General features: G+C 43.1%; 4 protein-coding genes and 1 pseudogene across 11 annotated transcripts; 3 read left to right on the forward strand and 2 right to left on the reverse strand.

Annotated features, from left to right (window-relative positions):
• The first annotated feature begins 1,683 nt into the window (after positions 1-1,683).
• LOC139418256 (clathrin heavy chain 1-like) lies at positions 1,684-48,605 on the forward strand. 2 transcript variants are annotated; one of them, XM_071167572.1, is made up of 31 exons: positions 1,684-1,974; positions 16,330-16,537; positions 20,534-20,802; positions 21,929-22,090; positions 22,342-22,455; positions 25,107-25,280; positions 28,590-28,787; positions 29,423-29,623; positions 30,172-30,324; positions 30,635-30,757; positions 31,418-31,555; positions 31,729-31,893; positions 32,724-32,904; positions 33,410-33,573; positions 35,523-35,648; positions 35,826-35,968; positions 36,165-36,399; positions 36,640-36,762; positions 36,990-37,135; positions 37,441-37,624; positions 37,817-38,009; positions 38,244-38,401; positions 38,582-38,854; positions 39,229-39,546; positions 39,741-39,872; positions 40,029-40,139; positions 40,341-40,511; positions 40,820-41,041; positions 44,445-44,465; positions 46,385-46,460; positions 47,202-48,605. In XM_071167572.1, exons 1-31 carry the CDS (start codon positions 1,933-1,935, stop codon positions 47,336-47,338), a joined length of 5,061 nt encoding a protein of 1,686 aa, XP_071023673.1. In that variant the 5' UTR covers positions 1,684-1,932; the 3' UTR covers positions 47,339-48,605. The 2 variants fall into 2 exon arrangements, with proteins under 2 accessions (XP_071023673.1, XP_071023674.1); XM_071167573.1 differs by lacking the exon at positions 44,445-44,465 and having other exon boundaries at positions 1,687-1,974.
• A 1,537-nt stretch (positions 48,606-50,142) lies between these two features.
• On the reverse strand, positions 50,143-50,756 carry LOC139419206 (peptidyl-tRNA hydrolase 2, mitochondrial-like; annotated as a pseudogene).
• A 20-nt stretch (positions 50,757-50,776) lies between these two features.
• LOC139418257 (vacuole membrane protein 1-like) lies at positions 50,777-157,991 on the forward strand. 5 transcript variants are annotated; one of them, XM_071167574.1, is made up of 13 exons: positions 56,220-56,291; positions 58,155-58,257; positions 58,367-58,476; positions 58,717-58,852; positions 71,880-71,970; positions 73,266-73,376; positions 113,526-113,759; positions 117,284-117,415; positions 125,562-125,642; positions 126,112-126,228; positions 129,002-129,063; positions 155,457-155,559; positions 156,905-157,991. In XM_071167574.1, the coding sequence occupies exons 2-13, from the start codon at positions 58,232-58,234 to the stop codon at positions 157,046-157,048; spliced, it is 1,347 nt and encodes a 448-aa protein (XP_071023675.1). In that variant the 5' UTR covers positions 56,220-56,291; positions 58,155-58,231; the 3' UTR covers positions 157,049-157,991. The 5 variants fall into 5 exon arrangements, with proteins under 5 accessions (XP_071023678.1, XP_071023677.1, XP_071023675.1 ...); XM_071167577.1 differs by lacking the exons at positions 56,220-56,291; positions 58,155-58,257 and adding an exon at positions 50,777-50,888; XM_071167576.1 differs by lacking the exon at positions 58,155-58,257 and having other exon boundaries at positions 56,157-56,291.
• A 13,292-nt stretch (positions 157,992-171,283) lies between these two features.
• Positions 171,284-191,048, forward strand: LOC139418259 (ribosomal protein S6 kinase beta-1-like). The gene is made up of 14 exons (XM_071167579.1): positions 171,284-171,461; positions 174,956-174,999; positions 175,362-175,482; positions 175,607-175,675; positions 179,677-179,824; positions 179,935-179,992; positions 184,572-184,763; positions 184,940-185,030; positions 185,190-185,297; positions 186,231-186,293; positions 187,498-187,575; positions 187,695-187,802; positions 188,099-188,211; positions 188,441-191,048. Exons 1-14 carry the CDS (start codon positions 171,321-171,323, stop codon positions 188,694-188,696), a joined length of 1,590 nt encoding a protein of 529 aa, XP_071023680.1. The 5' UTR covers positions 171,284-171,320; the 3' UTR covers positions 188,697-191,048.
• A 1,995-nt stretch (positions 191,049-193,043) lies between these two features.
• Positions 193,044-200,136, reverse strand: LOC139418260 (E3 ubiquitin-protein ligase RNFT1-like). 3 transcript variants are annotated; one of them, XM_071167582.1, is made up of 10 exons: positions 199,916-200,130; positions 199,666-199,756; positions 198,722-199,185; positions 198,544-198,620; positions 198,354-198,454; positions 196,998-197,151; positions 195,121-195,279; positions 194,904-194,969; positions 194,620-194,721; positions 193,044-194,431 (listed from the first exon to the last, which is right to left on the reverse strand). In XM_071167582.1, exons 2-10 carry the CDS (start codon positions 199,692-199,694, stop codon positions 194,297-194,299), a joined length of 1,287 nt encoding a protein of 428 aa, XP_071023683.1. In that variant the 5' UTR covers positions 199,695-199,756; positions 199,916-200,130; the 3' UTR covers positions 193,044-194,296. The 3 variants fall into 3 exon arrangements, with proteins under 3 accessions (XP_071023683.1, XP_071023682.1, XP_071023684.1); XM_071167581.1 differs by having other exon boundaries at positions 199,907-200,120; XM_071167583.1 differs by lacking the exon at positions 199,666-199,756 and having other exon boundaries at positions 199,916-200,136.
• Between the last annotated feature and the right edge of the window lie 73,092 nt (positions 200,137-273,228).

Here is a 273,228-nt window from a genome sequence, read left to right on the forward strand (position 1 = left end):
GCTGTTTTTAAACTGGGTGGTTCGAGCACTGAATGCTTATTGGCTGACAGCTGTGGTATATCAGACCATATACCACAGGTATGACAAAACATTTATTTTGACTGCTCTAATTACGTTGGTAACCAGTTTCTAATAGCAATAAGGTACCATGAGGTTTGTGGTAGATCAAATAAAATTTGATTAGTCACATGGCCCGAATACAACAGACCTTACAGTGAAATGCTTACTTATGTGCCCCTAACCAACAATGCAGTTAAAAATATATATGAGTAAGAATAAGAAATAAAAGTAACAAGTAATTAAAGAGCTGCAGTAAAATAACAATAGCAAGACTATACACAGGGGGGCACCGTTTAGTTGCGGTAATATATGCATGTGGGCAGAGTTATTAAAGTGACTATGCACGTGCCTAAGAACAGCCCTTAGCCGTGGTATATTGGCCATATGCCACACCTCCTCGTAACTTATTGGTTAAGTATAGCCAGCTGCATAGATTCCCTTTGGACTGTAAGATTAAATAACTCAATATCGCCATCTGCCGACTTTTGGGCTAGCATCAAGTCTAGTTGAGGAATAAAGTCTAGTTATAGAAAGTGAGTGGTTTGAAGATAAAGCAAATACACACAATATCGACCAGATAAACAAGTGAATTCAAGAGGCGTACAAAACTCTAATATCATGCTTTTATTATAAGGGCTACAACCCTTTCAAAGCCTTCAATGGTGGGGAACCGGCAGTGGTGGGAAAAGTACCCAATTGTCATACTTGAGTAAAAGTAAAGATACCTTAATAGAAAATGACATGTAAAAGTGAACGTTATCCAGTAAAACACTACTTGTGTAAAAGTCTAAAAGTATTTGGTTTTAAATATACCTAAGTATCAGAAGTAAATGCAATTGAAAAAATATACTTAAGTATCAAAAGTATAAATCATTTAATCATAAAATTCCTAGTATTAAGCAAACCAGACGGCACAATTTTCTAGTTTTTTTTCCCCAATTTACGGATAGCCAGGGACACTCTCAAACACTCAGACATAATTTACAAATGAAGCATTTGTGTTTCGTGAATCCTCCAGATATCCAGATTTCATGAATCCTCCAGAGGCGGGGGATGACCAGGGATGTTCTCTTGATAAGTGCATGAATTGGACCATTTTCCTGTCCTGTTTGAGCATTCAAAATGTAATTAGTTATTTTGGGTGTCAGGGAAAATGTATAGAGTAAAAAGTACATCATTTTGTTTAGGAATGTAGTGAAGTAAAAGTAAAATAAGTCAATATGAATAGTAAAGATACCACCCAATATGAGTGGTAAAGATACCACCCAAAACGATTTAAGTAGAACTTGAAAGTATTTTTACTTAAGTACTTTACGCCACTGGGAACCGTAGCACGCAAGTAGGAACTGACGTTCATTCACGAGGACGAATGATGTGGCAAAAATCAAAGGGCGAATCGCAAAGAAATAGTACCAATGCATCCTTAATCGCCGAAATTGTATGCGCCCTTTGCACTACATTTTAGTAATTTTTATTGGATTGTATAAAAATGAATAGTTTTAAATTGTGAATATTATACATAAAATGCTAATCGTGATTGGAAATTACACTTTTTGAAACATAAATATGTGTATTCGTCCGCCCCACTGAAGTACACTGCCATTTCCGGATTGTTTCTCTCCCGAGCAGCCTCCACCACCGCCATTGAAGGTCCAGTGTGTTCAGTGCAGCGGTATCAGACCGTCATCACTGGGGAAGCAAGTAAACAGCAAAAGGACAATTACAATCACCAGTATATTGACAACACATTGTCATACAAGTCTAACCAATTGGACTTTAAACTAGCCTTTTCCTGGCTGTCCGGCTAGGATCTGAGAAGAAGCCGTAGTGTGTTAGCATTAGGAGAATCGGGAGGAGAGCAAAGGAACCGCCATGGCTCAGATCCTGCCTATTCGCTTTCAGGAGCACCTGCAGGTAACGTTATGTTGAATGAATGGTGATATTTCTGAAAAATTATAATGTATTACTTTCCTCATTCATTGTTCATTAGGATACTAACATAACCGACGAGTTACAAGCATCGCTTATCTCTGAATGAAAATGACCTCAACATAATGTTGGCTGAGTTAGCTAGTTCGCTAATCATGACATCGTCGCCCAGCTCGGTGGGACGCTGACGATGGATGACATTAGTTAACTAGATACAGTAACTATATAGATATCGTTTCTAACTAGCGAGCAAGTTGTCTTACCCATTGGTATGGACGGCGAAGTCGTTAGTAGGCCAATAACTTATTGTTATAGTTGGCTAACGTTAGCTACAATATAGGTAGTTTGCCAACTAACCAGTATGAGCCCAGCTAACGTTAGCTTAGCCTAAATCTACTAGCCAGCTGCTCACGAATGTGTTCTAGCTAGCTACATGAAGGAAATAAATTAATACCAATTCAGCAATAAACCATCTGTCGTTAATTATGATTTCGGGTGTTTATCCGCACGTTATAGCTATCTAAATGTGATGACCATTCAACCCGGATCAAATATTAGTAAGCTAAAGTTAGCTAGCCACCTATAGTAGCTAGTTTAGCTAACATTCTTCCTGTCACAGATCTGAACTATCAGGCGAGTTGAGTTACATTTCCATTTACACCTGTACTTGCCTTAGTTTTGAATAAGCAGGTCTAGCTCAGCCGGCGGTGTGAGGTCACTAGTTAACACCAAGCCTGATAGTCATTTCCCTCAATGTCAGTACTGAAGAATAGGCAACGTTTCATTCTTTCCTTCCCTAACAGTATCATGAATATCCTTTCATTCATGCAGATTAGGTTAAGTGGGCTGCCTGCCTCATGATTCTTAATTTACTTTCCTAGTTAAATAAAGCATGTCATCAGCATGTGTATGACACATCTTCACACATAATTAGATAAGGCTTTTTCATGTACTTTTGTATGAATGCATACTGACTAATGATTTTCCATCACAGATAAGTTTTATTACTGTTCTGTTAATGAAATAAGTTTAAACTCTTGGGCAGTTTGGCTGTAGTTTATTTTCAGTGGACAATTTATTTATTTTTAACCTTTATTTAACTAGGAAAGTCAATTAAGAACATTCTTATTTACAACGACGACCAAACCCGGACGACGCTGGGCCAATTGTGTGCTCCTCTATGGGACTCTCAATCACGGCCGGTTGTGATACAGCCTGGATTTGAACCAGGGTTTCTGTAGTGATGCCTCAAGCACTGAGATGCAGTACCTTAGACCGCTGCACCTCTCGAGAGCCCAAAACATTTACCTCAAGCACTAAAAAGCTACACAAATTACATCTGACCAATGAAAAAGCCTTCCTCTATTAGGCAATATATGTGACTGGGAGTGTTTGTGGGTTTTGAATGACCACACCTTAGCCTGACATAGGCTACATCACGTCATGGTGACTATTATACTCACAGTAGGTCAAGTTGAGGAAGTGGAAAACATTTATGCTCCTTGGAGTGCATGTATTGTGTCAAGACTGCTGGCTTGAAAGATCTCTAAGTGAGCTAGCTAATGAATAAATCAGTCTCTGGTCTTTTTGTGGAGCCTCAGATCCAGAACGAGACATGCGATCTGCCTACATCTTGGTTTCTGAAAAATGATTGGTTTTACATTGTGTTGCTAGACACAATGCAAAGTTGGTTTGTTTTAAAGCATGACTCATAAACAAAACCGTTAGGAGAGGTGGAAATATGTAGTATTTATTTTTCAGTCAGAGTAATAGCTTTACTACAATACTTATAGACAAAGCGCTGCATGTGACAGACTCACTTTTGCTGTTAAATTGTGCAGTTTTGCCTCTACATCTGGAGTAGTGCTGTTTTTGCTATTACATTGATTCTAGTTTCTCTTCTCTTTTCTCATGGATATTGTATGGTGTCTGAGGGGAATCGCAACTGTACTTTCTCAGTATTTCAATCTGTGGTGTAAAATGATAGGATATTCTCCAGAGGATTATGGCTAACCACAGATGTTGGAGAGGTGAAGGGATGTCACTGTGAGCCAATGTTGTTGGACTGTCCTCTTTTTTTTCCTTTTTTTTTCTGCAGACGGGAATGGTGATAACACAAATGAGCCCTGCAGGCGTAGTCCCCAAACACTAGCCCTAGTATCCACTCCAGCCTTTACTGCTGCACAGTGCATTCACAGCAATAGCCCTTAGTGCCAGGATGATACCAGTATCGTTAGATTTTTTTTCCATGGCTAAAATGAAAACACAAAGCAGACCAAACTCTTTGCTCCTTTAATAACCTGCTGTATGTAAAATATGATAAAATCAATTGTGACTGGATGACAACATAATGATGTTTGTTTCCAATGTTGGGGCTGTTTTCCTAAAGAAGTTAAATCCGTTTTGTTTTTCTTTGCCACGATACTAACAATTATCAAGATATTGGTAACTAAAGCTATATTTAGATCAATTTGATTAGTCAACTTTATCTTCAGTACATCACGTCTGAGGTTGACAAGCCCTTGTAAAGGCCTTTAGTTTGTGGAATTATAATGTACAGTTTATGGTGAGTTTTATGCCCTTGAAGGGTCTCTAATTGCAGGAGTGGGTGTTTCAGAAGATAGAGGAAGGTGGGACTGTTTAGATAATGTACTGGCTATTCTGTGAATTGAGATTGAGATAAGCTGGCACTGTAGTTTGTAGCTGTAGGGTGTGAGGCAGGGGTGTTGTGCACCACATCCACCATCTTTCTCCTGCATCTTGACTGAGACTTAATACTAGTACTCCGTCTATGAATTATAGATTTTGACTGAAATTACCAACACTGTGTGTGTAGAATTCACATTGACCTCTGGTGCATGCTCCCGTTTTTTTAAGGCTGTGTCAAGTTATTCTAGACATGAAAGCATTTTCAGCGCAAAGCTAGAGAAGGATATTGTGCTCTCACTATGCATTGCATTTATTTACTAGTTTCTGTTGCCTAACAGCGCCCGCAGCGCACAAATTTAGTGTAATAAGTATCCTCTGATTTCTGTGTCATTGGCACGTCAGTCATTGTATGTGACTGATGTATATACCCTGGGGAGTCCAGCTGCCATCACTAATTCTTTACTTGCATATGCTGTTTCATGCGTGTTTCACGGATGGTGTAGAGCGAGGTATGAGCAGTGGATCATGCAGAATATTTCCCACACATTGTCCTTCAACTGGGCCATTCATGGTGGGCTGTAATTGGAAATGAGGACCCAAAGGTTCCCTTTGGTGTAGGTCACCCATTTACATGATGAAATGCAAAGCATAGGCCTATGGGGCAACAAGTAGGCTAGTGGTTAGTGTTGGGCCAGTAACTGAAAGGTTGCTGGATCAAATCCTCGAGCTGACAAGGTAAAAATCTGTTATTCCCCCCTGAGCGAGGCAGTTGACCCACTGTTCTCCGGCCGCCGAAGACGTGGATGTCGATTAAGGCAGCCACCCGCACTTCTCTGATTCAGAGGGGTTGGGTTAAATGCGGAAGACACATTTCAGTTGAAGGTATTCAGTTGTACAACTGACTAGGTATCCCCCTTTCCTTTCTATTGTGATCATCTGTCATCCTCCCTGTTGGGTTTATGTCCACACTCCCTCTGGAGTGTCATAAATCTCTGCTGGGCTGTCAGGTATCTGGGCCGGTAGGTATACGGCTCCATACACACAGGAGAGCTAACTAGCTCCCAGGAAACTACCAGGGCCTCACTTTGAGCCAATTGGTGCAGTATAGTCACATGATGTGAGTCAGTCACTGACTCCTTTAAGGTCAGCCTCTCGTATCTGCTTCTGTGACATCACGGTGCTCCAGTGGGCAGGCGATGGATGTCTTCTCACACACATATCCAGCCCAGTACTGCTGTTCTAATACAGTACAGAGATCGAGCCAGCCAAACTCAGTCAGGTCCATTACTTTTTATTTTATATTTAACAAGGCAAGTCGGTTAAGAACAAATTCTTATTTACAATGACGGCCTACACCAGATAAACGCTATTTGTTCAGCCAGCAGCAGCAGTCCGATCTGCTTTAAAGCACACTTATGTTCACCCAGACTGACCCCAGAGGCTGAGGGAACCTCATGGTGAGCTGCACCACTGGGCCTATACGTTGAAGCCTCCCATCCACTTTATTTGCTCTCCCTCTGACGGTGTCCTCTGTCCTCACTCATCCGAGGCCACTTGCATAGCTTGCATTTTTATAAATCAACCATTTATACAGCTGGCTGTATAGAACTGGACTTTTCCTCTCTCTGAGGTACAAGGGCCCTGAATGTTTTTCCAGGCATGGTTTTTTTACTCACCACACACACTTGGTTTTCCTGGGAGTTGGAGCTAGTGTCTTGAACATAATGCATGTTGGACTCCTATTCACTGAGTGAAGACATTGTTCCTGGCTCTGTGTTGACAAAGGTTTCCCTTGCTATTAGTATTCTGTAACAGAGGGTGTGAGGAGTCAAGTTTCCTCACCTGTGCCAAATGTTTGTTTATATTGAGAGGAAAAAAAACTGGATATGTCAATAAATATCTTAGTGCTTAACAATATCATATCTCGGCAATGTTTCACTTCAATAAGGCCACTCACTATCTTTATATTCCTTCCCACTTTATTCAAGAGATGGCTAGTTGTCTCTTGATAAAATGTTTTTGATTACATGGCAGATGGTCCTGGGAGCATCTGTAAGAACATCTATCTGCTTGATGTGACCCTACATGTAGTCAGTCGTCTAGTATTATCCTACTAGGGCTGCTAGCACAGAACATGCATCTCATTCTCTCTATTTATGCAGCTTGAACAAGTTACAACAATGTAACCAGTTCAGCTGAAAATGAGATGCCCTACTCAAGGTCACATACTGTACATTTCTCCTCCTACATGACTCTGCTCACTGCTTGAAAGTCTTTATGCATTTTACCACAGCAATAACTGTTGTCGAATGGCATTTAAATGGAAGACATTACATTTTACCCCACCACTAAACTCTGTTTAGTGCGTAATAGGTGTTAGAAACTTTTTATGCCTGCGTTCTTTAAAACCTCACCTTCAAAGGTTTGTGTGGGGAACTTTGAACTCTCACCTGGTAAGCAGCTGATATCTCGTGACATGCTTGTGAGGATATGGATTTGCTGAACACTTGACATTCCTCAGTGTAGGACACCTGAACATAAAATAAAGCAGCAAAGCATTTCACAAAAAGGAAAAGCCATTAAACTATCTGGAAACCAACCCTCAGTCAGCAGAACTGGCTTGACCAGTGGCTGGACTCCACTCTGAATTCATCTTTTTATCTCTCCTTTTCCTCCCCTCTTCCCTTATATCTGTCAGACCAGAGGACCCGTCTTCCTTACCCCTGGGTTGGTGCTGGTCACATGTCCCCCGACCCGTGGTCAATCTGTGAGACAATGGGCTCCTGCTTCCTGTTGTGGAGTAATAGAGCAGTTTGGAGCTGGACCCCCTGCAAGCCTCAGCACATCCTGCCCTTCCTTGAATCCCTGCAGGACGCAGGGGCTTTTGTGCTGAGCAAGGTGCCCTTGTTCCCTTGAAGGAAGAGAGGAAAAGCAAACCTCTTGTTAAATCAGCAGATGGATGCATGGGTCTGCGGCTTGCTCAGGTTGAGAACGCTTCACATGGGGTTCGAGGGAAGTGTCTGATTTGCATTTTAGCCTATTCATCTTAACATAAGCTTTGATTCTAGCCAGGGACAGAGAGTACAGTTGCATCTTTCCTTGGAATGTCATTCGTTCCACACAGTGCATCACTACTGAACCACTTTCTGCCAGTGAGGCTGTAATGTATTGGGTATCCATTTGTTCCAGCCACTCCAGTGCACCTGGAACCAGGAGCTGCTAATCTATTATAGAGCTGCATCTAGATTTCCTGTCTGCTTCCCAGTGTTACGTAACAGAAGTATGCAGAGCATGCTCCACTGTAGTGCCATTTTAAGATCTAGTTAGGGGTTTTCATGTGATTTGTGACAATGATAAGAGTGACATGGTTTGTAAAGGTAGTGGTGATGGTAATGGATGATGAGAGGTCTGATGGCTGAGGAGTGACTCACTGCGGCCTTGTGGCAGTCTGTCTGTTTCTTCCCGCAGCACAGAGTCAATTGCCTGGCTGGTGTCATTACTCCTTTTAGGAGGGGAGACTATCATGCTCCCTTCACTCTGTAAACCTCTTTCGTCCCTCTTTTTGTATCCCCAATCTCGCACTCTTTCTCGCTCTGCTCCCTCTCGCCTCTCTCTCATCGTGCTGCCGTGGCAAAGTGACACCCGCCAGATAAATAAGCGCGACACTTTGCGGCAGCCTTGGCGCTGACAATCATTCCCTTTCTTACATCTCTCTTCTGTCAAGTGTTGCTCATGCTCCCCTGCTGTCAGTTTACATGTCATAGTTAATGCAGTGTTTCAATAGCATCTGGAATAAAAGGCCTTGGGCTGAAATGTGCCCAAACCCACCAGTCCAGCTATTGCCATGGGGTAGTTAACCCAACACCAGGTCTGTGAGGGCAGAGGACACAACCTCATGACTAAATTAGTGAGTTTCCAGCCTCCTCCATGTTGGTGTGTATGGTGTTAATTTGACTTGGTTTCTCACACATTCCTTCTCAGTGATGTCATGCATGCCTATGTGAGGCGGCTATGTTAGTGCCTGCTTAGTGTGTGCTCATAATGTTAGCCAAGGAAATTCGTTGTGGACAGACAAATCATTTTGCTCTAGTTCAACAGCTGTCTGACTCTGAGCTGAATTATTTGGGTTCCGGTCAGTGTAACACATTCATTGTGCAGTGGAGATGGAGGGCGCACTGGGGGCATGCCTGCTGGACTTTAAGTTCCTGTTTTATGGCTGTTTTCATGTTGAATCAAAAGCTTTTCCTCCAGCCACCAGCATAGAGGGACCTCATGGAGGATGAAGAGCATGTAAATCTGTCTAGACCATTGTGGAATGACTGTTAATGGGAGTGTTCTTCTGTCCTATGAGGGATTTCTGTCAAGTGTCCACTCCGAGTAACATCGGTCAGATATACGACTTCCTCAAATGCTTTGGCATAGGCATCATGTCTAGAGGTTCAAATGTGAATCCAGTATATACATTGCCTTTGATTTGTCAGCCATGAGTTTATTTTTTGTAGAGTGATATGCACTGTTCATTTTGAAGAACATTGGTGAACTTCTCCAGGGCCTTGTCTGACAAGGCATCAGTGTGTGTTCATTTTTACAAATGTCACCATAAATGTCCAAGCCTCCAACCAGGTTTGTTTCAAACACAAATCATCAAAATCCTGTCATCAGTCAGGTTTTATAACTGGGATCTCTTCAATAATGGCCTTGCATATCTTGAAAAGTAGTGGTAATATGTGTTCTGTTCTGGGCTTGGATAAGGCCAAGCTTATCTTTAGGGAGATAGTAACATTTGTAGTGTGTTTCTGTGTGAGTCACCCACAGTGGCCAGGCAGCTCTAAATGTAACAGAGTGTCTTTCCTGAGTGATGGATTGTGTTTGTCTGTAGGGCTGCATCTGCAGCAGAGCTCCATTGTTTACTGTTCAATTCAGTTGTGGGTCGTTACTTCTTACGCACTGCCTACAGAGTTCCCTTCCACCGACCAATGGCAGCAAGGTCAGGGCATCCCTCCAGCCAATGAGTGATGGTTATGCTGCAGTGATGTCATCAGTGCTATACTAAATGCCGCCCTAAACTGGAGTGTACAGCTATCTGTGTAATAGAATTGCGACCATATAATTAGATGGGTAGCTAGCTCTCTCTTTTTGTCACTTCTGTAATAATGATACAGGAGAGTTCCTGCTTATTAACTCCAATAGCCCTTTAAACTTATCTGGGATATGTGGGACGCTAGCATCCCACCTAACCAGCAGCCAGTGAAATTGCAGGGCGCCAAATTCAAAACAACAAATCTCATAATTAAAAGTCACAGAAACACACAGCCATTTCCAAAGAAGGAGAGGTGTCACAACTCAGAAATAGCTTTATAAATATTCACTTACCTTTGATCTTCGTCAGAATGCATTCCCAGGAATCCCAGTTCCACAATAAATGTTTGTTTTGTTCGATAAAGTTAATAATTTATGTCCAAATACCTCATTTTTGTTCGCGTTTAGCCCAGTAATCCATCTTCATGAGGCGTGAACTAGGTCCAGACAAAGTTCAAAAGTTCCGTTAGTCTGTAGAAACATGTCAAACAATCTTTAGGATGTTTTTAACATTAATGAAGATTTATGTTCCAACCGGAGAATTCCTTTGTCTGTAGAAAAGCAATGGAACGTGAGCTACCTCACTTGAACGAGTGTCACAAGCTTGTGGCACTCTGCCATACCACTGACTCAAAGAGCCCTTATGAGCCCCCCCTTTACAGTAGAAGCCTCAAACAAGTTTCTAAAGACTGTTGACATCTAGTGGAAGCCTTAGGAAGTGCAATTTGACCCCATAGACACTGTATTCAATAGGCCAAGCGTTGAAAAACGACAAACCTCAGATTTCCCACTTCCTGGTCTGATTTTTCTCAGGTTTCCGCCTGCCATATGAGTTCTGTTATACTCACAGACATCATTCAAACAAACTTCAGTGTTTTCTATCCAAATCTACTAATAACATGCATAAATTAGCAACTAGTAGCATGCAGTTTACTCTAGGCATGCTTTTCATCCAAACGGGAAAATGCCGCCTCCTATCCCAAACAGGTTGAATGAATAATGAATGAATAACTGTATGCTATTATATTTCTGTGTGCAGTGGTTCTTCCTTTTAAAAATTGAGCTGGTTTGTGACAGATTGTGGTAAATTGCATCATTCTGTCATTGCTCCACACTATCACAAGGGGGAGATAGATCAGCATTCTATCGGTAGTATAAACGGTGCACAAGTTCCTGCTTTATCTTTTCATAAATTAAATGGAGGTGTGAATGTTTCAGTCCGAGAGTCTCTTATCTGGCACTAGAGTCCTGCATCAGGCAAAAACAACAGATTCTGGAGGTGTTCCTGGAACTGTTAGGGAACTTAGGTAAATGCAATGCCGAATTACACTTGACATATGGACTGACGATTTTGGAAAAATAGGCACGGTGGGCTTTTGGGTTTCTCTCCCTCTAAAAACCCAAATAAATCATTGTAAATAACAGATGGTCTTTGTTTACCACAGTGTGAAAGGGTGATAGCCCCTCTATAGAAAGTGAGTTTCTGAAAAACCGAGTCCAGCGAGGATTTGTCAGCATAAAGCTGAGTGACTCACTCATTTGTGGCTTTGGATCAAAAATAAATAAGTACCAACATTCTTTGATTGGCAAAACATTTATTAACGACTAAGTTAATCTGCTCATGTGTGTTCAATTATTTGTGACATTGTGGTTACAATGAAGAATGTAAATTAAATAAATCCTGTTCATAATGAATAATCAGATGTGTTGCAAGCTTGTCATTGTTCCTTATTTTATTTGATGTTTTTAGGCCATACAAAATATACAAACAACAACTACTTCACACCTGCCCAGACCCACCTGCTCACACCCCCATCTGACTCTCCTCTTCAAACTGCACCATTTTGTTTCTCTCCATCGCCCACACTCACTTTCAACATTTGGATAATAAAGCATGTAAAGGCTGACATTGGTTGATTTAATATTCTTACAGCCAAATGTCTAACTCCTCCTGTAACTTTTGGACTTTTTAACATTCCCACAAGGCATTGATTATTATAACATAATGATAATGTACCAGGTAATTTAAATTACTGCAGACCTATGGGTTTAACCTTCTGAATGAATGATTATATTGAAGGACTGAAACATAAGCACCTCCATTAATTTACAAAAGGATAGTCTAATAGCTTGGCTAGGTGTGACAAATTCCCCAATTTGTACCACAGTTTAGACTACTGATAAATGCTGCAGTCAGAGTTGAGTCTTTTTGTAAAGTGTAGCCTAATGGCCAAAAAATGGCAAACTTACAATGTATTCGATGCTTAAATCTAAAGTTTTACATTTCCTCATTCAACCGCAAAATGGATAAAGCATATACTGTACAGTATTTGTTCATCAACATCTTTTATGCTTTTGTTAATAAAATAATGATAAACATCTGCATTTTGAAAGTATTTTTCAGCTACTGTACATTTCAGTTCAATTTTAGTTGCGCTTCCACCCCCAGCTCCACGACCATGGGTAAAACCTTGCTGAGATGGCCTCCCGAGTGGCGCAGCGGTCTAAGGCACTGCAGTGCTTGAGGTGTCGTTACAGACCCGCGTTCGATCCCGGGCTGTGTCTTAACCGGCTGCGACCGGGAGACGGGGAGAGGCAACGCACAATTGACCTAGCGTCGTCCGGCCCATGTGTCTTACTAGTGAACCTCTGAGTGTTCATTAATACTGTGTCTCAGAGGTGTCTGTCCGTGACCGACGCAACCTGAAAAGCGTTAATTAAAGACTGAGTTAATGTGTACTTGAGGTCACTGAGAAAGTTTGGTCATGTCCTGCTCTCCCTTGTGTGAGGAATTAGGCACGTTACTATGTAGGCTACAGAAAACATTGTCCTGTTGGTTTTTGTCAGACTGCACAGTAGCCTAAAACATATACGTTTACAAAAAAATCTAATTCAATAATACAGTATATTTGCACCACTGCAGATGCGGTGTATTTATTTTTATAATACTGTTGTCGATTTACAGTAGTGATGGACAGTTGGAGGCATTTTGAAAATAACATTTTAAAACACTTGTTTTTCACAAGTGTAGCAGGTTGTGAACTCTGCAAACAATGTTTTCACTTTGAGAATGGCAATTCACTAATGAATACATTCATTCAATACATTGGAATACAAAAGAATCCATCCACCCATGATGGACTAGCAGGACAATACTCTTGCCAAGAAGGACATCAAGTAGGAGGACCATTGTATTAAAAGACACTGCACAGTAGCCTAATAAACATGTGTTTACATTTTCTTTCTTTGAAATCAATCATTTCAATTCGTCACATGCGCTGAATACAAGTGTAGATCTTACCGTGAAATACTTACTTACAAGCCCTTAACCAACTGTGCAGTTCAAGAAAGAGTTAAGAAAATATTTACCAAATAAACTAAAGTGAAAAAAATATTTAAAAAATAACAATAACGAGGCTATATACATACGAGGTACCGAGTCAATGAGTAAAATGCATTTTAATTTTTATTGGAATAGAAACACCATAAATCCCATAGTCTTAACAAAAAAAGGTTTTAAAGTCTCCTAGTAAAGCCAATATTATACTGTCAAATGCATTCCTGAATTAAATCGCTTTAGCCGACATGTTGCGGTTTATTCATTGTTTAATTGTTCAAGGCTCCCTTTTGTTGTTTTTGTTTTTTATAACAAGGGATTGACTGTATTTAAAGACATGGATGACTTGTATGCTTTGCCAATAGGAAAGTTAAACAGCTACAGCAAGCAGGACTCTTAGGCCTACAGCTCCATGTCATTTCAATAACTTAGCTTCCCAAAGATGCCCCCTGGTGGTCAAACTAGCACTAAATAGCATTAATGGCAACAATGGCTGACAGTTAAATAACTTAAGAATTCTGCGGCACTCCGCAAGCCGTTCTGCAGTATGACAACTTTTAAAGGAAGAACCACTGTCATTGAAAGGCACCTAGGCTGCTACACATGAGTGAAAGAATGCGGTGCTGGCCGGTTGGGGTTGTGGAGGGTGTGTCTCACCATTGATAAAGATGTAGGCCCTTCTTGGAAATGTGGTTTGTGTTAGCTGATTAGCAGTGGGCAAAAGTGTTTCAAATTGTCTGGCCTAGGCTACATTGTTTGAGTATGCTACATTAATTCAATCAACAAGTTAAAATTGTTTTTTATTTTTTATCAAATGTTATGCATTTTGGCCAGTAACCTGTAAAGCAGGCCACTGGTTTTGATTTGAATAGATTAGGTCTCCCTCTTTGTGCTTCTTCATGTGCACTTTTATAGAATCAAGGGCATTATCTAGGGGAATTCCAGTATTAAAAAGCCTGGAATGACATGTCCTCCAAGATTTGCTTTGTGAGGAGGAATAAAATACAATCTGCTTACATTCCCAAATTCTATGTTTGGCCTTTGTGTAATACAGATTTATTTAAAGAAACTAAGGAATATGCCATCTGATATTAGTTGAAATGTCTTAGTAGATGTGGTGAGGCATGAGGGGTTGTGCCAAACAGCTGCGTACAGAATAGTTCTGTAGCAGTGTGTTTAAGCTTGGGGCATCAATTAAAACTCTTCACCCCCTACCCTGTCCCCTGCCCCTCTCTCTGTCAGACTCTATTCCTGTCACTTGCCACCTCTTCTCCTGCAGCTGGTATGGTAGCTCAGCCCTGTGTCTGTCTTGAGGGCAGTCCCTGTTTATCTTCAGTTTAAATTCAACTCCCCTCTGTCATGTATGTGATCTGAAAGCAAACTCAGTTTTGGCTGAGGAGCTAGATAGATCGATAGATGGATGGAGGATTCTCCCTCAGCCCCTAATAGCTTTGGAGGGAGAAGGAGCTCCCTGGCCTGCATCATTAATGAGCCTCAGTCTAAACAAATACCTGCAGGTTGTAGTCTAGCTATTACTCTCATAATCACAGACACGTTATGCCTGGCAGCCCTAGTCCAGTAAGCACATTTACAGCCCCACATTACACAACTAGAATATGGTGAGAAAGTAAAACGAGGTGAGGAAAAGCCTGTCTGACTTATCCTCAGAAACGCAGTGCCACCAAATGTTACCACGACCCTTCTCAGTGATAAATGGGTCCATGGGCACAGTATGCAGACAGCAGGTTGTTGCTGTGTCAGGGTTTGAGAGTCAGTATGAGTTTGAGGCTGGTCTATAGGTACTGTGCCAGCCAGGCCTGGCAGACAGACTGGGTGACAGAGTGGTGCTGTTAATCTAGCGTCCCGCAGGTCTTTATTGGAACACCGGTTAACCCCTTGTGTTCCTCCTCATGCAGGTTGACTATACAGTCTCTGTGTTGTCATTGTGAGTTCAACAACCGGTCAGAACAGGATAGGGAGTCTACTGAATTCCGGTGCTTTTAGGGTGGTATAGTCTGTTCCCCTGCAGGAACTTTCTGGAACATCTATTTAAAGCGTCCCAGAAATGGGGTGTGTTAGCATCACCACAATGCCTTGTCATTGCATAACTTAGTGAAAATAAATTGGCGCGTGTGTATTTTATTTGTTACACACGCACAGTGTGCAGAGCCTAGTTTGAGGAGCGGAATAGACTGCGAGAGCACCTCGAAGCTGGTACTGGAGTGAAACGAGAGCACCTCGAAGCTGGTACTGGAGTGAAACGAGAGCACCTCGAAGCTGGTACTGGAGTGAAACGAGAGCACCTCGAAGCTGGTACTGGAGTGAAACGAGAGCACCTCGAAGCTGGTACTGGAGTGAAACAAAACAATTCTAAATGCAATCGTGTGTTAAACTGTTTTGATGGCCACGATTCAAGAGCTACAACACTGAACAAAAATATTAACGCAACACGTAAAGTGTTGGTCCCATGTTTCATGAGATTAAATAAAAGATCCCAGAAATGTTCCATTCACACAAAGCTTATTTCTCTCAAATTATGTGCACAAATTTGTTTACATCCCTGTTAGTGAGCATTTCTCCTTGACCAAGATAATCCATCCACCTGACAGGTGTGGCATATCAAGAAGCTGATTAAACAGCATGATCATTACACACTTTGTTATGTTTTACTTTGGCCAAAGATCACCTCCCAGCCCCCCTCCCTACTCCGGGTCCTGCCCCCCCAGTCCAAGAAACCATGCAGCTCTGCTCTGGTCCATCTCTCTGGAGTGCTACTCAGTGTCAAGCTCAATGACATCACCAGTCAGTCGCACAGCAGCACACTCCTGAGCTGATGTTAAACCCCTGACATAACACTAGTTTAGCCATGGCCTTTCATTCATCCCATCTAATGGTGCAGATAGGCCTACTGTACAACCTGCAGTTTTGTCAACCTTATTACCTTCTTGTAACTTAGTTACGAAATGTAGAAGTTATGACCCATTGACAAATATGTCGGTGTGTTGTATTTTTTTAAATTAAATTTGCCCTTTTCCCATGTTCTCTTCCAACCTGTCATTCTGTCTGGCACCAGTTGATGGTGAAGTCCAATAAAAATGTTGATCTTCCTATAATAGCAGTTTGAGAGAGAGGCCTACTAAGGGTTGACCTTATTGCTATTTATTGGCTTATTTTAGAGCCCCTCAAAGTGTTTCTGTTTCAGCTGGTTTCTTCTACTTCCCAGGTTATTGAACGCTAAATAGCACCTAACTTTTCTCCTCTCTCCCTTCTCTCAGCTCCAGAACTTGGGCATTAACCCAGCCAACATTGGGTTCAGCACCCTGACGATGGAGTCTGATAAGTTCATCTGTATCCGGGAGAAGGTGGGCGAGCAGGCACAGGTGGTGATCATCGACATGGCTGACCCCAACACTCCCATCCGCAGACCAATCTCTGCTGACAGCGCCATCATGAACCCTGCCTCCAAAGTCATTGCACTTAAAGGTACGCCAATTGGAACTGACAGCCAGAATTTTGTTTAGCCTTCATTAAACCAGGATAAAATCCCTTTGAGGTTAACCTCTGCAGGGAGTTATTTGTACGTACAAGAGTTATCATACGTAGGCTTACATTCCATCCGCTTAAGGTTGTGTTGATGTTTTTATGGATGGAGTATAGTAGCATTTAACCCTTAATGGGCCTGCCTATCTTTATGATTCAGTTTTTACACGTTTGTGTAATGTAGCCAGCAGATTTCTGTCAACATCCAACATCCATTCAGTGTAGTCAACATCTGTTTAAGTCCACATACAGCTATTTATATTTAGTTTTGTAAAGTCATTTTGATTGGCCCAGCCGGACTCTTGCCAGACATTCGGTTTACTGACCTGTGACCCAACAGAAGTGTGATTTTTTTACGGTCTTGTTCAGCAGCCATAATTGCTTTGTCTGTTTTTGTTTTGTTTTTGTTTCTCTGTTTTGTTTGTTCTTTTTGTTTGTTTACTGCTTTCTTATGTGTACGCAGACGGTGAGTTAAAATTTCAGTACACCTGAGTTGTGCAAGTTTTAAATCCTGTTTTTAAATCTGGATATTAGGGTCAATAGAAAACACCCACACCAGTCTCTTCTTTCATATTAGACCATTAACCAAGCTGTTAGCACCATGTTATCATCCAGCTGGAGACTGATTCCCATTGTGCCAGTCCCATTGTACTCTATTTTCCAAACCCTGTCTGCATATAGTTGAACATCAATTTGGCAAAATACACTGATTTTACATTTTAATATGGAATCAGGACAAATCCATACACATTTTTTAAAATACATATTATATTTTTTACACGTATGTTTCAGCTATTGTCTAACTATTAGGCCATCTAAACAGGATTTGGCTTTCACAACCATCTAGCTTGAATGTTGGCATTACATCAATAATTTTCTTAGATGTACCAGTGATTTAGTATCTGTTTTGGGGGTGGAAATATTGTGAGTCAAATTATGATTTTAGCTACATTTCTGTTTACACACATTTGTGTGCCATTCGGATTCCCTGCCCCAGTTCCTCTGTGTTCAAGAGTAATGTTGGCCAACCCCATGGGTGCCTACAGGTTTCACTATCGTTGTCATAAGAGCTGTGTAATTTATCATTGCTCTAAGTTTAGGTTATTTAATCCTGAAACAAGGCCACACAAGTTTGAGGTAAAGCAGTAAATAGACGTGAGCTAGGTTACTCGGGATGTTGTTTCATCTTTTATTAAAACGTTTAGAATTCCTTCATAGCTAGCCAACTCATGGTAGATCCAAAGTTGTAGGCAGTGAACGTGCCCTGGGTGATGTTGAATCAGTGTTCATACTCTGATGGTTGCTCTGCTCCTATACTATTGATTAGATGATACACAGTGCATTCTGAAAGTATTCAGACCTTTTGACTTATTCCACATTTTGTTACATTACTGCCTTATTCTAAAATTGATTCAATAGTTTCCCCCCCCCCCCTCATCTAAAAAAATATCACCTTTACAAAGTACTCAGTAGTTTGTTGAAACACCTTTGGCAGTGATTACAGCCTCCAGTGTTCTTGGGTATGACACTACAAGCTTGGTACGCATGTATTTGTGGAGTTTCTCCCATTCTTCCCTGAAGGTCATTTTAAGCTCTGTCAGGTTGGATGGGGAGTGTCGCTGCACAGCTATTTCCAGAAATGTTAGATCGGGTTCAAGTCCAGGCTCTGGCTGGGCCACTCAAGGACATTGAGACTTGTCCCGAAGCCACTCCTGCGTTGTCTTGGCTGTGTGCTTAGTGTCATTTTCCTGTCGCCCCATTCTGAGAACCTGCTCCAGAACGCTCAGGACTTCATCAAGGATATCTCTGTACTTTGCGCCGTTCATCTTTCCCTCGATCCTGACTAGTCTCCCAGTACCTTCCGCTGAAAAACATCCCAACAGCATGATGCTGCCACCATCATGCTTCACCGTAGGGATGGTGCCAGGTTTCCTCCAGACATGACGCTTGACATTCAGGCAGAAGAGTTAGAGAATCTAGAGTTGTTTTTCATGATCTGAGAGTCTAGGTGTCTTTTGGCAAACTCCAAGCGGGCTGTCATGCCTTTTACTGAGGAGTGGCTTTTGTCTGGCCACTCTACAATAAAGGCCTGATTGGTGGAGTGTTGCAGAGATGGTTGTCCTTCTGGATGGTTCTCCCATCTCTAGAGGAGCTCTGTCATCTCTAGAGGAGCTCTCGGGTTCTTGGTCACCTCCTTGACCAAGGCCCTTCTCCCCCGATTGCTTAGTTTGGCCGGGCAGCCAGTTCTAGGAAGAGTCTTGGTGGTTCTACACTTCTTCCATTTAAGGTTGATGGAGGCAACTGTGTTATTGGGGACCTTCAATGCTGCAAAAACATTTTGGTGCCCTTCCCCAGATCTGTGCCTTGACGCAATCCTGTCTGAGCTTTACAGACAATTCCTTTGACCTCATGGCTTGGTTTTTGCTCTGACATGCACTGTCACCTGTGTGGGACCTTTATATAGACAGGTGTGTGCCTTTCCAAATCATGTCCAATCTATTGAATTTACCACAGGTGGACTCGAATCAAGTTGTAGGAACATCTCAAGAATGATCAATGGAAACCGGATGCACCTGAGCTCAATTTCGAGTCCCATAGCAAAGGGGTCTGAATAATTTTGTAAATACGTTTTTTTATTTTTAATGCATTTGCAAACATTTCTTAACCTGTTTTGTCATTATGGGGGTATTTGTGTGTAGATTGAGGAAAACATTTTAGAATAAGGCTGTAATTTAACCAAATGTGGAACGAGTTAAGGGTTCTGAAAACTTTCCAAATGCACTGTACGTGTTCAGTAAGACTATCCTATCAGATGGTAGTGGCTGTAGTAAGTGTACATTTCAGGACAGGAGTATAGAGATGTTGAATAGGGCCATCATGACTTTTGTCATTCCCAATCATCTGTGTTGTAGCTACTGTTGGACAGAACTAGTGGGAAACGCAGGGCCGTGGTCACTAGCATAGTAGCATTGCTAGCTACCTTCTCTTCTTCCTATTCCCTAATATGGATTCAGACAGGGCCTCCCCTCCCTCTCAACCACTTTGCTAAGTCTGTCATGTGATGGTTTAGTCACCCTGTGGGATGGGAACATCAGAATACACACTGTGTGCAGATTCTCACCTTGCTTAATCGTTTCCAATCAAAATTCACCTTGTTGAATTTAAAATTTGGCTGCTGACGCTATTATTGGTCCACTGCAAACTTGTCTGATGCTGTGATTATGAATCAGCGGCTGTTACTAACACAGCAAAAATAATTCTGCAGCTTTTGGAAGTTAATTGCTTTTTGTGATTTACAATTAGCTTTCGATATGGTAAATGAACAGGAAATACATTAATGCTTCGTAAGGCTTTAGCTTACCTAGTTAATGTTTATTCACCCAAAACTAATCAAATAAAACACAGGTGAGTAACCTTTTCTAACCTATCATTGATATATCAACACTATTAAATAACATGTAGCAACGCGCAGTCTTAATCACTATTGAGAACCCCTCTTCTCCATTAGTTTAAGTGGTTTTATTTGCCAGTCCCCAAACATTCTGCAACACACTATCTTTCCTCTCCCTTTAATACTGTCCATAAGTATTAATTAGTCCTCTCCTCTTCTTATATTTGACCTTGATGCAGATATGTAAGACTTTAGTGGTTATCTGTAAACATTTTGCTTTTCTTTTCTTAAACTCTGACTGGTGTTTTAGTAAGTCATGGTGACCTCCTTGCCTGATGCTCTCTGAGCCATGACTACCAACATTTCGAGCTTGACTCTCGTTACTCAAGTGGAATTTGGTATTTACTTTACCTTTCCCTCAGTCCGGTGTGTGTGTGTGTGGCTCTCTATAACTCTGACCTGTGTGTGTTGATTTAGCTCTCAGATTAGCCACAACGGGTTGTTCTCCCATGCGATGCCCCTCTCTCTCCTCCCTCTGCCCCTCTCAGCCGCCAAAACCCTTCAGATCTTTAACATTGAGATGAAGAGCAAGATGAAGGCCCACACCATGACTGATGACGTCACCTTCTGGAAGTGGATCTCCCTGAACACAGTGGCACTTGTGACTGACAATGCCGTCTACCATTGGAGCATGGAGGGGGACTCCCAGCCAATCAAAGTCTTTGACCGGCACTCCAGCCTGGCGGGCTGTCAAATCATCAACTACCGCACTGACGCCAAGCAGAGATGGCTGCTGCTCATTGGCATCTCCGCACAGGTTACTGTCTTAAACACACACTCATGCATATTCATGCGAGCGCACTCACTATATTATGGTTGTAAATGTGGGGAAGATGTCTGTCGGTGATAGAGATGCTCTGATTTTTTGATACCACACTCCACAAAGCAAGCTAGTTTGCAGGGACTTGTGCTCTTGCATGATGTCTACTTTGATTTATAATATAATAATAATAATAATAAGTCATCTTGTCTGAGAGATTTACATGGTTATCAAAACGTCACGCCAGGGTAAGCCTTCACGAAACACAGCCCTTATTTGAAGTGTTTCTAAAATTCCATATGGTGAAAAATGAATGGTGGAATAATGTTTGGAACCATTTCCCTATTTGTCTGCTAGGTTTTATAGGTATTATGACACCTCCACTGTGGGGCTTTATGGTCTGGTGCTGCTTTGAAGGACCTAGTTAAGCTGCAGCAGGCCCAGAACACAACGGCACATCTTGCTCTTCACTGTAATCAGAGGGCTAATATCAATACTATGCATTCTAGTATCTCTTAGCTAAGAGTTGAGAGACTGAATGCATGACTTCTTATTTTTATAAGAAACCATGTTTTCATAGTTAACTTGCACACAGCTCTGACACACACCCACACCCACCAGACTTGCCACCAGGGATCTTTTCACAGTCCCCAAATCCAGAACAAATTCAAGTCCAGTATTATATAGAGCCATTATTGCATTGAACTCCCTTCATCTCATGTTGTTTAAATTAACAACAAACCTGGTTTCAAAAAACAGATAAAAGCAACATCACTGTACAACGCCTGTCCCCTTTTTGACCTAGATATTGTGTGTATGTACTGATATGTAGACTGACATTTTAAGTATATGAAGGTCAGGCCTTGAGCTGTTGTCTATTAATGTCCTGTATTATGTCATGTTTTGTGTGGACCCCAGGAAGAGTAGCTGCTGCTTTCGCAACAGCTAATGGGGATCCAAATCAAATACAAAAAAAAAACCTCCTCCATGATAGTGAATATCCCTGATCACACACGTGGCATGGCCTTAGTATGCATCATCAAACTCCATCGACTGACTGCCAAGCAGAACATTGCATACCCTGTTGCTCTGTAGTAACGTGTTTCTGTTTTCTCTGCTGCAGCAAAACCGTGTGGTGGGTGCCATGCAGCTGTACTCTGTGGACAGGAAGGTGTCACAGCCCATCGAGGGCCATGCCGCAGGCTTCGCACAGTTCAAGATGGAGGGCAACACAGAGGAGTCCACACTGTTCTGCTTTGCTGTGAGAGGACAGGCTGGGGGAAAGGTAGGACAGGGGAGGAGAAGAGGGAGAAAGGGCTGGCAGGTTAAAGTCTATTGTGGTTGGTAGATATTTTCACTTGACATTACTCAGCGGATCTGGTAATCTGGTTTTAAATAACGTAATTATAACCAGATTACCACTAAGTGGTTGAAATCTGATTGTATTGATGTCATTGCAACCAGTTTTGCCCGTTGGCTAAGCACTTTGTAGATGACCGTAAATGACATTGTTCTCAATGATCCTCTCTAATGTAGTTGCACATCATTGAGGTGGGCACCCCAGCCACAGGGAACCAGCCTTTTCCAAAGAAAGCAGTGGATGTGTTCTTCCCTCCAGAGGCTCAGAATGACTTCCCAGTGGCCATGCAGGTACATAATAGCTATGTACTGTACGTATAACTGTTATACCCATTTCACACTACTGAGCCATGCCAAGCTGTGCTGCAGTGGCCTGGTTACGGATTCACCATAATTGCATGCTAGAAAGGAGAATGTGAAAAAATATCAGATTCGGCACAATATTGTGAAAAGGGCATTCGTGTTGGCCAATGATGGCCTGTTTAGGAACCATGGACTGTACTTTTCACTGTTTGCCCCTGTTAGACCAGGGCAGCCTGACATTGTGACTCTGACTGCACATAGTGAAGAGGGGCCTGTACATCACTGATGACCTGAAAGGGTCCATTTACACACAGTGTGGTGAAGGTGCAAAAAGTGCCACTTCAACCTCAGGAGGCTGAAGAAATTCGGCTTGACCCCTCTACAGATGCACTATTGAGAGTATCTTGTCAGGCTGTATCACTGTCTGGTGCAGCAATTGCACCGTTTGCAACCGCAGGGCTCTCCAGAGGGTGGTGGGGTCAGCCCAGTGCATCATTGGGGGCACACTTCCTGCCCTCCAGGACATTTACAGCAACTGGTGTCACAGGAAGGCCAAGAAGATCATCATGGACCTCAGCCACTGCATGTACACCCCACTACCATCTAGAAGGCCAAGACTGTATAGGTGCATCAAAGCTGGGACCTAGAGAATAAAAAAAACAGCTTCCATCTCCAGGCCATGAGACTGTTAGTCACCACTAGCTGGCCTCCGCTCAGTACCCTGCCCTGAACTTTGCTGACTGTTACTAGCCGGCTACCACCCGGTAATCTACCCTGCACCTTAGACACTGCTGCCCTATGTACATAGTCATTGAACACTCGTCATTTTAATAATGTTTACGTACTGTTTTAGCCACTTCATATGTACAGTGCCTTTGGGAAAGTTTTCAGACCCCTTGACTTTTTCCGCATTTTGTTACGTTACAGCCTTATTCTAATATTCATTAATAAAAACAATTCCTCAGCAATCTACACACAATTCCCCATAATGACATAGCAAAAACAACAGGTTTTTAGACATTTAAAAACAAAAAAAAAATAGCGGATATCACATTTACATAAGTATTCAGACTCTACTCAGTACCTTGTTGTAGCAGCTTTGGCATTCACTTTCGCATTCGCTTGGCATTCAGGCCAAAGAGTTCAATCTTGGTTTCATCAGAGTATCTTGTTTCTCATGGCTCTGAAAGTCCTTCAGTGCCTTTTGGCAAATTCCAAGCGGGCTGTCATGTGCCTTTTACTGAGAAGTGGCTTCAGTCTGGCCACTCTACCATAAAGGCCTGATTGGTGGAGTGCTGCAGAGATGGTTGCCTTCTGGAAGGTTCTCCCATCTCCACAGAGGAACTCTTGAGCTCTTCCAGAGTGTCTATTGGGTTCTTGGTTACCTCCCTGACCAAGGCCCTTCTCCCCTGATTGCTCAGCTTGGCCAGGTGACCAGATCTAGGAAGAGTCTTGGTGGTTCCAAACTTCTTCCATTTAAGAATGGAGGCCACTGTTCTTGGACCTTCAATGCTGCAGAAGTTTTTTTGATACCCTCTGCGCCTTGACGCAATCCTGTCTTGGAGCTCTACGAACAATTCCTTCGACGTCATGTCTTGGTTTTTGCTCTGACATGCACTGTCAACTGTGGGACCTTTATGTAGACAGGTGTGTGTGCCTTTCTAAATCATGTCCAATCAATTGAATTTACCACAGGTGGACTCCAATCATGTTGGAGAAACATCTCAATGGTAACAGGATGCACCTGAGCTCAATTTCGAGTCTCATAGCAAAGGGTGTGAATGCTTATGTAAATAAGGTACTTATGGTTTTTGTTTAATACGTTTTCAAAAATGTCTAAACCTGTTTTTACCTTGGTATTGTGTGTAGATTGAGGAGTTTATTTAATCACTTTTAGAATAAGGCTTAAACGTAATAAAATGTGGAATAAGGGAATGGGTCTAAATACTTGAATGCACTGTATATCCACTGAGTACAAAACATCTATCAATGACATACACTGACCAGGTGAATCCAGTTGAACGCTATGATGCCTTACTGATAATCCACTTCAGTCAGTGTAGATGAAGGGGAGGAGACCGGTTAGAGAATGTTTTTTAAGCTTGTGACATGGAATGTGTATGTGTGCCATTCAGAGGGTGAATGGGCAATGTGAAGATGTAGATGCCAGGCGCACCGGTTTGTGTCAAGAACAATGCTGTTTTTTTCACACTGAACAGTTTCCTGTGTGTATCAAGATTGGTCCACCACCCAATGGACATCCAGCCAACTTGACACAACTGTGGGAAGCATTGGAGTCAACATGGGCCAGCATCCCTGTGGAACGCTTTGGACACCTTGTAGAGTCACCTGGTGTATTGTTTTGTATTACTTGACTGTTGAAACTAGAAACACTAATTTCGCTTCACTTGCGATGACGTCTAAAAATGTGTACGCAACCGATTTTGTTTTGAGGTGTCTGTTGATTAGGACAGGGATGTATTGGCACAGGAAGAGGGGAGCTCTATATATCCTTTCTTTCATTCATCAATGAATGATAGAAACCTGTACAGCCCTTGAAGGATTTTGTTTTTTTCAACCTTGGAGAATACTTGGCATTACATTTTTATACATTTGGTTTTTCCACCTTTTCCTCTCAGATAAGCTCCAAGCAGGATGTGGTGTTCCTCATCACCAAATATGGCTACATCCACCTGTATGACCTGGAGACTGGCACCTGCATCTACATGAACAGGATCAGCGGAGAGACCATCTTTGTTACGGCCCCTCACGAAGCCACTGCCGGCATCATTGGGGTCAACAGGAAAGGACAGGTACAGATACCACCTCTCCCACCCTCTATTCCAAACCTACCTCCTTTATCCACACCTCTACCCCCAGTGGTCTGGGGTAAAAATAAGTTGGGATAGAAATATGGCCTGATTGAACGATTGACTTCACAATGTTTGAGTTTCGAGTTGAACAATGTAACGAGAACCTTCACCTCATCCTCCAATAATGATTAGATTATTTTCCACCACCTCTACTGTGTATCATGTAATATATAGCCTAATACATTGAAATCCATTCAGCTAGTTGAAACCCTAGTGGTATTTCTGTTGATGTGCTCCACTGTGACCCAGCCCAGTGTGTTTCGTCCTCATTACTGTACCACTGCTGGGCTGATACTGCTCTGCATTCCATACATTATACAGCCTATAATGTAGTGTCTCTGGGGATGCCAGAAACATCCACCGCCATGAGCTGATTACTCAAGCGGTACCATGGAACATGCCACCCACCACCACCGCATCTAAGACCCAATAAGACAATCATCACCACATTCCACCCTCTTTCATATTTAATCATGTTTTAATGAGCAACACAGGGAAGTGGATAAATGCTAGGTGGACAAGTGGCGTTGAGCGAACAGGATAAATAAACAATTCCCCCGGCCTGCCGTTGTCAGGGGGCTCAATCTAAGCCAGGAGCTGTGCGTTCATTATAAATAATCCAAGGTGTCACTGGTGAACCAGCGAGAGAGCCCCCCCCCCACCTCACCCCCCACACACACACACACCCTCCACTGTGAAGGTATTACAGCAGGATAATGGGATCCATCTAGCTGATGAATAATGTTCCAGCCAGGCCACAGACCCCATGCATTATTGAGTGGAGGAGGGAAAGTTGATCTGAGAGAGACACAAACTGGAGCACACAGCACACGGCACTAGACATTGACTGGGGGTTTCCATAGAGCAGTGAGCACAGACTGGCTGTGGTTTGTGTAGATAATGGCATAGAGACACTGGCAGGGTATGGCTTCTAAACAGTACAGTGGTTGGGCTACAGCCTCCACTTGACTAGGGCTCAGGTGAATGAATGGCATTGGACATATTTAGGCCTAATCCTCTTCTTGTCAGTGGAATGTTTGATAATTGAATGAATTTGCTTCCCTTTGGCTGCTGAAGATGTAGCCACGCTAACTGGAGTTGTAATGGAGCAACATAGTAGTCTTGTGTAGTTTGATTGGTCATTAGTTGGAATGAATTGGAATGTCTTAAGAGCATAATGCTTTGGTAATAGGGATGCCTGCTGGTTAAGCAGGTCCCTACAGTCCTTTTCTTCTCCATCGTGTCCCACACAGGGAGCTGTAGGGCTCACATCTCCTCTGTGTGTAGCGTGCGCCGTCCGTCCGTGTCCAAGATGCTGCATCTGCAGCCTGGCGCTGGCTGACCTTGATGGAGGAATCCCTGCAAAAAGCTGCACAAAGCTGCCCTTCATAAATTGGAGAGATAAAATAGTAAAGTGAGAGCGAAAGAGGGAGAAAAAAAGCCACTACCCCTCTCAGCAGGACATGATGTTGAGTGGGAGGCACCAATCCTCTTACTGCTGACTGGCTGGGAGGAGAGGCTCTCTGTCAGCCAATCACAGCCCCTAGAGTCACCCCGCATCACAGGACTCTGTCAGCTTTGTCGTCAGTCACAACTGTGTGTGTTTGATTCAAGGCCACTGTAACACCGATACTACGGCTCGTCTCATTCATTGGCAGCTCAGTGTCTGAGGTCTATTTTTTTTAGATGTGGTTGTCCTAATGATATAAAAAGGGTTTTCTTGGTTGAGGGCCAAGATGTGGTGACTTCCACTCTGTCAGAACCAGTTGTGGATGGTAGTGGATGATGTCAGAGCTCTCTGTAGTATAAGGGTTTGACTCACAGCTCATCCCCTCCTGCCCCTAGGTCGCTTTCTCTGCAGCCTCTCCCTCCTCCCCTACACACACACTCTCTCTGTGGTAGAGAGGGCATATCTACACTAAGAGCGCCATTGTATTTTTTCTTTCCCTCCATCCCACCCACCCTTTATTGGCCCACCCATATTATTTGGGGATGTGGTCTCTGACCCCTCCTCTCTAAGTGAAGGGGAGAATGGGGTGCAGTCATGCCTGTTAACAGCTGTGGCCTGCTGGGCTTATCACAGGGCCCCTCTCCTCTCCCCTAGTCCCCCCTATAGAGCCTCTCCCACCAGAGGCACACCATACACTGACACACTAATGATGTATTTATTACCATACCAGCCCCTACCCACAACCTGCCTCAATGCCCCCGCAACAAATTAGTGTTTAGCCCAATATGCCCTGATTGCCCTCAACGTATTTCAATTATGTTTTATCTCCGTGCTCAAAGAAGTAAAACGGTGTGTGCTTCAATGTGCTTGCCGGAATATATGTGACGCAGCGGAGTCTATGGTGCACTATGCAGCGTCTGTCATAGATGGTTGTCACTGAGTGCACTCGCGCTGTGACGCTGATGGCGTTTGACAGGCCCTGAATCGTCTGCCTGTTAGTGAGACTACTACAGACTGAGGCCATTTCAAAGTGGTCCATTCAGGGCTCTTGTTATATATTTGCCCCCCACCTCCCCCCCTCTGACCTCACTGTCCCTCTCCCCTCTGATTGGTTGCTTGTCATTTAGAGTATTCTTTGAACAATGTGGCCAGCTGGTGCCTAACTGGGTTGATGCAGGAGAAGTACAAAAAGTGAACAAATTAACGGTTAGCTAGCGCCATCTCTCCAGCAGAAAGCAGACAACCCTCTCTCTCCCTCCCTCGTTCCCCTCCACACATGTCTGTGTCCTTTGTTTACTTGTGAAGTTTTAGCTTGGATTGCCTCTGGCCTGCCATTCACTGTCCTGTCTGTCAGTTACCTGATCTGGAGTATATACTTTCGTCTGTCAATGGGAACAGTGTGTAAGAACAGAGGCCATTGTAGCTAGTTAGTAGATACAGCCCCCTGTCAACAAGTTAGAGCAGTAAACACTAGTGAGATGGTAGAGCGCAATGTTGTTGATTTAATTTCTCCAGTCATGTGACAGTAGTTCTTAAGTTGCATTTTTAAGTAGTTCTCAAGCTTTTTTGTGACCCTATAAATACTTCAGATTTTTCCTTAATTCAACAAAGGCCACAATCCACTCTTAATCTGCAACCCACAAGTAGAGACTTGCTATGACCCACAGATCCAACCTACCATTTGAAAAATGATACTAAGCAATACCTTTGACATCTGTGAAATGTCCCCTCAGGTTCCCCCTGTGCTGTGTCTAGGATAATGTCCAGAGACTCTTCTCTCTGTGTGTCTCTGTCTCCAGGTTCTGTCAGTGTGTGTGGAGGAGGAGAACATCATCCCCTACATCACCAATGTGCTGCAGAACCCAGACCTGGCCCTGCGCATGGCCGTCCGTAACAACCTGGCCGGGGCCGAGGAGCTGTTCGCGCGCAAGTTCAACAACCTGTTTGCCGGCGGAAACTACTCTGAAGCTGCCAAGGTGGCCGCCAACGCACCAAAGGTAACGAACACATCAACGGTACAAGGTCTCCCTCCAGGGGTGAGCTGATCACATCACTGTGATGTAATTTAACTGTCTAGTTTTTCCTGATTACTATGAATATGACCCTTAATTAATTACATTATGAGTGAAATGTTTTTCCTTCCAATAAATATTAATGACAAGTAAACAGCTGCTCAGCCAATGAGTCAGCGTGACGTCACATGAGGTAGTGGCAAGCCTTTTTGAAACGGTCTGTTTGAGGTGGGTTTTTGAAGTGTTTTATAAAAATTTAAAAATGCTTTGGCCACATGAGTGTATTTTAAAAGTGAGATTTTCACTGGACAGTTTAAAGTTTTGATATCTACATCTTTACAACCAAAGTGCATTTCCTTCCATTTGTTCTTGTCTTGTAATGTCAATACACTACAAAAGTGAATAATGGGTAATTTGATCACTGGAGTCTATAGTGTAGATATGCAAATCAGACTGTTCTAATGAGCGTGTCCCCAGCATGTACAATATGTCACTATGTGCAGTATGTTTTTTAGCAAAACCCTCTCCAAAACATATCAGCAGTATCTCTGTCTGTGTGTGTGTATAAACTGCAGCTGACCCCTCCACACTTCTTGTTCCGTCTCTGCTCTCTCCTCCAGGGCATCCTGCGTACTCCAGACACCATCCGTAAGTTCCAGAGTGTGCCAGCCCAGCCGGGCCAGACCTCTCCCCTGCTGCAGTACTTTGGCATCCTGCTGGACCAGGGCCAGCTCAACAAGTTTGAGTCTCTGGAGCTGTGCAGGCCCGTCCTACAGCAGGGACGCAAGCAGCTGCTGGAGAAGTGGCTCAAAGAGGACAAGGTGTGACTGTGTGTCAGACAAAGGGGGGAGAGATGGGACCTTCTATAGGAAGAGGTCTTTCCTAAACTGTGTGTCTGTCCATGTTGATAACAACCCAGATGACTGGGAAGATAATCATTTCTAAGATGAGTTTGTTTTGCTGAGCATTTAAATCCTTTTTTGCCCCTCCTTCAAAGCATGCTTGGCAATATTAGCATCTCCTTTGTCAGTCTCAATATTTCCCCCCAGAGCTTTCTGCTTCACACTAATTGTGAATATTAAAATGTGTTAACCCAACACCTGATGGTAATTACGCACATTCCAAACATAACGTTTCAGCAGTGTTTTCTCATTCGGGTCGTTTACCTGTCGGGCACAGGAGGTTGGTGGCACCTTAATTGGGGAGGACGAGCTTGTGGTAATGGCTGGAGCAGAATATGTGGAATGGTATTAAACATGGTTTGATGCCATTTCATTGACTCTGTTCCAGCCATTATGAGCCGTCCTCCCCTCAGGAGCCTCCACTGCTCTAGGGTAGTTGTGGTGAAACCTACTTTGTCCCTTATTAGCTGGAGTGTTCTGAGGAGCTGGGGGACCTGGTGAAGTCAGTGGACCCCACCCTGGCTCTCTCCGTCTACCTGAGGGCCAATGTACCCAACAAGGTCATCCAGTGCTTCGCTGAGACCGGACAGTTCCCCAAGATAGTCCTGTACGCCAAGAAGGTACGTTGTCACTCTGAGACAGAGCTTCGTTGCTGTTCTTGTTTCCTTTCCTTGGTTTGGTTTCCTCATGACACAGTTGAGGAAGTGGATGAGCTGTGTCTTAGTATCCAGAGGGGTGCTTTAGAAAGGGGCTGGGGCCTAATGGGGTTTGCAAGGAGGGTTTTTGCTTTTGTTAGCTAGATGCTTGATGTGTGAATGAAAAGTATGTCATACGACAATTTAAAAAAAAAATTGGTGGGGGTATGTAATATTACAAATATGCATGTTGAGGAGCGGGATGGTGTAACTGTTGCTCTTCCTGTGTCTGTAGGTGGGCTACACTCCAGACTGGATCTTCCTGCTGAGGAACGTGATGAGGATCAGTCCAGAACAGGGCCTGCAGTTCTCCCAGATGCTGGTCCAGGACGAGGAGCCTCTGGCTGACATCACACAGGTTGGTAGGAGGGATGGATGGAGGGGGAGGAGGAACAGGGGAGGGAGAGATGAGAGGTGGAGGAACGTTTAGGATAGAGGGGATGAGGCCCCTCGACTAGAGCATGCTATCTCATCTATGTCATTTACGCTCCACTATTATGTTCCTCCTGTCTGGACTTGACAGGACTGTCTGCTCTGAACTCTCATTGCTCTGAGAGTTCAGTTTGCCTGGTACAATGGAACCAATGGTACAATGGAACCAATCGATTAGTCCCAATATTGCAAGCACAGAGCTCAACCACACGTTTCTAAATACCGGGGTCACGATAATACAGAGTTTCACGCAGAAAAATAAGATGGAACACATAAGAGATCTTGCTGCGTTTTGTAAAGCAGATCTAATCTGCCAGGTAATGTAATTTCTGTTTGGCGTCAGACAAATGTTTTGCTTCAGGTGCACTTTTCCACTCAGATGAGAATTGTCTATCAGCATACAGCGCTCTGACTCTGTAGCTTTTCTCCAGAGTTGCATAGAAAACACAGGTGAAATGGTTTAAAACGCATATATTTAACGTTTTGAAAAGGCAGATTTCTGAACTGTAATGCAACCCCTGAACACTGTGTAGTGGCTGTCTTATGTTGACCGTTGTTCCTTTCTCTCTGTCCCCTGTCTGTTCAGATCGTGGATGTCTTTATGGAGTATAACCTGATCCAGCAGTGTACCTCCTTCCTATTGGACGCCCTGAAAAACAACAGGCCTTCTGAGGGGCCGCTGCAGACACGCCTTCTGGAGATGAACCTCATGCACGCCCCACAGGTTCTCTCTCTCTCACACACACACACCCACACACACACACACACACACACACACACAGAGGGAGCGCTTACATTTTGAGAATATGCCAATTTAATATTTGTTTGCGCTCAAAGCAAACGTGACTAAGTGACATTCACACGTTAACACTGTTCTATTCTTATCCTTCTCTGTAGGTTGCTGATGCCATCCTGGGCAACCAGATGTTCACCAACTACGACCGTGCCCACATAGCCCAGCTGTGTGAGAAGGCTGGTCTGCTGCAGAGAGCTTTAGAGCACTACACTGACTTGTACGACATCAAACGGGCCGTGGTGCACACACACCTTCTCAACCCAGAGGTAGTAACCCTACAAATTCTACAGGCACCCCCCTCAAAGCCCTCTATGACAGTAGTACTCAGGCCACTCCCCTCTATGTGCCAGCTTGTGTGTGAAAAAACAACCAGATTACATTAGTTTCAATTAAATTCTAAATCATTAATTTGATTTAGACTTTTAGGACCCTTGTATGTATAAATAAAAAAATATGTAAAAATGTATTTGATGAAGGATTGAATTTGGCCTTACCTGCTAAAAAAATGTATAAAAAGGAGGCATGTTTGAAAGTGTCCTATCAGAAGCTCTGGAAATTATTATTTTTGTTACCCATATTTAACCCCCTTTTTGAGGGGCACCTAAGTATTTCCATATACTGTACTTCCATAAAATCTTAACTGGTACTGGCCTACCTTCAGATGAGTCCCGTGCTGCTCGTGTTGGTCGTAGAGCAGAACTGATTAAAAGTGGGGTCATATTAGTTTGTAGGCCAAACCGTTCAGACCGTTCTGAACCCTGGCTAGATGAACATGACTGTATGTATTTCCTCATGACATTATCTAGCTCTGCTGCTGCTTCTACCTCTGTGCCTCCTGTCTTTTTCTCCTGTCTTTTTCTCCTGTCTTAATTCAAAGGGGCTTTGTTTTTGATTAGCCAGTAATCAGACATTACCAGTAAATATTAAATACACTAAAGTTTTAAAAGAATAACATGTTATATTATAAACCTTTTATAAAATGTTATGTAACGATTATAATGTTTTATTATTAGCTGTGTACAAGGTTGTGACAACGTGCAAATAGTAGAAGGTGTGAATGGCAAAGGGAAAATAAATTCTTTCTCTCTCTCCTTAGTGGCTGGTGAACTTCTTTGGCTCCCTCTCAGTGGAGGACTCTCTGGAGTGCCTGAGGGCCATGTTGTCTGCCAACATCCGTCAGAACCTGCAGATCTGTGTCCAGGTGGCTTCCAAGTACCACGAGCAGCTCTCCACCAACTCTCTAACGGAGCTCTTCGAGTCCTTCAAGAGTTTCGAGGGTGAGACACACAGCCACACTATTTCACACTTATGCTTCATAGATCACTCTCTTCCAGCAATCAGCTAAGTAGGCCTGAGGCAACAGGGTCTGTCCATAGGCTCTGTAGAATGTCCTGGAGTGGAGGGGTGGCCACTAGGACAGGCTGCTGGACCTCTTTAAGCCCAGGGTAGACTAGATAGGAGATAGCCAATCATAATGGAGGTACAGCTCAATAAACTAGATGAGACCCTGTTTTCAATTGTCCAAATAACTTTACAAACATGGAGCCTGAAGTGTGATGTACATTTAATTAAACCAGGGGTGATGAGATGGCAACAGTAGCCATCCGCTCCGGTCTCTTGGGGTACAGTTGCCAGCCACCTTATTGTAATCACTGTTCTATATTCCAGCCAATGGCTCACAATTGAACTTGACTGGATGTCCTGACATGTCAGACTGGCATGGTGTCTGGTACTGTATTTCCTCTTGACTGACATTGTCTCCATGGTGATGCTTTGTCACAGGTCTGTTCTACTTCCTGGGTTCCATTGTTAACTTCAGCCAGGACCTAGAGGTCCACTTCAAGTACATCCAGGCAGCCTGCAAGACGGGACAGATCAAAGAGGTGGAGAGGATCTGCAGAGAGAGCAACTGCTACGACCCCGAACGAGTCAAGAACTTCCTCAAGGTAAAAGATGGAGGGAGAAGGTATCTAGAGGGAGATGAAATGCAATGGACTAAACATACTCTTGTTTTTTTCCCCCTCCTATCTTTCTTTAGTTTAACTTTATTCTATTCTTTCATTCTCACACTCTCGTCTGTCCTTATCATTTATTTTGAAATTGTATTGAATTTAAATGACAATCTGACCTTCTGTCCATCTTATGAATACGTAGATGTGCCTGCTAACACTAGCATTCGTGAAAAGCTTTTATTTAGCCTTCATTGGTAAGAAGTTCCTGATGGCAGTTCTCTTGTGCTTTTCCCTGTTGTCTGTGGAATGGCAGGACATGTACCAGGTAAATCTATCCCCGAGTACAGGACTCCCTCCCTATTTTAGTTTCACCGCCACCCCTGACTTACTTCTAGAGATACAGGATTAAACCTGGGATTTGTATGACGAGTACAATGACACAACCCGTTAATGTACCCAAAAACCATTCATCCATGATGGGGTGCACCAAACTCTGTCTGTCCAAACAAGTCCAAAACCTGCAGTTTTACAGTTAGCTGAGCTACTAGCAACAGGGTGTTGTGAGTGTACTTATTTTTGGATTCGTAACTGTGCATATACAGTGGGGCGGCAGGTAGCCTGGTGGTTAGAGCTTTGGACTTGTAACCGAAGGTTGCAAGATCGAATCCCTGAGCTGACAAGGTAAAAATCTGTCGTTCTGCCCCTGAAGAAGGCGGTTAACCCACTGTTCCTAGGCCGTCATTGAAAATAAGAATTTGTTCTTGCATAGTTAAATAAAGGTAAAATACAAATATATATATACCTAGCTGTTATCTGAGCTGTAGTCAAGTTAGGTTTTGGTGTTGCAGTTCTGTTATCCGTATGTAAGGTCTAGCCAGCACAAATGAATTCAAGTAAGCATGGCTATTGTGGTGCATTTACATTTGTTTTCCTATGTGAATGGATTCAGAAACTAAATTAAAGTCTTCCAGACAACCTGGTATGCCCACATACTGTAACAGTCTTCCTGGCTGTGCAAGAGGAGTCAATGGGCCTGAGTCCCAAATAGCACCTCATGCCCTATATAGTGCATGGGCCCTGGTCAACAGTAGTGCACTCTGTGGGGAATAGCGTGACATTTGGGATGGAACCATATAGTTTCAACAACATGCTAAAGCTAGATGTATTTTTGGTGGCAGACCCTTGGAGTGCTCTACAGGGCTGTGAGGTACTCAATCCCAGTGTATTAATCCTGTAGGAGTGTTGATGGCAGTCAGCCAGTGATCACACACACACAACACGCACAGGAAACGCAACCGCAAAATACGCACTGTGTTGAGGGTCTACTGTTGTGGGCTCCAGTAGTGGGAGTGTGTGGCAGTACCTCAATAGTACCTGCAGAGGGAGACTTACGTCGGTGTACATGTGTGAGTGAGCTGTACTTGGCTTAGATCATTTTCTTGTTTCTTTCCTTTTTTGCCTCTCTGTCCATACTAGTAAACAATGTTTTCAATACCTAACCATCTTGTAATATCTCAAAACGTGACTCTTTCCATTTGTCGTCGTAGTTGAAACATTTTTGTTTTCCTCGATTGTGAAATTTTTCAAATCACATGAGCAGGATCATTTTAAACTGGAAAATGAAATCCCAATTTCATATTCAGTGATTCTAATATTTATTTTGTCATTGTACATTAGTGGTTGTATGAGCCCAACAAGATTACAGTCAAACCTCTAGCTTTTTTTTAAACTATTTGCTTAATTTTGAGCTACTTTCTTAAACATCTACACATTCAGGTAGTAACAACAAAAAACACTCAACTTTAACACTTGCCATTACGATCCGTGGTTAAACCCAACCCTTACATGTCAGGTTTGGCTGTGGTCATTGGTGGGCTCTGATCAGATGTTCCGTCTCATAACGATGTCGTGCTAACCTTGGCCCCTGCTCTGTGATTGGACAGGAGGCCAAGCTGACCGACCAGCTCCCACTCATCATTGTGTGTGACCGCTTCGACTTTGTCCATGACCTGGTCCTCTACCTGTACCGTAACAACCTGCAGAAATACATTGAGATCTATGTGCAGAAAGTAAGTGAACGTGGTCACACACTTTTGCTCAAACACACACACTGTCAAGCATTCTAGTTGTCAAAATGTAGAAACTTTTAAGCAAGATATCACTAAGTTTCATGTTCACCTAAACTAGTGCAGACTCTAGATAATTGCCCACAGTGAAAATGCCAAGAATATTGACGTGTGTGTTAGGTGAACCCCAGCCGTCTACCAGTGGTGATTGGAGGGCTTCTGGACGTGGACTGTTCTGAGGACGTCATTAAGAGTCTGATCCTGGTGGTCAGAGGACAGTTCTCCACTGATGAACTGGTGGCTGAGGTGGAGAAGAGGAACCGGTACAACGCAACCCTTTTTCATCAGATGGCAGAAAGAAACTACTAGTTAGAAGGGTTAATTGTAGCTGTTATAGCACCCCAACCTTTTTAAACACTGTGGTATCATGAAATAAAGTATTACTTACTTAGTATTTTTTTATACTAGCTGTGATATCAGCATCCGTAGTTGTCAGCAGGCTCATCTCCCTCTCCTCAGACTGAAGCTTCTCCTCCCCTGGCTGGAGGCCCGTATCCATGAGGGCTGTGAGGAGCCCGCTACCCACAATGCCCTGGCCAAGATCTACATCGACAGCAACAACAACCCCGAGCGCTTCCTGCGTGAGAACCCCTACTACGACAGCCGCGTGGTGGGCAAGTACTGCGAGAAGAGGGACCCCCACCTGGCCTGCGTTGCCTACGAGAGAGGACAGTGTGACCAGGAACTCATCAACGTCAGTAGCTTCTCCCTTCCTCTTCTTATAGGAAGTAGTTTCATATAGGTTAGAATGTAGGTCTAACTAAAAACATATGAGTGTACATTTTAATTCTCTGCATTGCTATGCATTAATATTAACTGACATTCTTTGTTTACAACAGCAATACTGGGAATAGCCTACATATGCAAGTACTGTTTCAGAATGTGAGGTGAGAGCCTAGTGGACGAACAGTGTGCACGCTTTGTTTCCTGTCAGGTGTGCAATGAGAACTCCCTGTTCAAGAGTCTGTCTCGCTACCTGGTCCGTCGCAGAGACCCGGACCTGTGGGCCAGCGTGCTGCTGGAGAGCAACCCCTTCAGAAGACCACTCATTGACCAGGTAGGTAGTTCCCATACACACCAGTCTGGACCAGCTCTGAACCAGTATTGGGATCAATTCCATTCTCAATTCAGTCAATCTTCAATAAAGGTTTTTCAATTTAAGAACAAACTCATTGAGCTACTGGAGAAGATCGTACTGTATAACTCAGCATTCAGTGAGCCTTCTGAATTGACCCAAACATCTACTCATGACCATATCGAAATCTATTTTCCCCTCCCTGTCAGGTGGTGCAGACAGCCCTGTCTGAGACCCAGGACCCAGAGGAGGTGTCAGTCACAGTAAAGGCCTTCATGACTGCAGACTTGCCCAACGAACTCATTGAGCTGTTGGAGAAGATCGTACTGGATAACTCTGTCTTCAGTGAACACAGGTAACAGAGCTACTAGAGCTCTGATACCTGTGCTCACTGTAGGCTGGGCTGTCCATTGTGTGTTTTCTCTCTAGTTCACTTCCGCCATCTTTTTTATACTTTTCCAAATCAATCAAATCAAACTTCATTGAAAATGCATTTAAAATCGCAACACACTCTACAGTAAATGTAACTTGACACATACAATTGTAAACTTAACAAAGCTTTACATATACAATTGCTCATCTTTACAGCTTGATTTCCGGGATGATTTGTGATTATTTGGTGTTTTAAGTGTTGATTCTGGGGGTTGTTTATTTATTCAGAAACCTGCAGAACCTGCTGATCTTGACGGCCATCAAGGCAGACCGGACCCGTGTGATGGAGTACATCAACCGCCTGGACAACTATGACGCCCCAGACATTGCCAACATTGCCATCAGCAACGAGCTCTTCGAGGAGGCCTTTGCTATCTTCAGGAAGTTTGACGTCAACACCTCTGCCGTGCAGGTGAGATGAACCCTGACCCTCCCTCCAACACCATGTGGTATTCATATCACCCTAACACCATTTCAATCTCTTGAATATGGAGGTCTCAATGCCAGCAGACTTGTAGAGCTTCCATTCCCCTTCTCCTTACCTTCAACATGATTGATAGTGTCTGACTTCCTGTCATGGTATAATGTTGTCTCTTCTCGCCAGGTTCTCATTGAGCACATTGGGAATCTGGATCGAGCCTATGAGTTTGCCGAGCGCTGCAACGAGCCAGCTGTGTGGAGCCAGCTGGCCAAGGCTCAGCTGCAGAAGGGCCTGGTCAAGGAGGCTATCGACTCCTACATCAAGGCTGACGACCCCTCTGCCTACATGGAGGTGGTACAGGCCGCCGACCAGAGTGGTAAAGATGGTGGGGCCGGCTTTAGCTGGGATAGGGGGTGGCAGGATGGGCTGATGGGCATTATAATGTGTAAAATCTCCCAATGTCAGCGAATACATGTCCTCAGTGTGGGATTTGTCCAGCTGTTTTTGGTGACTTTATGTAATCATCAGCGGCTCACTGACTGACCTGAGGATTTGAAGTAGTGTAACCTCCCAGCTGACTGTAATGGTTGTTCTGGTGTGTGTGTGTCAGGTAACTGGGAGGACCTGGTGAAGTTCCTTCAGATGGCCCGTAAGAAGGCCCGGGAGTCCTACGTGGAGACAGAGCTCATCTTCGCCCTGGCCAAGACCAACCGCCTGGCTGAGCTGGAGGAGTTCATCAATGGACCCAACAACGCCCACATCCAACAGGTACTGTTACTGTAATCCAGACTGATGTATTTAACAGTACAGGTTATTGTATTCCAAGTCAATGAGAAACAAACAGTGATGTTCCGTCCTAGTTCACCAGGAACTGATTTTCTATGTTGTCGCAGACAACTCCCTATGTAAGACATTGATTGACATTCATACTCTTTCCTGCTCACGAAGGTCGGCGACCGCTGTTACGACGAGAAAATGTACGATGCGGCCAAGTTACTGTACAACAACGTGTCCAACTTTGGCCGTCTGGCGTCCACCCTGGTGCACCTCGGGGAGTACCAGGCGGCTGTGGACGGGGCCCGCAAGGCCAACAGCACTAGGACCTGGAAGGAGGTGTGCTTTGCCTGCGTGGATGGAAAGGAGTTCCGGCTGGCACAGATGTGTGGCCTCCACATCGTGGTGCATGCTGACGAACTGGAGGAGCTTATCAACTACTACCAGGTAAGACACACACACACAGCCCACTTTGTCTCAATGTACCTTATCCTCCTTGCTGCTAGATGCTGGCACAGTTTGTATGAAATTTGTATTTTCTCTAGTCAACATGAAAAGTTTGTATTTAGTCCACCTTTCGAACCTCTCAATGCTTTACCCTCCCCCCTCCCTTCCTCTCTCTCCCCCCTCCCTTCCTCTCTCCCCCCTCCCTTCCTCTCTCCCCCCTCCCTTCCTCTCTGTCTCTCTGTCTCTCTGTCTCTCTGTCTCTCTGTCTCTCTGTCTCTCTGTCTCTCTGTCTCTCTCTGTCTCTCTCTGTCTCTCTCTGTCTCTCTCTGTCTCTCTCTGTCTCTCTCTGTCTCTCTCTCTGTGTGTGTGTTCAGGACCGTGCTTACTTTGAGGAGCTGATCACCATGCTGGAGGCAGCCCTGGGGCTGGAACGGGCGCACATGGGTATGTTCACCGAGCTGGCCATCCTCTACTCCAAATTCAAACCCCAGAAGATGAGGGAGCACCTGGAGCTCTTCTGGTCCAGAGTCAACATTCCAAAGGTTCTGCGGGCGGCGGAGGAGGCCCACCTGTGGGCGGAGCTGGTGTTCCTGTACGATAAGTACGAGGAGTTTGACAATGCCATCATCACCATGATGAACCACCCCACCGACGCCTGGAAGGAGGGCCAGTTCAAAGACATCATCACCAAGGTAACCCAATCAGTAATGTTTGTCTATAATGACATCATCAAGGTAGCAGTCATTGCTGTATATGATCTATTATGACAAAGCTCGATTTGATGTGATATTGGTAAGTGTATATTTTAAAGTACATTGAAACATCTCAATACACTTGTAATACATGACAATATCTCTCCTTTTATCCCTTTCCTGTGACTGTGTAGGTGGCCAACGTGGAGCTGTATTACAAAGCAACTCAGTTCTATTTGGAGTTCAAGCCGTTGTTACTGAATGACTTGCTCATAGTGCTGTCCCCCAGACTGGACCACTCCCGTGCTGTCAACTTCTTCAGCAAGGTAAGACGAGCTCTGTCCCCTCCGATCTGCCAACACAGGTGTGACACCTGTTGTAGTTGTTAATCAAAGACTGTGACGTGCATTTCTATGTACAGTGCACTCTGCTTATAGTGAATGCAGTTCTAGTAATCAACGGTGTGTGTGTGTGTGGTCCAGGTGAAACAGCTGCCCCTGGTCAAGCCCTACCTGCGCTCTGTACAGAACCACAACAACAAGTCTGTCAATGAAGCACTTACCAACCTCTTCATCACAGAGGAGGACTATCAGGTTTGTGGTCACATTGTCAAACAATGAAGACAGACACATTTGTTTTACCCTGACTAGGTTTAATATGGGTTTGGGAAGCTGGCCCTATGACCGTTCGAGTACCTTGTTTACGTGAAAACAAAGTTGTTTTTTTTACACCTCATTGAACAACAGTTACTCATCCACCCATCCTTTCTTCCTTCCCTCTTTCTGTGGACTCAGGCTCTGAGGACCTCTATAGATGCCTATGACAACTTTGACAACATCTCGCTTGCCCAGCGCTTGGAGAAACACGAGCTGATTGAGTTCAGGAGGATCGCTGCCTACCTCTTCAAGGGAAACAACCGCTGGAAACAGAGTGTGGAGCTCTGCAAGAAGGACAAACTCTACAAGGTACTCATTCATTCTCTTCTCCTTACCCAGGCCTGTTTCTCCTCTGACTTTCATTATATTGTCATTGAACCTATTTGGTTAGTAGAGAGAGGAGGATAATGGGAAATGTAGTAGATTGCCATTTTGTCTGGTAAGACTAGTGTTTATGGGTAGGGTTAGTGGTCAAAATCCCATTGTGGAGTGAAGGCTTTCTCGCATGACCAGGATACATACCAGACAGTGGCTTGGTGCCAAGTTCCTAACAAACACACAGCATCAAGTCACCGCTCCTGATCTTGAACCTCCATCTTGTTTCCATCTTCCTCCAGGATGCCATGCAGTACGCGTCAGAGTCCAAGGATACAGAGTTGGCTGAGGAGCTACTGGGCTGGTTCCTGACCGAGGACAAAAAGGAGTGCTTTGCCGCCTGCCTCTTCACCTGTTATGACCTGCTGAGGCCAGACGTGGTGCTGGAGACGGCCTGGAAGCACAACATCATGGACTTCTCCATGCCCTACTTCATCCAGGTCATGAGAGAGTATCTCTTCAAGGTGGGTTGGCTGTCTGGACATGGCTATGTCATGTTGAGTGGGCTAAACCAAACCAAGCATGGTGGTTCTATTCTACACGTCCAAGGATGTTGTTCATTAGGGCATCCAACAGAATTTCAGTTGTGGCTAATGAACACAACCCAGGTCTGCTTTCAGTGGGAGTAGAGTGAACTATCCCCTAGACATTGATCTAGGGTCAGTTTGACATTTCTAGCCCCAAATGGTTAGGATTGGGTGAAAGTAAGCTCATCCTAAATGCCACTTTTACACAAAGCCCTTTCCAAACACGTTGTGCAGTGATCTTCTGTTGCTCAGTCAAATGCTTTTAGCAGTTACCCACTTTTGAAAAGGCATTTAACTATTCAGTAGCACAATGCCTTATTTTTATATGGCAAGTTGCTACCAGAGATTCATCAATGATCATATTAGAACTCAGTCCAGCAGTCTTGACTTTGCAGCAGAGTGTGTGGCATCATATAAATAGATTTACTAGAATCAGTATAATAGAATAATTGTATTTATGTGGAGTGCCAATAGTCCTCATACTCTATACAGAAAGACAGTTATTTATTTTGTTTCTATCAACTTGCCTTTTCTTTTTAGTGCCTTGTTTCTTCTGTCTGAGTTTGATAGAAGCTAAACAAACCTCTCAGCTGCTTTTCCTTATACTCATGTCATTTGTTTGTTTCCCCTCTTTTGTTCACCATTTTACAGCTTTTTGTTAACCTTTTTCCATATAAAAGACAGTAATTGCTCTTTTGTTTAATGCTGACTAAATGTTACTGTACTCAACAGATTACAGACAATGGGTACAGTACAAGTGTTGTGTTAATGCATTGTTTCAAGGTGGTGGACCCTCTGAATATGAATGACAAGAAAACAAACTATTGGAGTCTATAGAGAGGAACTCAAGATGTTTAGTTCCTCTCTCTAGTGTCCAGTAGTTTGTTTTCTTGTCATTGATATTCAGTGCCAAGTAAGTGGAGCTCGTCATTGGATGCTGCGTGACTGCATGTGGGACTGCTGTGACTGAACAAGAGTCAGCATGTGCCTGTCTACTCTGCACACCTCACATACATACATACATACATACATACATACATACATACATACATACATACATACATACAAAAAATATAAAGCTCTGTTTACATATGAATGTTAACATATTATAACATGAATGAAAATTACATATGTTAACAAAAAAGATTGGTAAATGTTGAATTAAAATGGAAATGACTAAAAGTAACTCCACTACATGTAACTGTTATTCTTACATACATACATACATACATACATACATACATACATACAGTTGAAGTCGGAGGTTTACATACACCTTAGCCAAATACATTTAAACTCAGTTTTTCACCATTCCTGACATTTTAATCCTAGTAAAAATTCCCTGTCTTAGATCAGTTAGGATCACCTTCATTTTAAGAATGTGAATGATTTCTTTGAGCTTTTATTTCTTTCATCACATTCCCAGTGGGTCAGAAGTTTACATACGCTCACTTATTATTTTGGTAGCATTGCTTTTAAAATTGTTTAACTTGGGTCAAACGTTTCAGGTAGCCTTCCACAAGCTTCCCACAATAAGTTGGGTGAATTTTGTCCCATTCCTCCTGACAGAGCTGGTGTAACTGAGTCAGGTTTGTAGGCCTCCTTGCTTGTACACGCTTTCTCAGTTCTGCCCACAAATTTTACGGGATTGAGGTCAGGGCTTTGTGATGGCCACTCCAATACCTTGACTGACTTGTCCTTAAGCCATTTTGCCACAACTTTGGTAGTATGCTTGGGGTCATTGTCCATTTGGAAGACCCATTTGTGAACAAGCTTTAACTTCCTGACTGATGTCTTGATATGTTGCCTCAATAGATCCACATAATTTTCCTTTCCTAATGATGCCATCTATTTTGTGAAGTGCACCAATCCCTCATGCAGCTAAGCACCCCCACAACATGATGCTGCCACCCCCATGCTTCACGGTTGGGATGGTGTTCTTTGGCTTGCAAGCATCCCCCTTTTTCCTCCAAACATAACGATGGCCATTATGGCCAAACAGTTCAATTTTTATTTCATCAGACCAGATAACATTTCTCCAAAATTTACGATCTTTGTCCCCATGTGCAGTTGCAAACCGTAGTCTGGCTTTTTTATGGCGGTTTTGGAGCAGTGTCTACCGTGCTGAGCGGCCTTTCAGGTTATGTCGATATAGGACTCATTTTACTGTGGATATAGATATTTTGTACCCGTTTCCTCCAGCATCTTCACAAGGTCCTTTGCTGTTGTTCTGTGATTGATTTACACTTTTCAAACCAAAGTACATTCATCTCTAGGAGACCGAACGCGTCTCCTTCCTGAGTGGTATGACGGCTGCGTGGTCCCATGGTGTTTATACTTGCGTACTATTGTTTGTACAGATGAACGTGGTACCTTCAGGCTTTTAGTTTATCCTTGGAAGCAATTTCCAGACTTGTGGAGGTCTACAATTTTTTTCTGAGGTCTTGGCTGATTTCTTTTGATTTTCCCATGATGTCAAGCAGAGAGGCACTGAGTTTGAAGGTAGGCCTTGAAATACATCCACAGGTACACCTCCAATTTATTCAAATGATGTCAATTAGCCTATCAGAAGCTATGACATCATTTTCTGGAATTTTCCAAGCTGTTTAAAGGCACAGTCAATTTAGTGTATGTAAACTTCTGACCCACTGGAATTGTGATTTAAGTGAAATAATCTGTCTGAACAATTACTTGTCATGCACAATGTAGATGTCCTAACCAGCTTGCCAAAACTGTAGTTTGTTAACAAGAAATTTGTGGAGGGGTTGAAAAATTAGGTTAAATGACTCCAACCTAAGTGTATGTAAACTTCCGACTTCAACTATACATACACACACACATATTATATGGCTTTGAACGGAATAGTAGTCCAGCAGTTCTCTAGTCTAGCCAATGACATAGAGAACACAAGTTCTACCATATGTCTATCAATAGATCAGGACTAATGCAGTCTATACTGCTCTGCTCTCAATAGTAGTTTAGTGACTCAGAGTTGAGTTGACCGGAACCTATAGCCTACTAAATGGAAAACAGTTAAATATTTTACTAGCAGCTGTATTTTTATGCATGCAAATGTGGTAGGTTAATCATTGTAGCGAGGTCTCGCTATCTTCAAAACAATAGTTCTTAGGATAGAAACAATAGTTTAACAATTAAACTAGAGAAATTCAAGGCATTTCAGAGGAATGCCAGACTACCTTTTTGACAGGAGTGTTAGTTTTTTATTTTCTTCTACTGTGTGGATATTTGTATTCTGTCTCAGCCTGCTCTCTCCCGGTCTCTGCACTATGGTAAACTGATTTCTTATTTTCTAAGCTGCGCTTCTTGAATTCCCTTCCAGGTTGATGCAATTAAGGAAAAGGTGAAAGTCTATTCCTATATTCCATCTCTCTCTTGCTGTTTCGTTCATTAATTTAGCCTGGAGCACTGCTACCTCAGGAATCTGCATGCATTTTATTTTAATTCTCCCATATGTCAGTTACACTGCTTTTCCACACACACACACACACACACACACAGTAGTGCCTTCTCAACTGAACTCTCTCCGACTGGGCAGCAGAGCACTCTAGTAGATCTGTAGTTACTCACCAATGACAACCCTTAGTCTGAGGAAGTCTGTCAATGATGCCAGTCTGCCATTGGTTCCCAGTCCTGACCCTTGAACCCACAATGACCTTAAAGTGCTTTTGATGCCCCAAGAGTGTTAATTTTGTAGAATAAATAACACCCATTAATGAACTCAATCTTGAAGCTTCTGATTGCTGGCATATAGCTAAGACCCCCTCTCAAAATAGACTGCAAACCAGTTGAAAGACTGCATTTAACCATAGTACTAAAACTGTAAGCCAAGAAATGCATTGTATGATCAAAATTTGTGAAGCGAATGCACTTTAAGGTGGAAAGTAGCATAGTGCTTAGAGCGTTTGGCCAAGCCGACAAGGTGAGAAATGAAATGTCTGCCCTTGAACAATGCACTTAACGTAATTATTTTCAGGGGCACCGTACTACTATGGCTGCACCTATCTGGTGGGGGGTTTTTCTTCTCCAGAAATTAAGTAGTGATGAAATTATATATTTCTCATGACTGAGTTCATTCTCATATTGAAGTCTTGACAGTGAAATACAACTTGTGCTGCAGCACTAGAGGCAGAGAAAATAAAATCTGTCCTTGTTAATTCATGTTGCACGGGCAGTAGCTGAAAAGTGCATTCCTTCACAGACCTTACCACTGTATCCGAGAGAGTATGTATGTTTTGTATGAAAAACGGGTAATGGTACCTGCACTTTGGGAAATATTCTCTGGTTTTAATATATGCATGTGATTGAGCACCTGCCAATGAGAATCTAGCGTCAGAGTCTCTAGGAGACATTGATGTTGTCGGCTGTGCCTTGCTGTTGGTTGATGGGCCTTGAGTGGCTGGACTACGAATCATCCCGGGCTTTGACTCCCTCTGCGCTTCAGTACTTTTGCCTCTTTTTCATGCACATTAATTTAACCAATTGTAACACCACTACTGTAGCATGTTCTCCTTTTAATGACGCCTCTGTTGGAAGAGATTTACTCATTATTTTTAATGTTCTTTACAAGAAGTATGGAGGGAACTGGACCCACTTTCAGCACAGAAAGATAGTGAGAAGTTTTTTAATAGCGCAAAATGCATCTTGCCTCTTACTGCAACTTTTAAACGCAATTACGTTTTCTTCCTAACAACTTTTGGAAATCTGCTTCTGCTATGCTTAAGGTCACTCATTGGAGTTACAGTAGACTGATATTGCTGAGCTAAAACTAAACATGTTTGATTTAAGGGAAAGGGTGAAAAAGTCCTAGATAAATCCTAGAAAAAATACCGCCTGACAGTTAACATCGCTACATTAAAATAGCTCAGAGATGAAAGGTCAAGTGTTGATCATGAAATGTTGTACTCCTGTTGCATACTTGATATGGGTTTGGTTCTCTGCACACATAGCAATGTTAATCTATACTGAAAACATCACTTCAAGACTGGCTGAATGGAGGGACCAAATTTCATTGAAAGTATTTTTCCTCACATCTTAATGGTCATCTCATATTTCTTCACTAGTTTTAAATGTGTGACGAAGGGGCAGCTCACAGCAGCCTTGTATGTGTTGCAAAGAATAATCACCTAGAACAGTCCTATCCATCAACATATATTAAATGACTAAAGGAAAGAACAGTTAATGAATGCTTTTCCAGCATGTCTTCTTCCGGCCTACCTGCTTGTAGCTGTTTATCATCGTGTTCTTTCTGACCTCTTCCAGGTGGACAAGCTGGAGACCTCGGAGTCCCTAAGGAAAGAAGAGGAGCAGGCGACAGAGACACAACCCATCGTCTATGGTAAGTGCCTCATGCATCATTCACAGCCAAGAATCTGACACGGCCAATGAGAACAGCCATTCACGCCAACTCACTCAAACAGTGAAGATGACTCGTAACCCAGCCTTTTGTGCTCTAAGTAGTAAAGGTTTTTAATAGTGACAAGTTTGTTGATATTGGTGACATGCATGTGGCTGTCCCTGTTTTGATATTGTCATTTCTAAGGAATATTCGTATAGTCTGCTGTACCTGCGCCAAAACTCTGGTATTTCTCATCCTAATAGGTCCTGATAACTTAGTAAATGGTGAGCAAACATGTTTTCAGCACTTATGTCAATAACTGATCAACACTCGCTTTCTCGTGGCTCTCTTGTCCCTCTGCAGCAGACAGGCTGTAGACTTGTGAACAATGCATCTAGGCTTCCGTGTGGGCCAGTGGCTACTGCCTCTGACCTCGGAACACTTATGGCAGACAGCATGGGTTTGAATCCGGCCCGCTGCCCTTTGACTCAATCTCTTCAACCTGTCTTCACTCTACAGTCTGCTGTTCAAAAGAAAAATCATTCAAATAAAAAATAACAGTTTCCTTGGCACTCTGGAATGTTAAGAGTTGAGCTGTGGCTTGTGTTCCATGTTAAAAGATACGTTTAAATATTCAAATCAATCGGCATCAAATGATTTGAATCAGTAAATTAATCGAATCTGAATAGATTCTAATCTTTGGTGTTAGCCCAAAATGTGAAATGCCTCTCTTTCCTCCAGGCACACCCCAGCTTATGCTGACTGCTGGCCCAAGCGTGCCCGTGCCCCCCCAGCAGGCCTATGGCTACGGTTACCAGGCTCCTGCAGGCTACCCCCAGGCACCTCAGGCCCAACCAGGCTTTGGCTACGGCATGTAAAGGTCTCCTGGCAAGCCCTGGAGCCCATCCATCTCTCTCAGCTCAGTCCTTCACTAGGCTTTTACCATCTTCTCACAACATTTAGTGGATTCAAACAAGCAGTTTTTTTTATGTTTTTGTTTTCCTTAAAAAAAAAACTCATGAAGGACATTTCTGTTGTCAAAGAAAAAGATTGGATCACAATTATTATAATTTTTCACATTCCATTATATTTACTAGATGCCATTTAAAAAAAAATGGGGAATGGTTTATGTACAATGAGGGGGCTTGTGGGAAGAGAGTCCTCTTCTTAATTAAAAGGTATGTTGTGAAGCATCTGATTTGCACTCTGTAGTGAAGAAACTAATGTAGAATCTCTTCATTTTGATATGTGTGAGCAGCTTGTTCTATCAGTCTGTAAAATGCATTTAATTATTGTATATTCAGAAAGGGAAAAAAGCTACAATGTTCTTCTATATTTGAACATGACTGCCGCTTCCATGACCCACAAACTAGTAACACTATGTACAAATACCAGTAATGACCTACACAGGGTTAAAGGGGTTGTGTAGCTCTAGAGAGATTATTTTAAGATGCATTCAGACATGATTTCCATCCTTCCCAAGCCTATGCAGGCTCTCCAGTTAGTCATTGAGTCAGACCGTGCGTAGAGGGACCGTGCGTCTCACTCAGCTGCGTGTAAGACACTTTACTTTCCTCATGCTGTAAAGTGCTCGTGGGACTATTCTATTTGGAGGGATTGATTACGAGAATTAAAGAAGCTCTGTTCTTCAGTTCAGTCAGACATGTGTGTTACTTTCCCCCCTCCCCTTGTGCTGCGGTTGGTATATGCTGGATATCGTGGTGTTCTAGGTCACTGTTCTTGATTGTACAGAAGAGGATATAAAACCTAATAGCCTTGATGTCCTGCCAGGTTTTCTTTGTGTGGCCAAAATGGTACCCTATTTCCTATATAGTGCACTACTTTTGACCAGGGCCCATAAAAATTATACTGCACTATGCAGGAAATAGGGTGCCATTTGGGACTCAGAACCTATATTTGTCTGATCTAATTGAAGAAACTGGTAATTGTGTTTTTATCAAAGGCTTGTGTGTGTGTATACAAAGAAAATCATTAACTCTCCCTCTACCCTATACTCTCAAAACAAATGACTAGATTTAAGCGTGCACTCAAATAGTTGATTGTGCAGGATCTGGATCATGATGATGAATGAAACAGCAGTTTCCTTTTCCACATAAAATAAAGGCTTCTTGTTTGTCAAGAAAAGTCTGGTCGGGTCTCTTGTTCCCTTCTCAACCTTGTTTTATCGTCATGTTTGTAAGGATGATAGACTAACACGTCGGCCATGCACAGGTGTCAATGATTTGTGGCGATTCAACATTTAGAATGGCCAGGGAATTCATTGAAAATGACAGCAGTCCTATTGCGTCGGCCGTGCACGGCCAACGTTAGTTGGTCTACCTTCACTCTTATGAACCTTTTATCAAGGCATCCTTTAGGGAAAATCCATATCACTATGGATTTTTGCCTGTCAAATGAGGGATGTATTAGTGTTTTTAAATGCAAGCTCAGGTGGGTTTGGGGGTAGTTTAAGTACAAGTGCACATTCTAAACACAAGATGTAGGCCTATTGGGTCTGGGTATCAGTTCTGCTAGGATGACATGGTTGTAACTCCAAGTCAATCACACTTCTGTGAAATGAAACTGTCCACTTAGGAAGCAACACTGACAAATTTCACATGCTGTTGTGCAAATGGAATAGACAACAGGTGGAAATTATAGGCAATTAGCAAGACACCCCCAATAAAGGAGTGGTTCTGCAGGTGGTGACCACAGACCACTTCTCAGTTCCTATGCTTCCTGGCTGATGTTTTGGTCACTTTTGAATGCTGGCGGTGCTTTCATTCTAGTGGTAGCATGAGACTGAGTCTACAACCCACACACGTGGCTCAGGTAGTGCAGCTCATCCAGGATCGGACATCAATGCGAGCTGTGGTAAGAAGGTTTGGTGTGTCTGTCAGTGTAGTGTCCAGAGCATGGAGGCACTACCAGGAGACAGGCCAGTACATCAGGAGACGTTCTGCTGCCTGCAACATCCTCCAGCATAACCGGTTTGGCGGTGGGTCAGTCATGGTGTGGGGTGGCATTTCTTTGGGGGGGCGCACAGCCCTCCATGTGCTCGCCAGAGGTAGCCTGACTGCCATTAGGTACCGAGATGATCCTCAGACCCCTTGTGAGACCATATGCTGGTGCGGTTGGCCCTGGGTTCCTCCTAATGTAAGACAATGCTAGACCTCATGTGGCTGGAGTGTGTCAGCAGTTCCTGCAAGAGGAAGGCATTGATGCTATGAACTGGCCCGCCCGTTCCCCAAACCTGAATCCAATTGAGCACATCTGGGACATCATGTCTCGCTCCATCCACCAACACCACGTTGCACCACAGACTGTCAGGAGCATGCCCAGGCGTTGTAGGGAGGTCATACAGGCACGTGGAGGCCACACACACTACTGAGCCTCATTTTGACTTGTTTTAAGGACGTTGCATCAGCCTGTAGTGTGGTTTTCCACTTTAATTTTGAGTGCGACTCCAAATCCAGACCTCCATGGGTTGATAAATTTGATTTCCATTGATAATTTGTGGGATTTTGTTGTCAGCACATTCAACTATGTAAAGAAAAAAGTATTTCATTCATTCAGATCTAGGATGTTATTTTAGTGTTCCCTTTATTTTTTTGAGCAGTGTATATACATAGTTCCCAGGTGACCACTTCTCTGAACCAGGATTATCCTACTTCCAATACAGTCAAGTGTCCACGAGATCAGCTGATTCAGGGCCTACTCCCAGCACAGTAAGGGACCCTGGTGCTATCTGTGTCCTCCCTGCATCTTGGAGCAGAAAGACCTACTTTGGCATGGGTTAGCAGTTCTATCAGACTGTCCTCATACGGGGCTTTAACAACGATTTCGGCTGTCCACAGTACTCCCATTGCATCAGTAGCTCGGGGTTTCTACGCTGGACCTGCTTGTAGGCTGACAGCGGCTTGTGAGCACTGGGCTGCCACTTTCCCCATATCCATTTTCAGTTCTGATCGGACCACCAGAATCATTTTGAACTCCTCTCCCATGAAGCTGGCGTCTGCTTCGCTCCCACTGCCGTTCCCCATCGCTGCTCCGATCCCGTAAGTGCCTGCCTAGGCGAAGTCCACAGCCCACTCCTTCCAATATTCAAATGACTACCTGGCCGTACAGGGAATACATTTTGATACTGGTCAAACCATTACTTAGAAAAACCCGTCGATATTCACTTATTATTAGTGAATATCGACGGAGTATTTGAGTTGTGTCGTTTCACGCGTATCTACCCTCTCATTGGCTAGAATGGTCCCACCTGATCTGGCTTCCGTATTTAAAGGACATGTCTTTCCCTTGTTAGAGAGGTCACTCGACCATCTTGTCAATATAATAAATAATCTTTGATCAAATAAAATACAGGTCTGTTTCCTGTGCGTCAGGCTGCGGCTTTTGACAGTTCGAGTGAAAAAGGAGAAGGTAAGGGGACTGACTATTTGTTCGGTTGATGTCTTTTCATTGTCGTGGTGTTTAACAGTAGTAGCATAACATTAGGCCAAATAGTCTATCCATATTTGACATTAGGCTATCCTCTATCAGCATGTATTTGTAAAATGCTAGTTTACTGACGCGTTCCAGGTTGTCAAGCATATAAGGTTAATGATATTGCTACAACCTAATAATATTTTATTTTGAGCCGCTGTAATTTTGACCGAGTCCTTGATGAATGAAAATGGTCTAGTGTCTGGTGGAAAAACATGCTTTCGTAACAGTAGGATCTGATTAATTAATGCCATCGTGTATGAATGAAGCTAGGTTAGTGTGAATTAAAGGTGATGTGGATTTGATGGTGTGGGGAAAACAAAACGAATCTATTCTATTGCATATTTGTATTCTCTATAATCCACCTTGCATCTACTTACTGGTCTGTTTTGTTCAGGGTCAATTTGTTAATTTCTTGACTTTTCCTTGAGGATCTTTTGCTGGCTATCTGAATAATTTATTCTCTAGAGGTGCTAGCTGCCAAATAAAAAGTGATCTATGGTGCGATTGAGGCTATAAAAATGTACTCTTTAAAAAGGGGTAGCAACTCCTGTCCTGACAGAATGTTGGGTTATAGCTTGAGAGCAAGGTCACATTCTTGGTGCTTTGAAAAAACCTTTATCAAGCTTCAGTCATACAACAGGTCATTGATATTGTCACACATTCGTTTTATTTTTGTCCTTCTGTACAGAGCTTGTCTGACAGCTGCTCTCAATTCAGAGTTACATTCAATAGCTTTAGAGCTCAATGGGTGTCATGTTTTTACAAAGTTAACATTTGTCATTGATTTAGATTATGGATGTAGGCCTATTACAATGGCATGCAATGCATTAGTATTGCATTATAATACAATTGTAGAAACCCCCCTGCCTTATCACTTATTGGGTGCCTCACTCCTACAGGTCTTCCCTTTAGTCATTATATGGTTCGTTTGTTAATGTAACGTTTTGTTTAATATAGATTTATTAAGTGAGAAGTAAGCTTTGGTCTGAAGCTGAAAAATAAAATCCACATGAGCATCAAAATGCCTTCTTCACCTATGCTCTGCCAAGGTTTTCCAGCACACAGCTTTTACAGACTACAGTAGCTGTTTAGGATTAAAATCTTCACAAACAGCCTAATTCATACTTAGAGGTGCTGCTCCCACAATGTGATTTGTACTGCATACAAGGTAAAGTATTGGATTCCTTACGGAATACACTAAGACATTATCCCTTTCCATGCTCTCTTTAATTATATGAAAGCAAACTTAGTTTTTATACTTACAAGACCACCGGCTTGATTGAGTGAACTGGTTTGTCTTGTAGTAATGTGGTGCCTGCCTGTATTTCCTTAAACCTTTATTTTAGCTATACATGTCATTGTGAAAAATGATATATTTCAGAATTCCATTTGTCAACATAACAGGTGTTGGACACAGTCACTCAGATCTATAGAGCTGGTCTGTGTTCCCCATTTCTGTAACCGTTAGCTTACCCGTGTAAAATGGAAATAAGCTTAGAACCACTTTTGCAAACAGTCCTGATTTATCGATTGCTGTGCTGATCAATGGACAGTTCATTACATATTCATTTGACAGAGGTTGTCTAAAGTTATGTTTGTATTTCTTTTTGCAATAAAGATGGTGACGCTACAATAATATACATGTACAATAGGTTGGGCATGGAAGCGAGCGCACCCATAACCACCAGGAACCGCAGACACACTGCTCACAGCCTGAAACTACCCATAACCACCAGGACTAGCAGACACACCGCTCACAGCCTGAAACTACCCATAACCACCAGGACCAGCAGACACACTGCTCACAGCCTGAAACTACCCATAACCACCAGGACTAGCAGACACACGGCTCACAGCCTGAAACTACCCATAACCACCAGGACCAGCAGACACACGGCTCACAGCCTGAAACTACCCATAACCACCAGGACCAGCAGACACACTGCTCACAGCCTGAAACTACCCATAACCACCAGGACCAGCAGACACACTGCTCACAGCCTGAAACTACCCATAACCACCAGACACACCGCTCACAGCCTGAAACTACCCATAACCACCAGACACACCGCTCACAGCCTGAAACTACCCATAACCACCAGGACCAGCAGACACACAACATAAATAACTAAACACAAAACATACAATAATCACATTCCCATCCTCCCCCCTGATTGGATGACCTCAAACGTGTGTATATATATATATATATTCCAACCTTCAGACAGCCACAGATCAACCCATTCTACCATTTTCTCTTGCAATACATTCCTCCATTATACCATGGCGTCTCACTAGGGGGCCTTCAAATCCCCAACAATACAGTTTGCAGAGCCAATATAATTAATTTATTTAGCTAGACAAGTCAGTTAAAAACATATTCTTATTTACAAAGACGGCCTAGGAACAGTGGGTTAGAACAGGGATTCGATCTGGTTACTGGCCCAACGTTCTAACCACTAGGCTACCTGCTGGTTACTGGCCCAACGCTCTAACCACTAGGCTACCTGCTGGTTACTGGCCCAACGCTCTAACCACTAGGCTACCTGCTGGTTACTGGCCCAACGCTCTAACCACTAGGCTACCTGCTGGTTACTGGCCCAACGCTCTAACTACTAGGCTACCTGCTGGTTACTGGCCCAACGCTCTAACCACTAGGCTACCTGCTGGTTACTGGCCCAACGCTCTAACCACTAGGCTACCTGCTGGTTACTGGCCCAACACTCTAACCACTAGGCTACCTGCTGGTTACTGGCCCAACGCTCTAACCACTAGGCTACCTGCCGCCTCTATTATGACAACCATTCCTGGACCTGACTCCGATGGACAGTACCAAAAGAGATACCCTAATGAGTCGGTTTCCGCATGGCAGTCTGCACAGGTCTGACTGTCCTACTGGAAAACCAGTTACTAGATACAGTTTTGGGATTGAACCTTTAAGTCAGTTAAGAACAAATTCTTATTTACAATGATGGCCTAGGAACAGCGGGTTAACTGCCTTGTTCAGGGGCAGAATGACAGATTTTTACCTTGTCAAATCGGGGATTCGATCTAGCAACCTTTCGGGTTACTGGCCCAACACTAACCACTAGGCTACCTGCCGCCCCAGGGGTAATATAAGCTTTAATATAGGTTTAATGCCTTGATATGTAATAGTTTTAGCCCTCTACACTTATATTCATTATATAAATATACCCTTTTAACTTTCTGTTTTTCTTACAAATAAAATATTGTTTGCTCACGTGACTTACAAAAATATTTTCCTGGAGTGGGTAGAGCCATGAATAGATATGTAAACTGCGATATCATTAGAGAATTAATCAGTGTAATTTACTCAGATTGACAGGTTTCCCTTTCCATGGTTTCAAGATCCTATCAAAATGTGTATTTGCAAGATCATTAAACTTATGGGGTTGGTCCCCCTTTGCTGCTATAACAGCCTCCACTCGTCTGGCAAGGCTTTTCACTAGATCTTGGAACATTGCTGCGGGTACTTGCATCCATTCAGCCACAAGAGCATTAGTGAGGTCAGGCACTGATGTTCGGCGATTAGGCCTGGCTCGCAGTCGGCGTTCCAATTCATCCCAAAAGGTGTTTGATGGGGTTGAGGTCAGGGCTCTGTGCAGGCCAGTCAAGTTCTTCCACACAGATCTCAACAAACCATTTTTGTATGGCCTCGCATTGTCATGCTGAAACAGGAAAGGACCTTCCCTAATCTGTTGCCACAAAGTTGGAAGCACAGAATCATCTAGAATGTCATTAGATGCTGTAGCTTTAAGATTTCCCTTCACTGGAACTAAGGAGCCTAGCCAGAAGCATGGAAAACAGGCTCAGACCATTATTCCTCCTCCACCAAACTTTACAGTTGGTACTATACATTGGGGTAGGTAGTGTTCTCTTGACATCCGCGAATCCCAGATTCGTCAATCGGACTGCCAGATGGTGAAGCGTGATTCATCACTCGAGAGAACGCGTTTCCAATGGCGGCACACTTTACACCACTCCAGCCAATGCTTGGCGGTGCACATGGTGATCTTAGGCTTGTGTGCGGCTGCTCGGCCATGGAAACCCATTTCATGATGCTCCTGATAAACAGTTATTGTGCTGACGTTGTCTTCAGAGGCAGTTTGGAACTTGGTAGTGAGTGTTGTAACCTAGGACAGATGATTGTTACGCGCTCATGCGCTTCAGCCCTCAGCAGTCCTGTTCTGTGTGTGAAGTGGCCTACCACGTCGCAGCTGAGCTGTTGTTGCTCCTAGACATTTCCACTTCACAATAACAGCACTTACAGTTGACTGGGGCAGCTCTAGCAGGGCAGAAATTTGACTAACTGATATGTTGGAAAGGTGGCATCCTATGACGGTGCCATATTTAAAGTCACTCAGTGCTTCAGTAAGGCCATTCTACTGCCAATGTTTGTCAATGGAGATTGTATGGTTGTGTGCTCAACACCCTGTCGTTCTCTGCAAACATCAAAGCAGTGACCTGCTCTTGCAGGTTCATGCTCTACAACATCCGTAGAGTACGACCCTACCTCACTCACTAATCCAGGCACTTGTCCTCTCCCGTCTGTATTACTGCAACTCGCTGTTGGCTGGGCACCCCGCTTGTGCCATTAAACCCCTGCAACTTATCCAGAACGCAGTAGCCCATCTGGTTTTCAACCTTCCCAAGTTCTCTCATGTCATCCCAATCCTCCACTGACTTCCAGTTGAAGCTTACATCCACTACAAGACCATGGTGCTTACCTATAGAACAGCAAGAGGAACTGCCCCTCCCTACTGTCAGGCTATGCTCAAACCCTACACCCCAACCCGAGCACTCCGTTCTGCCACCTCAGGTCTCTTGGTCCTCCCACACCCATGGGAGGGCAGCTCCCGCTCAGCCCAGTCCAAGCTCTTCTCTGTCCTGGCACCCCAACGGTGGAACCAGCTTCCACCTGAAGCTAGGACAGGAGTCCCTGCCCATCTTCCCGAAAACCCTGCCTCTTCCAACAGTATCTTAAATAATCCTCCTCCCCCACCCTACTAAAAAAAAATACAAAAAATATATATAAAAAAAACTAAATTGTACTTGTGTTCCAGGAAAGTGATCTGAATATATTTTTGGAGCTTTAAATTAGTTAACTCTTGGGGTAGTTACTGCAAATGGTGAAATGTCTCATTTTACTTGCCACCACCCCCTCCGCGGCCCCCGACTATCCTTCTAGTGCGTTATCCCTTTCTGTGCCCCCACCACACCCCGCACTAGACTATAGTCGTGTAGGTTGTATAATTATATTGCCACTTGAAACGGTGGTTTTTGGCATATTGCTAGCACTCAAGACATCTCAGTATGGTAAGTTGCTCTGCCTGCCTCGAACATGGTGCATTACTTGTTGCGTACCAAGAGATTTATGACTTTGTTACTGTTGATAGGCTACTTTAAAAACCAGTGCCCACTGCGTGGAGAGGGAGTGATGCTAGAACTGCTTGTCAAAAATAAATCACATTTAATTCAACGCGATTGTTTAACATGTTACTTTAATTATAATTTATCCCCTGGTGAAGTTTCACAACCAAGCTTTCGAAGCGTAACGGCACAAGTGGGTTCACAATAGGTCTCAAACACGCAGTCTGTTTATTGAAGGAAGTTATTGCGCAATCGAGTCCTTGGCTCTGGCGGATTTTGTGCGCGCTGCTGGATCTAGGACACGCGCTGTTTTGTTCTTTTCAGGCATCAGCCTTGAATTTGCAGATTGTGAGATCAACATTACAGGTAAATCAAAGATTCCGCTCTTTAAATGATGAAGCGTAGTGGGGGTTCCAACTCCCGTGTACTGACAAGCTGTGATGCTGCTTATTTGTCAACTTTTTGCACCAAGTTACGTCACACAGCCAAACAACAGTTTTGTTGACGCACAAGAGTAGACAAGACAATATATTAAAGGGTCAATCCGGAGTTCAAACAATAACAAAAAGGCACACCCTGCCTCTTGTTTTGGTAAACAGCTGAGGGATGGAGCTTGAGAAATATGAACACTCAAATTCCTAGAGCTGTGGCTGCAAGGACTGACCATCCATGAGATCAAAATGGTAATGTTAACCATGTTTTGAAGCTATACAGTGTATGTTTACATTGTTTACAAACATTGGAGTAAAACAAGCTTATTTTGTGGGATCTTATGGGGTATGACAGTAACTCATGAAGCATTTATAAAAGTTATTTTCTTCAAAAATCAATGGCTATTAATTTAACTGACCAAAAATGTATGTAGCAATTCCAGATTGGCCCTTTAAAGGTGCTTGACTAGCTCTGCAATGCAGCTGGCTTTGCATATTGCTCTCCTTTTTGGATAGCTGTCAATACACCGTATATCCAAGCTGTTTTGTCTCAGCCAAAGGGACTTCTCTCACAGAAAACATTCATGGTATGATTAGAGGCAGCAGTTGAAGTTGATATGGGGCATCCACTACCTTTACTCCCCCTAAACTGTACATGACTGGCTTAACTGCTAGGTGTAGGAACCAGTCTGTGTATTTTGTGCTTGTGTTGCACCAACACTCTGACACTGCATTATTGAGCATGTAGGTGTAGTAGGCTATTATCTCCTACTAAACTGAATATTATAGCCTAAACTCAACACTGACTGAGTGATGATTTTAATGCTACTGTATTTTCAGCCCAATAAATAATTTTCCCATGCATCTTTTCTAGCCCAGTATTTGTATTAGAAGGAACAGGTAACTTTTTGTAAAACATCTGTTTGGCTACTTTTTTGTAGTGTTGATTGTAGTAAATAACTTGCTCATTCACTTACTAGGAGGTTTGAATGAGCCACCCTATACCATTCAGTAGTAGGTTGTCACTGTCCATGTGTGTTCCAGAGGCTCGCAGCTAATATTTCTCACAACAAAAACAACCCTACTCGGGCCTCAGTCAGCATGTGTCCATATAATTCCTATTTATAATAGAAAAGAGCCATCATGGGCCCCTGTAAAATCCAACGCTGTACTGTGTCTGCAGTCTGTCAGCCCAGTTAATGTGTACATTTGTAAACTGAATACAGGAGCCCTCCTGTAGCAGAGCCAAGGGTGCTGGATAGAGGGATTATCAGGCTGTGTGACACTGAAACTTCCACCAGAGCTGAGCAGCCTGCGTGCCTGTATGTCAGAGTCCCAACTCTCAGCTGTCTCTCACACACTGTTCTGTGTCCTGCAGATTAGTGGTAACCCGATAAAGGTCATGCATAGGGCTAATGATACCATCACCTTCTGCACTCTGATCATCACTCCGCCATGACTAGACCTGCCAACACTACACAGTCTGTCCCATATCTTGCTGCACTTTGCTCAACACTCAGTCTGGACCGACAGTCCCCTAGGTCTGCTCTAACCAGTCTGTCCTCTCTGTTTTTTGTCATTCCTCTTCAGGTGTCCCCCAGTCCAACCACTACTCAATGAGATGGCAAAAAATGGGGCAGACTGCGAGCTACCTCAGAGGCGCCTATCAGCCAGAGAAAAGCACAACAGGCAGTCTGCAGGTAGGGACCGCTGAATGAACCACAAAATGACCATGACCAGTTAATGAAGTTAATGATTTATTGTTGACGTAACATGCAGTGATGTAGACCAAAGTATTTGTTCACCCTGACTGAAGAAAATAAAAACCAGCACAGTATCATTTGAGTTGATTTAAGCTACAGCCTAGTAGTTCACATTGACTGACATGTCTTTAGAGGTGGTAAAGGTAAAACCCACTGTGTGTGTGTGTTTTTTTGAAGACTCCTTGTCGCTGAGTGAGAGGAAGCAGAGGGACCGCGAGGAGCGTGTGTCTCTGGTGTTATGGAAGAAACCGCTCGTCACGCTACACTACTTCCTGCGGGAGCTGCTCACAACCCTGAAGGACTGGATGTGGAGGTGAGACACACACAGTCCTCATCTCCTCCATCGTGGAAGTGTTGAATATAAAAAGTGTTGACTACAAAGTGTTAAAATATAAAGTATTTCTGTTTCTCAGTGTGGAAACAGAGGTTATGTATTCATGAATCTCCCCAATACTGGGATCCATTGCACTATGACAGACTAAGCAAGTATACAGTTGAGCTGGTGGTGTGGAATAAGACAAAGGTCTGAGCCCACACACACACACACTCCCTACTGCTGTGGCCATGTTACGGCAGCCCAGCCACAGACCGACATGGAGGCAGCAGGGTCAGAGTCTACAGTAGAAGATATAGGCTCTTTCTCAATTAGTCTTTCCTCTATTCCTCGCTGCCTCTGTCCTCACCTTCTCTAACTGCATTGGGGAGAAGAGCCAATGTCCCTCCCTTCGGGCCTTCTCCTTCAAAGTGTTTTGAGAAGGATGCGAGGAGAAAGGACATGCAGACAGGAGACCTTGAAACTCTACCTACTGCCCTCCTGGCTCGCTCCCCTGTAATTCATCCTGTGTGCCTGGCTCTACAGTCAGACCAAACAAACACAGGACCATTTATTAAAACAACTACGTAAGCAGGGAGTTGTTTTTGCCATTAATCTTCATTGATGTTGCTATGAAGGATTCTAATTAGATGCACTGCCCAAATTATATTTTTACCAGCCCAGTTTAAAAAGTGTTTATAAAAATTGTATTATGAGTTCAGTTGAATAATACTCCCACACACTCCGTATCATTGCAGGCTCAATGTTGATGGTAATATAGAACCGGTTTCTGATATGAATACCTTGTCTCATCCCCATGATGTTTTCACTGTTTTTAGTCACCTAATTGTCTGTTGACATGTACACGATGACATGAAGTCAATGTGCACATTGAGCCTCTTGTGGTTGTGCATGAGGACATAATGTTTATTTTCTAAATGACAAGAGGATGTGGTAAACCATAAGACAAGTAGCTTGCTGCCAGAGTAAGAGGCTGCTTAGTTCAGGATAGCACAAGTTGTTTTCATAGCAAGTGGATTGCATGGGCTCCTGAATGGCGCAGCGGTCTAAGGTACTGCCTCTCAGTGCTTGAGGCGTCACTACAGACACCCTGGTTTGATTCCAGACTGTATCACACCCGGCTGTGATTGGGAGTCCCAAAGGGCGGCGCACAATTGGCCCAGCATCGTTTGGGTTTGGCCGGTGTAGGCCGTCATTGTAAATAAGATTTTGTTCTTATTTGACTTGCCTAGTTAAATAAAATGTAAAGGGTGAGAGAGAAGTGAAAATATATATATATATATATATATATATAATATAAAACAGCTAGTGTGATAAGTTATAGCACAGAATTATTTGTAGTATCAAAAGCTTTATAAGCAGACATGTGGACATGAAGTTAGTGTTAGGGTAATGGTTAGGGTTGAGCTAACATGTGGACATGAAGCTAGGTGTAGGAATATGGTTAGGGTTGAGCTAACATGTGGACATGAAGCTAGATGTAGGAATATGGTTAGGGTTGAGCTAACATGTGGACATGAAGTTAGGGTAATGGTTAGGCTTGAGCTAACATGTGGACATGAAGCTAGGTGTAGGAATATGGTTAGGGTTGAGCTAACATGTGGACATGAAGCTAGATGTAGGAATATGGTTAGGGTTGAGCTAACATGTGGACATGAAGTTAGGGTAATGGTTAGGGTTGAGCTAACATGTGGACATGAAGCTAGGTGTAGGAATATGGTTAGGGTTGAGCTAACATGTGGACATGAAGCTAGGTGTAGGAATATGGTTAGGGTTGAGCTAACATGTGGACATGAAGCTAGGTGTAGCAATATGGTTAGGGTTGAGCTAACATGTGGACATGAAGCTAGATGTAGGAATATGGTTAGGGTTGAGCTAACATGTGGACATGAAGTTAGGGTAATGGTTAGGGTTGAGCTAACATGTGGACATGACGCTAGGTGTAGGAATATGGTTAGGGTTGAGCTAACATGTGGACATGAAGCTAGGTGTAGGAATATGGTTAGGGTTGAGCTAACATGTGGACATGAAGCTAGGTGTAGGAATATGGTTAGGGTTGAGCTAACATGTGGACATGAAGCTAGGTGTAGGAATATGGCTAGGGTTGAGCTAACATGTGGACATGAAGCTAGGTGTTGGAATATGGTTAGGGTTGAGCTAACATGTGGACATGAAGCTAGGTGTAGGAATATGGTTAGGGTTGAGCTAACATGTGGACATGAAGCTAGGTGTAGGAACATGGTTAGGGTTGAGCTAACATGTGGACATGAAGCTAGGTGTAGGAATATGGTTAGGGTTGAGCTAACATGTGGACATGAAGCTAGGTGTAGGAATATGGTTAGGGTTGAGCTAACATGTGGACATGAAGCTAGGTGTAGGAATATGGTTAGGGTTGAGTCCGCATGTTGACATGAACTCAGGGCTACTGTTAGGGTTTGCTTTATAATCTCATATCTGATTGAATTGACTTTCAAATTATTAACAGAAAACCCTCAATAGGGTCAAAATTAGTGCACTATGTAGAGAATAAGGTGCCATTTGCTTTCCAAATGGCACCTTCCTGCAATGCAGGAAATTTAACTTGTGAATTTCCACTTTGAAATTTCAGACTTCATTCTTTTTATTAATCAACCCCTACAAAAAAGCCATTATCCACATTTACTGTTGCTGCAGGATTATTTTCCTGCTGTAGCAAACTGGCTCAAATTAAGATATCTGTAATATCCTGTGACACAGATTAATAAGTGGGTGAAGACAGGAGAGGAAGTGAGTGTAAGTCCTTTAATATGGTTACCAAGGATCAGGGCCTTAAGTCCTCCAACAGCCCTCAGCCTCAGATGCCCACTTAAACACATTGAGATGGGATCAGCCTGTGTGCCAGCGCTACACCAGCCACCACCTGATCTGAAATATCTTCCTCTCCTCCCTCATCATCCATCCCCTTCCACTTGTTACAAAACCAATTAGCTAGCTCTCTGATTTGGCTACACTTGCTATGTCTAGGGTTCCCAGGTCTAGGTACATTGTCTGTAACCTGATTTAATATGTGCATCTATATGAGAAATCAGTGTATGCTGCTGTGTGCATGTGCCCAGGAGACGGCAACCTTACCTAGATCCAGGGCCGGCTCCATTCTCACTCGCATGGGTCGGCAGCCAAAGCAGATTATTAGTTCCAAAGTAGATAATATACACACAAAAGGAAACTACAGACAGGAATACCCAAACCAAATAGGTAACACAAAACAAACCAAGGCAGATTTCTTGCCACCTCTCTCACAGATTGACAAGCACCAATAATTGCCCACTTATCAAGGCTTCCTGGCAGAGCACCTGACCCGTTGCTGCTGTGTGGAAGTGGTAGTTTACTAATGCTCCTAACACCAAGTGAGAGAGCTGGCCTTTACTCTGACACTTAAAAAGGACAGAATAAAAACGGTTCAGAAGTTCTTAATTTAAAACTGCAGTAACAGAGCAAGTTAAAAACATACAAAACTGGCAGCTAAAAGACACGTGACTCACCATAGTTAGACATTCCACTCCAAACTGCTTCTTTGGCGTTATGGCAGACCGCAAACAAGCTTTGGAGGTGCATGCCGCCACCTACTGTATGGGTGGCCAACTATAGAAAAACAAAAATTCATTGTAGGAAGGGGGATCATAAAATAGCACAAAGAAAAAATCCCCCTCATTCAGTCACATTCCAATTCAAGTCACATCGCTACACAGGCTCAAGGGCCTGTGACGGCAGAACATCCTTTCACCGGACTTCTTACAAGGCCTCGGCTAGAAACTCTAAATTATTTCAATTTCCTGATTTCTTCTCTGCTTGTGCTGTACTGTTTATGACCATTGCAATAAAAGCTACAAAGTCCACCTTTTTCACATGTAATATATCAGGATCCCTTGATTGCCAGGAAATTACCATTGCGTCTTCAACACTACTCGCTCCTTCCACTTCTCACCGCCTCCAAATAAGAGACACGCTGGACAGCCCTTATTCTCACCACCTCGGTCTCCTTCACCATAACAGAGGCACATGTTTGCCACAACAGTTGCAACATATAACCTCTGCTGGCACATGATATTCTTCCTAAAATCAAATTGTATTAGTCACATGCACAGAATACAACAGACCTTGCTTACTTACGAGCCCCTAACAATGCGGGGGGGCTGTAGAAGCTGTTTAGAAGCCTCTTGGACCTAGACTTGGCTCTCCGGTACCGCTTGCCGTGCGGTAGCAGAGAGAAGTCTATAACTTGGGTGGCTGGAGTCTTTGACAATTTTTAGTTCCTTTCTCTGACTCCACCTAGTATATAGGTCCTGGATAGCAGGAAGCTTGGCCCCAGTGATGTACTGGGCCGTTCACACTACCCTCTGTAGTGCCTTGCGGTCAGAGGCCGAGCAGTTGCCATTCCAGTCAGTGATGCAGCCCATCAGGATACTCTCGACGGTGCAGCCGTAGAACCTTTTGAGGATCTGAGGACCCATACCAAATCTTTTCAGTCTCCTGAGGGGGGAATAGGTTTTGTCGTGCCACCTCCCTGTCTTCATACACTTGATACAAGCCCATTTATAACACTGGGGGGGGCTTGTGCCAAGGCTCTAACTGGGTATCTCATAAAGCCTAGCTTTCCATGAAGGGGAAAGACTTATGGAAAGAACTATAATACGAACAAAGTGGGTTTCCTTACTCCATCCAGGTCAGTCGACGTACAAAAGAAAATGTCCTCTCACGGTCAACTGTTTATTTTCAGAAAATTTAACATGTGTAAATATTTGTATGAACATAACAAGATTTAACAACTGAGACAAACTGAACAAGTTCCACAGACATGTGACGAACAGAAATTGAATAATGTGTCCCTGAACAAAGAGGGGTCAAAATCAAAAGTAACAGTCAGTATCTGGTGTGGCCACCAGCTGCGTTAAGTACTGTAGTGCATCTCCTCATGGACTGCACCAGATTTGCCAGTTCTTGCTGTGAGATGTTACCCCACTCTTCCACCAAGGCACCTGCAAGTTCCCGGACATTTCTGGGGGGAATGGCCCTAGCCTTCACCTGCCGATCCAACAGGTCCCAGACCTGCTCAATGGGATTGAGATCCGGGCTTTTTGCTGGCCATGGCAGAACACTGACATTCCTGTCTTGCAGGAAATCATGCACAGAACGAGCAGTATGGTACCCTTCCTGCAGGCTCATCCTGACATGACCCTCCAGCATGACAATGCCAGACAATGTCTTCCCTGTAACTCACAGCGTTGAGATTGCCTGCAATGACAACAAACTCAGTCCGATGATGCTGTGACATACCACCTCAGACCATGACGGACCCTCCACCTCCAAATCGATCCCTCTCCAGAGTACAGGCCTCGGTGTAACGCTCATTCCTTTGACGATAAGCGCGAATCCGACCATCACCCCTGGTGAGACAAAACCGCGACTCGTCAGTGAAGAGCACTTTTTGCCAGTCCTGTCTGGTCCAGCGATGGTGGGTTTGTGCCCATAGGCGACATTGTTGCCGGTGATGTCTGGCGAGGACCTGCCTTACAACAGGCCTACAAGCCCTCAGTCCAGCCTCGTTCAGCCTATTGCGGACAGTCTGAGCACTGATGGAGGGATTGTGCGTTCCTGGTGTAACTCGGGCAGTTGTTGTTGCCATCCTGTACCTGTCCCGCAGGTGTGATGTTCGGATGTACCGATCCTGTGCAGGTGTTGTTACATGTGGTCTGCCACTGCGAGGACGATCAGCTGTCCGTCCTGTCTCCCTGTAACGCTGTCTTAGGCATCTCACAGTACGGCCATTACAATTTATTGCCCTGGCCACATCTGCAGTCCTCATGCCTAAGACGCGTTCAAGCAGATGAGCAGGGACCTTGGGCATCTTTCTTTTGGTGTTTTTCCAGAGTCAGTGGAAAGGCCTCTTTAGTTTCCTAAGTTTTCATAACTGTGACCTTAATTCATTGCCGACCGTCTGTAAGCTGTTAGTGTCTTAACGACCATTCCACAGGTGCATGTTCATTAATTGTTTATGGTTCATGAACAAGCATGGGAAACAGTGTTTAAACCCTTTACAATGAAGATCTGTGAAGTTATTTGGATTTTTACAATTTTACTATTACTATTATCTTTGAAAGACAGGGTCCTGAAAAAGGGACGTTTCTTTTTTTGCTGAGTTTATAATCTGCATCCACTTCATGCTCAACCCCAGAGAGAACTCCATTGACAGGCTTCCTGCTTCGGAAATCTATACACAAAACATTCCATTCAAAATTCTTAGGCACAAAGCACACTTTTCTGCAGACACAATTTTATAAAGTAATAATTTTAAATAAGACCAGCTCTTTTGACTCTTACCGACGTCACCTCACCCATGATATTCCTTGTGATTTCAAACAGATCCCCCTGGTAACATTGAGCCAAAACCCTCACTCAGACTATAAAATAATCTAGGGATTTCTTAGCTTCCATCACAACTTTACTTATTTTGTTTCCTTTCTTTTACAGAACTGTAGCCCACTAACTCATATCATCACCCAACATCAGCTTCAAATAGAAAATATGTTTCCTCCATCTTTTCCACACTTACTTCAAGGAGCTGTCTTCCTTCCACTCCAAACATTCTGGCACACCCATTTTAAAATGCCAGGTGACCTAGTTACTGAGCTGAAACACCTGTGTCAATTAACCACTTAATTAGCTGGACCTATGGAAAACAAGAAATACTTGACAATGAACACCAGCCTGCAATTGGTTGAAAATTAGGGGACAGGTCTTGAAACTGAAATGTTTGGTAAACCCACATACTATAGTTAACTGTAGAATACTATAGTACGTACTAGTATCCCTCGATCGTGTAGTGCTTACTATAGACTTTTGTAGTATACTGTAGAATACTATACTACACACTGTACTATCCCTTGATCATGATTCATGTGTAGTACTTACTTTTGAAATTTGTAGTATATTGTAGAATTCTACAAGACACACTGTACTGTCCCTTGATCATGATTCATGTGTAGTGCTTACTTTATAATTTTGTAATATAATGGAAATACCATACTACACACTGTAGTATCCCCCTTGATTATGTAGTGCTTACGATAGAATTTCGTAAGTATACTGGAAAATACCTTACTACACACTGTAGTATCCCTTTATCATGTAGTGCTTACTTTAGAATGTTGTAGAATACTATACTACATACCCATTGTAGCATTCCTTGATCACGTAGTGCTTACTTTAGAATTGTCTGATCGATTGGACTGCTAGCTAACTTTTCGCTAGCTTTGTCGATGCTGTTTTGATTTGAACATGCTGTCCTTGGGGAGCTCATGCAGGGGATCTCCTCTGAGTTTCCCTCTCGATCGTGTAGTGCTTAGTATAGAACGTTGTAGAATACTATACTCCATACTGTAGTATCCCTTGATTGATTTTATATGACTATATGAAAACAATAAAAACACAAATGTGGATACAATGCATTTAGAAATTTGTCGAGAATAACACAAAAAAAGTTACACGTATGTCCTTTGTGGTCCAAGTTCAAACATGTTACACGTTGACAGCTAACACACATGAAAATACTATAGTATACTATGGTCTAAATAAATGACTACACTCACTGTATTGTTTTTTCAGACTTTACTGTAGCATACTGCAGTATTAACTGGAGTGTTTTTGCAGTATGCTGCACCTCTCTGATTCAGAGGGGTTGGATTAAATGCAGAAGATGCATTCCGTTGTACAACTGACCAGGTATCCTCCTTTCCCTAAAGTGTTTTTGCCGACATGACTGTAGGATATTGTAGTAACGCCTGCCGACTATGGTTAGCTAAAATGGCACAACTACTGTTTAATGAGGGGAACACCTCAACTAGAACATAACACACACACACGTTCGTGACAGGCCACCTATTGAGTTAGGTCAACAGTTCTGAGCAATGAGCGGACCAGACAACAGCAAAAATATACATGTTTTTATTACAATTGTAACATCTAAACATTAGACAGGTTCTAGGCCGATTAAAGGGAAACCGTACAGAAGCAGATAAAGAGCAAAGTATTAAAGCTTAGAGGATTAGGTTTGCTTGTTTGACACAAATAACACATTAACAAGAGTACACCAAAATGACTTACATCTGTTACCTCCACTAGATAGCTTTCTGAAATACATCAGTGCTTTCAGAGATTCAGCTGACCAAGTTCACAAGATGACAAACCATACTGCACTTCTGATGGTAGAAAACAAACAGTTAACCACTTCATTTACATAATCAATAGATATTTCTGAGATACTACTTAACTTTTTGGAGGGCGCTGCCAATAAACTGCCACCTCCACTTCGGTGTTTAAATTCCCAAAGGATGGGACATGTTGCTAATGTGTGCAAAGGGAAAATGAGATGTGCAAGGTGTGGTGGGGATCATGAGTACGGAAAATGTGGACCTGATACTAAAGTTAAGTGTTGCAACTGTGATGGTGAGCATAGTGCAGCGTATGGGGGATGTGAAGTAACAAAACAAGCCATGGAAACGCAGAGGTACAAGGTAACGAATAATGCATCCTATGCAGAGGCTGTTTGTGAAATGAACAAGCCTTTTGATTGAAATGCTGGCTCCAATACATCAGTGGTGGCTGCTTCTAGGATGACTGTAGCCCATGGCGCCTCAGCCTGGTGCAATGTGATATGCAAGCAATAATGCTTGGTTACAGAGAAATTGTAAATCGTATACACTTGATAGCGTTCTTGTGTAGAGCAATCGATATGGGTCAGAAGAGGAGCAGGACTGCACGAATAATGGAAGTAGTGAAGAATTGCAGCTCAAGAATTACTGAACATTACTTCAGTACCATTGATACATCAGATGTTGAGTCATGATCCGGATGATGACCAGAATAAGTTTGATGTGTTATACTTTTTATCATCCTTTAATGGAGTACTAGAAGCCTTATTGCAAATGGTCAAGAGTTTAAGAAATATGTGATTGATTTAGAGATTAGAGAGACGTGGCTTAGACCACATGTTGATTTTCTTATTCCTGTTTATTGTTCAGTCAGATCTGACAGAACAGCTGGTCAGGGTGGAGGATGCGCTACATTCATAAAGGAAGGGCTTGCACATTGTAGTATTTCTGTTCCACCTGAATATAAATGTGATGGTTGAAATCTACGGTAGGGCTAGTAATATTAAGCTGTTCAAGTTGAACAATTCTTGTCATGAACTATCTGTAGTGATGTTTGAAATATCAGGAGAATTGGGCTCTAGAGAGATGGTGCAGCGACTTTATTACACAATAGTTTATGGGGATGCACACATACTGATGCTAATGGTATGATTGTCAAGGACATGATGGAAGCAAGAGCATTAGTGTATCTTAATGATGGATGTGGTACAAGAGTTGGTGATGTTAGGGGAGTTACATCCTGCCTGGACCTCACAATGGCTTCTAATGCTGTTGCAGCCATGTGTGAATGGAAGGTAATGGATGATTCTGCTATTTGGAGTGATCATTTCCCAATTGTTTTTGTACCATGACTGGTGATGTCACTATTCCAGTCAGGATAGCATTCAGAAGATGGTGCTTTCCTAAAGCGGACTGGGAAAAGTTTGGAGAACTTTGTTAAAAGTCTGTTGGATAGTTGTGTTTAGAGATTCCTGTTGATGTTTGTGCTGCCTCTTGTCACTTCTCTAATTTTGAGTGCAGGGAAGTGGGTGAGAAAATAAAGGTGGTTCCTTGGTGGACTGAAGATTGTACTTTGTCTATTCAAGAAATAAATAGGACCTATAGAGTATTACGTAGGACTTTAACTTCTGAGAATCTACTTGATTTCCAAAGGATGAGAGCTTTAGTACGTAGGGTCATTAAGTCTGTCAAGAGAAATGCATGGACACAGTTCTGCTCTACAATAGGCAGGGGTACTGAGCTGGGGAATGTTGAAGAAGATGACGACTGGAAGAAGCAAGAACACTCGGATTCCAGTTTTGGTTGATGGTGATAATCTGGCTGTATTAGATAAAGAAAAAGATGACATGTTGGGGAAGTCATTTGCTAATGAACATAGTGGGGTTACTTTGAACAAAGTGTACAAGCAACGCAGGCATGCGATTTTAAATGCTCATACTAATGTGTATAAGAAGAGGGATATTGTTGACTTGTCATTGGATGCTGATGTTACATTGCATGAGGTTCGATTAGCCCTTATAGACTGTGGATGTGTACAGTGTATTTGGAAAGTATTCAGGCCCCTTTACTCCACTTTTTGTTATGTTACTGCCTTATTCTAAAATTGATTAAATAGTTGTTCCCCCCTCATCAATCTACACACAGTACCCCACATTTACATAAATATTCAGACCCTTTACTCAGTACTTTTTGAAGCACCTTTGGCAGCGATTACAGCCTGGAGTCTTCTTGGGTATGACGCTACAAGCTTATATTTGGGGAGTTTCTCCCATTCTTCTCTGGAGATCCACTTAAGTTCTGTCAGGTTGGATGGGGAGCGTTGCTGCACAGCTATTTTCAAGTATCTCCAGAGATGTTCGATAGGGTTCAAGTCCGGGCTCTGACTGTGCCACTCAAGGATATTCAGAGACTTGTCCCGAAGACACTCCTGCATTGTCTTGCTTAGGGTCGTTGTCCTGTTGGATGGTGAACCTTCACCCCAGTCTGAGGTCCTGAGCGCTCTGGAACGGGTTTTCATCAAGGATCTCTCTGTACTTTGCTCCGTTCATCTTTCCCTTGATCCTGACTAGTCTCACAATCCCTGCCTCAGAAAAACATCCCCACAGAATGATGCTGGCACCACCATGATTCACCGTAGGGATGGTGCCAGGTTTCCCCCAGACGTGGTGCTTGGCATTCAGGCTAAATAGTTCAGTCTTGGTAATCATCAGACCAGAGAATCTTGTTTCTCATGGTCTGAGTCCTTTAGGTGTCTTTTGGCAAACTCAAAGTGGGCTGTCTTGTGCCTTTTACTTAGGAGTGGCTTCCGTCTGGCCACTCTACCATAAAGGCCTGTTTGGTGGAGTGCTGCAGAGATGGTTATCCTTCTGGAAGGTTATCCCATCTCCACAGAGGAACTCTTGAGCTCTTTCAGAGTGACCAGCAGGTTCTTGGTCACCTCCCTGACCAAGGCCCTTCTCCACCCGATTGCTCAGTTTGGCCGGGTGGCCAGCTCTAGGAAAAGTCTTGGTGGTTCCGAACTTCTTCCATTTAAGAATGATGGAGGCCACTGTGTTCTTGGGGAACTTCAATGCTGCAGACATGTTTTGGTCAAATTCTGTCTCTGAGCTCTACGGACAATTCCTTCGAATTCATGGCTTGGTTTTTGCTCTGACATTCACTGTCAACTGTGGGACCTTATATAAACAGTTAGGTGCCTTTCCAAATCATGTCCAATCAATTGAATTTACCACAGGTGGACTAATCAAGTTGTAGAAACATCTCAAGGAGTGGCGTAGTGGTCTATGGCACTGAATCACAGTGTTTGAGGCGTCACTACAGACCCTGCTTCTATCCCAGGCTGTATCACAACCGGCCGTGATCGGGAGTCCCATAGGGCGGCGCACAATTGGCCCAGCATCGCCCGAGAAAGGGGAGGGTTTGGCCGGGGTAGGCCGCCATTGTAAATAATAATTTGTTCTTAACTGTCTTGCCTAGTTAGATAAAGGTTAAATAAAAAATTATAATGGAAACAGGATGCACCTTAGCTCAGCTTCAAGTCTCATAGCAAAGGGTCTGAATACTTAGGTAAGTTCTTTCTGTTTTTTATTTTTAATACATTTGCAAACCTTTCTAAAAACCTGTTTTCGCTTTGTCATTATGGGGTATTATTAGAATAAGGCTGTAACCTAACAAAATGTGGAATAAGTCGAGGGGTCTGAATACTTTCTGAACGTACTGTACAGCCCCAAGTTATGATAAATTGTGTTATGCAATGTTTAAGCATCTCCCTGATGAGGTCATAAATATTATCCAGGGTTTATTTACACGAAACAAAAATATAAATGCAACAATTTCAACAATTTTACGGAGTTACAGTTCATATAAGGAAATCAGTCAATTTAAATAAATTCATTAAGCCCTAATCTATGGATGTCACATGACTAGGCAGGGGCGGAGCCATGGCCCACCCACTTTGGAGCCAGGTCAATCCGCTGGGCAGCCAGGCCCAGCCAATCAGAATTTGTTTTTCCCCCGAAAAGATCTTCATTACAGACACAAATACTCCTCAGTTTCGTCAACTGTCCGGGTGGTTGGTCTCAGATGATCCCGCAGGTGAAGAAGCTGGATAGGAAGGTCCTGGGCTGCCGTAGTTACACATGGTCTGCGGTTGTGAGTCTGGTTGGACGTACTGCCAAATTCTCCAAAACAACATTGGAGGCAACTTATGGTAGAGAAATGAACATTAAAATCTTTGGCAACAAAGATTTTGGTGGACATTCGTGCAGTCAGCATGCCAATTGCACGCTCCTTCGAAACTTGAGACATCTGTGGCATTGTGTTGTGACAAAACTGCACATTTTATTGGCCTTTTATTGTCCCCAGCACAAGGTGCACCTTTGTAATGATCATGCTGTTTAATCAGCTTCTTGACATGCCGCATCTTTCAGGTGGATGGATTATCTTGGCAAAGGAGAAATGCTCACTAACAGGGATGTAAACAAATTTGTGCACAAACTTTGAGAGAAATATGTTTTTTTTTTGCGTGTAGACCGTTACTGGGATGTTTAGTATAGATAACACAAAACAAACAAAAGCAGGCGTAGAGGCTTTTGCCCACCTCTCTCTCACAGATTGACGATCATCACTTGGCCCCACCTGTGTGCTTATCATGGCTTCACAAGGCTTTTCTGGCAGAGCATTTGGCTTGCTGCTGCCCCCTGGGGATGAAGTGTAGAAGTGGTAGTGTAGTATCTACTAATGCTCCTAAGACCTAAACTACCTAACCTATTCTAAAACACTTCTTTCCCTCCTCCCTCACTCCTCTTTTCTTCCCTCAGGTTATGGCGGCAGAGACATTCAGTCTTGCCTCTGCTGGTGCTGGTCACCCTCTTCTCCATCGCCTACTCTGTTAAAGGAACACATCAGAAGGTGATGTGTGTGTGTGTGTGTGTGTGTGTGTGTGTGTGTGTGTGTGTGTGTAGCCCTGTCCACACATCATCAGGGGTTGCTAATTAACATCCCTAAGACTTTATAAAGCTGTTGTCTCCCAAGACCATAAGCTGAAAAATAGTATTAAACTTAACACTCACTTACCTTCACCTGACCTATTTACCACATCATGTCCACATGCCCTATTTAATCAGTACATTAGCTGTACCACATGAACAGCTAATATGCTGAGTGCAAACACACACGTGCGCCCTGTACCAAGTTAACAACTAATGTACCACAGCAAAAGTGGCTCAAGAGATCCAAACAGAATTGCTTTAAAGCTGCAGCAATAACCATATTATTTACCATATTAGACTCTTAAGCTCTAGTCCTAAGGTGTTACTTCATTAATTCCTGACAAGCCTAAAAACAATTGGACATGGCTGGCACTTCCCACCCAGGCGTTTTACTAGGTGATGAGAGACACTGCTGCTGCTGCTGTTTTCCAGAGTTCACAGGCGTTTGCTGGGAAATAGAGTTCCACAGTGTTCCCATAATCTACACCATCACTGGCCCTTCCAGAAAACAACCTGTATGCCCATGCTTGAGGAGGAGGTGTTGGTCCATATATAATGGAGGGAGAGATGAGCAGCAGAAGATGAAGGGAGAGAGAGACGGAGAAAAGAATAGAGAGAGGGAGAAAGGGAGAGAGAGAGGGATAAAGGAATAGAGCAAGAGAGAGAGAGCTGATGAAGAGTAGGGGAAATAAACTGGGTAAGAACTGGCTTCCTTGAAGAAGAAGAATGATTCTGTTCTTCTCTGTTTGTGTTGTTCTGAATCTGAACACTCCTACCCTACGGCCCTGTCCTCTAAACTCTCAACAACAGACACCAGCTTATATTCTCTATCTTATATTCCCACTCCCTCTCTCTCTATCACTTGCCCTCTCTCACCCGACACTCTCTGCTCCTTCTCTTTCTCTCTCTCTATAACTTGCCCTCTCTCGCCCCCTCTGCCCCCCCCCCCCCCCCCCCTCTCTCACTTGCTTTCGTTCCCCCTCTCACCACTGCTCCCCCTCCCCTCTCTTTTTGTGGTGCACTTTGACTTTCTGCCTCTCACGCTTGGCACTGCCTCCTATTTCTAGAGTAGGGTGCACACACCCACCCTCCCTCCCTCCTAGTGTCTCTCCTACTTACATTTATTTCACTTTGCCTGAGTCTCTCATGGCTGACAGTCTCTCTGTCTCTCTTTGTCCTGATGTGAAGCTGACACTGTCTGTTCCCTGTGTACAGTATGTGCAACACATGGAGAAGAGGTTCCTGTGGTGTGCCTACTGGGTAGGCTTGGGTATCCTCTCATCTGTGGGACTGGGGACTGGCCTGCACACCTTCCTCCTCTACCTGGTAAGAACTCTCTAATTTACCATGCAAATACATGCATCTACCATGTGTCCACTATGCTTAGCTTGAGCCCAAGAACGCTTTCATATTCTGTGCAATACATGTTAATGCATAATTTGAGACTCTAAGAACATGTGTATATATACCCTACAAATGCATGTTCATATTTAAATAGCATAAGAGCACCTAAGAATGTTTCACCTACCATGCAAAATCTATTCATACTCCAGTTGAAATATCCCCCATGGCTGTTTTTAAGTATATTTATATATTTTTTGTTTCTTACTTTTGAACTCTGCATTGTTGGATAAGGGCTTGTAAGTAAGCATTTCCCGGTACAGTCTACACTTGTTCTATTCGGTGCAAGTGACAAATAAAATGTGATTTGATTTGACGTTACTCAAGTCATTCACACTGTGTATGATGCCCATCTCAAACTCAGTGTTGATGTTTTGTGAGTTGCTGCTAAGAGACGAGAGTCTGTAATAGGCTGTAATAGGAGGTTGGAACATGGCTAAAAGTTCAAGGAGATTCCCCGTGTCTCAGAAGAGAGTGTGTGTGTTTGTGTATGTATGCGTGTGTGAACGTTTGTGTGCGTGCATGCGTAAAGTGTGTGTATGTACGCTAGTGTGTGTAGAACATTGTGGTGTTAAGATCTCCTCAGTGAAAAGGCACACACTGAGGCGGGGCAGGCGGGGCAGGCGGGGCAGGCGGGCGGGTAGCAGTAGTGTTTTGACAGGCAGTCCAAAAAAGAACGAGCGCACTCAGTGACCCCACTGACTGAGTGCATGCAAGGCTAGCCAATCTTTCTCTCCTCCCTCCCTCGTTCTTTTTCTTCTCTCTCTCTCTGCTTCTCTGTCTCTCTCCACCCCTCCCTCTCCCTGTTTTGAGTGGCAGTGTGGAGCAGAGGAACAGGGTCTGGCTGGCTGTGCTGCAGATCTGGGTTCCCAAACATCTGCTAGTCTTTACCACTCTGAGAACACTATTAACACTGAGCCACCCATCTGTCATTTGGGAGCAGCATAGTCGCAGTCCCATTGCATAGCCAGTGGAGCTGAACTGGAAACTGTTAAGTGTGTCCTCCATTCTGTGTTTTTGAAAGCCAACTCTCTCTGTGCTCCCATATGTAATTTGAGAAGTTTTTATTTTGTTATTGTTTTGGGTGACCTGACTTACTTTCCAAGACGCCAGTCTGTTTTAAAGGAGGATGTCGCCATCTAATGGTATTTTGTGGTAATGGATCAGCAGTTTTTCAGTGCTGTTTGAGGAATCAGTTGAAGTTGCCTGCTTTAGAATGTGAAGCTGATTCACGCTGCTGTATTTATGGTGGCTATAGACGGGTGGGTTGTTCAGTAACACAACCGACCCGTGCGCAACTTTGGGGCAAAACAGAGGGGTTGGCTCAGGCTTACATTCAAAATTCATTATTTGACAACATGTAAACTATATTTAATTTCCAAATGTTTATTGACAACATAAATACAAATGCATCGTTACAGTTGTTGGTTAGCTAGCTAGGGAATTTTAGCCATATTAGGATAAATGTGACCTAAGTCAAAACACCTCAAAACAAGACATGGTATCAAGAACAAAATACAACTAGCTGAAACGAGCCACTAACTATTCCCCACATGGCAGCTTATTGTCATTGTTGCTTGCTATCTGATGTTCAGAATCATAACACACAGCAGTATTTCCCCCCTGTATTCATTTAACAGCGGCGCACCGTCAGAAATTCCTTTTCGGGGTGGAAAAACGCTGTGTGTGTAAACTTAAATTACTAAAACCAGACAAAGTTTGTAGCAAAGATAATTGTTATACAGTGCCTTGCGAAAGTATTCGACCCCCTTGAACTTTGCGACCTTTTGCCACATTTCAGGCTTCAAACATAAAGATATAAAACTGTATTTTTTTGTGAAGAATCAACAACAAGTGGGACACAATCATGAAGTGGAACGACATTTATTGGATATTTCAAACTTTTTTAACAAATCAAAAACTGAAAAATTGGGCGTGCAAAATTATTCAGCCCCTTTACTTTCAGTGCAGCAAACTCTCTCCAGAAGTTCAGTGAGGATCTCTGAATGATCCAATGTTGACCTAAATGACTAATGATGATAAATACAATCCACCTGTGTGTAATCAAGTCTCCGTATAAATGCACCTGCACTGTGATAGTCTCAGAGGTCCGTTAAAAGCGCAGAGAGCATCATGAAGAACAAGGAACACACCAGGCAGGTCCGAGATACTGTTGTGAAGAAGTTTAAAGCCGGATTTGGATACAAAAAGATTTCCCAAGCTTTAAACATCCCAAGGAGCACTGTGCAAGCGATAATATTGAAATGGAAGGAGTATCAGACCACTGCAAATCTACCAAGACCTGGCCGTCCCTCTAAACGTTCAGCTCATACAAGGAGAAGACTGATCAGAGATGCAGCCAAGAGGCCCATGATCACTCTGGATGAACTGCAGAGATCTACAGCTGAGGTGGGAGACTCTGTCCATAGGACAACAATCAGTTGTATATTGCACAAATCTGGCCTTTATGGAAGAGTGGCAAGAAGAAAGCCATTTCTTAAAGATATCCATAAAAAGTGTTGTTTAAAGTTTGCCACAAGCCACCTGGGAGACACACCAAACATGTGGAAGAAGGTGCTCTGGTCAGATGAAACCAAAATTGAACTTTTTGGCAACAATGCAAAACGTTATGTTTGGCGTAAAAGCAACACAGCTGAACACACCATCACCACTGTCAAACATGGTGGTGGCAGCATCATGGTTTGGGCCTGCTTTTCTTCAGCAGGGACAGGGAAGATGGTTAAAATTGATGGGAAGATGGATGGAGCCAAATACAGGACCATTCTGGAAGAAAACCTGATGGAGTCTGCAAAAGACCTGAGACTGGGACAGAGATTTGTCTTCCAACAAGACAATGATCCAAAACATAAAGCAAAATCTACAATGGAATGGTTCAAAAATAAACATATCCAGGTGTTAGAATGGCCAAGTCAAAGTCCAGACCTGAATCCAATCGAGAATCTGTGGAAAGAACTGAAAACTGCTGTTCACAAATGCTCTCCATCCAACCTCACTGAGCTCGAGCTGTTTTGCAAGGAGGAATGGAAAAAATGTCAGTCTCTCGATGTGCAAAACTGATAGAGACATACCCCAAGCGACTTACAGCTGTAATCGCAGCAAAAGGTGGCGCTACAAAGTATTAACTTAAGGGGGCTGAATAATTTTGCACGCCCAATTTTTCAGTTTTTGATTTGTTAAAAAAGTTTGAAATATCCAATAAATGTCGTTCCACTTCATGATTTTGTCCCACTTGTTGTTGATTCTTCACAAAAAAATACAGTTTTATATCTTTATGTTTGAAGCCTGAAATGTGGCAAAAGGTCGCAAAGTTAAAGGGGGCCGAATACTTTCGCAAGGCACTGTATATATTTTTTTATAGTATAATCTTTCATTACTCGAAATCACCAAATAAAAGCTAAAATGATGAACCAATAAAATTACTATGAATTTAGGAGTACTTTTGGCATGGATTACCGATTGGTGTCCTCATAGATTTCTTTATAATGTTTGACCATAAGAACACAGAATTAGCCATGGCAAAATACGTAGAATTGCAGGAAAATTGCTTTTACACTTCAACATTTTCTGTCAGCTCCATGACAAAATGTGTACAGTCGTGGCCAAAAGTTTTCAATCAGATGAATCAGATGAATTGCAATTAATTGCAAAGTCCCTCTTTGCCATGCAAATGAACTGAATCCCCCAAAAAACATTTCCACTGCATTTCAGCCCTGCCACAAAAGGACCAGCTGACATCATGTCAGTGACTCTCTCATTAACACAGGTGTGAATGTTGACGAGGACAAGGCTGGAGATCACTCTGTCATTCTGATTGAGTTCGAATAACAGACTGGAAGCTTCAAAAGGAGGGTGGTGCTTGGAATCATTGTTCTTCCTCTGTCAACCATGGTTACCTGCAAGGAAACACGTGCCGTCATCATTGCTTTGCACAAAAAGGGCTTCACAGGCGAGGATATTGCTGCCAGTAAGATTGCACCTAAATCAACCATTTATCGGATCATCAAGATCTTCAAGGAGAGCGGTTCAATTGTTGTGAAGAAGGCTTCAGGGCGCCCAAGAAAGTCCAGCAAGCGCCAGGACCGTCTCCTAAAGTTGATTCAGCTGCAGGATCAGAGCACCACCAGTACAGAGCTTGCTCAGGAATGGCAGCAGGCAGGTGTGAGTGCATCTGCATGCACAGTGAGGCAAAGACTTTTGGAGGATGGCCTGGTGTCAAGAAGGGCAGCAAAGAAACCACTTCTCTCCAGGAAAAACATCAGGGACAGACTGATATTCTGCAAAAGGTACAGGGATTGGATTGCTGAGGACTGGGGTAAAGTCATTTTCTCTGATGAATCCCCTTTCCGATTGTTTGGGGCATCTGGAAAAAAGCTTGTCCGGAGAAGACAAGGTGAGCGCTACCATCAGTCCTGTGTCATGCCAACAGTAAAGCATCCTGAGACCATTCATGTGTGGGGTTGCTTCTCAGCCAAGGGAGTGGGCTCACTCAGAATTTTGCATAAGAACACAGCCATGAATAAAGAATGGTACCAACACATCCTCCGAGAGCAACTTCTCCCAACCATCCAGGAACAGTTTGGTGACGAACAATTCCTTTTCCAGCATGATGGATCACCTTGCAAAAGGGGAAAGTGATAACTAAGTGGCTCAGGGGAACAAAACATCGATATTTTGGGTCCATGCCCAGGAAACTCCCCAGACCTTAATCCCATTGAGAACGTGTGGTCAATCCTCAAGAGGTGGGTGGACAAACATAAACCCACAAATTCTGACAAACTCCAAGCGTTGATTATGCGAGAATGGGCTGCCATCAATCAGGATGTGGCCCAGAAGTTAATTGACAGCATGCCAGGGCGGATTGCAGAGGTCTTGAAAAAGAAGGGTCAACACTGCAAATATTGACTCTTTGCATCAACTTCATGTAATTGTCAATAAAAGCCTTTGACACTTATTAAATTAATATTTGTGTCCTTCTCAAAACTTTCGGCCACGACTGTACAATTGCAAAAAACTGCTTTAAAATTGCAACATTTCCTCTCAGCTCCATGGAAAAATGTATAGAATTGCAGTTAAGTAGCCTCTTTTTGAGGCATAAAAAAAGCTTTCTTATTGCTAAAAGCACACCTGCCTGATAATATGGTATGGTGCCACAGGCTATGGTAAAACATTTTTTTACAAATATGTTATTAGGAAAATTTCTTGGGTGGTTTTATAGATTGATGGCGTCGGCAACATTTGAATTTAACAAATGTTTTAGTTAACCCTTTTACGCTTTGAATCAGCCTATATGGATAGGGATAAATTGAAATGTTTCTTATAGAAGAAATATTAAATGCATAACCGTGGTAGCAATTGGAAGGGATCAGTTTCGAGATTATGGCAAAGGTGAGGACACAACAGTTCACCAGACACAAGACTGAATCCAAACATTACACTGTTGATTTAATGTGAATTTTATAGCTGCTGTACTTTTCGCCTCATTTGTTTACAACGAAATCTGAAAATTCTCTGATGATAAGAATATTCCTGTACAATGTGGGGTAGTTGGTGCAACATAAGACAATAACAAGGGTTTGAGTGAGAGGACTAACAAGTGTCTCCAAGTGACTACACACCTCTCTAAAGTGTACACTTATTAAGTAATTTCAATGCACTTTTATGACTCAAAGAAGTCTTCAACTATAAGGTGTTTTGTTGAGCTCTCCTAGCTTTGCCAATGAGGAACTGAAGCAGGCACACTTGTAGTTGTTTTATTTGGAAAACAACCGCACATCCCCTCCCCCACACAATTAATGTTGTTGTTTACGCAATCCAAAAAACGGTCCATTATAAATTACAATCTGGGTCAGGTGGGCATCATTTGAAATGCTGTTCTATTGCTAACCTAACTAGCTAAGTTATAAAATACAATATTACAGTGTTAGGCTTTCACCATGCAGTTCAGGGAAACAGATCATCATTTTGGTGCGCATAGAAAGGAGTCATGATTGCATTCAGGTGCTTGTGCCGTGACTAATTTCCTTCACAGTAGACAAACAGGCTCATTCTGTTCAGAACAACCAAGGGTATGACGCCATGTCATCTGGAAATGTGATATGGAAGTGGGAAGTGCACATTTGGACTCATAGATGTTTTGTTTGCTTGTATGACATCAAAGGGGTATTTATTATAATCCTCAATGTCTTATCTTTCAAAATTCATCGACTCCTCTTAATTTACAGCGTTTCCCTCACTCAGACAACAAAGAAGTTGCCCAATTAGAGGGAGGAATGGAGCAACTGCTTGTCACGTAAGGTGCTCAAGTTCAGGACAGCTGTCAGTCAAAACACATACAGCAGTGTGAAGCGCAGAGGCAGAGCTCTGACGTCATGCATAGCATGTTACTGTACAGACACTGCATTTCAATGTAGGAATTATGCCAGTCTTATAATTGTTTTGTTTTTAAAGCCCCTGTGACACCCCCTTCCGTGACCTTTGCCACTGCTGCAACAACAATAAATCTATGAGAAACACTGCATAGCCTTTTACCTATTTGCGTGCATAATTTTTGTGATATTGCGTCGGAAGATATGGATCATTGTGGGTTTGTGCTCTCCTACTCACAGATGCCTTGGTAGAACCATATACTTATGGTTAGAACACTGTTCCTTATCTGATCAATCTTGTTCTGACTACTACAGAAAATGTTCACTACTACAGGAAATCATATGTATGTCGGTTATGAGTTTTGCAATGTTCGCAATGTTTGATGGTTGCATTGACTTATTTCCCCTTTCTAGATAGTGTCTTCTACTTCACAATGGTTGATGCATCTTTCCTGCCTGGGTTCACAGGGTTCACTGTAAACCCACGTTTGTGAGCAGTAGTTGGCACCATTTGTCTGTGAATGTGAATAAGATGCTGTATGCAGTGCATGTAGAGCAGGGATGGACAACCCTTTCGTAGGCCTGCGGACCAACTAATTAAAAAATATATACAGTGGGGCAAAAAAGTATTTAGTCAGTCACCAATTGTGCAAGTTCTCCCACCTAAAAAGATGAGAGAGGCCTGTAATTTTCATCATAGGTACACTTCAACTATGACAGACAAAATGAGAATTAAAAAATCCAGAAAATCACATTTGTAGGATTTTTAATGAATTTATTTGCAAATTATGGTGGAAAATAAGTATTTGCCCCACTATATATATACACTACCGTTCAAAAATGTGGGGTCACTTAGAAATGTCATTGTTTTTGAAAGAAAAGCACATATTTTGTCCATAACATCAAATTGATCAGAAATACAGTATAGACATTGTTAATGTTTTAAATGACTATTGTAGCTGGAAATGGCAGATCTACATAGGTGTACATAAGCCCATTATCAGCAACCATCACTCCTGTGTTCCAATGGCACATTGTGTTAGCTAATCCAAGTTTATCAATTTAAAAGGTTAATTGATCATTAGAAAACCCTTTTGCAATTATGTTAGCACAGCTGAAAACTGTCATCCTGATTTAAAGAAGCAATAAAACTTGCCTTCTTTAGATTAGTTGCGTATCTGGAGCATCAGCATTTGTGGGTTCGATTACAGGTTCAAAATGGCCAGAAACAAATAACTTTCTTCTGAAACTCATCAGTCTATTCTTGTTCTGAGAAAGGAAGGCTATTCCATGCAAGAAATTGCCAAGATACTGAAGATCTCGTACAATGCTGTGTACTACTCCCTTCACAGAATAGCGCAAACTGGCCCTAACCAAAATAGAAAGAGAAGTGGGTGGCCCCGGTACACAACTGAGTAAGAGGACAAGTACATTAGAGGATCCTGGTTGTAGAAACAGATGCCTCACAAGTCCTCAACTGGCAGCTTCATTAAATAGTACCCGCAAAACACCAGTCTCAACATCAACAGTGAAGAGGCGACTCCGGGATGCTGGCCTTCTAGGCAGAGTTGCAAAGAAAAAGCCATATCTCAGACTGGCCAATAAAAATATAGGATTAAGATGGGCAAAAGAACACAAATACTGGACAGAAGGCCAGCATCCTGGAGTCGCCTCTTCACTGTTGCTGTTGAGACTGGTGTTTTGTGGGTACTATTTAATGAAGTTGAGGACTTGTGAATCTTTTGAACGGTAGTGTATATAATATAAAATACTATTTATATATATATATATTTATATATATATATATATACATATACATATATATATATATATATATATATATATATATACATATACATATACATATACACAGTACCAGTCAAAAGTTTGGACACACCTACTCATTCCAGGGTTTTTCTTTATACAAATTTCTACATTTGTAGAAAGTAGTGAAGACATCAAAAATATGAAATAATACATATGGAATCATGTAGTAACAAAAAAAGTGTTAAATAATTCAAAAGATTTTATTTTTGAGATTCTTCTAATTTTTGTATTTTTTTTATTTAACTTTTATTTAACTGGGCAAGTCAGTTAAGAACCAAATTCGTATTTACAATGACGGCCTACTGCAGGGATGGAGGGCTGGCATTCAAAATAAAAAATAAATTAAAGAAGGTAGAGACAACAATACATCACGCAAAGCAGCCACAACTGTCAGTAAGAGTGTCCATGATTGAGTCTTTGAATGAAGAGAATGAAATAAAATTGTCCAGTTTGAGTGTTTGTTGCTGTTAGTTCCAGTCGCTAGCTGTTATGTCACAGTTATGAAAACTTAGGACACTAAAGAGGCCTTTCTACTGACTCTGGAAAAACACCAGAGGAAAGATGCCCATCTGCGTGAACGTGCCTTAGGCATGCTGCAAGGACGCATGAGGACTGCAGATGTGGCCAGAGCAGTAAATTGCAATGTCCGTACTGTGAGACGCCTAAGACAGCGCTACAGGGAGACAGGACGGACAGCTGATTGTCCTCCTGTAACAACACCTGCACAGGATCGGTACATCCGAACATCACACTTGCGGGACAGATACAGGATGGCAACAACAACTGCCCTAGTTACAATCCCTCCATCAGTGCTCAGACTGTCTGCAATAGGCTGAGAGAGGCTGGACTGAGGGCTTGTAGGCCTGTGGTAAGGCAGGTCCTCACCAGCCTTCACCGGCAACAACATCTCCTATGGGCACAAACCCACCGTCGCTGGACCAGAAAGGACTGGCAAAAAAGTGCTGTTCACTGACGAGTCGCGGTTTTGTCTCACCAGGGGTGATGGTCGGATTCGCGTTTGTCGTCGAAGGAATGAGCGTCACACAGAGGCCTGTTACACCGAGGCCTCTACTCTGGATTGATTTGGAGTTGCAGGGTCCGTCATGGTCTGGGGTGGTGTGTCACAGCAACATCGGACTGAGCTTGTTGTCATTGCTGGCAATCTCAACGCTGTGCGTTACAGGGAAGACATCCTCCTCCCTCATGTGGTACCCTTCCTGCAGACTTATCCTGACATGACCCTCCAGTATGGCAATGCCACCAGCCATACTGCTCGTTCTGTGCGTAGTTTCCTGCAAGACAGGAATGTCAGTGTTCTGCCATGGCCAGCAACAGCCCGGATCTCAATCCCATTGAGCACGGCTGGGACCTGTTGGATTGGAGGGTGAGGGCTAGAGCCATTCCCCCCAGAAATGTCAGAGAACTTGCAGGTGCCTTGGTGGAAGAGTGGGGTAACATCTCACAGCAAGAACGGGCAAATCTGGTACAGTCCATGAGTAGGAGATGCACTGCAGTACTTAATGCAGCTGGTGGCCACACCAGATACTGACTGTTACTTTTGATTTTGACCCCGCCTTTGTTCAGGGACACATTATTCCATTTCCATTAGTCACATGTCTGTGGAACTTGTTCAGTTTATGTCTCAGTTGTTGAATCTTGTTATGTTCATACAAATATTTACACATGTTAAATTTGCTGAAAATGAATGCAGTTTATATATATATATATATATATATATATATATATATATATATATATATATTTTACTCAGTCGGGGTCGCAACTTACTGTTTACAGTTAGAGTGCAATTTCAAAATTTGGTGGGCATCAGCCGTCACTAAATTAGCGCATGTCGGGCCATGATTGGGAAGTTAGTCTAGTGAGCCACTCATGATGAGTTCTGTTTTTTTGTGGGCCCCACCACCATCAAAGTTGCCCATTTCTGATGTAGAGGTACTCTCTCCTTTAGGAGGTAACACCATTGGACTCAGTTATAGCAGTCCTATAGGAAGAGTCACTGAGAGGTCATGATGTCACAGGGATTCCTATCTAAGCCAGAGCTTCCTGTGGACATTGTACAAAACAAGATGCTTCCTAAGGACATAAAGGGCTCTGCTTATGAGGCGTCTTGTGACTTGAGCGTCATCATGTGACTCTCACTTCCTGTGTTTGATATAGTGGCATGAGATGAGACAGAGGCCTCTGTTCTAAAAGGCAATGTCTTTTCTATTCATTTATATCTGAAATGTACAGGATGTGGCGCTCTCCTGATCACAATGGGGATTCTGTATAATATCCCAATAGTGTGTTGTACCATCAGCACTCAGCAGAGGGAGATAGAGTCCGTTCTGAAGTTGTTCTGATACTGACTCACTCAGACAGTGAAGAGGAGGATCTCCTTCTGCACTTGTCTCGTTTGTGTCCCAGTGAGACTCTGAGCTATTGAGTATATATGGACAAGAATGGCTATTGGATTAACACACACATGCCTCCTGTCCTTGGTTGAAGAGTTTGGGGAGGCAGGTAGTGGTTAGAGCACTGGGCCGGTAACCGAAAGGTTGCTGGATCGAATCCCCGAGTTGACAAGGTAAAAATCTGTTGTTCTGCTCCTAAACAAGGCAGTTAACCCACTGTTCTCCGGTAGACCGTCATTGTAAATTAGAATTTGTTCTTAACTGACTTGCCTAGTTAAATAAAGGTTAAATAAAAAATATGATTCACCAAGCTGCTTAGAAAGTACTGCTCTTAAAAACAATAGTTGTGAATGCACCTCAAAACCAGAGGGTCGGCAGAGAGACCATGATGACCTTATTTTTCCTGTTGTGTGTGTGTGTGTGTGTGTGTGTGTGTGTGTGTGTTCAGTCTCAGCTCAGACACATGACTCCTGCTTCTGGACCATCTTCTCCAGCAACACAGCCTTTATTTACAGAGTCTATCCCCTCTTTACTTTACCCATCCACCCACACAGCGGGCACAGCTCTCACAGCAGGGGCCTGGGGTGGAGGCATCCCTGTGCCAGGGCACATGAGAGGGGGAGGAAGGAGGGGGGGTGGCGGCGCTGTGACTTGCTGAGGCGAGGTTCCCCACTAACTGGATCTCTGACACAACAGTCTCCACTCCCAGGGGGTTTAGGTCCCAGAACACATCCTACACACACTTCTACGTCTTTGTCCTATACCTGAGCCCATCAGCAACTATGATGAAAGTGGATGATGATGAAGACTATGAGTGATTACCCTCTTGTCACTGCATCTAGAGTTGTTTTGTTTTTCTGTATCATGTGTTTTCTAATGTCAACCACGACTGATGTGTCAGTATACCATATGAATCCAGTTTTAATGTTAATGGGCCTGGGTGATGGATGACTGGGACTTGGGGAAATCTAGGCAAAGTTGTAAATAGTTTTGACGAGAGCTCATTTGAGTCATCCACTATTTAGTTGCATTCAATAATGGCTGTTGTCATTAAGTAATTATGGGAAGCTTAGAAAATTGCTGTGATTAACAGTAAATCAACAGCAACAAAGTATTAAAAAAACATTATATTCGAAGTCGAACACATTTGTGTTTGGATAAATGAAACCACGTGCCCCGGGGCCCCGACCTCCAGCCCCCGCCCCCCAGATAGCATATGAACATGTCGTAAGCAAAGGCAATGTGTAGAATAGCTGGAAATTAGCTTTAAAACTGCAAAGGTTCTCTTATGACGTGTGAAGAATAGCATGAGATGAGCTATAAAATAGCACATTTTTCTCAGCACCAAAGGCAAAATGTGCAGAATTGCAGGAAATGTGCTTTAAAATGGCAAAATGTTCTCTAAGCCTCATGAAAAAAATGTGTAGAATAGAATGATAAAACTGCACATTTTTTCTCTGCGAACAGAGGTATGGTAGGGGCCCCAGGGCCCCAAATGCAGTAGTTTAGTCATGTGTGTGTTTTATGACTATCACTATAATGTCAGTTAAACCTCCAGAAAACGCTAGCTGTTCTTGGGATTATAAAAAGACTATAGTGTTTGTCTAAGCAGTGTGATTTACCATGTCTTGTCTTTCAGAAATATCCCAGAGGATTAGATAAATAAAGGATACATTCTGTAGTTTTCTTTATCCAGACTTGTAGGATTTTCTGAATTACACGTTGTAGAATGGTTTGCATAGCTTAAACACATTTTCCCCAGAAAAGCCCCTGAAATTAAGTTTTACTGTTGACCAACACAGCTCAAATTAACGACAACACTGTCTAAGAGCGTGCCAACCAACATCTGTCGTATCTTTCCACTCAGTCATATCAGTGCTGGACTATTGTCTAGGTAGAAATCTAGATGACTATCACATTCAGACACCTGCAGACACCTACACAGTACAAAGCCATTTAAATTCATCCAGAGAAACAAATGAACAAACTCCGTTACACCCACGCTGACACTCACATTTCCTCTGAAACACACGCACACGCAAGCACGTACGCATGCACACACACAGACACTTTTCACACTCTCAAACAAGCAGCCTCACACGAGCACACACACACACACACTAGAGGTTGACATGGAAACAGGACTCCCGTGGGTCTTACAGGATTCTGTCAGGAATGGGAGTCAATTTCTAGAGTCAAGTTCGGGACAGGATAGGACTGGATCAACAGTTTACAGGAATGGGCATAACAGGAATAGTTATAAACTGATTTTTTGGGGTGGAAATATGTAATGTGTGGAGCATTTCATGAAAACAACAACTATGTAGGCTAGGCTAAATAATGTTTTACTTAAGAAATCAAATCAAATTGTATTGGTCACAGACATATTTAGCTGATGTTATGTGGGTGTAGTGAAATGCTTATGTTCCTAGCTCCAACAGTGCAGTAGTATCTAACACTTCACTACAATCCACACTAATCTAAACGAATGGAATTAAGAAATGTATAAATATTAGATTGAGCAATGTCGGAGTGGCTTTGACTAAACTACAGTAGGATAGAATACAGTATAACATGAGATGAGTAAAGCAGTATGTAAACATTATTTAAACATTATTAAAGTGGCCAGTGATTCCAAGTCTATGTATATTGGGCAGCAGCCTCTAAGGTGCAGGGTTATGTAACCGGGTGGAAGCCGGAGAGTGATGGCTATTTAACAGTCTGATGGCCTTGAGATAGAAGCTGTTTTTCAGTCTCTCGGTCCCAGCTTTGATGCACCTTTACTGACCTCGCCTTCTGGATGATAGCGGGGTGAACAGGCCGTGGCTCGGGTGGTTGATGTCCTTGATGATCTTTTTGGGCTTCCTGTGACATCGGGTGCTGTAGGTGTCCTGGAGGGCAAGTTGTTTGCCCCCGGTGATGTGTTGGGCAGACCGCACCACCCTCTGGAAAGCCCTATGGTTGCGGGCGTTGCAGTTGCTGTACCAAGCGATGATACAGCCCGACAGGATGATCTTACCTGTTTCAATACGCAGAGGCAATATCCCTGATCTGACCTGTTTCAATACGCAGAGGCAATATCCCTGACCTGTTTCAATACGCAGAGGCAATATCCCTGATCTGACCTGTTTCAATACGCAGAGACAATATCCCTGATCTTAACTGTTTCAATACGCAGAGGCAATATCCCTGATCTGACCTGTTTCAATACGCAGAGGCAATATCCCTGATCTGACCTGTTTCAATACGCAGAGGCAATATCCCTGATCTGACCTGTTTCAATACGCAGAGGCAATATCCCTGATCTTAACTGTTTCAATACGCAGAGGCAATATCCCTGATCTGACCTGTTTCAATACGCAGAGGCAATATCCCTGATCTTAACTGTTTCAATACGCAGAGGCAATATCCCTGATCTGACCTGTTTCAATACGCAGAGGCAATATCCCTGATCTTAACTGTTTCAATACGCAGAGGCAATATCCCTGATCTGACCTGTTTCAATACGCAGAGGCAATATCCCTGATCTGACCTGTTTCAATACGTGGAGACAATATCCCTGATCTTACCTGTTTCAATACGCAGAGGCAATATCCCTGATCTGACCTGTTTCAATACGCAGAGACAATATCCCTGATCTTACCTGTGCAAACAGAAATCTCTTGTTTTTAGATAGGTTATACATAATATATCTCTCACACACGAATTCATCCTTAATCAAACAAAAAGGTTCTCAATTTTGGGTTTATGATTAATCTCCTCCACCCATTATTTGGGATATTGTTGTTTTAAATCATATCTATGTCTTCCATCATTTTTTTTTTCATACAAATGTTCACAGTCAGACTGTTGAAAAAGGTCAGACATTTCAGTTTCCCAGGCTACCTCTATGGATAGATCCCATTGAAAAACTTTACTAGCTATTCTGGCAGTTGGCATATCCAACAACCTATTCTATAGTCTCACCGTGCACACCTTCCATCTCACCTCACAGGGTTTTCACCCCATATCCCCAGTTATTGCAAGTATAGGTGCAAACTTGTGGGCACCTAGAAAGTAAAGTACTGCTCTGTTATGGACATGTACGTTTTTGAGATACCTTTTAGCACCCCACAGTCCTGCTGAGTCATCCAGAACAGGACACAATCATGTCTGATACAGTTTGGAGTACGTAGCATAACCAGTATCTCGGAGTGTTTTTCCCTAGAACTCCCCCAAGAGCTCTACTTGCTGAGTCAGCCAGGGCAGATGTTGCATATAGAAAGGTAATATGTTCATCAACAAAAAGACCCAAATATTTATGAACGCTAGTAAACTCAAGAATGTCTTCACCAAAACAAAACTGAAAAACACTTCTCTTAGTAGCTTGTTTTCTAAAATGCATTATCTGTGTTTTTGTCTGGTTAATCATGAGTCTCCATCTTTTACACCAATTGACTGCACATAATAACATGTTCTGCAGGTCTTGTTCAGTTTCTGCCATCTAAATAATATCATCAGCATGTAAGATGTCAGGGTTAAAAGTCTGGTTGTTGGCTGGCAGTATTGTTTCCTGTCATAATGTGCCCTGTCATTTGCCACAGGCAGCCCTTGGCAGCTATAGAACATAGTGGAATATGGTTGAGTATTCAAGAAGACAAGAGCGACAAATCTAAGGCGGTGGATATGTGTTCCATGCTTATCCAATAGAGGAACACACTGGCTCTTTATCCAGTAGAGGAACACACTGGCTCTTTATTCAGTAGAGGAACACACTGGCTCTTTATTCAGTAGAGGAACACACTGGCTCTTTATCCAGTAGAGGAACACACTGGCTCTTTATTCAGTAGAGGAACACACTGGCTCTTTATCCAGTAGAGGAACACACTGGCTCTTTATCCAGTAGAGGAACACACTGGCTCTTTATCCAGTAGAGGAACACACTGGCTCTTTATTCAGTAGAGGAACACACTGGCTCTTTATCCAGTAGAGGAACACACTGGCTCTTTATCCAGTAGAGGAACACACTGGCTCTTTATCCAGTAGAGGAACACACTGGCTCTTTATCCAGTAGAGGAACACACTGGCTCTTTATCCAGTAGAGGAACACACTGGCTCTTTATCCAGTAGAGGAACGCACTGGCTCTTTATCCAGTAGAGGAACGCACTGGCTCTTTATCCAGTAGAGGAACGCACTGGCTCTTTATCCAGTAGAGGAACGCACTGGCTCTTTATCCAGTAGAGGAACGCACTGGCTCTTTATCCAGTAGAGGAACGCACTGGCTCTTTATCCAGTAGAGGAACACACGGGCTCTTTATCCAGTAGAGGAACACACTGGCTCTTTATCCAGTAGAGGAACACACTGGCTCTTTATCCAGTAGAGGAACACACTGGCTCTTTATCCAGTAGAGGAACGCACTGGCTCTTTATCCAGTAGAGGAACGCACTGGCTCTTTATCCAGTAGAGGAACGCACTGGCTCTTTATCCAGTAGAGGAACGCACTGGCTCTTTATCCAGTAGAGGAACGCACTGGCTCTTTATCCAGTAGAGGAACACACTGGCTCTTTATCCAGTAGAGGAACGCACTGGCTCTTTATCCAGTAGAGGAACACACTGGCTCTTTATCCAGTAGAGGAACACACTGGCTCTTTATCCAGTAGAGGAACACACTGGCTCTTTATCCAGTAGAGGAACACACTGGCTCTTTATCCAGTAGAGGAAGCAAGCAGCGAAGCTGGGTGAAACCCTATTGTATTAGTTGCCATTATTAGTCCAGGTCTCCGCAGATTTGGTCAAAAAATACAAATTCCTGTGAGATGGTAAGGCCTAGTAGAGCGCAACTTGGCATGATGGTAAAGGCTGATGGGCCAAACCCTCTCCTGCAGACGGTGGCGCTATAACATGCAATTGAAAATGCTAACTTTGAAAGGTCACCCCTCTCACCCCATCTCCTCTCAAGGAACAAATTTGCTTCAAATACCCATAAGAGCCGTCATGATGGGTTGTTGCCATTTAGAATTTTGTGAAAAACACTTCAAACGCTGCTCCTCTGGCTATCGATTGACTATCTGCACGAAACTTGATATATAGCATCTATGGACCAAGGTCTCTCAAAGCAATATTTTCCAGGCTAGTATCTCAAACAACATGGCTGTTACTCACCAATAAACATTCCTGTGGGTGTGGTCAGGAACATAAATACAAAGAAATCCAACATGGTTATTCGAATTGTAATAAAACTTGCTATACACTACCGGTCAAAAGTTTTAGAACACTACTCATTCCAGAGTTTTTCTTTTTTTGACTATTTTCTACATTGTAGAATAATGTTGAAGACATAACTCTGAAATAACACATATGGAATCATGTAGTAACCAAAAAGTTTTAAACAAATCAAAATATATTTGAGATGATTCAAATAGCCACCCTTTGCCTTGATGACAGCTTTGCGCACTCTTGGCATTCTCTCAACCAGCTTCATGAGGTAGTCACTTGGAATACATTTCAATTAACAGGGTTGCCTTCTTAAAAGTTCATTTGTAGAATTTCTTTCCTTAATGTGTTTGAGCCAAGGTAGGGTATACAGAAGATATCCCTATTTGCTAAACGACCAAGTCCATATTATGGCAAGAACAGCTCAAATAAGCAAAGAGACAATCCATCATTACTTTAAGACATGGTCAGTCAATACGGAACATTTCAAGAACTTAGAAAGTTTCTTCAAGTGCAGTTGCAAAAACCACCAAACGCTATGATGAAACTGGCTCTCATGAGGACCGGCACAGAAATGGAAGACCCAGAGTTACCTCTGCTGCGCAAGATAAGGTCATTAGAGTTACCAGCCTCAGAAATTGCAGCCCAAATAAATGCTTCACAGAGTTCAAGTAACAGACACATCTCAACATCAACTGTTCAGAGGAGACTGTTTGAATCAGACCTTCATGGTCAAATTTCTGCAAAGAAACTACTACTAAAGGACACCGATAATAAGAAGAGACTTGCTTGGGCCAAGAGACAGGAGCAATGGACATTAGACCGGTAGAAATATGTCCTTCGGTCTGATGAGTCCAAATTGGAGATTTTTGGTCCCAACCGCCATGTCTTTGTGAGATGCGGTGTGGGTGAACGGATAATCTCCGCATGTGTATTTCCCACTGTAAAGCATGGAGGAGGAGGTGTTATGGTGTGGGGGTGCTTTGCTGCTGACACGTGTGATTTATTTAGAATTCAAGGCACATTTAACCAGCATGACTACCACAGCATTCTGCAACGATTGCCATCCCATCTGGTTTCCGCTTAGTGTGACTATCATTTGTTTTTCAACAGGACAATGACCCAACCCACCTCCAGGCTGTGTAAGGGCTATTTTACCAATAATTAGAGTGATGGAGTGCTGCATCAGATGACCTGGCATCCACAATCCCCTGATCTCAACCAAATTGAGATAGTTTTCGATGAGTCCGACAACAGAGTGAAGGAAAAGCAGCCAACAAGTGCTCAGCATATGTGGGAACTTATTCAAGACTGTTGGAAAAGCATTCTGGGTTAAGCTGGTTGAGATAATGCCAAGAGTGTGCAAAGCTGTCATCAAGGCAAAGGGTGGCTAATTGAAGAATCTCAAATATAAAATATATTTTGATTTGTTTAACACTTTTTGGTTACTACATGGTTCCAGATGTGTTATTTCCAGGGGTGTAAAGTATTTAAGTGAAAATACTTTAAAGTACTACTTAAGGAGTTTTTGTGGGTATCTGTACTTTACTTTACTATTTATATTTTTGCCAACTTTTACTTTTGCTTCACTACATTCCTAAAGAAAATGATGTACTTTTTACTCCATGCATTTTCCCTGACACCCAAGAGTACTCGTTACATTTTGACAGAAAAATGGTCCAATTCACACACTTATCAAGAGAACATCCCTGGTCATCCCTATTGCCTCTGATCTTGCAGACTCACTAAACACAAATGCTTCATTTGTAAATGATGTCTGAGTGCTGGAATGTGCCCCTGGCTATCCGTCAATTTAAAAAATAAAATTATAATTGTGCCGTATGGTTTGCTTAACCCTCCTGCTGTGTTCCGGTCGAATTGGACCGATTTACAAGTTTTCTTTCTGAAAAATGTAATTAATTTAATCTGATTGTCATAAGGCTCCATAACTGTCCACACAGGGCATCTGAACACACAACATACATTTAGATGATTTTCATGACCTTTTGGGTGTTTTATTTAACTCGCGGTGTTCCCGGTAACAAATGACCGGTCATTAGAAATGAATGGGTGAGACTACAATTAGTTTATAAAATTGAGTTCAGGCACATGCCCATTCATCAGATGGACCCACTTCCTCTCTCAGACCCCCACATGCATGTGTGTTTGAATGAAAACACACACACACACACACACACACACACACACACACACCTCACTCCCCTTCTTGACTTCCATGGAAACCCCAACGGGAACCTTTCCCCAATAGAATCTTTCCCCCATGGGAACCACACCTGTTGTCATTCTCACAAACAATTGCAACATTGTTTCAATAATATATCTAGAACTTTCCCCTCAGCTCTGGTATATAAAGCTTTACTGAGGCCTTTCTCACAATTCATTCTGTGGCAGCACAATGACCAAACGATATACTGTATGTGAGGCTCTTGATCATATATTTGATCATGACACTATTGAGGAGGAAAGAGTCCTTGTTAAACTTTGACACAAAGTAGTCTGTGATACATAGCATGATATGTTTCATCTGAGTATTTGTTATAGTCCAAATAATCCATACATACACTTTTTTTTACTCAAAAACAAGTTGTATGAGCTCAGGTCAATGAGGCCTACAGGCCATAAATGGCAAATAAAGTTCAAAGCTTGTAACGTTCACAAGAACTTAAGTTGATAAAAATATCTAACACAACATTAGGGGATAATATATGTATTATTATGGATTTATAATCAGCTATAATGGGGCAGTCATTTTGGACCGGGAACAGAGGATGAATTAACGTGAAACGAACACAACAGGAGGGTTAATATAAGGAATTTGAAATGGTTTATACTTTTACTTTTCATACGTAAGTACATTTTAGAAGTTCCATTTTCTTTTCATACGTAAGTACATTTTAGAAGTTCCATTTACTTTTGATACTTAAGTATATTTAAAACCAAATACTTTTAACTTTTTTCAAGTAGTATTTTGCTAGATGACTTTCACTTTTACTTGAGTCATTTTCTATTAAGATATATTTACTTTTACTCAAGTATAACAAATGAGTACTTTCCCACCACTGGTTATTTAATATTTTTGAGGTCTTCACTATTATTCTACAATGTAGAAAATAGTCAAAATAAAGAAAAACCCTTGAATGAGTAGGTGTTCAAAAACGTTTGACTGGCAGTGTACATGTTCAAGCACATTAAGATTGACCACACGGTGGCCCTATAATGGGCACATATACATCTTGTTCTGTTTGACTCAGAGTCATGGAATTTGGAACACATGCTCAGGGATGTGAGGCTAGCTAATCTGTAGAGTATGGTTCTGTTTGGCCGCATCGGGACACTGTTAGACAAGAAAAACAATTAACGCAATATCATTTGCTTATAGCAGCCATATTGTTTGAGCTAGTCCTAGGGTATGTGTACAATTTGTCCTGATGGTGGCACTGTGGGACCATAGATTGAACACCTCCATGGCTGCTTGTAGCTATATTTTCTGTTGTGTTTTATGCGTGTTTCCTCATGTAAATTCATTTCAGACTTCATAGGCATTCATTCCATTGGAAGAGTCATGAGTAGAGTGACAGATTTCCCCCCTAGTCATGAAGTATTATGTCACTGCCAGCTCAAATCCTAACTGTAGATCTCCCTTTAGTCCTAAGCCTCTTTCTTTGTGTTTGTGTCCTGTTCACCCTTCCAGTATCCTCTCTTACCTAACTGATGTGGAGAAGCTATAGAGGCTGCTATCTGCCTGTTTAGGGTTGGGCTCCGGATTAGCCGTGACTCAGCAGGACATGAGAAGACTTGGCGGTGTGTATTTGTTTCTGTGTGTGTGTGTAGGTGTGTGTGTGTGATATGAGAAGCAGTGACACAGCGCTCTGTGTGTGTGGGAGACGGGAACAGGCATGCATACAGTACATGCAAGTCTCTCCTGCCACTCTCTGCCGTGTGTGTGCGTGCGTGCGTGCGTGCGTGCGTGTGCATCTGTGTGTTTGTTTGTTTAGTAAACACACCTGAGAGCCAGAGAAATTAAGTGTTGGCCAGACACAGAGACAGGCAGTCCACTCTGTTGTAGTGGGAGTCTGTGTGTCAGGGCAGTGTGTTTTAACCAGCTCCTGCCAAGAGGCATGGAGTCTAACTAGAGGATGTGAGGAGTAGGCTAACCTTAGACTAGATCAGGCATGGGAGTTTCCTGTGTTATGTTTTGGGGTCAGGAAATGTGTTCTTTCCCCCTCTTTCAGGGAAATTGTGTTGATTTGTGAGTCATATTTTCAGGGATGATTGTGAATCCATGTTCTTGAGGAAAATGATAAAGCCACGTCAGAAGTGTTCCCACTCAGTCAACATCTTAGATAAGTGATCTAGTATTGAGTCTTGCAGGGAAGTGCACCTGCCCCAGAGAAGACCTTTGTGAGAACATTTCACACACACTGTCTCCTTACAGGCTGTTGATTTACTGCTCTATCCTGGCTGTCCTGGTTCCTGGCCCCACCCTAATGTACTCAGAAAGGGAGGATACCAAAACAAAGACAAAGTCTTCTCATGCTTTGTTTATTTCAAAAAAGCTTTCGACTCAATTTGGCATGAGGGTCTGCTTTACAAATTGTTGGAAAGTGGTGTTGGGGGAAAAACATGTGACATTATAAAATCCATGTACACAAACAACAAGTGTGCGGTTAAAATTTTCAGAAAACACACATTTCTCTCTACAGGGCCGGGGGCTGAGACAGGATGCAGCTTAAGCCTCACCCTCTTCATCATATATATATCAACAAATTGGAAAGGGCACTAGAACAGTCTGCAGCACCCGGCCTCACCCGACTAGAATTTGAAGTCTACTGTTTGCTGATGATCTGATGATCTGGTGCTTCTGTCACCAACCAAGGAGTGCCTACAGCAGCACCTAGACCTTCTGCACAGATTCTGTCAGACCTGGGCATGACAGTAAATCTCAGTAAGACAAAAATAATGGTGTTCCAAAAAAGGTCCAGTTGGGTCCGCTCACCAACCAGGAATTCACAAAATGAGACAAACACCAAATTGAGACTGCATACAGAATTCTGCAAAAATATCTTTATCAAAATTCAGAAAAGAGCCGTTAAATTCTACAACCACCTAAAAGTAAGAGATTCCCAAACCTTCCATAATATAGCCATCACCTACAGAGAAATCAATTGGAGAGGAGTCCCCTAAGCAAGCTGATCCTGGGGCTCTGTTCACAAACACAAACAGACCGCACAGAGCCCAAGGACAGCAACACAATTAGACCCAACCAAATCATGAGAAAACAAAAAGATAATTACTTGACACATTGGAAAGAATTAACAAAAAAACAGAGCAAACTAGAATGCTATTTGGCCCTAAACAGAGAGTACACAGACCCCTGTGACTGACCCAAAATTAAGGAAATCTTTGGCTATGTACAGACTCATTGAGCATAGCCTTGCTATTGAGAAAGGCCACCGAAGGCAGACCTGGCTCTCAAGAGAAGACAGGCTATGTGCACACTGCCAACAAAATTAGGTGGAAACTGAGCTGCACTTCCTAACCACCTGCCAAATGTATGACCATATTAGAGACACATATTTCCCTCAGAATACACAGACCCACAAAGAATTTGAAAACAAATCAATTTTTGATAAACTCCCATATCTATTGGGTGGAATACCACAGTGTGCCACCACAGCTGCAAGATGTGTTACCTGTTGCCACAAGAAAAGGGCAACCAGTGAAGAACAAACACCATTGTAAATACAACCTATATTTATGTTTATTTATATTCCCTTTTGCACATCACTACAACACTGTATATATACATAATATGACGTTTGAAATGTCTTTATTCCTTTGTATTTTTGTGAGTAATGTTTACTGTACATTTCTTGTTTATTTCACATTAGTTTATTATCTATTTTACTTGCTTTGGCAATGTAAACATATGTTTCCCATGCCTATAAAGCCCCTTAAATTGAAATAGATTCATTTTTTATTTAACCTTTATTTGTGATACATCCTTCAATCTAACCAGGGTGTCTGTAGTGACGCCTCTAGCACTGAGATGCAGTGCCTTAGACCGATGCGCCACTTGGGAGAGAGCGCGAGACTGTTTTGGCGTAATATTGCATAATAACCGACTGCCCTTTGACTGTGAGTAGAGTAGAACATGTGTCACAAACCGCACCACTCCTACATAGTGCCTTTGGAAAGTATTAAGACCCCTTGACTTTTTATATATTTTGTTACGTTACGACCTTATTCTAAGATGGATTAAATAAATGAAAATATTCAACAATCTGCCTTCAACAGCCCATAATGAAAAAGCAAAAACAGGTTTTTAGAATTTTTTGCAAATGTATTAAAGATTTAAAAAAGAAACACCTTTGCTATGAGACTCGAAATTGAGCCCACGTGCATCCTGTTTCCATTGATCATCCTTGAGATGTTTCTACAACTTGTTTGGAGTCCACCTTTGGTAAATTCAGTTGATTGGACATAATTTGGAAAGGCACACACCTGACTAAATGTATATAAGGTCCCACAGTTGACAGTGCATGAGGTCGAAGGAATTGTCCGTAGAGCCCAGAGACAGGATTGTGTCTAGGCACAGATGTGGGGAAGGGTACCAAAAAAATGTCTGCAGCATTGAAGGTCCCAAAGAAAACAGTGGCCTCCATCATTCTTAAATGGAAGAAGTTTGGAACCACCAGACTCTTCCTAGAGCTGGCCACCCGGCCAAACTGAACAGTCGGGGGAGAAGGGCCTTGGTCAAGGAGGTGACCAAGAACCAGGTCACTCTGACAGAGCTCTAGTTCTTCTGTGGAGATGGGAGAACCTTCCAGAAGGACAACCATCTCTGCAGCACTCCACCAATCTGGCCTTTATTGGTAGAGTGGCCAGGCTAAATCCACTTCTCAGTAAAATTCACACAAAAAAAACAGGCTTGCCTGTTATCAGTTTGCAAACAATGTAAAAAAATATATATTTATAATTGAGTTAATAAATCTGCATACAAACATGGTCTCTTTTTTGTTTTCTTGAGTAAGGCAGCTCCAAAATGCAGGTGTTTTAGCCTAGCTCAGTGCTTTCTGTGGTGGTGGGGCATGCCAGCAGAAAATGCGGAGTGTTGCACCGTGATTGGCTCATTGTTCTTTCACTCATGGGGACACTACTTCACCGCCAAGTCTAAGGGTAGACTACGAAAATTCTAGCCCCTTGGGTGCTGCCATAGAGTTACATTAGAAGTGCCTATCCAAGAAGGTTCAAGATCATTGGCCACAGATCAAATTATGTCATATCACGTTATACAGTGCCTTGCGAAAGTATTCGGCCCCCTTGAACTTTGCGACCTTTTGCCACATTTCAGGCTTCAAACATAAAGATATAAAAGTGTATTTTTTTGTGAAAAATCAACAACAAGTGGGACACAATCATGAAATGGAACGACATTTATTGGATATTTCAAACTTTTTTAACAAATCAAAAACTGAAAAATTGGGCGTGCAAAATTATTCAGCCCCTTTACTTTCAGTGCAGCAAACTCTCTCCAGAAGTTCAGTGAGGATCTCTGAATGATCCAATGTTGACCTAAATGACTAATGATGATAAATACAATCCACCTGTGTGTAATCAAGTCTCCGTATAAATGCACCTGCACTGTGATAGTCTCAGAGGTCCGTTAAAAGCGCAGAGAGCATCATGAAGAACAAGGAACACACCAGGCAGGTCCGAGATACTGTTGTGAAGAAGTTTAAAGCCGGATTTGGATACAAAAAGATTTCCCAAGCTTTAAACATCCCAAGGAGCACTGTGCAAGCGATAATATTGAAATGGAAGGAGTATCAGACCACTGCAAATCTACCAAGACCTGGCCGTCCCTCTAAACTTTCAGCTCATACAAGGAGAAGACTGATCAGATGCAGCCAAGAGGCCCATGATCACTCTGGATGAACTGCAGAGATCTACAGCTGAGGTGGGAGACTCTGTCCATAGGACAACAATCAGTTGTATATTGCACAAATCTGGCCTTTATGGAAGAGTGGCAAGAAGAAAGCCATTTCTTAAAGATATCCATAAAAAGTGTTGTTTAAAGTTTGCCACAAGCCACCTGGGAGACACACCAAACATGTGGAAGAAGGTGCTCTGGTCAGATGAAACCAAAATTGAACTTTTTGGCAACAATGCAAAACGTTATGTTTGGTGTAAAAGCAACACAGCTGAACACACCATCCCCACTGTCAAACATGGTGGTGGCAGCATCATGGTTTGGGCCTGCTTTTCTTCAGCAGGGACAGGGAAGATGGTTAAAATTGATGGGAAGATGGATGAAGCCAAATACAGGACCATTCTGGAAGAAAACCTGATGGAGTCTGCAAAAGACCTGAGACTGGGACAGAGATTTGTCTTCCAACAAGACAATGATCCAAAACATAAAGCAAAATCTACAATGGAATGGTTCAAATATAAACATATCCAGGTGTTAGAATGGCCAAGTCAAAGTCCAGACCTGAATCCAATCGAGAATCTGTGGAAAGAACTGAAAACTGCTGTTCACAAATGCTCTCCATCCAACCTCACTGAGCTCGAGCTGTTTTGCAAGGAGGAATGGGAAAAAATGTCAGTCTCTCGATGTGCAAAACTGATAGAGACATACCCCAAGCGACTTACAGCTGTAATCGCAGCAAAAGGTGGCGCTACAAAGTATTAACTTAAGGGGGCTGAATAATTTTGCACGCCCAATTTTTCAGTTTTTGATTTGTTAAAAAAGTTTGAAATATCCAATAAATGTCGTTCTACTTCATGATTGTGTCCCACTTGTTGTTGATTCTTCACAAAACAATACAGTTTTATATCTTTATGTTTGAAGCCTGAAATGTGGCAAAAGGTCGCAAAGTTCAACGGGGCCGAATACTTTCGCAAGGCACTGTATGTAGAGTAGCTTTGATTCGACTGATCATGTCAACATCATACATTCAAAATCTTAGCTAGCAGTCATCATCATGAATTAAGTCGACATTCTACTGGCAAATCCTTTTCAACCCTTATCATATGAAGAGAAATAATGAAGATGAATTATAGATAAAAACCTATCAGTGCTCATCGGCCATAGGACATAAACATTACACAACAAGTTGGAATTCGCAAACTCAACAATGAGGGATTTGGAAGGAGTCAGTGACGGTGGCTGTGTGGTCACAAATCTAGGATTAAGGGGCTCTTTTCCAAGTTTAAAATGATAAACATTCAACATTGGCCATGCCGTCAATGAAGCATGAATTGTGTCTCGCTCAAAACACCTGTTAACTGGGAACTGCAAAGTCTTGAACTCACTGAAGTCAAGTTAACTGGGAAGTCGGGAATAAACGAGCTCCGACTGGGAAAATATGTTTTGAACGGTCATCCAACTCGGAATTGTAAATCCGGCCTCTTTCCAGAGCTACGACCTGAAGATATAACGACACAAGACGAAACCCAGATGCAGACACAGGAGGCAGATGGTTTGAGCTCTGGTATTTATTATAATCCAAGGGATCGACAAAAGGTAGGTCGGGGACAGACAAGAGTTCATAGCCAGGGCCAGAGTCCAAAGGATACAGGGTACAGGATGGCAGGCAGGCTCGAGGTCAGGGGCAGGCAGAGTGGTCAGGCAGGCGGGCTCAGAGTCAGGACAGGCAAGGGTCAAAACCAGGAGGGCAAGAAAAAGAGAGACTGGGAAAAAACAGGAGCTGAGAGAAAAACCATGGTTGACTTGGCAAACAAGATGAACTGGCACAGACAGACAGAAACACAGGTATAAATTCCCAGGGAATAATGGGGAAGATGGGTGACACCTGGAGGGGGGTGGAGACAAGTGCAAGGACAGTTGAAACAGATCAGGGTGTGACAGAAGATCAATGACATCATCATGATTCGACCTTGTTTTTTTTCCGTGTTCACAGTTGTTTCGAAAGCACCATGAATCCAGAGAATGCCAAACTTTGATGACAAAATTTGAATGACAAAAAATTCATGAAGGACCGCCGCGCCACCTTCCTGTTCAAAAATGTATTGTATGCTGCTGCATTTCGCCTACTGTTCAGACTTGGTGGTGCACATGTAGCCTATAACCTATTTTAGAAAAATGTAATCATCAAATATTGTAAGAGCTTTCAATGTCTTCTTATATGCCCCCTTTATTTATCAACGGTTCTGACTTACAGGGAGAACACTGTAAGAACGGCCCATGTTCTGAATTCTGTCGCTGTACATTTCAAAATTGCTGAACAAATAGTTATATTGACTACGTCTGTCCTAGCACCCTCATTAATGTCTTTATCGAAATTACGGATTGTCTCTAATCAGCATGTCGTCCCCTTATGCCATAGTTTGTACATCTCAATTGTCATTAGAAACCACATTTGTTTAAGCAAGTCAACCATATAAGCTATGTCTTTTTAAAAGACAGTAAATGAGGCTGAATGAACTGTTTTGCTGCCAGACATGGCTCAGCTGATAGACAGGTGTAGCAGTGGTAAGGAGTTGGGACTGCTGTTGGGACAGCTTTATGTAGGCCCTAACAGTTTGTCACTGTTATAGTTCAATTAATGTATTGTTTAGTGTTGTGTTGTGACTTTGCTGCCATGCATCCCACTTTTTTTTTGGCCCACTGAGATTTACATGCTAAAATCGCCACTGACTTACAGTGGGGCAAAAAAGTATTTAGTCAGCCACCAATTGTGCAAGTTCTCCCACTTAAAAAGATGAGAGAGGCCTGTAAATTTCATCATAGGTACACTTCAACTATGACAGACAAAATGAGAAGAAAAAAATCCAGAAAATCACATTGTAGGATTTTTGATGAATTTATTTGCAAATTATGGTGAAAAATAAGTATTTGGTCACCTACAAACAAGCAAGATTTCTGGCTCTCACAGACCTGTAACTTCTTCTTTAAGAGGCTCCTCTGTCCTCCACTCGTTACCTGTATTAATGGCACCTGTTTGAACTTGTTATCAGTATAAAAGACACCTGCCCCACAACCTCAAACAGTCACACTCCAAACTCCACTATGGCCAAGACCAAAAAGCTGTCAAAGGACACCAGAAACAAAATTGTAGACCTGCACCAGGCTGGGAAGACTGAATCTGCAATAGGTAAGCAGCTTGGTTTGAAGAAATCAACTGTGGGAGCAATGATTAGGAAATGGAAGACATACAAGCCCACTGATAATCTCCCTCGATCTGGGGCTCCACGCAAGATCTCACCCCGTGGGGTCAAAATGATCACAAGAATGGTGAGCAAAAATCCCAGAACCACACGGGGGGACCTAGTGAATGACCTGCAGAGAGCTGGGACCAAAGTAACAAAGCCTACCATCAGTAACACACTACGCCGCCAGGGACTCAAATCCTGCAGTGCCAGACGTGTCCCCCTGCTTAAGCCAGTACATGTCCAGGCCCGTCTGAAGTTTGCTAGAGAGCATTTGGATGATCCAGAAGAAGATTGGGAGAATGTCATATGGTCAGATGAAACCCAAATTGAACTTTTTGGTAAAAACTCAACTCGTCGTGTTTGGAGGACAAAGAATGCTGAGTTGCATCCAAAGAACACCATACCTACTGTGAAGCATGGGGGTGGAAACATCATGCTTTGGGGCTGTATTTCCGCAAAGGGACCAGGACGACTGATCCGTGTAAAGGAAAGAATGAATGGGGCCATGTATCGTGAGATTTTGAGTGAAAACCTCCTTCCATCAGCAAGGGCATTGAAGATGAAACGTGGCTGGGTCTTTCAGCATGACAATGATCCCAAACACACCGCCCGGGCAAACGAAGGAGTGGCTTTGTAAGAAGCATTTCAAGGTCCTGGAGTGGCCTAGCCAGTCTCCAGATCTCAACCCATAGAAAATCTTTGGAGGGAGTTGAAAGTCCGTGTTGCCCAGCAACAGCCCCAAAACATCACTGCTCTAGAGGAGATCTGCATGGAGGAATGGGCCAAAATACCAGCAACAGTGTGTGAAAACCTTGTGAAGACTTACAGAAAACGTTTGACCTCTGTCATTGCCAACAAAGGGTATATAACAAAGTATTGAGATACACTTTTGTTATTGACCAAATACTTATTTTCCACCATAATTTGCAAATAAATTCATTAAAAATCCTACAATGTGATTTTCTGGATTTTTTTTCTCGATTTAAATGTTTTACTCACCTCGGCTGCAGTGAAGGAGAGTCCGCATGTTTTGGTTGCGGCCGTGTCAGTGGCACTGTATTGTCCTCAAAGCGGGCAAAAAAGTTATTTAGTCTGCCTGGGAGCAAGACATCCTGGTCCGTGACTGGGCTGGTTTTCTTTTTGTAATCCGTGATTGACTGTAGACCCTGCCACATACCTCTTGTGTCTGAGCCGTTTAATTGCGATTCTACTTTGTCTCTATACTGACGCTTAGCTTGTTTGATTGCCTTGCAGAGGGAATAGCTACACTGTTTGTATTCGGTCATGTTTCCGGTCACCTTGCCCTGATTAAAAGCAGTGGTTCACGCTTTCAGTTTCACGCGAATGCTACCATCAATCCACGGTTTCTGGTTTGGGAATGTTTTAATCGTTGCTATGGGAACGACATCTTCAACGCACATTCTAATGAACTCGCTCACCGAATCAGCGTATTCGTCAATGTTGTTGTTTGACGCAATACGAAACATATCCCAGTCCACGTGATGGAAGCAGTCTTGGAGCGTGGAATCAGATTGGTCGGACCAGCGTTGAACAGACCACAGCGCGGGAGCTCATATCTCATATGTATATACTGTACTCGATACCATCTACTGCATCTTGCCTATGCCGTTCTGTACCATCACTCATTCACATATCTTTATGTACATATTCTTTATCCCTTTACACTTGTGTGTATAAGGTAGTAGTTTTGGAATTGTTAGTTAGATTACTCGTTGGTTATTACTGCATTGTCGGAACTAGGAGCACAAGCATTTCACTACACTCGCATTGACATCTGCTAACCATGTGTATTTGACAAATAAAATTTGATTTGATTTGATTTCTTGTTTTAGCTTCTGTCTGTAGGCAGGGAGCAACAAAATGGAGTCGTGGTCAGCTTTTCCGAAAGGAGGGCAGGGGAGGGCCTTATATGCGTCGCGGAAGTTAGAATAGCAATGATCCAAGGTTTTACCAGCCCTGGTTGCGCAATCGATATGCTGATACAATTTAGGGAGTCTTGTTTTCAGATTAGCCTTGTTAAAATCCCCAGCTACAATGAATGCAGCCTCAGGATATGTGGATTCCAGGGTGCAAAGAGTCAAATAAAGTTAGTTCAGAGCCATCGATGTGTCTGCTTGGGGGGGAATATATACGGCTGTGATTATAATCGAAGAGAATTCCCTTGGTAGATAATGCGGTCAACATTTGATTGTGAGGAATTCTAAATCAGGTGAACAGAAGGACTTGAGTTCCTGTATTTTGTTGTGACCACACCACGTCTCGTTAACCATAAAGCATACACCCCCGCCCCTCTTCTTACCAGAAAGATGTTTGTTTCTGTCGGCGCGATGCGTGGAGAAACCAGCTGGCTGCACTGACTCCGATAGCGTCTCTCGAGTGAGCCATGTTTCCGTGAAGCAAAGAACGTTACAGTCTCTGATGTCTCTCTGGAATGCTACCCTTGCTCGGATTTCATCAACTTTGTTGTCAAGAGACTGGACATTGGCGAGAAGTATGCTAGGGAGTGGTGCGCGATGTGCCCGTCTCCGGAGTCTGACCAGAAGACCGCTTCGTTTCCCTCTTTTACGAAGTCGTTGTTTTGGGTCGCCGGCTGGGATCCATTCCGTTGTCCTGGGTGAAAGGCAGAACACAGGATCCGCTTCGCGAAAGTCATATTCTTGGTCGTACTGATGGTGAGTTGACGCTGCTCTTATATTCAGTAGTTCTTCTCGACTGTATGTAATGAAACCTAAGATTACCTGGGGTACCAATGTAAGAAATAACACGTAAAAAAAACAAAAAAACTGCATAGTTTCCAAGGAACGCAAATCGAGGCGGCCATCTCTGTCGGCGCCGGAATTATATGGGGCTTTGGCGACAAAATGGATGGCACTGTGATAGACTGCATCCAATTTGCTGAGTAGAGTGTGGAGGCTATTTTGTAAATGACATCGCCAAAGTCAAGGATCGGTAGGATAGTCAGTTTTACAAGGGGAATTTTTGGCAGCATGAGTGAAGGATGCTTTGTTGTGAAATAGGATGCCGATTCTAGATTTAATTTTGGATTGGAGATTAATGTGAGTCTGGAAGGAGAATTTACAATCTAACCAGACACCTAGGTATTTGTAGTTGTCCACATATTGTAATTTAGAACCGTCCAGAGTAGTGATGCTGGAAGGACGGGCAGGTGTGGGCAGCTATCGGTTGAAGAGCATGCATTTAGTTTTACTTGCATTTAAGAGCAGTTTGAGGCCATGGAAGGAGAGTTGTATGGCATTGAAGCTTGTCTGGAGGTTAGTTAACACAATGTCCAAAGGGCCAGAAGTTTACAGAATGGTGTCGTCTGCGTAGAGGTGGATCAGAGAATCACCCACAGCAAGAGCGACATCACTGATGTATACAGAGAAAAGAGTGCCAAGCGTCACGTCGGGAGGAAGTCTGGCACCATCCCTATGGTGAAGCATGGTGATGGCAGCATCATGCTGTGGGGATGTTTTTCAGCGGCAGGGACTGGGAGACTAGTCAGGATTGAGGGAAAGATGAATGGAACAAAGTACAGAGAGATCACCTTCCAACAGGACAGAGACCCTAAGCACACAGCCAAGATGACGAAGGAGTGGCTTCGGGAGAAGTCTCTGAATGTCCTTGAGTGGCCCGGACATGAACCCGATCGAACATTCTGGAGAGACCTGAAAGTAGCTGTGCAGCAACGCTCCCCATCCAACCTGACAGAGCTTGACAGGATCTGCGGAGATGAATGGGAGAAACTCCCCAAATACAGGTGCAGCATCATACCTAAGAAGACTCAATGCTGTAATCGCTGCCGAAGGTGCTTCAACAAAGTACTGAATAAAAAATAAAAACGTTTTTGCTTTGTCATTATGGGGTATTTATTGTGTGTAGATTGATGAGGAGGGGAAAAAACTATTTAATCAATTTTAGAATAAGGCTGTACCGTAACAAAATGTGGAAAAAGTCAAGGAGTCTGAATACTTTCCGAAGGCACTGTATGTCCTCACAAACACAGATATGCACGCACACTGGCACACTTCAGAACTACCCATGTTTATAAATGTGAACCTCTTAAGGATCCGCACCTTTTTTTCAATTTTCGCCTGAAATGATATACTCAAATCTAACTGCCTGTAGCTCAGGGCCTGAAACAAGAATATGCATGTTCTTGGTACCATTTGAAAGCAAACACTTTGAAGTTTGTGGAAATATGAAAGGAATGTAGGAGAATATAACACAATAGATCTGGTAAAAAATAACTTGTTTTTCTTTATTTTTATTTCTATTATTTTTTTGCACCATTATCTTTGAAATGCAAGAGAAAGGCCATAATATATGATTCCAGCCCAGGTGCAATATACATTTTTGCCACTAGATGGCAGCAGTGTATGTGCAAAGTTTTATACTGGTCCAATGAACCATTGTATTTCTGTACAAACATGTCTAAAAAGACTGCCCAAATATGCCTAATTTGCTTGTTAATAACTTTTTCTGTTCAACATTGTGCACTCTCCTCAAACAATAGCATGGTAATCTTTCACTGTAATAGCTACTGTAAATTGGACAGTGTAGTTAGCTTAAATTCTTGTTCATCTTTCGGTCAATACCAGATATGTCTGTGTCCTGGGAAATGTTCTTGTTACTTACAACCTCATGCTAATCACATTAGCCTACGTTAGCTCAACCGCCCCGTGGAAAGGACACTGATCGCGAAGGTCAGTTTTATGGGTACTTTATGAAATACCCTGTTTTCACATTTAATAGTTTCTCAGTATTATTTTTGGACATGTCTGTTTCTTGTCTAAAAAGTATGTGCTTTCGTTCATGGGTCTCAAAGTGGGTGTGTGTGTGTAATCTTCTACGGTATGTGTTTGTGTGGTCTAGGAGTCTCTTTTTTTGGCAGTGGTGATATTGAGAGCCATCTTGTCTGATCTTGTCGAGGGAGCATTAGCTCTGTTAGTCTGTTCAACCAAACTTTCACCAGTGCCACCACACATCAAAGAGACACACTACTCTTATCCACCCTCCTCTCCCCTCCTCTCCCTCCATTCTCTGACTGGAAGCATATTTAAAAGAGTAAATAAACAACAAGCAAGAATGTAAACAGGACGACACAATGTCAAAGACACTCCTCAGAGCAGAGGCACGCTGGGCTCATGCACCTGCCTATCAGTAACCAGTCAACTCTGTCTCTCTGATGGACTGCTGCTTTCACAGATACACACACTCACTTCACAGATACATGTTTCACAGATACACATTTCACAGACACACACACTTCACAGAACACACACTTAACATATACACATTTCACAGATACACACTCTTCACAGATACACACTCTTCACAGATACACACATTTCACTTACACGCTTCACAGATACACACATTTCACTTACACGCTTCACAGATACACACACTTCACTTACACACTTCACAGATACACACATTTCACTTACACACTTCACAGATACACACTTCTCAGATACACACATTTCACTTACACGCTTCACAGATACACACATTTCACTTACACGCTTTTCAGATACACGCTTTTCAGATACACACTTTACAGATACACACTTTACAGATACACATTTTACAGATACACACTTTACAGATACACATTTCACAGATACACTTTTCACAGATACACGCTTAACAGATACACATTTCACAGATACACACTTTACAGATACACATTTCACAGATACACACTTTACAGATACACATATTACAGATACACACTTTACAGATACACATTTCACAGATACACACGCTTCTCAGATACACATTTCACAGATACACACACTTCTCAGATACACATTTCACAGATACACACGCTTCTCAGATACACACGCTTCTCAGATACACGCTTCTCAGATACACACTTCACAGATACACACGCTTCACAGATACACACGCTTCTCAGATACACACGCTTCTCAGATACACGCTTCTCAGATACACACGCTTCACAGATACACACACTTCACAGATACACACACTTCACAGATACACACGCTTCACAGATACACACGCTTCACAGATACACACGCTTCACAGATACACACGCTTCTCAGATACACACGCTTCACAGATACACACGCTTCTCAGATACACACGCTTCTCAGATACACACGCTTCTCAGATACACGCTTCTCAGATACACACACTTCACAGATACACACGCTTCACAGATACACACGCTTCACAGATACACACGCTTCACAGATACACACGCTTCACAGATACACACGCTTCTCAGATACACACGCTTCTCAGATACACGCTTCTCAGATACACATTATACACATTTCACAGATACACATTTCACAGATAAACACTTTACAGATACATATTTTACAGACACACATTTCACAGATACACATTTCACAGATACACATTTCACAGATACACGCTTAACAGATACACATTTCACAGATACACACTTTACAGATACACATTTCACAGATAAACACGCTTCTCAGATACACATTTCACAGATACACACGCTTCTCAGATACACATTTCACAGATACACACGCTTCTCAGATACACGCTTCTCAGATACACACTTCACAGATACACACGCTTCACAGATACACACGCTTCTCAGATACACACGCTTCTCAGATACACACGCTTCTCAGATACACATTTCACAGATACACACACTTCACAGATACACACACTTCACAGATACACACGCTTCACAGATACACACGCTTCACAGATACACAAGCTTCTCAGATACACACTTCACAGATACACACGCTTCACAGATACACACGCTTCTCAGATACACGCGCTTCTCAGATACACGCGCTTCTCAGATACACGCGCTTCTCAGATACACGCGCTTCTCAGATACACATTTCTCAGATACACATTATACACATTTCACAGATACACATTTCACAGATACACACTTTACAGATACATATTTTACAGACACACATTTCACAGATACACATTTCACAGATACACGCTTAACAGATACACATTTCACAGATACACATTTCACAGATACACACTTTACAGATACATATTTTACAAACACACATTTCACAGATACACTTTTCACAGATACACGCTTAACAGATACACATTTCACAGATACACACTTTACAGATACACATTTCACAGATACACACTTTACAGATACACATTTCACAGATACACACTTTACAGATACACATTTCACAGATACACATTTCACAGATACACACTTTACAGATACATATTTTACAGATACACGCTTCACAGATACACGCTTAACAGATACACATTTAACAGATACACACTTTACAGATACACATTTCACAGATACACACTTTACAGATACACATTTCACAGATACACATTTCACAGATACACACTTTACAGATACACATTTCACAGATACACACTTTACAGATACACATTTCACAGATACACATTTCACAGATACACACTTTACAGATACACATTTCACAGATACACATTTCACAGATACACATTTCACAGATACACATTTCACAGATACACATTTCACAGATACGCGCTTAACAGATACACACGCTTCACAGATACAAGCTTCACAGATACACACGCTTCACAGATACACACGCTTCACAGATACACACACTTCACAGATACAAACACTTCACAGATACACACTTCACAGATACACACGCTTCTCAGATACACACGCTTCTCAGATACACACGCTTCTTAGATACACGCGCTTCTCAGATACACGCTTCTCAGATACACATTATACACATTTCACAGATACACATTTCACAGATACACATTTCACAGATACACGCTTAACAGATACACATTTCACAGATACACATTTCACAGATACACGCTTAACAGATACACATTTCACAGATACACATTTCACAGATACACACTTTACAGATACACACTTTACAGATACACACTTTACAGATACACACTTTACAGATACACACGCTTCTCAGATACACATTTCACAGATACACACGCTTCTCAGATACACATTTCACAGATACACACTTTACAGATACACACGCTTCTCAGATACACGCTTCTCAGATACACACTTCACAGATACACACGCTTCACAGATACACACGCTTCTCAGATACACACGCTTCTCAGATACACATTTCACAGATACACACACTTCACAGATACACACGCTTCACAGATACACACGCTTCACAGATACACACGCTTCACAGATACACAAGCTTCTCAGATACACGCTTCACAGATACACACGCTTCTCAGATACACACGCTTCTCAGATACACACGCTTCTCAGATACACACGCTTCTCAGATACACACGCTTCTCAGATACACACGCTTCTCAGATACACGCACTTCTCAGATACACGCGCTTCTCAGATACACGCGCTTCTCAGATACACGCTTCTCAGATACACATTTCACAGATACACATTATACACATTTCACAGATACACATTTCACAGATACACATTTCACAGATACACACTTTACAGATACATATTTTACAGACACACATTTCACAGATACACATTTCACAGATACACGCTTAACAGATACACATTTCACAGATACACATTTCACAGATACACACTTTACAGATACATATTTTACAAACACACATTTCACAGATACACTTTTCACAGATACACGCTTAACAGATACACATTTCACAGATACACACTTTACAGATACACATTTCACAGATACACACTTTACAGATACACATTTCACAGATACACACTTTACAGATACACATTTCACAGATACACATTTCACAGATACACACTTTACAGATACACACTTTACAGACACATATTTTACAGATACACGCTTCACAGATACACGCTTAACAGATACACATTTAACAGATACACACTTTACAGATACACACTTTACAGATACACATTTCACAGATACACACTTTACAGATACACACTTTACAGATACACATTTCACAGATACACACTTTACAGATACACATTTCACAGATACACATTTCACAGATACACACTTTACAGATACACATTTCACAGATACACATTTCACAGATACACATTTCACAGATACACATTTCACAGATACACGCTTAACAGATACACATTTCACAGATACAAGCTTCACAGATACACACGCTTCACAGATACACACACTTCACAGATACAAACACTTCACAGATACACACACTTCACAGATACACACGCTTCTCAGATACACACGCTTCTCAGATACACACGCTTCTTAGATACACACGCTTCTCAGATACACGCGCTTCTCAGATACACGCTTCTCAGATACACATTATACACATTTCACAGATACACATTTCACAGATACACATTTCACAGATAAACACTTTACAGATACATATTTTACAGACACACATTTCACAGATACACATTTCACAGATACACATTTCACAGATACACGCTTAACAGATACACATTTCACAGATACACATTTCACAGATACACATTTCACAGATACACATTTCACAGATACACGCTTAACAGATACACATTTCACAGATACACATTTCACAGATACACACTTTACAGATACACACTTTACAGATACACACTTTACAGATACACACTTTACAGATACACATTTCACAGATACACACGCTTCTCAGATACACATTTCACAGATACACACGCTTCTCAGATACACATTTCACAGATACACACTTTACAGATACACACGCTTCTCAGATACACGCTTCTCAGATACACACTTCACAGATACACACGCTTCACAGATACACACGCTTCTCAGATACACACGCTTCTCAGATACACATTTCACAGATACACACACTTCACAGATACACACACTTCACAGATACACACACTTCACAGATACACACACTTCACAGATACACACGCTTCACAGATACACACGCTTCACAGATACACACGCTTCGCAGATACACAGATTCACACGCTTCTCAGATACACGCGCTTCTCAGATACACGCGCTTCTCAGATACACATTTCACAGATACACATTATACAGATACACACGCTTAACAGATACACATTTTACAGATACACACTTTATAGATACACATTTTACAGATACACATTTTACAGATACACACGCTTAACAGATACACACGCTTAACAGATACACATTTCACAGATACAGACATTACAGATACACATTTCACAGATACACATTTCACAGGTACACATTTCACAGATACACACACTTCACAGATACACACGCTTAACAGATACACATTTCACAGATACACACTACAGATACACACACTTCACAGAAACACACTTAACAGATACACATTTCTCAGATACACACGCTTAACAGATACACACTTCTCAGATACACACGCTTAACAGATACACACTTCACAGATACACACTTACCAGATACACGCTTCACAGATACACACACTTCACAGAAACACACTTAACAGATACACATTTCTCAGATACACATGCTTAACAGATACACACTTCACAGATACACACTTAACAGATACACATTTCTCAGATACACACGCTTAACAGATACACACTTCACAGATACACACTTAACAGATACACATTTCTCAGATACACACTTCACAGATACACATTTCTCAGATACACACACTTAACAGATTCACACTTTACAGATACACGCTTCACAGATACACACGCTTCACAGATACACACGCTTCACAGATACACACATTTCACAGATACACACTTCACAGATACACAAACTTCACAGATACACACGCTTCACAGATACACACGCTTCACAGATACACACGCTTCTCAGATACACACTCTTCTCAGTTACACACGCTTCTCAGTTACACGCGCTTCACAGATACACGCGCTTCACAGATACACGCGCTTCACAGATACACGCGCTTCACAGATACACACGCCTCACAGATACACGCGCTTCACAGATACACGCGCTTCACAGATACACACGCCTCACAGATACACACGCTTCACAGATACACGCGCTTCACAGATACTCGCGCTTCACAGATACTCGCGCTTCACAGATACTCGCGCTTCTCAGATACTCGCGCTTCTCAGATACTCGCGCTTCACAGATACACACGCCTCACAGATACACGCGCTTCACAGATACTCGCGCTTCACAGATACTCGCGCTTCTCAGATACTCAATCTTCTCACAGATACACATTTCACAAATACACACTTGACAGATTCACACACTTCACAGATACATATTTCACAGATACACACTTCACAGATACACACGCTAGACAGATACACACTTCAGATATATGTTTTTTACAGTAACACTTACTAGGTCTGTATATTCCGCCCCATATGGGTCAACCGACTGACGCTTCGTTGCTGCTGCCACGTCATTTCAGTATTAGTTCTATGAGTGTAGTGTCACCCAAGGGGCCATGGGGAGGAGATGTTTTCAGACTGCAATGTGAATGGAAAGCACTACCGATGTTTTCTGAAGTCTCCAAGTTCTTTGTTTTTGGCGCACTTTGTCACAGGTGCAGCTCTCAGTGTGTGTGTGTGTGTGTGTGTGTGTGTGTGTGTGTGTAACGGTTTCTTGTCCCCAGCTTTCGTTTCGGGTTCTTTGATGTTTCAGTAGGGGAGTTTTGACCCACCTTTTTAGCTCCAGGCATCAACCCCTTTGTCCCGCGCCTCCCCCTGTTTTACCACAACATGCAGGAGGTTTCTCTGTGGTCTCTCGCCCCTTATCCCTTAACTCACAATTCATTAGTAAATCCCCCTATCTGAATCATATTGAAGGAATGGCAGGAAGGTAAAGGAGACAGGCAGGCAATGCAAATGACGTTTCAATCTCACAGAGAAAGACAGAGGAGTTGCCATAACCATTCATATAAGTACTTTTAAGCAAAGGCTTATACCATGGTTTTATATATGATCTATTTCCATAAGAGTTCTTCCCTCTTTTAATGCAAATGTTGCCAGGGCTCTCCCTGAAATCTTCCGTTGAGTCATAAATTCCAACAATTGACCTCCCACTCGTCTCTCTCTCTCTCTCTCCGTCTCTCTCTCAGGGTCCACACATAGCATCAGTGACCCTGGCAGCATATGAATGTGGTTCGGTGGATTTCCCGGAACCCCCCTACCCCGAGCAGATCATCTGCCCCCAGGAAGAGGTGTTGTTGGGGGGGACAGAGGCCGTGGCCCAAGCGGGTGTGGAGGGCTTGGCGGGGGTGGCAGCAGCTGTACAGGGAAGCATCTCCCTCTGGACCATTGTCTCCAAGGTCCGCTTAGAGGCCTGCATGTGGGTGAGTCTATTCTACATACAGTCTGTACACAGTCAACACACAGTCAACTGCACAGCCCTAGAAGTAAAATAACATTGACTGTAGGTCAAGATTATTTCTAAGACATGTGACTGCTAAGTGAGATATCATTGACAATTCAATACAATAATACCCACTGATGGTTTGGAAAACCCCAGCCTTTTACGGTGAATTTCCCCTTAACACTGCTGGTGGTTTCACACCTCTAACCAAACATAGCCATGTGGTTAGGTACTGGGGACATGATACTGACAGTTTGTCATCCTTCACCGCTGTCACGCACACACACCACTGTCACACCACTATCACACACAGTTCTGTAGCTAGAGCCAGCCCTGGCACAGGTAGACGTTAACCCTTCACCAGATACTTTGGTTGCATTCTGACTCTGGTGGCTATGGTAACCACTACAATGACTCAGCCATGACATAGAGTTGTCATGGTACTACCACCACCATGCTCTGCGTCAAAAGCCTATCAACTCTCACACCTCTATTTATTTGAACCTTTATTTAGGCAAGTCAGTTAAGAACAAATTCTTACTTACAATGACGGCCTACCCCGGCCAAACCCTAACGACGCTGGGCCAATTGTGCGCCGCCCTATGGGACTCCCAATCACGCCGGTTGTGATACAGCCTGGAATCTAACCAGGGTCTGTAGTGACACCACTAGCACTGAGATGCAGTGCCTTGGACCGCTGCGTCACTCGGGAGCCCACCTCTAACTGGTAACTGTATCAGCTTCCCAATGATGACCAGCACTTCTCTTCCTGGATTCTCAGCATTCACAGCTCTTTTACAGAGAGTCGGGCAGTGCAGGCCCTTTTCTCAGAGCTTCCCTCTCAGTGTGAAACTGTCTCTACTGAAAAACACAGATGCTTAACAGAGAAGTCTGAGAAGAGAGAACTCATCTCTATGACCTGTGGTGAACTTGGGATTTTTATCTTCCTCTAAACTGACTGAAAATGAGAAGTGGAGGATGTTATCTCACTCTTGTTTATTCACATTTCACATGTTACTGGCTGTGGGGAACAGAGTACCTCTACTTCTACTACTTTAGTACTGCTGCTGCTGGGGCCCTTTCCCTGGAACAGAGTGAGTGAGTGAGTGAGTGAGTGGGGGAGGAAGGGGGGGGGGGGGGGGGGGGGGGGGGAGGGAGGGAGGGGAGTGAGTGAAGGAGGGAGAGAGGGAGGGAGTGTAGGTCAGGTGTATTCTACCACCATAGTTTTAGTTACACCAGGATAAGTGTGATTTTCCCATTCCTTTTTTATTTTACCAAGGACTCTGATTTCAGTGGAGCAGATTCAAGGTTTCTTTAGCTGGCACGGCGTGCCCATACCAAAGAGTAATTATGTGGTAAGGGCAGAGCTGTGTGTGTGCCAGCTAGGGGTATGCCATACGATCCCCTGGCCTCGCCCCCAGATGCTGGCACAGCCCAAAATGCTGCAACCTGCTGTGCCCACTTGATGCTCACGGCATTAAAGCCCCAAAAAGATACACCATTCACCCCACCCTCCTCTGGCACCAGTAGCCCTTTTTATGATATTACCCCCTCACTCTGCCCTCTGGCCCTCCCCTCTCCCTCTCCCCTCTGGCCCTCCCCTCTCCTTCTCCCCTCTGGCCCTCCCCTCTCCCCTCTCTCCTCTGGCCCTCCCCTCTCCCCTCTCTCCTCTGGCCCTCTCCCTCTTCCCTCTGGCCCTCCCCTCTCCTTCTCCCCTCTGGTCCTCCCCTCTGGCCCTCCCCTCTCCCTCTCCCCTCTGGTCCTCCCCTCTGGCCCTCCCCTCTCCCCTCTGGCCCTCCCCTCTCCCCTCTCTCCTCTGGCCCCCTCCCTCTCCCCTCTGGCCCTCCCCTCTCCTTCTCCCCTCTGGCCCTCCCCTCTCCTTCTCCCCTCTGGCCCTCCCCTCTCCCTCTCCCCTCTGGCCCTCCCCTCTCCCTCTCCCCTCTGGCCCTCCCCTCTCCCCTCTCTCCTCTGGCCCTCTCCCTCTCTCCTCTGGCCCTCCCCTCTCCCCTCTCTCCTCTTGCCCTCTCCCTCTCCCCTCTGGCCCCTCCCCTCTCCCTCTCTGGCCCTCTCCATCTCCCCTCTGGCCCTCCCCTCTCCCCTCTGGCCCTCCCCTCTCCCCTCTGGCCTTCCCCTCTCCTTCTCCCCTCTGGCCCTCCCCTCTCCCTCTCTCCTCTGGCCCTCCCCTCTCTCCCTCCCCTCTGGCCCTCTCCCTCTCCCCTCTGGCCCTCCCCTCTCCCTCTCCCCTCTGGCCCTCCCCTCTGGCCCTCCCGTCTCCCTCTCCCCTCTGGCCCTCCCCTCTCCCTCTCCCCTCTGGCCGTCCCCTCTCCCTCTCCCCTCTGGCCCTCCCCTCTGGCCCTCCCCTCTGGCCCTCCCCTCTCGCCCTCTCCTCTGGCCCTCCCCTCTCGCCCTCCCCTCTCTGTGTCACCCCGTCCACCGCTGCAGGGTCTAAGTGGTCCACTTCAAAAAACATGGCACAGGTGGCTGCAGTCTGGCACACACGCAAACACACACATGCAAACACACACACACACACACACGCAAACACACACACAAACACACACACAAATACACACACAAACACACACCCACACAAACACACACACACACACACACACACACACACACGCAAACACACACACACACACACGCAAACACACACACACACACACACACACACACACACACACACACACAATAGTGCAGTGAATAGAACAGCTGCCCTGGAGATTAGGGCACGTCTGCATTATGAGCAAACTGGCAGGTTTCATCAAAGACTGCTGTGTTGACATGGAACAGGATGTCCAGCTTAAGTATCCCATCACCCCTCCCTCCCTCCCTCACCCATCCATCCCCTCTCTCCCTCCCTCCCTCACCCCCCCTCCCTCCCTCACCCTAACCCTCCCTTCTCCCACCTCCCTCACCCACCCCCCTCCCTCCCTCACCCCCCTCCCTCCCTCACCCTAACCCTCCCTTCTCCCACCTCCCTCACCCACCCACCCCCCTCCCTCCCTCACCCCCCTCCCTCCCTCACCCTAACCCTCCCTTCTCCCACCTCCCTCACCACCTCACTGCATAACCTCCCTCCTTTCCTTACCCCCCTCACCCCACCCCTTCTTACAAGTTTTTCTGTGCCTGAAAACATTACCATAATGAGCTATGAGCAATTCCAAAGCACTCGTTTTCTCTGCAGGTTTTTCATTGTGTTAATTAAGTCTGTTGCTCTGCGCTCCCTCCTCATCCTCGTGTTCCTGGAGGAATGAACCCACTGAACCTGCCTGGGATGAGGATTTGTTTCACTCAAATCTCTTCCGTCTTTCTTCACAATTCGGCGAGTGATACCGTCTTATAATTGAAAGCTATTTAGGATGTTGGATATTCATATAGTTTGATCCAAACTAATAACACCCTAATTGACCCGACAAATTGAAAATATATGTGTATTGTATTATACTTGTATTGTGAAAGGTTGTGTGTGTGTGTGTGTGTGTGTGTGTGTGTGTGTAGGGAGCAGGCACAGCCATCGGGGAGCTGCCCCCCTACTTCATGGCACGGGCAGCGAGGCTGTCTGGAGAAGAGCCTGATGATGAAGACTATGAAGAGTTTGGAGAGTTGCTGGAGCAGGCAGAGACTCCACAGGTAAGCCTCTATCTCTCTCCTTTTTCTCTATCACTCCTCTCTCTCTATCTCATCCCCCCCTCTCTCTCTTCTCTGACAGAGACAGGTGGCACACAGCCTTTCCATCTCTCCTCCTGACTTCCCTCTCCAACTCTGCTTTCTCTCCTCCCTCTTCTTCTCACTACCCATGCTCTACCTGTCACTACTGTCCTCCAGGTCTCACTCTGTTTTCTTCTGCCTTCTCTCTCTCCTCATCTAGCAACCTTTTGTGCAACTTTGTTGAAACAAAACAGTCACATTGTATACATGTGTCATATCAGCGGAAACCTCTTGGATGTGTACGCGCACGCACAAACACACACACAGAGTGGAGCGGTGCGAGTTGAGCCCTGACGGAGAGATGGCTAAAGTTCATCTCAGGAATTCCCCACAAGCCCGTTCCCTTCTCTCTCGCTCTCTCTCACATGCACACACACGCATTAGCTAACCCATTCCCAGTTCCCTACCTCTGAAGCAGACTGAAGCAGTCATGTGTTTCTGCCTTTTACAATGCTCTGCTCGGTCTAAGTGTGTAGCAATGCCATCAAGGGCAAAGCCATTGTTTTCAAGGTGCCTGCATTGGCTTTTGTAATACCATGACAAACAGTATTTTCATTTCTAAATAGGCTCGACAAGTACTTTGACCATGACAACTCATAGTAAATATTATTTTCCTCCGTGAATGAAAGAATAGACAAGATGTCAGTTGCTTTGTCTCTCCATAATCTTAGCCGGTCTTCTCTGAGTGCACTTTAATCCTAAGGATTGTATTTCACAATGTCATTCAATGTCAGGAGCATTCCAGCACAATACAGGTCAAACAATGGGGGCAGGCAGGAAAACGGTTTGGAGAAGCCAGTGCCAAAAAATGACCCGATTCTCCTTCATGTTTGAAAATAGACTAGCCAAAGGTTTGTTCTATTCCAATTTAAATCAGACATTTGGGTCAACTAGTGGTTGACATGACTTGAGGGGCTTTAAGGGTTCATTAAGTAGTGATTTAATGAGTCGTTATACTGCGAGCTATTGATAGTACTCTGAGCACTGTCTGCTCTTAATAGATAGACTCACACTATAATCTCACACTCTGTACAAAACTGTACATGAATTACTTTCTGCCGATATAACCAAAAAAGACATTGGCGTTCAACATCAGGCACATTGACATATGTGTTTTCATCTGGTGGGTCAGCAGGGTGTGACAGGCACTGGTGGTTTGATAGTGGGTGAGTGCTCCCTGGCACCGTAGTGATGGGGGTACCTACTGTCATGTTTAGTTTATCACTCATACCATGGGCATCTGCAGATGGCACAGTCTCCAGTCTCCCTTGGCCCTCAGACCACATGTGTGAGCCTGGAGCTCTGACATCATTCGACACACTGATAAAGTCCCGCTCGACTCTCCACCAAAACGAACAAACGAAGACGAAGAGAGAGTGAGCGGAGGAGAGCAGAGGAAAAGAGAGGGGACGTGTGAGAGAAAGACAGATGCCCCGTTGTGGAGAGTCATATTTTGTCCATCGACCCATTAATCTGGTCCGCTCTTCGTTATTGTTGTTTCTTCTTCTTTTTCTCCGCCGTAACTTTGACGTGTCCGAGGCATCAGGGAAGACTTGTTGGTTGTTTGTTTCGCATCCTCAGAAAGGTTGAACAAGTGTCACCGACCACAGAGCTGCTGGGTCTGAATTAGTGCTCTGAGGCTCTTTCACTCTCCCTCTACTGCTCTCTCTCTTTATCTCTGTCACACACTCTCTATTTCTGTTGATATCCCTCCCTCCCTCCCTTTCTCTCTCTCTCTCTCTCTCTCTCTCTCTCTCTCTCTCTCTCTCTCTCTCGCTCTCTCGCTCTCTCGCTCTCTGCCTCTCTCTCTCTCGCTCTCTGCCTCTCTCTCTCTCTCTCTCTCTCTCTCTCTCTCTCTCTCGCTCTCTCGCTCTCTCGCTCTCTGCCTCTCTCTCTCTCTCTCTCTGCCTCTCTCTCTCTCTCTCTCTCTCTCTCTCTCTCTCTCTCTCTCTCTCTCTCTCTCTCTCTCTCCCTTTATCTCTCTCTCTCTCTACTTGTTCTGTCTCTTTCTGCTGACATCTTTACAGTGTGGTCTGGTCACCGGGTGTGTGTGTGGACAGCATCTGGCAGTAGGTTGCTCACACCAGGATAGTTTGCTGAGCTGCAGGAGTCGGAAGCCTTATTTTCCTTTCTTCTCTCTCCTTCTGTCACCTACAACGAGGGTGGATTGTTTCACTGGCCGAGAGAGAGGGAGAGGGAGACCGCTTATTGCATTGCATGCTTGTTATACTGTACATTCTTAAAGGAAGACATCACAGTGATTATGGACATCTCGTTGCGGTGGATTTATATTGCATCGTTATTCTCTGTTATTTTAACCAAGATTAGAAAAGTGATTCTAGAAAATAGAGATGTGATTGAATAGTAACATGGGAGAGTTTGTGATCGGATGTGTCTTTGGGCTCCACGGCAGGTTAGAGATGCTGACTCTCTTCTCTCTTACTCTGAGATTATAGGGGTGTCAATGTGCCAGGAGCTTGACGTAAACCCAGTGGCATTTCTCAGAACGCGCACGTGCCAACTTCCTGCCGCAAGCAGGCGCACATGAGTGACGGCAGAACACAGCCCCCCCCCCTTCAAGACCTTATTCAAGAATGATAGTCATGACTTTACTAAGCAGGTCCAGACGCTGATGTCATGAACATTTGCGTTTTTAAAACATTTGTTTGAACATTTGGATGATACTTATGTTCTGAAAATGAATCCTGGAATCCTCTCTAGATGAACAACGTCCAAAAAGTGGCATGGTGATTCAGTGGTTTCCCTCAAGTGCTTTATGTTTTTGGCCGGCATGGAAGTAGTTAACCAGCACTGTGAATTCTTGATTGCCAACTCCCAGGATTGTATCTCCTGTATCCTGGATAAGAGCCGTCTGCGCTGCGCTGGGCTGGGCTGGGCGTGTGTCCTCCCCCCTGCCTCCCCCTGGCCTACTACACTCCACTCAAAGGCTTTCTGTGCTGTGGTTTGCCCAGCCCCGTCACATGACTTCTCTGAAAGTGCCCTCTCCCTCCTCCTCCCCTTTATTTCCAGTAAACTGTTTGAAAGGAGGGGGTGAGTCAGAGTAAAACCAGCTTCCCTTCAACCACAGCTTGTTAAAGAATTTGTCAACGTGGACTCGGGGGCACTTTTTTTGTCTCGATAGATTTGAATTTTGTAGAAGGGACTATGGGGCTGGGGTTGGGTTGCGTCAGGAGCCTTAACCACTCTGCTTCCTGTGTGTGTGTGTGTGTGTGTGTGTGTGTGTGTGTGTGTGTGTGTGTGTGAGAGAAGGGAACAGGCTTGTGGGGAGTTAATGAGATGAACTTTAGCCATCTCTCCGTCAGGGATCAACCCGCGCCGCTCCGCTCTGGAGATGTGTCCTCCTTTCTGTGTGTGTGAACGAGTTTCATTCAGGAAAAAGAGAGAGAGAAAAAACAGTGCATGGGTGTTGATTTTTCCTTAACTGACACTTAACTTTTCCAGATGCACATTGCTTTGTCGTCTGCCTATTTTGGATGGTTTTCAACTCCTTACTTCCACCACGTCTATTAAAGTCTGTAGAATAGCACCATTATTAATTATCCAACCACCCACATGTTTAAACCTTTCAGTTCATCATAAAGCATACATTTATGTTCTAGAGTACATATTTGCATCAGCATAATGAGTCATGCATAAATTGCATAAATTGTATAAATTGATATCTGGGCAAGTTGTTATCATAAACATGGAGTGGCCTGGTTTGTTTATATAAACTGTTTTTCAGAGTCCCGCAATTTAGAATAGGGGTTGCTATATCATTACATGTGAGGAGGGAAACGGTGAACTATTTCACTTTTTTCCCCACTGCCTATTTGCGTCAACCTTCGTCATCTCTCTGGCAACAGTAACCATTGGTATTCAAACTATTATGCTAAACATGGTGCTCATTGGTGCCCTTTGTGTGGAAATGTTGTGGAACAGTGAATATAGAATGTGTTCAGATAGGCTCTGATAATGTAATATCCTTGTAAAAAATCTTACAACCTGGATTCCATGTAATCACCATGGTGATTGACATTGTTTCATTACTAAGAAGTCCCCGACAGTCACTCAACCTTGGGAGACCTATTGTACCTTCAGACATTACCCTAACGAGGTCTAATATTCCATGTTTATTTGCATAACTTTAGTTAGCAAAATAAGAAGCAAACTCCACAGCAGGTAATGGGGCCACTAACTGTAATAGCCTTAACATATAGATCAGATAGATCAGACGTGTGAGTTTGACTTCACGCTGGAGGCGTCATCTTGATGTGGGGGAATATTGGGTACAGAGTGCTGAGTAAAGAGATGGAGAGCCAAAAGCTGGAGCCATGCCCCCATGGTTTTAATGACACTGCACCCTTGACAAGATCTCCAAAATGTAATTGCTGGTAAGCCCTGCCCTGGGGGATAACGCGCTGCGCGGGGGATGGGGACGGGAGGGAGGCAGCCGTGGGTGGAAGCCTGGCCAAGATGGTGATTTTCCATGAACTGCGTACAACACACATTGTGTGGTGTCTGGATTTCTGAACACTGGTCATGTAAGATGGACAATTTTGTGGTACAGAAGGTACATACAGGAAGAGAAAAGGGGAGAGTCCCACTCGTGAATGACAATGTCACGTGTAAACACACGATATTCCCCCCACTGGGACCTTCATTTGATTCAGTGGTGAGGTAGCTATTTTCCTTTCACTCATCCATACCAGTCAAGTGAGTGGAAATCCAGAACTACACTAACTTTGTAAACTATACCAACGCAAATATCATATTTAATCTAATAAATGTGATTCATTGACTAAACTATGCTGATTTCCCTAACAGTTATTAGTTATTGAAGCATAAATCCCCTACTCTAGTCCTGTGGTTGTTAGGTGTTTGTGGTCAACAGACGGTCCAGAGTCGTTCAGCTGTAAACCATACACATTCCTTCCCCCAGACAACCAGCTCCGTCTCCAAGATTTAGAAAGGGGGGGGAAAACGGTGAAAAAAAGAACAAAAAAACAGAATAAAGAATTTGGAACAGAAGGCTAGAATTAGAGAAGCAGGATTATCCTTGTGGAAAGCTCCTGTGATTGGATAGAATCTGAGGGAGAAATTCAAAATGTGAGCCAATCAGAGTGGATGTCAGTTGGGCCCCCCTCTTTTAGTCTACTCCCTATGTCTCCAAAATTTCCTGTGGGCCGGCTCCTGCTCTTGAAGCAATGCCACCATTACTCTACTGCTTTGTTGACCATATTAGGCATGATCTTGTCTTAATACCCTAACCTCAGTCTCCCCCCAGTCAAGTTAAACTCTCAAGTTTCAATTTACCGGTATGTGTGTGAAACAATGGTGAAAGTCCTATAAATAAAATGTTCACCCATAAAATATCTACTTTATATATAAATATCTACTTTATATATAAATATCTACTTTTATGGGTGAACATTTTATTTATCGGACTTTCACCATTGTTTCATTGTAAATAAGCAATTTTCATCATGCATTGATGTTTAATCAATTTCTTTAGAACATAATGATTTGGATGAGTATATTACTAATTCTGGGGGGCACGTCCTATCTGATTTGAAATTGCAGTTTCATTTTGCAAATAATTATAGCAATTGAACATATTAAATGTGAACTACCATTAACTAGTAATAATATGGTATAGTCATTTGAAAGCCTGCAGTGTGAGGTCTGGCCAGTTAAGAGTTGTTTATGCATCATATCAGATCTAGCCTGAGAGATGACCTAAAGGTCAGTCTACAAGTTAGTGGACGATTCCAGTCATTCCTCTAAAAGGAATGACTTTGTGCTATACAACACATTCTTTGTGCCATGCAACACATTCTTTGTGCCATGCAACACATTCTTTGTGCCATGCAACACATTCTTTGTGCCATGCAACACATTCTTTGTGCCATGCAACACATTCTTTGTGCCATGCAACACATTCTTTGTGCCATGCAACACATTGTTTAGAGAAGTAAAACATGCTCCTACAGCTCACAAGGCAAATGTATTTTACATTTTATATCAAAGGAAAGATGTGTTGACGTCATCTAATGTCATTACCATTGATTAGAACATGAAAGGGATAATGTGTTAGATATGCACTTAAACACACACATATTTAAACACATCAAGACTTCATATCAAAGTTTCAGTCATGGAGCAATCAATATCTACAGAATAGATTTTTGGAGTCCAGTCAATAAAAGTCTGGATATACATTTTGCAATATTAAATACAAATCTATATATATAAATAGACAATACCCTCAACATGATTTCACAAATTAGCCCCAGTGTGTTTTTAGATTGAATTTACATTACATTTTTTATTCCCCTTAAATGTATATACCAACCTTACAGCATTGCCATAGTTAAATATCTGTAAAACATAATAATTTGCCTAAAATCAAGACAAAATAAACACATCAGCACATGCATACAATTTGTAGTGTTATCTCTAGTGGCATTCTAATACAATCATCAGAAGTAGGACCAATTTACCATAATCATTCCAGGATAATTCCGCCATCCTTCCGTCACAGTTCCCAGAAATATTTTTAACTACATCAACTAGAGTTTAACCCTCATCTTCCCAGCATAGGTATATTGAGGAAAAATCCATGTCATTGCTTTGAAAAGAGCCTTTTGTTGAGTTGTCAGGAGAGATGGCGGGGAAAAGGCTGCAGAATTACTAAGAATCTGTGAGTCATTGGAATGACCATGAAGTCTAGTCTTGCCCTCACATTCCCAATGATATTGGATTGAAAACAGCCAGTTAGTGGATGTGAATATATAATATCCCAGTATAAAAGGTGTTTGGATGAGTTTGCAGAGGGTGATTGTTCCAATTAGACAACTGACAGGACAATTGACTGTGTGCAGCACTTTTGCAGGGCTTAGAACACTTTTTTGGTTAAAATAAATATTGATATATGAAGGAAAAGAAATATTTAGATAATAGTGACTTGGAAAAATCTGTAAAGCATGTCACAATATTCTTTTAAATACATAGAAAGATGTCATGTTGCCACAATTCAATATGTTAATTGTACATTTACTTCTTAGAGAAATAGGTTTACTTGATATAAACCATATTATTCGTTAATCAATCATCTGCTCTCTGTGATATTTGTACATATAAAATGCCAGCATCCTTCTTGTCTTTATATTCATGGTCAGTGTGTTACAAATACAAAATATAAATGAGAAGAGATGATCAAAAAAGACACCTGTTTGTCCTAAACCTACAGTAAGTATATTTTCTAGTCTTAAAATCTGTTTGTCCTAAACCTACAGTAAGTATATTTTCTAGTCTTAAAATCTGTTTGTCCTAAACCTACAGTAAGTATATTTTCTAGTCTTAAAATCTGTTTGTCCTAAACCTACAGTAAGTATATTTTCTAGTCTTAAAATCTTGCTCCATAATCTCACATTTTACTATACTAACAGTAATGTTAAGTCTCAAATCTCCACGAGCCTGTTTTAGTCTAATTTATTTATCATTTCAAATACAGAAATGCATTACAACTCACAAATGACTTTCAGCGCACACCACAACGATATTTCCTTAGAGAGGATCAATTATAAATAACAACATTTTTTAAATAATGGAATTCCTTAGACTGTAACTCAATAGTTTTTATTGGATCACTTTGATTTGTATTGATTTTGCAAGGATCATCTCCGATTTATTTTAAGATTCGCTTCTTGTCGACAAGCCTCAAACAATTTTGAAACCTTTTTCCTAATGATACAAGTTCCCAGATAAATTATAGAATGAACAATGTTTTGGAAGTATTTTTAGTAATGTTACTACTATGTGTTCATCTGTGAGATATTTATCCTTCTATCTTTAATCACCATAGATTATTGAAAAGGTTATTGATTGCATAAATAGCTTTAGGTCTTCACTGCTGAGAAATAATTGAGTCTGCTCAAATGAACATAATATGTTACTCAATTAAAGATTCATACATTACATTGCTATGATGAAATGTGAATAAAAATGACATGGTCTGTATAGAATGATCAGTTAAATATTTGTCATTATTTATGCTCCTTTTCAGGACTTTGCCACCAGAGCAAAACTAGCAGTGCAGAAAATGGTTCAGAGAGTTGGATTCTTTGGAATTCTCGCCTGTGCCTCTGTAAGTGAAATAATATATTAACTGTATTCTGTTGAAACAGTTTAATCACCCCCATTAATGATAGAAAATACTAGAAAGTGACTTCAAGTTAAATTCAAGCCTTAAAAGAGCAATTCTATGCATCATGAAACTGTCTGTCTATTTAAAGTGAACTGCTGATTCTCAAACCAGAAGACAGAACAGATTATTAATAAAGATAAATATAAAGCTACGTATATTCTGTAGATTTCAGTCATTGTATTACTAATCTGTAAGATACCTCCAGTAAGTGCTAAACACCTCAAACATAGGAACATTGAACAAAAGTGTTTGTACTGAAGCATACTGAAGTATATTGAAGTATATTGAAGCATATTGAAGTATATTGGGTCCCTGCACTTTTCTATAGAATAAAGTTGTTTTCTCTATAATTGTTGTCAGTTGTTCATATTCATTTCTTATATTTAATACATATTCTCTGTTTCTCCAGATCCCAAATCCATTGTTTGACCTGGCAGGTATAACATGTGGCCATTTCCTTGTTCCCTTTTGGACCTTTTTTGGAGCAACACTAATTGGGAAAGCCATAATCAAAATGCACATTCAGGTGAGTTTACTGTATACAAGCACACATTTTTACATAGATGTCTTGCACACAGAGCTCACTTTTCTTATGTATGTTTTTGTTCTGTCAAAGAGGCTACTTATTAAGGTCTGTAGTTTGATATAACATTTTGACAAAGCAACCTTTTTTCTTATAGAATTGATAGATCAAGGCTTCTGTTTATTTTGAATATGAATATGTCAGACATGATAGTAAAACCATGAAGAGGATGAGGAGGGATCCTCCTGTACTGTACTCAACTGAGAGTGTAAGGAGGCCATTTTGGCCAGTGAAAGCAAGAGTCGGTCGTCCATTTTGTGAAAGAAGATGCTGCGCTCAGAGATGCGTACTTTAGTAGGTAGAAGATATTTGAATCACTTGAGTTTTTTCTGTACTGAAAGGGGAATCTGTACTGTAAAGAAGTATACAATGATGGTTATTGTGTCAAAGTTGAATCAGTTTTCCCATGCATGCAAGGATTAAGGACTTAATCCACTTTGTGCCATGGTAGTGTCTGTATGCTTAATGGATTAGACTTTCTAACTCTTCTAGAAAGTATTTTATAAAAATAAAATTAAACACCAATGGAGTAAGCTGATTTATTAGGATTTATTATCTTACTAGTAATGTTAAGTTCACTTTCTGTAGATGCGCAAGCAGTGAGGGGTGGGTGTGGGGTGGTGTCCACAGATCAAACCCTATTGTAGATAAACACTGCCTGTGATGATACAGAGAGTGGCGTGGGCAGCAGCATCATAGAGTCAATTAGGCCTAGTGTCCCTTGGGCCGATGACTGTGTCTCCACAGCCAGGCAGAATCAGAGGTGTGTCACTGTCCCCTACCTGCCTGACACGGCCAGGGCAAGCTTTAAAATGATACACCAAACTGACTGGAAACGGAACCAGGCTCACCATCATAACTGGCTGGGGTCAGCCTGGGATGTATTCAGTGAGATGAAACGTCCTGTGTTGCAGATAGAAATGTAATGAATATAGCTGACACAATGCTCTATACCTGACAGATCATGTCCCCTGTAAACAATACAGTTAAATCTGAACATTCTGAACAAACCTCTGTTCTCTCAGCTTCTCCTGTTCTTTCCCCCCATTGTGTTAAGTCTGGAAAGAATGCAGAAAATTATATTCTATTAGATGGCACTTCTTTGTAGTTTTATGTTGACAGTATACTGTACTGTACTGTGAGTCACAGAGATGTATAGTTGTTGAACTTGTCATGAAAGAGAGGGAATGAAGGGGCAATATGATAGACTGTAATGGGGAACAGGTGAACATTCTCCCTTGTGTGCCAAAGCAGGGGAACAATGCACTAGGGGGGTTTGAGAGCTGGATAACTGGGTTGTACTGTACCTGCAGATCAGGTGGTAATTTCAGGTTCACAATAACAATCTGTTCCTGTTAACAATGGCACACGAGTCCCCGAGGATCCAGACCTTTTCACAACGCTTGACCCTGTCATACTCTAAACTGGATCTGGTTTTCTGACGGTCCTTTGTGGTGATGTTTACTAGCTAGGTTTTGATTTGATTACTGTTTTTATGCAAACTTGCAGTGTATTCAATGTTTAAAAAGGGTTCTAAAGTTTGTAATTTCCACTTTAAAAAGTCAGACTTGATTTGCCCTAACTAAAATGTAACAGCCCCTACAAAAATGTCCATTAATTATAATCTATCTGTAACATTTTGAAATGGCTCCGTTAGGTTTAGCTGAGCGGAGACATGAGTAAATGTCCTTCCATTTAAGAAGTGGACAGTAAAAGCTCAGTTTCTGGTATTTTCATTTACCTTCAGTACCCGTGACACACAGTCTGGCCTAAACAATAGGAGAGAAGTCATCTCCTTTATGATAGCCTCCCTGACTTCCACATTCCTACTAGTTTAGTTATGGGCTCTGCGTTTCAAGGGGTTTCAACAGACATGCACATTGCTATTATGAGAACCCACTCCAGTGTTGATTCCCTATATGAGTGGCACAATGGGGTAGTATCATCATGTTCAACCTGTGCACTTCCCTACCAGGTTTTCATGAGTCCAAAAAGGACAAAAACATATTTGTTAGACTTGGTCTTTGTTATGGGCAGTGGCATCCATTTTGGCCTCTCCCAGACCCAGTGCTTCCTGGTTTCCTGCTCAGTGGGTGGCTGAACAGTAACTGAACGGTAAACAGAGACGTAATGAGCACCCTAATAGGGTCTGATTGAGCCGTAATGGCCAACCCCCCACCCCCCTGTCTCCTGTGTCCAGTCTGAGGCAATGAGTAAGCAGGAATTAGACTGGACAGGAACAAAACAAACCCCTTTACTGTTATAAACGTCTGTCTGAGAGGAGTGACACATCTCCTCCTGATCCCCCCCCATCCCCTCAATACTCCTCTCCACCTCCTACTCCTCCTCCCATCCCCCTCTTTAACTGTTATCTGTATCAGCTGTAACCCCACACCCTCCCTCATCCTCACCCCCTGAAGACAGCCTGCCTGTGTAGACTCATTTCTTGACCTGAGTGTCTGTGCGTTGGTTCAAATGTGTCATAGGGCCTCTGACTTTTGTTCCCGGCCTTGATGACAAAGGGCCACTTCATGGCTGGTTTTGGGCTGACCGCCTGTCAGGCACCAAATGTGGTGTTGGTTGACTACAGGGGGTCCAGCAGAGGGGGTATTACTGATCAAACCATGAGTGTACTGCCGTGGCTGGGCCTGTCTGTACCCCCCACGACCTCAAGACCCACAGACTGACTGATTGTCTCTCTCTTTCTTCCTCACAGAAACTGTTTGTGATCATAACCTTCAGCAGCCACATAGTGGAGCAGATGGTGTCTCTGATCGGGTGAGTAACCTAGCCACTAAGTAACATTGGACATCCTGAAGAAATTGAAATTTGTGTGTGTGCTTGCTTGCATGAGTGTTTGTGTCACAGGATGGAGGAGGACAATGACAGGGGTAGTATCCCACATTAAAGGGTTCATTTGGAACATGACGGTTGAGAGCGCTTCAAGTGTGACATTTTGAGGTCGTTTGTGCCCTTTTTAGTAAAAACCCATTCTAACTTTGTTCTGAATGTAACTCAGGTCTCTTACCAAAATGTTAGCATGAATTAATCATGGGGAACTGGAACATGCTGTGTTGCATGGAATACATGTTCTTCATTTGACAGACCCTGGAAGGGTGGTGATTATACAGTAGAATATGCATGGTATTGACGCTGCTCTTGTAAGAGATACCCCTCAGTCTGTTACCTAGTCTGGATGCTGATGATGGCCATGCTCTGCCACTTGGTGTGGATGCCTATGAATATGGACATTCTATGTAAGATTGTTTCTCAGGTTAGGATGAACTGTCTCTGGCATGCGGTCTGGTTGAAATCTACATTCAAATCTTGGTCCTGTTATGATGTGGCACTGCTTTGCCATGGTGACCTTAAACAGACTGATTGTGTGCTATTCATTTGGTGTCATATGGCACTCAAGCGGAACGGAGTTTGTTGATATCTACGGATAAAGACATTTCACACGTGCCTTAAAGAATGGCGCGACAACTGCCGTGTCCTTTTTCCATCCTTCGCCCACCACTGATGGCTTGGTGTCACCCTCCCAGACTGATCTGATGTCCAGTCAGACGTCACTGTCACCAGCCCTGGGACCCTGTGGTCTGGCCTCCCAACTAAGCCTGCTGCTAATAGAGGCTTCACACCCGCCCACCCTGCCTCACACTACTGATCCATGCTGCACTGACATGGTTATGTATCCACCAGAATTGTTGGAACAGTGCTGAAAGAAGCAACATAGGATCTTTCATTTGGCCAGCATAGTAATATCTGAGCCAGCACATTACGGGTTAAGTCGACACAATGGTGTGAAAAATGTATTACCCTGGCCTGTATATGGGTCTGCCTGCTGACCAGGTATAGGGGGAAGCAACCTCTTGCCTTTGTAGAGTTGTCATGGCCAGGACCATTGTGTGTGTGTGTGTGTAGCAGGTAACTACCCTGCCAGTTGGGATGGTGTTAAATTGGCACCTGACACACACACACGCACACACCCCCACACACACACACACACTTGGCCGTGCTGAAATCAGACTGTGAGATTGCATCAGCTCTCATCCTTGCCAGCAGTTTCTTTCATCGCTCTTTTCTTTGTTTCAAGAATGAATACTTTGGTGGCTTTATTTAGAGCTGGTTTTAATAAAAGGATTCATTTTTTTTCTCTAATTTGTTGAAAGATTATTCCCAAATCGAGTTAACAGACAAACGGGCAATTTTAGCTAAAGCTGTTTGGTCATTCACAAGGGTTCAGAGAGTTTTATCATTCATGAACGGTTTTCAGCATTGTTGTTCACATGCTTTTCAAATTAATGTATTTGAATATAGGCTATTCATTTCATCATCATATGAATCATATGAACATTTTCTAGCCATTTGTGTGTGTGTGTGTGTGTGTGTGTGTGTGTGTGTGTGTGTGTGTGTGTGTGTGTGTGTGTGTGTGTGTGTGTGTGTGTGTGTGTGTGTGTGTGTGTGTGTGTGTGTTTATAATGATGGATAGATAGCGTTGTAAGGGTTTGAGTAGTTTTCAGCATTGCTGTTCATATCCTTTTCAAATTCATTTATTTCAATATAGGCTATTCATTTAATTATCGTATGAATCACATAAACATTTTATAGTTGTGTGTTTGTGTATGTGAAATGATGGATAGATAGCGTTATGATAGTTTCAGTCCATGGGGGACTGATCGTCATTGAGACACAGAAATACAGAGTGACACATCAGAGGTGAATGGAAAGTTTCACTGCAAGTCACAAACTCACCGTTTCCCCTTTTTTACAACCTGTTAACCGTCAACTTCCTTCCTGACTGAGGCCCATCCACCTTGAGAGTTGCCTGATAGTGAGGCTTTCACACAGAAACTGCCATCCAGCAATGGCTCTGTCACATTTCCACCTCACACACCTTCACTATTATTAACCCTTTACCGGACTAACCACACCTTCACTTGTAACCCTTTAATATGAACTCTTTAACTACCTACCCATGCCTATTGCCACTTTTACTTAACCCCTTTGCTGCCGGTCCACATTTCCATTCATGAACCTTTTCATTGCTTGTTTTGGCCTATTTATTGTCCACCAGAGTTCCTTTTCTCTATCCATTTAATCTATTTATTTTTTTTACACTTGCAATCAATGCTAAATCATCTTCTTTTTGAAGTGGATTTTTTCAGTTTTATATGTATTGAATAACATTCTTTCAGTGACAATGCTCAGATTTTCTTATGTTGGTTGCTGCATTGCTTGCTGTTTGGCTGCATTGCTTGCTGTTTGGGGTTTTAGGCTGGGTTTCTGTACAGCACTTTGAGATATCAGCTGATGTACGAAGGGCTATATAAATAAATTTGAAATTTGAATTTGAAATTTGGTTGGTCGCAGTAAGCAGTGGTACAGTTAAGGACGGTAGAATTCTGGTAGTTATAATCTCCTGTAAAAGTGTTGTTTGTGTTGTCGGTAATCATTTTTTAAACATATAAGACCGTTATGGTTTTAATGATGTCCAGACATAGGAATGGAAGATGATATCTGGTGATATCTCTGTTCTCCCTGTGCGTGTATCACAACCACCGTTTCTCACATATTTATCTATACACAGCTCATAAAAAGAGACCTCCTCTTAGTAAATTATGTTTTAATATTTACTCTAGTTTCTGTTGGAAATTATTGAGAAAACTGCTCTTACAGGCCCCAACGGCTTTCCTGTATAGCCAGTTTTATAGTACAAGGTTCATAACTTGACTGTTAACGTGGTTGTGACATGTTTTTTTAACCTTTAGTATTCATATTGTATATTCTTCAGACAGACATGTTTTTTAACCTTTAGTATTCATATTGTATATTCTTCAGACAGACATGTTTTTTAACCTTTAGTATTCATATTGTATATTCTTCAGACAGACATGTTTTTTAACCTTTAGTATTCATATTGTATATTCTTCAGACAGACATGTTTTTTAACCTTTAGTATTCATATTGTATATTCTTCAGACAGACATGTTTTTTAACCTTTAGTATTCATATTGTACATTCTTCAGACAGACATGTTTTTTTAACCTTTAGTATTCATATTGTACATTCTTCAGACAGACATGTTTTTTAACCTTTAGTATTCATATTGTATATTCTTCAGACAGACATGTTTTTTAACCTTTAGTATTCATATTGTATATTCTTCAGACAGACATGTTTTTTAACCTTTAGTATTCATATTGTACATTCTTCAGACAGACATGTTTTTTTAACCTTTAGTATTCATATTGTACATTCTTCAGACAGACATGTTTTTTAACCTTTAGTATTCATATTGTATAATCTTCAGACAGATATTCTCTGTGCAGCTCTGTTGATAGCTGTCAATATTTAACAAATTGTTTTTCATTTACTCAAACAAACAAATATTGACTGTATTGCGTCATTGCAAATCATTGCTGTGCTTACAAATCTTATTCGAAATTCTTTAAAAACACTTTTCAAAATGTACAGTATATGTTGGAGTGGGGTGAAATAACAGACGACTTTTCAAGTTTTATTAGATCAAATTTGTTCTAGTTTATTCTTATTGAAAGTTCTGAAATAAATCAAAGCCATTATTTGTTTATTGAAACTGTTTCATTTAACGATCCCACCATATTTACACCATCTTTTCCTCAGTTTCCTCATTGTTGTTATATTGTTTTGTTTCATCTGCATTCTTTTACAATGTAATTGCAAAAAGATGACTATACCATGTCTGTCTCAAATGGAAAGAGGAGTGAAAGCGTAAAGTCATGGCATTCCTTGAATGAATTGACCGTTGGACTTGCGATGATTTCACTCTCACATGATATGAGAGAGTAGATTCATTTCCCTCTTCTTGTCAGTCAGTCAGGTTAGCCATTTATGATAACTTCACAGATACATTTAAGTCAATGCCCTTTTAACCTCACTTAGAGAAAAATGGCAAACAATTACAGCACTGGGAAAGAGCCATTTAAAAGCAAATGTTTAAGCACGTGTTGTTGGACTATTCTCAACTTGTAAAGATCCATTTCTCTGTTGTTCAGTCCGTTCACATGTCAATGTATCAGAAAGCTGTTGTATAAATCTTATTGGCACTAGAATAGCCTAAACTGTGTGGCTCAGAGTCAGACAGACAGTTTTGCCCAGTAGATTTGAGGATGTGCCCTTTTCATTTGAGTCCATCTGAACATCTGCTGAACAATGGGCAGCTATTGAGCACAGAGGAGGAACCTCTGGCACACAACTTTAAAATAACCATAATATGCTGTAAATTCCCCTATCACAAGTCATAGCTTGACCTTTTATGAGAGTATCATTTCTCACCAACACAATTTATATTCCCTGGACCTTTAGGTCATTTTGAAAACATATACTTAATCAATATTCGAAATTATAAGAAAATACAAGTTTTTGGTCAAGATGTCAGATATGAAACCCAGTTGAAAGGAGATGTAAATCAAATCAAACTTTATTTGTCACATGCGCCGAATACAACAGGACTGTGAAATGCTGACTTACAAGCCCTTAACCAACAATACAGTTCAAGAAAGAGTTAAAAAAATATTTACCAAATAAACTAAAGTGAAAAATAATAAAAAGTAACAAAATAAAATATCAATAACGAGGCTATATACCAGGATTACCGGTACCGAGTCAATGTGCGGGGGTACAGGTTAGTCAAGGTAATTTGTACATGTAGGTAGGGGTAAAGTGACTTGCATCGATAATAAACAGAGCGTAGCAGCAGTGTAAAAACAAATGGTGGGGTGTCAATGTAAATAGTCCGGGTGGCCATTTGATTAGTTTTTCAGCAGTCTTATGGCTTAGGGGTAGAAGCTGTTAAGGAGCCTTTTGGTCCGAGACTTGGTGCTCCGGTACCGCTTGCCGTGCGGGAGCAGAGAGAACAGTCTATGACTTGGCTGACTGGAGTCTTTGACAATATTGTGGGCCTTCCTCTGACACCGCCTAGTATATAGGTCCTGGATGGCAGGAAGCTTGGCCGCAGTGATGTACTGGGCCGTACGCACTACCCTCTGTAGCTGAGCAGTTGCCATACCAGGCGGTGATACAATCGGTCAGGATGCTCTCGATGGTGCAGCTGTAGAAATTTTGGAGGATCTGCCCATGCCAAATCTTTTCAGTCTCCTGAGGGGGAGTCATGCCTTCTTCATGACTGTGTTGGTGTGTTTAGACCATGATAGTTAGTTGGTGATGTGAACACCAAGTAACTTCAAATTCTCAACCCGCTCCACTACAGCCCCGTCGATGTAAATCGGGGCCTGTTTGGCCCACCTTTTCCTGTAGTCCACGATCAGCTCCTTTGTCTTGCTCATATTGAGGTAGAGGTTGTTGTCCTGGCACCACACTGCCAGGTCTCTGACCTCTTCCCAATAGGCTGTCTCATCGTTTTCGGTAATCAGGTAATCAGACACTGTTGTGTCGTCAGCAAACTTAATGATTGTGTTGGAGTCGTGTTTGGCCACGCAGTCGTGGGTGAACAGGGAATACAGGAGGGGAATAAGCGCACACCCCTGAGGGGCCCAAGTGTTGAGGATCAGTGTGGCAGATGTGTTGTTGCCTACCCTTACCACCTGGGGGCAGCCTGTCAGGAAGTCCAGGATCCAGTTGCAGAGGGAGGTGTTTAGTCCCAGGGTCCTTAGCTTAGTGATGAGCTTTGTGGGCACTATGGCGTTGAACGCTGAGCTGTAGTCAATGAACAGCATTCTCACATAAGTGTTCCTTTTGTCCAGGTAGGAAATGGCTGTGTGGAGTGTGATTGAGATTGAGTCATCTGTGGATGTGTTGGGGCAATATTCAAATTGGAGTGGGTCTAGGGTATCCAGGATGATGCTGGTGAAGTGAGACATGACCAGCCTTTCAAAGCACTTCATGCTACCGACGTGAATGCTACGGGGCGGTAATCATTTAGGCAGGTTACCTTCGCTACCTTGGGCACAGGGACCATGATGGTCTGCTTGAAACACGTAGGTAATACAGACTCGGTCAGGGAGAGGTTGAAAATGTCAGTAAAGACACTTGCCAGTTGGTCCGCGTATACTTTGAGTACACGTCCTGGTAATCCGTCTGGGCCCGCGGCTTTGTGAATGTTGGCCATTATCACACAGTCGTTTGGAACAGCTGGTGATCTGATGCATGCTTCAGTGCTGCTTGCCTCGATGCGGGCATAAAAGGCATTTCGCTCGTGGAGTGGGTCTAGGGAATCCAGTGGGTCTAGGGTATGCTCGCGTCACCGGGTAGCTCACGGTTGGGTTTCCCTTTGTAGTCTGTAATAGTTTTCAAGCCTTTACACATCTGTCGAGCGTGTAGTAGGATTAAATCTTAATCCTATATTGACGCTTTGCCTGTTTGATGGTTCGTCTGAGGGCATAGCGGGATTTCTTATAAGCGTCCGGATTAGTGTCCCGCTCCTTGAAAGCAGCAGCTCTAGACTTTAGCTCGATGCAGATGTTGCCTGTAATCCCTGGCTTCTGGTTGGGATATGTATGTACGGTGACCCCTGGAGACGACGTCGTCGATGCACTTATTGATGAAGCCAGTGACTGAGGTGGTATACTCCTCAAAGCCATTGGATGAAGCCTGGGAACATATTCAAATCAAATCAAATTTTAGTGGACTCATACACGTGATTAGCCGATGTTATTGCGAGTGCAGCAAAATACTTGTGCTTCCAGCTCCGACAGTGCAGTAATATCTGACAAGCAATATCTAACCAATTACACAACATATACCCAATACACACAAATCTAAGTAGGAATGAATTAAGACTATATACATATGGACGAGCTATGTCAGAGCGGAATGGACTAAAGTACAGTATACAGTATATACAGTTGAAGTCGGAAGTTTACATACACCTTAGCCAATACATTTAAATTCAGTGTTTCACAATTCCTGACATTTATTCCTAGTAAAAATTCCCTGTCTTAGGTCAGTTAGGATCACCACTTTATTTTAATAATGTGAAATGTCAGAATAATAGTAGAGAGTGATTTATTTCAGCTTTTATTTATTTCATCACATTCCCAGTGGGTCAGAAGTTTACATACACTCAATTAGTATTTGGTAGTATTGCCTTTAAATTGTTTAACTTGGGTCAAATGTTTTGGGTAGCCTTCCACAAGCTTCCAACAATGAGTTGGGTGAATTTTGGCCCATTCCTCCTGACAGAGCTGGTGTAACTGAGTCAGGTTTGTAGGCCCCCTTGCTCACTCACGCTTTTTCAGTTCCGCCCACAAATTTTCTAAGGGATTGAGGTTAGGGTTTTATGATGGCCACTCCAATACCTTGACTTTGTTGTCCTTAAGCCATTTTGCCACAACTTTGGAAGTATACTTGGGGTCATTCTCCATTTGGAAGACACATTTGCGACCAAGCTTGAACTTCCTGACTGATGTCTTGAGATGTTGCTTCAATATATCCACCTAATTTTCCTGCCTCATGATGCCATCGATTTTGTGAAGTGCACCAGTCCCTCCTGCAGCAAAGCACCCCCACAACATGACGCTGCCACCCCTGTGCTTCACGGTTGGGATGGTGTTCTTCGGCTTGCAAGCCTCCCCTTTTTCCTCCAAACATAACAATGGTCATTATGGCCAAACAGTTCTATTTTTGTTTCATCAGACCAGAGGACATTTCTCCAAAAAGTACAATCTTTGTCCCCATGTGCAGTTGCAAACCGTAGTCTGGGTTTTTTAAGGTGGTTTTGGAGCAGTGGCTTCTTCCTTGCTGAGCAGCCTTTCAGGTTATGTCGATACAGGACTCGTTTTACTGTGGATGTAGATACTTTTGTACCTGTCTCCTCCAGCTTCTTCACAAGGTCCTTTGCTGTTGTTCTGGGATTGATTTGCACTTTTCGCACCAAAGTACGTTCTTCTCTAGGAGACAGAATGCGTCTCCTTCCTGAGCGGTATGACGGCTGCGTGGTCCCATGGTGTTTACTATTGTTTGTACAGATGAACGTGGTACCTTCAGGCATTTGGAAATTGCTCCCAAGGATGAACCAGACTTGTGGAGGTCTACAATTTTTGTCTGAGGTCTTTAAAAAAATGTTCCCATGATGTCAAGCAAAGAGGCACTGAGTTTGAAGGTAGGCCTTGAAATACATCCACAGGTACACCTCCGATTGACTCAAATTTTGTCAATTAGCCTATCAGAAGCTTCTAAAGCCATGACATAATTTTCTGGAATTTTTCAAGCTGTTTAAAGGCACAGTCAACTTAGTGTATGTAAACTTCTGGCCCACTGGAATTGTGATACAGTGAATTATAAGTGAAATAATCTGTCTGTAATCCGTTGTTGGAAAAATTACTTTGTCATGCACAAAGTAGATGTCCTAACCAACTTGCCAAAACTATAGTTTGTTAACAACACATTTGTGGAGTGGTTGAAAAACAAGTTTTAATGACTCCAACCTAAGTGTGTAAACTTCTGACTTCAACTGTACATATGTGATGAGTATTGCAAGATATGTAAACATTATTAAGTGAATGAGATACCACAGAATAGTATAGAAAACAGTATATACATATGAGATGAGTAATTCCAGATATGTAAACATTAAGTGACTAAGAAACTGTAGAATAGTATATCAAATCAAATCAAATGTATTTATGTAGCCCTTCGTACATCAGCTGATATCTCAAAGTGCTATACAGAAACCCAGCCTAAAACTCATAACAGCAAGCAATGCAGGTGTAGAAGCACGGTGGCTAGGAAAAACTCCCTAGAAAGGCCAAAACCTAGGAAGAAACCTAGAGAGGAACCAGGCTATGTGGGGTGGCCAGTCCTCTTCTGGCTGTGCCGGGTGGAGATTATAACAGAACATGGCCAAGATGTTCAAATGTTCATAAATGACCAGCATGGTCAAATAATAATAATCACAGGCAGAACAGTTGAAACTGGAGCAGCAGCACAGCCAGGTGGACTGGGGACAGCAAGGAGTCATCATGTCAGGTAGTCCTGAGGCATGGTCCGAGGGCTCAGGTCCTCCGAGAGAGAGAAAGAAAGAGAGAAAGAGAAAATTAGAGAGAGCATACTTAAAATTCACACAGGACACCGGATAGGACAGGAGAAGTACTCCAGATATAACAAACTGACCCTAGCCCCCCGACACATAAACTACTGCAGCATAAATACTGGAGGCTGAGACAGGAGGGGTCAGGAGACACTGTGGCCCCATCCGATGACACCCCCGGACAGGGCCAAACAGGAAGGATATAACCCCACCCACTTTGCCAAAGCACAGCCCCCACACCACTAGAGGAATATCCTCAACCACCAACTTACCGTCCTGAGACAAGGCCGAGTATAGCCCACAAAGATCTCCGCCACGGCACAACCCAAGGGGGGGCGCCAACCCAGACAGGAAGATCATATCAGTGACTCAACCCCCTCAAGTGACGCACCCGTCCTAGGGACGGTATGAAAGAGCCCTAGTAAGCCAGTGACTCAGCCCCTGTAACAGGGTTAGAGGCAGAGAATCCCAATGGAAAGAGGGGAACCGGCCAGGCAGAGACAGCAAGGGCGGTTCGTTGCTCCAGAGCCTTTCCGTTCACATTCACACTCCTGGGCCAGACTACACTCAATCATATGACCCACTGAAGAGATGAGTCTTCAGTAAAGACTTAAAAGTTGAGACCGAGTTTGCGTCTCTCACATGGGTAGGCAGACCATTCCATAAAATGGAGCTCTATAGGAGAAAGCCCTGCCTCCAGCTGTTTGCTTAGAAATTCTAGGGACAATTAGGAGGCCTGCGTCTTGTGACCGTAGCGTACGTGTAGGTATGTACGGCAGGACCATATCGGAGAGATAGGTAGGAGCAAGCCCATGTAATGCTTTGTAGGTTAGCAGTAAAACCTTGAAATCAGCCCTAGCTTTGACAGGAAGCCAGTGTAGGGAGGCTAGCACTGGAGTAATATGATAATTTTTGGTTCTAGTCAGGATTCTAGCAGCCGTATTTAGCACTAACTGACGTTTATTTAGTGCTTTATCCGGGTAGCCGGAAAGTAGAGCATTGCAGTAGTCTAACCTAGAAGTGACAAAAGCATGGATTCATTTTTCTGCATCATTTTTGGACAGAAAGTTTCTGATTTTTGCAATGTTACGTAGATGGAAAAAAGCTGTCCTTGAAACAGTCTTCATATGTTCTTCAAAAGAGAGATCAGGGTCCAGAGTAACGCCGAGGTCCTTCACAGTTTTATTTGAGACGACTGTACAACCATTAAGATTAATTGTCAGATTCAACAGAAGATCTCTTTGTTTCTTGGGACCTAGAACAAGCATCTCTGTTTTGTCCGAGTTTAAAAGTAGAACGTTTGCAGCCATCCACTTCCTTATGTCTGAAACACATGCTTCTAGCGAGTGAAATTTTGGGGCTTCACCATGTTTCATTGAAATGTACAGCTGTGTGTCATCCGCATAGCAGTGAAAGTTAACATTATGTTTTCGAATGACATCCCCAAGAGGTAAAATATATAGTGAAAACAATAGTGGTCCTAAATCGGAACCTTGAGGAACACCGAAATTTACAGTTGATTTGTCAGAGGACAAACCATTCACAGAGACAAACTGACAAACTATCAAAAGCAGCACTAAGGTCTAGGAGCACGAGGACAGATGCAGAGCCTCGGTCTGATGCCATTTACCACCTTCAAGAGTGCAGTCTCAGTGCTATGATGGGGTCTAAAACCAGACTGAAGCATTTCGTATACATTGTTTCTTTACTTTTATATAGAATACAGTATATACATATGAGATGAGTAGTGCAAGATATGTCTTCCAGTCTGTGCTAACAAAACAGTCCTGTAGCGTAGCATCCGTGTCATCTGGCCACTTCTCTATTGAGCAAGTCACTGGTACTTCCTGCCAGTGGTGGAAAAATAACTAATTTGTCATACTTGAGTAAAAGTAAAGATACCTTTAATAGGAAATGACTCAAGTAAAAGTGAAAGTCACCCAGTAAAATACTACTTGAGTAAAAAAAAAAAAGTTTACGTTTTTGGTTTTAAATGTACTTAAGTATCAAAAGTAAATGGAACTTCTAAAATGTACTTACGTATGAAAAGAAAATGTATAAACCATTTCAAATTCCGTATATTAAGCGCATATATATATATATATATATATGGATAGCCAGGGGCACATTCCAACACTCAGACATAATTTACAAACAAATAATTTATGTTTAGTGAGTCTGCCAGATCAGAGGCAATAGGGATGACCAGGGATGTTCTCTTGATAAGTGTTTGAATTGGACAATTTTCCTATCAAAATGTAATGAGTACTTTTGGGTGTCAGGGAAAATGTATGGAGTAAAAAGTACATTATTTTCTTTAGGAATGTAGTGAAGTAAAAGTTGGCAAAAATATAAATAGTAAAGTACAGATGTCCCAAAAACTACTTAAGTAGTACTTTAAAGTATTTTTACTTAAGTACTTTACACCATTGCTTCCTGCTTTAGTTTTTCCTTTAAGCAGGATTTCTCAGGATAGAATCATGGTCAGATTTGCCAAATGGTGGGAGAGGTTTGTACACGTCTCTGTGTGTGGAGTAAAGGTGGTCTAGATTTTTTCCCCTCTGGTTGCACATGACATGCTGGCAGAAATGTGGTAAAACTGATTTGAGTTTGCCTGCATTAAAGTCCCCGGCCACTAGGAGCTTCTGGATGAGCATTTTCTTGTTTGCTTTTGGATATATAGCTGGTTGAGTGCGGTCTTAGTGCCAGCGACGATTTGTGATGGTAAATAGGCCGCTACGAATAATATAGATGAGAACTCTCTTGGTAGATAGTGCGGTCTACAGCTTATCATAAGCTACTCTACCTCAGGCGAGCAATACCTCGAGACTTCTTTAATATTAGACATCGCTCACCCGCTGTTATTGACAAATAGACACACACCCCCGCCCCTCGCCTTACCAGACGTAGCTTCTCTGTCCTGCCGATGCATGGAGAAGTCAGCCAGCTCTATATTATCCGTGTCGTTGTTCATCCAAAATTCGGTGAAACACAAGATATTGCAGTTTTTAATGCCCTGTTGATAGGATAGTCTTGATCGTATATCATCCATTTTGCTTTCAGAACTTGCTCTTGGCATACAACACATCTCAATATTTTTTGAATGTATTGTTAAATCATAATAGAAAGCTTTTATATGATGTGGTGGTCCTGATAAGACTGAAGCCACCGGTATATTATATTTGATGACTTATGATGATGTCTCCTCATCAAAAGAGAATGCTTTTCCTGTCATGGTTGTCATGGTGGATCAGAATGTGCCCCTCTCTCATCTCATTTAGCTTCTGATTGAAGTCTAGAGCAATCATAAATAAAGACCAACATTTTTGATCTCTTGGTAAGAGTGCCAGCACACCACAACCATAAATAATCTTTCATCACATCCTATCCCTGTTTAGTGTTGCCAAACCATTCATATAAGAATCACAGTGGATAGAGCTTATCATGCTACTTCCTGTATGATATGATGTCCCACAGCTGCTTGGCACACCAGACTCATCATGACACCCCCCAAGTCACAATGACTCTTCTGGTGTAATCAGATCATCAGCACGTTTCTTTGTTACCATCCCCCTTTACTTCCCTCTCTTGTTATCTCTGATAAAAGACTAGTCAGTGTGGTTGGGATTCCAGAGGAAAACACACATCATTGTAAGTTATTTATTGGAACTGGAGAGGTTGTATGGTTTCCTGTGTTAATCATGCTTGATGAGCGTCAGTAATGAGAGCTCAGTGATTAGATACTGTATTAATTCCACCCCAGCCCCAGCCTAAAGGGATGTTTGATGTCTGCAGTAATAATGATAATAACTTTATTTGTATAAAGCTTTTCAATATAAGTAACAAAGTGCTTCAACATCAAAATAAAAGTACTATCAAAGACAGGAGGAAGGGGAAATGGAGAGGAAAGAGAAGAAGCAGCCTGATCTCCAGTCTAGAATGGTCCACAGCGCCCTGACAGAGGATCTCCGGCTGCGTCCTGGCTCGTAGGGAGATAAAGGATCTGAAATATAGGATGGGTTTAAACCAAGCCTAGGCTTAAACGTCATTCATAAAATGTTTTCTAAAAGTGACTTGTAGCCAGTGTGGAGAAGCTGAAATAGGTGTCATGGTTACATTTTCGGGTGCCTGTTAAAAAGCCGAGCTGCAGCATTTTGAACTAACTGTAGGTGGGGTGGTTTCTGACTGAGGCATGTATACAAAGAATTACAGTAATATAGGAGTTAGGAAATAAAGCATGTATAACTTTCTCTAGATCAGTGACTGAAGTAAAATATTTGACTTTTGCTATATTTCTTAGATGATAAAAGCAGGACTGGACAACCTTCTTCACATGCAGCTCAAGGTTTAGGTCAGGGTCAAAGAAAACGCCAAGGCTTATGAACGTAAGCTTTACATTGGTGGACAGATTACCAAGGTTATCTACAATCTGGGTTCTAGCAAGGTGGGGGCCAAATAAAACATCCTCTGATTTCCTATCATTGAGCTGGAGAAATTTGTCACACATCCAACATTTGATCTCAGCAAGACACGTGTGAAGGGTAGCTACCTTAGCTTGGTCCCTGGGTCTGATTGGTAAATAGAGCTGTGTGTCATCTGCCTAGCAGTACGGCTGTGCATTTAAGCTGGAGTAGTGGTGAGACTGGTGGGTTATGCCAGCTATTCAACACAACAGCCAGATCACATGAGATGACATGTGGGAATGAAAGGGTTCTTGATGATGATGATTATATTGTATAGTTTCAGACACTGATTCAGTGCAAGACTACGGCATTTCTGGTCTAAGTCTGAGTTGTCCATACGGTTTGAGTCATTGTGGCTATGTCCTTCAGAAAGCTTATGTGGTTCACTTCACAGCAAAAAAAACATTGGTCCATGTTGTGTGTGTGTGTGTGTGTGTGTGTGTGTGTGTGTGTGTGTGTGTGTGTGTGTGTGTGTGTGTGGGTGTGTGTGTGTGGGTGTGGGTGTTATTTCGTAGCATTTTTACCCACTTACTGTTCTTACTGTTTTTAGATCTTGAACGCAGCATGGGAATTCCCTGGATGATAATCAATCACTTTGATTGAAGCCCATCTACCGCGGTCAATCAGCCACTGTAACATGTAGTGTATTGTAATTCAGTAATCCCTCAGATTGTGTGTCAATGGAGGGGATTATTGGTGAGAGGTCCATTGAGATGCTGGGGCTGGGGCTGGTGTGGAGAAAAACCAGGCTGACTGGGGGTCTCCCTATGAATGGCAGGGATAGAGAATGGGGGAAAAGGGATCTTCTCCATGAGAACGTATTAATTTCCATGTGAGTCCATCTCTTAGTGTGGAGCACATTATCAGCACAATGTCCATGCAGATGGCCTTTCCTGCTCCTTGACTCCCTGCCTCCCAGACCAACTAACACTAAACTACAGTAAGCTTAACCCTGTGAGCCTTTTTTAAAATTGAACTTTTATTTAATCAGGGGAACCCATTGAGACCAGGGTGCACTGAGCCCTGCTCATAGGGAGGGCTTGGAGGATGCAGAGGGAGAGCGAGAGAGAGAGCGAGAGAGAGTGATGTGTGCCTGGGCTAATTGTGTTTGTATCAGTAACTGACCAGTTATAAAGATCTGACAGAGAATTATCCAAATTTCCTCAGAAATTCTATCAGGAATTTACCAGATACTAAGTAAGTGTTCTAAATGAAGGTGAACTTTAGGCCTAGGCGATGAATTAAATGTAGGTCAAGTTTGGATGATTATGGTGACTCCTCACCTCTCACAAGATTCTTTTAGCAATACCAAAATCAAATCAAAGTTATGTTGTTAGTTGTTAGTCACTGTCTGCTGAGAACGAAGGCTGGGAGTGATGGATCACCTGAAAAGCCCTCATGAAGATGGCATTTATCAAGCCTATAGTGGCAGGCCGGGCCAGGCCTCTCTAGGAGGAAACACAGTCGGATCTCTCATTTAGGAGGACAGGAGAGATGGGTCAGAGTGGAGGAGAGAGTGATAGAGGGCCAGATTGGGGTTGACGGTTTTTATAACAGAGTCGTTAAGTTTAATGCAAGTCACAACGGGGAGCCTCTTTACTCATCTCCTCTTCTTATGATTACAGCGCTTGGCTCCCTCAAAAAATAGATTTTTCTCAATCGGAGAGGGTTTGAGAAATACATAAGGACTTGGAGAGCTTGCTCGGTCTGTCCAGAATCCAGGTGGTCTTCACTAAGTACATAAAATATTATGACTTATTAAATGACAGTTATAAGTGATATTTGTATTTATTTATTTAACTTTTATTTAACCAGTAAAGACACTTGAGGTTAGAAAACCTCTTTTGCAAGGTCGACTTGGCAAGAGGTCAGTAGGAAAGTATGATATAGGTGATATGTATACAGTACCAATCAAAAGTTTGGACACGCCTACTCATTCCAGGGCTTTTGTTTACTTTTACAACTTTTTACATTGTAGAATAATAGTGAAGACATCAAAACTATGAAATGACACATATGGAATCATGTAGTAACCAAAAACGTGTTAAACAAATCAAAATATATTTTATATTTTCGATTCTTCAAAGTAGCCATCCTTTGCCTTGTAGAAAATAGTCAAAATAAAGAATAACCCTTGAATTAGTAGGTGTGCCCAAACTTTTAACTGGTACTGTATGTGGTCATTATCACATTGAAGGCCTGTGAAGGGGTTTTGTTCTCTGTGTGTGTTTAAGGTACAGATAAGTAAGAGTGGGGGAGATGGGGGTGAAGTAGGTGGTCAGATCAATGCACTGGGTCCGGTGTCATGTGTCCTTAAGTTTGGCGTGATCATCATTGCACGGCATGCTACTTCCTGCTTTATTCATCCCTGATTCATTTGTTTTTGTCTCCTGTTCCCCCAAGTATTTGTCATTTGTACAACATCATTGATTAAATTAGCAACAAACAACAAATCTGTTATGACTTGACATAACGACACAATTCCTGTCTGATTTTAGTCAACATGATGTGAGTGTTTTGGATAGGTTAGTATCAGCCTGTGGTCTGTTGTTGTGTACAGTGATGCTCTGTCTGTATGATGCTGATGATGCAATATGAAGTGCTGTATGAGCACCTCTCCCCAGAGATGGAGGACAAGTCATCAAAGAGCCGTCCAGTCCACCTCTGTTCACCCTGTGTCCTGAGTCACAGGCCTGCTTTACAGCGCTGTCTGTCTGTTACCAGAACACACGGCAGGGCAGGATGTTGCTCCAAGGCAACTCATTCAACATGAACACAAACAGAGCAGTGATATCAGAACAATGACAGTCAAGCTAATAAGTCAAAGGGTGTGTTTTAGTAGGGGTTTGTATCTAAATAGGGATTATTTACAGCTAATTTCTCCATACAAAGAGACTGAATAACAACTGTTTACTCTTGTACCTCTAACACCCTGTTATCAATTTGTGTTTGAAGAGATAGGTGATATACTTTATTAGACTTGTTTTAAATGATTGGAAGAATGTTTAACTTGATAGTACTAATAGGTGATTTTGCAATTATCAGAGCTTCACAAACATTTTTATCCATGGTCTTCATCTAATGGTGTTAAATAGTTTTTTTTAAAGGAACATATGAGGTTATTTATATTGAGAATCAAAATGTAGTTCCTCTTTTTTCATGTTTTGATTGACCACACAGTGCCTTCAGAAAGTATTCATACTCCTTGATTTATTCCACATTTTGTTGTGATTACATTTTTTCTCCTCCATCTACACACAATACCCAATAATGGAAAAGTGAAAACATGTTTCTAGAAATGTTTGCAAATTGATTGAAAATTAAATACAGAAGTATTCACACCCCTGAGTCATTCATGTTAGAATCACCTTTGGCAGCAATTACCACTGTGAGTGTTTCTGGGTAAGTCTCTAAGAGCTTTGCATACCTGGATTGTACAGTATTTGCACATCATTCTTCAAGCTCTGTCAAGTTGGTTGTTGATCATTGCTAGACAGCCATTTCCATGTCTTGCCATAGATTTGAAAGACGATTTAAGTCAAAACTGTAACTACGGCGCTCAGAAACATTCAGTGTCGTGTTGGTAAGCAACTCCAGTGTATATTTGGCCTTAATTGTCCTTATAAAAGGTGAATTTGTCTCCCAGTGTCTGTTGGAAAGCAGACTGAACCAGGTTTTCCTCTAGGATTTTGCCTGTGCTCAGGTTTATTACGTTTCTTTTTATCCTAAAATACTCCCTAGTCCTTGCCGATGACAGGTATTCATGCAGCCACCACCATGCTTGAAAATATATAGTGGTACTCAGTGATGTGTTGTGTTGGATTTGCCCTAAACATATCTTTTTTCAGGACAAAAATTACAGTTAATTTTTGTGCCACATTTTTTGCAGTTGCCTTATTGCAAACAGGATGCATTTTATTCTTTACAGGCTTCCTTCTTTCCACTCTGTTATTTAGGTTGGTATTGTGGAGTAACTACAATGTTGTTGATCCATCCTCAGTTTTCTCCTATCACAGCCATTAAACTCTCTAACTGTTTTAAAGTCACCATTGACCTCATGGTGAAATCCTTAAACTGTTTCCTTCCTCTCCGACAACAGAGTTAGGAAGGACGCCTGTTTCTCTGTAGTGACTGGCTGTATTGATACGTCATCCAAAGTGTAATTAATAACTTCACCATCCTCTAAGGGATATTCAATGTCTGCTTTTTATTTTATTTTGGCCCATCTACCAATAGGTGCGCTTCTTTGTGAGGCATTGGAAAACCTCCATGGTCTTTGTGGTAGAATCTGTGTTTGAAATGAACAGCTCGAATGAGGGACCTTTACAGATAATTGTATGTTTGGGGCACAGAGATGAGGTAGTCATTCAAAAATCATGTTAAACACTATTATTATTAAACACAACTTCTGTGACTTGTTAAGCATATTTTTACTCCTGAACGTATTTACGCTTGCCATAACAAAGGGCTTGAATACTTGACTCAAAACATTTCAGCTTTTCACTTCTAATTTGTAAAAATATATTTTTTTAACATAATTCCACTTTGACATTATAGGGTAGTGTGTGTAGGCCAGTGACACACACTCTCAATGTAATCCATTTTAAATTGAGGCTGTAACACAACAAAATGTGGAAAAAGTCAAGGGTTCTGAATATTTTCTGAAGGGACTGTAGATACTTTTTCATCTTTGGCAATAACAGTGGTTGTAAAGCAATAGACAATTGCTATTTTGTATCGTTGTGGTGTTAGGAAGGGGCAAGGTCAATAAAGTAGGTCATGAGCAGTACTTTCACTGGCTGTCTGTACATTAGACAGACAGACAGACGCATCCTGCCCAAAGCGTATGCACAACCTAGCCACAAACCTGAGACTATTACTGTGCTCAAAGGGGAGACCGAAAAACTCCTCATGATTCACCGCTGAACCACGTTCTCTCCCTTGTTCCGAGGTCTGACAATAAAAATATTAGAATTGAGTGAGAATAATATATTTATCTTAAATGGTTGCTATTTGTTAATGTGTTGTTATTTTTTCTGCATGTAATGAAAGTAAGAACATATTGTACACCATTTTAGAGTGAAAGACTGTCTTGCAGCCTGTGGGTTTCTCCAGCTCCATAGTAACCTATGTGTTGATCTGTGGAATGTCAAAGCAGATGATCAACAAGGTGAATGTATTATATGAGCCGCACGTACACAGCCACCCATTATTCACTGCATACTCTATAAGCCACACATTCTGCATTGGTCAGTCATAGATTTGTTACTTACATAATTAGTTTGTTAACTGTTTTTTTTTGCAACAATAAATATAGCATGGGAGATATTCAACCTAGGTGGAGTGTCTCTGACTCAGTAGTGTGGCCATCGATACCTGGTTAAATAAAAGTGAAATAAAACTTTTTTTTTTTTTAAATGGATCAATGGGATCAGATCTGCCCAGGCAGACTCTGGTTCTAGCTTTCTCCCATACCCCCTGCTCCCCTGCCTCCCTCCCCTCCTCTTGGCCTCTCCTGCGTTCCAACTGGGAATCCTGGCCAGGCTAGTCATGGCTGTCTCTATCCCTCTGAGTCAGTCAACCATGCCACTACCCACACCCTACCTCTGGAAAGGCCAGCACAGTCACTGAGTGACACAGACCTCTCACCTCATCACACCTCTTCAGCCACTCATAGGCCCAGACCCGGGTGGTTGTTGGGGGCTGTTTTATGGGACTATGTGAGGTGACAGGAATAAGAGAGTGCTATATATAATTGGTGCTCTTTGTTTCCTGGCAGTGGGCACCCCTGGGGGCAGACGGTGTGTTTAGCTGGCAGTCCCTCCCTGCAGACCCGTGCTGATAAGTCATTTCCAAAAAAGAAATGATCTCATCCCTTCTTCCCTCCCTCCCTTCATTGTTTAGTGCTCCCTCCTTTCTGTGAATTTGTCTGAGAGTATGTCTGTGAAAGAGATTGTGTGTGCGTGCGTGTGTGTGTGTGCGTGTGTGTGTGTGCGTGTGTGTGTGTGTGTGCGTGTGTGTGTGTGTGTGTGTGTGTGTGTGTGTGTGTGTGTGTGTGTGTGTGTGTGTGTGTGTGTGTGTGTGTGCCACAGATAGTTGAGAAGAAAGCAGGCAGAGTTGTGATAAACACACTGGCTGGGTAGGACTAGGGGGATCTTCATCCAGGAGTGGGCTCCATGCCTTAGTGATTGAAGTCATTCAACGGGACCAGATCAGACTGACACAGTGAGACATGGAGTCACACATACATTATTTTCACCGTAACTCAAAAAAAAATGTTTACACTCTTCACAAATCATTATCAGGGATCATTGCTTCCCTACATGGGCCATTATTACATGCTGGCATGTCCACATGTAGAGTTCTAGTTGTGCTGGAGAACCTGCCCTTTTGATTGGTGGTGTTTTTTTAAACAAATTACAAATGTGTTCTCTCTTTTTTCTCTTGTAACTGTAAATGCAACAAATTGTCTATCAAAGGAGATAATCTTGAAAAAAAGTCCCCTGTGAGCACGGTGGTGCGTTGCTGCATGAAGTCCCTTGCGAGCTCGGTGGTGCGTTGCTGCATGAAGTCCCCTGCGAGCACGGTAGTGCGTTGCTGCATGAAGTCCCCTGCGAGCACGGTGGTGCGTTGCTGCATGAAGTCCCCTGCGAGCTCGGTGGTGCGTTGCTGCATGAAGTCCCCTGCGAGCTCGGTGGTGCGTTGCTGCATGAAGTCCCCTGCGAGCACGGTGGTGCGTTGCTGCATGAAGTCCCCTGCGAGCTCGGTGGTGCGTTGCTGCATGAAGTCCCCTGCGAGCTCGGTGGTGCGTTGCTGCATGAAGACCCCACCGACGCCGAGCGGAGAAATGAATACCGCCAGTAGAAGGTTACTTTGGAGTTGTTAGCGTTTGTTGTCTCATGGTCAGGCACAGGGGTGAAGGGGCCAACTGCAGAAAAGACTAGCCTGTTTTGACAGCATAGCCTAGCTAACTAGCTGATTCATCTAGTCTAGTAGTGGTTGTAGCAGAGATACTTAACTAACTCCCTTTCATCTCTGGTTCTCCCTGGCTTAGCCTACAATGTGTGATGAGTCCATGTGTTTTTGTAGAAAATGAAGGCCTGTAATACACAACATGGACAATTTAGCTAGAGGAGCAGTAGAAAAATATGAGCACCTGCCCTGATTACATATGCCATTATTACCAGATAACAACAATTATACAGTTTGTGTTACATATTCAACAAACTGTACATTGAAATATTATAATTGTAAAATTAGACGGAAACCTTTTAGATGAGTGGTTTAATCATAGATATTCATAGTTGTGACAAAGACTTCCAGGTTTCATTGTCTCAGGTCAGACAGACACAATACAATTAACACCAAGCCTGAGTTTCTGGCTGTATCTGGTTGTACTGGCAGAAGTGTTATGTTTGATGTGAACTTGGGCCCTGACGGTGTTGTGTTGTGTTGAGTAACACTAACGGTTGCCTAAGCTCTTTGTTGTGATGTTGTAACCAGTTGGACCTGGCCAGAGGTTAGCTAGCTGTGCTCGCTGTCATGTGAGAATTGTTCTCTATCGCTGTCATGTCCTGCCCCTGGGTTGGGTGTGTGTGTGTGGGTATTTATGATTGTGCCACTAGTTTTCATGTGTGTATTGTGGCTGCTTGTGGTCGTGTGTGTGTGTGTGTGTGTGTGTGAGAGAGAGAAAGGTGTGTGTGTGTGTGTGTGTGTGTGTGTGTGTCAGGCAGCTTCACAAGGGGCCAGGGGTCATAGGTTACCTCTGAATCATGTTCTGTAGAATTTGGTTTGAAGGAAATGAACGCACCAAAGAAAATGGGAATATAATATACGCGACAGAAGGAAATGATAGCTCATAACAAAATGGCCCGTTGTTGATGGTCACAAATGAACTCTTTAATGTTTTGTCCAATATGTAGGAGGAGGATGTATTGGTGGTGGTTTCGTTAAGGAAGCAAGTCTCCTTGTGAGATGTTAAGAACATGGCTCAGCACCTGAACATTCTACACCTCCCTGGTTATTTATCAATAAGTAGACATTTTCCTCCTTGATGTGACTTGGCTGTGAGTGGGTAGGTAAATAGACCTTCACAGCCAGGGGAGAAATGAAACCATGGTTATCTGATTTGGCATGACTCGTTTCTTACATATCATGCATTAGGTACTAGTAATTTCCATTCTTCTAAGTATGGCCTAGGCCCTATCTCTTACCTGTCCGCATGTGGATGTCCACAGGTCCCCCCCAGTCAATCATGCTGGCAGGGCTTTAGTCACAGCCTCTCGTCTCCCCCATCATTAGACAGAACACTGTCGATTTGACCGTTTGACCGTCACCGTCAGCGTATGGAGTGTGTGTGTGTATGTCTGTCACTGTGTGTGCATGCATGTTTGCTTCAGTTGTTGTATATTTCAGTGTGTGTGTCAGTGTGTGTGATGATACCTATACCTCCCATAGATCTGTCAGTCCTCAGTTCCCACCACTGACCTGAGATGTGAGCTCACAGGATGAGGAGAAATGAGACTCATCATCTGCTTGATAAGGTCATCCCTGCATGAATCTATGCATCACTTCATTTAAATGGATCAATACAGGCTTCATAAAGTTAACAAGAGAGTTAGTACACCCAAATGTGGCACAGCAGCTGATCTGGTATATCAATGTAAAAAGGAAGGTGATCTGTTAGGTCAGTGATGCATTACAAGTCTTCAAGTCACCCCCTGTGTCCTACCTGGCATCATCAAATAGCTGTTGCTCCCATGTTATGTCCAGATAGTTTTTTTTAGCGTGGGCTCTGTAGTCCAAACATACCACCTCTTCTGGTCAATGACGCTATATATTTGCCCTCAATGTTGCATATTGATTAAATCTAACCTTAAATCTAACAGCAACAACATTGATTTATTTATCTTAGCTCTGAAGGCTTTTGGTAACTTTTGATCGCATATAATTGGGCTTTATTATGCATTTGTAGATTATTGTAGGACTTTATATGTAGCTTCAGTTTGAATCTTTTTGTCAGATGTATTTATGTAGGCTCTGGTATATTGTGAGTCACTGAATGAAGACCTGTCTGATCTAGTACATGTTTGAGTTTTCTTAATTCAGTAATAGTTAAAATTATCTGAAAAAATTTGTAGACAAAATGTATGCTACGTTTGGTGTTTGATGTTGACATATTTTTTTAACTGCACATTTGAATCGTTTTGTCCCCCCTTCGGAAAAATTGCAATGTTTTCTCTCTCGTTGGATTACATAATATTACTGCAATTTCGACTCCTTTCTTATGGTTTATTGAAAATAGAATTATCTCATTCAATGTGGAAAATTACATTTAGAATTAAATGTAGCATTTGTTCAGCAATAGTTAAATCAGTAGCATCTCTTCACCAACATGCAAAAACAAACTGATTTTAGAAATTGGTGAATATTTCATACACTGATGTGTAAATATATATTTTATAGGGATTTTATAGAAACAAAATGTTCAGAAAAGTATTATTTTGCAAAAGTTCCAGATACTGTATCACAAAATCACAAAGATAGAGTCCTGAAGTACTAAAATCATGTTTTTGACCATTGGTTTTAGAGTTTTCTAAAGGTAGAAGACAGTCAAGAAATAGACTACTATTGATTGTAGAATCTGTGGTTGATTTTATACTTTGCTTAGGTTAATTTCCTTAGTTATTTGTATTAGATTCATGCTTTTAATAGATTTAGGATTATAGAGTAAATGCATGACATGATTCAAATCTATCATTTAAATGTGTGATATGTTTTTGTTCCGTTGCTTGACACTTATGTCTGCTTGTTGTTCATTTAGAGAGACATTTTATTTTGAAATCGAGTGGCGTTTTTTTAGCTAGAATCTATATGGATCAATTGTGACTGATCACGGGAACTAGATAAGCCATATTCCTCTTTAATAGGGAAATCCTCTTTTTATATTTGATTGTTAGGCTAATTCTAAAAGTGTCAATTTGGTTTTCTAGGTTTTTCTTGTTTGCATTGAATTATAATTATTCTCCACCCACACTGTTGCTCTATAGTAAATATCTTTATGTTATAGTATTGTAAACCACATGATTTCAACAAACATGGTGGTTACAAGGTTTATTCAGTAGCTGTTAAGCAAATAATAGGAATGTATTTTTTACTGAATAGCACTATTTTATTAGACTTTTACTGAAATACGGCTACTGCCACATTCTCCCGCTTATGATTAAAGAGCCAGCAAACTCAGGGTGTGGTTACAAAAATAACTGAAGAGAAAACATTTCATTTAAAAACTCACAGAGAGTAAATCACATTTTTTCATTTTTTTTTAATCACAGATATTTGAATGCATACCTTCAGAAATTCTATATTTTCCAGATTCCACATACTCACATTGTCTGAATGTAACGTTTACAATTCCCCTTGAACAAAAATATATTACAATCACTGTCTGTGCCTCTTACAAAAATATATTACAATCACTGTCTGTGCCTCTTACAAAAATATATTACAATCACTGTCTGTGCCTCTTACAAAAATATATTACAATCACTGTCTGTGCCTCTTACAAAAATATATTACAATCACTGTCTGTGCCTCTTACAAAAATACAGCACAATATATGGTTTGAAACATACTTACAGGTATATAGTACAACACAAGTCCAGAAGGTTCACAAAGCATTGGTCTGTAGAATGTTCTAGAAAGTTTGTGATAGTTCCAAAAGCTCAAAACAGGCAGTTTTATGTACGTAAAGACACACAGATACAGCCCTGAGGTATTAAAACATATTTGTGACTGTTAGGTTTGAGTTTGTGTCAACTTGTAAGTTTTGGTGTCAGGCTCATGACTCAGTGTTGCTCATCGTACAGGACATGAATTGAGCCCGCCATTTCTCAAACCCTGACTTGCTCTCTTTGTTCTTGTCAGTTTATGTTTCAGTCAGTCGGAAATTGAATATCTGATCTGATTTTGAATGTATTTATTTGTCTTATTGTTGTACTATTTAGCATTTAGGAAGCGGTTTGGTTTCTATGTGTGTAAAAAGTGCTGTAGAATGTGTAGGATGAATGGTGGAGGGGATGAATCTTTAATCCACTCATCTTCCTCTGGATCTTCTTTTGTGCATTCTCTATTGGGTCAGGTGAGCATGATCCATCTTTAGGATTTTCTTTGCCACTTACAGTCTTTTTTATTCTGTCTATTCATGACAAGGATATCCGTAACTCTGTGTTTGGTTAATGATTAAAATAAACTTAACTGTTGTAAACTCATGCAAATTAAAATGCTTGCTGTGACAACTCTTGTTTTCTCACACAATGAGTGGGAAGATTGTGTGTGTGTGTGTGTGTGTGTGTGTGTGTGTGTGTGTGTGTGTGTGTGTGTGTGTGTGTGTGTGTGTGTGTGTGTGTGTGTGTGTGTGTGTGTGTGTGTGTGTGTGTGTGTGTGTGTGTGTGTGTGAGAGAGAACACGCACACGTGTGTGTTCAGTGTGTGGGAAGTGCGTAAATTAAAGAGTTTGAAAGAGAAACTTATCGGTCCTATGAAGTCAACAGCCTTTGTGAACATACGGTTTGCACTTTGAGTTGTGTCTTGGAACATGGCATCCCCACACCACCGTTACAGATGTAGAATTTTCACCTTTATAATCAGGAGTTGGAATGCTTTTAACAATGTTGGTAATGGGTTATAATTGACAAAGTTGTGACACTAAATAGTGTAAGGTCTTTAGTATGTATTTGTTTAGTGATTAATCACTAACTCCTGACTAGGGATGGGCCAGCATTCTCTCTCTCTCTCTGCCGCTCTCTCTATCTGTCTCTCTCTGTCTGTTCCTCTTCCTTCTTCTTTGTGTGTGTGTGTGTGTGTGTGTGTGTGTGTGTGTGAGAGAGAGAGAGGTGGGGGGTGGTAGTGTGCTTGTAGTTGGTGGCTGAATCTTGTAAAGGGTTTTCCTAATATGGGCTGTCTTACAGCAGCCTCCTCATCCTATGGCTGGTAGAGGGCAGGGCCTTCCCCCTCTCTCAGCCAGTGATGACACAGGCACGACTCACTTCCTCATTAATTGGCTGGAACCAGTTCTTACAGGAACCGCTGGTGATAAATGTGAGAGTTCTGAGAAGTCATTCATTTCTCCTCGCTCGCTGCAGCAGAGAGGAGAGGAGCACTGCAGGGGAGTTGAACGGGTTTGCGGATGTGTGCGTGTATGTGTGCCAGAGTGTGTGTGCGGTTTCCAGAGCCGGAGTATGTGTGTGTGTGTGTGTGTGTGTCTGTGGACTTAGAGGACAAGCCAACTTTTTCCCCTTTTTCTTTTTATTCTCTCTTTTTGTTCTTAAACAAGCTGAAGTGTTAGGATATGTAGCTCTCAGTACATCCTGTACTTTTTCACTATTTCTTTTTTTTTTTTGTCTGTTCTGAATTCCTGTCTGTGGGGATGAGCTGTTTGAATGCACAGTTTATCTCGCTCTCTGTGTGGAAGAGGGAAGCAGGGAGAGAGGAAGGGAGAAGGAAGGCAGGACAGCATGTCTCCCTTTGTTGCTGCCCTTGGCTTGGTGGTGAGTAACAATGATGTGACGTGTTCTGTGTTCCCCTCCTCCCTCCCCTCTGTCTCTCTCCTTGCCTCCATCCCACCCACCCTCCCTCCTTCCCTCCCCTTCTTTTTCCCTCTATCTGTTGGCTGTGTGGCAGTGCTGTCCCAGTGCTGGGCTCCTCTCTACAGAAGCCCTTTAGGGAGTACTTGCAGGCCCAGAGAGCCAAGATGCACCTCCACGCGGGAGAGGGGACCTCAGCCGTAAGTACCTCGTCCAGGGGCCCATCCTCTACTATACTCTACTGCCTTGCTCTATTCACTACCTCCCTCATTGAGAGGCCCTCTCTCTAAAGAATGTTTCCCTCACTTTCTTTCTCTCACTCTCTTACACTCCCTCCACTTTTCTTTCTTTATATTCTCTCTATCTTGCTCTCCCTTTTTTGTCTCCCTCTCTTTCAATAATTTACTTTTTTTATTATTCGCTTTCCTTTCAATCTCATTTTCTTCTCTCTTTTTCACTTTTATTTCATATTTAATTTTCTCAGATTTGTAATCCTCCCATCTCTCCCTGACTCTTTCTATTACAGTAGTGGGATGAATATATACAGTGGAGATGATACTGTAGTCCAGCAGTAGCAATGTAATAGTACTGTACCTCTCAGGGCCTCTGGGCAGCGTTTAGAGTGACAGAGAGAGGGTTCATTGGGTGCATGGTGGGCTGGGCAGGCTGAGGACAGGCTAGGAGGGGGCTGGGGCTAAGGGAGAGGGGGCCAGTGTAGGGTCTGGCTATAGCACTATTAGCAGTGTAGCACTATTAGCACTTAACAGTGTTAGCAGTAGGTGTGCTGAGTCATGCTTAGTCTGAGTGGAGGGGAGTGTGTGAGTGTTCAGTCACTCCTCCTTGTCACAGAGTGCCCCGCCTGAACCCACTGCTAGTGATGACTGGGGGGCGGGCGGGGCCCCCCTGCCCTGCATTGACAATCCATTAAAAAAATCTGTCTGGAACAAAAAGAGCCAGTTGTAGCTGGAGCCGTATCTCTTTGAAAGCTTAAAAAAAATGTCTCTCTCTCTCTCTTTTTCTCTCTCTTTCTCGCTCTGTATCCCTCTCCCGCTCCTTCTGCCTCTCTCTCTCTTTCTCTCTCCCACTCCCTCACTCTCGAAATGATTAATTGAAAACATTTTTCTTTTTTTCCTCCTCATCCGATGTGCGGGCTAGTGAGAAAGAGAGAGAAAGGGAAAGGAGAGACTTTGAGTTGCACAACGAGAGATTAAGGCTGTTTCTAGAAGAATGTTCCTTTTTTTATTGTAACTTGAACCTCCTGCAGTTACAGGAGAAAAGCGAGGCAATTTAACTTTGGGGAAACGGAGGCTGCCAGTTGGGGTCACCGGGGGCGAGGGAGGAGGTTTGGCGGGTTTGCTTTTTACTACCACTGATCTCTCTGTGTCCTGCACATGGATGGATGTGGGAGCAGATCTCATCCCACTCAGATAGAACATAGGTTCTAGTTTAGCATCAGAGGCTGTAGATGCTAGGGACTACGTGGGGAAGGCTGACTCCATAGTGACCAGGGTCTCGCCCCTTCTGTTTCTGTTCCGTTTCTTGCAGGATGAAAACTGGCTGTCGTGGGTCTTTGAGAAGGTGATCGTGGTCATGGTTTGTTTCTTTGTCTGCTCCATCGTCAACTCCATGGCCCAGAGCTATGCCAAGCGCCAGCAGCAGCAGATGTACTCTGAGGGGAAAACCAAGTGAAGGCAACACTAAGAAGCGAGAAGAGCAGCTAGCCTAGCACACATTCTGGGCTCTCGGTCAAAAAACCCTCAGCACAAACCTGCTGTATCCTCCTCTTTTTTTCTCTGTCTCCAATAATCTCCAATGAGACACAAACTGCCATAATCCGAAGTATGGGCGTCCATGTTATCGATCGATGGATATCCATCTGTATGAAGTAACCGTTTTCTTTGTTTCTGTAGTGATACTGAAGGTTATCCGTTTACATGGAACTTGGACTTAATTTATTTGCTTACCAGGATTTTTTGATAGAGATGATGGCCCATAGTTTTTTGCTTCCTCAGTGGTTGTTCACAATAAGGTAGGTGCATGGCCATGTGGTGTGGTGTTGTATGGATAGGACATCCATTTCATTGAACAGCTCTACAGTGACTGTGTGTGGGTGGGTCAGCAGCTACTGGCACTGATTCTCCTCTGCGAGGCCTTAAGTACTCTTTGGTCCAGCTTCCACGACTAGAACGGATAGTCTTATCATAGAGCCTGTTTATTTAAATAATTATGTTTGGCTTGGATCGGTTTTATTTTTCTTAAATTATTTGGTGTGTGCACTGTAATGCAGGGACTGATGTTATATATTATTTTAGTTGTGTAAGGCCTAATCTGAATTTTCCCAGTTCATTTATTAGGGTTTGTGTTTTTTGTTGTTGTTGTTTTTTCAACTGAAATGGGATAGACAAGGAATGTACATGGAATGCACATCTTGTAAATATAGCTATGCTAATATAGGATTTTCATAACTTCACTTCTACAAATCTGATGTAGATAGATCTGAATAAATCAAAACAGGGAGTTAAATCACTTGATTTTTATCTGTACCTATACTACTATTGATGTCATTTCTATGCTGTAAAATTCCACAGAGTGAGCACCTTTGGATCAGACTTCATAAATCGTCCATGAATCATTCTGCTGGTCCCTTTGTCTGGAGTTATTTTCTACTTCCAATAAGAGAGCACATGAGTCAGACCTGGGGCTGCTCAACCAACCAGATGCACTGATGGATTGAATCAGATCTGTGTTTGTGCCACTTCTGGAACTCTCTTCCTTATAGAGCCTTTCATTCGGATCACAAGTTGTGTTTGGTGGTATCTGTTTAGTTGATATGATCTTTTAGGGGTTGTGCCTGGTTTGAAGCTTGTGGTAAGTGATTCCTTTGTCTTCAGTGCCTGGCTATGGAGGGAGTTTCAGACAGTGTGTGTGTTAATGCAGCAGACTCCTCTGCACTCTCTGAACTCCCATGTAAAGCTTGAATGCTCCGCAAGCTCATGTTCACAATTCCTCTGGGAGGAAGGGCAGCACTTAAAATGATGTTATGTCATCAATATGTTACTTTTTTCTGTCTTATGCTTGTTGGATAACGTCAGCTGGCTTGTGATCCAAGATTCCTATTTTTCATAATTGCTTGTGAATTATTTTGGTATTTTTTTGTACTGTTGCCCTGGTATGTTGGTTTGGGAGATCCGGGCGGACAGGCAGGGGGGGGGGGAGCGAGTGGAGAGAAAAAGAGAGCGAGCGCAGTGAAACGGGTCTGTGGCGTTACCTCCAGTGAACCCTCCTATGAACTCGCTGCACTGCCCCAGTGACGGAGCCAGGAGACGAATCACTCGAGTAGATTCAAAACAGAGAGGCACTGTTGAACGCACAGAGCCTCAGCCTCCCTCCAGTCTGCTGCAGCTCTGCTAATCACCCCATTCAAATACAGCCTCTCTCTCTCAGGGTAAGTAATGGAAGGATTTTTTTCCTCCTCTTTCCTCATGTTACGTGTGTGTTTGTGTCTCAGGCATGTCCGTCACTCTCTCGGCCTGTCAGATAGCTTATCAGACTGGTGTTGGCTGTTACATTGCAAGGCGACAACAGTCTGTAGGCTGTCTGACATTTCGGGCTCTTTCATCTGACCAGCATCCTGTTTTCTCTTTGTCCGTCTGTGGTTGTTGTCATTGTTGAAGCATCGGTTCCCATTTTGAGCTGTGTGGTCTGATGTTATTGTTCCTTTGTTGCAAAATATTTTAGACATAAGTTTGGTTTATTCGCTCTCTTATTGATGTATTCTTTGTTGACTTCTTTTAAAGTGGTTATATATGTATATCTGTTTGTAAATTAAAATGTATTGCCGTTAATTTGTCCGATCGGTGTGTGTGTGTATGTATGTGTGCATGTATCATTGCCTATCTGTTAAAAGGGATTTCTGGAGTTTGTCTCAATCCCCTTGAATTTCCAGAGAATCAGGAAGGCACACACCTTATTGCAACACTCCATTGTGACAGCCAGCCAGTATTTGCTATGGTACACACAGTCCTCACCTCAGATAGTTCCTACTTCCACTTTACACTTCTCTCTTTTCTCTCACATACTTCTTTCCATTTTCCACTATTGCTCAATAGCTGATTTTTTTTTGTCTAACGTTGCATTTTATTAGTACAGCTTTTTTCTTGTTTTTGCTTCAGGGTTTGTATTTAGAAGTAGCTGAAATCATGGCTTGACCAGTACATGTTCTTTTTGTGGTCATAAATTTGCTGAGCCAAGATGACTTAGCTTTTGAGAAATGACTTATGTTTTCCTTTGCAGTTTTAGAACATCTTGTTCCATAAGGGAGCCCCATTTTTGCGTGTGTGTGTCTTTCTCTGTGTGTTTACGTTTCTATGTGTAAATGTCTGTGTAATGGTAAGTGTCTGTACTTCGGAATTCTTTTCGATATATGTATGTCCTGTTTTATCTTTAAATAAAGTGGACTGAAATAAAGTCACTGGGTTTTGTTCATTATTTTTGAATCATGTGATATGCCGTGACTGTGGCCACACAACCCATTAGTACTGGCCCTAGAGTTCCTCAGAGACACTCACATATCAGCCTTGGGGAGGGACAGGGAGTATATTGACTTCTCTCTCACATTTCATCTACTTATGTTTCACATTCAATGGTTATCACGTTACAGAGCGTCATTTTCCTTAAACATTTACATCATATCACTTTCAGATTGCAAATCATGTCAGCGCTGTGAGGTTACAGTAACAAATCTGATTGATTATGGTTAATGAAAAACGACTATTCCAAATCAAATCCATTTTTATTTGTCACATGCGCCGAATACAACAGGTGTAGACTTTACCGTGAAGTGCTTACTTACAAGCCCTTATCCAACAATGTCGTTTTAAGAAAATGGTGTTAAGAAAAGATTTACTAAATAAACTAAAGTAAAAAATGTAAGAAAAAGTAACACAATAAAATAACAATAACGAGGCTATATTCCGGGGGTACCGGTACCGAGTCAATGTGCAGGGGTACAGGTTAGTCGAGGTCATTTGTAGATGTAGGCAGGGGTGAAGTGACTATGCATAGATAATAAACAGTGAGCAGCAGCAGTGTAAAAAGCAGCAGTGTAAAAACAAAGGGGGGGTCAATGTAAATAGTCCGGGTGGCCATTTGATTAGTTGTTCAGCAGTCTTATGGCTTGGGGGTAGAAGCTGTCAACCTCTTAGCGCACGGATCCCGCTAGCGAGAGCCTTTTGGACCTAGACTTGGTGCTCCGGTACCGCTTGCCGTGTGGTAGCAGAGAGAACAGTCTATGACTTGGGTGACTGGAGTCTTTGACAATTTTTTGGGCCTTCCTCTGACACCGCCTAGTTTATAGGTCCTGGATGGCAGGAAGCTTGGCCCTAGTGATGTACTGGGCCGTACGCACTACCCGCTGTTGCGCCTTACGGTCGGATGCCAAGCAGTTGCCATACCAGTCAGGATGCTCTCGATGGTGCAGCTGTAGAACTTTCTGAGGATCTGGGGACCCATGCCAAATCTTTTCAGTCTCCTGAGGGGGAAAAGGTGTTGTCGTGCCTTCTTCACGACTGTGTTGGTGTGTTTGGACCATGATAGTTTGTTGGTGATGTGGATGTGAATGGGCTCGTGTTCGGCCCTCCATTTCCTGTAGTCCACGATCAGCTCCTTTGCCTTGCTCTCTTTAAGGGAGAGGTTGCTGTCCTGGCACCACACTGCCAGGTCTCTGACCTCTTCCCAATAGGCTGTCTCATCGTTGTCGGTTATCAGGCCAACCACTGTTGTGTCGTCAGCAAACTTAATGATGGTGTTGGAGTCGTGCTTGGCCACACAGTCGTGGGTGAACAGATATTACAGGATGGGACTAAGCACGGACCCCTGAGGGGCCCCCGTGTTGAGGATCAGCATGGCAGATGTGTTCTGCCTACCCTTACCACCTGGGGGCAGCCCGTCAGGAAGTCCAGGATCCAGTTGCAGAGGGAGGTGTTTAGTCCCAGGGTCCTTAGCTTAGTGATGAGCTTTGTGGGCACTATGGTGTTGAACGCGGAGCTGTAGTAAATTAACAGCATTCTCACACACGTATTCCTTTTGTCCAGGTAGGAAATGGCAGTGTGATTGAGATTGCGTCATCTGTGGATCTGTTGGGGAGATATCTGAATTTGAGTGGGTCTTGGGTTTCCAGGATGATGGTGTTGATGTGAGCCATGACCAGCCTTTGAAAGCACTTAATGGCTACAGGGTGGTAGTCTTTTATGCAGGTTACCTTCACTTTCTTGGGCACAGTGACTAAGGTGGTCTGCTTGAAACATGTAGTTAATATAGATTCGGTCAGGGAGAGGTTGAAAATGTCACTGAAGACACTTGCCAGTTGGTCCGCGCATGCTCTGAGTACGCGTCCTGGTAATCCGTCTGGCCCCGCGGCCTTGTGAATGTTAACCTGTTTAAAGGTCTTGCTCACATCGGCTATGGAGAGCATGATCACAGTTGTCCTGAACAGCTGGTGCTCTCATGCATGATTCAGTGTTGCTTGCCTCGAAGCGAGCATAAAAGGCATTTAGCTCATCTGGTAGGCGTCACTGGGCAGCTCGCGGCTGGGTCTCCCTTTGTAGTCCGTAATAGTTTGCAAGCCCTGCCACATCCTGACAAGCACCAGAGCCGGTCTAGTAGGATTCAACCTTAGTCCTGTATTGACGGTTTGCCTGTTTGATGGTTCGTCTGAGGGCCACATGAGGTGGAAGCATGAGGAAAAAAGAGGACCACATGACAAAGTTAGACCATGAGGCACAGTGATGAATGTCTACTAGGGGAAGAGGCAGATTGGTCCTGAGTCTGAGGGTGCTTCTCTTACGTCTTGGTTGCCCTGTAGTTTACCCATATGCTCAGTACCTACTTCCTGTGTTAGTTATTCAGACGTTGTATGGGTTTTGAAAGCTGAGTACACAGATTGGGGAAATGAGTTGGCACTGGTTTTGTCGGGCACTCATTGGACTGCAAATTGAACCAGGGTTGACCATCTAAATGTTAGTTTGCAACCACTTGCATGATGAGGCAGTAATATTAACAAGTGTTGCTTATTTGCAAGTCATTATCAGTGATTTGTATGTAATTGTGTGGAAAAAGTGATTGGAAAATCATCTTCTGCTCCATTCTGCACAAACCACATTCATTAATGCAAGTCACCAGTCTCTGTTTGTCTTCTGAATATGCATATGGTTTCATTTCTGAGTAAGAAACCCCTCACCTGTTCCAAACTAACCATAGTAAAGCTATTGGGTTCCTCTGAAAACACACACGCCACCCACTGGGCATAAACATCAGTTCAACATCTAGTTTTGATTTACATTTAGTTGAGTTGTCAACTAACGTGAATTCACCTTAAAATCAACCAAATATTTCACCCTGTCATTCAATTTAGGTGAAAAAAAAGCGAAATGTTTGGCTTTTTGCAAATCCAATCAGTTATCCACATTTATTTAACGTCCTCACTCTTTACATTACTATTTTTGGTTTAAATGAGTTTGAAACAATGTTGATTTAACCAGTTTTCGCCCAGTGGGCACTTCCAAACTGTCTATTGTGCCGTTAGTGTCTTTCCACTAAAATCACACATGCACACAGGCTCACACAATAACCACTTCCGGACAAATGAAACTAAAAATGTATTTCACAGCTATGGCATAAATCATTTATTTTATTGTGATGTTATAGCCTACAACAATCTAATTAATCAACTGCTTCAAACAACATGTTCTCATGTTGTTATAACTCAGTTAATCTGAGTGTGTAGTCATAGTGACATTCATGTTAATTGATATGCTGTTTCGGAATGACTGTAGCTGCGTGACTGAAACAGCTTATTGAGAGGTTTTAAAGCCGGTAAACTTGGTATTACTGATGGTAATTGTAGACCAAAAGTGGTAAATTCTGGCTCCTCTGCACCACACCATTGCCAATATGGCAGAGTGCTTCACCCTTAACCTAACTGGCAATGCCAGCCAGGTGGCAATGCTAGCAGGATACAGAGTGTGTGTGTGTGTGTTGTGCGTGTGCGAACTGTGAGAATACAGAAGAGAACAGACACACCCTGGTAATCACCAGGCTGGCACAACCTGTTCTGCTCTGTCCCGCTGTACAAATCTCACCAGATTCCATCGACTCCAATTCATAATTTGCATAACTGTAATCATTACATTTTTGGTGGTTGTTGTGTCACTGACTAATACATAACAAAAGAGCACCCTTGAATCCTTGTGGTGGATATCCTTTAGAAAGAGCACCATCATGATTTTGTAATGATTCTTTTAGGGAAGAACCCGACAACATAACCATGTAAGTTAATGTCCAACTTTTCCCCCCTCCATCTTCTTTGAAGCCATTTTGGAAATTCCCTTTCGCAATAATTGTTAAATAAATGTTTTCTCTGTCTTTCAACACGTATCAACACCAGAAAGCCCCCGTTTAAATCTAGAGAGAATGGAGCCGATAGAAGGGTGCCATTTGTTACTGACAGACAAAGCTTGTTTCTATCTGGCATGGTCATCTACAGCAGTGGAAGCTGCTGAGGGGAGGACGACTCTTAATAATGGCTGGAAAGGAGCTAATGGAATGGCATCAAACACATGGGTTGATACCATTTATTCTGCTCCAGCCATTACCACGAGCCTGACCTCTACAATTAAGGTGCCACCAACCTCCTGTGATCTACAGTAATCTCTACAGCATATACACCCACAGTCTCTCTATGGCCATGAAATACAACCAATATTGTCTATTGATTGAACATGTTTGTCTGCCTCTTTCTCTCTCATTTCCTCTCTTCCACTAACCCTTTTTAATATTTTCATTCTCTCTTCCCCTCACCAACAACCTGGCCAAAGGATGCACATCACTCAGTCGTGTCTCAGACAGTTACTCACTGGAACAGACCACTAATGAATCAAACATCCTAACATCCTAATGTGCATGCCAAGACAGAGAATGTTGTATCTGCAGCGTGTACCCACTATACATGCATACACACTCACTCACTCACTCTCACACACACACACACACACACACACACACACACACACACACACACACACACACACACACACACTTAATCTGTGAGCACTGAGGCCCATAGACGAAGTCAACCATCTGAAGAACGCATGCAAGTCCTCTTCCCCTCTGACTGAATAAGTGTGTGTGTGTGTGTGTGTGTGTGTGTGTGTGTGTGTGTGTGTGTGTTGTGAACAAATACTCCCAAGTATGTCGGTCATCATCACAGGCATGAAGGTGATGCTATAAGTGCAACATAAAAACATTATATATTTCACACCTCTTCAACCCAAGGTGACTGTGTACATTTATGTGGGTTATTCTACAACAGGAAGACAAGTTGCACCTGAATCAGGCTAAGAGGCAAACTGTAACACTACCGAATACGGTTTAGCTACACAAATCTTTGGTAACACCATATGGGCGCCCCCTGTTGACACTTTAAGATCACTGCAATACTCAATACTCGAGGTCCAAAGAAGGATTCCTTTGTTCTCACTGCCATCTTTTGCTGACAAAGGGGAACCGCACACAAACACTTATTCTGGTTACAGTTTAGCGTGATTACAAAACACAATATGATCAGAATCAATCATGTGATAATACAGAAAAAGGCTGTGAACATTTTGCCACAGTGCAATCACACTTGTTTTTGGAAGGAAGATGCCAGTCCATTCGTGCCTGTGACTGACTGACTACAGTATCACAATCATGGCTAACTCCTGAGCCATACCACACACATCCATTTGTGCCTGATGAAGGATAAGATAACTAAGAAAATGCCAAATATAAGATGTCAAAATGGCGAAATCTCCTTAAAAAGAAAATACACAAATGGGGCATCATGGACATTAAGCTACTATAATAATACCAAAGATTGTATAGTAGGTTTACAAACTCTGGGATAATACCAAAGATTTGTATCATTGTTCTATTGTTCTACTAAAGATATTTATAACTAACCCAAGTTAGTTTATCTGTGTTGTTTTCAATGGGAGCAAATGAAGCATAGTGGGCAGAACAAGCAAGGTGGGCAGAGCCAAGCAACAATTAGAGAGATCCTATTGGAGCGTTCTAGCATGTATTTGCATATTATAAAACGATGGGGTCTAATCCTGAATGCTGATTGGTTAAAACCGCATTCCAGCTGTGTCTATTCCACAAGTTACCACCTGCTAAATCTGTGACATTAAAATGCCTACTTACTCTGTTCCATCTGACTGCACAATCCACTGTCTCATCAGCCCAGCCAGTCAATTTATAAACTTGATCTCCACTATAAAAAGCATCCTGACATGATCTCACATTTCTTTTAGACTAACATTTAGTTTTCAACAGCAGATATTTGTATAGACCTTGCTATCTGTCTTGCCGACATTTGCAACATTATTTAAATGTATCCAGCTGACCAATTTTAATGAATGTGTTGGGAGTAAAAAGGTAAAACGAAACGAGGTGCAGATAGTTTGCAGTCTTTCTAGCTTCAGTTTGAAGTGATTGTGTTAGCTGTGTTGTTTACTAGCTCCTCTGAAGTGTTGTGACGAGTGAGCACGTGTTCTATGCCAGCCGAAATCGGACCTCATTAGCTCATTGTTATGGATGTATCCAAATAAATAACACTAGATAACAGCTTAAACAAATGCAGCTACTTTGCTGTTATTCTGGATGCACTTTTTGACATGACTGTAAGTTAGCCGTAGTTGGCTACCTAGCAAGCAAGGGATAAGAACGTTGCCAGCCAGTGTGGGAATGGAACATTCAGAACGAACGATTGGGTCACGTCTATATATACAAAACAAAAAGACTGAACGACTGGGTCACGTCTATATATACAAAACAAAAAGACTGAACGACTGGGTCACGTCTATATATACAAAACAAAAAGACTGAACGACTGGGTCACGTCTATATATACAAAACAAAAAGACTGAACGACTGGGTCACGTCTATATATACAAAACAAAAAGACTGAACGACTGGGTCACGTCTATATATACAAAACAAAAAGACTGAACGACTGGGTCACGTCTATATATACAAAACAAAAAGACTGAACGACTGGGTCACGTCTATATATACAAAACAAAAAGACTGAACGACTGGGTCACGTCTATATATACAAAACAAAAAGACTGAACGACTGGGTCACGTCTATATATACAAAACAAAAAGACTGAACGACTGGGTCACGTCTATATATACAAAACAAAAAGACTGAACGACTGGGTCACGTCTATATATACAAAACAAAAAGACTGAACGACTGGGTCACGTCTATATATACAAAACAAAAAGACTGAACGACTGGGTCACGTCTATCTATATACAGTGCCTTGCGAAAGTATTCGGCCCCCTTGAACTTTGTGACCTTTTGCCACATTTCAGGCTTCAAACATAAAGATATAAAACTGTATTTTTTTGTGAAGAATCAACAACAAGTGGGACACAATCATGAAGTGGAACGACATTTATTGGATATTTCAAACTTTTTTAACAAATCAAAAACTGAAAAATTGGGCGTGCAAAATTATTCAGCCCCTTTACTTTCAGTGCAGAAAACTCTCTCCAGAAGTTCAGTGAGGATCTCTGAATGATCCAATGTTGACCTAAATGACTAATGATGATAAATACAATCCACCTGTGTGTAATCAAGTCTCCGTATAAATGCACCTGCACTGTGATAGTCTCAGAGGTCCGTTAAAAGCGCAGAGAGCATCATGAAGAACAAGGAACACACCAGGCAGGTCCGAGATACGGTTGTGAAGAAGTTTAAAGCCGGATTTGGATACAAAAAGATTTCCCAAGCTTTAAACATGCCAAGGAGCACTGTGCAAGCGATAATATTGAAATGGAAGGAGTATCAGACCACTGCAAATCTACCAAGACCTGGCCGTCCCTCTAAACGTTCAGCTCATACAAGGAGAAGACTGATCAGAGATGCAGCCAAGAGGCCCATGATCACTCTGGATGAACTGCAGAGATCTACAGCTGAGGTGGGAGACTCTGTCCATAGGACAACAATCAGTCGTATATTGCACAAATCTGGCCTTTATGGAAGAGTGGCAAGAAGAAAGCCATTTCTTAAAGATATCCATAAAAAGTGTCATTTAAAGTTTGCTACAAGCCACCTGGGAGACACACCAAACATGTGGAAGAAGGTGCTCTGGTCAGATGAAACCAAAATTGAACTTTTTGGCAACAATGCAAAACGTTATGTTTGGCGTAAAAGCAACACAGCTCATCACCCTGAACACACTATCCCCACTGTCAAACATGGTGGTGGCAGCATCATGGTTTGGGCCTGCTTTTCTTCAGCAGGGACAGGGAAGATGGTTAAAATTGATGGGAAGATGGATGGAGCCAAATACAGGACCATTCTGGAAGAAAACCTGATGGAGTCTGCAAAAGACCTGAGACTGGGACGGAGATTTGTCTTCCAACAAGACAATGATTCAAAACATAAAGCAAAATCTACAATGGAATGGTTCAAAAATAAACATATCCAGGTGTTAGAATGGCCAAGTCAAAGTCCAGACCTGAATCCAATCGAGAATCTGTGGAAAGAACTGAAAACTGCTGTTCACAAATTATCTCCATCCAACCTCACAGAGCTCGAGCTGTTTTGCAAGGAGGAATGGGAAAAAATGTCAGTCTCTCGATGTGCAAAACTGATAGAGACATACCCCAAGCGATGTACAGCTGTAATCGCAGCAAAAGGTGGCGCTACAAAGTATTAACTTAAGGGGGCTGAATAATTTTGCACGCCCAATTTTTCAGTTTTTGATTTGTTAAAAAAGTTTGAAATATCCAATAAATGTCGTTCCACTTCATGATTGTGTCCCACTTGTTGTTGATTCTTCACAAAAAAATACAATTTGCATAATTGGCCATGTGCATGTTAATTGTGATGGACGCTGTAGGAGAGAGGAATAACGCCATGGGAGAGACAAAAAGTGATTTAAAAACACCCTAAATATATTTAGAACTACAAATTAACTTTCCTCTGTCGATTCTTGTTTTTTTTTATGTCACAATTCCAACTCTCCTCCTTTATCCGTGCTTGGGACCGGCAAAAGTGACCCAAAAAAAAGAGACACTTAGTTTTTTACATTTACATCCCGCGCTGAATGTAAGCCGTATGCGCAGAGGTGAACATCTCCTGCTCTGACTGCAGTGCGAGGACTGGGCCGCCTGTGAGTGCTTTGGGACTGGGGTGTGGCCCACGGCAGCACCTGCTGCTCGTTGAGAAGAGTACGTGCTTTCACGTCAGTCTCCAAAAGTATACAATAACACCAGAAAAAGTCGCTAGATGTGTCGCAAGAGGGCTCTGAATACTCGCTAAATATAGCGACTAAGTCGCTAAGTTGGCAGCACTGGAGTAGTGTAACGACCCTGGGTTTATAAGTGTGGATATCGGCTCGAACATTCTTTTGCGCTAGCGCGCTGGACTTCGGGCTAGAAGATCGAGGGTTCGAGGCCTGCTCCCTGCCTGTTTCATTACAGTAGTATAAATAAATTAATCATAGTAAAGTTTTTAATCAGCATATGTCAATCATTATCTGAATATGTTTGTAACCCGTTGTATAAAAGTGATAATGCCCTCGAAGCTGGTGTATGGAGGATATATGGCACAGTTTGCCGGCCCTTCACTTCTTCTCGGGCCTAACAAAACACCGCATTTTCCAGCATTATCACTTAATTAAAGTTAAGGAATGCCTTCTCTGTGAAGTTCAGGTGTGTAATAACTAAATTCGCACTTGTAAAAAACGCAATTTTTAGGAACTTTGGCAAATTGTCAAGTCTAGAAAACTTGGTGCACTCTGTTCGTAACAGATGTTTAGTTTTGGGAACAGGAAACATGATTGAGATCGGGCTTTTCTTAGATTTGAAAATCAGCAGAATTTCGGCCCAGTTCCATCTCGCCATACTCTCCCGCTTCCGGCCACTGGGCATCCTCTCCTCACAATATTTGGTGGGGAGTGGAAATTGCTTCGTATTTATACATAAAGTGAAATATCTTACTCCTTGTTATGTGATAATACCAAAGATGTTTTATAAATAAACAAAGACAGACCACAGCTTGTCGTTTCCAATGGGGAACAAATTAGCCATAGTCTGCAGAAGAAGCCGGAGGGGGGCAGGCAGAGCTCGAGCTCGCGAGATCCAATTGGCGCGTTCTAGCATCGTCTGCATATTTCCGTAAGGGAATGCTACCCTGTGAGGTGCGCGTGTACAATAACTCAATTCGCCTTTGCGCTCCTTCTAAACCCCGGTTTAAATGTTGTCTAGAACAGTAGTCCACTCTGTTGGAACAGAGAACTGTATTCAGATCAAATGTTTAATCGAATGTCGGCCAAAATCTATCTCGTTCCATCCTCTCCCACTGTTCGCCAGTGGGCGTTCTCTAACTACCATATTTGGTAGTGAGTGGAAACGCCAAGCGGATGCTTCACATTTAAACATCCAGTGAAATATCTGTCCCACAGGTATCTGTGATAATACTGTGTCATTTCAGCAGTGCGCATGCTCGCTCACCGTTGTAGGGCACATTACTGCGCAAGTGTATTATTGCACCAATAGGGAGGGAAAAGATCCCGACCAGACGAACGAAAGATGCGGAAGCGGATGAAGAAGTGGAATCTGAAAACAATGGCGGTAGAATCAAGGAGAATTGGAGAATTGTCCAAAAGAATGAAAAACAGAGTAAACTAGTGTACAGTGATGAGAATGACCATTCGTATCTAGTAGGAGTACGGTTTGTTAAATGAGGAGCAGTTGAGCATAGTACCAATCTTGAAGAAACCAGTTGAGCATAGTACCAATCTTGAAGAAACCAGTTGAGTTATCCAAACTGTTGGAGAGAGTGCTGGGTAAAGTGAGGAGGCAGTCTTGTTTCGATTTTTTGTGTCCTAACCGATTTAATAAGTTTGAAGTCTCGTGTGTGTCTCTTCGGAACAGGGCATCCCTCAAGTGGTTATATCTGGCGTCTCTTGGGAAGTCGATTTTGAGGAGGTATTTATTGCTTGATAGAAGCACGTCGGAAGAATCGTGTGGTGAATGGTGAAACAGTGAAGAGTAACGTTATCTGTTCTTATATCTTTTGATATGGAGTCTCTCCCTACTCAAGTGCAGTTAGGGTATATCAACTACAGAGTCCGAGCATTTATCCCAATACCAATGCAGTGTGATCATTGTAAAGTTTTTGGTCATGTAGCAAGTGTTTGCAGAAGGGAGAAGCCGACATGTCCAAGTTGTGGAAAGAATCATATTATGTGTTATAAAAGGGATGAATGTGACATGTTGCAATCGCAGAGGGAACCATGAAGCCACGTCTTCCAAATTCCCCACGAGGGTGAAAGAGAATGAGGTGGCCAAAGTCAGGGTTGTACAGAGCATTTCATATGCAGCAGCTGTGAAAAGGTTTTGAATGGTAGTGGATAGGCCTAGGCTGCAGGGGTTGCCTTTCATCAGCAGGATCCTGATATGTTAAAGGTTAAGAAGGTGGACTTTGGCATTTATAGCTATGGTAATTAATGGCACTGCCAAGGTGGAGAGAAGGTCCAGGAAGATAGAAATAATAGTGATTGCGGCAGAGCGGGGCTGAAAGATTTATCAGCGAAGGAGTTATATGGAATATTGGCACAAGCCCTACCACACTCTCAGGAAGATAAAGATAACTGGGGAAAAAATGAAGTTTTGGCAATGTAGAATTTTATTAGGGTGGATTAAGTTAGTTTCACTATTACGTATGGATTTATTTAATTTTATTTGGTTTCAAACCGTCCAGTTGGTGGCGGCAATACACCTTTTGGGGGGTAGTCCGCCATAAAACCCACAGAAGAAGTGCGCATGCTCAACACTTGAACTTGGTTTTTAATTTTGGTCGGCAGCATGGTTTCTACTGTAGCCGGTATGGCGGCGATGTATGTTGTTCCATGAGGCATTGAAGAAGAGCCTTTCATTCGCACTGAGTGAGAGAGAACAAGCAAAGGCCATGGCAGGAGTATTCGACATTGACTTGGATCAGCAGGACGAAAATGTGTCTGAGGACGAACTCGAGGATGGAGTGAGTTACCAAGCAAAACATAAGCTAGCTAGGTTCTATCGTTATGGTAGTTAGAGCTAGTGAAGTAGGGAGGTGCAAACTAACTCGCGCTAGCTAGCCATTAGCTAGCGGAACCCATGGTGGTCTTGACGTTGGTGGCTAGAAGGTTAGCTAACCAACTAAAACAGATAGACCTGCTATGTCTTCTCAAGAAACTATCCATGTTTCGCCTGATGTATTGTCTCTAATAGTTACCTTCTTTCCCTTTGTGCTGTTGTCTTTGCCCAATGTTTGTACCATGTTGTGTTGCTATTATGCTGTGTTGTCATGTTGCTGCTATGTTATTGTCTCAGATCTCAATGTAGGGTTATGTGTTTTGTCCTATATTTTTATTTTTAATTCCCGTCCCCGCGTGAGACCTTTTGGTAGGCCGTCATTGTAAATAATAATGTTCTTAACTGACTTGGCAAGTTAAATAAAAATGAGGCACGCATGGATGGATTCGTTTAACAAACAGAATATTTTTTGAAGTGCATCAGCTAATAATTGTCTAGATTAAAAAAAAACACGTGAAACCACCAGACCTCTGTCATGCGCATAATAATCAGATTTCTGCATCAAGTGAAACAAGCGCTTGTACTCTTTCAAACGATTTATTTTAGCGTCATTAGCTTGTTTTTCTTCAGCAGTCTGCCACTAGACTGAGATGCAGTCAGTCCCTTATGAATAAACAGTAGCAAATAGTAGTTTAATTTCTGAGATACAAAAGTATTTTATTTGTGTACATTAACCTGGTAGTTGATTGTGATATGATTAGGGGGGGGGGGGTCTGTGCTAGGGTGTGGTGCCTGGCCTTTAACAGGACTGATCCTTCTCCATTGCTAAGCAACTTAAATAATACACCTGTTACAGTACCATTAGGTGCTGTAAAATGTATTTCCTTTATCATATCACTATCAACTGAGTACCAGTTGAATCTAGATGCAAAGAAAATATTTTTTTTGTTTACAATTTTGCCTAAAATATTTTATTAAAATATGCAAATGATGCAATCTTATTAAATATGAACATATTTGAAAAGATAAATTCTGGACACTGGATGAAGTCGGTCTAAATCTTTTGGTTTTATTTTAAGACACTCCAGGCCTGGACTTGTCCAGAGCAGTGTGTATAAATACTCTTCATCTTTCTATCTACAAAATGCTAAAGATATAAAATGCATTTATGGAGAATATAATATTTTTTAAATATGTGATCTAGAATAAAAAGCATAGTCAACAATTCCCTCTGGGCAAGTTGGGAGAATATATCTAAGGATAACCACACAACATTTGGTGAATGCAAATGCTTCTGAAGCAGATAATTTTTTGGGGCGGTGTGAGAAGTCTGACTTTCAGGAAGTTACAGTTAAAGACAAGTACACTGAGTTAAAACTACCAAAAGCCTATTTAGACCCAATCACCATCTCTTCTTAGTCAATTACGTAGGGTGCGTTTGTAAATTTAGTCAGGCTATCTACTCTTGTGTGAGTGTGCCAGAGCGCAGAATGACTAGGAATTTACGAACACTCAACACCTGTTGAATATGGCTGGTGTCAGTCAGTAAATGTCTGCAAAAAAAGCGTAATTAAATTCATGCCAGCTGCAGAGTTAGTCACAAATGCTCTGGATAACATGAAAACAGCCTAACCAGCTGTGCTCAGGTGAGTAAAGTGTTCTCTCATTTGTGTCTGGAAGTAGCTAGCTAGCCAGTTAACTTGGGTGCTTGACTGCTGTTGTGTGGTCAGAATGCTCAGATCAACCCTACTTCTCAGCCAGAGCGTCTAGTGTGCGCTCTGAACGCTCCGAGAGCGAAACGATCTGAATTTATGAACTGACAATCTGACAACGCTCTGAATTTACAAACCGCGCACTTCGGCACTCCAGATTGAATTTACGAACACACGCTAAATGTCATCTCTATGAAATGGGCTTGGAAATTGTGTAATTCAATTTAGTGAGCTTTAAAATTATTGATGTATGTCCATTTTTAAAGTGGCTAAAATTCATACAAATGTTGCCGATAGTAGGATAAACTAAAGAAAATATACATTACATTTTAAAATGTATATATATCTTCCTCAATCTACACACAACTCCATAATGACAAAGTAAAACAGGTTTCTAAAATGTTCAGAGACGTGTCCCAAATCCACCCCTGCATTGTCTTGTTGGAAAGTGAACCTTTTCTCCAGTCTGAGATCCTGCTCCAGAGCACTCAGGAGTTCATCAAGGATCTCTCTGTACTTCTTCCGTTCATCTTTCCCTCGATCCTGACTAGACTCCCAGTCCCTGCCGCTGTAAAACATCCCCACAGCATGATGAAGCCACCACCATGCTTCACCATAGGGATGGTGCCAGGTTTCCTCCAGACATGACGCTTGACATTCAGACCAGAGAATCTTGTTCTTGTGGTCAGAGTCCTTTAGGTGCCTTTTGGCAAGCTCTAAGCGGACTCTCATGTGCCTTTTACTAAAGAGTGGCTATTGTCTGGCCACTCTACCATAAAGGCCTGCTTGGTGGAGTGCTGCAGAGATGGTTGTCCTTCTGGAAGGTTCTCCCTTCTCCACAGAGGAACTCTGGACCTCTTTCAGTGACCATCGTTTTCTTGGTCAACTCCCTGACCAAGGCCCTTCTCCATTGATTGCTCAGTTTGGCCGGGCGGCCAGCTCTAATCAAAATCGCATTTTATTTGTCACGTGCGCCAAATACAGTGGGTTTCTTCACCTTACAGTGAAATGCTTACTTACAAGCCCCTAACCAACAACGCAGTTAAGAAAATCCCCTTTAAAAAAAAAAAAAGGAGATAAGAATAACATAATATAAGAGCAGCAGTAAATAACAATAGCTATATATACTACAGGAAGAGTCTTGATGATTCCAAACTTCTTCCATTTAAGAATGATGGAGACCAATGTGTTCATGGGGACCTTCAATGCTGCAGAAACTTTATCATTCACCAGATCTGTGACTCGACACAATCGTGTCTCGGAGCTCTACGGACAATTCCTTTTACCTCCTGTCTTGGTTTTTGCTCCGACATGCACTGTCAGCTGTGGGATCTTTTTATATAGACAGGTGTGTTCCTTTCCTAATCATGTCAAATCAATTAAATAACCACATGTGGACTCCAATCAAGTTGTAGAAACATCTCAAGGATGATCAATGGAAACAGGATGCACCGGAGTTCAATTTTGAGTCTCATAGTAAAGGTTCTGAATAGTTATGTAAATAATAGATTTTCCATTTTTTTTTATATACATTTGCAAACGTTTCAAAAAAACATTTTTTGCTTTGTTGTAATGGGATATTGTGTGTAGATTGAGGACATTTAAAAAATATGTGAATGAGTAAGGCTGTAACGTAACATTGTGGAAAAAGGAAGGGGGTCTGAATACTTTCTGAATGCACTGTAGATGCAAAAAAATATAATTTCAGCCTTTGGGGCCTGGCCTTCTTCTTTTTTATTGTTGCTAGATCCAAATGAGCGAATATGGGCGACAATGCAGCGGGTTTGAATTGTGAGTATTTACAAGAGTTTCAGACTGTATTTTGGCACTCAAGCTTATGTGGCACACTTACCACAACATGTTTGACAACACAATTCTTCTTTGTTGTGTTATGCTGTTTTGTCTTAGTTGTCAATATATTTGCCCTACAGTGTAGTCTGATCTTTGTCAATTACAGGAACACCTTTGATCACTTTTATGATGTATGCTTTGATGAACAGATACGGGACAATTGTGATGTTAGTCCAGAGATAATAGAACTCCTTGTGCAGGACTTGTCATTCAGGTCCATTCAACATTGACTCACTGCAATGATGATGTGTATTTGACATGTATGATTTGTTTCAACGGTTGTCTTTTTTTTATTTTTCAAGTAACATGGATGACTGTGAAAAGTTTGAAATCTCTGAAGACAGCGTCAACAAAGGAACGGAGCAGATTCGTCCGGAATGCTTTGAGTTGCTCCGAGTTTTAGGAAAAGGAGGCTATGGAAAGGTGAGCTATCCCTAATCGCCCTATGCCTGGATCAAGTATTCTCATGTCTTCCCCTTAGATTAGATGGCATCAATTCAGTGAAATTAATTAATTAATTTTTTTTTTTTCCTCCAATCACATTCAGGTTTTTCAAGTTCGTAAGATGTCGGGTGCCACTTCGGGAAAGATCTTCGCTATGAAGGTCTTGAAGAAGGTGGGCTGTTTGGGTTATCAGGCTGAGATACTTGTCTCGTCTGCCCCTAAGGAACTGCACACTTAACTTCTGTGATATTTATTCTAGAGTTATTCTCTAAGTATTCCCATTGACATGACAATGAGCACAGATTGAACACTGACCTTCTTGTTACAGTAGTATAAAGAACGCACCGGTGTAGTCATTCAGACACGCAGTCAGAAGTGAAGCTGCCGAACACACAACTTCAAATTTTTTGACCGAACAACTTACCATGAAACCTCAGGGTTGTTCGTTTTTGGTAATAGGGGTTCTGTTTATAGTTTGTCTTTATTTACTGTTGCTACCATGCAGGAGCTAAGAGCTCAGATTCCTATTCTACCTCTGTTACTGAGGATGAAGGTGTTTAAACAGGCAACCAGCAGCCAACATCACTGCCAAATGAAACCCAAGGGTCCCGCCTCTTTCCCTCACGTCTTGGAAACCCTCTCGCTAATTGGCGGATCTTTGTCCATCACCATCTAGCATAACCTTCAGAACCACCCCTTTGGATTTCATAGTGCAAGCAGCACAAGTGATTTAGGCTAAACAAGGAAGTGAGTGCGAGAAATCGTAAAGTATGCGTCTTAGAAATAGTTTTCACTAACTTTATATGCGCTAACTCCGAATCAATTGGGTTTTGAATGATATGGTCGCTGTGATGGAACATTTATTTTGATTGCCAATTTTGATTATTTTATTATTTTTATGTATATATATATAAAAAGATGTGAATTTTTCAAAGTCCCATCTAATAGGCCTACAGCTGTAGCAGGCTTTCCTGCCTTGATTTCAAACAACGCTCTCTTCAAGTCCCACTTTGTTGCAGTGTTTCCAGTTTCTACAGTGGGGCAAAAAAGTATTTAGTCAGCCACCAATTGTCAAAGTTCCCCCACTTAAAAAGATGAGAGGCCTGTAATTTTCATCATAGGTACACTTCAACTATGACAGACAAAATGAGAAGAATTTCTTATTTGCAAATTATGGCGGAAAATAAGTATTTGGTCAATAACAAAAGTTAATCTCAATACTTTGTTATATACCCTTTGTTGGCAATTGACAGAGGTCAAATGTTTTCTGTAAGTCTTCACAAGGTTTTCACACTGTTGCTGGTATTTTGGCCCATTCCTCCATGCAGATCTCCTCTAGAGCAGTGATGTTTTGGGGCTGTTGCTGGGCAACACGGACTTTCAACTCCCTCCAAAGATGTTCTATGGGGTTGAGATCTGGAGACTGGCTGGGCCACTCCAGGATGATCAATGGAAACAGGATGCACCGGAGTTCAATTTTGAGTCCCATAGCAAAGGGTCTGAATAGTTATGTAAATAATAGATTTTCACATTTTTTTTTACATACATTTGCAAACGTTTCCCCAATTTTTTTTTGCTTTGTTGTAATGGGATATTGTGTGTAGATTGAGGACATTTAAAAAATATGTGTATGTATGTGAATGAGTAAGGCTGTAACGTAACAAATTGTGGAAAAAGGAAGGGGGTCTGAAAACTTTGTTGCCCGGGCGGTGTGTTTGGGATCATTGTCATGCTGAAAGACCCAGCCACGTTTCATCTTCAATGCCCTTGCTGATGGAAGGAGGTTTTCACTCAAAATCTCACGATACATGGCCCCATTCATTCTTTCCTTTACACGGATCAGTCGTCCTGGTCCCTTTGCAGAAAAACAGCCCCAAAGCATGATGTTTCCACCCCCATGCTTCACAGTAGGTATGGTGTTCTTTGGATGCAACTCAGCATTCTTTGTCCTCCAAACACGACGAGTTGAGTTTTTACCAAAAAGTTATATTTTGGTTGTCATATGGTCAGATGAAATCTCCCAATCTTCTTCTGGATCATCCAAATGCTCTCGAGCAAACTTCAGACGGGCCTGGACATGTACTGGCTTAAGCAGGGGGACACATCTGGCACTGCAGGATTTGACTCCCTGGCGGCGTAGTGTGTTACTGATGGTAGGCTTTGTTACTTTGGTCCCAGCTCTCTGCAGGTCATTCACTAAGGCCCCCCCGTTGTGATCATTTTGACCCCACGGGGTGAGATCTTGCGTGGAGCCCTAGATCGAGGGAGATTATCAGTGGTCTTGCATGTCTTCCATTTCCTAATAATTGCTCCCACAGTTGATTTCTTCAAACCAAGCTGCTTACCTATTGCAGATGCAGTCTTCCCAGCCTGGTGCAGGTCTACAATTTTGTTTCTGGTGTCCTTTGACAGCTCTTTGGTCTTGGCCATAGTGGAGTTTGGAGTGTGACTGTTGGAGGTTGTGGACAGGTGTCTTTTATACTGATAACAAGTTCAAACAGGTGCCATTAATAGAGGTAACGAGTGGAGGACAGAGGAGCCTCTTGAAGAAGTTACAGGTCTGTGAGAGCCAGAAATCTTGCTTGTTTGTAGGTGACCAAATACTTATTTTCCACCATAATTTGCAAATAAATTAATTCTGGATTTTTTTCTCTCTCATTTTGTCTGTCATAGTTGAAGTGTACCTATGAGAGAGGCCCGTAATTTTCCTCATCTTTTTAAGTGGGAGAACTTGCACAATTGGTGGCTGACTAAATACTTTTTTGCCCCACTGTATATGCGGTAGCAATTGAGCCTGGGATGAGGTTATGGAAACTCCTATGTGTGCAGCAGACATTTTCCAGCATTGGTGTTTAGCATGGTTGACTTAATCTGCCGTGTCAGAAACCAGCAATGTGCATGTAAGTGGCTATGAAGCACAGAACCTCACACAAATGACTGACCATGCTCTGCTCTTGTGCTCTGGCTTCTAGTTCTGCCACAGGGCTCCGGCTTAATCCAACTGAAACGGATCTACTATTGGACCCAACGGCTGAAATACAGTATACTGATATAAATGCAACATGGAGCAATTTCAAAGATTTTACTGAGTTACAGTTCATATAAGGAAATCGGTCAATTTAAATAAATTCATTAGGCCCTTAACTATGGGTTTTTTAGGACTGGGCAGGGTGGGCAGCTATGGGTGGGCCTGGGAGGGCATAGGCCCACCCACTTGGGAGGCAGGCCCAGCCAATCAGAAAGTTCTTTATTACAGACAAATACTCCTCAGCACCCCCCCCCCCCCCACACCTCCTCAGACTATCCTGCCAGGTGTGGAGGTCCAGGGATGGCGTGGTTACATGTGGTTGTGAAGCCGGATGGATGTACTGCCAAGTTCTCTAAAATGACATTGAAGGCAGCTTATTGTAGAGAAATTATCATTTAATTCTCTGGCAACCACTTTGGTGGACATACCTGCAGTCATCATGCCAATTGCACGCTGCATCAACTTGAGACATCTGTGGCATTGTTGTGTGACAAAACTGCACGTTTTAGTGGCCTTTTATTGTCCCCAGTACAAGATGCACCTGTGTAATGATCATGCTGTTTAGGCAGCTTCTTGATATGTCACACCTGTCAGGTGGATGGATTATCTTGGTAAAGTAGAAATGCTCACTAACAGGGATGTAAAACAACATTTCTGGGATTTTTTATTTCAGCTCATGAAACATGGGACCATCACTTCATATGTTGTTTATATTTTTGTCCAGAGTGGTTTGAATGTTTTGGATTCCTTTGAGCCAACAAGATTTGCACATGATCTGAACCTGAGGGCGAAGATACCTACATTAATGACATGGCTCAGAGCAGAGAGGTTCCCTCCCTTTACTAAGGCTGGGCTGGGGAAAAAGGGAGAGCAGGGAAATAATCATCTAAACCAGATACCAAATGAGAATTTCCTTCATGCTGTTATGTCTTCAGAGCGTCTGGATCCGGTAGTCAGTTACCTACCATCAAATGCATATCATACCTCAGTTTCTATCTGTAAGAAATGTGTTTCATTTGGGCTGACTAACTTACCATACTATTACCAGGTTATTACCACTTTGTTCTCTGCTGTGAATGTAAAGTGCTACCATTGTTATAATACTGACAATGCTTGACAATCCAAGCCTTGTTTGATCCCTCCAGGCCATGATAGTGCGTAACGCTAAGGACACTGCTCACACCAAGGCAGAGAGGAATATCCTGGAGGAGGTGAAGCACCCATTCATAGTGGACCTCATCTATGCCTTCCAGACAGGGGGCAAGCTGTACCTCATCCTGGAGTACCTTTCTGGTGAGTGGCTGAGGCATGGTGTGTGCGCATACACACAACACAGCGTAGTGTACACGCATTATTCGCGCACACAATGGCAAATAATTAAATGCTGTATTTGTTATTTGTAGGTGGGGAGCTGTTTATGCAATTGGAAAGGGAGGGGATCTTTATGGAGGACACAGCGTGGTAAGTGATCAGTCATGCTGGAGATGTGTATCTGTAGTGTGTAGAATAGATATGAGTTTCTGGACCCTGCAGTCCTCACTCCCATGTGTCAACAGATGGCAGATGAAGGTAGTGATTACGTAGCATAATGTTGAACCATTTCTAGAAGCAGACAAATGTTTAATGTTCGAATCTAGCGATAGAAAGTTGTTTTGTTTTAAACCTATCCCAATTCGTAACTCTTAACTTTAAAAATTCGGAGTTAATGCCTGAACTTAACCTTAAACACAATTTTACGTTTGGAACAACTTTGAAATGTTATGTTTGAGAAACATGGATGAATGTCTAATCCTGACAGAGCTTGTTGGACTTATTCCATGTTTTGTTGTTTCAGCCTGAATTCAAAATTGATTAAATGTATATATTTTCTCACTCCCCATAATGACAAAGTGAAAACATGTTTTTAGAAATTAACACATTTATTGAAAATGAAATGCTTAATTATCTTATTTACGTAAGTATTCACACCCCTGGGTCAATACTTTGTAGAAACACCTTTGTCAGCGATTACAGATCTGAATCTTTCTGGAAAGGTCTTTAATAGCTTACCACACCTGTATTGTCCAACATTTGCCTATTGTTTATTATTTATTTGTTCAAGTAGATTTAGTCAACTGTAACTTGGCCACTCAGGAACATTCACTGTCTTCTTGTTATGCAGCTCCAGTGTAGATTTGGCCTTGTGTTTTAGGTTATTGTCCTGCTGAAAGGTGAATTAATCTCCCAGTGTCTGGTAGAAAACAAACTGAACCAAGTTTCCTCTAGGATTTTTGCCTGTGCTTCGCTCCATTCCGTTTCTATTTTATCTTTAAACTCCCCAGTCCTTAACGATACTCATAATATGATGCAACTACCACTCTGCTTGAAAATATGGGGAGTGTTATTCAGTAATTTGTTGTATTGGATTTTCCCCAAACATAATACTTTGTATTCAGGACAAAACGTTAATTGCTTTGCCACATTTTCTGCAGTATTCAGTGCCTTATTACAAACAGGATGCATGTTTTGGAATATTTTTATTCTGTGCAGGCTTCCATCTTTTCACTCTGTCAATTATGTTAGTATTGTGGAGTAACTATAGTGTTGTTGATCCATCCTCAGTTTTCTCCTATCACAGCCATTACTACTCTGTAACTGTTTTAAATTCACCATTGGCCTCATGGTGAAATCCCTGCTGGTTTCCTCCCTCTCCAGCAACTGAGTTAGGAAGGACTCCTGTATCTTTGTAGTGACTGGGTGTATTGATGCATCATCCAAAGTGTAATTAAGAACATCAAGCTCAAAGGGATATTCAATGTCTGTTTTTATTAAATCTTTTAGGATAGCCATAACAAAGTGGTTGAATACTTATTGACTCGAGACATTTCAGCGTTTACATTTTTTATTTGTCAAATGTCAAACACAATTCCACTTTGACATTATGGGGTATTGTGTGTAGGCCAGTGACAAAACAATCTAAATGCAATCCATTTAAAATTCAGGCTTTAACACCACAAAATGTGGAAAAAGGCAGTTGGAGTCAATTGGAGGTGTACCTGTGGATGTATTTCAAGGCACCTTCAAACTCAGTGTTTCTTTGCTGGACATCATAGGAAAATCAAAAGAAATCAGCCAAGACCTCAGAAAAAAAATTGTAGACCTCCACAGGTCTGGTTCATCCTTGGGAGCAATTACGAAATGCCTAAAGGTACCACGTTCATCGGTACAAACAACAGTACGCAAGTATAAACACCATGGGACCACGCAGCTGTCATACCGCTCAGGAAGGAGACACGTTCTGTCTCCTAGAGATGGACGTACTTTGATGCGAAAAGTGCAAATCAATCCCAGAACAACAGCATAGGACCTTGTGAAGATGCTGGAGGAAACCGGAAGAAAAATATCTATATCTACAGTAAAACGAGTCCTATACCGACACAACCTGACAGGCTGCTCAGCAAGGAAGAAGCCACTGCTCCAAAACTTCCATAAAAAAAGCCTGACTACGATTTGCAACTGCAGATGGGGACAAAGATTGTACTTTTTTGGAGAAATGTCCTCTGGTCTGATGAAACAAAAATAGAACTGTTTGGCCATAATGACCATCGTTATGTTTGGAGGAAAAAGGGGGGTGTTGGCAAGCCAAAGAACACCATCCCAACCGTGAAGCATGGGTGTGGCAGCATCATGTTGTGGGGGTGCTTTGCTGCAGCAAGGACTGGTGAGCTTCACAAAATACATGGCACCATGAGGAAGGAAAATTATGTGGATATATTGAAGCAACATCTCAAGACATCAGTCAGGAAGTTGAAGCCTGTTCGGAAATGGGTCTTCCAAATGGACAATGACTCCAAGCATACTTCCAAAGTTGTCAAAATGGCTTAAGGACAATAAAGTCAAGGTATTGGAGTGGCCATCACAAAGCCCTGACCTCAATCCCACAGAATATTTGTGGGCAGAACTGAAAAAGCATGTGCGAGCAAGGAGGCCTACGAACCTGACTCAGTTACACCAGCTCTGTCAGGAGGTATGGGCCAAAATTCACCCAACTTATTGTGGGATGCTTGTGGAAGGCTACCCAAAACGTTTGACCCAAGTTAAACAATTTAAAGTCAATGCTACCAAATACTAATTGAGTGCATGTAAACTTCTGACCCACTGGGAATGTGATGAAAGAAATAAAAGCTGAAATAAATAATTCTCTCTGCTATTATTCTGACATTTCACATTCTTAAAATAAAGTGATCCTAACTGACCTAAAACAGGGAATTTTTACTAGGATTAAATGTCAGGAATTGTGAAACACATAGTTTAAATGTATTTGGCTAAGGTGTATGTAAACTAGAGGTCGACCGATTATGAGTTTAACGCCGATACCGATTTATTAGAGGACCAAAAAAGCCGGTTCCTATTAATCAGACAAATTAAATAAAAAATAAAGTATTTGTATTTTTTTATTATTTTTAATTTTATTTGTAATAATGACAATTACAACAATACTGAATAAACACTTATTTTAACTTAATACATCAATGAAATCAATTTAGCCTAAACAAATAATGAAACATGTTCAATTTGGTTTAAATAATGCAATAACAAAGTGTTGGAGAAGAAAGTAAAAGTGCTATATGTGCCATGTAAGAAAGCTAACATTTAAGTTCCTTGCTCAGAACATGAGAACATATGAAAGCTGGTGTTTTCAATATTCCCAAGTAAGAAGTTTTAGGTTGTAGTTATTATAGGACTATTTCTCTCTACCATTTGTATTTCATTAACCTTTGACTATTGGATGTTCTTATAGGCACTTTAGTATTGCCAGTGTAACAGTATAGCTTACGTCCCTATTCTCGCTCCTACCTGGGCTTGAACCAGGAACACAACGAGAACAGCCACCCCCGAAGCAGCGTTACCCATGCAGAGCAAGGGGAACAACCACTCTAAGTCTCAGAGCGAGTGACGTTTGAAACGCTATTAGGCTTGAAGTCATAAACAGCTCAATGCTTCGTTGCGAAGAGCTGCTGGCAAAATGCACAAAAGTGCTGTTTGAATACATGCTTACGAGCCGGCTGGTGCCTTTCATCGCCCAGTCAGACTGCTCTATCAAATCATAGACTTAATTATAACATAATAACACACAGAAATACGAGCCGTAGGTCATTAATATGGTCGAATCCGGAAACTATCATCTCGAAAACAAAACGTTTATTCATTCAGTGAAATATGGAACCGTTCCGTATTTTATCTAACGGGTGGCATCCCTATGTCTAAATATTCCTGTTACATTGCACAAACTTCAATGTTATGTCATAATTACGTATAATTCTGGCAAATTAGGCAGCCCAAACTATTGCATATACACTGACTCTGCGTGCAATGAACGCAAGAGAAGTGACACAATTTCACCTGGTTAATATTACCTGCTAACCTGGATTTGAGCTAAATATGCAGGTTTAAAAATATATACTTCTGTGTATTGATTTTAAGAAAGGCATTGATGTTTATGGTTAGGTACACATTGGAGCAACGATACTCACAGCATCAATTATATGCAACGCAGGACACGCTAGATAAACTAGTAATATCATCAACCATGTGTAGTTAACTAGTGATTATGATTGAATGATCGTTTTTTTATAAGATACGTTTGATGCTAGCTAGCAACTTACCTTGGCTTACTGCATTCGCGTAACAGGCAGGCTCCTCGTGGAGTGCAATGTAATCAGGTGGTTAGAGCGTTGGACTAGTTAACTGTAAGGTTGCAAGATTGAATCCCCCGAGCTGACAAGGTAAAATTCTGTTGTTCTGCCCCTGAACGAGGCAGTTAACGCATCGTTCCTAGGCCGTCATTGAAAATAAGAATGTGTTCTTAACTGACTTGCCTAGTTAAATAAAGGTGTAAAAAAAATTGGGCCAAATCGGTGTCCCAAAATACCAATTTCCGATTGTTATAACTTGAAATCGTCCCTAATTAATCGGCCATTCCGATTAATCGGTCGACCTCTAATGTAAACTTCCGACTTCAACTGTACTTGATGTAAAAGTTCTGGTTTTTTTTCTGCAGCTTCTATCTGGCAGAGATTTCCATGGCTTTGGGACACCTGCATCTGAAAGGCATCATCTACAGAGACCTGAAGCCAGAGAACATCATGCTCAGCAACAACGGTCACGTCAAGCTCACAGACTTTGGCCTGTGTAAAGAATCAATCCATGACGGCACTGTTACTCACACCTTCTGTGGCACCATAGAATACATGCAAGTTATGGTCCTAATCATTAAACAACAAAAAGTTATTAAGTTATTGTCTGTTGTAAACGTCCCATCTCCTCAGAGCAATACGTACTCTTTTGTTTGAGGAAATTTGTGTTTGGTTGCACATAGGCTTACCTGACTGTCCTCCTCACCCACTCCCCTCCCATCTGTCACTCCAGGGCCCCAGAGATCCTGATGAGGAGTGGACACAACCGGGCTGTAGACTGGTGGAGCCTGGGAGCTCTCATGTACGACATGCTGACAGGAGCAGTGAGTACAACTCTTCTTTCAAGAGAAACATTGATTTTCTTCAAAACGTATGTACTCTGTACAAGACATCAACATTTAATTGATAAATATTTATGTTTAACCTCAGCTGGACACAATGTCAGTATTGTAGTTGGATATACCTTTTATTTTACTCCACAGCCACCATTCACTGGGGAAAACAGGAAGAAGACCATTGACAAAATCTTAAAGTGCAAACTGAACCTGCCACCTTACCTCACACAAGAAGCTAGGGACCTTCTAAAAAAGGTATGGGTGTTAGATGTTCTAATAATAGTGTATTGATGGCATTTCAGGTAGGCTTTGCCTTCTGATTGTTTAATGCTGGGCTGTCCAACCCTGTTCCTGAAGAGCTACCGTCCTGTAGTGCTGAGCGATTTGTTTGAGGTCGGTTCGATTATTCAAAGATAATCACGTTTCTTTTATTTGTTTCATTAAATGTATTATGTGGGTTGAAGGCTGTAACACAGAATTAAAACAATTAAAGTCCCATGATGGTAGTGACTGTCCATTACTGCTCATCACTTATTAACCATAATTTATTGACATTAACTTACTTTAATAAAATATTTCCGTTTTATTTGATAGCTTTATTATTTCATTCCAAGTCATCTCATCTCTATAGAACTGCTGTCTGAACAAAGTCACTATTTTGTAGTTCTTCAAAGTAAATAAGGCATCCTTTTTTTATGAAGGTCTCTTTCGTAGCAGGCATAAAAGAAACACAGACCGGACAAGTAGATGCGCAATGGATTATGGTCATTGTAGTTAATTACCACATTTTTATGCACTAAACTATGTAAAATATTGGCCTGTTGGAAACTACAACTCCCCACTACATAGCACAGTTCAGACTGGATCTGATTTATCTCAAGAGAAACTGTTTAATGTGTGCGTTGAGCTCACAGAAGGGGGGGGGGGGGTGTAACGAAATGGAATTCAAATAATTGAACCTACTATAATTTATAGTTTTCACTCCTACCCCAATCTAGCACACCTGATTCTAGTAATTAGCTGGTTGATATGCTGAATCAGGTTAGTTACAACTGGGTTTGGAGCGCACCTACAGGAGGCTAGCTATTCAGGAACCGTGTTGGAGGACCCTGGTCTAATGTAACACAAGTCAGATCAGATGAAAACCGAGGAGCAGACTTGCATTACCCGTCACTCCCTCTGTTCCAGCTGCTGAAACGCAATGCATCGTTACGGCTGGGGGCAGGCCCAGGAGACTCCTCAGAAATCCAGGTAATACAGTTTAACCTCTTTGATCTCTAGGGGCGCTATTTCATTTTTGGATAAAAAACGTTCCCGTTTTAAGCGCGATATTTTGTCACGAAAAGATGCTCGACTATGCATATTCTTAACAGTTTTTGAAAGAAAACACTCTGAAGTTTCAGAATCTGCAAAGATATTGTCTGTAAGTGCCCCAGAACTCATTCTACAGGCGAAACCAAGATGATGCATCAACCAGGAAATGATCAGAATTTCTGAAGCTCTGTTTTCCATTGTCTCCTTATATGGCTGTGATTGCGCAAGGAATGAGCCTACACTTTCTGTCGTTCCCCCAAAGTGTTAGCAGCATTGTGACGTATTTGTAGGCATATCATTGGAAGATTGACCATAAGAGACTACATTTTCCAAGTGTCCGCCTGGTGTCCCTGCGTCGAAATTGGAGCGTAAAGCCAGGTGCAATTATTTTTCCATTTGAGAGCAAGGAGAAACCAGGCTTCCACGAAGGATATATCATTGAAGAGATATGTGGAAAAACACCTTGAGGATTGATTCTAAACCACGTTTGCCATGTTTCAGTCGATATTATGGAGTTAATTTGGAAAAAAGTTCGCGTTTTGAGGGCTGAATTTTCGTTTTTTTTTTTTTTTTTTTTTTTTTTTTTTTGGTAGCCAAATGTGATGTACAAAACGGAGCTATTTCTAATACACAAAGAATCTTTTTGGAAAAACGGAGCATCTGCTATCTAACTGAGAGTCTCCTCATTGAAAACATCATAAGTTCTTCAAAGGTAAGTTATTTTATTTGAAGGCTTTACTTGTTTTTGTGATAGTTGCCTGCTAAATGCTAACGCTAATGCTAACGCTAATGCTAACGCTAAATGCTACGCTAGCTAGCTACTGTTACACAAATGATTGTTTTCCTATGGTTGAAAAGCATATTTTGAAAATCTGAGATGACAGTGTTGTTAACAAAAGGCTAAGCTTGAGAGCTAGCATATTTATTTCATTTCATTTGCGATTTTCATGAATAGTTAACGTTGCGTTATGGTAATGAGCTTAGGTCTATAAATAGAATCCCGGATCCGGGTTTGGTCGTCGCAACAGGTTAAACAGACCTGTTGTAGGATTAATAGAACGTTGGTGGTGGTAAAAAGAGCAACCTTCATGTGTTGTGGCTTTCTCTGGGAAAAGTAAAGTTATTCTGTCCGCTTCTCCAGAGCCACCTGTTCTTCAGGCATATTAATTGGGATGATCTTCTCGCTCACAAAGTGGAGCCTCCATTCAAGCCTTTTCTGGTGAGCCGTTATTCCTTATTCATAGCATTTCCATTGTGAACAGCACCTGTGCCTACCAAGTCCTCCTTGACCCACAGAGACTAGAGTTTAACCGGTTTCCTCCTTTCCTTCCGTTGCAGCAATCAGCTGATGACGTGAGCCAGTTTGACTCCAAGTTCACTAGCCAGACTCCCGTGGACAGCCCTGATGACTCCACGCTCAGTGAAAGTGCCAATCAAGTCTTCCTGGTAGGCTGCCTACTGCTTACTCTGCACATTCCGTTTGGTCTCGTGTTTGTGCGCGTGTGTTTTACTGTGTGCACGGCTGCACATAAACGGGTAGGCAGAAGCTACACTCTTTGTTTGTTCTCTTTTTGAGAGAGAAGAAAAAAAATAGTTGGTTAATGCATTGCATCTTATTTTTTTTAATGAAACCGATATAGTTTAATGAGTGTTTCATTGCACATCTCCTCCGGCCTATGTTTTGGTTGTGATTGACCATGAGGACAATGACTGTAATCTTCCCTGTGACAACCTCCCCACAGGGTTTTACGTATGTAGCCCCCTCCGTCCTCGAAAACATCAAGGAGAAATTCCCCTTTGAGCCAAAAGTCAGCTCACCAAGAAGGTTTCTGGAAAGCCCAAGAACACCAGTGAGGTAATCATTTTTTTCTGTCTAATTTTCCTCTAAGATTTGTGTAGAAATGGAATTTTCCCATGACGTTGTCCTGCCATCCAGTGGTTGAATCCAGTGTCATTCTGGTACTCGGTTCTACTGGGATTTATCCTCACTGTTAAAATGTCACCATTCTGTCTGCCCTCCCCCAGTCAGTACTATAGTGTACTATTCTAACCTTCCCTGTATCCTCTTCTCTTGGCCCCCCCAGCCCAGTGAGGTTTGCTGTGGGGGACTGCTGGCCCCGGGCCCCCACCCAGGCTGGAACCTCGTCCCTTGGGGGTTTTGGGTCTGGAGACCAGCCCATGGAAGTTGGTGTGGAGCAGATGGCCATTTCCTCAGAGGTGTCTGCCCCCCTGCCTATCAGAAAGCCCTCTGGCAACACCACCACAGGTGGCCCCTTCAAGAAGCAGGCCTACCCCTACCCCATCTCCAAACGGCCCAAGCACCTCCAGATGAATCTATGACACTGCTCCATCTAGAACTTCTTTCCTAAATCCTCCATTCACTTATTTGTTTTATTTTAAGAGACTTATATAAATTAAATAAATGACTGACGGACCGTCGGCACCATTCACCAGCTCCTTCAGACGCACCTTCCATTCCTGCCTGTCCCTCTCTACCCTAGCAGATATGACAAACTATAGGAGCTTCCTGTTAGGGAGAGGAGGAACTAGGGAGAGAACTCCCTCCCACCAATTAGAGCTTTAGTCAGACAGCAAGAGGTCTTGACTACTTCCTTCAGCCCTGTAGAGTATATCTGGAGGAAGAGATGAGAGCAGTGCTGCTAGATGCTGCTGTCAAATTCCGGTGTGCTCCACTGGGCTGGCTTCTCATGACACGCTGGTGCTTTGTACTTTAGGTGAGCGGGGACAGTGTTACTCCTGATGCAGCAGTGCTTTCCCTCACCAGGAGTGAGACATTATTGATCAATGAAACTGGGTAATAGACTTTTAAAGCCTGAGGGTGGAGATGATTTCCCCTTAAATGCCTCTACTTCATTTTTAGAACTTGCTGACGAGGGGTTACAGGATCCATTGTAGCTGAATACAGTAGATGGAGTCAATCACAGTGACACAATGTACACAGAACACAATATTCACTGTAGACTCAGTTATCCTGCTATATATAGTGTATTACGTTCAATTTATAAAAAATATGGAATCAACAATTCCTTTTTCTGCTTTGTCACCTGAACATCCCATCAGGATAAATCTTGTAGAACATATCTGGGCCGTGTTCTGTATGTAGAAAACGTATTGACACTGAGTGAAACAGGAAGGTACAACCTGAACTTGTCCAATGAGAACATTGATTTCCCTGATCCCTACTTAATTAACATGACCCTGAGCCACGTTCAGTTGCCAAGCGTTGTTGTACGTTGCCAATAGAAATGGCATGAATAGAGCTGACATGAACACGCCCCACGTGTGGTGTCATTGATGGAGGGGCAGCTAAAAACACGCCGTGTACTATTTCAGCTGAATGCATCACCTCCTGCCCCACTTATCCTTCAATACCAAATGCTGACTGGATCTCTAGGTAGATGGAAAACCATTTTATGTATGTAGTACGTTTTTGCGTTGAATGTAAACTGACTCGATGCCTTTTCGAGTGTCACTTACTCAGATGACCCACATAAGTTCTCCACGATTATGATGCATGCAGGTTTATTATAATATTATGAACCTATTCTTTTTGGGCGTCTGCCAATTTGTGATTGTCAGAGACCAACCGAGAGCTTGTCTTTTTTTAATTGAAAGAAGCAAAGCATTGAGGCCAAATTCTCGTCACCACTGCCTTTTAGTGTTTAGCTAATCGCCAGGTTGCATTTTTCTAATAGTGTACCTGGCTAGGTGCTTCATGGATGCTTCCCTCAGTCTTTATGCAGCCTTGGTGATATCAGTAGGGCTAGTACCTCTGATTCCATTTTATCTAGGGATTGTTTGAAATATGGTGTGACTTGAAGCTTATGTATGCATATATGTGGTCTTTAACTGTCTTAGCCTCTGGAGAAAAGCCATTTGATCCTCCTCTTCCCCAAACAGGAACATTTGTCACATTAATAATAATCCAATCATACGGTTCAGTCTAGAGGAAGGCAGCATGCTTCCTGAGACCTCAACTTGAAATGATTCCTTTCTGTCTAGAGATGTAACAATATTTGCTTCAGTGAGTTTAGATACTGTAGTTTCCCCCCACCGTGGAGCTATCAGATTCACATGACCAAGATAACGATCATGTTTAAGTGTGTGTCTGTGATTTGATAAACTTGAAAATATGCCTCATTCAATAAGCAAACAATTGTACTATTCTGTATATTTTTGAACCAGGCAGTTTCATTTGGGTCGTTCTCTGGAATCTGTTAGGCCTACGTCATGACTGATAGGTTTGTAGAGGGACACACAAGTCCTTTTCAATACAATTGAATGTGTATCCTGACAAAGGATTTCCTATTCCAAGACAGGTTTATTCAAGTATACATTTTCACCCCCTTGTCAGTGAAGGAATGGACAAATTGCTTTGGCTTCAGGTTCCATTGGAGAGGATGTTGGGTGTGCTTCAGAACAACTTTCACCCCACAGTGACCATGGCTTACCTTTTTTTGAATATATTTATAATCCAACTTCTGTTTTATTTTTTATAAGTGCCATTTATATATTTTCCACTGCATCAGTCACACTATGCAACCAATGTATTTATGTATTTTACTATGTTATGTATGTGTTAAGTATATGTTTTTTCCAATGAATCTGTTTTGAGAAACCTCAAAATGCAGCAGTTCTTTAGTTTGGAATAAAGAATGTCTTAATATGTAAGTTGCAAAATAGAATCCTATTGTACGAGGGACAAGTTCAGAAAGTCAGGTGCAAAATAGAATCCTATTGTACGAGGGACAAGTTCAGAAAGTCAGGTGCAAAATAGAATCCTATTGTACGAGGGACAAGTTCAGAAAGTCAGGTGCAAAATAGAATCCTATTGAAGTTCAGAAAGTAACTTTTTGATCATCTTGTGCCGGCTTCTTTAATTCTGAAAACGTGATATTTAATAGGATGCCTGCAGCGTTTTGAAACATGGGCAGTTTAGGTGTGTGTGACGAAAAATAGTCACTGATGCAAAAACGAATGGGGGGGGGTTGGGGGATGTGCCTTTCTTGAAGAAATTGCATGTATTTTCAGATGGGTATGGAATGTTCGTTACTGAGGAAGATGATTAGACCATATGTTTCTGTCTCTAGTGGTATAGGGTCTTTGATGAAGTGGTTTTCTGTGCTGCTCTAACCTGTTGATACTGAAATGATCTGAATGATACTGATCTGAGTGATTTCTCTCAAGTGGTTTCAGAGCTTGAGGACCTTTTTATAGTTCAGTGTTCAACTGAAACAAAATGAGTGAGTGTTTGGGAACATGAATATGATTGATCTTCTCATTAGAAGACTGCTGCAAACAGTTAATCAGAGTCAATATTTCACCCCTATATTTATTCCTAGACATTTCAGGGGGTTTGGATGTTGATATGTAAGTGGATGGATGTGAGCAAAATAAAAAGCATTACTGAGTTGAAGACTGAAAGTGATTATAGTGCAACCTGGATGGAATATGCAACCCCAAAGTTACTGCTCAACTCATAACAGCAGTTGCACAGGAATGACCAAAAGGAACACTGACTTATGGTAAGTGTGATTGTGGTCATCTAGTTGTGCTAAATATCAAGCTGTGTCTTCTGACATTTTTCTTCAGTGAAAGTTGTAATTGTCATAGGAAATCCTGAATAAATAGCCTGAAATTCTTCATTTACATTGCACTGCAGATGTCGGCTGAATAGGAAATTACCTTCATATGTCAACCATGCATCAACATGGATCTTCTGTGGTACAGATTGAATCCTGTCCCTAGGTTGCCTTGACCCAAGACTAGTTATTGGCTGCAGTGCCTCAGAGCTAAGCACAGGAAACATGGTTAAGAACCAAACTAAAATGACTGTCACTACCTGAACAGATGTGAACTCACCCAAATGTTGAATAAATGCCCAAATATATTTTTTTTTTACTGAACCACTGTTCATATAAGGAAATCGGTCAACTGAAATCAATTAATTAGGCCCTAATCTATGGGTTTATGATTGGGCAGGGGCGCAGCCATGTGTGAGCCTGGGAGGGCATAGAACCAGCCAATCAGAAAGGGCTTTTTTTACAGACAGAAATACTCATTTTTTTACTGAACCACTGTTCATATAAGGAAATCGGTCAACTGAAATCAATGAATTAGGCCCTAATCTATGGGTTTATGATTGGGCAGGGGCGCAGCCATGTGTGAGCCTGGGAGGGCATAGAACCAGCCAATCAGAAAGGGCTTTTTTTACAGACAGAAATACTCATCAGTTTCATCACCTGTATGGGTGGCTGGTCTCAGATGATCCCACATGTGAAGAAACCGGATGCGGAGGTCCTAGGCTGGCGTGGTTATATGTGGTCTGGTTGTGAGGCCGGTTGGAGGTACTGCCAAATTCTAAAAAACAACGTTGGAGGCCGCTTATGGAAGAGAAATGAACACTAAATTCTCTGGCAACAGCTTTGGTAGATATTCCTGCAGTCAGCATGCCCTCAACTTGAGACATCTGTGGCATTGTGTTGTGTGACAAAACAGCACATTTTATTGTCCCCAGCACAGGGTGCATCTGTGTCATGAACATTCTGTTTCATCTGCATGTTGATATGACACACCTGTCAGGTGGATGGATTATTTTGGTAAAGGAGAAATGCTCACTAACAGGGATGTTAACAAATTTGTGCACATAATTTGAGAGAAATAAGCTTTTTGTGTGTTTGGAACATTTCTGGGATCTTTTATTTCAGCTCATGAAACATGGGACCAACACTTACCAGGTTGTGTTTATATGCCTTCAGTTCACTTCTATGGCAGGCCTAATGGAACATTAGATAATATGGTACATATGTTTCATGTTACTGTGAATTCCTCCTGAGAACAGTATGTGAACAGGGACAGGCTAGATTGATGCTTTTCTGTGTGTCCCTCAGACCTCTGCACACTTCATTTTAATGATGAATGGATTGTCAATAACTGAAAGACAAAGTTGGTTCATAACAAGCTTAAACATTGTGTATTATATCATGATTAAATGTAATACGACCAGAGCCAATTTGCATCTAGGCTATAGTTGAAAATAAAAGGAATTTTATATATTTAATTTCATTTGTTGATTGAACAACTTTATGCAAGAAAAAAAATGAAATTATTTCACTACATAGTTAAATGTGATAAAATAAATGGATTCTCCCAGTCTTTGGTTTTCAAAAAGGATGTAACCGTCATCACTTTAGAAAAATATTTTAAGGATCGAAGCAAATCTCATTTATCATCTGGAAAACAAATGTAAAAAAATCTGACTTCATTTGAAAATAATAAATCCCCAAAATTAAGAACTTCTTAAATAGCAACCTTGGTGTTTATTATTGTATCTCAATGTGTTGATTACATTTTGTTCTTTAACCACTACTAGTCTGAGTGCCTGTATCAGACACAGAATGGCATCCCCTTTGCAACACGCTGTCAGTTTGTGCTGTCTTGCCAACTCCTATGGTCAATGGCAAACACAGATGTGGTAAAAGGCTATTCCCCGACAGCTGGCCTAATAAAGAGGCTGTCTGGTCAGTTTTTTTTAGGCTGGCTGTGAAAACATCATGATAAAAAAAAATCTAAACGTTTGAAAAGAAAAGGAACTAAAAACAGCACTAGAGGGCATGCAGAGAGAGAACTACCATCAGTCAGTCGTGTAGAAAAGTGACAGTCGGAGAGGGAGTTACAGTTGCAGCAGTAACAGTAACATGCCAAGGTGCTGAATGCATCCCAATCCTATTGCAAATATTATGCGCCCTTACTGACGTTGGCCAGTAGTAGGCACAGCCCTTAATGAATGGAGAAACAGTGTGGTCATCAGCTTCACAAGCCAATGATGAGTGGAGTATTGCTGTTAATACAACTGTCATTCACACATCGCAAACAGTGTCTTAAGAGTCTCCACTTCTTTCCTCCATTGTCTCCTTCCCTCAGTAGATTTGGAGGTAAGGTGACGTGGCACCGTCCCTCCACTTGTGGACCTTGTCTGTGATGGCCGTGCAGCAGAGTGGACACATCTTCTCCCGGTTGAACCAGAGAGCAATGCACTCGTCACAAAAAATGTGCTGTTGTTGAAGAGAGAATAAACAGGCATTCTTTATCCAACCATGTGCAGAATCAAAAGGAACACAATGAGTATCCCCTTGTGTAGCTGGAATATTGAAATCAAACTATAATGTGTAACTACACAGTAGGAGTAAAGAAAAGTCAGTAATATTAGTGTTTTCCATCTCATGGATGAGTGGTGTCTCACCTGACACAGGAGGGCCCTTGGGTCTCTGTACTCTGCCTGACAGATAGGACAGATGTCCCCAGCCTCACTGCACTGGCTCCTGGTGGCTGCTGCCCCCGTGTGCTGAGGAGGAGGAACAACCCACAAAGTCATCCAAACTCCTTACAAGTGTCGCCATTATACTTACATGATACACATGATCTACACATGAGCAAGACTGTTCAAGACAGTAGTCACTTGTCAGTCAACCCACATACCACCACTAAGGAAACAGTTAACATGTTGATGTATTTAAAATACTGTACCTCGCCACTGAGAAATATCCTCACAGTTTTCTGGAAAGACCCCCACTGTCCATACAATCCTAAAAGCTACACTTAAAAAGTAAGAGTTTAGTACATTTAAACAAAAGGTGAAAAAAAATACAAATTTAGCCGTTTTCAGAATTTCCACTACTAAGGAGCCACTTCAAAGCATACATCTTTGATAAATGCAATGTGATGCAGTCATAAGGTCAGTCACCTTGAGTATGAAGTAGACCAAAGCCAGCAGAACTCCCAGGGTGAGGCCAGTATTTCCATCCACTTTCTGGTAGGTGACCAGGTAGCGGAACCATAGGGGGGTGGGAGCCACAGCCTGGTACACCTGGCCCACCTCTTCAGTCAGCATGTACCACAGTCCCTGGGGACAGACAAAGGCATAAATGAATGCTTTCTCTCCATAACTTTTGGGCCGCCAAAATGCTGGTAGAACCTACAGTTAATTCGGAAAGTATTCAGACCCCTTGACTTTTTCCACATTTTGCTATGTTACAGCCTTATTCTAAAAATGGATGAATCCCCCCCCCCCCCCCTCCCCCCTTATCTACACACAATACCCCATAAAGACAAAGGAAACGTTTAAAAAAAAAATTCTAGCAAAAAACTGAAATATCACATTTACATAAGTATTCAGACTCTTTACTCAGTACATCGTTGAAGCACCTTTGGCAGCGATTACAGCCTCGAGTCTTCTTGGGTATGGCGCTACAAGCTTAGCACACCGGTATTTTGGGAGTTTCTCCCATTCTTCTCTGCAGATCCTCTCAAACTCGGTCAGGTTGAATGGGAGCGTCGCTGCACAGCTATTTTCAGGTCTCTTCATGTTCAAATCGGGTTCAAGTCCGGGCTATGGCTGGGCCACTCAAGGACATTCAGAGACTTGTCCCGATGCCACTCCTGCGTTGTCTTGGATGTGTGCTTAGGGTTGTTGTCCTGTTGGAAGGTGAAACTTCACCCCAGTCAGAGGTCTGGAGCAGGTTTTCATCAAGGATCTCTCTAGCTCTCTGTACTTTGCTCCAGTCATCATCTCCCAGTCTCTGCCTCTGAAAAACATCCCTACAGCATGATGCTGCCACCACCTGCACACTTGGCATTCAGGCCAAGGAGTTCAGTCTTGGATTCATCAGACTAGAGAATCTTGTTTCTCATGGACAGAGTCCTTTAGGTGCCTTTTGGAAAAATCCAAGTGGGCTGTTATGCCTTTTACTGAGAAGTGGCTTCAGTCTGGCCACTCTACCATAAAGGCCTGATTGGTGGAGTGCTGCAAAGATGGTTGTTCTTCTGGAAGGTTCCCCCATCTCCACAGAGGAACTCTGATCACTCTGACAGAGTTCCATCGGGTTCTTGGTCACCTCCCTGACCAAGGCCCTTCTCCCCTGACTGCTCAGTTTGGCCGGACGGCCAGCTCTAGGATGGTCTTGGTGGTTCCAAACTTCTTCCATGTAAGAATGATGGAGGCCACTGTGTTCTTGGGGACCTTCAATGCTGCAGAATTGGTTTTGGTACCCTTCCCCAGATCTGTACCTTGACACAATCCTGTCTCGGCGCTCTAAGGATAATTCCTTCGACCTCATGGCTTGGGTTTTTCTCTGACATGCACGGTCAACTGTGGGACCTTATATAGACAGGTGTGTGCCTTCCCAAAGCATGTCCAATCAATTGAATTGACCACAGGTGGACTTAAATCAAGTTGTAGAAACATCAAGGATGATCAATGGAACAGGCTGCACCTGAGTTCAATTTCGAGCCTCATATTAAAGGGTCTGAATATTTACATAAATAAGGTATTCAAAAAAAACGTTTTTGCTTTGTCATTATGGGGTATTGTGTGTAGATTGATGAGGAAAATGTTTCATTTAATCAATTTTAGAATTAAGCTGTAACGTAACAATTTGTGCTGCAATTTCTATTTCAGTTCTTCACAGTGGAGACTAGAGCAATCTGTCACCTGTATCTGGCAAGAGCGAATGAGCATAGCCTACTTGTAGTCACAACTGGAGAGAGCATCCTTCCATCTGTGACAGAAAAATTAACAATTGTATTGTGGATCAATAAAGCTGTATTGTATTTCTTCGTTACCTGGACTCTGTAGGTCACCAGGTTAGAGGGAAGCAGTAGGATAAGGCACTTAAACCCCATGATGAGGAACTTGAGTGTGAAGTTGGTGATGCCCACCACCCATAGGACCTCCCAGAAACCTAGGGGCTCAACAGCTGGGTTTAGGAAGATGAGGCTGAGAACGAGGGAAAGATGTGGATTACATATTATGCTCCTGATGATTTTAATGTTGGTTTATTTTGTGTATTATGTCAACCGCAAATGTCCAATGTGTATCCAATAAGGTTTTCCTATTCTATTGTATTCGGTTTTCTGCTCTGGGCCCGGTTTCCTAAAAGCATCTTAAGGCTAAGTTCATCGTTAGAACTTCAGTAGCAGCATTGTTAAATCTCTGAGCGGTTTCCCAAAATAATTGTTACTAAAGTTGCACTTGACAAATCTTGTTATAGAACAGCTGTGCTTCGTTAGATTAGTTTTTTCCTTACCATGTCACTTTATACACTGAAGACCTCCACTAAACATAGAATCAATATGTTTCTGTCTCTCTGTGACCACTGATAACTTCACAACAAAGTTGCCTACAAATACAAAGTTGCCAATGTCGAAGGATATAAAGATGATTCAAATGAAAACAGATGATTGAATTAAAAGATGAATAGCTTACAGTATATGCTACAGGCCTATATCATTTAAAATGTTTAAATCAATTTCATGTTCATTCAACTGAGTTCTATTTAGCTAATTGGAGGCTAATGTTAAATTTTTGACTCATTTCATGATGTGTAACATGTGCGCATTGTGGCGGAAAATCTTGATTTAGTGCATTATTGTAGGGTAAGCATTAGAATAAGCCGCCTCAATATCGGCAGTCAAAGGTGATATCTTTCTAGGAGCTGCTCCGTCGTCAGTATTGTGGAAAAACTTGAATGTTAAGGTAAGATTTGAATGGATAAAGCTGATCCAAGAGCAGCTCTGCCTTTCCTTCGGTCCTATCAGTATCGACACAGGCCTCAACGACGTATTTAGCGAACGTTCTCGGAAATCACGTTATTTATTTTTTATTTTTACCTTTATTTAACTAGGCAAGTCAGTCAAGAACAAATTCTTATTTTCAATGACGGCCTAGGGTTAACTGCCTGTTCAGGGGCAGAACGACAGATTTGTACCTTGTCAGCTCGGGGGTTTGAACTTGCAACCTTCCGGTTGCTAGTCCACCGGTCTAACCACTAGGCTACCCTGCCGTCCCGTTACATCTTCGGCCTTTGTAGGAAAGACGTATCACTTAAAAACACTTGTAAACCATATTCCATTGCTATCGGGAAGTTGGGCCCAGGTCTACTCTGGTAAGGGAAGTAAGGGGAAACGGAAGTGTCTCACCAATAGTAAAGTGTCTCAGTGAGAAAAGTGTAGTAAAGCAGGAGTGTGGAGGACGCCAGGAAGAGGAGCAGCCATACGCACTTTATCTTTGACCGACGATCCTGAGGAGATACATGAAGGATCATATTCAGAGGTTTGAAACACTGATGTAGAAATGAATGAAGAAAGAGTGTTACTGTTAGTGACTTACCTGAAGACAGACTTGGGTTTGAATGTTCTTATTCACATAAAGAAAAGTTGTAAATAAGCCAACTCCAACAGCTAGACCTGCAACAATGTCATGAATGATATTTCTTTCAAACTAACTTGAGATAAATAAAAAGTTGTTCCTGACTGTATATGCTATGTTATTGTTGCCCGACACTTACCTAGGGCATGTTGGATGACCAGTTTAGCACAAAGGATGATTATGAAAGGAAGACTCTTCTGAACCCAGCGGAAGAGGTAGCGCAGCTCCAAGAATGAGGTGCTGGGCTCCCCTGACTCCAGATCAGCATCAGCCGGGTCCACCTCACTGGGCTCACTGTGGGAGTGCTGGTGTCCCCCACCATGTGAATGAGAGTGGCTGTGGGAACTGGTTCTGGAACTGGCTCTAGACCTACGGGATGACGCCCCTACTCTACATGACTCCCAGGACCCGCTGGAGAGGATAGGTACCCGGACCGCTCCACTAGTCTCCGGGACAGCAGAGCCCCCTGTAGTCCCTGCTGGTGTCCTGGTCAGTAGCGTCAGAGACAAACCATGTCCTGCCTGATGGACACCCAGCTCACTGGAGTTAGGCTGCATCACAGTTGAGGATACCCTCGATTTCAACGTTCTTTTGGAATCACTCCTTCAACAAATAAATCGTTAGAGGTTAAGGAGGAAAGACAAGATACCATGTGGTTATAAATGTGCAGATGCTAGCTAACAATCTAGCGGACTTTTTCAAGCTATGTTCGCTAGCTAGGCATAGCTACAGTAACTTACAGGTTGTTGACAGCATAAACAAATAGTGATGCAGCCTAGTAATATTACTTTGGCTGGTTAAATGACAGTCAGATTCAGGACGGAGTTTTCATCAATATACACTTTTGTATTTGGTCTATCTAGCAACTGTTTTCTCTTTTGTTTACATTTAGGGAGTGACAGTTAGCTAGCTAACGTACATGAGTAGCTAGCGAAACAGCTAGCTAACATTAAACTGTGTCGTTAACTGTGGCAAGCTGTCAGATCAACATTACAATTGACAGCTTTTTGACAAATATAAATATCATGAAGAGGTTGTTGACCGTGTTGGCACTGATTACATGATTTTAAAAAGGACCCTTACTTCACCAAGTAAGTAGACTGAAAACACATATTTACAGCAACGACCTGGGGAATAGGTTCTGCATGGGAGAGGGGGGGGATGAATGAGCCACCTGGAACATGATAGAGATGGCAGTTATCTAACAGTACAGTAGTTAGCTTTCGGGTGATAGATCTTTGCCAAACGGCTAACGTTAGCAGCTAGCTAGGCTATTGTTGTTATAACGTTTCTTTAGCAATGCAAGCAGAAATGTTTAAAATACCTGTCATACTGAGTCTAGAGTTTCATGACAAGCCACCGTTCTCCATCGAATAATCTGTCCAAACCCCAAAATTGAACGAAAATAAAAGAAACAAACTAAAAGAAAACTAATTCGCAAGTTAAACCATAATCCTATCGTTTGGGAGCATAGAGCTAGATAGAGGACTCATCTTTATATCTGTGCCATTATTCGCCTTATGTAGCCCCGCCCACTTGACCCAGTTCCATTCTGATTCGATTGTATTTCCGTTTCACAACTTCCGTCAACGCTAGCTAATAATATAAAACCGCACATCATTAACACGTCTTAACAAATAAACAAAAACATGGCTCACATTTGGGAACACACACACATGGCTATTTGGAGGTCGGATGATAACCATAGACCACCCTTCCATGATTAATTGATAAAATTGCCTGAAATTACGTATGGGTACATTTGAATTACGTCGTGCTCACCTTGGGAGTGGATGGTTCCACTATGAAAAATTACAAGACTACAGACGCCTATCAGTACCTCCACAGTGGGAATGTGAGCCGAGTTCTTATTCACCAGGATGGGAAAAGGATTGATATTTTTGAAGGCAGATGTTCAGGCCAGCCAATCAAGCAGCTCTTACCACACTGCTTGGGTACCTTTCCAACAACAGTTAAAAAAATATATATATTTCACCTTTATTTAACCAGGTAGGCTAGTTGAGAACAAGTTCTCATTTGCAACTGCGACCTGGCCAAGATAAAGCATAGCAGTGTGAACAGACAACACAGAGTTACACATGGAGTAAACAATTAACAAGTCAATAACACAGTAGAAAAAAAGAGAGTCTATATACATTGTGTGCAAAAGGCATGAGGAGGTAGGCGAATAGTTACAATTTTGCAGATTAACTCTGGAGTGATAAATGATCAGATGGTCATGTACAGGTAAAGATATTGGTGTGCAAAAGAGCAGAAAAGTAAATAAATAAAAACAGTATGGGGATGAGGTAGGTAAAAATTGGGTGGGCTATTTAGCGATAGACTATGTACAGCTGCAGCGATCGGTTAGCTGCTCAGATAGCAGATGTTTGAAGTTGGTGAGGGAGATAAAAGTCTCCAACTTCAGCGATTTTTGCAATTCGTTCCAGTCACAGGCAGCAGAGAACCGGAACGAAAGGCGGCCAAATTAGGTGTTGGCTTTAGGGATGATCAGTGAGATACACCTGCTGGAGCGCGTGCTACGGGTGGGTGTTGCCATCGTGACCAGTGAACTGAGATAAGGCGGAGCTTTACCTAGCATGGACTTGTAGATGACCTGGAGCCAGTGGGTCTGGCGACGAATATGTAGCGAGGGCCAGCCGACTAGAGCATACAGGTCGCAGTGGTGGGTGGTATAAGGTGCTTTAGTAACAAAACGGATGGCACTGTGATAGACTGCATCCAGTTTGCTGAGTAGAGTGTTGGAAGCTATTTTGTAGATGACATCGCCGAAGTCGAGGATCGGTAGGATAGTCAGTTTTACTAGGGTAAGTTTGGCGGCGTGAGTGAAGGAGGCTTTGTTGCGGAATAGAAAGCCGACTCTAGATTTGATTTTAGATTGGAGATGTTTGATATGAGTCTGGAAGGAGAGTTTACAGTCTAGCCAGACACCTGGGTACTTATAGATGTCCACATATTCTAGGTCGGAACCATCCAGGGTGGTGATGCTAGTAGGGCGTGCGGGTGCAGGCAGCAAACGGTTGAAAAGCATGCATTTGGTTTTACGTAGAGACGGCTGGAGACGGCTGGATGCACGTGCATCGCTGACATTGGAAAGTCAAATAACATTGAAAAGACAAATAATTTCACAGCCAGTAGCACCCCAGGTAAAATTGGACTGAAAGGAATATTTATTTGTGGCTGTACCATTTTAATCTATTTAAACTGATGTGTGTCTCTTCTGTTCAATGCTTTCTAACTTCATATAATAACTTATATAGATTCTCTACTCTTTCCCAGTCACATGGAGAGCATGTCAATTACAACTGCCAGAAGTGCCTGTCCTTCTACAATGAAATTGTGAAACTTAACCCAACCCATTTGACTGCTTTGGAACAGATCACAAAGGAGCAGAGTGCCTCACACTTGTGGCAGGACTTAAGGAAGCTTTGAGTCACTGCAAGCTCAGCCACGGAGGTCCCTGTCAGGGAATCCACCAACCCTGGTAAGTTTCTCCAGGAGCTTCTGTATCCCAGGTTCCGAGGGAATGTAGCCACAGGAAAGATAATGAGCTGATGGCCTCCCAGTGTCTGGAAGACTGTGAATACTCTGTGGACCACAGTGTTGAAGAGCCATGGCTATCCGAGTGCTGAAATCCAAGGTGCTGTTGGAGATCTAGTGTCCTGTCATGGGGAAGGGCTGTGATTCTTTGGATGATGTCTTCAATGGGAAAGCCAGTTTAAAGATGGCGCCGGAGGGGATGGCTGCCATCTTATCGGCTCTTAACAAATCATGTTATTTTGTTTGTTTTTTCGCGTTGTTCGTAACTTGTTTTGTACATAATGTTGCTGCTACCGTCTCTTATGACCGAAAAGAGCTTCTGGACATCAGAACTGCGATTACTCACCTCAGATTAGATAAAGAGTTTTTCTTCAATGGGTCGGATGGGAGGGAGATACTACAAACACCCGACCAGGGTCAGATACCCGAAACTGAGATTTTGCGAAATAAGACCAGGGTGCCTTGTTGAGGATCAGGCGACGAGTGGCTAATCTGCCTTTGCCTTCTGTCCTGCTAGCTAACGTTCAGTCTCTGGAAAATAAATGGGACGAACTGAAAACACGTATATCCTATCAACGGGACATTAAACGCTGTAATATCTTATGTTTCACCGAGTCGACGACATTAAGAACATACCGCTGGTGAGTTATACACTCTATTGGCAGGATAGAACAGCAGCCTCTGGTAAGACATGGGGCGGGTGTAACGGCTGTCGTCGGTGGAAGAAGGTGAGGACCAAGGTGCAGCGTGGTAAGTGTTCATGATTTTTAATATAATCAAAACAGAACACTAAACAAAATAACAACTAGGAAAAAAGAAACAAACGAAACAGTCCTGTCTAGTGAATACACACAAAACAGAAAATAAACACCCATGAAACACAGGTGGAAAAAGGCTACCTAAGTATGATTCTCAATCAGAGACAACTAACGACACCTGTCTCTGATTGAGAACCATACCAGGCCAAACTCAAAAACCAACATAGAAAAACAAACATAGACTGCCCACCCCAACTCACGCCCTGACCATACTAAAACAAAGACAAAACAAAGGTACCCCCCCCCACCCCCAAAGGTGTGGACTCCAGCCGCAAAACCTGAACCTATAGGGGAGGGTCTGGGTTGGGCGTCTGTCCGCGGTGGCGGCTCTGGTGCGGGATGTGGACCCCACTCCACCATAGTCCTTCTCCGCCTCTCTACCCGCCTCCGTGGCCTCTTTAACGCGGCGCCCCTCGCCGCCGATCTCGGACTGGAGACCCAAGCCACGGGTCCCGAATGGACGGGAGATTCCGGCAGCACCGGACGGACGGGAGATTCCGGCAGCACCGGAGTGAATGGCGATTCTGGCAGCTCCTGGCTGACTGACGGTTCTGGCAGCTCCTTGCTGACTGACGGATCTGGCAGCTCCTGGCTGACTGATGGCTCTGGCAGCTCCTGGTTGACTGACGGCTCTGGCAGCTCCTGGTTGACTGACGGCTCTGGCAGCTCCTGGCTGACTGGCAGCTCTGGCAGCTCAGGACAGACTGGCGGCTCTGGCAGCACAGGACAGACTGGCGGCTCTGGCAGCACAGGACAGACTGGTGGCTCTGGCAGCTCAGGACAGACTGGTGGCTCTAGCAGCTCAAGACAGACTGGCGGCTCTGGCAGCTCAGGACAGACTGGTGGCTCTGGCAGCTCAAGACAGACTGGCGGCTCTGGCAGCTCAGGACAGACTGGCGGCTCTGGCAGCTCAGGACAGACTGGCGGCTCTGGCAGCTCAAGACAGACTGGCGGCTCTGGCAGCTCAGGACAGACTGGCGGCTCTGGCAGCTCAGGACAGACTGGCGGCTCTGGCAGCTCAGGACAGACTGGCGGCTCTGGCGGCTCAGGACAGACTGGTGGCTCTGGCAGCTCAAGACAGACTGGCGGCTCTGGCAGCTCAGGACAGACTGGCGGCTCTGGCAGCTCAAGACAGACTGGCGGCTCTGGCAGCTCAGGACAGACTGGCGGCTCTGGCAGCTCAGGACAGACGGGAGACTTTGGAAGCTCAGGACAGACGGGAGACTCTGGCAGCTCAGGACAGACGGGAGACTCTGGCAGTGGGAGACTCTGGCAGCGGGAGACGGGAGACTCTGGCACCGCTGGACAGACGGGAGACTCTGGCAGCGCTGGAGAGGAGGAAGGCTCTGGCAGCGCTGGACAGGCGGGAGCACCTGTAGGGAGAAGACAGAGAGACAGCCTGGTGCGGGGGGCTGCCTTTAAACATCTTGGAAAATTCCAGAAAGAAATGTCATGGTTTTAGAAGCTTCTGATGGACATCATTTGAGTCAATTGGAGGTGTATCTGTGGATATATTTCAAGGACTACCTTCAAACGCAGTGCCTCTTTGCTTGACATCATGGGAAAATCCAAAGAAATCAGCCAAGATTTAAAAGAAATTGTAGACCTCCACAAGTCTGGTTCATCCTTGGGAGCAATTTCCAAATGCCTGAAGGTACCACATACATCTGTACAAACAATAGTATGCAAGTATAAACACCATCGGACCACGCAGCTGTCATATCCCGCTCAGGAAGGAGACGCGTTCTGTCTCCTAGAGATGAACGTACTTTGGTGCGAAAAGTGCAAATCAATCCCAGAACAACAGCAAAGGACCTTGTGAAGATGATGGAGGACACAGGTACAAAAGTATCTATATCCACAGTAAAATGAGTCCAATATCGACGTAACCTGAAAGGCCGCCCAGCAAGGAAGAAGCCACTGCTCCAAAACTGCCATAAAAAAGCCAGACTACGGTTTGCAACTGCACATGGGGACAAAGATTGTACTTTTTGGAGAAATGTCCTCTAGTCTGATGAAACAAAAATAGAACTGTTTGGCCATAATGACCATCGTTATGTTTGGAGGAAAAGGGGGACGCTTGCAAGCCGAAGAACACCATCCCAACCGTGAAGCACGGGGGTGGCAGCATCATGTTGTGGAAGTGCTTTGCTGCAGGAGGGACTGGTGCACTTCACAAAATAGATGGCATCATGAGGCAGGAAAATTAGGTGGATATATTGAAGCAACATCTCAAGACATCAGTCAGGAAGTTAAAGCTTGGTCGCAAATGGGTCTTCCAAATGGACAATGACCCCAAGCATACTTCCAAAGTTGTGGCAAAATGGCTTAAGGACAATAAAGTCAAGGTATTGGAGTGGCCATCACAAAGCGCTGACCACAATCCCATATAATATTTGTGGGCAGAACTGAAAAAGTGTGTGCGAGCAAGGAGGCCTTACAAACCTGACTCAGTTACTCCAGCTCTGTCAGGCGGAATGGGCCAAAATTCACCCAACTTATTGTGGGAAGCTTGTAGAAGGCTACCTGAAGAGTTTGACCCAAGTTAAACAATTTAAAGGCAATGCTACCAAATACTAATTGAGTGTATTTAAACTTCTGACCCACTGGGAATGTGATGAAATAAATAAAAGCTGAAATAAATCATTCTCTCTAAAAGTTATTCTGACATTTCACATTCTTAAAATAAAGTGGTGATCCTAACTGACCTAAGACAGGGATTTTTTTACTAGGATTAAATGTCAGGAATTGTGAAACACTGAGTTTAAATGTATTTCGCAAAGGTGTTTGTAAACTTCCGACTTCAACTGTAAGTAAACAACAGCTGGTGCACAATATCTAAGGAAGTCTCGGTTTTGCTCGCCTGAGGTAGAGTATCTCATGATAAGCTGTAGACCACAATATCTACCAAGAGAGTTTTCATCTGTATTTTTCGTAGCTGTCTACATACCACCACAGACCGATGCTGGCACTAAAACCGCACTCAATGAGCTGTATACCGCCATAAGCAAACAGGAAAACGCTCATCCAGAGGATGGCGCTCCTAGTGGCCGTGGACTTTAAAGCAGGGAAACTTAAATCAGTTTTACCTGATTTACAATCAGCATGTTAAATGTGCAACCAGAGGGGGAAAACATTCTAGACCACCTTTTCTCCACACACGGAGGTCTCCCTCACCCTCCATTTGGGAAATCTGGCCATAATTCTATCCTCCTGAATCCTGCTTCCATAAAAAAAGTGGTCAGATGAAGCAGAAGCTAAACTACAGGACTGTTTTGCTAGCACAGACTGGATATGTTCCGGGATTCTTCCGATGGTATTGAGGAGTACACCACATCAGTCACTGGCTTTATCAATAAGTGCATCGAGGACGTCGTCCCCTCAGTGACGGTACGTACATGCCCCAACCAGAAGCAATGGATTACAGGGAACATTCGCACTGAGCTAAATGCTAGAGCTGCTACTTTCAAGTACCGGGACTCTAACCCGGAAGCTTATAAGCAATCCCGCTTTGCCCTCCGACAAACCATCAAACAGGCAAAGCGTCAATACAGGACTATAATCAAATCTTACTACACCGGCTCCGACGCTCATCGGATGTGGAAGGTCTTACAAACTATTACAGACTACAAAGGGAAGCACAACCGAGAGCTGCCCAGTGACACGAGCCTACCAAACGAGCTAAATAACTTACTTGCCTCAAAGCGAGCATATAACACCGAAACATGCATGAGAGCATCAGCTGTTCCAGATGACTGTGCCATCACGCTCTCTGCAGCAGATGTGAGTAAGACCTTTAAACAGGTCAACATTCACAAGGCCGCAGGGCCAGACGGATTATCGGGACGTGTACTCTGAGCATGTGCTGACCAACTGGCTAGTGTCTTCACTGACCTTTTCAACCTCTCCCTGACCGAGTCTGTAATACCAACATGTTTCAAGCTGACCACCATAGTCCCTGTGCCCAAGAATACTAAGGTAACCTGCCTAAATTACTACCGACCCATAGCACTCACGTCTGTAGCCATGAAATGCTTTGAAACGCTGGTCATGGCTCACATAAACACCATTATCACAGAAACCCTAGACCCACTCCAATTTGCATACCGCCCCAACAGATCCACAGATGATGCAATCTCTATTGCACCCCACAATGCCCTTTCATACCTGGACAAAAGGAACACCTATGTGAGAATGCTATTCATTGACTACAGCTCAGCGTTCAACACCATAGTGCCCACAAAGCTCATCACTAAGTTAAGGACCCTGGGACTAAACACCTCCCTCTGCAACTGGATCCTGGACTTCTTGACAGGCTGCCCCCAGGTGGTAAGGGTAGGTAACAATACATCTGCCACGGGACAGTAGTGGAGAGGGTAGTAAGTTTTAAGTTCCTCGGCGTCCACATCACGGATAAAGCAGTAGCGGAGGCTGAAGAAGGAGGCTGAAGAAATTTGGCTTGTCACCAAAAGCACTCACAAACTTCTACAGATGCACAATCGATAGCATCCTGTCGGGCTGTATCACCTCCTGGTACGGCAACTGCTCCGCCCACAACCGTAAGGCTCTCCAGAGGGTAGTGAGGTCTGCACAACGCATCACCGGGGGCAAACTACCTGCCCTCCAGGACACCTACACCACCCAATGTCACAGGAAGGCCATAAAGATCATCAAGGACAACAACCCCCCGAGCCACTGCCTGTTCACCCCGCTATCATCCAGAAGGCGAGGTCAGTACAGGTGCATTAAAGCAGGGACCGAGAGACTTGAAAACAGCTTCTATCTCAAGGCCATCTCAAGGTGACTGTTAAACAGCCACCACTAACATTGAGTGGCTGCTGCCAACATACTGACTCAACTCCAGCCACTTTAATAATGGGAATTGATAGAAATTGATGTAAAAATGTATCCCTAGCCACTTTAAACAATGCCACCTAATATAATGTTTACATACCCTACATTACTCATCTCATATGTATATGTACAGTGGGGCAAAAAAGTATTTAGTCAGCCACCAATTGTGCAAGTTCTCCTTCTTAAAAAGATGAGAGAGGCCTGTAATTTTCATCATAGGTACACTTCAACTATGACAGACAAAATTATACTTTTTTTTTCGCCAGAAAATCACATTGTAGGATTTTTAATGAATTTATTAGCAAATTATGGTGGAAAATAAGTATTTGGTCACCTACAAACAAGCAACATTTCTGGCTCTCACAGACCTGTAACTTCTTCTTTAAGAGGCTCCTCTGTCCTCCACTCGTTACCTGTATTAATGGCACCTGTTTGAACTTGTTATCAGTATAAAAGACACCTGTCCACAACCTCAAACAGTCATACTCCAAACTCCACTATGGCCAAGACCAAAGAGCTGTAAAAGGACACCAGAAACAAAATTGTAGACCTGCACCAGGCTGGGAAGACTGAATCTGCAATAGGTAAGCAGCTTGGTTTGAAGAAATCAACTGTGGGAGCAATTATTAGGAAATGGAAGACATACAAGACCACTGATAATCTCCCTCGATCTGGGGCTCCACGCAAGATCTCACCCCGTGGGGTCAAAATGATCACAAGAACGGTGAGCAAAAATCCCAGAACCACACGGGGGGACCTAGTGAATGACCTGCAGAGAGCTGGGACCAAAGTAACAAAGCCTACCATCAGTAACTCACTACGCCACCAGGGACTCAAACCCTGCAGTGCCAGACGTGTCCCCCTGCTTAAGCCAGTACATGTCCAGGCCTGTCTGAAGTTTGCTAGAGAGCATTTGGATGATCCAGAAGAAGTTTGGGAGAATGTCATATGGTCAGATGAAACCAAAATAGAACTTTTTGGTAAAAACTCAACTCGTCGTGTTTGGAGGACAAAGAATGCTGAGTTGCGTCCAAAGAACACCATACCTACTGTGAAGCATGGGGATGGAACATCATGCTTTGGGACTGTTCTTCCGCAAAGGGACCAGGACGAGTAAAGGAAAGAATGAATGGGGCCATGTATCGTGAGATTTTGAGTGAAAACCTCCTTCCATCAGCAAGGGCATTGAAGATGAAACGTGGCTGGATCTTTCAGCATGACAATGATCCCAAACACACTGCCCGGGCAACGAAGGAATGGCTTCATAAGAAGCATTTCAAGGTCCTGGAGTGGTTGTTTATCTACCTTAGTTGAATGCACTGTCAGAGCGTCTGCTGAATGACATGTAAAAACAAACACTTGCAACGCATGCTGGATATTATTTAAATGAGCTCTGTCCCCCAAACAAGTACAAATGTGGTCAGTGCAGACCAGATCCAAATCTGAACAAATCATAGATGGATAGGTTTCAAAGTTTGAACATCACATTACAGTACGGCAGTTTAGTGCAGTACCTTATTTACATAGGTTTTCAGACCCTTTTGCTCTGAGACTCGAAATTGAGCTCTGGTGCATCCTGTTTCCATTGATTATCTTTGAGATGTGTCTACAACTTGATTGGAGTCCACTTGTGGTAAATTAAGAGAGCAACAACCAAGCCATTAGGTCGAAGGAATTGTCCATAGACATCCGAAACAGGAAGCCACTCCTCAGTAAAAGGCACATGACAGCAAAAGACACCTAAAGGACTGTCAGACCATGAGCAACAAGATTCTGTGGTCTGATAAACCAAGATTGACTTCTTTGGTCTGAATGCCAAGCTTAACGCCTGGAGGAAGCCTGGCACCATCCCTATGAGGAAGCATGGTAGTGGCAGCATCATGCTGGTGGGATGTTTTTCAGCAGCAGTGACTGGGAGACTAGTCAGGATTGAGGCAAAGATGAATGGAGCAAAGTACAGAGAGATCCTTGATGAAAACCTGCTCCAGAACGCTCAGGACCAAAGACTGGGGTGAAGGTTCACCTTTCAACAGGACAACGACCCTAAGCACACAGCCAAGACAACGCAGGAATGGCTTCGGGACAAGTCTCTGAATGTCCTTGAGTGGCCCAGCCATAGCCCGGACATGAACCCGATCGAACATCTCTGGAGAAGTCAGTCTTCTGCTGGCTGTTCCAAGTGGAGATTATAAGAGTACATGGCCATTATGTCATGTATTGTCATATTATGTCTTGTTCCTGTTCTTTCTCTTCACTCCGTCTCCCTCTGCTGGTCGTATTAGGTTACCTTCTCTTCCTCTCCTTCCCCCAGCTGCTCCTCATCTTCTCTAACTACCTCGTTCACCCTTTTCCCACCTGTTCCCTTTTTTCCCTCTGATTAGGTCTCTATTTCTCTCTCTGTTCCTGCTTCTGTCTTTGTCAGATTCTCGTTTGAGTTTCTCATGCCAGAACCAAACTATCGTCTCGTTTGCTTCACCCTTGTCCTGTCCTGTCGGAATCTGCCTGTTCATCTGATGCTACGTGTGATCAGGTACCTCTGTCCTCTACGACCCGCGCCTACCCAGAGAGACCAGCAGTCTGTCGCCGCTAACCCAGCTATTCTCCTCTGCTGCTAGAAGGGGAACTCTTCTGTGATTATCAGAAGGACTTTATGTTTCATTTGTCGCCCTCTCTGCGGGTTGTTTATTTTGCCATTATATACATTTGAAGAGGATCTATGTCTTACCTGTGTTTTGACATTAAAGGACTCTGTTTTTGTTAAACCGCTTTTGGGTCCTCACTCACGTGCATAACAGAAGAATCTGACCAAGAATGGACCCAGCGACTTCGGATCCTCTCCACTCAGCCGTCGAGATCCAGGGAGCGATGCTAGGCAGACACGAGCAGGAATTGTCTGCTGCTCGACATGCCGTTGAGACCCTGGCCGCCCAAGTCTCCAACCTCACAGAACAGATTCACCATCTCCGCCTCGATCCACCGGCCACTTCCAGGGCTTTCGAATCTCCGGAGCCCAGAATCAATAACCCGCCGTGTTACTCTGGGGAGCCCACTGAATGCCGCTCGTTCCTCACCCAGTGTGATATTGTGTTTTCTCACCAGCCCAACACTTACTCCAGGAGCACAGCTCGTATCGCCTACGTCATATCTCTCCTTACTGGACGGGCTCGTGAGTGGGGCACGGCAATCTGGGAGGCGAGGGCTGAGTGTACTAACCAGTATCAGGACTTTAAGGAGGAGATGATACGGGTTTTTGATCGTTCTGTTTTTGGGGAGGAAGCTTCCAGGGTCCTGTCTTCCCTATGTCAAGGTAATCGATCCATAACAGATTACTCTATTGAGTTTCGCACTCTTGCTGCCTCCAGTGACTGGAACGAGCCGGCTTTGCTCGCTCGTTTTCTGGAGGGTCTCCGCGCGGAGGTAAAGGATGAGATTCTCTCCCGGGAGGTTCCTTCCAGCGTGGATTCCTTGATTGAACTCGCTATTCGCATAGAGCGACGGGTTGATCTTCGTCACCGAGCTCGTGGAAAGGAGCTCGTGTTCTCCGTTGCCCCCCTCTCCGCATCACTACCATCTTCCTCCGCCGGCTCGGGTGCTGAGCCTATGCAGCTGGGGGGTATCCGCATCTCAACTAAGGAGAGGGAACGGAGAATCACCAACCGCCTCTGTCTCTATTGCGGTTCCGCTGGTCATTTTGTCACTTCATGTCCAGTAAAAGCCAGAGCTCATCAGTAAGCGGAGGGCTACTGGTGAGCGCTACTACTCTGGTCTCTCCTTCAAGATCCTTGTCGGTCCATCTACGCTGGACCGGTTCGTCAGCTTCCTGCAGTGCCTTGATAGACTCTGGGGCGGAGGGCTGTTTTATGGACGAGACCTGGGCTCGGGAACATGACATTCCTCTCAGACAGTTAAGGGAGCCCACGGCCTTGTTCGCTTTGGATGGTAGTTCTCTCCCCAGGATTCAGCGTGAGACGCTACCTTTAACCCTCACTGTCTCTGGTAATCATAGCGAAACCCTTTATTTTTTAATTTTTCGTTCACCTTTTACACCTGTTGTTTTGGGCCATCCCTGGCTAGTTTGTCATAATCCTTCTATTAATTGGTCTAGTAATTCTATCCTCTCCTGGAACGTCTCTTGTCATGTGAAATGTTTAATGTCTGCTATCCCTCCTGTTTCCTCTGTCTCTTCTTCACAGGAGGAGCCTGGTGATTTGACAGGGGTGCCGGAGGAATATCAAATCAAATCCAATCAAATCAAATCAAATTTTATTTGTCACATACACATGGTTAGCAGATGTTAATGCGAGTGTAGCGAAATGCTTGTGCTTCTAGTTCCGACAATGCAGTAATAACCAACAAGTAATCTAACTAACAATTCCAAAACTACTGTCTTGTACACAGTGTGAGGGGATAAAGAATATGTACATAAGGATATATGAATGAGTGATGGTACAGAGCAGCATAGGCAGATACAGTAGATGGTATCGAGTACAGTATATACATATGAGATGAGTATGTAAACAAAGTGGCATAGTTAAAGTGGCTAGTGATACATGTATTACATAAGGATACAGTCGATGATATAGAGTACAGTATATACGTATGCATATGAGATGAATAATGTAGGGTAAGTAACATTATATAAGGTAGCATTGTTTAAAGTGGCTAGTGATATATTTACATAATTTCCCATCAATTCCCATTATTAAAGTGGCTGGAGTTGAGTCAGTGTCAGTGTGTTGGCAGCAGCCACTCAATGTTAGTGGTGGCTGTTTAACAGTCTGATAGCCTTGAGATAGAAGCTGTTTTTCAGTCTCTCGGTCCCAGCTTTGATGCACCTGTACTGACCTCGCCTTCTGGATGATAGCGGGGTGAACAGGCAGTGGCTCGGGTGGTTGATGTCCTTGATGATCTTTATGGCCTTCCTGTGACATCGGGTGGTGTAGGTGTCCTGGAGGGCAGGTAGTTTGCCCCCGGTGATGCGTTGTGCAGACCTCACTACCCTCTGGAGAGCCTTACGGTTGAGGGCGGAGCAGTTGCCGTACCAGGCGGTGATACAGCCCGCCAGGATGCTCTCGAATGTGCATCTGTAGAAGTTTGTGAGTGCTTTTGGTGACAGGCCGAATTTCTTCAGCCTCCTGAGGTTGAAGAGGCGCTGCTGCGCCTTCTTCACAATGCTGTCTGTGTGAGTGGACCAATTCAGTTTGTCTGTGATGTGTATGCCGAGGAACTTAAAACTTGCTACCCTCTCCACTACTGTTCCATCGATGTGGATAGGGGGGTGTTCCCTCTGCTGTTTCCTGAAGTCCACAATCATCTCCTTAGTTTTGTTGACGTTGAGTGTGAGGTTATTTTCCTGACACCACACTCCGAGGGCCCTCACCTCCTCCCTGTAGGCCGTCTCGTCGTTGTTGGTAATCAAGCCTACCACTGTTGTGTCGTCCGCAAACTTGATGATTGAGTTGGAGGCGTGCGTGGCCACGCAGTCGTGGGTGAACAGGGAGTACAGGAGAGGGCTCAGAACGCACCCTTGTGGGGCCCCAGTGTTGAGGATCAGCGGGGAGGAGATGTTGTTGCCTACCCTCACCACCTGGGGGCGGCCCGTCAGGAAGTCCAGTACCCAGTTGCACAGGGCGGGGTCGAGACCCAGGGTCTCGAGCTTGATGACGAGCTTGGCGGGTACTACGGTGTTGAATGCCGAGCTGTAGTCAATGAACAGCATTCTCACATAGGTATTCCTCTTGTCCAGATGGGTTAGGGCAGTGTGCAGTGTGGTTGAGATTGCATCGTCTGTGGACCTATTTGGGCGGTAAGCAAATTGGAGTGGGTCTAGGGTGTCAGGTAGGGTGGAGGTGATCACGATCTGCGCACGGTGTTCAGTCGGTCCAGGGCCACCTCTCTTCCTCCACACCGGTCGTATGATTGTAGTATTGATCTCCTTCCGGGAACCACTCCCCCCCGGGGTAGACTATACTCTCTGTCGGCTCCCGAACGTAAGGCTCTCAAAGATTATTTGTCTGTAGCTCTTGACGCCGGTACCATAGTCCCCTCCTCCTCTCCCGCCGGAGCGGGGGTTTTTTTTGTTAAGAAGAAGGACGGGTCCCTGCGCCCCTGCATAGATTATCGAGGGCTGAATGACATAACAGTGAAGAATCGTTATCCGCTCCCTCTTATGTCTTCAGCCTTCGAGATCCTGCAGGGAGCCAGGTTTTTCACTAAGTTGGACCTTCGTAACGCTTACCATCTCGTGCGCATCAGGGAGGGGGACGAGTGGAAGACGGCGTTTAACACTCCGTTAGGGCACTTTGAATACCGGGTTCTTCCTTTCGGCCTCGCTAACGCTCCAGCTGTCTTTCAGGCATTAGTCAATGACGTCCTGAGAGACATGCTGAACATCTTTGTTTTCGTTTACCTTGACGATATCCTGATTTTTTTCACCGTCACTCCAGATTCATGTTCAGCACGTTCGACGTGTCCTCCAGCGCCTTTTAGAGAATTGTCTTTTTGTGAAGGCTGAGAAGTGCACTTTTCATGCCTCCTCCGTCACATTTCTCGGTTCTGTTATTTCCGCTGAAGGCATTAAGATGGATCCCGCTAAGGTCCAAGCTGTCATTGATTGGCCCGTCCCTAAGTCACGCGTCGAGCTGCAGCGCTTTCTCGGCTTCGCGAATTTCTATCGTCGTTTCATCCGTAATTTCGGTCAGGTGGCAGCTCCTCTCACAGCCCTTACTTCTGTCAAGACGTGCTTTAAGTGGTCCGTTTCCGCCCAGGGAGCTTTTGATCTCCTCAAGAATCGTTTTACATCCGCACCTATCCTTGTTACACCTGACGTCTCTAGACAGTTCGTTGTCGAGGTTGACGCGTCAGAGGTGGGCGTGGGAGCCATTCTTTCTCAGCGCTCCCTCTCTGACGACAAGGTCCACCCTTGCGCGTATTTTTCTCATCGCCTGTCGCCGTCGGAACGTAACTATGATGTGGGAAACCGCGAACTGCTCGCCATCCGCTTAGCCCTAGGCGAATGGCGACAGTGGTTGGAGGGGGCGACCGTTCCTTTTGTCGTTTGGACTGACCATAGGAACCTTGAGTACATCCGTTCTGCCAAACGACTTAATGCGTGTCAGGCTCGTTGGGCGCTGTTTTTCGCTCGTTTCGAGTTCGTAATTTCTTATCGTCCGGGCTCTAAGAACACCAAGCCTGATGCTTTATCTCGTCTCTTCAGTTCTTCAGTAGCCTTCACTGACCCCGTGGGGATTCTCCCCGAGGGGCGTGTTGTCGGGTTGACTGTCTGGGGAATTGAGAGGCAGGTAAATCAAGCACTCACTCACACTCCGTCGCCGCGCGCTTGTCCTAGGAACCTTCTTTTCGTTCCCGTTCCTACTCGTCTGGCCGTTCTTCAGTGGGCTCACTCTGCCAAGTTAGCCGGCCACCCCGGCGTTCGGGGTACGCTTGCTTCCATTCGCCAGCGTTTTTGGTGGCCCACTCGGGAGCATGACACGCGTCGTTTCGTGGCTGCTTGTTCGGTCTGCGCGCAGACTAAATCCGGTAACTCCCCTCCTGCCGGCCGTCTCAGACCGCTTCCCATTCCCTCTCGACCGTGGTCTCACATCGCCTTAGATTTTATCACCGGACTGCCTTCGTCAGCGGGGAAGACTGTTATTCTTACGGTTGTCGATAGGTTCTCTAAGGCGGCTCATTTTATTCCCCTCGCTAAGCTCCCTTCTGCTAAAGAAACGGCACAAATCATCATCGAGAATGTTTTCAGAATTCATGGCCTTCCGTCAGACGTCGTTTCGGACAGGGGTCCGCAATTCACGTCTCAATTTTGGAGGGAGTTTTGCCGTTTGATTGGGGCTTCCGTCAGTCTCTCTTCCGGCTTTCACCCCCAGTCTAACGGTCAAGCAGAACGGGCCAATCAGACTATTGGTCGCATCTTACGCAGTCTTTCTTTTCGTAACCCTGCGTCTTGGTCAGAACAGCTCCCCTGGGCAGAATACGCCCACAACTCGCTTCCTTCGTCTGCGACCGGGCTATCTCCTTTTCAGAGTAGCCTCGGGTACCAGCCTCCGCTGTTCTCGTCTCAGTTCGCCGAGTCCAGCGTCCCCTCCGCTCAGGCTTTTGTCCAACGTTGCGAGCGCACCTGGAAGAGGGTCAGGTCTGCACTTTGCCGTTATAGGGCGCAGACTGTGAGAGCCGCTAATAAGCGTAGAACTAAGAGTCCTAGATATTGTCGCGGTCAGAGAGTTTGGCTCTCCACTCAGAACCTTCCCCTTAAGACAGCTTCTCGCAAGTTGACCCCGCGGTTCATTGGTCCGTTCCGTATTTCTCAGATCATTAATCCTGTCGCAGTGCGACTTCTTCTTCCGCGATATCTTTGTCGCGTCCACCCGGTCTTCCATGTCTCCTGTGTTAAGCCCGTTCTTCGCGCCCCCGCTCGTCTCCCCCCCCCCATCCTTGTCGAGGGCGCACCTATCTACAGGGTCCGTAAGATTTTGGACATGCGTCCTCAGGGCCGTGGTCATCAGTACCTAGTGGATTGGGAGGGGTACGGTCCTGAGGAAAGGAGTTGGGTTCCCTCTCGGGACGTGCTGGACCGTTCGCTGATCGATGATTTCCTCCGTTGCCGCCAGGTTTCCTCCTCGAGTGCGCCAGGAGGCGCTCGGTGAGTGGGGGGGTACTGTCATGTATTGTCATATTATGTCTTGTTCCTGTTCTTTCTCTTCACTCCGTCTCCCTCTGCTGGTCGTATTAGGTTACCTTCTCTTCCTCTCCTTCCCCCAGCTGCTCCTCATCTTCTCTAACTACCTCGTTCACCCTTTTCCCACCTGTTCCCTTTTTTCCCTCTGATTAGGTCTCTATTTCTCTCTCTGTTCCTGCTTCTGTCTTTGTCAGATTCTCGTTTGAGTTTCTCATGCCAGAACCAAACTATCGTCTCGTTTGCTTCACCCTTGTCCTGTCCTGTCGGAATCTGCCTGTTCATCTGATGCTACGTGTGATCAGGTACCTCTGTCCTCCACGACCCGCGCCTACCCAGAGAGACCAGCAGTCTGTCGCCGCTAACCCAGCTATTCTCCTCTGCTGTTAGAAGGGGACTCTAACCCAGCTATTCTCCTCTGCTGCTAGAAGGGGAACTCTTCTGTGATTATCAGAAGGACTTTATGTTTCATTTGTCGCCCTCTCTGCGGGTTGTTTATTTTGCCATTATATACATTTGAAGAGGATCTATGTCTTACCTGTGTTTTGACATTAAAGGACTCTGTTTTTGTTAAACCGCTTTTGGGTCCTCACTCACGTGCATAACACATTAAGGGCAGATCGTTCTTCAAGATGTACAAACGTTCGTAGATGATAAGCAGGGTATTTTTCTTTATTTCTTTATTTTCGAATGAGGCTGAATATTGTGCTGCTAATTAGTAGGTTGTCATGTCTTCCTGCATTATGAAGGACAGCTTCATTGTGTGTGATCTTTTCAAAAGTACAGGTAGGAAAGAATAGAAATAAAAGACATCATGGTCCTGTGAGACTTTAATTACGTGTATTTAGGGGAATATGGGTTGCTTTGAACTGGTATGAAAGCCATTTCGGATTTGTAATATCGGTGCAGGGTTCAAAATTTCACCCGCATAGCTGGGTTGCTATGAATATACTTAATTGGTGATTCAATTAACATGCAAGGAACAAAGAGCATTGGGAAATGTCTCTGTATGAACAGTGTATTGTATTTTCTTGATTATGCAGTACTGTTTGTTTGCTCTATGCTTCTGCAGTGGATCAAACCCCTTCACTGTTTTTTTTATTTACCAGAGGAAACAAGCCCATCCCATCTGAACATGAACAGGCTGTTAGTCTTCCTCTATGGCCCGTCTGTCCTGAGCTGCCAGAGTCGCCCGTCTGTCCTGAGCTGCCAGAGTCGCCCGTCTGTCCTGAGCTTCCAGAGTCGCCCGTCTGTCCTGAGCTGCCAGAGTCGCCCGTCTGTCAGGAGCTGCCAGAGCCGCCGGTCAGTCAGGAGCTGCCAGAGCCGTCCGTCACTCCGGCGCTGCCGGAATCGCCCGTCCATTCGGGACCCCTTGCCAGGGTCCCCAGTCCGAGGTCGGCGGCGAGGGTCGCCGCGTTAAAGAGGCCACGGAGGCAGGTTTAAAGGCGGACAAAGACTATGGTGGAGTGGGGTCCACATCCCACGCCAGAGCCACCACCGAGGACAGACACCCACCCAGACTCTCCCCTATAGGTCCAGGTTTTGCAGCCGGAGTCCGCACCTTTGGGGGGGGGGGGGGGGGGGGGTACGTTATGACCACCTTTGGGGGGGTACGTCACGTTCTGACCTTAGTTCTTTTGTTACGTCTTTGTTTTGGTATGGTCAGGGCGTGAGTTGGGTGGGTTGTCTATGTTAGTTTTTCTATGATTTGGGATTTCTTTGTTTGGTCTGGTATGGTTCTCAATCAGAGGCAGTTGTCAATCCTTGTCCATGATTGAGAACCATACTTAGGTAGCCTGGTTTCACTTTTGAGTTGTGGGTGCATATTTCCTGTTTTGTGTTTTTTGTCTTTCACCTTACGGGACTGTTTGTTTGTTATTTATTGTTTTGTTCAGTGTTCAGTATTTCTTATTAAAACAAGATGAACACTTACCATGCTGCACCTTGGTCCTCCTGTCTTTCTCCCAATGACGAACGTTACACATATGATCTACACATTCTGGTCGCAGTCATACAGATTCTGGTCGTAGTCATACACATTCTGGTCGTAGTCATACACATTCTGGTCGTAGTCATACACATTCTGGTCGTAGTCATACACATTCTGGTCGTAGTCATACACATTCTGGTCGTAGTCATACATATTCTGGTCGTAGTCATACACATTCTGTATAATGTATGAAACATGAAAAAGCATGAATCTCTACAAATACTGCATGTGAGGGATGATATACTCCTCTGTAACCCCTCTCTAACTTACTTTCTCTGAGAGGTTTTCTTTAATCTAGGTCTCTGGGGTTGCCTCTATAGTGCAGCAGGGGCTAATATGAGCTGCAGTGTTTTGTGATCTGGGCAGCAGCGTTGGCTAGTTAGCTGTACCCAGTCATCATCCTGAGAGGAGGTTAATGTTGTGTGTCTGTGAGCTACTTCCAGTTCCCCTGCCTCTCCTCTGCCTGCCTGCCTCCTCACCGCCCTGTAATTGTGTTATTACGTCGTAGGATTGTCAGAGGACTCCTGGGTCCCAGTGAAGACGTTCGAGCACTGAGCAGCAATGCCTATGGAGGTTAACCTGACATATAAATTGCTATCTGACTGCCGGGAAAGAGAGAAATTGAGCTCGCCAGAGAACCGATGCAGGGAGCAGTGACCTGACATCGCTTTTGACAGACTCTCTGTCGATTCTTGCTATCTTCCCTGCTTGTTCTTTCTTTCTCGCTCGCTCACTCACTTTCTCTCTGTTTACTTTGTCAGTTGCTGCTCCTTGCTTTGATATCTTTACTAGTAGAGTTGCTAGAGACAGAACAGCAACACGGGTTCCATTGGCTTGGTGGGCTGGGTAGGCCTACTAGTGCAGGGATTCTCACACTGTTTGGGGCCGGGGACCCCTTTTGTGATAGCAACTTCATCAGGGACCCCTTCATAATCAGAACACAACTCAAGTGAGATAAAAATATATATTTTTTGTTGTTGTAACTTTTAAAGCTAATATCCTGCAATTCTACACATTTTGCCATGAGGCTTTGTTTTAAAACTTAAATTACAGTGCATTTATGTTTTTTTTGGGGGGGAATACAAGAAGTATTGAGATTAAAAATTGGTGGAGTACTGAGGATATCAATATCCCTGTGAGCCTCCCAGGCCCATGTTGCCCAGGGTTAAGAACAGAAATTGTAGATGAATCATCTTAAATTGTATTGCATTACACCCTCTACACTTATTTTACGGATCCCTTTGCCAAAATGTGTTTAATCTGTTGTTGTTAATAATACTAATTTAAAAAATGAAATGTAAAAGAATATTACAAAATGTAAAATACTTTGAGATCTAGCCGTGGACCCCTGTAGTAACTCCACTTTGAGAATCCGTGTCCTAGTATGTAGTTGTACAGACAGGTTGGGGACAGGTTGGTTATACTGTACATGATGGTGGTCAATGACTCATGGCCCTAGGGTCAGAGGTCAGGTCACTAAGGCAGCATTTTCACAGGCAGCCAAATTCTGATCTTTTGCCCAATTATTAGAAAAAGACCTGATCTGATTGGTCAAAAGACTAGTTGAAAAAGATCAGAATTGGCCTGCCTGTGTAAAAGCAGCCTAAGGTCATTGAAAGAGATGATAATATTTAGGTCAAATTAATGTTGTTTTATTGCCCAGATGATTAGCACTGACCTCACAGTTAGAAAAGGAACCATCATTTTACAGTTATGTTTCCCAAAAGGATGTTTTTCAATCTCAATATGTTGTTAAGGAAACATCTGCTACTTTTATCTATCTTCATACAGTGATACAGCTGATCATGCTGCCCATTACACTTCTAGTTATTGTGCTCAGTTTGAAGCAGCAAAACAGAGTCTGTGTCCCCATGCTCCAGCTCTTGCAGTAGCCATTACAATCCAGCTTTGTTTGTTTGTGCAGTTGAGGAGACAAAAGGGTTAATGATTGATATCATGTTAGGTTGTGGAGATGTAATGCTGTGTGTGTGTGTGTGTGTGTGTGTGTGTGTGTGTGTGTGTGTGTGTGTGTGTGTGTGTGTGTGTGTGAATGCGGGGGGGCTTTGAGGTCAGTCTGGAGACCCTCCAGTTGGCAGAGCATTGTGTACACGAGCAGCACATCTGTTATTTTGTAGCGTGGTGCTGGACTGGGCAAGGGAGGACAAAGAGGGTGAGATACATAGGAATTTGGTTCCACACACAATAACATTAGTTATTGACTAAGTGACATCCAGGGGTGAATGGAGGACGAGGGTTGGGGGATTGGAGCCTCGCACAAGTACACCAAGATAATGAAATAATGTATTTTACTGTACATGGATACAGTCTCTGTCTCTCTCTCGCTCTCTCTCTCTCTCTCACTTTCTGCTAGCACTTTCTTTTAAGGGTTCGTAATAAACTATTGGTAATGCATTATACATTGTGTGTGTGTGTGTATACCATTTATTAATAATTACTCCCACATTTATAAACCATTCACTAATCATTTAATAATCAAGTATTTTTGTAGTCCCTAATCTAAATTGAGTGCTATTTAATACTTAAAAATACTTTCTACATGTTTTCAGTGATGGTGTTATTTCCCACAAAAGATAGGCATGACATTGGTAGACATTCCTGCAGTACCTGGTAAAAGAATAAGCACACAACACAGGATATTTGAGAAAATCCATGTTGCATTTATACTTTTGATCAGTATATATGTGACGTGCCAGGGAATGTTACCACCACACCACGGCTCTGCACACCACCATTGTTATGAACAGAGTGGCTGCGGATCCAACTTTTTTGGACCATTGTTCCTAACAGGTCCCAAAGCATCTGTGCATGTGCCGTATTCTCAACTTTATGCACAGTCTCTGCTCTGCGCTAATACAGGACTAGTAAAGACCCAGTGCACTAATTTAGTGAAGATCCCCCCTCAACACTTCCCTCTGCTATGTTCAAGTGCATATCCCATGAAACTGATTTGAGATCAGTGGTTGGTATGCAGAAGCTGCATGGACGTTTTACCCGTAAAACATGAAGAATTATCATTCAAGATTGACAGTGAGAAATGTAAAGGGAGGGTGACCACAAAAAAGTGAATTCGCAGAACATGGTTCAGGTCTTCAGCTCCGGGGTAAAGAAATCCAGGGGGGCAGGAAGGGGCGGTTACCTACGGTTCCGCAGCCTCTGCCTATAGCCTAAATTACAGGACATGAGAGGAGTGGAATTAGCTATGTTCTCATTACAGGACTGGTTAAGAAATGGAAGACATTTTTCCACTCCAAATCAGTTTTGTGATGTTGAATTGATTTTGGAAATACTGAATTATCACCTGATCCTTGTGTGAATAGAAAGGGGTACACTCCGTGTGGCTGGCAAGTCCAGAAGCCATGCAGTGCTTTGGTTGTGTAATCTACATCGTGGATCATGTGGATGGGGTGTGGAGGTATACATCCTCAAGGTGAACAAAACCGTTCCACAGTGATTTTTGCTTGCACACCGTGTGTGTGAGCTCACCAGTCACGGTCCATGCTCTCTTATTATCACTGTGCACGATGTGTGTGCAATGGTTATCTGGGACATTGCATCACTTGGGCTGGTGCAGACTCAGTGGATACTACTGTAGCTTCCACTCCTCCCTATTGTTTCTTACTGTTGTGATGGAATGACTGTGTTGTTGCCCTCCACACAGGATAGAGGAGACTGGGGACAACTGTAACACAACTGACCCAAGTTACATTTTGCCCTTCTCTCCACTATAAATTCTTAGCAGTATCCCCTTGAATATTCAATGTCCATTATTAATTAACCTTCATTTGCATTCTGTGTTGTTTTTCTCTTTAGTGGTGCAATGTCAATGTGTGTATTGGAACAGCCTAGTCGAGGTGTTCTGAAAAACACTGTAAACAACAAGGCTTTGGAAAGAGCCTTAGGATGTGTTCCAATATTCACACTAGAATGCATGCCCAGTACATTGCTTCATTGTAAGTGGTATGCTAGTATTGGAACAGAGCCTTAATGTAAGCAAATGGTATCACTATCCAGTTTGCCGCCCACTACATTATGTAGTGGTGATGGATTACAGTAGTATATCCCAGCAGAGGTCCTCCTAACTCCACTGCTTTTCTGTGCTCCTCTCCCAGAGGCTCCTCTCTAACCGCCTGGGCCCATATTCAGACATCTTCTAAGAGTGCTGATCTAAGATCATGTCCTCACTGTCTATATACACTTAGTGTACAAAAATATTGAGTTGCCCTCAGAACAGACTCAATTTGTCGGGGCATGTACCCTACAAGGTGTCAAAAGCATTCCACAGGGATGTTGGCCGATGTTGACTCCAGTGCTACCCACAGTTGTCAAGTTGGCTATTTGGATGGTGGACCATTCTCGATACACACGGGAAAGTGTTATGGGAAAGTGTTGCGCATGAAAACCCCAGCAGCGTTGCAGTTCTTGACACACTCAAACCGATGCACCTACACCCATACCCTGTTCAAAGGCACGTAAATCTTTTGTCTTGCCCATTCACCCTCTGAATGGCACATATACACAATCCGTCTTAATTGTCTTAAAAATACTTCTTTAACTTGTCTCTGATTGAAGAGGATTTAACAAGTGACATAATTAAGGGATCATAGCTATTTTTTATTTTTTTATTTTTTTTTAAACCTTTATTTAACTAGGCAAGTCAGTTAAGAACAAATTCTTATTTTCAATGACGGCCTAGGAACAGTGGGTTAACTGCCTATACTTAGATTCACCTGGTCAGTTTATGTCATGGACAGAGCAGGTGTTCCTAATGTTCTCTACACTCAGTGTAATTCTTATTCAGTATGATTTAAAAGGCCAAACTGATCCTGTATCAGCAGCTCTGGAACACCATGCCAATCCTAATAAATACTGGTCTGAGTGTCACGACTTTACCACCGCGGTAAAGGAGATGCAGCGATTTTTAGGGTATGCCAATTACTACCGGAGATTTATCCGGGGTTTTGGCCAGGCGGCTGCTCCCATTACCTCACTGTTGAAGGGGGGTCCTGTACGTCTGCAGTGGTCGGCTGAGGCGGACTTTTGGGCAGCTGAGAGCTCTGTTTACCTTGGCTCCCGTGCTGGCCCATCCGAATCCCTCTTTGGCATTCATAGTGGAGGTGAGCGCGTCAGAGACTGGGATAGGAGCCGTGCTCTCTCAGCGCTTGGGCACACCACCGAAGCTCCGCCCCCTGTGCTTTCTTCTCGAAGAAGCTCAGCCCGGCTGAGCTATGGTTAAGGCATTGAAAGCATGGAGACATTGGCTTGAGGGGGATAAAAACCCTTTCCTCATCTAGACTGACCACCGCAACCTGGAGTACATCCGGGCAGCGAGGAGACTGAATCCTCGTCAGGCAAGGTGGGCCATGTTCTTTATCCGTTTTGTGTTTACCCTGTCCTACAGACCAGGTTCCCAGAATACGAAGGCAGATGCACTGTCCCGGCTGTATGACACAGAGCGGCCCATGGATCAGACTCCCATTCTCCCGGCCTCCTGCTTAGCAGCGCCGGTCGTGTGGGAGCTGACGCGGACATTGAGCGGGCGTTGCGTACTGAGCCCGCTCCACTCCAGTGTCCCGTCGGACTTCAGTACGTTCCGTCTGCTGTCCGTGACCAGTTGATCTATTGGGCCCACACATCACCCTCCTCTGGTCATCCGCGGATCGGTCGGACGGTGCGCTGTCTGTCTGGGAAGTACTGGTGGCCCACCTTGGCTCGGGACGTGAGGGTTTATGTTTCCTCCTGCTCGGTGTGCGCCCAGTATATGGCTCCTAGACACCTGCCCAGAGGTAAGCTACATCCCTTACCCGTTCCACAACGGCCTTGGTCACACCTGTCGGTTGATTTTCTAACGGATCTTCCTCCCTCACAGGGGAACACCACGATCTTGGTTGTTGTGGATCGTTTCTCTAAGTCCTGTCGTCTCCTCCCTCTGCCCGGTCTCCCTACGGCCCTACAAACTGCGGAGGCCCTGTTTACACACGTCTTTCAGCACTACGGGGTGCCTGAGTATATAGTGTCTGATCGGGGTCCCCAGTTCACTTTGAGAGTCTGGAGGGCATTCATGGAACGTTTGGGGGTCTTGATCAGCCTTACCTCGGGTTTCCACCCCAAGAGTAATGGGCAGGTGGACCAGGATGTGGGCAGGTTTCTGCGTTCCTATTGCAAGGACCGGCCGGGGGAGTGGCGTTTGTGGGCAGGCTCCTGTGGTGGAAGAGTGGTTCAGACGCGCAGAGGATACCTGGGAAGCCGCCCATGGTCACCTCCAGCAGGCCGCGCTGCGCCAAAAGACCAGTGCGGACCTTCACCGCAGTGAGGCCCCGGTGTTCGCACCAGGGGAACGGGTCTGGCTCTCGACCCGAAACCTGCCCATCCGCCTGCCCTCCCGGAAGCTGGGCCCGCGGTTTGTGGGGCCATTCAATGTCCTGAGGAGAGTGAATGAGGTATGGTACAGGTTACAGCTTCCCCCCGATTACCATATTAACCTCTCGTTCCATGTGTCTCTCCTCAGGCTGGTGGTGGCTGGTCCGCTCCAGGAGTCTGAGGTACGGGAGGTTCCTCCGCCCCCTCTAGACATCGAGGGGGCCCCGGCGTACTCCGTCCGTTCCATCCTGGATTCAAGGTGTCGGGCAGGGGCCTTCAGTACCTCGTGGAGTGGTAGGGGTACGGTCCGGAGGAGAGGTCCTGGGTTCCGGTGGCTGATGTATTAGACCCTGAACTACTGTGTGAGTTCCACCATCGCTGGCCGGATCGCCCTCCGGGTTGTCCCCGAGGCTGGTGTCGGGGGGGGGGTACTGTCAAGTTGACTCCTTTCCTTGTTCGGGCGGCGTTCGGCGGTCGACGTCACCGGCTTTCTAGCCATCGCCGCTCCATTTTTCATGTATCCACTTGTTTTGTCTTGTTCCCTGCACACCTGGTTTTCAATCCCCAATCAATCCATATTTATTATATATTTGTGTAAGATTGTTTGTGTTACTTGTATTTTGGAATTGTGGATATTGTTACGCGCATTACTTTTTGTGTTTGGGCACATTTTATGTTACTTTGTGCTGTCATTTTGGACCAGAATAAAAAGTGTGCCTGTTCACTACATTCTGCTCTCCTGCACCTGACCTCGCCTCCAATACACACTCCTAACACGGTGAGCAGCAGCCCCACATTCCACACACACACACACACACACACACACACACACACACACACACACACACACACACACACAGAGAGAGACACCTCAGCCCTACATTCCAGAACAACAAGATCTTCCCTTAATCTGCCTCAGAGTCAGAGATGGAGCAACAGTTGGTGGGCGGGATGCGGGAGAGGGCTGTTGGGAGACTACCAGAGGAGAGGAGAGCTTCCTGCTGGCAGCAGTGTGATGTTTATGTATAACGCTGGGAATGTTGGAATTGGATTGATTCTCTACTCGTAGCTCTCCAGGCAGCTCTATAACGAACCACTGACTGAGAAGCAGATTTTTGCAGTTGTGCAGCTTTTCCCAAAGATGCAGGGAAAACAGATCCCATTACGTTGTTTTTCCCATAATGTCGCGTGTGTGTGTGTGTGTATTTGGTTTGTGAAAGGGCGCCTGTTGAACTTGGAAATGCTTTGCAGATGTGCAGAATGTCTATAGTTGAGCCCTGTTGCCATTTGTCTGCCAATTGACTGTTGTTGGCAGAGAGAAGGACATAATTCACCTTGTAAGAGGGTTTGATGGGTTGGGTTCCCACCCTGTACAGATCTGGGTTATTTGTGGGGCAGGTTTTGTGAATGCATTCCTGTTATCATACACATTATGCCTCTTATGTTGAGTTATTGACTGATAGATTGATAGAGCCATGTTAATAGTAATGGCTCCAGTGGGGTATTGCGCTGACGTGGCCCACACACAGGTAGCAGACTGAAGTGGTCTGGACTGGAATGTAGGAAGTGGCCTATGGTCATGTTTTTCTCTCTTGCTGCTTGTCGCTAGCCTCAATTGATTGTTTTAATTTGGCCTGTAATGTGCCATGACAATACATTGCTGACTATGTACCTGTCCAGGTTATCCACTTCTGATAGTGATGTTTTGAAAGCTGATAAAATGAAGTGAATTGATGCAACATTGTTGAATTTGTGACTTGGGTAGCACATGTTTTACATTTGTTTTTATACATTTATGAATCTCAACGCACCCTGAGAACACAGATGGTCTCTCCTAAGAGATTGTGTCATGTGAATATGTTATTATTAAACCCATGTACTGTATCTGTTACGGTACAGTAAAATCCCCTGCTGACTATGATGTAATCACTCTGTTGGTATGGATTTACAGTACAGGGGTGCGTAGGGAGCAAACCCTGTCCTGCAGCCAAATGACCTAGTGGCCTCATGGGGGGAATGTTACTAATACACCGAAAATCTGGTCTTTGTTTTTAAAACAGTTTTGTTATTTCAGTCTTCTGTGATGTATATAAAGTGTAATATTGAGATCCTAACTCAAAATGTAATACATTTCAACTCTATATCTGACATGGTACAGGTGTTTTCTTTTTTTAAGCACATAACCATGTGTGTGAGGTGTATACTTTTGTTTCAAACTATATTTGTTTAAGACTACCAAGAAACACTGTGTGACCCTGATTTAGCCCACTGCAGTAACATGTTAATAATGACGCCTGCTACACCCATAGAAGACCAAAAGAGGAGACGTTTAAAAAATAAAATTAAAATAATAATAAGTGACAGAAAATAGCGTCTTGTCTGAACTCAAGTGGTCGCGCGTATCGGCGTGATTTGTAATTAGCCAAAGATATCCCGCAAAAAGGAAAGGCCTCCAAAGTGTCCAGCACACCACCAACTGTCATGCAGTGAGTATTGAGAGGAACCAACATTTTGGACAGTTAAAAAGTATGTGGACACCCCTACTAATTACTGAGTTCAGGTGTTTCAGCCACACCCATTGCTAACAGGTGCATAAAATCCAGTGACGGGTCATCTTAATGCTACAGGATACAAAGACATTTTAGACAATTGGGTGCTTCCAACTTTGTGGAAACAGTTTGGGGAAGGCCCTTTCCTGTTCCAGCATGACTGTGCCCCGCAGACAAACTCCAAAATCTTGTGGAAAGCCTTCCCAGAAGAGTGGCAGCTGTTACAGCCGCAAAGGGGGGCCAACTCCATATTGATGCTCATGGTTTTGGCCCGTGGTTTTGGGAATGGGATGTCCAACAAGCTCATAGAGGTGTGATATTCAGGTGTCCACATACTTTTGACCATATCGTGTATTTAGAATATCATCAAATTTCATTTCAAATCTGAGGTGGACAAGTACAGATCTAAAATGTCTGTCACTGTCCATTTATCTTTGGTGTTGACTGTAATAGCATATTGAATTCACATACCTGAGTTTTATCTAATCTTCTACAACTTCCTACAGGTCTACCAGCCAAAACAACAATTGGCGTAGTAGCGCTACCTGCAGCATCCAGTAAGAATTGTGCATATCTGTTACAGCACATAGTCAACCTCACTTAGTAGTGCCCAACAGCATCAACACATCCCTCTCTATTTTTCCCCTCAACCAAAACCATTGTGTTTTTCTGAAATGTCACAATGCACTGTTAAGAATGAATGAATTGCTTTATGCTAAACCTCCTATCCATCCTCATAGGTCTCCAACAAAAGTAATCTGCATCCACAAGTCCTGCGCAGTTTCAAGAGATAATTACAATGTCTTGTCAGTACTGTACATGTTCATCTGTGATTTAACAGTGCTTTGGTCAAAATAGCAACTCCCCTTTAATCCTTTCTGCTAAAACAGCTTGTCTAGGACCCAATTATATCTCCGTTCTAATCAACGATGTTGTCATGCTAAGCCTTTCAAACAAAGGTACTGATGAAGCTAGACATTATAATGTAGAACCAGCGAGAGCAACTGAGGCTCCTTAATCCTACACAGCCATCGACCTCGACATTCTGCCATCACCGCTAGACTCTGTGGCTGACCTGAAGCTACTGTGTTAGTGGATCTCAACAGAGGAGAATTTTCACAAACAGTTGGTATGTTCTCACTGCAAGTACTGTCAGACATATCAGTAATCAAATTGTCAATTACTGAACTAGACAGCCTATCTCAGTATGTATGGGTCCAATACATTGGAGAAGACTATGAGGAGGATGATAGGGCGCATTGGGACCAACAGACTGTGGTCCCAGTTCAGTATGAAAGGGAGAAAAAAGTTGGCATTCGAAGACCTACCTCTTTTAAGTCATGACAGGTCGGTGCACATTCATACCAGATACCCTAGTAGAACCTTTATTATTTATAGCTCAGAAGACAACCAGCATCTATTTACCCAGAATCTATTGGCCTCCTTGTCCTAGATCTACAGCATAATCAAATCAAATGTATTTTTATAGCCCCTCTACATCAGCTGATATCTCAAAGTGCTGTACAGAAACCCAGCCTAAAACCCCAAACAGCAAGCAATGCAGGTGTAGAAGCACTGTGGCTAGGAAAAACTTCCTAGAAAGGCCAAAACCTAGAGAGGAACCAGGCTATGAGGGGTGGCCAGTCCTCTTCTGGCTGTGCCGGGTGGAGATTATAACAGAACATGGCCAAGATGTTCAAATGTTCATAAATGACCAGTATGGTCAAATAATAATAATCACAGTAGTTGTCGAGGGTGCAGCAAGTCAGCACCTCAGGAGTAAATGTCAGTTGGCTTTTCTTAGCCGATCATTAAGAGTATCTCTACCGCTCCCGAGGTCTGACCCTCATGCTGTGGGCTTTAACACAGGCCTTAACTCCTCTATATGTGCTGGCCATGGTGGTCCACACACACAAACACACACTCACACAGAGAGGGCTCAAAACATCTCATCTTGGCGCTATTTACATACATACCTTACCATAGATAATACATTTTACGGTGGATACAAGGGCGTTTGATAAAACCCTCTCAATCATCACTGATGGAATGTGTTGTGGTAGCTAACTACAGAAAAGGGGGTGTTGTCTGACCCCCCTGGGCTGGATGAAACTGGTGAAAGTGAGTGTGATGGAGCCTAACACTACAGAAATGAGCTTCTTTGCTAACTCCAGCACATTGACATTGATGTGAACACTGAAATCATTGATGTGAACCCCCCCATCATCCTCTTTTCTCTATTTCTCTATTTCTCTCTGCTACCTGCTCATGCTGCTCAATAACACACTAGCACAGAAAGCATGTCTTCCTTTGTTAGCGTGAGAACTCTTAAATGTTAAACAATGAGAGAGAGAGAGAGGGAGAGAGAGAGAGGGAGTGAGAGAGCGACAGAGACACACACACACAGAGAGAGAGAGAGAGAGAGAGAGAGAGAGAGAGAGAGAGAGAGAGAGAGAGAGAGAGAGAGAGAGAGAGAGAGAGATTACACTGACCACCTCTCTCTAGTTAATATGCATTTCATTAGCAGGCCTGCTATGAGCCCTGCTCTTTTGGCTTGTCTCCTCAGATTTCAGTGTGACTCCCACAGGGTCAGTTTCTAATGATTCTCATGGAAGGCAGCACGTGCAAATACACTTCACATCTAATCACATTGAAATGTATGGAAGCTGCGTCGCACCATTCTTCTCCCTATTTCTAAGTGAGAAGGATGCAGCTGAGGGTTTTTAATATATACTCTGTGTGTGTGGGGCAGTTGCCCTTAAGTCTGGAAATGGATTGGTCCAGTAGCTGCTTCCTTAGACTGGCTGGAGAGGCAGGCAGGGGCGGGCGGGCGGGCGGGCAGGCAGGCAGGCAGGCAGGCAGGCAGGCGTGGAGGATAATCTTATTTAAAGCATGTCATTACCCCTACCCTCCCGTCATTTTAAAGGCATATTTTATTTAACAAGGGGAGGGAGTGTCTATGGATGAGTGAAAACTGTGTCTGCTTAGGTACAAATCACTCTTTGCACATTGCACACTCTTTCTTTCTCTTACTTCTTGGTGCCCCCCTTCTCCTCTCTCTCTCTCTGGAGACGTACAGCTGTCACAGTGTCACTTTTCCCATCCATAATTGAGGAGTGCACAGTGCATAAAGCCCTGAAACCGTGTCATCCACTTCCAATTGCTCCTGTTGAATAATCAGCCAGAACCAATGGGGACTGTAGGACAGGGAGGAATCTGCCCATGAAGCTGCCTGTCCTGTGTCACTGGGTTGAGTAGTCAGCCCCAGGTCCCCCTCCATCCCCAGGACAAACATTCCCCTGGTCCAGTTGCTCCAGATATATGTATGTTATGTACGGGCAGAACTGACCTCAGTGGTCGGCTGTGAGAGGCAGTCGTGTGTGTCTGTGTCGTGTGTCTGTCTGGGGGTCATAAGGTCGTGGGGTTGGAGTGTCTGGATGGAACATGAAACTAAACACCAGTGCTCATCTGGTCCTGATTTTCACTCTGGGGTTATGGTAATGATGGTGGTGGTTGAATGGATCAAGTTCACCTCAAAATGATCAGTGCTTTGACTCAGCCATTCTCAATACCACTGGCAAAATTGTTAATATATTGTCTTACATTTACTGTAATTCTATTATCATATATGGTTATACTACCTACTACTATTACCTCTTTGGTGCTAAGCATTTGCTAAGAGTACGTATGTTTGAGTATTAGAATGTACATTTTAGTGTATGGTGGGTTACCTTAGTAAACAAACACTACCAGCTCCAAGATTAATTAACCACTGTGAGGTACAGTATCAGGAGATGTTAAATTAACCACTGTGAGGTACAGTATCAGGAAATGTTTAATTAACCACTGTGAGGTACAGTATCAGGAGATGTTTAATTAACCACTGTGAGGTACAGTATCAGGAGATGTTTAATTAACCACTGTGAGGTACAGTATCAGGAGATGTTTAATTAATGTTTAATTAACCACTGTGAGGTACAGTATCAGGAGATGTTTAATTAACTACTGTGAGGTACAGTATCAGGAGATGTTTAATTAATCACTGTGAGGTACAGTATCAGGAGATGTTTAATTAACCACTATGAGGTACAGTATCAGGAGATGTTTAATTAACCACTGTGAGGTACAGTATCAGGAGATGTTTAATTAACCACTGTGAGGTACAGTATCAGGAGATGTTTAATTAACTACTGTGAGGTACAGTATCGGGAGATGTTTAATTAACCACTGTGAGGTACAGTATCAGGAGATGTTTAATTAACCACTGTGAGGTACAGTATCAGCAGATGTTCTCTTTCTCTCCCCCCGCTTTCTCCTCTTCCTTCTGTCTTCACTCTCCCTCGCTCTCCTTTTCTCTCCTCCCTCTATCCCCCTTTCTCTCCTCTCTCTTTCTCTCTCTCTCCTCTTTCTCACTCTCTACCTTTCTCTCCCTCCAACACTCTCCTTTTCCTCCCCCTCGCCCCCTCCTCCTTCCTCCCCTCTCTCTTCTGATAGCAGAACCTCAGCTCCACCTCACAGTGTCAGGAAACAAAGCAGGTGCAGACGTCCCAGGGAGGTGTGTGGTGGCGTGTGTGTGTCCGCGTGTGTGTCTGTGTGTGGTTTGCGATGGCGACTGAGACATCCATCCCCATCCCCTGTCTTTGCATAATTAACCAACACCCTTCAGGAGCATCATGATTCACACAGTACTGTCTCAGGTGGAGGACACTGATAATAATACCAGCCAACCCAAGTCAGAGTGCAAAGACAGGAAAGCTGTTAAAAACTCTCTTTTGGTATTTCCCATTAGTCCACCCTTGATACAGTCCCAAAATGTTTTTCATGCCAGCAGTCAAGTTTTCAAGATATTGGAATTTCAAGAAGCAAAGTGTCACCCCGGCCACATCATCACTCGGTGCCTGGGTTTACCTCCCCTGTACCAGCTCCCCACCATACCCCTGTCTGTACATTATGCCCTGAATTGATTCTACCACGCCCAGAAATCTGCTCCTTTTAATCTCTGTCCCCAACGCACTAGACGACCAGTTTTGATAGCCTTTAGCCGTACCCTCATCCTACTCCTCCTCTGTTCCTCGGGTGATGTGGAGGTTAACCCAGGCCCTGCATGTCCCCAGGCACTCTCATTTGTTGGCTTCTGTAACCGAAAAAGCCTTGGTTTCATGCATGTTAACATCAGAAGCCTCCTTCCTAAGTTTGTTATACTCACTGCTTTAGCACACTCCGCCAACCTCGATGTCCTTGCCGTGTCTGAATCCTGGCTAAGGAAGGCCATCAAAAATTCTGAGATTTCCATCCCCAACTACAACATTTTCCGTCAAGATAGAACTGCCAAAGGCATTGCAATCTACTGCAGAGTTCTGTCATACATTCCAGGTCTATGCCCAAACAGTTCGAGCTTCTAATTAAAAAAAATAATCTCTCCAGAAATAAGTCTCTCACTGTTGCTGCCTGTTATAGAACCCCCTCAGCTCCCAGCTGTGCCCTGGACACCATATGTGAAATGATTGCACCCCATCTATCTTCAGAGTTCATTCTGCTAGGTGACCTAAACTGGGATATGCTTAACACCCCGGCAGTCCTACAATCTAAGTTAGATGCCCTCAATCGCACACAAATTATCAAGGAACCCACCAGGTACAACCCCCTCATCCGTAAACATGGGAACCCTCATAGATATTATCCTGACCAACTTGCCCTCCAAATACACTGTTTTCAATCAGGATCTCAGCGATCACTGCCTCATTTCCGCTGTGGGTCCGCAGTCAAACTACCAACCCTCATCACTGTCAAACGCTCCCTAAAACACTTCTGTGAGCAGGATTTTCTAATCGACCTGGCCCAGGTATCCTGGAAGGATATTGACCTCATCCTGTCAGTCCAGGATGCCTGGTCGTTCTTTAAAAGTAATTTCCTCAGTTACATTATTTAATGTATACGCACCCCCAGGGAGTGACATGGTCTTCTATGGGAAGGTGTTTGATTTAATTGCCACAGAAACCCCTGGCACTCTTATCTGTGGAGGGGACTTTAATACAATTCTAAACTCAAAATTGGACAGCACAAACCAAAATAGGAAAATGAGCCTAGTTGCCAAAAAGATCAATAGGAAACTGCGGGATCTAGGACTGCTCGATGTATGGCGTGACACCCACAAGACCGATAAGGAATATACTTTTTACTCAGCCCGCCACACTGAATACTCCAGGTTAGACTACTTTTTTATGTACAGGATTGTAGGATCGGGCAGAGCGACTTATCAGATCATAATGGAGTTTACCTAACTCTGCACCTTGACAGCAAACCAATAAATACTATATGGAGACTTAATACAAGCATGCTGAATGATCCAGCATTTAAGGAATCAATAAAGTCAGAATTGAACATCTATCTGGAGAATAATAATAATGGGAAAGTATTTCCTGCTATATTGTGGGATGCAGCTGAGGCGGTTATTAGAGGGAAGATCATAGCCACATCATCTCTCAAGAAAAAGATTAAAGCACAGAAACTGCTGAAACTACAGGAAACCCTAAGAAACTTAGAACGATCTCATAGTCAACACAAAGACCCTCTTATATTACGAGAGATTCAAAAGGTAAAACAGGAAATTGACCAGATTTATAGAGAAGAAGTAGAGAAAAAGCTTAGGTTCCTGAAACAACGATATTATGAAGCAGGCTGAAAGGCAACCAAATTACTAGCATGGAGACTCAGGAAACAACAAGCACAGAATACCATTTTCAAAATAAAAGACCGCAAAACAAAAAAGATCACATGCAAATGAGATGAAATACAGAATGCATTTGAATCATATTACACAAATCTGTACAAGCAACCAGAGAAGGCAGATGCACAGAAAATAGAGCACTTTTTGAACTCACTCGATCTCCCCTCAATTGGGACAGAGCAAAATGATAGACTAACTTCAGAAATATCCACCGAAGAAATTAATAAAGCAATATCTCAGCAAAAAGCCAACAAGTCTCCAGGCACTGATGGCTTCCCTTCAGAATGGTTCAAGACCTTCAGAGAACAATTAGCACCTCTACTTAAGGCCTGTTTTAACTGGACTCTGAGAGAGGGGGGTCTCCCACCGTCATGGAGAGAGGTCATCATATCAGTAATCCCAAAAGAGGGTAAAGATAAGAAAGAATGCAGTTCATATAGACCTATCGCAATTCTTAACACAGATTATAAACTATATGCATCAATGATAGCCAAAAGAATGGAGAACATAATCCCAGAATTGATTGACAGAGATCAAACTGATTTCATGCAAAATAGGCAGACACAGGACAATATAAGGAGAACACTACATGTCATGGACCACATTACTCAGAATAAGACAAGTGCAATATTAATCAGCCTAGATGCAGAAAAAGCATTTGATTCAGTGGGATGGGATTACCTATTCCAAGTCATGGAAAGATTTGGTTTCAACAAAGAAGTGATACAGTGCATCAAAACACTGTATTCATGTCCGGCCTCTAGAATAAAGATAAATGGACATGTGACACGAACGAAAAAATTAGAGCGAGGGGCAAGACAAGGCTGTAATCTTTCACCCACGCTCTTCTCCTTGTACCTCAAACCATTAGCACAGGCAATAAGACAGGATCCAACCTTAGAGGGAATAACAATAAGAGGCAGTGAACATAAGATACGCATGTATGCTGATGACGTTCTGTTATTCCTTAAAGAACCAGGCTCAAGTGTACCTAGATTGATGGATGTTTTTACAAACATTTGGAACATATTCAGGGTATGTGCTTAACGTACACAAGACCCAAGCCCTAGTATATAATTATACCCCACAGGAAGAGCTGAAGAGTGGGTATAACTTCACCTGGACCTCTTCACCCATTAAATATCTTGGAGTAAATTTACCAAAAGATATTCCCAAATTTTATTGCATGAACTACGATCACATTAACAAGAAAATATATGATGACCTAGACAGGTGGAATTCACTTCCCTTAGATCTTAGTAGTAGAATTGAAACAATCCAAATTAACATCCTGCCAAGGTTACTATATTTGTTCCAATCACTGCCCCATGAAATCCCGCCTAAACAGTTTAGGGAATGGGATAAACGGATATCAAGGTTCATCTGGAACAGTAAGAGACCAAGAACTAGATATACAACATTACAGTTACCAAAAAACTGTGGCCTTACCAAACCTTGACCCCGTTTTCTCCCCAATTTCGTGGTATCCAATTGTTTAGTAGCTACTATCTTGTCTCATCGCTACAACTCCCGTACGGGCTCGGGAGAGACGAAGGTTGAAAGTCATGCGTCCTCCTATACACAACCCAACCACTGCTTCTTAACACAGCGCGCATCCAACCCGGAAGCCAGCCGCACCAATGTGTTGGAGGAAACACCGTGCACCTGGCAACTTTGGTTAGCGCGCACTGCGCCCGGCCCGCCACAGGAGTCACTGGTGCGCGATGAGACAAGGATATCCCTACAGCCAACCCCTCCCTAACCCGGACGACACTAGGCCAATTGTGCGTCTCCCCATGGACCTCCCAGTCGCGGCCGGTTATGACAGAGCCTGGGCGCAAACACAGAGTCTCTGGTGGCACAGCTGGCGCTGCAGTACAGCGCCCTTAACCACTGCGCCACCCGGGAGGCCTCCCTAAAAGATTATTATGTGTCAGCCCAATTGAGACCCCTGTTGTGTTGGTGCAATTCAGAATACGAATCCAAATGGAAAGACATCGAGACTACTCTGACAGAGATACTCATACAGTCAGTACTGGAAAATAAGGAGATGGTAAAAGAAATATACAATAGACAAAATCAGTGGATTAATTTCTCTCTGAAGACATGGTTTAGGGTAGTTGAGCAAAATAATTTAGACAGAGAGATCAAACTGCTGAGTTGGCCCGCATACGACCCCAGCTTCATCCCTGCAACTCAGGACAGCAGGTTTAAACAATGGACACAGAAAGGCATCAATCACATCATTCAGTACAATTATAAGGAATGGGAACCTAGATAACTTCCAGGACCTAAGTAAAAAACATGGCTTGGATAAACAAGATTTTTACAGATACCTACATGTTTGACACTATTTCTTAAGTGTCACGACTTCCGCCTAAGTTGGCTCCCCTGCCTGTTCGGGCGGTGCTCGGCGGTCGTCGTCACCGTCCTACTAGCCGCTACCGATCCCTTTTTCGTTTGTCTGTTAGTTTTGTCTTATTAGTTTCACCTGTGTGTATTTTGGTTTAATTAGCTTCCCTATATGTAGTAGTTTGACCCGCCCTTGTTTTGTACGGGATTGTGTTTTGTTACTCTGTTGGTTGTGGTTTCATGTTTGTATTCTCCAGACTGTTTGGTCCTGTGTTTGGGCTGGTCTGTTTTAATGTGTGACCGTTTTTGCCGGAGAATAAATTACGATTTACCGAACCCTGCTCTCTGCCCTGATTCCAACAATTCATAAAAGTGACTGACCTTCGAGCACCTCCAAAATTAATCCAAGTTTTCACTAACGCATACAACTTGGGAAGTAACAAAACAACTATTTCAAATCTCTACTTGGGTATTCAATCCTCAAAGAAATATTCTACAAATGTCACGCCCTGGTCTTAGTATTTTGTATTTTCTTTATTAATTTGGTCAGGCCAGGGTGTGACATGGGTTTTGTATGTGGTGTGTTTTGTCTTGGGGTTTTTGTTAGGTATTGGGTTTGTGGCTTAGTAGGGGTATCTAGTATAGTCTATGGCTGTCTGGAGTGGTTCTCAATCAGAGGCAGGTGTTTATCGTTGTCTCTGATTGGGAACCATATTTAGGCAGCCATATTCTTTGAGTGTTTTGTGGGTGATTGTTCCTGTCTTAGTGTTTGTTTTCACCAGATAGGCTGTATAGTTTTTCTCACGTTTATTGTTTTGTTAGTTTGTTCATGTGTAGTCTTTATTAAAGAACCATGAATAACAACCACGCTGCATTTTGGTCCGCCTCTCCTTCACCCGAAGAAAACCGTTACAACAAATAATATTAAAAAGAAATGGGAGGAGGAACTTAACACTGAAATAACTGATGAAACATGGTTGAACATATTAGAGACTCAACATAGCTCCACCAACTCAAGGTCATGGAAAGAATTCTGTTGGAAGAATGTTATACGTTTCTTCATAACACCTAAACTGAAATCAAACCAGACGGGCTCACTACACCCTTGTTGGAGAGAATGAGGTCAATTGAGGGCGGACCAGTCTCATATCTTTTGGACTAAACTTACTGGGGAGAAATAAGATCTAACATTGGAAAAATAATGGGATTTGACATAGAACAAACATTAATTTCATTGTACATGGGTGAAATACATGATAACTTACACAATAGAGAAAAGTACCTATTGAAGGCCCTACTGGCAGCCAGAGCCGCCAGTCAGCATGGAGCAGCCAGAGCCGCCAGTCAGCATGGAGCAGCCATAAAAGCTATCACTAGGAAATGGCTACAAAAAGACCCTCCCACAGTGACATTGTAGAAGAAATACACCACATGGAGTGTATGATCTTTGCTTTAAGAACTCAACAGGAGAGAGGTCAAGAATACTGGGAAAAATGGGTTTCGTACTTGGAAAAGGACTAATACAAAGATGTCAATGTAACTAATATGATGATATGATGATGAAGGTATGAAGTGCACTGTAACTGCCAGATCTTTTTTGTTTTGTTGTTGTTGTTCTTATATTTGACTTTATTTGTACTTTCTTTGTGTTCCTACAATAAAAACAACCTTTTTTAAAAGTAATTTCCTCACCATCTTAAATAAGCATGCCCCTTTCAAAAAATGTAGAACTAAGAACAGATATAGCCCTTGGTTCACTCCAGACCTGACTGCCCTCGACCAGCACAAAACATCCTGTGGCGGACTGCACTAGCATCGAATATTCCCCGCAATATGCAACTTTTCAGGGAAATCAGGAACCAATACACGCAGTCAGTCAGGAAAGCAAAGGCTAGCTTTTTCAAACAGAAATGTGCATCCTGTAGCTCTAACTGGCCATGCTTCCCTCCTGGCTACCCAAAACCTGGCCAACAGCTCCGCACCCCGCAGCTACTTGCCCAAGCCTCCCCAGCTTCTCCTTCACCCAAAGCCAGATAGCAGATTTTCTGAAAGAGCTGCAAAACCTGGACCAGTACAAATCAGCTGGGCTAGACAATCTAGACCCTCTCTTTCTAAAATTATCCGCCGCCATTGTTGCAACCCTTATTACCAGTCTGTTCAACCTCTCTTCCGTATCATCCGAGATCCCTAAAGATTGGAAAGCTGCCGCGGTCATCCCCCTCTTCAAAGGGGGTAACACTCTAGACCCAAACTGTTATAGATCTATATTCATCCTGCCCTGCCTTTCTAAAGTTTTCAAAAGCCAAGTTAATAAACAGATCACTACCATTTCGAATCCCACCGTACCTTCTCCACTGTGCAATCCGGTTTCCTAGCTGGTCACTGGTGCACCTCAGCCACGCTCAAGGTACTAAACGATATCATAACCGCCATCGATAAAAGACAGTACTGTGCAGCCATCTTCCCCGACCTGGCCAAGGCTTTTGACTCTGTCAATCACTGTATCCTTATCGGCAGACTCAACAGCTTTGGTTTCTCAGATGACTGCCTCGCCTGGTTCACCAACTACTTCTCAGACAGAGTTCAGTGTGTCAAATTGGAGGGCCTGTTGTCCGGCCCTCTGGCAGTCTCTATGGGGGTACCACACGGTTCAATTCTCAGGCCGACTCTTTTCTCTGTATATATCAACGATGTTGCTCTTGCTGCGGGTGATTCCCTGATCCACCTCTACGCAGACGTTACCATTCTGTATACATCTGGCCCTTCTTTGGACACTGTGTTAACTAACCTCCAAACGAGCTTCAATGCCATACAATTCTGCTTCTGTGGCCTCCAACTGCTCTTAAACGCTAGTAAAACCAAATGCATGCTTTTCAACTGTTTGCTGCCCACACCCGCCTGCCCGACTAGCATCACTACTCTGGACGGTTCAGACAACTACAAATACCTAGGTGTCTAGCTAGACTGTAAACTCTCCTTCCAGACTTATATTAAACATCTACAATACAAAATTGAATCAAGAATCGGCTTCCTATTTCGCAACAAAGCCTCCTTCACTCAAGCCGCCAAACATACCCTCGTAAAACTGACTATCCTACCGATCCTCAACTTCGGTGATGACATTTACAAAATAGCTTCCAGTACTCTACTCAGCAAACTGGATGCAGTCTATCACAGTGCCATCCGTTTTGTCACTAAAGTCCCTTATACCACCCACCACTACGACCTGTATGCTCTAGTCGGCTGGCCCTCGCTACATATTTGTCGCCAGACCCACTGGCTCCAGGTCATCTATAAGTCTATGCTAGGTAAAGCTCCGCCTTATCTCAGCTCACTGGTAACGATAACAACACGCACCCGTAGCACGCGCTCCAGCAGGTATATCTCACTGGTCGTCCCCAAAGTCAACACCTCCTTTGGCCACCTTTCCTTACAGTTCTCTGCTATCAATGACTGGAACTAATTGCAAAAATCTCTGAAGCTGGAGACTTATATTTCCCTCACTAACTTTAAACATCAGCTATCTGAGCAGCTAACCGATCGCTGCAGCTGTACATAGCCCATCTGTAAATAGCCCACCCAAACTACCTACCTCATCCCCATATTGTTTTAATGTACTTTTCTGCTCTTTTGCACACCAGAATTTCTACTTGCACATCATAATCTGCTCATCTATCACTCCAGTGTTAATTTGCTAAACTGTAATTACTTCGCTACTATGGCCTATTTATTGCCTTACCTCCTCAAGTCATTTGCACTCACTGTATATTGACAGTCTTCTTTGACACGCTTGTACAAATAAATAAAATGCTAAATGCATTACCGACAATGTTCTAACATGTGATGCTATGGTTCCCTGATCAGGGGTCTTGGTGGAACTATCCTACTGTGCACACACTGTTTGAATCAATGTTGTTTCCACTTTATTTCAATTAAATTATGTTGAACCAACGTGGAATAGACATTGAATTGACATCTGTTCCCAGTGGGATAATACACCCACTGCAATAGGGCCCAATGATGGTGAGTTATCAGTGTGATATGGGGGAGGAGCGGAGAGAGATCTCATGTTAAGATATATCTCCCTCTCCTCTTTGTCATAACTTATGGAACCATAAAGTGGTGTCACACACCAAGATTCTGAGGAGAATGTGACTGATGGTGCTTTTACGACCTGGACTGGAACTCACTGGGAGACAGCCCACTGGTCGTCAATGTCACTTTAATAGTGTTTTTATGTACTTATTATTTTTAAGAGCGTATGTGTTTTCAAATGTTTTTTCACTTTCTCTGTGTGTGCGTGTGTGACATAGAGGTGTGTCAGTGTGTGACTGGAAGTTACAGACGTCAGCTGTTCAGGTTGAGCTCCAGGGAGCATATGAGTCTCTCTGACTCTGCATAGGATGGGGATCACGTTATACATCACGCGCAGTAAAAACAGAGTCATATATGGAAGATTGGTTTCGTATGGCATCTCTTGTATGTTATTCACACAAAGATCTGTTAAATGACATAACTTTATAATGTGAGGGGATATAGTGGTTGTGAATGTGCAATAATTCATTGATACTGTTACTTTAATATTGACTCCACTGTTATACATTGCTCCTAAAAGCATCCCCATTATGTCTATAACCCATATATTACAGGCACAGTTTGTCCCATGGTCCTAGAGCGGGCTTGTTTTCCACCGTCTCTGTCACGTTAATTCGGAATGATTTCTCTTTTTCTGTATTCCTGAATGGCCTGACAGGCTGAGTGTCCTTGGCTGAATCTCACTGAGCTGTGAGGGAGAATGTGCTCCTCGGTGTGTGTGTGTTTGTGTGTCCGCATGGATCTGCGTGTGTCTGTGTGAATGCCTGCGTGTGCGTGCGCGTGCATCCGCCCATGTGTGCGAGTGTGTGTCTGTGTGTGTGTGTGTACAGTGAAACCTCCCAGCCCGGTGCTCTGGGCCAGAGCGGCGGTCCTCAGACATCCTTTGTTTTTCTGGTGAGTAATCAGGTAATTGATCATAGAGACAGGTAATTATTCCTGTGCCAAACTCCCTGGCAAACCAACAGACCAGGTAGAAGGATCCATCTAATCCCAGTCTCCAACACAGTAGAGGATGAAAAAGTGAGTAAGAAGCCCCGTTTATACCTGGTTCTAACTTGTGTCCTTTGTCCTGATCTTGTCCACGTTCTGATTGTGCTCACATTTTTAGACAGGTGTAGACAATCAAAAATACACATTGTGATCTGATCATCCTGCCCACCTCATTAACCATTAACAGGTGGCACCATTGATTGAGTACATCAATATGTGTCTTACACTAAATAAATAAATACATTGGGGCGGGCGTGCATCAGATGGCCACATCACCAGATGCACAATGAATACAACTAAATGGTAGATAAAAATGTATTAACATTCAAAATCTTCAGGCCATTTGTGAGCTTTGCCGTCCTGTTTCAGTCATAATCAATATCTGTCAGTGCAATACAGGTGAGTTACTAATTTCTGCTATCACATTCACATCTGAATATGCAACTGCAATTGTACAGTACAGGGGATGCAATAGTCTCCTGCTTAATACAATTGATGTCTTTAAAATTCGTGTCCTCTATATATTTCCTCTGAGCTATGTGTTTCTGGTCTACATGGTTTGAAAGGTGAGCTGCCTGTAGACTATGACAGAGTGCTTACAACTGGGCTTTTCCTTCCTCCTCCGTCCTTCCCTCTAGCCCTGCCTGACTGCATCACATCACAGGCGTCTCAGCCTTTCAGCCTCCCAGCTTCATTTGTGTAATTTAGTTTTTTTCTGGGTTAGTGGGTAAACCAATCTCCTTACATATATCCATCCCCCTGTCTGCACTCTGCCTTGATTTATGAACATCTGATAACCATGTACTTGTGGGGGGGTGTTTTGTTTTTACAGACAAATGGTTCATTCCAGTCCAAGGTCAATTCAGTCAGTGTTCCCTCTCAGTGTATTGTGGAGGAGAGGAGCGATTCACCCTGTTGGTTTTGATGCTGTGAATAAATCAGACAAAGGGAAAGGGTTATGGTATTGTTTGTGGTACAGTTTGTCTGTGGTAATAGCGCCGCACGGCCGTCTCTGCACTACAATATATTTTTCCCCTCACCACTATGTTTCTTTGTCATTGTTCATATTCATGAGTGAGAGCATAGTCACGGGAAGTAGGGGTGCTGAGAGTGCTGCAGCACACCCTGAAAAATCTGAATTTAAAAAATATATTAATACCAACTCAAAACAAAAAACAATTTGTACAAAAGTAGTGCACTGGGCCTTTACTAGTCATGTATTAGTGACCGATATAGCCTTCTGTAGCACATGTACAGCGCCGCAAAATGTACAGCGCCACAATATACTGAATCTCAGTGTCACAGCTGGCTAGGTGTGTAGCGAGGAATCAGGCGCAGAGAGCAGAGAGGTCCAGGGGAAAAGTGCACTTTAATGCGGCACCAAAATGAAATGCCCGACACGCAGGGCGCAAACACTGACCAACCCAAAACAACGGGTAACAAAGTTCAGAGCACTAACGATACAACGTGAACATCAAACTAATCCCGCACAACAAAGGGGAGGGTTCCATACGCTAAATAGGGAAGAAAATCAAGCACACACAAAATAGGAACAGGTGTAACAAATGAGACAAAACTAACCGAAAAGAAAAAGGGATCGGTGGCGGCTAGTAGGCCGGTGACGACGACTGCCGAGCACCACCCGAACAGGCGAGAGAGCCAATTTCTGCGGGAGTCGTGACACTCAGTTTATTGCATAAATCATGCATGCATTGTAACGCTGGTGCGGTAAAATAATCCGGCCCAGTTTAATGAATTACAGTGTAGACTAATCCATTTGTAGACTATGACACAATGTAAATGGAGAAGGATAAAACGTGGTCAGATCAAAATAGTGGCACGAAGTCTCCTGTTGAACGGAGGAGCTGTCCATGGTGCTGTCATTCAACATCCTTTATTTACCCTGTTTGTAATGAGCACGGGATGGTTGCTTTTTGGATTCTGCTCAGATGGATGATGCCAGCGGGGAACACATGCAGCATACAGACGTACACCAATGAACAGACCTACCACAGATCTTACTTGCAGTAGTGTAGTGATATTTTTTTAGATGAGGAAGTGCAAAAAATGTGTAAATAACATCATCTCCTCAAAGTGTGTACCCAAAGATGCAGTCTATTGAACAGCTATCATGGCTCTCCAACCCTGTTCCTGGAGTGCTACAGTCCTGAGGGTTTCACTCCAACCCCAGTTGTTACTAACCCGATTCATTTTATAAAACAGCTCCTTTTTATAATCAGGTGCGATAGATTAGGATTGGAATGAAAACCTACAGGACGGTAGCTCTCCAGGAACAGGGTTGTAGAGTCATGATCTAAAATATGCATAACATGCATCCTCCAACTGCAACATTTGCCTATGCCCACACATATTGTCTCAAGAAAATGTTAGATTTTTAATACCCACAAACACCAAGTTAGGCATGCCTATTTTCAAAATAGGCCATCATCATCACTGTCAATGGTGAATGATAATTATGCACGTTTTACAGGTGAAACTGCATCTGCATGCTAATAATTTGACTGATCTCAGTAAGATTCATGGGAATAGCTTATGCATTACGAAATTCTTGAATTACTGTTTTGTGAGCGAATTAGAGCAGATGATGTTAACAAACTATTAACCTTTCTTGTGTTTTGTTTCAATCAAAGCATATATCTTGCCTAGTGGCTCTGAGTTTGGTGCATTATCATTTTTTTGGGACTACTCAACTTTAGCTAACCATCCTAAAATCTCATTATAAATGAGCTGTTCTATTAATGTTATAGGCCTGCTATGCTATTCGGTTCTGTTATATATAATACTTATTCATCGTTATGTGATCTTGCAAGACATTGATTCAGCTTTGATCTAACATTACTAAACGAGCACCACTGTGAAAATTATAATCTTCTATTTTAATAATAATAATACTAATAATAAGTGATGAGGACTATTAGGCGTAGGCAACAGATCTTGATGAAGGTTATTGCAAACGATTGGAGCCCTTCGTGATTCTAGAAGGACAGCACTAAATCAATGTTGATTTGATCAGCTTGAAGGGTTTTTCTGTATTTTTACTATTTTCTACATTGTAGAATAATAGTGAAGACATCAAAACTATGAAATAACACATATGGAATCATGTAGTAACCCAAAAAGTGTTAAACAAATCAAAACTTACTTTAGATTTTAGATTCTTCAAAGTAGCCAGCCTTGATGACAGCTTTGCACACTCTTGGCATTCTCTCAACAAGCTTCATGAGGAATGCTTATCCAACAGTCTTGAAGGAGTTACCACGTGTGCTGAGCACTGCTTTTCCTTCACTCTGTGGTCCAACTCACCCCAAACCATCTCAATTGGGTTGAGGTCGGGTGATTGTGGAGGCCAGGTCATCTGATGCAGCACTCCATCATTCTCCTTCTTGGTCAAATAGCCCTTACACAGCCTGGAGATGTGTTTTGGGTCATTGTCTTGTTGAAAAACGAATTATCGTCCCACTAAGCGCAAGCCAGATGGGATGCCGTATCGCTGTAGAATGCTGCGGTAGCCATGCTGGTTAAGTGTGCCTTGAATTCTAAATAAATCAGTGTCAGTGTCACCAGTAAAGCAGCCCCACACACTCACACCTCCTCCTCCATGCTTCATGGTGGGAAACACACATGCGGAGATCATTCGTTCACCTACTCTGCGTCTCACAAAGACACAGCGGTTGGAACAAAAAATCTCAAAATTGGACTCATCAGACCAAAGGACAGATTTCCACCAGTCTAATGTCCAATGTGCATTTCTTGGCCTAAGAAAGTCTCTTCTTCTTATTGGTGTCCTTTAGTAGTGGGTTTTTTTCAGCAATTTGACCATGAATGCCTGACTCACGCAGTCTCCTCTGAACAGTTGATGTTGAGATGTGTCTGTTACTTGAACTCTGTTAAGCTTTTAATTGGGCTGCAATCTGAGGCTGGTAACTCTAATGAATATATCCTCTGCAGCAGAGGTAACTCTGGGTCTTCCTTTCCTGTGACGGTCCTCATGAGAGCCAGTTTCATCATAGCACTTGATGGTTTTTGTGACTAAACTTGAAGAAACTTTAAAAGGTCTTGAAATGTTCCGCATTGACGGACCTTCGTGACTTAAAGTAATGATGGACTGTTGTTTCTCTTTGCTTATTTGAGCTGTTGGTGGACTTGGTATTTTACCGAATAGGTCTATCTTCTGTATACCACACCTACCTTGTCACAACACAACTGATTGGTTCAAACGCATTAAGAAGGAAAGAAATTCCACAAATACATTTTTAACAAGGCATACCTGTTAATTGAAATGCATTCCAGGTGACTGCTGGTTGAGAGAATGCATAAAGTTTTCATCAAGGCAAAGGGTGGCTATTTGAAGTATCTCAAATATAAAATATATTTTGATTTAAGACTTTTTTTAAATACTTTAAAAAAAAGACTTATGGTTACTATAGGATTCCATACGTATTATTCTACAAGTAGAAAATGCTAAAAATAATGAAAGACTCTGGAATGAGTAGGTGTTTCCAAACTTTTGACTGGTACTGTACCTATTACAGAATTAAAAAAAACAGAGGGCTTAACTATCACTCCATATCATTTATTTGCATAGATTTAATCATCAAATCATTAGGCCAAGTAGTTAACATAAATCATTACCAGTGGTGTGTATTCATGGATGCCAAGAGAAGCCAGGCTTCCCCAACAATTTTACCAATATATATATATATTTTTTAAACATTCAATAATTTATCTTCTGTCTTTCTGTGTTTCATAATTTTCCTTCAATTCAGCAAGCATCTGGCCTCCCTTGACAAAAAAAGTATAAGAAATTTGCCAATCAGCATTGAGAACAAGCCTGAGCGAGCTCTACTGTGAAAGGTCCTTGCACACCAAAAAAAGTGTCAAGGGAAGCCAGCTTGGATTTGGCTTCACTCCTATCAAATCCCATTGAGAGCATACATCATTGACAGAATCACTTTAATTGTTGCATCTCCTTGTGTTGTTGTCCAGTGGTGGCTAGTTAGCCAGCTAGCTAAAATTGTCCCTTTCCTAAATTAGCCATGGATGGAGATAGGGATTTGGACTTGTGGTTTTACTTAATTCTCTGTACTGGTCAATGATTATAAAGGCTATTCTGATCCAGCCATTAATTCATACATTGTTGTGCCCCTGGATTTAGAGGATGGAAGTTCAATATGTAGCTAGATGTAGAAGGCTAATGTTAATTAGCTAACGTTGCCCATGAATGGAAGTCAAGCTAGTGAGCAAGCATTTTAGCCAGGTAGCTAAACAATAAATAAAAGCCTATACTGTATGACAGAGTGATAGACCGTTTTGTTAACATGAAAGTGAGGAGGACGGCATTGGCTTTTCTCTACAAGTAGGGTGAGTCAACATGTTTTTTTTTACTTGCACTAATGCCCACGGACACAAACACGCACACAGAAATCAGAACCTTGGACAGCCACATTATATTTAGCTTACGTTGATTGGACTAAATTGTTTTTGTTATCTTTTAGTTGTCACTGTATTAGACTAAGCAGAATTGATTTGATGGTGCTGGAATAGTGGAGCCATCTCCTGTTTTCTTTGCGACTTGCGGTTCTAAATCAATAGTTGTTGGAAACATTAACATGCTTGACCATGCTGTAGGTCATGTACGTGTCTGTTACTGTACATACAATATGCTTTGTGGATTTTACTGGACAGAGGTTGATGTCTGGTTTTGTGATAAAACAAAGGTGTGGTTGAATTTATTCTGCCACTGTGTCTTCTCATTGTTTTGGCCTATAGGCCTATATATATATTAGAGTTGCAATGCATATGAATTTATTATAGAGCAAACAACACAATTATCACAACACATAGGTTGTAATATGTAGTACTGGCTTCCCCCCTACTGATCCTTACAACATAGATTTGCAGGAAATTTGTTTTCAAACAGCCATAAAATCAAGCTTTTGGTGTGGTGCATCTCAATAAACAAGAACCTAAATGCATTATTACTTCAAACTTGGCCCAATTCACATTTCCAATTTACCACTCTGACATAGCCTACCCTAACGGGCCGTGCGTTTTAACCAATAGTAAATATAGGCTAAGATCCCAAGCAGGGCTACAGCAACTTCCAGAGTGGGTCAGGCTCTTGGGTTTACAGTGGCCACTCTGGTTCGGGTCTCCTCAGCAGAACGGTGTCGTTGTAACCAAGTGGTCACATGTCTTGCTGGGTTTCACTGTGAAAAAGCAGGTCGTGGAGTTTTATAAACATCAAGGCAGACAGGAGGTTTGTTTTGTGTGTTCTGAAGATGTCAAGCCTCCAATTGTCCTCTGCAGTGTACACATGTAGCCTACAGTTCTTCATAATTCGCCAGAGAGAAGACAAGGGCAGAAGCCACTATTTACCTATTATTTACCCCCCCACCAAAAACTATATACTTCCAGCAGCTATGAGTAAGAGTTTTTTTCCCTCCTCTTTTGCTTCCACTTCCCTCCCCCTCAGAATACTCTCCCTCCCCCCCTCTCTCCATGCAGTGAAGTTACTTCGTTGCACTCCTGTGGGCAGATATTATTCCCACTAGAGACAGACACTTAACTTGACTAACAGATAGAGCATAGAGCTAGCAGCGTGCTGAATGGAAATGTTAACTCTAGCATGAAACCAACCCAAGTCATGGGAGACTAATCAGTTGCTGAAAAGTAAATAAATAAATGGCGCATTGTAAATGTAATTTTGCCCGGACCTGGATGGACTTATGTTTCTGCATTTCAGAGGGAAGGGAACACATCCTGACTGCTGCTAGGGTCTGAACTGTAAAACACAAGAGAACATTGGAAGCTTTTCCTTTGTCTCTATATGGAAGGAAGGGTGAGGGGGAGCGATGGAGGGAGGGAGGGAAGGAGGGAGGGGGTGGGTGGGGGGTATGATCCCCGCAGAGGTGAGAGGGGGAGAGAGGAAGTGAAGGGGTGGGGGGTAGGAAGTTGAAAGCAGCGAGTCTCTGTACGACCAAGAAATTGTAGACTCGCCATTAATTATGTATTTCTTCAATAGAAAACCCTCTAAATATACTCCCAAAACTGGCATTAATTTGGTTTCCTCTGAGCTATTGGGAGAGAGAGAAATAAAGAGCGAGAGAGAGAAAAAGAGAGAGAGAGAGAGAGAATATAGATGACAAGAAGAAAGAGGAAAGAGAGAGGGGAAGAGTACAGTCAGAGAACCTGGAACCGTAGCCCTAATCACATGAAATGATATAAAATATTTAGTGACAGAATGGAGGAATGTCTGAAATATAAATCCAGGCATTGTTAACAGAAACATATGTCTACAACTATTTCAGTTCCGTTATTCATGTCAGTAGAGTGCATATACAGTTGAAGTCGGAAGTTTACATACCATTAGGTTAGAGTCATTAAAATTTGTTTTCAACCACTCCACAAATGTCTTGTTAACAAACTATAGTTTTGGCAAGTCGATTAGGACAACAACAATTGTTTACAGTCAGAAGTTTACATACACTAAGTTGACTGTGCCTTTAAACAGCTTGGAAAATTCCAGAAAAGTATGTAATGGCTTTAGATGCTTCTGATAGGCTAATTGACATCATTTGAGTCAATTGGAGGTGTACCTGTGGATGTATTTCAAGGCCTAACTTCAAACTCAGCGCCTCTTTGCTTGACATCATGGGAAAATCAAAAGAAATCAGCCAAAATAAATTGTAGACATCCACAAGTCTGGTTCATCATTGGGAGCAATTTCCAAATGCCTGAAGGTACCACAAATGTATTTGTCACATACACATGGTTAGCAGATGTTAATGTGAGTGTAGCGATATGCTTGTGCTTCTAGTTCCGACAATGCAGTAATAACCAACGAGTAATCTAACCTAACAATTCCAAAACCACTACTTTATACACACAAGTGTAAAGGGATAAAGAATATGTACATAAAGATATATGAATGAGTGATGGTACAGAACGGCATAGGCAAGATGCAGTAGATGGTACAGAGTACAGTATATACATATGAGATGAGTAATGTAGGGTATGTAAACATTATATTAAGTAGCATTGTTTAAAGTGGCTAGTGATATATTTTACATCAATTTCCATCAATTCCCATTATTAAAGTGGCTGAAGTTGAGTCAGTGTGTTGGCAGCAGCCACTCAATGTTAGTGGTGGCTGTTTAACAGTCTGATGGCCTTGAGACAGAAGCTGTTTTTCAGTCTCTCGGTCCCTGCTTTGATGCACCTGTACTGACCTCGCCTTCTGGATGATAGCGGGGTGAACAGGCAGTGGCTCGGGTGGTTGTTGTCCTTGATTATCTTTATGGCCTTCCTGTGACATCAGGTGGTGTAGGTGTCCTGGAGGGCAGGTAGTTTGCCCCCGGTGATGCGTTGTGCAGACCTCACTACCCTCTGTAGAGCCTTACGGTTGTGGGCGGAGCAGTTGCCGTACCAGGCGGTGATACAGCCCGACAGGATGCTCTCGATTGTGCATCTGTAGAAGTTTGTGAGTGCTTTTGGTGACAAGCCAAATTTCTTCAGCCTCCTGAGGTTGAAGAGGCGCTGCTGCGCCTTCTTCACGACGCTGTCTGTGTGGGTGGACCAATTCAGTTTGTCCGTGATGTGTATGCCGAGGAACTTAAAACTTACTACCCTCTCCACTACTGTCCCATCGATGTGGATAGGGGGGTGTTCCCTCTGCTGTTTCCTGAAGTTCACAATCATCTCCTTTGTTTTGTGTGTGAGGTTATTTTCCTGACACCACACTCAGAGGGCCCTCACCTCCTCCCTGTAGGCCGTCTCGTCGTTGTTGGTAATCAAACCTACCACTGTAGTGTCGTCCGCAAACTTGATGATTGAGTTGGAGGCGTGAGTGGCCACGCAGTCGTGGGTGAACAGGGAGTACAGGAGAGGGCTCAGAACGCACCCTTGTGGGGCCCCAGTGTTGAGGATCAGCGTGGTGGAGATGTTGCTACCTACCCTCACCACCTGGGGGCGGCACGTCAGGAAGTCCAGTATCCAGTTGCACAGGGCGGGGTCGAGACCCAGGGTCTCGAGCTTGATAAACAGTTTGGAGGGTACTATGGTGTTAAATGCCGAGCTGTAGTCGATGAACAGCATTCTCACATAGGTATTGCTCTTGTCCAGATGGGTTAGGGCAGTGTGCAGTGTGGTTGAGATTGCGTCGTCTGTGGACCTATTTGGGCGGTAAGCAAATTGGAGTGGGTCTAGGGTGTCAGGTAGGGTGGAGGTGATATGGTCCTTGACTAGTCTCTCAAAGCACTTCATGATGACGGAAGTGAGTGCTACGGGGCGGTAGCCGTTTAGCTCAGTTACCTTAGCTTTCTTGGGAACAGGGTGGCTCTCTTGAAGCATGTGGGAACAGCCGTCTGGGATAAGGATTGATTGAATATGTCTGTAAACACACCAGCCAACTGGTCTGTGCATGCTCTGAGGATGCGGCTGGGGATGCCGTCTGGGCCTGCAGCCTTGCGAGGGTTAACACGTTTAAATGTTTTACTCAAGTCGCCTGCAGTGAAGGAGAGTCAGCAGGTTTTGGTTGTTGGCTGTGTCAGTGGAACTGTATTGTCCTCAAAGCGGGCAAAAAAGTTATTTAGTCTGCCTGGGAGCAAGACATCCTGGTCCGTGACGGGGCTGGTTTTCTTTTTGTAATCCGTGATTGACTGTAGACCCTGCCACATACCTCTTGTGTTTGAGCCGTTGAATTGTGACTCTACTTTGTCTCTATACTGACGCTTAGCTTGTTTGATTGCCTTGCGGAGGGAATAGCTACACTGTTTGTATTCGGTCATGTTTCCGGTCACCTTGCCCTGGTTAAAAGCAGTGGTTCGCGCTTTCAGTTTCACGCAAATGCTGCCATCAATCCACGGTTTCTGGCTTGGGAATGTTTTAATCGTTGCTATGGGAACGACATTGTCAATGCACTTTCTAATGAACTCGCTCACCGAATCAGCGTATTCGTCAATGTTGTTGTTGGAAGCAATGCGGAACATATCCCAGTCCACGTGATCGAAGCAGTCTTGAAGCGTGGAATCAGATTGGTCGGACCAGCGTTGAACAGACCTGAGCGCGGGAGCTTCTTGTTTTAGTTTCTGTCTGTAGGCAGGGAGCAACAAAATGGTGGTCGTGGTCAACTTTTCCGAAAGGAGGGCAGGGGAGGGCCTTATATGTGTCGCGGAAGTTTGAATAGCAATGATCCAAGGTTTTACCAGCCCTGGTTGCGCAATCGATATGCTGATACAATTAAGGGAGTCTTGTTTTCAGATTAGCCTTGTTAAAATCCCCAGCTACAATGAAAGCAGCATCAGGATATGTGGATTCCAGTTTGCAAAGAGTCAAATAAAGTTAGTTCAGGGCCATCGATGTGTCTGCTTGCGGGGGAATATATACGGCTGTGATTATAAGCAAAGAGAATTCCCTTGGTAGATAATGCGGTCGACATTTGATTGTGAGGAATTCTAAGTCAGGTGAACAGAAGGACTTGAGTTCCTGAATGCTGTTGTGATCACACCACGTCTCGTTAATCATAAGGCATACGCCTCCGCCCCTCTTCTTAACAGAAAGATGTTTGTTTCTGTCGGCGCGATGCGTGAAGAAACCAGCTGGCTGCACCGATTCCGTTAGCGTCTCTCGAGTGAGCCATGTTTCCGTGAAGCAAAGAACATTACAGTCCCTGATGTCTCTCTGGAATGCTACCCTTGCTAGACTACGGTTTGCAGCTGCCCATGGGGACAATGATTGTACTTTTTGGAGAAATGTCCTCTGGTCTGATGAAACAAAAATAAAACTGTTTGGCCATAATGACCATCGTTATGTTTGGAGGAAAAAGGGGGAGGCTTGCAAGCCGAAGAACACCATCCCAACTGTGAAGCATGGGGGTGGCAGCATCATGTTGTCGGGGTGCTCTGTTGTAGGAGGGACTGGTGCACTTCACAAACTAGATGGCATCATGAGGCAGGAAAATATGTGGATCTATTGAAGCAACATCTCAAGACATCAGTTAAAGCCTGGTCACAAATGGGTCTTCCAAATGGACAATGACCCCAAGCATACTTCCAAAGTTGTGGCAAAATGGCTTAAGGACAACAAAGTCAAGGTATTGGAGTGGCCATCACAAAGCCCTGACCTCAATCCTATAGAACATTTGTGGGCAGAACTGAAAAAGTGTGTACGAGCAAGGAGGCCTACGAACCTGACTCAGTTACACCAGCTCTGTCAGGAGGAATGGTCCAAAATTCACCCAACTTATTGTGGGAAGTTTGTGGAAGGCTACCCGAAATGTTTGACCCAAGTTAAACAATTTAAAAGCAATGCTACCAAACACTAATTGAGTGTATGTAAACTTCTGACCCACTGGGAATGTGATGAAAGAATGAAAAGCTGAAATACATTTTCTCTGCTTTTATTCTGACATTTCACATTCTTAAAATAAGGTGGTGATCCTAACTGACCTAAAACAGGGAATTTTTACAAAGATTAAATGTCAGTAATTGTGAAAAACTGAGTTTAAATGTATTTGGCTAAGGTGTATGTAAACTTCCGACTTCAACTGTAATAGTAGAGAATGAATTTGACACCAGAAATAAAATAATTGGTCTGGATTTGACAGCTGTAATGAATTAATTGCATGTCTAATAATGGCTAATGCTTCAGTATAATTATATAGTAACTTATATGTACAGTGTTATTTATGACCTGGGACTTTTGAGTTGTAATATACTGTATATAATTAAGTATAGGTTCTTTTCAGATTGAATACGGACTCTTTGTGTTAATTATACTCTCTGGATAGATAATGTTGGAAGCTAATGACAGATCCATCTTCGTAGGACTAGAATGACGAATTGCCTTTTAGAAACCCGAGGGAGTGTCTTTCTCATACCTGGGAAACCCTCTGGGACATCTCTGAGTCGGTGTCACACCACCCTGCTCCCTCTGGTCGCTGACTGTCACACTAATTAGCCATCAGATGTGGTGGCAGTATCTGTGACCTGGGGCTGGTATCAGAATAATTATCTATTTTTGTAGCTGATCATGGTTCCTCAGGAGGACCAAAGAGCAGGCTAGACCACTACATCATCTGCCCAGAGATAGGAGCTCCTTCCCATTCCCCAGGATCTGCCACACAGCAAAGGGCAATGCGGTTATGGCTCAGCCAGACCCAGGCAATGTTTTAATGGCCTAGTATGTGGAAACAACAATAGAGAGGCCAGAAGAGATGGATGTTATGTGTACTACAGAGGCAGCAGAGGCAGAGGGGTCTCTGTCTCTCTTTGTGTCTGTGTCTCACTCTCTCTCTCTGTCTCCCTCTCTCTCTCCCTGTCCTTGTGGCTTTCACCCTAGAGATCGTTTCCCTTATACCCCCACTCACATACAGTGGGGAGAACAAGTATTTGATACACTGCAGACTTTGCAGGTTTTCCTACTTACAAAGCATGTAGAGGTCTGTAATTTTTATCATAGGTACACTTCAACTGTGAGACGGAATCTAAAACAAAAATCCAGAAAATCACATTGTATGAATTTTAAGTAATTAGTTAGCATTTTATTGCATGACATAAGTACTTGATACATCAGAAAAGCAGAACTTAATAGTTGGTACAGAAACCTTTGTTTGCAATTACAGAGATCATACGTTTCCCGTAGTTCTTGACCAGGTTTGCACACACTGCAGCAGGGATTTTGGCCCACTCCTCCATACAGACCTTCTCCAGATCCTTCAGGTTTCGGGGCTGTCGCTGGGAAATACGGACTTTCAGCTCCCTCCAAAGATTTTCTATTGGGTTCAGGTCTGGAGACTGGCTAGGCCACTCCAGGACCTTGAGATGATTCTTACGGAGCCACTCCTTAGTTGCCTTGGCTGTGTGTTTCGGGTCGTTGTCATGCTGGAAGACCCAGCCACGACCCATCTTCAATGCTCTTACTGAGGGAAGGAGGTTGTTTGCCAAGATCTTGCGATTCATGGCCCCATCCATCCTCCCCTCAATATGGTGCCGTCGTCCTGTCCCCTTTGTAGAAAAGCATCCCCAAAGAATGATGTTTCCACCTCCATGCTTCACGGTTGGATGGTGTTCTTGGGGTTGTACTCATCCTTCTTCTTCCTCCAAACACGGCAAGTGGAGTTTAGACCAAAAAGCTCTATTTTTGTCTCATCAGACCACATAAACTTCTCCCAATCCTCCTCTGGATCATCCAGATGGTCATTGGCAAACTTCTTACGGGCCTGGACATGTGCTGGCTTGAGCAGGGGGACCTTGCGTGCGCTGCAGGATTTTAATCCATGACGGCGTAGTGTGTTACTAATGGTTTTCTTTGAGACTGTGGTCCCAGCTCTCTTCAGGTCATTGACCAGGTCCTGCCGTGCAGTTCTGGGCTGATCCCTCACCTGCCTCATGATCATTGATGCCCCACGAGGTGAGATCTTGCATGGAGCCCCAAACAGAGGGTAATTGACCGTCATCTTGAACTTCTTCCATTTTCTAATAATTGCGCCAACAGTTGTTGCCTTCTCACCAAGCTGCTTGCCTACTGTCCTGTAGCCCATCCCAGCCTTGTGCAGGTCTACAATTTTATCCCTGATGGACTTAGACAGCTCCTGGTCTTGACCATTGTTGAGAGGTTGGAGTCTGTTTAATTGAGTGTGTGGACATGTGTCTGTTATACAGGTAACGAGTTCAAACAGGTGCAGTTAATACAGGTAATGAGTGGAGAACAGGGGGGCTTCTTAAAGAAAAACTAACAGGTCTGTGAGAGCTGTAATTCTTACTGGTTGGTAGGTGATCAAATACTTATGTCATGCAATAAAATGCAAATGAATTACTTAAAAATCATACAATGAGATTTTCTGGATTTTTGATTCCGTCTCTCACAGTTGAAGAGTACCTATGATAAAAATTACAGACCTCTTCATGCTTTGTAAGTAGGAAAACCTGCAAAATCGGCAGTGTATCAAATACTTGTTCTCCCCACTGTATCTAGTCCCTCAGAACAAAAATTACGAGACTTTTAATCTCTACCAGAGAATGATGAAGAGCGAGAAGAGACAGGAAGCGATGCTCTTTGTCAGCATTTGCTAAATAATCTGTCTGCCAGTATTTGCTTCAATATCATTAAAACAAGATATATAATTTCAATAAGTCATATGTATTTTATGTATTCTCCAAACAACAGACAAAAGAGTCAATGACAGTGACACATATGGTTCAACAGTAATTTGAGCTCTATAGTGTGACAGGCCAGGCTGGGCTGTGAAGGGTTAACTCGGGGCCACAGACTCTTCTCTTCACTGTGCATATAGAGTTCCCTGGGTGACGGTGGGAATGCACACTGCGTGAATGCAGCCAGTGGACCTCTCACATACGAGCTTCCCGAATGGGAGATAAATGGTTGAAAAACATGGAAATCTCATCACAAGCTCTCTGGGAGTTCTCTTATTCCTCTCTCCCTTTACTTCCCTTAGCAGTCTCTGGAGTGAGGCCTCTGTGTCAGTGAGTACCTCTGTGGGTACTGTGCTGTGTATGTGTCTGCGTGTGTGCATGTTTGCATGTGTGAGTGTGTCTATGGTGTAGTGTGTGGCATGCAGTATACACTGAGTGAACAAAACATTAGGAACACCTGCTCTTTCTGTGACATAGACTGACCAGGTGAATCCATGTGAAAGCTATGATCCCTTATTGATGTCACCTGTTAAATCCACTTCCATCAGTATAGATGAAGGGGACGAGACAGGTTAAGGAAGGATTTTTAAGCCTTGAGATAATTGAGACGTGTATGTGTGCCTTCCAGATGGTGAATGGACAAGAAAACATTTAAGTGCCTTTGAGCGGTGTATGGTAGTAGTTGCCAGGTGCACCGATTTGAGTGTGTCAAGAACTGCAACACTGCTTGGTTTTTCACGCTCAACAGTTTCCAGTGTATATCAAGGATGGTCCACTCCAGCCAGCCTCTCTGTGGGCTCATATTCCTCTGAGGCCATTGGCTGCCTGGACAGAGTGACTCACCATCAGCACCACAGAGAGATGAATCAGACAGGAGGAGAAAGGGAAGAGTGGACTGAGAGAAAGGAGAGGAGATGAGAGGAGGAGAGGGGGAGAGAAGAGGAGCTGGGAGAGGAGAGGAAACAGAAGGAGCTGGGAGAGGAGAGAATATTATACACTGTCTCCATAGGAGAACCCTTTTTGTTCCAGGTATAAATGTTTTTGGTTTCATATAGAACCCTTTTGAGTTCCATGCAGAACCCTCTGTGGAAAGGGTTCTTTGTGGAACCCAAAAGGGTTCTACGTGGAACCAAAAGGGTTTTTATCTGAAACCAAAAAAAGTTATTAAAAAAGTTACCCTATGGGGACAGCCAAATAACCCTTTTAGGTTCTAGATAGCACCTTTTTTTTCTAAGAGTGTAGGAGAGAAGAAAGGGGAGAGGAGAAAGAGGCAGACAGAGAGAAAGAGACAGACAGACAGAGAAAGAGAAGAGAGAGAGACAGATAGACAGAGAAAGAGAGAGACAGAGAGAGAGAGAGACAGAGAAAGAGACCAAGAGAGACGCGCGCGCACACATATTCCCATGCTGTGAGCAGAGCAACAGGCCCAACACACACTAATACACCTGCCCAAGCCCCATCCTGCGACCTAATAGGTATGTATCAGATGCTCAGCGCACACCTACTGTAATGATCCGAGCCTAAACCACATGAAAAGAACACTAGACACTATGGAACACAATGCTTTTACTATCGTATCCTGGAGTATGCAAGGTCTGAGGTCATCTGCCTTTGGCCTGAAGAGCAGGAACCTAGACTTCATAAAATAAATTGGAAATACAGACTGTCAACCTACAAGAACCATGGTATAGAGGAGACGGACCCATTGGTGGCCATATCTGCTACAGAGAGCTCGTAGTCCCATCCACCTAACTACCATGTGTGAAACAGGGAAGAGACTCAGGGGGTATGCTAATTTGGTATAGAGCAGACCTAACCCACACTATTAAATTAGTCAAAGCAGGAGCATTTTACATCCGGCTAGAAATGAAGAAGGAAATGATCTCAACAGAAAAAAAGTCCTCTTATGTGCTCCCTACAGTATATCCCCCCATACTTTAACGATGAACGTTTCTCCATCCTAGATGGGGAGATCAACCACTTCCAGGCTCAGGGACATGTACTAGTCTGTGGCGACCTAAATGCCATGACTGGACACGAACCTGACACTCTCAGCACACAGGGGGGACAAACACCTACTTGAAGGTGACAGCATTCCTTCCCCAATATGCCCCCCTAGACACAACTACGACAAAACAACCACCAGAAATGGGTCACAACTCTTGGCTCTATACATATCCAATGGTAGGCTCCGAGGGGACCCCTATGGTAGGTACACCTACAGCTCATCCCTTGGCAGTAGTACTGTAGATTTCTTTATCACTGACCTCAACCCAGAGTCTCTCAGCACGTTCACAGATGGTCATGCACCATCACAATCTTATCTCTCTCTCCCACTACTCGTTCCTCTTCTATCCTATCACCCGTCTGATAAATCCTTCTCCCTCCTGTCTCCTGATTCTGCCTCTTCAACACTACTCTCCTCCCTTTCCGCATCCACGACTCGCACTGTCCCATTTCCTCCTGGCCGGCTCGACCCTCCCCTCCTGCTCCATGGCTGAATGACTCATTGCGAGCTTACAGAACAGGGCTACAGGCAGCTGAGTGAAAATTGAGAAAAACTCAACTTCAGGAGGACCTATCATTCTTTCAGTCCCTCCTCGCTACCGCCTCTTACTCTGTATCCACTGCTAAAATCACTTTCTATCACTAAAAATGTTGAGCTTCTGCCTCTAACCCTATAAAAAATATTTTCCACCTTCTCCTCCCTCTTTAATATTAATCCCCTTCTTTCCTCCCTCCTCCCTCTCTTCAAAGTGGTTGACAAAGTCGTCTGCAAAGAAGGTTGACGACATCCTCCCCTCATTCACCCAGCCTATTGAGTTTGTTGGTCACACTGGCTGCGTGTTGAAACAAGGATGCAGCTTGAGCCCCACCCTCTTCAACATATACAGTATATCAACGAATTGGCGAGGGCACTGGAACAGTTTTCAGCACCTGACCTCTCCCTACTAAACTGTGAAGTCAAATATCTTCTGTTTGCTGATGATCTGGTGCTTCTGTCCCCAACAAGGAGGGTCTACAGCAGCACTTAGATCTTCTGCACAGATTCTGACAGACCTCAGTGAATCTTCGTAAGACAAAAATAATGGTGTTCCAAAAAAGGTCCAGTTGCCGGGACAACAAATACAAATTTCATATAGACACTGTTGACCTGGAACACACAAACTATACCTACCTCAGCCTTAACCTCACCACCACAGGTAACTTCCACCAAGCTCTGAATGATCTAAAGGCTTTCTACTCCATCAAAGGGAACATAAAATTTGACATACCAATTAGGATCTGGCAAAAAATACTTGAATCAGTTATACAACCCATTGCTCTTTATAGTTGTGAGGTCTGGGATCCGATCACCAACTAAGAATTTACTAAATGGGACAAACACGAAATTGAGACCGCATTCAGAATTCTGTAAAAACATCCTTGTACAATGTAAAACACCAAATAATGCATGCAAAGCAGAATTAGGAAAATACCCGCTAATGATCAATATCCAGAAAAGAGCCATTCAATTCTACAACCACCTAAAAGGAAGCGATCCCCAAACCTTTCATAACAAAGCCATAACCTACAGCAGTGTTTCTCAACCATGGTTCTCGAGTACCCCCAACAGTACACATTTTTATTGTAACCCTGGGCAACCTGATTCAACGTGTCAACTAATCATCAAGCCGTCAATGAGTTGAATGAGGTGTGTTTGTCAAGGGTTACCACGAAACTGAACTGTTGGGGGTCCTGGAGGACCAGGGTTGGGAAACACTGGCCTACAGAGAGATGAACCTGGAAAAGAGTCCCCTCCGCAAGCTGGTCCTGGGGCTTTGTTCACAAACGCACCCCACAGAGCCCCAGGACAGCAACACAATTAGACCCAATCAAATCATGAGAAAACAAAAAGGTAATATTCACCAAAAAAATGGAATGCTGTTGAGCCCTTAACAGAGAGTCCACAGTGGCAGAATACCTGACCACCGTGACTGACCCAAAATTAAGGAAAAGCATTGATTATGTACAGACTGTATGTACAGAGAGGCCGCCGTTGGAAGACCTGGCTCTCAAGAGAAGACAGGCTGGATATGTGCACACTGCCTACAAAATGTAATGAAAACTGAGCTGCACTTCCTAACCTCCTGCCAAATGTTTGACCATATTAAAGACACATAGATATACATGCAAATCCAATTTTTATAAACTCCCATAACTGCCATCACAGCAGCAAGATTTGTGACCTGTTGCCACAAGAAAAGGGCAGCCAGTGAAGAACAAACACCAATTTAAATACAACCCGTATCAATTTATTTTCCATTTTGTACTTCAGCTATTTGTACATTGTTACAACATTGTACATAGCCATAATATACCATTTGAAATGACTCTATTCTTTTAAAACATTTGCGAGTGTAATGTTTACTGTTAATTTCTGATTAGTTTATTTCACTTCTGTTTAATGTATTTCACTTGCTTTGGCAATGTAAACATGCATTTCCCATGCCAATTGAGATAGAAAGAGAGAGAACCACTATAAACTACATCATAATCAGGGGCGCAACTTTCACTTTCACATTCTGCAACTGCATTTTTGTCCCCCACAGTTCTTTCATTGGAATGTGATACAAAACGAGGCAACGGTGTGCTTTAGGACCATGCAGATGCCCACAAGAGGTCAGGTAGGCTGTTTGGAGTGTTTATCTGACACACCAAAAAATATATAGTTGAAGTCGGAAGTTTACATACACCTTAGCCAACTACATTTAAACTCAGTTTTTCACAATTCCTGACATTTAATCCTCGTAAAAATGCCCTGTCTTAGATCAGTTAGGATCACCACTTTATTGAAAGAATGTGAAATGTCAGAATAATAGCAGAATTATTTATTTCAGCTTTTATGTCTTTCATCACATTCCCAATGGGTCAGAAGTTTACATACACTCAATTCGTATTTGGTAGCATTGACTTTAAATTGTTTAACTTGGGTCAAACATTTCAGGTAGCCTTCCACAAGCTTCCCACAATAGGTTGGGTGAATTTTGGCCCATATCAAATCAAATCAAATCAAATTTTATTTGTCACATACACATGGTTAGCAGATGTTAATGAGTGTAGCGAAATGCTTGTGCTTCTAGTTCCGACAATGCAGTAATAACCAACAAGTAATCTAACTAACAATTCCAAAACTACTGTCTTATACACAGTGTAAGGGGATAAAGAATATGTACATAAGGATATATGAATGAGTGATGGTACAGGGCAGCATAGGCAAGATACAGTAGATGGTATCGAGTACAGTATATACATATGAGATGAGTATGTAAACAAAGTGGCATAGTTAAAGTGGCTAGTGATACATGTATTACATAAGGATGCAGTCGATGATATAGAGTACAGTATATACGTATGCATATGAGATGTATAATGTAGGGTAAGTAACATTATATAAGGTAGCATTGTTTAAAGTGGTTAGTGATATATTTACATCATTTCCCATCAATTCCCATTATTAAAGTGGCTGGAGTTGAGTCAGTGTCAATGTCAGTGTGTTGGCAGCAGCCACTCAATGTTAGTGGTGGCTGTTTAACAGTCTGATGGCCTTGAGATAGAAGCTGTTTTTCAGTCTCTCGGTCCCAGCTTTGATGCACCTGTACTGACCTCGCCTTCTGGATGATAGCGGGGTGAACAGGCAGTGGCTCGGGTGGTTGATGTCCTTGATGATCTTTATGGCCTTCCTGTAACATTGGGTGGTGTAGGTGTCCTGGAGGGCAGGTAGTTTGCCCCCGGTGATGCGTTGTGCAGACCTCACTACCCTCTGGAGAGCCTTACGGTTGAGGGCGGAGCAGTTGCCGTACCAGGCGGTGATACAGCCCGCCAGGATGCTCTCGATTGAGCATCTGTAGAAGTTTGTGAGTGCTTTTGGTGACAAGCCGAATTTCTTCAGACTCCTGAGGTTGAAGAGGCGCTGCTGCGCCTTCTTCACGATGCTGTCTGTGTGAGTGGACCAATTCAGTTTGTCTGTGATGTGTATGCCGAGGAACTTAAAACTTGCTACCCTCTCCACTACTGTTCCATCGATGTGGATAGGGGGGTGTTCCCTCTGCTGTTTCCTGAAGTCCACAATCATCTCCTTAGTTTTGTTAACGTTGAGTGTGAGGTTATTTTCCTGACACCACACTCCGAGGGCCCTCACCTCCTCCCTGTAGGCCGTCTCGTCGTTGTTGGTAATCAAGCCTACCACTGTTGTGTCGTCAGCAAACTTGATGATTGAGTTGGAGGCGTGCGTGGCCACACAGTCGTGGGTGAACAGGGAGTACAGGAGAGGGCTCAGAACGCACTCTTGTGGGGCCCCAGTGTTGAGGATCAGCGGGGAGGAGATGTTGTTGCCTACCCTCACGACCTGGGGGCAGCCCGTCAGGAAGTCCAGTACCCAGTTGCACAGGGCGGGGTCGAGACCTAGGGTCTCGAGCTTGATGACGAGCTTGGAGGGTACTATGAATGCCGAGCTGTAGTCGATGAACAGCATTCTCACATAGGTATTCCTCTTGTCCAGATGGGTTAGGGCAGTGTGCAGTGTGGTTGAGATTGCATCGTCTGTGGACCTATTTGGGCGGTAAGCAAATTGGAGTGGGCCTAGGGTGTCAGGTAGGGTGGAGGTGATATGGTCCTTGACTAGTCTCTCAAAGCACTTCATGATGACGGATGTGAGTGCTACGGGGCGGTAGTCGTTTAGCTCAGTTACATTAGCTTTCTTGGGAACAGGAACAATGGTGGCCCTCTTGAAGCATGTGGGAACAGCGGACTGGTATAGGGATTGATTGAATATGTCCGTAAACACACCGGCCAACTGGTCTGCGCATGCTCTGAGGATGCGGCTGGGGATGCCGTCTGGGCCTGCAGCCTTGCGAGGGTTAACACGTTTAAATGTCTTACTCACCTCGGCTGCAGTGAAGGAGAGATCGCATGTTTTCGTTGCAGGCCATGTCAGTGGCACTGTATTGTCCTCAAAGCGGGCAAAAAAGTTATTTAGTCTGCCTGGGAGCAAGACATCCTGGTCCGTGACTGGGCTGGATTTCTTCTTGTAGTCCGTGATTGACTGTAGACCCTGCCACATGCCTCTTGTGTCTGAGCCATTGAATTGAGATTCTACTTTGTCTCTGTACTGACGCTTAGCTTGTTTGATAGCCTTGCGGAGGGAATAGCTGCACTGTTTGTATTCGGTCATGTTACCAGACACCTTGCCCTGGTTAAAAGCAGTGGTTCGCGCTTTCAGTTTCACGCGAATGCTGCCATCAATCCATGGTTTCTGGTTAGGGAATGTTTTAATCGTTGCTATGGGAATGACATCTTCAACGCACGTTCTAATGAACTCGCACACCGAATCAGCGTATTCGTCAATATTGTTATCTGACGCAATACGAAACATATCCCAGTCCACGTGATGGAAGCAGTCTTGGAGTGTGGAGTCAGCTTGGTCGGACCAGCGTTGGACAGACCTCAGTTGGGAGCCTCTTGTTTTAGTTTCTGTCTGTAGGCAGGGATCAACAAAATGGAGTCGTGGTCAGCTTTTCCGAAAGGGGGGCGGGGCAGGGCCTTATATGCGTCGCGGAAGTTAGAGTAACAATGATCCAAGGTTTTACCACCCCTGGTTGCGCAATCGATATGCTGATAAAATTTAGGGAGTCTTGTTTTCAGATTAGACTTGTTAAAATCCCCAGCTACAATGAATGCAGCCTCCGGATAAATGGTTTCCAGTTTGCAAAGAGTTAAATAAAGTTTGTTCAGAGCCATCGATGTGTCTGCTTGGGGGGGATATATACGGCTGTGATTATAATCGAAGAGAATTCTCTTGGTAGATAATGCGGTCTACATTTGATTTTGAGGAATTCTAAATCAGGTGAACAGAAGGACTTGAGTTCCTGTATGTTTCTTTCATCACACCATGTCTCGTTAGTCATGAGGCATACGCCCCCGCCACTCTTCTTACCAGAAAGATGTTTGTTTCTGTCGGCGCGATGCGTGGAGAAACCCGTTGGCTGCACCGCCAGGATAGCGTCTCTCCAGTGAGCCATGTTTCCGTGAAGCAAAGAACGTTACAGTCTCTGATGTCCCTCTGGAATGCTACCCTTGCTCGGATTTCATCAACCTTGTTGTCAAGAGACTGGACATTGTCAAGAAGACTGCTAGGGAGTGGTGCACGGTGTGCCCGTCTCCGGAGTCTGACCAGAAGACCGCCTCGTTTCCCTCTTTTTCGGAGTCGTTTTTTTGGGTCGCTGCATGGAGTCCATTCCGTTGTCCTGTTTGTAAGGCAGAACACAGGATCCGCGTCGCAAAAAACATATTCTTGGTCGTACTGATGGTGAGTTGACGCTGATCTTATATTCAGTAGTTCTTCTCGACTGTATGTAATGAAACCTAAGATGACCTGGGGTACTAATGTAAGAAATAACACGTAAAAAACCAAAAAACTGCATAGTTTCCTAGGAACGCCAAGCGAGGCGGCCATCTCTGTCGGCGCCGGAAGTTACACCTCCTGAGCTGGTGTAACTGAGTCAGGTTTGTAGGCCTCCTTGCTCGTAAATTTTCTATGGGATTGAGGTCAGGGCTTTGTGATGGCCACTCCAATACCTTGACTTTGTTGTCCTTAAGCCATTTTGCCACAACTTTGGTAGTATGCTTGGGGTCATTGTCCATTTGGAAGACCCATTTGTGACCAAGCTTTATCTTCCTGACTGATGTCTTGAGATGTTACTTCAATATATCCACGTAATTTTCCTGCCTCATGTTGCCATCTATTTTGTGAAGTGCACCAGTCCCTCCTGCAGCAAAGCAACCCCACAACATGATGCTGCCACCCCCGTGCTTCATGGTTGGGATGGTGTTCTTCGGCTTGCAAGCATCCCCCTTTTTCCTCCAAACATAACGATGGTCATTATGGCAAAACAGTTATATTTCTCCTTATGGCAAAAAAGGATATTTCTCAAAAAAGTACGATCTTTGTACCCATGTGCAGTTGCAAACCGTAGTCTAGCTTTGTTTATGGTGGTTTTTGAGCAGTGGCTTCTTCCTTGCTGAGCGGCCATTGAGGTTATGTCGATATAGGACTTGTTTTACTGTGGATATAGATACTTTTGTACCTGTTTCTCCAGCATCTTCACAAGGTCCTTTGCTGTTGTTCTGGGATTGATTTACACCTTTCGCACCAAAGTACCAAAGTTAATCTCTCCTTCCTGAGTGTTATGACGGCTGCATGGTCCCATGGTGTTTATACCTTGCATACTTTTGTTTGTACAGATGAACCTGGTACCTTCAGGCGTTTGGAAATTGCTCCCAAGGATGAATCAGACTTGTGGTGGTCAACAATTTTTTTCTGAGGTCTTGGCTGATTTCTTTTGATTTTCCCATGATCTCAATCAAAAAGGCACTGAGTTTGAAGGTAGGCCTTGAAATACATCCATAGGTACACCTCCAATGGACTCAAATGATGTCAATTAGCCTATCGGAAGCTTCTAAAGCCATGACATAATTTTCTGGAATTTTCCAAGCTGTTTAAAGGCACAGTCAACTTAATGTACAGTGGGGAAAAAAAGTATTTAGTCAGCCACCAATTGTGCAAGTTCTCCCACTTAAAATGACGAGAGAGGCCTGTAATTTTCATCATAGGTACACTTCAACTATGACAGACAAAATGAGAAAAAAAAGCCAGAAAATCACATTGTAGGATTTTTTTATTAATTTATTTGCAAATTATGGTGGAAAATAAGCATTTGGTCACCTACAAACAAGCAACATTTCTGGCTCTCACAGACCTGTAACTTCTTCTTTAAGATGCTCCTGTTTGAACTTGTTATCAGTATAAAAGACACCTGTCCACAACCTCAAACAGACACTCCAAACTCCAATATGGCCAAGACCAAAGAGCTGTCAAAGGACACCAGAAACAAAATTGTAGACCTGCACCAGGCTAGGAAGACTGAATCTGCAATAGATAGCAGCTTGGTTTGAAGAATTCAACTGTGGGAGCAATTATTAGGAAATGACTCCAATGATTCCCACAGTTGTGTCAAGTTGTCTGGATTTCCTTTGGATGGTGGACCATTCTTGATACACAGAGGAAACTGTTGAGTGTGAAAAACCCAGCAGTGCTGCAGTTCTTGACACAAACCGGTGCACCTGGCATCTACTACCATACCTCGTTCAAAGGCACTTAAATATTTTTTCTTCCACTTTCACCCTCTGAATGGTACATACTCAATTGTCTCTTAAAAATCCTTATTTAACCCACTGATTGAAGTGGATTTAACTTGTGACATCAATAAGGGATCGTAGACTGAAATATATGTAATGGAAAGATAATGTTTTGTATACCCAATGTATATTTCTTGAGCTTTCTTATATCTCCTATATATTTCTCTGGCCTAACTCCAACGACACTGGGCTTATTGTGCACCGTCCTATGGGACTCCCATTCACAGCTGGATATTATACAGCATGGATTCGAACCAGGTACTATAGTGATGCCTCTTGCACTGAATTGCAGTTCCTTAGACCACTGCACCACTCGGGAGTCCACGTAGGACAGACACTTCAAAACCTTATGATTATTATTTATTTTTTGACTGTCTGTCACATTTATGAATGTGTTATTCAATGCGTTTCTATGGGCTATAGTAGTAAAGGCCAAATTCAATATTTTATCAAATAATTGTATAATATATTTTTTATACCTACGGGGTCCTAAAATTCAAAATCGAATGCTAAATTGGGCTTAGACTTTTAGGGATTAAAGAGAAGTCACTAAACTATTCAACCATAACCTATTCAACCAGGCTCATTTTTCAAAATAAGAGCCTGAAACTATGTATTGTGACACTAGACACATTAGGGAAGCCATAGAAAAAGGAATCTGGTTGATATCTCATTCACTGCTCAATAGGGACACATAGGAACGCAGAGTTTTCTAAATAAGAGTCCCTTCCTGATTGGATTTTTTCAGGCTTTCGCCTGCAATATCAGTTCTGTTATACTCACAGACAATATTTTTACAGTTTTGGAAACTTTAGAGTGTTTCCTATCCTAAGCTGTCAATTATATGCATATTCTAGCATCTTGTCCTGACAAAATAGCCGTTTACTTTGGGGACGTTATTTTTCAAAAAATGAAAATAGTACCCCCTAGATTCAAGAGGTTTTAATCAAAATCACCTTTATTCGCCAAATACATTTGCATGTACAGGAATTTGACTCTGTGAAATGGTGCTGCTGCAATAAAAATAATATACAGACAGATAATAAACAGAATATACCGACAAAATATATTGGCACAGAATTGACACAGTCCACATACAATGTGCACAATAAACACTAAAGCTAAAAACTACAGACGACACTATAAACACTATAAGCTACATTATAACTATGAGTGTAGAGATGTACTGTATGAATAGAATGAAAGCGCAGGGTGCATACTCTGTGAGTGGGAAGATCATCGTGGACTATGTGGCTGGTTAGTAAGGGCCACGGCACGGGTCAAATAAGAAATACTTTTTTTGTGTCCCGTTGCAAAACTTTTTGCTATAGTGTGCCCTAATGAATACCATCCTGGACTCAGTTAGGGGAAGCACCAGCAGGGCCATCTCATAAGGATCACTTCTGAACCAGAACTGATTATGCTACTCTGCAACTCACTCGCTCTCAACATTCCACATGTTCACTTCCTATTCAAACAACCATTATTTAATCCCGACTGTAATGTTCTGTTTTTCTGAAATATGGAGTTGGATACAGACCAATCATACCATAACACACCAAGTTTAATCCAAGACTTTTCTGCAAGTATTGCATTTCTTCTACCGTTTTTGATCTTCTAATGTAATGAGCTTCCATGCAGGAAGCTCAACAGTATAGAAGTCAATTCTCTGCCAGCATGGGGGTCTAGAGGAGCTGTATGAGCCCTGCTGCCTGGGGAAATGACTGCCTATCAATCAGCTGCATAGACCAGCAGGAGACACATCTGGAACACATTGATGCTCTGGTGCCTTGATGCTTTTCCATCTTAGAGAGAGACAGCTTCCAATTAAGAGATTAAGAGCCTATGATGGGAAACATGGCCGTTGAACTAGGGTCCTTTAGGTCTAGTGCATGGAGCACTGGTGGAGAAGCCCTCAAGGCATCATCATGGCAGGCTATACACCACCACCCCACCTTCCTAACCTAACCTTGGGTTTAACCACGGCCCTCCTCTGGTTTGGGTCTAATTGCTGCCTGCATCAGATGCAGGGGAAACTGCAGTGTGTGCAAACCTGATTGTTTCTCAGAGTTGTGTTTGTTTTTCTCATCTAGTGTTAACAATTCACAAGTGCCAAAATGTAGAAAATGACAAAGTGTCTGTCACAGAGAAATGTCAGATATGTTGTCACTCAGTCCTTCACACAGCTCAGGTTCTTCTGACTGTCTGACAGGAGTCTAGTTCATGGTTTTCGCTGACTTGACTTCTGTGCTCCCTTCCTTTCCAGTTGCAACAAAAGCAGACGGGGAGCCAAGGAGGTGTGGGAGCTCATCGCATTAGTTTACAATTCATATTGAATGTATTAATCCCATGCTGTTTTCTGAAAGCTGCTTAAGGAGAGAGAAACAATCCCAGATATAGACTCCTTTCCTCCATCTGCTCACAACGCGTGTGTGTGTGTGTGTGTGTGTGTGTGTGTGTGTGTGTGTGTGTGTGTGTGTGTGTGTGTGTGTGTGTGTGTGTGTGTGTGTGTGTGTGTGTGTGTGTGTGTGTGTGTGTGTGTGTGTGTGTGTGTGTGTGTGTGTGTGTGTGTGTGTGTGTGTGTGGTTGTGTGGTGTGGTGTGTGGTGCGTGTGTGAGAATGATGAGGGGGGTGGGAAAGGGAAGTTGAGAGGGATCCTAACAACAAGGTTCTGTGCTAAAAGACTGCAGCGGGAAAAAGTGTGTCAGAACATTTACCAGCAGGGATGCACAAAGTCGTCTTTTTCCTGGGCGGCAGCCTTGCAGAAAAGCTCTTGTCTAGTCAGCAGCACAACAAAGGGATAACCATGGCTTTATTTGTGCCTCTAGAATGTTCCTGCACAGGCACTGCATGTACCAGCGCCCATACAAGTGGTCTCTTGCTTCAGCTGCATGGGGAGTGGGGTGCTGTTATAACACAGAACCGACTAGAGGCACACCCATATGTGCATGCACGCACTTACACAGAGGCTTCAGAGATCTGCAAACGTGTCTTAAAACAAGTGATGCTGTCAAATCACTTTATTCTCTCAAACTACAAAGACCCTGGCAGCCGTAGTTTTGACTCAACTGAAAGAGCAGAGCACTGCTCTCTCTGCCCGACTGCCTTTGTGTGAGTGACACAATCTGACAAAGTTCAAAAGAGGCCCTTTAGCGAGTAGCTGGCTCCGTCTGTGCCTCACAGGCCCTTTACAAAGCACCTCTGTCGTGTTGGACATGGAGGGGTGGAGTAGTGAGTCTGGCCCTGTACAGCTCTACATTGTGTCCAGCCCACTGCCTCCCTGCAAGGACGTACCACATTGAAGACAGACAGACCTGAAATTACTCCCAGAAAGGCTAGCCTTATTGGATCTCTCTCCAGAATTATGATTTTCACTGGTTTCCCTTGTTGACCATAGTTGTGCCTTTGAAATACTCACCCTGCAGCTCTCTCAGAACATGGCTATCTACAGGACACACATTGTATTTGGATTGTTAGATTTCTTATTATCTTAATTCCACTGCTGAAATAATGTGAGTTGGTTAAAAAAAGAGCCTGATATACGGTTGACTAAATTCACTACATGAACACAGGCTTGATACTATATTTGCTGGCTATGTTAGAGGCTATACAATGTGCATGTGGTTTTAGTATACGTATAATTAAGGCAGTTGGGTTCGTTCATATGTTAATTAGCAAACCATGTGTGAGTGTGTATGGGTGGGGGTTGTGTACTTTATTTGAACATGGTGGCCCAGTTGACCCTTTTGATTACTAAAGCCATTCCTCCATTGTAGAAACTAAGACAAGGATATTACCACTTAGCCTTTGTAAACAAGAGTCTGTAAACAAGAGCTGTGCTGTTGAACTATAGACCTTCCAATCCTGCCCTGCCTGGGCCTCAATCCACACACACACACACACACACACACACACACACACACACACACACACACACACACACACACACACACACACACACACACACACACACACACACACACACACATTGAATTCCAGCTGCTTTGACAACAATGAATGTCAATGAATCCCATTATTATGACGCACTCAAGCTATTCAGACTATTTAAAGACCTCCAGATATCTTGCATATCTTGCTTCACTCTTCACTGTTTAGCTCACAGTCACTCACTTAATAGTGATTGGTGCAATATCCTGCTCCTCTTGCTGCTGTTCTCCTGTCTTATCTGACCACATGTTTTCATTATATGCAGGTTATGGACTCACAGGCAAAATATCAGATGTATTATTCAATTTCTTTATACAGGATTTAGTCACAGAACAATAAGACTTTTTGACACGTGCTGCACACCGTTCCTGATTGGCTGAAAGCCATAGTATATCAGACCGTATACCATGGGTATGACAAAACATTTATTTTTACTGCTCTAATTATGTTGGCAACCAGATTATAATAGCAATAAGGCATCTCGGGGGGTTGTGATATATGGTCAATATACCACGTCTAAGAGCTGTGTCCTAGCACTCTGCATTGAGTCGTGCATAAGAACAGCCCTTAGCTGTGGTATATTGGCTATATACCACACCCCTCTTGCCTTATTGATTAATTATATACAGTACCAGTCAAAAGTTTGGACACACCTACTCATTCAAGGGTTTTTCTTTATTTGTACTATTTTCTGCGTGTAGAATAATAGTTAAGACATCAAAACTATGAAATAACACAAATGGAATCATGTAGTAACTAAAAAAAGTGTTTAACAAATCAAAATATAATTCATATTTTATATTCTTCAAACCCTTTGCCTTGATGACAGCTTTGCATTCTCTCAACCAGCTTCACGAGGTAGTCACCTGGAATGCTTTTCCAACAGGAGTTCCCACATATGCTGAGCACTTTTCCTTCACTCTGCGGTCCAACACATCCCAAACCATCTCAATTGGGTTGAGGTCAGGTGATTGTGGAGGCCAGGTCAACTGATGCAGCACTCCATCACTCTCCATCTTGGTCAAATAGCTCTTACACAGCCTGGAGGTGTGTTCTGGGCCATTGTCCTGTTGAAAAACAAATGATAGTCCCACTAAGCGCAAACCAGATGGGATGGTGTATTGCTGCATAATGCTGTGGTAGCCATGCTGGTTTAGTGTGCCTTGATTTCTATATAAATCACTGACAGTTTCACCAGCAAAGCACCCCTACACCATCACACCTCCTCCTCCCTGCTTCACGGTGGGAACCACACAGGCGGAGATCATCCATCACAAAGAGACAGTGTTTGGAACCAAACATCTCCAATTTGGACTCATCAGACCAAATGAGAGATTTCCACCAGTCTAATGTCTAATGTCTTTTCTTCTTAGTGGTGTCCTTTAGTAGTGGTTTCTTTGCAGAAATTTGACCACGAAGGCCTGATTCACGCAGTCTCCTCTGAACAGTTGATGTTGAGCTGTGTCTGTTACTTGAACTCTGTGAGGTGCAATCTGAGGTGCAGTTAATTGCCGATTTCTGAGGCTGGTAAATCTAATGAACTTATCCTCTGCAGCAGAGGTAACTCTGGGTCTTCCTTTCCTGTGGCGGTCCTCATGAGAGCCAATTTCATAATAGCGCTTGATGGTTTTTGTAACTGCACTTGAAGGAACTTTCAAAGTTCTTGACATTTTCCGCATTGACTGACCTTCATGTCTTAAAGTAATGATGGACTGTCGTTTCTCTTTGGTTATTTGAGCTGTTCTTAACATAATATGGACTTTACCAGCTTCTGTATACCCCCCTAACTTGTCACAACACAAGTGATTGGCTCAAACTCATGAAGAAGGAAAGAAATTCCACAAATGAATTTTTAACAAGGTACACCTGTTCATTGAAACACATTCCAAGTGACTACCTCATAAAGCTGGTTGAGAGAATGCCAAGAGTGTGCAAAGCTGTCTTCAAGGTAAAGGGTGGCTATTTTGAAGAATCTCAAATAGAAAATATTTTTAGATTTGTTTAACACTTTTTTGGTTACTACATGATTCCATATGTGTTATTTCATAGTTTTGATGTCTTCACTATTATTCTACAATGTAGATAATATTAAAATAAAGAAAAACCCTTGAATGAGTAGGTCTGTCCAAACTTTTAACTGGTACTGTATGCTATACTTTCATTTTCACAGTTGTTCTTGTAGTTTGGCATTGTGTCAGTAGAGATTTAACGAGATAAGTAAGAGAGAGAAATAACCTCAGAAGATTAGATATGCATTTCCTGTTTGTTGCAATGTTATGACAATTGTGCTTATGAGGTCTATCATCAAATGTTTTTCTTTAAAACAATCACACAGACACTTAATCATTCCCCAATAGCTTATCATATCTAGTGGGAGTGATGATAAAGAGAAAAGAGCAGGGAGAGAGAGAGAGAGAGAGAGAGATTATCAGTGCTGTCTGGTGGGAGATAGATATAACGATGGGAGCTGTTGGACCTGTCAGGATTAGATCAGAATCACCGATGAAGGGAGAGAAACACATGATCTACTATCTGGCCTTGGAGAGTATTGCCTGCACAGTATCACAGCAGCAAGCATGAACACATGGCCATGCACTGGTGGGCTATGACTTTGATTGAGAATCTCACAGGCAGTGTGACAAAGAGATGCCATTATCAGCTGGAGCGGCATAGCATTTTTTAGATAGATTATTAGATAAGTTAAAATGGCAAATTGTGCTGAATGCTTTGCTTCATTGTGGCTCCTTAGAATTCGGTGCATTCATTACAACCAATCATCTAAAAGGATTAGCCTAATTGAAATGTTTATACAAATGAAGGAGTAGAGCTCAGTATCTATTGTAAGAAAAAAAAATTATTTGAAAAAAATAAGTGTATTTCACTATTGGGTTGCATCAGTAAATTGAAATTGACTGAATACTTCATCATAACCAAATGTATTCAATCATCTTGAAGGATTGGCAGCAAAAAAACTAAATAAAGTCATTTCTTCACACAGAGGTGCAACAATAATTTGATCATGTCACGTTTAGTTCTTTCATGGCATGTGTGGCCTGGGGCAACTTGAAATCTATTCATCTGCTTCAACTGTTACAGTGTTACTACAGCTTCACAATGGTGTTACAATAGTGTAACAGTGTATCCCCACCTACATTGACACATTCAAGGTGCACGTGTTGTACTCGAATTAGGGCTTTGATTGGATTGCAAGGGCAGGCAGGGCAGGGCACACACAGTTGAATGATGTAAATATTGATGCAAGGAATGGATACATTTCTTTGTGTA

The sequence above is a fragment of the Oncorhynchus clarkii genome, chromosome 10 (assembly GCF_045791955.1).
Source record: "Oncorhynchus clarkii lewisi isolate Uvic-CL-2024 chromosome 10, UVic_Ocla_1.0, whole genome shotgun sequence".
Taxonomy (NCBI): Eukaryota; Metazoa; Chordata; class Actinopteri; order Salmoniformes; family Salmonidae; genus Oncorhynchus; species Oncorhynchus clarkii.

Excerpts from the sequence above, each read along its gene's own strand:
- LOC139418256 (XM_071167572.1), top strand. The coding sequence starts at position 1,933 with ATGGCTCAGATCCTGCCTATTCGCTTTCAGGAGCACCTGCAG. Across the intron at positions 32,905-33,409 it reads GTCCTTCAAGAGTTTCGAGG|GTCTGTTCTACTTCCTGGGT; the intron begins GTGAGACACACA and ends GCTTTGTCACAG. Across the intron at positions 38,402-38,581 it reads ACAACGCCCACATCCAACAG|GTCGGCGACCGCTGTTACGA; the intron begins GTACTGTTACTG and ends CTGCTCACGAAG.
- LOC139418257 (XM_071167574.1), top strand. The coding sequence starts at position 58,232 with ATGACTAGACCTGCCAACACTACACA. Across the intron at positions 58,853-71,879 it reads CTGAAGGACTGGATGTGGAG|GTTATGGCGGCAGAGACATT; the intron begins GTGAGACACACA and ends TTCTTCCCTCAG. Across the intron at positions 71,971-73,265 it reads TTAAAGGAACACATCAGAAG|TATGTGCAACACATGGAGAA; the intron begins GTGATGTGTGTG and ends CCCTGTGTACAG.
- LOC139418259 (XM_071167579.1), top strand. The coding sequence starts at position 171,321 with ATGTTGTTCCATGAGGCATTGAAGAAGAGCCTTTCATTCGCACTGAGT. Across the intron at positions 179,825-179,934 it reads CATCCTGGAGTACCTTTCTG|GTGGGGAGCTGTTTATGCAA; the intron begins GTGAGTGGCTGA and ends TGTTATTTGTAG. Across the intron at positions 186,294-187,497 it reads GAGACTCCTCAGAAATCCAG|AGCCACCTGTTCTTCAGGCA; the intron begins GTAATACAGTTT and ends CCGCTTCTCCAG.
- LOC139418260 (XM_071167581.1), bottom strand. Across the intron at positions 198,621-198,721 it reads GGTCATCCAACATGCCCTAG|GTCTAGCTGTTGGAGTTGGC; the intron begins GTAAGTGTCGGG and ends ACATTGTTGCAG. Across the intron at positions 194,432-194,619 it reads CAAGGGCCCTCCTGTGTCAG|CACATTTTTTGTGACGAGTG; the intron begins GTGAGACACCAC and ends CTTCAACAACAG.